This window comes from Dermacentor andersoni, chromosome 4 (assembly GCF_023375885.2).
Source record: "Dermacentor andersoni chromosome 4, qqDerAnde1_hic_scaffold, whole genome shotgun sequence".
Lineage (NCBI taxonomy): Eukaryota > Metazoa > Arthropoda > Arachnida > Ixodida > Ixodidae > Dermacentor > Dermacentor andersoni.
Window position 1 is genome coordinate 190,982,888 of NC_092817.1, and position 288,358 is coordinate 191,271,245.

General features: G+C 47.7%; 2 protein-coding genes and 1 pseudogene across 3 annotated transcripts; all 3 read left to right on the forward strand.

The window, feature by feature from the left end:
• Nucleotides 1-22,057: 22,057 nt before the first annotated feature.
• Nucleotides 22,058-181,988, forward strand: LOC129384928 (uncharacterized). 2 transcript variants are annotated; one of them, XM_055070604.2, is made up of 8 exons: nt 22,059-22,298; nt 74,664-74,761; nt 104,275-104,479; nt 136,883-136,931; nt 148,540-148,643; nt 154,595-154,674; nt 161,789-162,008; nt 181,841-181,988. In XM_055070604.2, exons 1-8 carry the CDS (start codon nt 22,200-22,202, stop codon nt 181,853-181,855), a joined length of 870 nt encoding a protein of 289 aa, XP_054926579.2. In that variant the 5' UTR covers nt 22,059-22,199; the 3' UTR covers nt 181,856-181,988. The 2 variants fall into 2 exon arrangements, with proteins under 2 accessions (XP_072143685.1, XP_054926579.2); XM_072287584.1 differs by lacking the exons at nt 136,883-136,931; nt 148,540-148,643 and having other exon boundaries at nt 22,058-22,298.
• Nucleotides 181,989-188,805: 6,817 nt separating this feature from the next.
• On the forward strand, nt 188,806-188,969 carry LOC126532525 (U2 spliceosomal RNA; annotated as a pseudogene).
• Nucleotides 188,970-244,994: 56,025 nt separating this feature from the next.
• On the forward strand, nt 244,995-251,406 carry LOC126531869 (carcinine transporter-like). The gene is made up of 2 exons (XM_050179608.3): nt 244,995-245,554; nt 249,573-251,406. The coding sequence occupies exons 1-2, from the start codon at nt 245,129-245,131 to the stop codon at nt 250,980-250,982; spliced, it is 1,836 nt and encodes a 611-aa protein (XP_050035565.1). The 5' UTR covers nt 244,995-245,128; the 3' UTR covers nt 250,983-251,406.
• The last annotated feature ends 36,952 nt before the right edge of the window (nt 251,407-288,358 follow it).

Genomic DNA, 288,358 nt, shown 5'->3' on the forward strand with positions numbered 1-288,358 from the left:
CTGGGCTACCGCAGTGCGTTGCGTGTCGCCACCAGAAACAAATATTAGCCTACGCAACACTGCTTTGGAAACAACTGGAAATATAAAAACAAAAATATAGCAACCCGCCGTGGTTGCTCAGTGGCTATGGTGTTAGGCTGCTGAGCACGAGGTCGCGGGATCGAATCCCGGCCTAGGCGGCCGCATTTCGATGGGGGCGAAATGCGAAAACATCCGTGTACTTAGATTTAGGTGCACGTTAAAGAACCCCAGGTGGTCGGAATTTCCGGAGTCCTCCACTACGGCGTGCCTCATAATCAGAAAGTGGTTTTGGCACGTAAAACCCCACAATTTCATTTTTAAAAATATAGCGGTTTCACCCCAATGCTGCATGAACCACTGCACGAACTATTGCACGAACCAAGGTTCGTAGTTTCATCGGCTGAACAAACTGCAGTAAACATTCGCTTACTCCTTAAATTAGCAAGCACTGGGTCACGCGCGCACGTGCAAACAGCACCAGATCTCACTCAATGACCGCGAACACTCGCTGTCAAAGCGTTGGCGTGATGAAGGGCGCGAACAGAGCGGACCGAACGCTTCTGCTGCCTCCTCCTTCAAAGCATCTCCGAAAAATTGCGCTATCTGAGCGCCCCCCCCCCCCCCCCAGCTTTGCATCCATCGGAAATTATCTCCAAAACAGAGCGAGGGTGGCGCAAGACTGGGCTAGAGCAACGGCCAGAGGCGGAGAATCGCCCTAAACTAGCGCCTCCCTCTCCCGGCTTGCGCGCGTTTTATCACGTGACCTCCTATAGATACTTGACTTGGGGCGCCCATCCAGCCCGGCTCAGCCTCGAACACTTCCTTTAACGCGCACAGCCAACGGCGCGAGATAGGATCTTATAGCACTTGACTTTATACGTAAGCTCACGGTAACACCAACAGATATATTTCGACGGTTGTGCCCATACAACTGCTATCGAAAAATTCGCAACAAAGAGAAAATTTTACGAAGCACCAACAACGCTGCTTCTCCACGTCGTGATACAGCGGTAAACGATATTTCTGGAAAATGTGTTGCTAAATCTCCGCCAAATGACTACGCTCGCATTTGGTGACAGCGGAACGCCGTCGCCAGAAATTGTGGAGGAAATACCGGAGTTCTGGCAGCTTCAGGCGCACTAGATTATTCAGTAGCGTCGGCGGCTTTATAGTTCTACCTTACATCAGAGCAAATTGCATTCGACAGAGATCAAGGGCAGCCCCACCGTTATAGCTAAGCAAATTAAGCACAATTCCCACTTCGAGCACGCTCTGACAGCCCAACGATAGATATTTCAAACGTAATTTTGCCTCTGCGAAGTGAACGTAGCGGGTATTTCAAGACACGTGTTAAATTAGTGGCTGTTTCATTTGTGAACATTACTTACGTGACGTAAAATTATCAGTGAGCAAAACAGTTTTTATTTCAACGCGAGAAAAAAAAACCGAAACTAGCACAACTGTTTTGCTCAGTTCTGCGGATACAATTGATCCATAGCCGAAGCCGTCAATAGTATGACGCCGTTTTTCAATTGCGTTGCATCTCGCGCGAGTAAGTTGTCGTCGAGTGGTGGTTCTTTATTCTATGGAGTGGTTCTGAAAGCGCTGCGTTAGGGGCGACTGCAACCAGGCGTTGCGGCAAGTTACGGTGGAAACTTCTGTCCGTGCTGTGCGATTGCGATGAGGAGGATCGCCGCCAGCAGCGGCGTGTCACCGATTTCGTCTTTGCCGACATCGAGCAAGTGCAGCTCGCCGGACCGTCACAAGCGCCCGAAGTGTTGGGGTTTGCACTGCGTTTTCCTTGTGATATGGGAGATCACAACGTAGAGACGACCAGATGCATACGAAAGACTACCAGTGGATAATGACCTGTGCCATATTTCTCTTAACCTCTCAGGTAAGCATATCAGCTTTTGTTCCGAGTTTACAAACGGCGCGTAATTGGCCCTTCCGGTACGGCTACATTTTGCGCCACGTTTCTCTTGGCAGTTCACAGACGCTTCATAGGCATGCGTGTGCGTTTGTATGTGAAAATACTACTGGCAGACGGAAGCCTCAGGAGAGCATCTGAAACTATAGCAAAGCTGTACTGCCATAGATAAACACCGATCTTAACGACTCCAATGACGAGTGGCCTGTCGCATCGAAAAATCTGTAGAATATCAAGTACTGCGTAACTTGAAGTGTAGATAAATACTAGCACCAGTGTGACTTTCGACGGCGAAGACAGGTTGTCGAAAGAACAGCTTGTGTATTCTGAAGATTTACTAGCGCTTTAGGTATATTACCGCGAATAATAAAAACGCGACAATGCTGTATGGCAGTGTCAGGCGATGTGGCAGCACAGATATTTTCGTAGCGGTAAGGCGGCTGCATGCACGGGCGAACAGACACAACGCTTTAAAAGCGCTGAAACAGAACAAATTTAATGTGCATTTGGCTGCAAGTCGGAAGCACATTAGATCACAATATAAGCCGATGTATAATGTTATTATTTTCTATGTAATCTTTATTTTCGCGGTTGTAAATATTTAAAAGCATGAATTTGCTGCAATCTTTATATAGTAAATCCTACTAGGGTTACAAAACCTGGCTGTGTTATGTAGAGAAGTTGTGGTATTGTTATTGGATTTTCTATTTTGAGTACGGTGTTTTATGAAAAAGAGGGTCTTTTTATTTGTAGTCTTATGTTAGCGCAGGTATTTGGCAAGCAGAAATGAGTTGATTGCAAAGGTGTACCTCCCGGTGAGCTGCATATGAACCCAAGTTGATCCTGTCTTAAAATTATGGGGTTTTACGTGCCAAAACCACTTTCTGATTATGAGGCACGCCGTAGTGGGGGACTCCGGAAATTTCGACCACCTGGGGTTCTTTAACGTGCACCTAAATCTAAGTACACTGGTGTTTTTGCATTTCGCCCCCATCGTAATGCGGCCGCCATGGCCGGGATTCGATCCCGCGGATCCTTTCTTGGCTATTGTAATGTGCATATAACAACTTTAAGTATATACAGCTCTAGTTGGCTTAGTCGCTGTAGCGTATTTTGTAAAAGTAGAAGGCTATGATTATTACTGTTTTACCTATGATTTACTATCATTATTTTACTGTTTTACCTTTTTTCTTGTACCAAGAAACGCTCACAGCATTGAATGAAATGAAGTGTGGTGTATTTTTCTACTAATTTAATAAAGGAAATATTGTCTGCGGTGTATCAGAGATTAGTTTACTTTCTTTTACTACACAATGCGTTATCTCCTCTGCTACTGCTGTTGTTCTGTGTATTTTTGTAATTTTGAAATGCACTTTATTTTAGGTACTCAAGAAATGGCAACATCCAGAAGGAGACGCCATCTTATCCAGAACGTTATGGGTGGGACAGATCGTAGCAGGCACTTTCGCATATCTGATTAGCATATGATGCTAGTTGTTGTAATTTTTGTGTCCACTTTCCTGGCCTTTATTCATTACAGCATTATGGTGTAAAGGGTAATACTTTTACATTGAGATAGAATAATTGTCCAAAGGAGAGACATGGCTGGAGGAGATGACACACAAAAGCCTCCTTTGTACGTATCTCAATGTTGCGCAGTTACTCTGTCGTTATCTACCAACAAGCCCAAGTTCTTGATCAGCTACATTTACTAATTCTCCGTTATTACGATTTCATTGATACAACATTGAAAGTACAGAGCTACACAGGAAGGCAGAGATTTGAAATGATGAAGAGCCGTAGAACAAGGAGCATCGCTGGAGCCAATGTTTCGACAAAGAGAAGGAGATAAGTTTTCTTGTCAAAACGTTGGCTCCAGTAAAATTTCTTGTTCTTTCACTATTTACAATTAAATGACAGCGTTATTGCTCGTCCTGAAGTATTATGCATTATGGAATAAAACTTAGCAGGGTGAAATGTCAGGAATGTGAAATTTCTTTGTATTTTAATGCTACAGCGAAAGCAAGAAAAACCAGATGTAGAGAACCACATTGTTATTTGTCACTACCCAGTTTGGCCAGCTTCGTTCAGAACTTGCACTTTGTTGCATTAACGACCACTGGAATTCATTAATTGAATTAGCTTCGTGATTTACTTATGTTCAGAGATGGAACTTGTTTTAATACAGCTTACATAGTGCGTGTAAAAATATACGATGACATTTTAAGAGGCTTGCAGTTGACTAGCAGATCACTTGATGGTATGAGCTCAGGTTTCCACTGAGCTTCCATGCACAAATCGGACGCACATTCATTTTTTTGTCATTGCTTGGATTTTCATAAACATAAGTACCATTTCTTCTTTGTCGACGTTCTAGTTGTGTTGTAGGACTTAACTGTTTACATTTATTTGTATTGGTATCCATGTTACACAGACATCTGAATTTTTCTTGTAAATTTTGACATGGTAGGACTAAGAGCATTTGTGCAAATTTGCTGCAGGTACACTCTGGCGGCTCCCGCCCCTGCATCCTACCACCACCGTGTCCTGAATATGTCCACTAGGGAGTTCGAAGCCTTCGGCGGCTCCTGCCACTGCGTCATGCCACCACCGTGTCCTGACTACGTCCACTAGGGAGTTGGCAGGCATCTTGATGATGCCAAGCAGGCTGGAAGCCGACAGAAAGATTAAGGTAAATACATGTAATTAGGTGGCAACTTTTTGAGTGATGTGGCTTGTAGCCACTCAGCAATGAAAGAATTAACTTCAAAGCAGTTTAGACTCCCTGCTATCGGTTCAGGAATGCTCAAGTCTGTGCATGTTGCCTTAGCCGTCAAGAGGCTATGTGGATTAGACGAAACGCATGCAGATTTTGAAACTAGTAGGAGACCACTCGTACAATTTTTTTTCTTCCTTAACACAAAACTGCTTTGATATAGCTTTAGCAATTTAAAAACAATACAGTGTACGCACACATGGTATTGGGCATAAATTTACTAGGACTGCCTCAATATTAAGTATGCCAATAAACTTACACCAAAACTGACTTTTTTTGCTAGTTCATCCTTATCTCTGTGCACTGCTGCATAATTTATCTTCCTGAAACCAGTTTTTGTATGCAGCACAAGTCCAAAATACGTGGATTACATAAATTTGCAGCTTTTGCTGTAAGCCAGTTCTATGATAATAAAGGTAATAGGCCAATTAGTCCATTTTTAATTACCCATAATAAACTGAGAAGTGGCTAATAAGCAGTTCAATTCTTGTTGTAAGGCCTCTCTTTATTGTGCTGAAAAATTTGGCCCCCTTAATGATGAAACCCATTTTTTGGCTATGCCTATTATGATGCATAGTTTGGTGCGTTAGGCAACATCTCACTTAGTGCTTGCACCAGTGAAAAAACTTTTTAACTATTTCTTGAAATTAACATTTGTCCTATATTGAAGGGCCTCCAGTTTTTCAAAAAGAAATTTCAAGTGGTCGTGTGCCAGGTCGGGACAGCTCGCATGGAATAGCCTACTTACACAAATAGGGAGGGCCATACCCGCCGTGGTTGCTCAGTGGCTATGGTGTTGGGCTGCTGAGCACGAGGTCGCGGGATCGAACATTGGCCACGGCGGCCGCATTTCGATAGGGGCGAAATGCGAAAACACCCGTGTTCTTAGAATTAGGTGCACATTAAAGAACCCCAGGTGGTCGAACTTTCCGGAGTCCTCCACTACGGCGTGCCTCATAATCAGAAAGTGGTTTTGGCACGTAAAACCCCATAATTTAATTTTTTCAGGGAGGGCCAAGTACACTTGACTTTGTCTTAAGATACTATTATTGATCTACCAAAGACAAAAATGAAGCATTCCATCCTATAAGCAGCTCTTCACATTCATTTACACTTTCGCACATTTGTGTACCTCAAGTCTGGTGATTTGTCTCTGTATTCATTATCTGCTATGTGCCGATAGTAAACTTCAGGTTTGCCCTATGGTGAAGAATATTTTGGTGCTTATAGATATGGATCTGTGTTTTTCAAGTTGCCTCGAAATTTTACCCAAGCCATGTCACACACTCGGGCCAGGCCTCTTGCAAACGACGTATAACCAGGCTCAACGCATCAGTGACCCATAATAAGGACATGTCAGTGTCGAGTGAGTCCAGAGATCAAGGCAACCTGCAACCAGCGTTCAACCTTTGGTGACCCCTCTACATGTTCCACCTATTTCACCGCTGTACCTCAGCTTTCACCTATCCAAACAGCATCACCAGCTGTGGTCACTTTTCGAACCATGGATAAATGTTGGGGTGGGGTGATTTGAACAGACATTCTATTTGTCTCTTCAAATTCTTAGCAAATACTTATGTTATTATAATTCATATGTGTCTTTAGTACCTAGTTTTTAATGGTTCCTTTCTGTTAGAATTCTCACCATCGATTCCTCCTATTATAATGTATGTCTGTCTTTATGCCTAGTTTTTCGTAGTTCTTTTGTACTTGTGTATGTAATTGATAGGTTCATAATTCTTGTTATACAGAAGGCTAAAATACGAACTTATGGCATTTTTTCTTCCGTTTCATAATCTACAGCACTGCAAAGTGTTCAAGAAATGTAACCTAACGTGGGCTCTGGTGCAGGAAAAATTTAAGAGCAATATAGAGTACCTATTTCAAACACCCATTATTTTTGGAAAAGTCAAGAATATGGGAGCACAGAAAAGAAAATATTAAACGAGAAAAGCATGAGTTCCCCTCATAAGTCTGATAATAATGTGACTTCCTTTCACTGCAAAGATACCACTAATACTCGCATACAAGGTTTGAGACACGAAAGCTATGATGCCCTTGGCATTTCTCAGTGCCTATTTGCCACACTGACGAATGTCAAAGGCATCGTAGGTTTCAAGGACACATTGGTTGTGTTACACTTTTCAGTATTGCATTTTTCAAACACAAAGGTTTACAGCAGTGCGTTAAATAGCAAATGCCTTTCCTAATTTATTAGTGCAAGAGTAACAGTACAGATCATGTAAAAATTATTTTGCACACTATATGTCCATGGATGCACGCTTCTGATGATATAGCAGTGACGTGGTCGTGGGATAAATGCCTTTATTTCAGATTTAAATATTGGTCTCTAGGTCTGGGTTAGTCTCCTACTAAGTAGTCTAGGTCAGAGCTCATTTACTAGAGAAAGTGAATTAAACTAGGAATTATAAACATCAAAAGATCTTGTTTAGGACACTAATGTGACAATCAGCAAAGTTCTTTCGGCATTCATTTCCAAATTTGTGAGGATATATTTTATGACTGGTTCCAGTATTGCGAGAACAAATATTTGTTTATTGTCACACTAGAGTTGGCTGCCCCCATTTGGATACAAGCCCTTTACAGGCTAAAAATTCAGTGTTACCCTATTTGCTCGCATAAGGGTCGCACTTTTTTGTCAAAAAAATTGACTCAAATTCAGGGGTGCGATCATACGGGGGTTAAATTTCCCGCAAAAAGAAAAAAAAATTCATCTGGCATTTGCTACGGAATGACAACAGGTCGGCAAATAGGCGGCTGCCGCTGTATGTAGTGCGGGTCAAAAAAAAATGGTGGCCGGCAGAGCAAGCCGAATGCGCCGAACGCGATTTTTTTTCTTCTCGTGAGTACATTGCGTGCGATTCAAACAGTTTCTTCCGTATCAGTAATGAATAATATCGGCAAGTTTGCGGCAATAACATAGCCATGTCCACTTTGAGGGGACAGAGACAGATGGGTGCGCTTAGCTGCCAGTGACGTGGGAACACATGTCGGGCATGCTGCGGAAACTGCAGCATTTGTCTTCACCACTATCCTAATATGGCACGTTTCTGCTAAGGGTGGGTGAATATCTTAGCTGCGTTACAAACGTCGGCCACTGAATAGGGTACACTTCTAACGTATCAGTGTAAACGTGGCTGCTATCATTGCCGCTCGCGATTTGTTGCGTGCGCACAAGTGCAGACGAGAAGAATCGACATGACGCCTTTTTTGTTGACCACAACCATTATAAAGCCTACACAAATAAAGGCAAGTTTGGCTGTAGCTTTTTTTTTGTCATAGAAGTGCGGAAAGTAATAAAAGGAATGAAATGAGGCATCTGCTTAAGAATGTTTGGTGCGTGCAGACCGCTTGGTTTGTCTTGAAGAGTCGTTCGCATAGCAGTCGACAGATGGTAAGCGCGATCATTATTAGCTAGACTTGGCACATGACATATCGCTGCGGCAAGTTCGTGGTGCAATCATTACACGGGAAATAAAAAAATCGGAATTTTGCTGACAAAATTCAGGGGTGCGATATTACGCGAGTACGATCATTATGCGAGTAAATACGGTGATAGGCTGTTTTTGGTTTTGCGCGCTCACTGTTAAGGGATGCAAATGGTGACATACAACAGAATGCAAAAATGACTAAAGAATGCAAGCAGGGCAAGGGGCTTTTTGGTAGATGCGTGCGGGTGCTATTTATAAAGCTCCCCATGGTATGCCTGAAGGCATCTTCTAACACTTTGGTAGAATACACTGACACCCACTTATTAAGGGTAAATACTCCTCGAAACTTTTTTATATATTTGTACTAGAGATTTGAATATACTCTCATTCATAAAGTGTTTATTAGATTTGAATTGTCATTGATTTTTGTGTAGCTGCTGTTCTTTAGTTATGTCCTACACAGTGGCAAAATATTCTGGTGGGCACTTTATTGTGTATAAAATTTTCAGAAATAGCTTCATGCTGTATCTTATTTAGCTAGTTGTATACTGCAAAGTGGTGATACCTATCCAAATGGCTTGTACAATTACTGGAACTATGCAAAAAAATATTAGGCTACTTTAATTAATTTTAGATTGCAATTTCAATTAGATATCAGCATTCTGCATATCTTGAAGAGTACGTACGCCAAATGTCGTTAGTATAGGACAATTATAAGTGCATAAGGTTATTCTCATGCTGTTGTGAGAAAAAGTTTTTGAAGTATATTCAATAATTTTTTTTCACAATAGCATGAGAAGTATGCAAGATTAGTAGGCAGGCCTGTCTGCCTGCCTATTATTGCGTACTTCTAGTAACTTTACATGCTGTTTGAATAGATATCGGCACTTTGCAGTTTACAAAGAGCTGAGTTAGCTGCAGCACACTGCTTTTTGTGAAAATTTAGTACACAAGAAAGTGCCTGCAAATATCACTATGTATTTTGCCGTTGTGTAGGACATAACTTAATAAGCAGCTAAACAAAGCTAATGGCATATATGAAATCTGCATGAAGAACTCTACAATCGGCTCTCTTTTGAAACGTCTAGTACAGATATTAAAAAATATTTCGAGTAATATTCAATCAGCAAAACGCCCCTTGCTATAGACCTACAACATAGCGACGCAAAGTTGAAGGCAAGTCCTTTTGTCGAAGCGACTCTGGACTGTCTTCCCAGGGGCTGCTGTTAAACACTGAATTTTCCTGCATTTTCCAGAAGTGCAATACTAAAACGTTTTTGAATGTGCAATTGGTATAGGCACACCAACAGAAAAAAAGAACAGTTCTCTGAAATGCAGAATCGACTATAAGTTTGTTCCACATTTACATTTTGACTCCATATCTTTGTTTTGTGTTTTGTATTGAGTGTTTCAGCAGTGACTGCCGCTAAAAATTGAACATAACTGCTTCATGACAATTCGACAACTTTCGCTAACAGAAATTTATAGCAATGGCAGGCATTATAATTACAGCACTCAATAACGTCTAGTTTGTAAGAACTTAGACTAGCACCAGTTCTGAGATACACAACCCAAAAAGACATGATCAAATAGGTTTATCTTCCACACAGAATTGTCCCACAAGGCTTACAAAATGTTTTGTGGCAAAGTTTTATCTGCAACAGCAAAGCATGTTCCACCAAGTATCGCGATAAATATTTCAGAGCTGAGGACTCCTACAAACTAACAATACCTTCTGCACTGACTAGCCTCAATAATGGGATGTCAGCCATTTTGCTGACATTAATAAAACTTCAATTCTTGTGATCTTTTTCAAGAAGAAATTTGCAATTATGATGCAGTTCTAATCTCTGTCACTTTTGTAAATATTTTCCAATTATTTTTTCAAACTACAATTTTTGGTAATAGAGGTATTCATTTACAGAAAGAGCTAGCACATGGCATTTAATAATAAAGGTACTGGTCATTGTAGACTTTCTGTCTTAGCATTTGTTCTCTTGCACAGCTGTTTCTGAAATCTGAAATAATGTACCCGCCTCCTTATGTTAGCAAGAAAAAGGGAAATCTGTCAGTATGCTTTGTTTAAAATACAACTGATCAACCCGATAGCTGGCTGTTTGCTAATTATAAATTAGAACGATAATAGTGCAGGACCATAAAGACAGATTGATGCTGACTCACAACTATGCCCCGCTACATCCACGCAGCTGTGCCATACAATGTGCATGTGTTCAGAAGAGCCAAATGCCCCAGAGAGAAAGCAAGAGTAACTCATTGTTTGTCATCTTCTACAAGCAGATTACGGGCTAGGTGTAATTTATTCTCAGTAAATACATAAATCAGTCATGTGAGGTGTCTTTAGGTTGAAAGTTCGAAGTTCTTGTAATCTTGCTTGTTTTTATTTTGTTGCCTTTGTTAGCATGGGTGACTTGGTTGCCTTCGCACATATTCTCAAAACTGTGTCTTCATCACTGGGAATCACGAAATTTAATCTACATATAAAATTCCCAGTTACTAATTTGGTAGGCTTCGAGCTTAATTCCCTTATCTTTTATATGTTTATCTACCAAGTAGTCTTATCGTTCATTGAAACATATCCACGCAATGCACAGTGGGCACCCAAATTATAAATATCTGTTCTTGCTTTCTACCCTGCTCTGGTGTTTTCTAAACCTAGCATTGGTGCAATGGCCTGTGTGCACCTGCAGAAAAGTAGAACAGTGGCTAAAGTTAAAGGTCAACAACATAATATAGAGGTCAACAACATAAAGATACGAAGCAAAAATATAACTTTGCAATTGTCCCCCATAACCAGAGTTTCGCTTAGAAAAAAAATGACATCCTGCTGTGGTGTTGAGAGTTGCTTTGGGCACCAAGGGGACTACGTAGCACCTGTGCTAGTGTACAAAACAAACAAAAATCACTCCACATTGGAGCGGCAGTGGAAAGGTAAGCACAGATGTTTTATTTCACGCACCATTAATGTGGCTTATCATCTGCTCCTGTTTTGTGGGAACGCATACATTGGGAAGACAATCATTCGCGCCAATGTTACCTTAGCGGGACACCAGAGAAAGGTAGAAATCGAGAACAGGTATCCACACTTTGTTGCCCACAGTGTATTATCTGGATGTGTTTCACTCTACAAAAGACTGCTGTGGTAGATAATCATAATGACAAAGAAAAAGAATTGAAAGAGGTATGTGTCAGTCATCCGTCCGTGACCTCCAGTGTTTATAGAAACACTTCTTTCTGTATATGTGCCAAGCCTTAGGGAGGCTTTACGTAACTCAGTCATGCTTGCTAAGTTAAAGATTGGAATAAGGACAATCGCAAGAACTTGTATGAGTGATTGCACATAATGTAACTTATTCATGTATGTGCTGAGGATAGATTACAGCCAGTGCATAATGTGCTCTTACAGGATGACTTGCGATGAGCAAAAGAAGCCTTCCTCACATCTTCCTCTGTTTCTTTTGGATCTTTGTGCACTATGTGTATATATACAGCTGCGTGCATGCAGCTTGGTATAGGTTGTTTATGTGTTCTGCTTCCTCCCTTGTGCTCATCATTCATGCACTATTTTTGCCGTAACAAAATATAGCTACCTGTGCTACTTATTTTGTCAACGTGTTTGCATTATGGAAAGTTTTGTATTAGCGGTTATTTCTACCTGTGAAATTATCTGTGTCAGCTATTATACTTAGTCTTGGAAAAGTAGGTTTGTGAACATAAATAAATGATCAGTATAAGTGTTCCTGTATTTATTTTTGTAAGTTTATCAGTTATGAAGTTTTTATACACTGTTTCATGTTCTATGACAGAACAAAATTGATGCACAACTTTTCAATGTGGTGTTTTTAGATCAATTTTCATCTCACGCTAACACGAAGAAATTGTGTGGGAAAAAGTGCCAACAAGAGTGCCATAAGGTAAGACAGCTGCTTTTACTGTTAGATAGGATTATCAATTACCAACCAGTTGTTTTCAGCAAGCATAGTATAATGCATAGATTATGTAATCTAAGTTCTAATATTGTTTTTATTATACTTCATTATCTGGGTCTCCTTTGTACATAAATGCAGCCTTTCTTGTTTTGTGTAGCTTACTTGCTTAGAATGTTAAGTCGTAAGTTAAGTCTTTTAGAACAGGGAAATAGGTTGAACTTATAAATCTTTTGACATATTATAAGAGACTTGTGCGGTGGTGAATTAAAATTCTACATGAGCTACATAATATTTTGGGGTCTCATTATGGTTCTCAGTGGCATGGCAGTGTCATGCATATGCAGCTGCAGGCTACATATCGGATATTTATTTAAGACTGTTTTGCTTGGTTGGCTATTGATTCCAGTTTAATAGTAATGAGAACTGTCTTGCTTTCATTGTGATTCTGTGCTGACTGATACATTTGAATTTTCCAGAACACAATAACAAAGATTGATGAAATATTGACTTTTTCTTGCTAACCTGCCATGTGCTTTTCGGCAAGTTTACTGTGGGTTCTTTGTTATCCTATGTTGTGTTTTCACATTAGTCTTCTTGAGAACTAGCCGTAGTCGTGTGTACTTACAGCAAGAGTTGTTGACACATTTTGAAAAGCGGCTCGACACTGCCATCCAAGAGTAAAACGGCTTACATGGATTAGTTACTTTATTTGCAAGAGACCGGCACCACGCACTAAGGGTAGCTTGACACACACTGCTGGAGTCATCAGACTCAGAATAGTTACCCGAATCATTTTTGCAGTGTTCATGTGACACTTTATCTTGAGTCATCTGACTCATCTAGAATTGTTAACGGACTCCCTCAGCACTAATCTTGTAACCTATTTGAGAGGGTATAGGCGACTACTACAACAGAGTATGCATCACTATTGTGTGCGGAGTCACGTAAACGCCTTGTGTCGAGCACAGATAGTCTCGGGACTCTCTGCCAAAAGAGAGTTCGGGTGTCTCCCTCAAAGTGTGTCGTATGCGTGACGAGTCCAGACTCTTCGAAAAGCGTAAGGGATACTTTTTTTTCTTAGTGTGTACCTTGGGCAATGGATATGGAGAAACGGGCCTGTCCTGTGGCCGGCAAGGTCACTCGACCTCTACCCTCTTGACGTCTTCTTGTGGGGCTATATTAAGGATAACCTATACACGACGGTGATATCTTAGTTGAAATCAAGAAAAAGAAATGGGCATGGGCAGGACACGTAATGAGGAGGGAAGATAACCGATGGTCATTAAGAGTTACGGAATGGATTCCAAGGGAAGGAAAGCGTAGCAGAAGGCGGCAGAAAGTTAGGTGGGCGGATGAGATTAAGAAGTTTGCAGGGATAACATGGCCACATTTAGTACATGACCGGGGTAGTTGGAGAAGTATGGGAGAGGCCTTTGCCCTGCAGTGGGCATAACCAGGCTGATGATGATACACGACGGAAACGACGACTGCAGAAGCCTTACAGTTGAAGATAACTGAAGTCTGCCGCAGCATTTCACCGACAGTGCTCAAGGCAGTGACAGCAAGCTTTATCAGAAGATCCCAGTGCTGTACCGCTGCAAAATGTGACCTCGTCGAGCGCTTCCTGTGAAAGCGCATGGAAAATAAATGTAAATTCAGTGAAAGACTGCATCTGGCAATTTAGATTACTCTTAGTCTACCATTTCCAGCCTTCTGAAAGCTGAGTTTTTTTTTATTTAGGGGTGTTCAGTTTGCTTACAGCTATCGCCAAATGACGGACCTTTTACTTCCGGCAGCAGAAGCAATAACCGCTGCATCTGCTTATCAACATAACGAACTTTTGCGAGTGGAGCACATCGCTGGAGTAAATGGCACACCCAACGTCTACGTCGCTGCCCTGTCTCCTTTTAAGCGGCAGCATGCCTATGGCTGTTTGTGTGCGGAACGTTTGGGAGCAGTGCAATCACGACGTGCAAGCGAGCACGTCAGGTGGTTTTTTGTATTTCGCGGGCATCATCAGTAAACTGAAATACACTAATACTGCATAGATAGAAAGACAAACTGTCTCTTCGGACGTTTTGCAAGCAGCTCTGAAACTTTCTGATTGGATTTCTTTCTGTAGCTTTGTTACTTCAGAAGTTGGTTAAATACTGTTGACTAAAAGTTTAAATAAGCAAAATACAAAATATAGCGTGACACACTACATACAAAAGTAAAAAATGTGCATTTGGTCGCGTCGTCTTTGAGTGCATCGGCATATTTTGAAACTCTGGCTAAACTTAGCTGAAACACGCTGTTTACAGTTACTTTTTCTTAGATACGTATGTTTATTGGTGACTTATACGTATATTTAAGTACCTTGTTGCGAGGTCTTGTGGATACATGCAATGAACTTTGTTTCTAGTGACACTTTTGCCCTTTATCAAGCTTTATCCTCGCGTTTGTGTTTTCCATTGTATATTTTCATTTCTAATGTATATTTGGCAGAACTCCTGCTTTCTATATGGGGTCTCTGTCTCGACCATAATTTCGGTGCAATTACAATACACGACCGCTGAGAGCTGCTCCTGCGCAATACATTGGAAGGAAGGAAAGCGTCATTGAGATTTTTCCCTCGCCGTTGCATATGTACAAAAATGCGAACAACGTTCTTGAATGGCAAGGTTTCATTAAAATATTTGTCCTCAACTTGTTCATTTCAGGGCCTGTACATTTATAATATCAGCGGCATGCACTGCTTTGCTCGTTTCCAACTCATATAGTTTAAAGTTCGTCTGATGTTGTCTTTGCTTATTAAACCGACAAAAAATACATGGAATCAATGATATCACTCATTTCAGGCACAATTTTTAGGACAAACGAATATATTCTGTTATGAGAAAATAGATACTTGTCTTGACAGTGTGTAACGTCCAAGAATTCGTTTGCAGCATCTTTGGCAATGGCCATGCAGTTATTATTCATGTATTTGATCCCTCGACAAATTCTGTAAAGAGGAGGCCGAGCTTCAACGTGAGACCTCCCCCCACCCCCCGAACCAAATTTCTGGCTACGCCACTGACTTATTGCTATTGAAGAATTGCACTTTCTGTATCCCCATCATGGGATTTACTTTTTTTTCTGTTTCATGTAATCATATGTGGTTTTCATTACTTCTTTTCTGCATCATCTCCACAGGGGATTTGTGTTCAATTTAGTGCATGTTCCAGGGCACTTGGTATTTAACACAAGCTACAAACACGCCCACATGTGAACTGGGGAAAGCTGTACGAGTCAAAACATTGTCTACTCTTTAGCTGTGCTCTCCAAAGTTTTCAAATACTGTTTGGCGTTGCCTGTCCTTATCACAATGCTTCTCAGGAAAACGTTAAGTGCATAATTCACCCAACTTTTACTGTGGTGTCGCATTTATTTGTTGGCGGCAGCGCATATGTAACATGCAAATTTGTAGTTGCAAGTTAGCACTTTTACAATTTAGTGTGTAGTTATGAAGTGTTACCGCCTGGTATGTATTAGCCGTTACACTGTACATAAAAGGAAATGTTCACCTTCTGCCTTCACAAAAAGCTTGAGTCAATTGACTTAGTACTAATGTGCAGGTAACTGCGTTATGTACTACGTTTTTCAGCATAGCGAGTTTTTCAAAATTCCCTTCGGTCCGATGACATGGGTCCGAGCGCCAGAAATTCCCACAATGCAGGTTTTTTATGCGCTCAACCTCACCAATACTTTCATACCAAAATGCCTACACGACCCTGGAAACTCCCACTATTTGACTCAAACAACAGCACATTGCAGTCTTCAGAATTGTCCTAGTTTGGCTGCACCATCTCCGGGACTAGCCCAGTTTACTGACACTACATCAAGCATTGGCCCAGTTTACTCATCAAGAAACTCGCCAAGTTTATTAGGCAAGAAACTGATCGAGCAAACATCACTTGCAGAAGAAGCCAAGCTTTGCTTTAAAATGCTGTACTCAGACAGTATAGAAGTCTCGGACAAAGGTACGCCACCACTGGAGAGCTCAGCCATGCAGTTTCGCCACCATTTCCATGGTCCCTAGAATTTCGCTTCAACAGCACATGCACAATCTTGTTACTGTCGTAATACCTGAAAAATTGTCATTTACTGCCATGATATGGGTTCGAATATGTAGAAAGGTAAGTACCGGCCTGGCTGATATATTCTACAGGAACAACACCTCTGCATTAGTTCAATTAAGCGTATTAGATGTCCCCTAATGCATAGCTTACATACATAAGCTCCGTGTTACAAAGAAATTACAGTACTACTTGTTTATAATGGACAACATGTATTCTATAGTACAAATTCCTTCATACTCTAGTGCAGGAGGTGGCTGTGATTTGAGATCTCTATATGCAATAGAACTATACTGCTCCACCTCGTCCCGGGAAGAGGATTGAATTACTGGCCATTAACGCATTCCTCCGGATATAATGGCTTTTAATTGTGACGGCTCATCGTCAGAAACAGCAATAGGTTTTCACAATGTGGATTACATTACTAGATATGAAGACGCTAGCTTTTTATGAGGTGATACTACAAATACTATCTTGTATTGACTTATTGTATAAGAATACAGTAAAACCCCGTTAAACTGTTTCCGCCTATACAGCGGTTTCGCTTTAAACGTAGTGACAAGTGTACTTGTTTATCTTTATTGGGCGACCACTTTTCACCGCCTAATAAATGTTATCGCACAACGTAGGACGCACCTGCATGCATCGGAAGTTTCTAGAAAGCAATCGATGGTTCCATCCGCTGTCTCTTGTCACCAAGCCTTGTGTAATCTTACTTCATGTATGCGCGACGCAAATGGTGTACAACTTTCTGGAAGACGCGCGGGTGCTATCGATTACTCTGGAACCTTCGAGTACTGATGTATAAAAGCCGACGCGCTCGACCCGCTGATCACGTTTTCAATTTCGCCGACTGTGTTCGCTGCTGTCGCCGTTCTTTGAGTGTAGCCTGGTTTTGAGGGCACAACTTCGCCCAATAAAACGCTATTTTCATCATTTCTAGCTTTGCGGCTTTCTTCACCATCATTACTACGTGACATTGGATGGAGGGGTGAGTACGCTAATGTACCGAACGCCCCGCAAAGCCGCGATCCAAACCCAAAACCCGAAGACATCACCAACATTGCCCAAGACCAGCGAGCTAGCCGCAAACTGCAAGGACTGCCCCCGGAGCACGAACTTCTGCCAGATACGACCAGGAATACAATGGCCAGCTCAACAACCATAATGGCAGTCTCAGTGTCCCCCATCGTGTTTCAACCAACCAGGGAGCCCTCTACCTACCGTGGAGCTTCGTCGGAGGATCGAGAAACCTGGCTCGAAACTTTCGAAAGTATCTCAATCTACAACAACCAGACCTCTTCGGGTAGGCTACGCCATGTGTATTTTTCCTTGGAAGATGCCGCCAGGACTTGGTTCGAGAACCCGGAGTCCAACCTTACAACGTGGGACCTGTTCAAGAGTAACTTCCTGAGGACCTTCCCGAGCGTTTTCCGAAAAGAGAGAGTCGAAGGTCTACTGGAAACCTCAGGGCATCTACCCAATAAGACCACGGCCATCTTCGCGGAAGACGTGACCCGTCTTCTCTGGCACTCCAACCCAAAAATCTCCGAGGAGAAAAATGTCCGCTTCTTGATGCGAGGCGTAGAGCAAGAACTTTCTGCCGGTCTGATCCGCAAGCCGCTGAAGACGGCAGCTTAGTTCTTGACAGAGGCAATGGCGATTGAGAAAACTCTGGAAATGCGCACTAGGCAATATAACCACCAAGTGCTCACGCCGCAGAGCGCAACCCAGGCACTGGGCTCCGGTGATCCCCAAGAAACCGTCATGGCGATTGTGCGCGAGGAACTGCGTCACTGACATGGTCAGGGAGGAACTTCGAGGGCCACTGGGCGTTTCCGAAGTGCAGTCCGAATCACCGCCTCCTGTGGCGGAAGCGATGACTTACGCCGCCATCACCCGCCGTCAAGGTACCCCCCCCTCATCTGCACCAGGCTCCTGTAACGCCACAATTCCGTCGTCCGCCACCACCACCACCAACTCGCCCGTCTGCCGTCATGCGCCATACCCAAGGAAGATGTATGGGGCGCCGCCGGCCAGCACCCGCTGTGCTATCACTGCTAAGAAGTGCGCCGTCTACTGCCGATGCCCATACCGTGACTTGGGTCTGCGAGGGTTCGCCGACAACGTGCCGCGCCCGCAGCAAGGTGAACGGCCTCGCGATATGACTGACTACCTAACCACCACTCAGTGGAGCCCACAACGAGCGTCTCGTTCTCCGTCACCCGGCTGCTACATTTCTCCGGAACGCCGACTATACACTGGCCCAGCCCGGGGTCGGTGTGCGAGCCCATATCCGGAAAACTAAAAGCAGCAACCGATGGAGGTGCGGTTGCTGTTCGTCGACATGACGAAAATCCTCCACCGCCGACGAAGACGCCGAAAAGACGATCTGGACGATATATCAACCAGACGCCGCCATCCCGACGAAGCCTAGAAGCAAAGAACACGTCGACAAAAGAAGACTTGACGACGCGACGTTCCAGCCACACGTCAACACGACGCATCCGTGATGCGACGCCGAGATCTAACAGCAGTGCAAGACAGAGAACCACCTACCTCGACGTGCTTCTCGGGGGCCATGCAGTCACCGCCTTAGTGGACATAGGAGCAGACTACTCCTTGATGAGTGGACCAATTGCCACCCAGTTGAAGAAAGTTAGGACTGCATGGGAAGGCCCTCAAATCACGATAGCTGGAGGACACCTAATAACGCCGACTGGTATCTTCACAGCAAGAAGTACCGTTCATGACCGGGCTTACCCTGCCACCTTTGTTATCCTCCAAGAGTGCTCACGAAATGTCATTCTTGGCATACACTTCCTGCTCCAACACTGCGCCATCATGGCGCAGTGTTGAGACCTCATTAAGAAACACAAAGACGTCAATAGTCAAACCAATCCTACCAATCGTCAAAACGATTGCAGCGCCCACATCTCCAGTGGTGGGCCTGGTGCCCAATATACGGTGCTTTGGATTGGTGGTTCAGCACAATCCATCCCAGCTACAACTATGGGAAGATCACGAATAGTGCGTACTCCAGAAGAAGGAGCTGCCTACCGCGAGTGTCAGCAAGAGTTGTCCCTTGATCGGGCTCGTCGCCGTAGGGCCTGCCCCACGCGCGAAATAAAAAAAAAAGATAACCGCAAGAAACACTCCTGAAGCATGCTCACCAGGCGAAGAACGTGAAAGCGAAAATGAGCTCAAATGATAGTGAAACAAAAGATTTACAATATACGCTGCTTGCGAAATTTTACTTGTGCATGGCGTAACATTTGGTGTAACTAACACAGCTTCGCCGTTCGACCTTCTTTATGGAGTGGAACGGGCGGTAATTTCTATCCTTGTGTACAATAAAGACCGTTTAGGAACAAAGCAAGCGTGAAGCTCTTATATGGCTGTCAGCGTTCTTAGTCTGCTTCTGCAACATCGTGTCTATCGGTATATCTATTAGCATATCTGCGCTGCCCTCCCAAGTGACCCAAGTTGTCTGCTAGTTTGACCACTAGGTGTGTGCTGGCTGCTGTTTTTGCGAGCACACAACATTGGCCACTGGTATATGCCCAAATACGCAACTAGCTGCTGGCAAGTGTCTGGCCTATTAGACAATATGCTTCACTGGGCATGAGTCACAGTATACGCGCGCCAGAGCAGACAACCTGCACACCATAATCTTACATGAAGCGAACATCATCATTGACGTAATAGTTCTGTGAAAAACCCGCAAGGTGGAGAAAACTAATTAATAAACGCCAAATGAGACATCCACCTAAACGTAGCCAAGTGCTACAAAGGAAACCCATACGTGTTCGTCGAAAGGAAAGCTTCGCAGTTGAAGAAAAGTTCGTCCTGGTGCGGGACTCGAAACCGGGACCACCACCTTTCCGTAGCAGACGCTCTACCATCTAAGCTAACCAGGCGGGTAGCAGATGGCAGGAGAAGTAGAATTTATCAACAACTCAGAATCAAATGCAAGAGTTTGACGTAATAGTTCTGCGGAAAACACGCATGGTGAAGAGAAGTAATTAATAAACGGAAAAGGATACATCCACCCAAGCATAGCTAAGTGCTACAAGCTCTTGTCTTTGCTTCTGAGTTGTTGATCAATTCGACTTCGTCTGCCATCTGCTAGCCGCCTGGTTAGCTCAGATAGTAGAGCGGCTGCCCCGGAAAGGTGGTGGTTCCGAGTCCCTGACGAGGATGAATTTTTCTTCAACTGCGAAGCTTTATTTTTCGGAGGAACTCGTATGGGTTTCCTTTGTAGCACTTCGCTACTTTGGGTTGGATGTCTCATTTTCCTTTTATTAATTACTTCTCTCCACCTTGCTGGTTTTCCGCAGAACTATTACGTCACACTCTTGCCTTTGTTTCTGAATTGTTGATAAATTCGACTTCGCCTGCTATCTGCTAGCCGCCTGGTTAGCTTAGATAGTAGAGCGGCTGCATCGAAAAGGCGGTGGTCCCGGGTTCGAGTCCCGGACCAGGACGAATTTTTCTTTAACTGCGAAGCTTCTCTTTCGAGGAACCCGTATGGGTTTCCTTTGTAGCACTTAGCTACGTTTGTGTGGATGTCTTATTTTCCCTTTATTAAACATTATCATTAAAATATCTACCAATAACCCTCACACAGATCGCATTCCAACCAGTTCTATTCTTAACCACAATACTGTAGAACTAGCAACGTACAAGTACCTTGGTGTGCACCTTCAGTTTGACCTATCATGGCATCACTACATCGACCTCACCCTAGCGCCTGCTAACCACTCACTTGGTCTTCTTAAACGTAACCTCCGACACGCCCCTATGCACGTTAAAAAACTGGCTTATATAACTCTAATACGCCCTAAAATCTAATATGCTGCGGCCATGTGGGACCCTGAGCAAGCCTACGTTATCAATAGCATCGAATCCTTACAGAACCGTGCTGTTCGCAATATTTTCAGACTACTCACCCTTCATAAGTGCTACAGCATTAAAAAAAACGTGCCGATTTGGAAGATTTGTCATATCGCCGCAAACTTGATCGTTTAACACTTTTCCATAAGCTTTTCACCACCCCTCCCTTCGAAGTGATTTGTTTCAGTCACCCCATGCCATCTTGCCACGCCGTGATCATTCTTTCAAAATTAAACGTGTGAAGTGTCATTCCTCGTCTTACGCCAATTCATGCATTCCCCGTACTTTCGTCGAAGGGAATAATTTACCATCAGCCATCGCCACAGAAACTGACATCATAAAATTCCAAGTTTCTTCGCTGTGACGGAAATGTGTAAAATTTGCTGTTATTTGTGTTCATTTTCCCTTTTTGTGTTATGCCTTATATTTTATTGCACTTATTACTTAAATGTATCGCGTTTATTGATAGCTGTATCGCCCCCTCCCTATGCAATACCCTCTCCTGGAGAGCCATTAGCGGTAACGTGAATAAATAAATAAATAAAATAAATAAATAAATAAATAAATAAATAAATAAAATAGCCAATTTCCCATCACAATTTACATATGCGCCAGAAGATGAATGCTAATCGCATTACTATAGACAATCATCCCCATAGGATGCGCACTGCCAGATTTATTTTGCATTTGCTAGCGCCTGGCGGTTACTAAGGCCGTTGCCGTGCCTTATTTTAGGGCTAACTAACGCCATTGTAATACCCGATCATCATTTGTCAAGTTTGCGGCACGTATTCCTGTCACTGGAGAGCTCTTCTGATGGCATGTCATGCGTGCGGTTGAATGAACGGCACCCCTCCCATGCATTCAGGTGTCTCATCTATAACGAACAGAGCTGACTTGGTCGTAAGTCCTGAATAGACAATAAACTGAAGCTTCTGGAAAGCTCAGGGTTGGGCGCCTACTTTCTCGTCTCCAGGAGCCAGGCCAAGGGTTGGAACTTCTTGACGACAGACGTGAGCTCTCGAAGTCGAAGCACAGCATTTCCACAAAGATAACAAGACAAAACTACAAGAAACCATGAGCACCATACCGTCCCCGCACACTCCCTTGACAGCAGAACTCCTCCTGATTCGTCAGCAGATCATGAGTGGCAATGGCATAAACATAATTTACCCAGTGAGTAAAACAACATGAGCATCTTTTTTACTGAAATTGCTTTTCCGGGGCATAAATGCGTGTTGGACGCACCAAAAGCTAGTACCTAATGTAGCGAGAGGTCGTGTCAATAAGCTACGGAAAAAGAAATTTTTAACATAGTCCGAAGTAATGCGCCTATGCTACAACTACACCCATATTTAAATATCTGCAAGTGTAATGCAATACAAGCAAAATAATACCGTGCGAATCACACACCTTTTGAGAATTGGTGCTGAGGGAAGTATCATTTGGTATAACGCACACAACACTCGGTATTTGCTTGGTGACATGCCGTTGGTTGTCAGGAACCGGGCTCGTTGTCGAGGGCGTGAGCTTTTTTAAGTGTTCTCGGCCTTGGTGGTTAGAGGGTATTAGTTCATTTTCTCGACGTGGGGTTTCTCTGCCTTCCGACGACTGATTAGAAGATGGTTGCATTCAGGCGTATTCTGTTTGCACACGCTCTGGAGTAACCTGAAAGGCGCACGCCAACGTATCGCCTCTTCAGAAGGACGACGACGCCCTGGCTCACCGTTTGCTGCGTAGCCAAGTTCGCTGAGAAAGTAATTCGGGCGATAGCGTTTATGGGAGGTGCAAGCATGGCGGCTCAGCTAGCATAAAAATATGGTTGATCGAGTATGAACTGTCGTAAGCTTCAATTGTCTGGCTTCAAGTGCCTTAGTGGCTGTCTAAATTGATCATATTGGACAAAATCTTGGACTCTAGATGCAACAATTCCCAATGACTGTGCCGATGCGCAGGCCCATTTCTTTTGAATATGATGATATACCGCATATCCAATAATCCGCGTACGGTCATTTCACAGCTTATCTAAAGCTCCCGTGTCCATATCTCATAAATGAATATGTAATGCCTATGTTTCTTATGAAATTTTGATAGGAACATTCAGGCAGAACCAATCTCACGCTGACTGTTGACATTGATGCGATTAGCATCACTATAGCCACAGCCGAAAGGCGACATATAGACCACATTCTTATAGCCTAGTAGACCGAGCGTCAGCCGGGCCGCTACTCTCGACACCAGGTGCTGCCTTCTGGTGAGGACTGCGGGGAGCGGGAAAGAGTGGCTGCATTTGCAGTGCGTATCCGCATATTTTTGCGAGTTAGAGCGAAGCTTTTGAGCGCCCGTTCACGCACCGACCATTAGCAACGGCGTTTTCCCTCGGCGTAGTCCAGCGAACGAGCACAGCAAAATATGAAAACGAACGCAAAGCGCAGCGTGTGCAGAAAAGCGCAGTGCCGCGCAAGACTTCCGACAGGCGCTACGAGGTGGCGCTGGTGGACTGCGCCGTCTGTGCACCCGCGGCGGTGGCGGCGAACCCGGGTGCAAAAAAAGATGTGACTGAGTCCTCTTTCATAAGGATCGGTGAGCGCGACAGGGCAACGTGCCTTCACAAAAACTGTTGGATTTTGGTTTCGTAAATTCACGAATTCGCTGCGGCGAAAGGCGCACGTTTACAGGTCGGCGACAATGTTGCATGTTTGTTTAGTGCGCGCCGTCCTGTTGGCGAGTGGTGACCTGGCGCCGAGTCACTTTGGCTAAGGTACGAGCATTTTGTTCCTGTCTTGGGTAGTCAGTTGAGTTGCGACGTGCTGAGCTTCAGGAATGATCGTGGCATACTTCGCAGCGTGTGCCGCGAACGCGCGAAGGCGTTCTGCTTCAGGCTTGCGCGTCTGTTAGACCAAAGTGAGATGCGCCCGTTGTTGCCTTTCCGCTTAGCGCAACAGTTTTCTTATTTGGTGCCCTCGCAAGAGAAGCAGTAGCCGGCGCGTAAACTCTGCTGATTCATATCCGCACGCGACGAGACGTCACAGGCTAATCGGACGCAAAAGACAAACCATTTGCGGAAACGGTGTGGTCACATCAGCAGAAGGTCTACACCGCCTACCCCAGCCTACACCGTGTTGGATCCTCCACTGCGCAGAGGCTACCGAAGCGCTCACTGTCTGTGTTCGTTAATGTCATGATGCAATACTTCTCTTCAACGCTCCTAGATGGCGGGACCGTCGCTGTCAAGATTGAACATATTTTACGCATTCGCGCCGACGTCACATTCCTTACAGGAAGGCGATGGTGGACCCCGGCACAAAACACTTTCGTCTTAAAAAGGACTAGAAAGCTCGCCTTCTCCCATAGCGTTGACCGCAAGCGTTTCTCCGTAAACAATACGGTTGCGTGAGCTGTAGTTTCAGAGAAGCGGCAACTATGTGGCCGGTCTATATATTATAAAGCCGCGCGTCGCAGCTCTGCCAGTCACTGCGATGATAGGTGCGATGGCTCAATATATCGCGAAATGAAAACATTCATAGAGCAACGCTCAAATTTCGAATTGAGGAGTATAGTAATCGTCGGTGAATTTTTTGGAGGTATTCTTGCTGCAACTGCTTACGTGTTTGCTTCGGACGTGTTCTTATCGCATCTCTTGAGTGCGATGCACAAAGTTTATTCGTCCGAGTGCCAGTGTGCGTTCATTGGCTGCACCAAAACCAGCGAACGAGGAATTTGCTGATGTAATAGCCCTGCGTTCGATGGTCGCGGAGAAACAAGAAATTTGTGTTTGTGTGGAGTGCATTCGGCTCTGAACTCAAGGTCCTTCCGGCGCCTGAGAAACGACCCTGTAGGATATCATAAGAAGCCAACAAACAATGAAACCAAGGAAAACATGAGGGGAATTACTTGTGCTTATTAAATGAATTAAAGAAATGATAAATTAACGGAAATGAATGTGGACAAAAAAAGAAAAAACTTGCCGCAGGTGGGGAACGATCCCACGTATTCGTATTACGCGTGTGATGCTCTACCAATCCAGCTACCGCGGTGCCGTTTTCCCATCCACTTTCTTGGGTATTTATGTTTTACTGCCATAACTAGCCCTGGGAGTGTTAGCCAGCGCCACCATTTAAAAACGTTGGCTGCACAAGTTGCACATCCGCCGCCATGTGTACCATCCTTCCTGCCGCAGGCATCACGAGTACGTGATCATTTTGGGTGAAGGCAATTGATCAATAAATCCACATATGCTACCTGAGGCCATCAATGTTGCCTTATTCCCAAGAAGGCTGATGGGAAAATGGCGCTGCGGCAGCTGAGTTTGTAGAGCATCGTACGCGTAATGCGAAGACGCCCTGAGGGCGTCTTCGCATGCCCTGAGGGCATCAATGTTGCCGGCGTCGGCGTCATACAGTCATCATCATGCCGCCATGCTCATGGGTGATTTGCGTAAGCGAGTGTCATAGCAAAGTGCGATAATATACGGGTGTGTTCCTATATCTGAGCAACTAAAGTCGTAGCATTACTTCTACACATGCTAAAAAATATCCGAGGGTACCTAAGCACATTTGATGAGTTGTGAACACGAAAACATTAACGTCTCATTGAACGGCGCCAAACAGCGCTTCTAATATTGCGCGAGAGAGAGAGAGATGAATTTATTTACAGAAAGGCAGAGAGGTCGGCCTGAGCTATAACTTGCTCTGGCCTGCTACTCTACACTGGGGAAAAGGGATGGGGGGGCGAAAGGGCTAATGAATGATGATGGTACAAGTAAGAGATGCGCATACACAAATTCGCAGAGTTGTAGCATCTCTAAAGCCGTAGCTATAGCGGCTATAGCGGCTCTTGTTACCAGGGCTGCGCTGTTTGCACTAGTCAAAGGACCTAAAACTAGCTCGTCTGATAGCTGTCTCTCATGGATCTTTGCAATGGAAGAGACAAGTTGCAGTCGTTCTTGCAACTACGCGGGACACACACAAAGTATATGTTCCAGTGTTTCTGGCACCTCACAGCATTCACAGTTTGAGCTAGTATCACTGGCACCTATCATATGACTATAACGGTTGGTGAATGCGGCACCAAGGCGAATCCGGTGCACCAGGCTCGTGTGGCTTCTTTTCACCTTGTGAGGCATACGAAATTTCATTTCTTGGTCCCATTTGTGTAGTCTCTTGTGTCGTCGATCTGGTTGGGTCCAGTGTTCCAACGTAGAGTAGCGGTTTACGCGACGAAGTAGGGCGTTTGCATCTGTTCGTGAGAACGGAATGCGTACTTCACAAGCATTATCTAAAGCAGTTTTCGCTTCAGCGTCTGCCTGTTCGTTCCCGATCAGGCCACAGTGGGAGGGTATCCACTCAAAGGTGACATTGTGGCCATTTCTAGTTGCGTGGTCGAGACGCTCTGTAATTTCTATGGCAATGAAATAATACAGGCCCCGTCTGAGGACACAGAATCGTTTGAAGAGCTGGCTTGCAATCGCAGAATATCGTCCATGCGTGAGGAGGCTCCTCGGAGAGAAATCGAAGTGCCTCCCGGAAAGCAAAAAGTTCTGCGGCACTTGATGTTGAGCTATGGTCTAGTTTAAACCGCCGAGCGATGATCATATGTGGAATGACGGAAGCTGCAGTGGAGGCATATGGTGTGACAGAGCCATCGGTATACACGTGTACAATATCTCCGTACTTTGCAGAAATGTTCCACAGGGTGAGTTGCCTGAGGCCAATAGATGCAATGGATGACGTTTTAGTAATTCCAGGTATCTGCAATGTAACGACATGTTTAGACAGAACCCACGGGGGTATTCTTGGAATACAGTTGGGAGAAAATCTCGACGGCAAAGCGCTTTGATGGCGCGATATAGTCCTTGAAACGCTGGAACCTGGGCGGGTGGCAGCGAGCGCTGACAGAGGGTGGTGCCTGTATCGGGTCAACATGCGAAGGTACATTCGAAGAGGCTCGCAGAGCAAGTATACCCCAGTAGGACACGCACGAGCTTCCGCTATTGTTCCATTGGTTGACGTGCATCGTGCGAGGCCTAAACATGTGCGCAGTGCTTGAGCTTGAATGCTCTCCAGCGCGCGCACACAGCTCAGCCCCAGCGCTGGTATGCTGTACCGTATATACCCTACAAATAGTGCGTGGTACAATTGGAGTAATGACGACTCCGAGTGGCCCCATCTTGTTCTTGCAACGACGCGAAGGACGTGAACAAAACTTTTCAGCTTTGACTTCAGTGCGGCGACGTGTTTTGACCAAGAGAATCCCCGGTTTATGACTAAGCCAAGGAATCTGTGGTGTGTAACCGTAGGTATCGCTACTCCGTTAACAAATATCGGATACCTGGTCATTTGGTTTCGCGTGAATGTAATAACGGAACATTTTTCTGTTGAGACTTGGAGGCCTTGACGCCTCAGATACTTAGCTGTGATTGTCACTGCACGTTGAAGCCTAGCACGCATTTGGGGACGGGTGGCTCCAGATGTCCATATGCATATGTCGTCCGCATGTGCGCTAATCTTCACCGTGCTAGGAAGTTCGAATGCAAGACCAATCAATGCAACATGGAAAAGAGTTGGACTGAGAACTCCCCCTTGTGGAACACCTCGATGTATATGGTACTGTCCGGCATCGCCATCACTTGTCGACATATACACCGTGCGGCCACTGAGGTAGCTAACAATCCATGCATATAGCCGGCCACCGATGTCTAGATCTTCCAGTGCATCAAGGATTGCATAATGGAGTACATTGTCGTATGCACCCTTAATATCAAGAAAAACAGCTCCAACTAACCGACGGCGACTTCTTTCCTGTTCAACAGTGGAGACCAAGACGATAACACCGTCAATGGCAGAACGGCCTCTTCTAAATCGGTGCATAAAATCAGCAAAGCAATTATTTCTCTCTAGAAACCATGAGTCTCTAGATCCATCGACCATCATGGTTGAGACAGAGGGCTCCTTGATACAAACGTTAGGTCTAGACAACTGCTGTAGGACGTGCGACGAATAAATGCAGGAGACACGTCATTGAGCACATGTAGTGCCTGACTACACATGAAGTCGGCTAAATATTTTACACGAGAATTCATTGAAGTGCTACCCCAATGGGATGGTGCGCGGTAAAGTCACCAATGACAATATGAGGACCTTGCGGTGCTTGCAGCAGAGACATCAGGTGCGAACAATAGATCCTCTATCTTGGGTGGATGTATCCTCCAATCACTGTAACCGTGCGACATCTGTGTTTTATGGTAAGGCATACGTAATCATTAGTGGTATACGATGGGACGTCATGTCTGAAATACACTAGATCGTGACGTATACAAACTAACACTTTGCTCGAGGTTTGGTCGTTACGAGACCACATCTGGACACATCCAGAAATACAGAAAGAATCTATATTAGGTTCACAGATAACAATAACTGGAAATTGGTATTTAAATACCCACTGTCGCAAATCCGGCAAACGACTCCGTAGACCACGAGCATTCTTTTGCATAACAAGCGATTCACGCATCCATTCTTCAAACATCATCGCCATACTTGCTTAGTGAAGAACCACTAGCAGTGGTTCCAACACTTCAAGTATCTGTACGGCAGCCTTCGCAGCCGGAGTATTTAGGCCGGAAAGAATCCTGCGCATGGAGCCTATCAACTTTTTCTACATACTCGTGACATCAGTGTCATCCATCTTTTCATTTTCTTCAGTGCGTGTAGGAGTGGTGTATAAGAGCGTTCCCGCAGGTTTTGATGGTAACGAGGGCCACTGAGTCTCAGATGTGTTTGGGGCCGATGATGAGGCGCCTTGTACTTTCGCAGCATACAAAGGCTTTGAGACACGTGCTTCTTCATTCGTGAGACGAGGAGGGGGTGGATGCTGCACTTGAGCTGTCGTTCCTCCTACGCAAGGAGGGCTGCAGTCCCGTTGATGTCGGTGTCGTGAACGGCGTCTGCGGTGGCGGATAGCCCTTGCCGCTTTCCGGTGCGTGGAATGATCTCTACCGATCTTCTTCAGAGTACCCATTTCCTTCCTGATCTTTGGGCACTCTTTTGACGCTCCGTCGTGAGCACCAGAACAATTTGGACACTTCGCAGCAACGTTGCAATTGCTGTCTCCGCGAGGTCCACCACTTCGTTTGCATGTTACTGCACCCTTGCAAACTGCACTGACACTTGTGGCATTGTAAAAGCCTCGGCACGTAAGGACCTACCGGATGCCTCACTTATACAACCTTGACGTGTGTTGGCAAAGTTTCCGACTGGAACACTAATTTCACACATCGGGATCGTCCAAAGCGGTGAAAACTGACCACAGGAGCCGACGATGATAGTAGTTTTGCCAGGTGAGTGTCTGTAATATCAATGTCCACGTTGTAGATGACGCCTGTCGTCGCTTCCTTGCCGTATGTGGGGAATACACGAACAGGGATGTTTCCAGACTGAGTGACGTTTTTTAGTGTCTCCAGTATTGTCGGTGTATTGACTTCCACCAAGAGGGTGTTCTTTCGGGCGTTTATACGTATTTCTTCTACTTGACCATGGGCAGTTTGTTCAATATATTCCGACAAGCTCTGCCTGTTCAGTGTGTTTAGGTTGTCTGTTGTCGTGGTTGGTACGTATGCAAGAGTGTATGCTTGCCACTTGCCTTTTTCTTCGCCTGGCGACTGGTCGGTGATGTTCTTCGTATCTTTCTCTTCAGACGTCGGCTTGACACCTCGGTAAGATCGCTGTCCGAGCCCATATCAGTAGAGGAGGCATCAGATGACTCAATCGGGACCATGCTGGGGTCGAAGCGGTCACTCACGTCACCGGCATAACGAACTGGCCGTTCAGGACCCAATTGCTGGGCGGGGTTTGGGTCCCCCATTGCAGAGGACGATGTCCCCCAGTTTTCTTGTCACTGATTGCACAGATCGCAGAAAATAATATAGAAAATGCAGAGAGCTCGAAGCTGAAGCTGCTCGCTACGATCACTTCTTCATCCCTAATATTGCGTGGCTTGTAATGTACCATATCGGTACGAGCTGCCCGAGCCCGCAAGCAGTAGCAGCCTGCAGTGCCGACGCCGCAAGCCACCGGCGTGGCGATGCCCTTCGGGCGATGCGTCGTAGTGGTGCCAAAGCTCCAGGAGGCACTCCCTTCCGTCAGCACGACTCCGTCGAGGAACGCTCTTGCCGAGAGCGAGAATGAGGTTGAAGTGGCGTCGTGGCGATGCCTTCTCCGGCAACATATTGTGGGATAAACTGGAAGGGGAAGGCTTAGGCAACGATTGTATGTAGATTTTGAGAGATATTTACTTAGAAAATACAGTACGCGTTGAATGGGAAGGCATGAGGCGTGAGGAGCAAGTTCATATCAACAAGGGACTGAGGCAGAGGTGCCCTTTATCCCCACTGCTACTTATGATGAACATGGTGAGAATGGAAGGTACGCTAGAGGGAAGCAAGATTAGGTTTAATCTCTCATTCAAAGAGGCGGGTAAAGTAGTAGAGCAGCAGCTTCCACGTTTGCTTTATGCGGATGACATTGTGTTGCTAGCTAACAAGCAAAGTTATTTGCAACGTCTGGCTAATATCAGTGGACCGGAAGTCGTGAAGTTAGGTTTGAAATTTAGCGTTAAAAATCAGGTGTTCTGGTATTATATGAAAGCAGTGAACAGACAGTGGAATGCAGGGCGAGAAAATAGCGTGAGTAAAAGAATATAGACACGTTGGTATATGGATAAACGAAGGCGATAGATATCTGGAAACACAGGAAGAAACAATAACAGTAAGGAAGAAAAGTAATGCAGACATAATGAAACACAGAGCGCTGTGGGGATACAATAGGTACGAGGTGCTCCGGGGTATGCGGAAAAGTGTAATGGTTCCAGGACTTACATTTGGAAGCAAGGTTGATTGCTTGAAATCGGGAATACAATCAGAACTTGATGGCAACCAAAGGTGAGTGGCACGCCTCGCATTGGGTGCTCACGAGAAGACTACAAACGAAGCTGTGAAGAGTGATATGGGCTCGCCAAGTTTCGAAGTGATGGAAGCTCACAGTAAAATTAATTTTGACGAACGACTGAGGGATCTAGAAGAAAGCACATGGGTTTGGAGAGGGTTGAGGTATTTGTACAGGAAAAACATTGATTCACAGTGAAGGAAAAGGAGTAGGAAGCTTACCAGCAAGTATGCGTCCTCTAGGGTGAGCAACACAGCAACAAAGAACGTCAAGCGGAAAGTCAGAGAGGCTGACATAATCTCATGGGTGGCGGCAATGGCAAAAACAAACCTGCCATGAGTAACTACTTAAGAGGAAAACCAAATCACTTAAGAAGCCATTTATGATGACTCAAATGGCAGCTCCTTACTTTTCGAAGCAAGATCAGGGTGCCTAAGAACACGCACTTATAGAACGAGATATAAGAAGGAAGGAGAAGCATGTGCTTTCTGCAGTAAAGCTAGGGAAACGACGGAGTATGTTTTATTAGAATTTGAAGATATCTGCCCAGCGGTCGATTTAAGCCCCTGTGCGCTCCTAGCAGCCCTTAGGTTCAGCGAGAGCAGTGAAAGTAAGCATGTGCACAACAGAGATTAGTAAAAGGCGATTGGAAGATTGGTGGAAGAAAACAAGAGAAACGACAAACCACGGAGGCGTACTAAAATAAAGTTCCCAATAGTGGTTCAGAAAGCGTCGTAACGGGAATTCTCCGCGGGCTTTTATTGTCCTTTTCCTTCTTTTTCTTTTTTTAAGACAGATTGGGCATTAGGCCATATAATAACAAGAACGTGGTAGCTGAAGGCACCACGCCGTTCCAAAAGGGACGCTCATAGCATGCATCCATCCATTTATCCATCCACGCTGTCTTGCCGCAAAATGATGACGCAGCACTAAATGCGGAACAGGAGCCCGTCCCAAGTTACCAGGACGCGAGATAGGCCACCGACGGTGGATGACAGGGCGTGATTATTCCATTTGTGCACACGGCGCGCGCAGTTCCGCGAACCAAAGAAGGCTAGTGCACGAAGCACTGGATGGGTCCAGAGGAGCATATGAAGCCGCCGTTGTTCAGCAGCCAAGAAATGCAATTAAAGGAATTTCTGAACGCGAAATCCAGTACTTCGACGGACGCCACGCCTAGGAACTGCATTGCAGAGAGCAGCGGCAGGTACGCACGAACCATCGTTGACCTGCCGTTATAAATTTTTTATTCTGTGCAGGTTCATTACTGTAGAATTGACGCCACGTAATTACTCGTTTCTTCATTGAAGATCATAATTTCCGATTTCTCTGTGCCTTAACTTAAGAGCTAGATTTGTCGCGGCTTTCCCACCTGTATTCGCCAAGTGCCTGTAAATCTCTTTTATTGTACGCTAGTAGCACTGTGTCGTTTGCATACATCAGTTCGGGGACCTTCGGTTGCACGATTTGCCCATTATGCATGTAGGATAAATCAAACCCCAAACACTGTTCTCTATTCGTGTTGTTGTGGCCTTAACATGAAGGTTGAGCATATATGCAGCAGTCCTTGGTGAATTTCCACCACATTATTACATTTATCGGCTTTCCCATACGTTTGGTACTCCATTGTCTCTATATATATCTCCCTCAGCAGTTCCACGAAATCGCCATCTATGCCTTCGTGCTTGAGAATATTCCATAACGATTCCCTTTCTATGTTGTCGTAGGCTTCCTTAATATCTGGAAATGCTACCCATCAAGGTCTACTCTGAGCTGCTGAAATCTGTTTGCACTGAATTATTTTAAGCACAATATCATCTATGCGTCTGCCTGATATGAACCCATTCTGTAGTTCCCCCAGTAAATTATCTTTTTTCGCCACCCACGTCGACAGTTCTAATTTTATGGCTTTCATTATCATTCTCGATATTACCGACGTTACTGTAACTAGCCTGTACGAGCTCGTCCTCTCTTTATCACATTGCCCTATGTAGATGAGGTTGATCTTGCTTTCATGCTACCCAACTAAAAGTTTCTTAGTTTTAGTTTGTTGCTCAAGGGCATTAGTCAGCAGTGCCTTGCTCTTTGGACCGAGGTTTTCGATTAGCTGTATTGGGGTTTCACCGTCTAGTGCGGTAGTGCTATTAGGGACATTTTCTTCTGCTTTCCTCCAGTAAAAGCTTTCTATCCAATATTTTGATCTCTCAGGCTTCTCTGTTGTTGCTGAATCTGTATGTGTGTGAAATACGCTTTCTTTTGTAGTGAAGTTATCCCTAATAACGTCTCAGAGGTAACGCAGCACATGGTCCCCCCCTTCAAAGATGTTACTGTCTTTATCCCTTATAGCCGTTTGGCAATATTTACTTGGAGCTGCGAGGACTGTTAAATGGTCGCAGAGTGTTTTTGTGCGCCTTTGTTTCTTTTGCCATCGTTATCCACCCAACGTTCACTTGTGCATTTGATTTTCTCTTACACGAGCTCACTCGCCACGCTTTTCCTTTCTTGGGATTTGTTCCATCTAAGGAGCACCTGTTCTTCGTGAAATCCCAACTTTTTTGGCTAACAATTACTGAACACAGAGCTATAAAACTATGCGGTTGAAAAATCTGCTTTAGAGTTGCCTTTACTGCCATCATCAATGATCTTAAGCTCGTCGTGATCTGCAGTGTCATCTGAAATGCTACTGGGCTGGGCCTCACCAGTGGGCAATCTGTCACACACATTTAGGGAAGACTAGAGCCAGCGTTTCGCCATCTGCAAATATAGGAGCAGTATCCATTAGTACTAAGATTATTTCATTAATAGCGCCACAGCACGTACATGTAATTATGCTTGGATCACAACTATCAGTTGCAAATTTTGTTGTGAAATCTTGTTTCTTAGCATGCGACACACTGACCTTTTCGAGAAATCAAATGAGAAATCAGATCAAATGGTAGGCTCGCTTCCGAACACCCGTCTGTAATTTGAAGTCTTTTTTAGCAAGTGTAGAATTCATTTTTTTTTTTTGCTTTTTTGTGCCTCGCTCTCACCGAACACCGGTCTGGGGGTCACCGTCCTGCGAGAGAAGCACATCAAGCGGCTCCCGAACCGCACGAGTCCGAAGCAGCAGCGTGGCGAGCTTCCGCCTTCACTCGCCCTTTGGGATGCTCTGATGGCATGCATCGCAAGCAATCAGCTATCAGGTCAGCCTGTTCTTCCTGTAGATCACAGAGAAGATGAGCAAGCAAAGAAAAGACTACGTGAAGATGAGATCGAGACAAGGGAATCTACAGGAGACAACGAAGAGATGGACCAGAAGCCTTCACTGTTGTCTCTTACAAAAAGAGAAGAGCAGCAGGCGTTCCTGTTATATTGAAGCCAGCTCATCCCTAGAGCAGCTTATGGAACGTAAACCTCCTGCAAAGTTAAAGTGACAACGAAGAGGAGCGTTCGCCGTCTTGCAAAAAGGGCTGTCACTGAATAAATGGGCGCAGTGTTTCCGTTCTTGCGTGAGCGTTATTAGGCACCTGGCCGTGCCGCCAGATGCCGTAGCTGCCTGGTAGCAGTAATAACAGTGGCAACAAGCAACGAGCCAGCACCTTGAGGACAGTGAACACTCCTGCCATGGCGTACCAAGTTCCACTGTTTGACGACGCCAAGGACAAGTTGTCGTCATACTACATCAGAGTCGACTCGCACTTCGAAGGTAACGACATCGTCGACAACGCTAAAAAAAGAGCGCTTCTCATCTCGGCACTGGGTTCGAAGCCTATCGTGCTGAGTGGGCGTTGTGCCCCGCGGAAGGTGAGCGAGTCAACCTATGCGGAAGCGGTTACCATTCTCGAAGAATTTTACGCACCCACGCAAAATAAATTAGCCGCAAGCTTCAAGTTCTTTACCCGCATTCAAAGGGAAGACGAATCAACTCAGCAGTTTATCGTGGAGCTTCGACGCCTGGCTGATAAATGCAACTTCGGGATCATGTTGAGCCGCCTGTTGCGAAACAGGATAGTGTGCGGAATTCGCAGCAGTGACGTGCAGAAGGCACTGCTTTCTCACCCGAAACTGACGTTGCAGGAGGCAGAAAACATTGTGTTTGCTGCAGAGGCTGCACGACAGGGTGTTCAGCTTAGGAAGCAGACGGAAGCGAAGGAAGAGACCGAGTTTCACAGACGAGCGGGCGATAGACGGCAGAGACAGGCAGGAAAAAACCTGCAGTCAGGTGAATGGATCGTCGAAAGGCTGTCATCGGCGTGGAAGCCGTTAGCACGGTGAGGTGACTTGTGCCTTTAAACACGCCAAATGTTTCAACTGTAGGAAAAAGGGGCACCTAGCTACCGCGTGTCGATCTAAAGGAAAGCTACTGCAGCCGAGCTTGGCACTGGGCAGCGGCTCAATGGAAAATGCCGAAGCCGAGCTCTCCGAACAGCTGTATAAAAGTAGACACTAAAGCCACAACCAACCGCATATAGCGGACTCATCAGCCCGGTACGACGTAATTTTTGCTGCGGCGGAGCCGACATCTTGATGACAATCGACACCAGCTCACCCGTGTGCGTGTTGTCCTGGGACGTCTAATGCCAACTTCGCACCAACTGGCCCTGCCTTGAAAAATCCAGCTTGAAGTTGTCATAATACTTGGGTCCGTTGCCTGTAGCCGGAAAGCTAAAGCTCCCAGTTTCATACTGTGGCACGACTGTTACGGCCTCACTGACCGTGGTTCACGTTTCCAGACCAAGCCTGTGCGGCCGTGATCTCATCCAGGCACTGAACAACGAAGGGGCTACGGTTTTGAGCGTGTTCAGCATAAAAGAGCAAGGGCTAAACTTGCAAGCAACCCTGTGTAAGTACGAAGACGTGTTTGGACCTGAACTGGGTGTGTTCAAGGTTCCGCCCGCTCATCTATGCATGAAGGAGGATGTGGTTCCAAAGTTCTTCAAAACCAGGGCACTTCCATATGCAATGCGAGAGCAGCTTTCTAACGAGCTGGACAGGCTTGTTAAATCCGGAGTACTGTCCCTGGTGGCTCACTCGCAGTGGGCTGATAGTTCCGGTAATGAAGAAAGAGGGAACAGTTCGATTGTGTGGCGATTACAAGCTGACGGTAAATACCGGCTGCGTGAGAGAGCAGTACCTACCCCCGGTAATCAATGACCTTTTTGCTGCACTGCACAAGGGTGACGTTTACAGCACACTGGACCTTCCAGAGGCCTACAACCAAGTTCCCCTGGATGAGCAGTCAAAGATGCTGACCGTCAGTAACACACATCGGGGATTATTCTGCTTTAATTGCCTGCCATTTGGTGTGTCTTCGGCCCCAGCTATCTTTGGCGCATCGCTTGAAGTGCGATGCGCCACCGAACGGAATCGGAGCGGTACTGTTCTTCGCATTGGCAATGTTGACAAGCCTGTAGGTTGTCGAGCTCGAAGACTTGCCAAAGCGGAAAGGAATTAATCACAACTTGAGCGTAAAGCGTACGCCCTAGTGTTCGGGGTATCAAAGTTTCGGGACTACCTACTGGGAAGAACATTCACCTTGATCACAGATCACAAGCCGCTGGTGGGTCTATTTCGCGAAGATCGTCCCACGCCCATCATGGCTGCCGCATGAATTCAGCGTTGGTCCTTGCTGCTGGGAGCATACTAGTACAAGATAGAGTACAAACCTGGCTCGGACAACCTGAATGCAGACGCAATCAGTCGGGTTCCTCTGGAAACCACCGAGGACACTTCAGAGGAGCTGCACGAGTGCGTGCACTCGCTGTAGCAGCTGGTTAACTCGCCCCTTTCTTCGAAAGCAATGAGACAGTTGTCGAAAAAGATCAAGTACTTAGAAATGTCAAGTTCTACGTGCTTCACGGTTGGCCAAAGGAGCGCAATGCACCCGATCCGCGGTTGGAACCGTACTTCGCACGAAAGAGTGAGCTAACCGTTTACGAAGGTCTCATTTACTGGGGTCACAGAGTCGGAATTCCCGAAGCTTCTCGTGGTGACATGCTGCAACTCTTGCGCGAGACGCACCACGGAATGTCTGCAATGGAGGCATTGGCCCGTACTGTGGCGTAGTGGCCTGGCATCGGCGAAGCTATCGATCAAATCAGTAGGAATTGTACTACATGCATACAAGCAAGCGCAATCACGTGGGCGAAAGTACCAGTAAGCTGGCCACTAACGCACGAGAATTGGTCACGTGTACAATTGGAATATGCTGGTCCAGTGAATAACACCATGATTCTAATGGCCATAGATTCATCTTCGAAATGGACCCAAGCCACTCCAGTGCATCATGCCACAGCACAATCGACAGTTACATCCTTGCGTGAAATCTTCTGCAGGCTGGGCATGCCAAAAACCATTGTGACAGATAGAGGAACTCAGTTCACGTCGCAGACTTTCACGAAGTTTCTGACCGAAAATAGCATAAACCATTTTTGTACGGCACCATATCACCCCCTATCGGATAGGCTTGGTTAACGTGCTGTGCGGACGCTGAAAGATGGCCTCAACAAGGTTCGTTGAGCTGACCAGTCTAAACGATTAGCTGAACTGCGCTTTAGCTACCGTAGAACGCCCCTGGATGAAGGACGATCACCGTCTCAACGTCTTTTGGGATATCAGATCCATTCTCCGTTGGACACGAGCCTTCCACCACCCGTAACCTTTCCACAGGCTGATAAAGAAAGCAAGCTGAACCCGAGAACTGCTGTCTGGGCTCGCCACTTCGCAGGACGAGAAAGGTGGCTGCCAGCCACAGTGAAAGAAACAAGATGATGTCGAATGAACACCGTTGAAATGGCAGAAGGTGAGCTTCAGCGTCACATGGATCAAGTCTGTCCTGAATACAGTCCTGTGCCGGCAAAACCTTCGCAAGGTCCACCAGCTCGTGTGCCGACGCCAGCAGAAGAGGCTGATCCAGCTGTGCTTCGTAGATCGACCCGTATAAGAAAATCCGTACAGCGTTATTCACCTTAAGAAGGGAGAAGTGCTGCGAAGTGAAAGTGACAACGAAGAGGAGAAAACCGCGTTCGCCGTGACGTCATCACACGTGCCGGAGCTGCTTGAGAACGTCTTGAAAAAGGGCTCTCACTGAATAAACGGGCGCAGTGTTCCCGTTCTTGCGTGAGCGTTATTGTGCTCCTGGCCGTCCGGCCAGATGCCGTATCGGTCTGGTAGCAGTCATAACCAGACCCAAATGTTCTGGCTTCTGTGGTCGTGACAAAAGCCCAAGAAAAGATACTCAACCATCGTATCAACAAGGATGGCAGCTTCATCCTGACAGTGTCTACACTTCCTGCAGCTAATCACCCCCTCGCGGTGACAGATCTGTCGGTTATTACTGTAGAAGCTCGAATTCCATGCTCCTACTCTGCCATGTACGGGAGGATACAGATCGTTCCTGTGTACTCGTATGATGACCTCAAGGCGTATCTGAGCGAACAAGGAGTCATATCTGCTAAAAGGCAAGTTTCGTACGTCCCTAACCAAGATGGCGTGGTAAAGAAAACCCGAAGATGCTCGGTCACCCTGGAATTCCCTAAGGAGGCCCTATACCAAACGGAGTGTGGCTTAGATTCTGCAGTTAACCTGTGAAGGAATACAGGAAGTCCGCTACTCAATCTTTCAGATGTCAAAGACATGGACATATAGCGAAATATTGTAACGGCCCCATCCGCTGCAAGATACGCACTGGTACACATACGCATAAGGAGTGTCGTCACGTTCACAGCCTCGATGTGCAAACTGTAGAGCTGAGCATGCTGCGTCATACGGAGGGTGTCTCAAGAAGAAATCAGCCACTCTTGCACAGACAATGGAGCAAATCGAGGGAAAAGTGCGGAAACGATGAGAACCACCACCGAATCCGGATGTGATACATCCATCTACAAACGAAAAGCAACACGACATGGTACAGCGCAGCGACACGGCTTCGAAAAAGTCGTGAGAGAGAACCAGCAAAGGCCTTAATCTGCAAAGAGTCAATCAAAGCCCTCAAGTGATATAGCCGCAAATTCACAAGTGTCCCCAAGGTCGCAGCAGAAGAACAGGAAAAACCATGAAAAGCTGTTAGATGGTAGCGCTGTAAATGGGATATCAAGTTTGCTGATTCACATGATGTTCGCAGCAATCAAGGCTATTCTCCGTGCCAGCCCGTCGTTTAAAAGCATCCCTGAGGTAGAGGCCATCCTGGCTTTGGAACCACTGGTGTCTTCTTCTTTCACGGTGCAACGCCGTGATTCTTCGGAGTAGCAATGATGGCTTCGCCAACAATCGTCTCGCAAGCGGTGTCCACCAACAAACACTTCCGCACATGTACTATATTCCAGTGAAAAGCTCGCGGCTTGCACTGGAAGTTAGCAGACTTTGAATATTTTGCGAGAGTGTACCGAGATTCCCTTCTATGGTCATTTCAGAGTCTCGCGTTGACGAGCAGCTTAGGACAAAGGGCTATTATTTACATAATTCAAGGCGACAAAACGGAATTAGCCGACATCTCGCTGGATTTCGCAACGACGTGCCTGCCCCTGTGATTGACGTAGCACCACATGACAAGAATTAATATATTTGCGCAACCAGGATGATTCCATTTAAAGTGTTCATTTTGGTCCGCGTCTACATTTAACCAGCATCACATTTCGACGTGTCAGGATTGGAAAACTTGGTGGCAAGCACTCAATCTTCACATATTATTTGTGGCAATCGTAACGCACATAAAGAGATCTGGGGGAGTTCACATACATGTACTCGGGCTGCTAAGCCGTTGAAGCTTCTTGCAAGATGCAATACAGAGCCCTTGAACGGTGGCAGCATAACATACCTGAAAAATCCAAGACTGTTAGCTGGATTGACGTCACATTCGCATCAAGTCATGTTGCCTCTATGTTTGGATGGTGTACAGATTTCGAGACTCGAGGTAGTTAGTGATCACTACCCGATCCTTATCGCTGCCCTTCATTTACGGACGTGGTCCAGTAAAGCGAAACTGAAGTCGGTAGACTGAGAAGCCTGCATAGCAGCCGTAGGCAAACGGGTCACACCCTCGACTACGAATGCAGGATCAATACCGACAATAGCTCATTGCCTCAAACAAAGTACCCGCTCTGTCACTAAGCATTGCAATGTACCTACTAACGACGAGGAATTCGAAAGGTTATGTGCCATTCGAAGGCGTGCCGAAAGGAAGGCTCTACGTACTAAGAATATCGAAGACCTCAGAAATTTTCGGCAGGCAGAAAGACATATACGGTGTTACTTCACAAAACTAATCCGAAAAAGGTGCAGGGACTTTTGTGGTACACTGGAACTATGAAAACCGGTGAGCAAAATCTAGCGAATCGTTAGAGGCATTCACAAAGAGCCGCAACAGCTTTGTCTTTTTATAGCCCTCTCATTATATGAGCGCGCATCCCTGAAAGAGATGGCAGAGCATTACTGTAGGCTCCTTTCCAGTGAGGCGCAACCTTCTCGGCAAATTGCAAGTCATCAGCCTAGTCCACCTGGAGCGACCCATCCTGACTTAAAATTACCATTTACAATTGAAGAGCTCCCTGCAGCAATCGGCGACGCAAACAAACGATCATCACCTGGCCATGACGGTGTGAGTTGTGAAGCCCTCGCAAATCTATGCCACACGTCTCGCTTTCTGAGGTACTTCAACGCCTCATCGATAACTGGGAAGGCTCCTACGGAATGGAAGGTTGCGAAAGTTATTCCTGTATTGAAGCCAGGGAAGCAGCTGACGAATTACGCCTCCTTCAGGCCCGTTTCTTTGCTTAGCTGCGTAGGGACGCTATTAAAAAAATGATTCACAAACCACTTAATTGGTTCCTGGAAACAACAAACGTTTACCCAGAGGAAATGAATGGCTTCCGGCAAAATAGGTCCGCAATTTATAATGTCATTGCCTTGGTCACATCAATTGAAGAGGAATCGGTATGTGGAAACGCACCTACTACATTATTTTTGACATTAAGGCACCATATGATTCGGTCTATCATAAAGAAATACCTGACGCTTTCGAAACCCTTGGTCTTGGAGGACGGCTCTACGCATGGATTGAAGACTATCTTCAAGGACGCCAACTTTTCATGTGTACCCCGGATGGCTCCACGGCGCTTTATGCCGTCGAGAAGGGAGTGCCACAAGGAGCTGTGTTAAGCTTGGTATTACTTAATTTAGTCCTCATCTATCTAAGAAGAATCCTGCCCCGTGACGTAAAAATCACACTGTTTGCTGACGACATCTGCATTTGGAGCTCAGCGCGTTCCCGCGGTACCAGCCAACAACGTCTCCAGGGAGCGCTAGCAAATATATCGGTCTACTTAAATCCAAGGGGTCTCAAATTGTCCCCAGACAAAAGCGTTGCTATGGCTTTCACGCAGAGGTGTATGAAAACATACCCGCTAGTGTTGGGTGATCGTATCCTTCCATAGGTAAAGACAAAGTTTTCTTCGAGTGACGATTGACAGGAACCTCACATGGTCGCCTTAAGTAAAAAAACTGAGTCAGAAGATTTCCTCGGCGTCGCCTTTATTCAGATTTTTAGTCGGATCACAGTGGGGCAGCAACTGTCGATCAATCGTGCTCCTCCATAAGGCCTACATATACGAAACACTACGGTATTACCTCCCGATCCTGCGCAATATGTCTACGACAAGCAAGAGAAAACTTGAGGCAGCACGGAACAATTGCCTTCGCGTACGTCTTGACCTTCCGAAGGGGTCGTCCCGCTCAGGAACTGTAGCAGAAGCTACATGCCTGCCTCTTGAAGTGCTATGAGAATGGCTTGTTGGGCTAGTTGGTACATGATTATACTATGAGAATTCCAGCAAACTTGAAAGTAGAGAAATCGAGAAGCAGACATAGACAAAGCGACAGGAACTTGGGGGACGTCATTTTCATGAATGAAGTTCAGTTGTTAGTCCAGCCACTTTCGTGTCGCTTTGTCTATGTCTGCTTCTCGATTTTTCCTACTTTCAAGTTTGCTGTCATTCTCCTAGTATAACCATTGATGTGCTATCTTCGCAAAAGACACTTCGGATGCACCTCATAGCATATTTCTAGAACCCGTGCTGCATCTAGCTTTGGACAAGCGGTCGGAAGCATACCTATTTCAATTCCTGCTCGGGCGTCACAAATTATGCCACGAAACAATTCACCACTGGAAATCGCTGTCCCCACTGATTCCTGGAATCAGTGCGAAAAAGACACTGCCTCAAGCAGCGACTTATTAGGTAGCTTATAAATATAAGCACAAAGAATAGGCAGCCGCAACGCACATTTTCGCAGATGGCTCTACTACTCCACATCGCTCATCGTGCAGACTTTTTGTTCCCTGTACAGGGCTACGATTCTCGTTTCCTCTTGAGCAAGTGACATCATCTACTTCAGGAGAGCTATATGGTATTAAGGAGGCCCTTGCGTATGTACTTCGGCAGCAGCCGCCAAAGACATGGGTGATTTTCACGGATTTAAAAGCAGCCCTACAAAGTATGTGGAACAGGCACAAGCGTTGTAATAACCAACCTCCAGCATTTGACATTGCTTATCTTCACCACAAGGCTAAGATTGCTGGGCACTGCATCAAGTTCCAGTGGATACCTGGACATGCCGGTATTTCGGAAAATGAAGAAGCAGATGCAGCTGCCCGAAAAGGACTCCAATACCGCAATTTCAAAAGAACATTTTTTACAAAAGCCGACACTTCAAACATGGCAAAAAATATGCCATCAAGGAAAAAACCGCGTCTAGAATTTGCTGCTGCACCAAGATGACTTCTGGAGTTATATTGACCCAGAAATGAGACCGAAAATTCCACGACCACTTCCTCGACAGTTAGAGACACTACCATCGTCTTCGGCTGAACGTGGAATACACGAACAATTATCTGTACCGCATAGGGCTTACCACTAACCCCTACAGTGATAACTGTGGCAACTTAGAGACAATGGAGCACATATGACTAGAGTGCCCCGCGTACCGCGACGAGAGGCAATTTGGTGAGCGACGAATCGACACGATTTCCTGCGATACGTGTAGATTACCCAGCATCTTAAGTCCAATGCCCGGCCCTTCAAATCAGCGACAGGTTTTGGATTTATTGTTCAAATACCTGTCAAAAATAGTTGCAAATGGAAAGCTTTCAAGACTGAACACTTAATATACAAAAGCATAAATTTACCCGCCTTGTCATGTGTAAATATTAGTATCAAGTCCACTTGCGCATTTCATATTTATTTTTATTCTCTCTTTTCCCCACTCTCCTCTGGAATCCTTTAATCCCATTTCCCATCCCTATACAGAGTAGCACGCCAGCGGTTGTATACGCGCCGGCAAATAGCTCTGTTTCTCTAATAAACAGTCTCTCTCTCTCTCTCTCTCACTCTCTCTCTCAAAATTTTTGTTGGCCATGTAGGCTTTCGTGAGTAGAATAACAATTTGTTTTAGATGCAATAGCTGATATCTGGTGCAGAATATCATGAATAGTGCTGAGTCATTAAAGCACACATGTGGCGTGCAAGATTGATTAAAGGCAATCTAGAAGCTATTCAGCTGTATGCGCACAAATGCTGGGAGTGCTTCTGTAGCCCATTGATTTGTTTACACCCTACATCATCGGTGAATAATCACAGAATACATTAAGGAGACACCGTCCCTTTATCAATTTACTTTACCCGCCGTGGTTGCTCAGTGGCTATGGTGTTGGGCTGCTGAGCACGAGGTCGCGTGATCGAGTCCCGACCACGGCGGCCGCATTTCGATGGGGGCGAAATGCGAAAACACCCGTTTACTTAGGTTTAGGTGCACGTTAAAGAACCCCAGGTGGTCGAAATTTCCGGAGTCCTCCACTACGGCGTGCCTCATAATCAGAAAGTGGTTTTGGCACGTAAAACCCCATAATTCAACTTTTTTTTCAATTAACTTAGTTTGATGGTTAAATTGACTGTATAGAGTGTTCGATTAACGATAGAAATTCCTAGGACACATGAAGGAAGCCACCTTTCAAATGCAAGCGCTTTGTCTCAAGTCTGAAAATATTTCTTCGCCGTTGCTGAGCACTGCAGCCAAAGGCACTTAGAGGAAACGTTGACGACCGTTTCCACAGGCTGAAGAAGGTGGTGAAGCTTAAAAATGTAAACGTAGTCGTGTCTACCCCACCCACATTGTCTCGACCTTTCAGACTAAACATGCCAAGTAGTAAAACAAATTAAGGCTACTCGACTAACCAATAGGTTGATCGGAGTAATAACACAACAGGTTGATTAATCGCAAAGGGTGTGTTGTCTACGAGTTCCTCATACACCTTGAATTATACGTGGCCAACAGGACATCGTGCGGAGACCAAACAGCAGGAACAGAGCATGAACATTGCAACAATGTACACCCAAGAAATGAAGGTAATATTGGCATGCATCACAAGCAAATTCGAGCCATTATTATACAAGTATATTATCCCTTGAAAATGGTATTATTAACAAACATGTTAATTATTAAGGCACTCAATGTATAAGTTTGCCGTCCACATCATTCTAATGGAAAAAAATTGCGAACTTAAGACAGATGTTAGTCAAAATTGGCGCAACAGCCCAGATGATTTCCTCCAGTTCGGCATAATTATAAAGCAAGGAAATCAAACATTTCACGTGGCAGAAACAACACAGTAGTCCTAAAACAGCACAACAAACAGCACTTCAACAAAACTCAACCATGTCATAGTGTGCGTGTATTACCAGCAGAGAAAAAACTTCCATGAATGATAAAAAGTCTGAATGAGCATAAGATAAGTTCACTGAGCCGAAATTACGGAAGTGTGACGTACAACATTAGCATGCGTGCTGAATAGTTCTATCTTTTTTCCCCTCTCTGTCATCATCAAGTCTGACTTATTTGTCAAACTAGCGCTGCTAATAGCTCTGGACGCATGCGTAAATAAGCCAATTCGAGCCTGCTTGCTTGAAAACAATGACTGTACATTGCGAAAATGAAATGCATCCTTATGCAATCGTGTAGTATACTACACAAGCTTCGCTTATTTTTGTAAAAACAGTGGAAGAAGTCAAAGCAGCCGGGCAGGCCGACGCTCATTGTTTTTGTCTTCACTATCAGCCCTCCTTATTTCTCAATTTGCATTCTTCATATCAAACTTGGTCAAGCGGATTAACCATAGTCAATCGCCTTGTTTTGCACCGAATTTGGACGGTGTTCAGGGCATCGCGGGCGGTCCGAAGGGCTCACGGGAAGGGCGCACGGGAAGGTTCTGGAATGGCCTAGCTTCGGCTGCAAGCCAACGCCTCATCCAGCCTGCCACAAATCACCCTTCGTTGGTCGCACGGGTGATAAAAGCGCGCGACGAGCTGCCGGGAGCGCTTCTGAGCACACGTCAGCAGTTAGCTATCGAACACCTTAGCTGCGGCGGCACACACCAAATCCTCGTCACGAAAGCGCTTGCTGCAAACCCGCCAGTGAGCGCTGGCATCTTTTCTCATTTCCAGCTTAACCAACCAAGTCTCCCGCCTTCTTTTTACATTTGGCGTAATGATGAAAGCTTACAGAGGGATCTGTCGCATACGTCCGGCACCACGGCACCGAACAATACACTTCCATGGTGAACTTGTTTGCGCGCAACCTACCAGTGTGGTTACGCTCATAAAATCTCCAGGAGGTCGAACTATGCTTCCGGCACCGATACTGAACTTCGCACGCCCAGAATTGAACGTCCCACTCCGAGAATCGACAAGAAAATACACTTAGAAAGCGTGACCCGACCCAAACGTCGCGTCCCACAACTGCACAGCAGGGTAGGAAGGGGCATGGTATCTGTGACATCGAAACGATCGCTGCGCCGGCCTCTCCCATTGTGGCCCTCGCGGCGAATCCACACTTCGGCGTTGATGCTGAATCATCTACTTCAGGTAACGAATGGCATATAGAGGGAGATTAGCACCAAGGTGATCGTGAACACAATTACAGTACCTTGTTCCGATGCTTAATAGTGGCGACGTAGCTGTGGGCTTGTTTCTCTAACGAAACATGGAGTGTCTGTGCTTAATACGTCATAGTTAAAAGGTTAGAGTAGACGTCCGTAAAGCGCACAGGAATTGGTTCTTAGAACCGTCGAAAGCAATAAAAATTATGAGGCAGAAATCTGAACATTTGGCAGCCAATGCTTAATATTACATGTGCAGAAAATGGAGCACTGGAGTCATTAGCATACTGAGCTTCCAAAGGAGAATATTTTAAGCTTTTACATATCTCACTGCACAAATACTTGGCGTGAGACTCGACAATTATCAAACCGCTAGCTAAGGAACGAGGTACGTCCTAGACTATGATTTCCGTCTAGTAGTCGCTAAGGCGTTTTCCTTCTTTTCTGAATTATGTAGTCCCCATTCTCGTCATGCATTCCTAGTCAGCGTTGTCATGCTATCGCACCCCCGTCATCATGTCGCTCTCGTCTCACAAGCTGGCATCATGCGCAAACGGAAACCTTGACAGTTTCAGATTGCGCAGGTATGATATAACTTCGAAAGTCATCCCCCATGGTTACCGCTAATTTTTAAAAACGAAAGCCTTGCTAACCTCGTTGAGCCGAGTTTCATCGTCGCCACGAATTTGAACTTCATTTGAACGCAGGTGCGCCGTAGCCTTGGCAACGCATCATGTGACTCGCCGTGCCGAGCTCCGGTGCCGCCGCATGCGCTAGCCGCCGACTGAGCACGTGACACCGTGCGCCTGTTTCAGGGGAGCAGCGCGCTCGCCTAGTCAGTGCAATCTTGGCCATGGATAAGAGAGAGGCCGGGCGGTCTTCTCTGAGCGTTGAGCGGGAGGCTTTGATCAGTCGTCGCCAACCAGCGTTTGACCAACCCGCAGACATCGCCCGGCGAGCTGCTTCACGGGATAGGGTCCAGAATGCAAAAGGCGTCGCACCATCGAGGTCAATGTAGCGACCGCGTTCGCGCCCAGCCTGTTTGTGCTTCGACGCTGCGCATGTTCACGGCGTCTCTTTGCATGTCGAGCACTTGCGCGTTCCCTGTGGCACAACAGGCGTCGCACCGTCGAACGATGCGTGTCCACCCAAGCCTAATCATAGTTATGTCTAGCCACCAACCTAGGTACAGCCGTCATACCTGGCTTAAGAATGATTGTATACCTCAGTATATTAGAGCTAAATCAAAGGTTAACCAAGTGAAACCAAGATTTAAGCAGGCTAAACCATGCTTTGGCTTTACATGTCCAGGGTGAGCTGAGCTAAACCGCAGCCAATTTTTACGTAAACCAACAACTGGCAACAATGCCAAATCTTAAGCAGTTAAAGAATTATGGGGTTTTACGTGCCAAAACCACTTTCTGATTATGAGGCACGCCGCAGTGGAGGACTCCGGAAATTTCGACCACCTGGGGTTCTTTAACGTGCACCTAAATCTAAGCACACGGGTGTTTTCGCATTTCGCCCCAAACGAAATACGGCCGCCGTGGCCGGGATTCAATCCCGCGACCTCGTGCTCAGCAGCCCAACACCATAGCTACTGAGCAACCACGGTGGGTGAATCTTAAGCAGTTATGGTTCGCCGAACTTGTCCGACACGCAAACTGAAATGATGCTACCTGTGAGCATACCACAAACATTTTAACAGATTTCTTTGTTACTTTCGGAAAGGAACAGTTACGGTTCATTTTTGTCTGTAGCGGACAACATTACGCTGTGGGTGGACGGGGGCAGTGATGCCCGCATAGAATCCACACTGCAGACGGCCGTCGACACCATCGAAGAAAGCCTGGAAGCTACGAGACTGCGTTTCTCCCCAAGTAAGTCGGAGCTCCTGCTTTACCAACTGATCAAAACGCACAGAACCAAGAAGCAAAGGGAACACGAAAAGATCAAGATCCACACCAGGGATGGTAACACAATACCAACGGTCAGCAAGATCCGAGTCCTAGGCATGACGATCGAAGCGCTCGGCAGGAACGGAGACGCCGTCACCCGCATCACGGGAAGGGCGGCTAACGCGACCAGACTGCTCAAGCGCGTCACCACCAAAGAGTGAGGCATGAAGGAGGAAGACATCAGACTTATGCACTCCTTCGTACGTGCTATGTGCACGAAGTGTACGTGGCAGCCTTCCACAAATGGATGCAAAGCGAAAAGAACAAGCTAGACAACGTAATCCGGAAGGCTAACAAGACAGCCCTCGGTCTACCCGAAACTACCAACACGAAACGTCTCCTCCAGCTGGGCATACATACACGCTCGACGAGATCGCCGAAGCGCAAAGAGGCGCTCAGTTGGAAAGACTGTCAACAATGTCCGGCAGAAAGATCCTGTGCAACCTATGCATCGGTTATCACGAACAGCAGGGACCAGAATGCCCCGTCCCCGACCACGTACGACGGAACGTGCGGGTTAACACTTTGCCGAGGAACATGCACCCGGAATCGAAGGAAGGCAGAAGACGCGCTAGAGCCAAGGCTCTGGCAGACCTGCACGCGGAAGACCCCGGCGCCAGATACGTGGACGCAGCCCAATATGCCGGCCTCAACGGCTTCGCAATCGCGGTGGTCGACTCCAGAGGCAACGTGCGGGTGACCGCCAGCACATCGTACAAGCAAGTGGAGGAAGCAGACGAAATAGCCATCATCCTGGATATCGTAGACCGAGAATTCCACACGATCCTCAGCGACTTCAGACAGGCGGTAAAGAAATACGCCAAAGGAAGAATTGCCCCAACGGCGACACGCATCCTGCTCCGATAGGCATACCGCGACAAGAGGCCTCGAATCAAGTGGTTCCCGGCGCACGCAGGTCAAGCGTCGGAGAAGAATGCCAATCGCAACGAAACGGCACACGCCCGAGCGCGAGGACTAACCGACCGCGCCCAAGACAACGGCCGCCCGCTGTGGTTTAGCGCTAAAGAAAGAATGACCGGCTATAACGAATTGACCAAGGCCTTTCGGCTGGCCCGCAGACTTGGCCGCCACCCTGCAAAGGGCTGAGCACGTCGCAGGCCGTGCTGTTCTGGCAACTACAAACGAGAACGCTTCGAAGCCCGGCGCTATTTCGTAGGATGTACCCAGAATCGCACCCCGATGACAAGTGCAGAGCGTGCTGCAGGAAGACGGCCACACTCGTGCACATGCTATGGGATCGCTCCAAACATCCGAGCGAAGCTAACTCAGAACATATACCGCCGCAGCTCGAGGAAGCAACGCGGAGCAACGAACAAGAAAAACAACTCCAGGCCGTCCAGCAGATCATCGAGGCGCTGGCTAGGCAGGAGCCTGGCGTGCCGGCAACGGCGAGCGGGGATGCTCGCCGAGTACCCGCCAAGATGACGACGTAGGCCACGTCTGAAGCGCGCCTGCGCGCTTTACTGCAGGCTCATTAAACGTTTTGCCAATCCAATTCAATATCTTGTAGCGCACTGCTCATCCGTAATGATGTATTAAACTTCTGCTATTTTTTTTACATCTCCTTGTCTTCCTTGCCGAACCCTATCTGATGGTCAACCTGTTTCGAGCTCCAAGCAGACGTTGTTGAAGGTCGCCGAAACCCCGCCCCCATGATCACTTGTGGCAGCCGTGACAGCTGGTAAGCATCGAGGCATATGGATCTACGAGCCTCGTTTACCAAGTCAAAACTCAATGCAGCGTTTACGATGGCCTACGCCAATTCAAGGCTGCAAGGTGTTGAGTGCGGGACATTCTCTGCTTTTTGCTAGGCTTTTTTTCAAGGATTAGAATATAATGGGTACTTCGAGCTATTGCACTCGCCTAATCAGGTTGTGGCAAGGTAGTCGTGTAAGTCAAGAGAGCAGCGCTGAAAATATCCATGAATTTGAAGCCATTGCATAAACTGGAATTCTTGGAGCTGGCGAAAGAGTAGCACGTGGCTGTCACTGACGTAGTCCGGAAACCACGGTTGACTGAGGCTATTCTTGCTCTAGAGACTGAGCATGATAAGCTTACGGAATGCCTGGAGATCAATAGACGTAGGCAGACGGCAGAAAGTCGGGCAGAAGAGCGTGAAGCACGAGAACGTAAAGAACAGAACGAGCGGGAGTGTCAGGAAAGGGAAGACACATTTGAATTGCAACGACTCAAGGTTGAGTAGAACGCGCTCGAGCAGCAAGGCAGAAGAGCGAAGGAAACTGCAGGAGAGCGCGTATCGTTAAAGATGACACAGCAAATGCGGCCCTTTAAGCTCGGAGAGAACATTGCTTTGTTTTCAGTGAACTTCGAGCGGACGTGCGAGAAGCAAGGGTTCTCCCGTTAATCAGGACCACCGCGTCTGCTCACATGTTTACCGGGCGAGGCAACGGTCGTAATGGCTAGCTTAACCAAAGAGGAGGCTCGGGATTATCGGTTGGTTAAGTCCAGTTTACTGAGGAAGTACAGGATGTCAATGGATGCGTTCCGGCGGAGGTTCCGCGAATCGGAAAAAGCTAGGAATGAGTCCTATACAAAGTTTGCATATAAGCTTATGTCAAACACAAAGCAATAGCTCAAGGAACAAAAACCTACGCGGATCACGAGAATGTTGTTCAGTGCTTTGCACATGAACAATTTTATAACTTCTTACCGTAGAACGTGAGGTATTGGATTCAAGGCAGGCCAGAAGTTAGCGCGATAGCCAGAGCCGCTGAACTAGCCGATGAATTTGTGACACGTAGGGCTCGCGAAGTTAGCGACGATTCTAAAGGCTATCCCACTTTCAGACTCGGCAGGCTGAAGCCCAGGCCCAAAAAAAGAAAGGACGAGCCTACAATTGCGGGTACCTCAAAATGGTATACCTCAAGGTCGGAACGGACCCCTGAAGTTAAGAAATTGAAAGCGAGGAAACCTTTCTTTGCTACAGCTTACACAAACCAAGGCGCATTCCTGCGCATTGTAAGAAGGCAAAGGTAGTGTTTTTATCGGTCGGTTTGAAGGACGAAAACATGAAGCTGCTCGAACTATAAATGTGCGACCACCTAGAAGTAAACGGGAAACCATGTCACGTACTGCGCGACTCCGCGGTTACTGTGGACGTGGTTCACAGCTCTTGTGTGGAACGTGAGATGTTCACTGCTGAATGCGCCTGGATTAAGCAAGCTGTAGAATCTCACAGGGCATGTATTTTTCTCGCAAAGGTATCTAATAAAAGTGCTTACGGCACACTTGAGACGGAAGCTGTCGTATCACCTACGCTTCGTTCGCAGTACCCTTACTTGATCTCAACTAGGTCGGATCAGATACTGCGCCTGAAAGGCCTAATGTACGGGGAGGCTAGCGTGATGGCACTAACGAGATTAAAAACTTGTAAGATACCTGCAAAAGTTGTCATGGAAGCGGCACTAACTGGAGTGGATGACTGTTTGGAACTTCAGAAAGCGGAGGTTGAGGATACCTCCGCGTTGGAACCGCAGGAGTTTCGATCCGCGCAGGCCGATGTCCCGGTAGTGGCAGCAGACGAGTTATTGGAAGAAATGTCGCCAGGCTGTCAGAGATAAACCGTTCAGCCTTGAAATCTGAGGAAAACAAGGACTCCAGCTCGCGGAATACCGGAAGCAACCTAAAGGAAAGTGTTGCTTGGGTAAACGTTCGCCAAGAGATTCCGTTAGAGCTTCGAGGGCTCGTGTCAGTCACTAACGGAGAGGCCAGGGAACAACTAATTAGGAAAGTAGTCTCTAAAGCGTAGCTCGAGCCTGATCAAATTAAAGAGTTGTAGGAAATCCTGCAAGAGTTTCAGGGCTTATATGTGGATGCACCAGGAAGGGTGTCGGTTCTCACACACGACGTCGAGCTTACTTCTTCAGAGACGGCACCTTCAAAGCTTTATCGAGTGTCACCGGTAAGCCTTCCAATCTCTTAATAAAGATATCCGATCTTCATTAAGGGTCGGGGTGTACTGTCAACTATACATCCCTAGTTATTCTGAATTTGCGAGTGCTCTGACTGGATGCGGAGCTGGAAAAAATGCTGACTTTGGGTGCGATAGGCCATGAGAATGATAACACTCCGCCTTTGGTCTTACTTGAGTTGCCGGGCAAGCATCAACATCCTTGCATAGATTACCGCAGGCTAAACACGATCACTAAACATCCAATTTATCCTATACCAAACATCCAAGAGCGCATCGAGAAAGTTAGCAGCGCCTGATTGATTTATACCCTGGATCTAGTTCCTGGCTAATGGCAGACTCCGCTCACAGAGCGTGCTCGCAGATATTCCACCTTCATAACTCCGTTGGGAACGTTTCGCTATAAGGTCCTAAGGTTAGGTTTGAAAAATGCACCGTGCTCTTTTTCAAGCCTTAGGGACAAAGTGCTGCGAGGACAGGAGGAATGTGTCTTCCCTTAGTTAGACTATGTTGCGATATATTCTGCATCCTAGTCGGAGACAGACAGCCAGACAGAGAGACAGACAAAGAACATTTATTTTGGTCCTGAGAAGACGATGAGTGTCCCCGTTAGGGAGCAGCGTTTGCGGGCCGCACCCACGACGGAGTCGGGAGGTTGAGACTCTCGGCGATATCGCGGGATCTCTGGACAGCCCTGAGTTGCTCTTCCTTGGCGGAGCTGGGGACGAGCCGGAGCCAGTCTTCCTCCGAAGAGGGAGACCGTGAGCCCCCTGCGCAAGTCGAGGCACTGCAAGAGCATGTGCTTAAGAGTTCATCTGGGAGGTCCACAGCGCGGACAACCCGGGTTGATGCCGCCTAGGATATTTGAGCAAATAAATGGAGACGGATACGTCTCCGTCTGCAGCATTCGCAGGGTGATTGCCTGTGGTCTGTTTAGGTGTGGATGTGGAAGTGGAAACTTGCGACGCCCTAGTTGATAGTGTTTGCAGACCTCGTTAAAAGTAAGGAGAGGTTCCCTGTGCCATTGCCATCCCCCGGCCTCCGATTGCCCACTTCCGGCGCGGCGGGTGAGATCTCGCACCTGGGAGTGAGCAAGTTCGTTGGCTTTGGAGACGGCTTCATGAGCATCGCTGCCCATGTGACCGGGGAACCAGATTAAGTGCTTTTTGCCTGTCCAAGATGCTGCAGAGAGAAAGCGAGCGTCTTCCTTGCATACCGAGCGTTTCATGAATGCTCTAAAGGCATCTCGCGAGTCTGAAGATAGTGGAACGGTTCGTGGTGGCCATGGCGATGGCTGCAGCCACCTGTTCCACTTTGTCGGCGTTCACATTTTGATGCGTAAGCGACGTCAACAGCTCCCCACACAGCGAGGTAGCCACCGAAACAAAATGATTGGAAGTAGCGTATTGCGCAACGTCGACGAAGGCGACGTTGTCCTCAATCTTAGCCGCTAGGATAAGAAGGGCCCTGGCCCTGGCTTTACGTCTGCCGTAATTGTGCTCTGGGTGCATATTTCTAGGTATCTGGAATACTGAATACTTTTCTCTGACTTTCACGGGGAGCGCGCACTCCCTCTGTTTTGTTATGCTCGAACCTTGACCGATATGCGCTAGTAGCTGTCTGCCGGCTTCCGTGGAAGCCAGTCTTGCAACTTGAGCCATCTGTTGCGCCTCGACTATCTCTTCAAAGGTGTTGTGGACGCCTTGTTCCAACAGCCTTTCGGTATTGGTGCTCTGTGGGAGACCCAGTGCCCTTTTTATGCTCTTGGCAATGATTGTTTCTACTCTAGCCGCGTCCCTTCTGCTCTACTTGTTGGCCAGGGTTATGTAGTGAAACTGGCTGATTAGGAAGGCATGGAAGAGTCGGCTAAGATTATGCTCCCATAGCCCCCTTTTTTGTTGGCCACCCTCGTGATTAACTTTGTCATGGAATCGGCTTTGGTTGCGATGCGCTCTAACGTGTAGTCATTACTGCCGTCCTCCTTCAGGAACATGCCCAGGATTCTGATTCTGTGTACTACCGGGGTGACGGATCCGGTCTCGGTGGTGATAGAGATATCGGGAGATGTCCCTTTCTTTGCGCCGATTGTAGGTCGGTATAGTAGCAGTTCCGATTTCTTAGCCGACAGGCAGAGGCCTGCCTTCGTGAGAAAACCCTGTACGACTGTGATCGCTGCTTGTAATTTGTCTTCGATGTGCCCGTCGCTACCTCCCTCGCACCAGACTGTGATGTCGTCGGCGTAGAAGGCGGGACCGACGCCCTCAATCTCGGCCAGTTTTTGGTAAAGAGCTCTCATGCATAAGTTGAATAAAAACGGTGAGAGGACTGCCGCTTGCGGGGTGCCTCGGGGTCCAAGATTCAACGTTCTCGAGTACAGAGCTCCTAGGCGAATAGTGGCTTTTCTATCCTTTAGGAAGGAGCTGACGTACTTGTAGAATTTACTCCCAGACCCGCTTCTGTAATCGATTCGTGTATGTGAGAGTGTGTTACCTTGTCGAAGGCCTTTTCTAGGTCCAGTGCCAGAACGGCTCTGGTGTCGCTGGAGGCCTTGTCAATAATCCTGTGCTTTAGAAGCAGTATTACGTCCTGTGTAGACATGAATGGCTTGAATCCAATTTGATTAAACAGAAAAAGATTCCTTTCCTGTGTGAATTTACTGGCCCTATTGAGAATGACGTGCTCGACGACCTTCCCTACACAGGAAGTGAGTGAAATCGGCCGGAGCGAGCCAAGCTCTAAGGGTTTCTCTTGCTTCGGGATGAGGATTACGGTCACGTTATGCCACTCCTCGCCTGTCTCCAAAACCTCCTTGATTTTATTCGTGAGGAGCTCGATGGCCCCATCATCCAAATTCTTTAAGAGTTTATTTGTGATCCCATCGGGACCCGATGCTGATCTGCAATTGAGTTCGTATAATACCTCTCTCACCTCCGCGTACGTGAAGGGCGAGCGCAGAGGGTCCGTTTCGTTCTCGTGCGTCGCAGAGGGGTAGACATTGTTTGAGCCGGGTTCGATACAAAGGTATCTCGAGGCCAGTTCGTCTGTAATTTGTTTCTCGGTCATGCCAGAGTTCGTTAAGTTGTGCATGAGTCTATCAATAGTGAGCCTCTGATTAGCTTTCGATTGTTTGTCCCCAAGCAGATGCTTGAGGATGTGCCATTTTGCTCCGCTCCTCATTTGCCCGTCAACGGCATTGCATACTTCCATTGTTGCCGAGCGAGGGATTGGCTATGTTCATCTATTTGCTTACCAAGTTAAGCAATCATTTTGCGTAGGCGTCTATTTAACTTTTGTGTTTTCCATTAAGCCTGTAGCGCGTTTTTGGCTTCTAACAGGTGTGCTAATCTACTGTCCATGCGCTCTACCTCTTTAGTCTGTCTCTATTTCCTTTGTGGAAGCAGCAACGTCTTCTCTGAGGCGAGCGAATAATTCCTCTAGCGAGCTGCATTTAGTCTCATCCTTCTTTCTGATACCTCGAAAGAGGTGCCAATCTGGTACTTACATGCAACATTTGAGAGCAGTGTTGGCCCGCTTGCGGGAATCAGCCTTAACCGTCAAGGGAACAAAATACCAAATGGTGGAAGCGGAAGTGATCTATCTCGGTTATCCAATCAGACAGGGCCGTCATTGTCCCTCTGAGCTAAAGCTGTCTGCGATACATGGCTTCCTGCAGCCGCGCACAAAGAAAGATATCCGGTCTTCCTTAAGGGTCGGCGGGTACAATGGACGGTACTTCCCTAGCTATTCTGAACCAGCAAGTGCTCTAACTGATGCTCTTTGAAAAACGAAGAAAATTAATCCTCTTTCAACACCCTGAAGAGCGCGCTGACGAGTCATCCCGTGCTAAGATCTTCGAGCCACACGAGGTGTTTTGTGGTTCAATGCGATGCGACCGATCGAGGCATGGGCGTCAATTTATGCCAAAAGGGAGAGAGTGAGGAGGAACACCCGTCCTTTACGCAAGTCGGACACTCACTGGTCGATAACAGGTGAACAGCTCTACTAAGAAACAGTGTGAATACCTCGTCAGGGCTGTTCAAAATTGTCTTGCTTTATTGCAGGTTCGAGGTTCGTCATCGAAACGGATCATTGTCTTCTCCAATGCTTGCAGACAACGTTTTCGCACAATAGCCGTTACCCGCACTGGAGTCACACATTACAGCACTCTTCTTTTGAGATAAGCTATAAATCAAACGCTGGCCCTCAGTCCCCAGCAGCTGCAAAGCAACTAACCACGGCAGTGGTCAGACCTGTGACGCAGCAGAGGGTGCTAAAAATTCATGGGTCCGAACAGGCCGCCCTTGGAATCTGAAGCTGGCAACGTGCAACACTAGAACGTTATGGAGTGAGGCGAGTCTAGCACTGCTATTCGAAGAATTAGAGGGCATTAAATGGGATATAATAGGGCTCAGTGAAATTAGGAGGACAAATGAAGCATATATAGTGCTAAAAAGTGGGCACGTGCCTGTGCTACCGGGGCTTAGCAGAGAGACGAGAACTAGGAATCGGATTACTGATTATTAAGGATATAGCCGGTAACATACAGGAATTCTATAGCATTGACGAGAGGGTGGCAGGTCTTGTTCTGAAACTCATAAGAGGTACAAATTGAAGGTCGTACAGGTCTTCGCCCTCACATCCAGTCACAATGACCAGGAAGACGAAAGCTTCTATGAAGACGTGGAATCGGCGATGCGTAAAGTCACAATAAAATACACTATACTGATGGGAGACTTCAATGCCAGGGTAGGCAACAAGCACGCTGGAGACAAGTCAGTGGGGGAATGTGGCATAGGCTTTAGGAAAAGCTGGGAAAAGGTATTTCCAGAGTTTGCAGAACAGAATAATATGCGGATAATGAATACCTTCTTCCGCAAGCGGGATAGCCGAAAATGGACTTGGAGGAGCCCGAATGGCGAGACTAGAAATGAAATAGACTTTGTACTCTGCGCTAACCCTGGCATCATACAAAATGTGGACGTGCTCGGCTAGGTGCGTTGCAGTCACCATAGGAAGGTAAGAACTCGAATTAGTCTAGACTTAAGGAGGGAACGGCAGAAACTGGTACATAAGAAGCCGATCAATGAGTTCGCGGTAAGAGGGAAAATAGAGGAATTCTGGATCAAGCTCAGAACAGATATTCGGCTTTAACTCAGGAAGAGGACCTTAGTGTTGAAGCAAAGAACGACAACCTTATGGGCATCATTAAGGAATGTGCAATAAAAGTCGGTGGTAACTCCGTTAGACAGGATACCAGTGAGCTATCGCACGAGACGAAAGATTTGTTCAAGAAACGCCAATGTATAAAAGCCTCTAACCCTACAGCAAGAATCGAACTGGCAGAACTTTCCAAGTTAATCAACAAGCGTAAGAGAGCTGAAATAAGGAAGTATAATATGGATAGAATTGAGCATGATCTCAGGAACGGAGGAAACCTAAAAGCAGTTAAGAAGAAACAAGCAATAGACAAAAATCAGATGTATGTGCTAAGAGACAAAACCGGCAATATCCTTACTAATATGGAAGAGATAGTTTAAGTGGCTGAGGAGTTACATAGAGATTTATAGAGCCCCAGTGGCACCCACGACAATAATAGAAGAGAGAATTTGAAATACCACAAGTAACGCCGGAAGAAGTAAAGAAAGCCTTGAGAGCTATGCAAAGCGGAAGGCACCTGGGGAGGATCAGGTAACAGCAGATTTGTTGAAGGATGGTGGGAAGATTGTTCTAGAAAAACTGCCCACCCTGTATGCACAATGCCTCATGACCTCGAGCGTACCGGAATCTTGGAAGAACGCTAAGATAATCCTAATCCATAAGAAAGGGGATGGCAAAGACGAAAAATTATAGACAGATCAGTTTACTGTCCGTTGCCTACAAAGTATTTACGAAGGTAATCGCACAAATAATCAGGAACACATTTGACTTCGGTGAGCCAAAGGTCCAGGCAGGTTTCCGTAAAGGCTACTCAACAATAGACCATATTCACACCATGAATCAGGTGATAGAAAAATGTGCGGAATATAACCAACCCTTATATATAACTTTCATTTATTACGAGAAAGCGTTTGATTCGGTCAAAACCTCGGCACTCATCGAGGCATTACGGAATCAGGGCGTGGACGAGCCATATGCAAAAATACTGAGAGATACTATAGCGGCTCGACAACCAGCGTGGTCCTCCATAAAGAAACCAACAAAATCCCAATAAAGAACGGAGTCAGGCAGGGAGATAAGAACTGTCCAATGCTATTCACAGCGTGTTTACAGGAGCTATTCAGAGACCTGGATTGGGAAGAATTGGGGATAAGATTTAATGGAGAATACCTTAGTAACTTGCGATTCGCTGATGATCTTGCCTTGCTTAGTAACTCAGGGGACCAGATGCAATGCATGCTCACTGTTCTGTAGAGGCAACGCAGTAGCGTGGGTCTAAAAATTAATCTGCGGAAAACAAAAGTAATGTTTAACAGTCTCGGAAGAGAACAGCAGTTTGCGATAGGAATCGAGGCACTGGAAGTGGTAAGGGAATACATCTGCTTAGGGCAGGTAGTGACCGCTGATCCGGATCATGAGATGAAAATAATCAGAAGAATAAGAATGGGCTGGGGTGCGTTTGGCAGGTGTTCTCAGATCATGAACAGTAGGTTGCCATTGTCCCGCAAGAAAAAAGTGTATAACAGCTGCGTCTTACTAGTACTCACGTATGGGGCAGAGACCTGGAGGCTTACGAAAAGGGTTCTAGTTGAAGTGAGAGCGACGCAACGAGCTATGCAAAGAAGAATGATAGGTGTAATGTTAAGGGATTATAAAAGAGCCGATTGGGTGATGGAACAAACGCGAGTTAAGTACATCTTAGTTGAAATCAAGAAAAAGAAATGGGCATGGGCAGGACATGTAATGAGGAGGGAAGATAACCGATGGTCATTAAGGGTTAGGGACTGGATTCCAAGGCAAGGGAAGCGTAGCAGGGGGCGGCAGAAAGTTAGGTGGGCGGATGAGATTAAGAAGTTTGCAGTGACAACATGGCCACAATTAGCACATGACCGGGGTAGTTGGAGAAGTATGGGAGAGGCCTTTTCCCTGCAGTGGGCGTAACCAGGATGATGATGATGATGCTGAAGTTAAAGGGGGTATCTCAATAGCAGTGCTGATGGCTGAATTCTAAGCACCTAGATCAAGAATCAGCCTCAAACAGTTTCCCAATTCGCGAGCTTATTTCTCCTGACGTAGCATGGGAACGGTCTTATTTTGGTTTACGCAGTTTTGTTGAGTCATGTTTTGTGAAGCGTATTACAAGTTCATGTATGTATTTAGTACTGCTGTAAGTTCTGTAAGCATCTCACCGTTCAGTGGCAAATAAGCCTGGGGGACCTCAGCGAGAATTTGTCTTGCGCTCGGTGACTGAGCGGTTGAATGTCGATGTAGTTCTGCCGACGTGTGCTATGAACGAGAAACTGTTGCAGATCCTTCTGAGGCATCCATTCTCGGCCCGAGAGGTTGAGCGACGTGAAAAAACGTCCACGATATTTCGTGCGCGAGACATCTGTGCAACAACCGACGACGACTACAAGCACCGACCTACGTCATCCCTCTGGCCAGCGGATGTCATCCCCTACCCATCGTCATCTGCTTCGGTGGTTGGGCGGTCGGTTACGGTTCACTTTGTGCGCCCATGAATGGAATGGTTGTCAAACGCCTGAGACACAACGTGTCTAAGCATCGTGCTCGTCCACATTAAATGACTTGTCCTTCGAGTGTGTGCGACTGAATTATGCACAACTGCAAATCATGTTCACATTTGTGCTACGTCCTCCCCCTCTACTTCAGGAAGTGGCTTCTCTCCAAATTCCAACGTGTGGGTTGACCCGTGTGTTGACCCTACGTGACCTTCGTTCTCCACCTCTATGCCAGCGACTGGTTTCTCTCCGAATTCCTCTGCGTGAATTTCCGAGCAGTGGGTTTTTCTCCGTATTCCTCTTTCTGGGCTGAGCAGAGTTCTGACCAGGCCCTGTACTAGGGAGCAGGAGAGCTTGAGCTTGCCCTACTGGTGGCGGGTGTCAGAAAACCAGCGAGCCGCCACGTGGACACACATCTTCTCTGCCCTTGCGTGCAGGAGCCCACACGCAGAACGTTTCTGTAATTTTTGTTTTAGAGTACACCAGTCACCCGTAATGATTTGTTAAACGTCGTTTTTTTACATCACCTCGTCTTCCCTGCCCAGCCCTCGCCGGTGGTTCGAGCTCCAAGCAGCCGCTGTTGACGGTCGCCGACACCTCGTTTCCGTACGAACAGGTAGCAACGGTGGCTTAGCAGAGCCCAGAAACACCTTTTAAACATAGTCAGAAAACATTGTTGATTTATTAACCAGCTACCTGTGAACATGTGAGCCAAATTTTAGTGCACTGCCTGCATGCAGCGGGGAATTTACTATTTCATGTGAAAATAAGTGCAAAATTTCTTTCTGTCTCCTTCGCAATGCATTCATTCAACGTCATCACAAGCAGCGAAGCCCACAACAGCTATCGGCTGATTTCATGTTTGCGAGAGCATTCTCAGTGATACAAATATTCCTCATATCAGTTACAGATATTGAACATATTGTTACGTGTGGAAAGACACAGACGAAGGATGCTATTTACACGCTATTTGGTGTGGGAATTTTTGCGATCGGATCTCTCCCAAACCTATTGTTGCTGTTCTATTGGAGAGGAAGGCTTTGACGTATCCGTGTACTTTCTTCCCGCAGTCTACGCTGTTAAGGCCTTCCAGGATTGCCGCGTGGCTGACATTGCCAAAAGCTCCTTTTATGTCTAGTGCCATTAAAACGTGTTTTCCGTTGTATGGTATGTTGCTGAGAACCTCATGCTTAATTTGGAGAAGGACATCCTGTGTCGAAAGCTTGGATCGGAAGCCGAACATACTATCGGGGTATAGCTCGTTTTCCTCCATGCAATGTTGTAGTCTTTTTGTTACTATCCTGTCATATAATTTGCCTAAGCACGATGTGAGGGAGATTGGTCTTAAGTTTGTTACCTGTAGCTTTTTGCCTGGTTTGGGGATCATTACAATCCCGGCGTCTTTCCATTTCTCAGGTGCCGTTTCTGCAGCCCAGTGTTGGTTGAGGAAGGCGGTGAGTTGTTCCACCAGTTCGTCCCCTAGGTTTCGAATAAGTGAATTTCTGATTTTGTCCGCGCCCGCAGCTGTATTCTTTTTTACGCTTCTTATGGCCGCGTACACCTCTTCTTTTGTGATTGGCCTGTCCAGCAGCTCGTTTTCTTTTCCTTTGTATTGCTGTGTGTAGGCCGACGGGTTGTCATGTCCAAAACATTTGACTCTGACCTGCTCTAGCAGTTCAGAGTCCGTTCCCTCGAATTGGTGTACCAGGCGGTGTATGGCCTTATTGTTTTCAGATTTTGCTTTTGTTGGGTCCAGGAGCGCCTTGAGTATGTGCCATGTTTTTCCGTGCTAAGGGTTCCGTTTAGGGACTCGCTAAACTGTTGCCAGTTTTGCCTAGTCATCTGAACCGCATACAAATCCGCCTCCTTGGTTATCTCTGCGATTTTCTTTTTGAGCTTCCTGTTTAGCGTTTGTTTTTTCCATATTTTCGTGAGCCCGCGTCTTGCCTCCCAAAGCTTGAGTAGTCTCGAGTCCACCTCAGGTGTTTCCTCTGTTCTTTCTATTTCTTTGGTGTACTTGTCGAGCATCTCCATAAGCTTGTTTCCCCAGCCTTCTAGGGACCCGATGTTTCCCTCTATAGTTTTGCATTCCTTCCTGAAGGCATTCCAATCTGTCACTTTGGTGGTCCCAATTTTGCGTTTTATTCTTCCGGTTGCCAATTGCGCTTTTAGGATGTAGTGATCGCTGCCCAGATTCTCCAGCAGGTTTTCCCATACCGCCTTGTCTGTTCCCCGGATGTATGTCAGGTCGGGGCATGTGTCGGAGCTTATGCTGTTACCTAGTCTGGTTGGCGTACTGTCGTCTGTTATGAGGGTGCAGCCGTACATATCTGCTGCTTCCTTAAATTGCATGCCTTTCTTGTCTGGTTTTTTGTAACCCAAGGTCAGATCATTGGCGTTGAAATCTCCTACAATCACTAGGGCGTTTGTTTTGGCTAATTTGCTCGCTCCTGCAAAAAGTTTGTGGAAGTCCGCCTCTTTTTGACTCGGAGGACTATAGAGACTTATGACAAAGACACTGCTGTCTTTTCTTTTCTCTTTTGGAATGATTTCGACAATACCGTGGTCTATGTCTGTGTCGGATATGCTGTCGTGTGCTATGGCGGTGAGGGATTTACTGATTAGTATTGCTGTGCGTTCTTTTTCATAGCACGTGTAGCCTTTTAGCGTTGGTGTGGCTTTCCCTTTCTCCTGTAGTGCTATGATATCTGGTGGTGTGAGTTGTGTGTTTATGTACTGTAGGAGTTGCCCTTGTTTTTTTGCGATAGCCCCTGCAATTCCATTGCCAAATTTCTATTGTTTCGTATCTGGCCATGATTAGTCCTCGGTGTTAGACGCGTTGTAGTTTTCGAGGCCCTATCTTCTTAGGTTGAATTTGTCTTTAGCTTGTTGTGGGATTTGTTGTTTGCGTTGGTTTCGGATCTCCTGATCCATTATTGCCATTTCCTGGTCTATTGCATTTGCACCCCAATGTTCAGTAATTTCCCCGATACTCTTTAACATCGCAATGATTGGCCTAGGGCATAAACTAAGCAAACTCGAAGGCATACAACATGCCATGTATGCAGATGACATCACCATCTGGGCCACTAAACGCTCGCTGTGCCAAAAAGAAAGCTATCTGCAAGAAGCAGCCACTTGCGTGGAAGAATACGTCGGGGAAAGAGGCCTTGAGTGCTCAACGGAGAAATCCGAGCTTCTGAGAATTACACGGGGCAAGAAAAGCAAAGAAAGCCTTAACGTGAGGCTAAAGGGGCAGCCGATACCGGAAAGCCAACAAATCAGGATCCTTGGAATGTGGGTGCAATCCAACCAGCGCTGCACCCACACGCTGAAAACACTCAAGCAGTCAACAACCCAAATAGCACGCGTGATCACGCGGGTGTCACAAAAGAGATATGGGATGAAAGAAGGAGACACACTTAAGCTGGTTGGCAACCTGGTGGTCAGCAGGGTCGCATACTCACTCCCGTACTTCAACTGCACCAAACAGGAAATACAAGAAGCGGACACAATTTTACGCAAAGCGTACAAAACAGCACTTCACCTGCCGAACAATACATCGACAGAGAAACTAATGGCACTTGGTTTAAGCAACACCTTCGAAGAACTACAAGAAGCCCAAAGTATCGCACAGCTCATGAGACTCCAGCAGACCAAAACGGGAAGGGAACTGCTAATAAGGCTAGGCTTCGCGGAATCAATCAAAGAAACACAAATAACGGAGGGGATTCCTGATGAATATCGGAAAACATACACTGTTAGCCTCCTACCCAAAAACATGGACCCAAACCTCCACACGACGCGAAGGGACGCAAGGGCGAAATACGTCGAAAAGTACCTGGCCACAAAAAACAACAGCATACACAGATGCTGCAGTATACACCAAGCAAAGAGGCACAAACATAGTAAAGACTCCTGCGATAGTAATAAGCCAGGAATACAAAGAGATCAGCAGTGCGTCAATGAAGGACTGCTCGGTAACGGAAGCTGACGAAATAGCCGTAGCTCTAGCGGCAGTGGAGGGCTACCGATCCGAAAGGCCTTTAACAATACTCACCGACTCGCAAGCTAGGTGTCGGAATTACATGAACGGCAGAATAGGACGCAGAGCGCTTCACATCCTCCGCTCCTGCAGGGCTAACAACAAAGTCAGGCATACAATTTTCTTGGTACCGGGACACGCTGGAATAGAAGGGAACCTAAGGGCGGACAAGGCAGCTCGAGAGCACACAAACCGAGCGGCCACAACCACCGACCCTGAGGAGCCCATACCAGTCAACCCAAGCTACTGAGACATTCTGAATTACTACAAGGGGGTCCGAATCAAATACCCTCCACCCCACAACAACCTAAATCAGCATGAAGCAACCTCTTGGAGGAGGCTGCAAACAGGAACATACCCAAATCCAAACACACTAAGCAAGATGTTTCCCACTAAGTATAGAGACATTTGCCCCTGGTTCGGTGCGAAGCCCACCTTATACCACATTACATGGGAATGCGTTCAGAATCAACAATTCCTTCAAATAAAAGACCCGAGTGCGGAGCAGTGGGAGACGGTGCTCTCGAGCAGCGACCCGAAAATCCAGCATGGACTAGTAAGGCACGCTCACCGAGTAGCCACCCTCAGTGGTGCCCTGGAATAGGGCCGTCGACCCTGCGGAGATGGGGAATAAGACCGTGAAGACGGCCGGCCACATCTGCCACCGCTAATTTCTAACCAATTATAGCAAATAAAGTTTTTCCTCCTCCTACACGCTATTTACACTGGAGCCAGGCAGCCAGGCTAACACTCGCTCGTGCTGAGGGCACCGACCACCTTCTTCGTCGTTCTCGCCGCGGCTCGGCTCTTGAGCATCGCTCGATGATATCGTAATATTACCCTCCGGCGGCAAAAGCACCGTCACGGTGCTGTTAAATATCCAAGGTGCATGGAGAGCTGTAGGGCTTGATTCGGGCAACGTGGACAATGTCACTGGTTGTCACAGCGGAGGACGTAGTGGGCATGTCTAGAACGATTTCATAGGTGACATCGGTCACTTTGCGTATCACGCGATATGGGCCTGTGTAACAGGAAAGCAGTTTTCACAAAGGCCGACTTTACGCGATGGTGAGCAAAGCAACACGAAGGCGTCGGGCACAAAATGGACATCACGGTGACGGTGGTCGTAGCGTTGTTTCGCTTGTCTTGAGACACTTGTAGACGGGAGCGCGCAAGTTGGCGAGCATGGTCAGCATGGGCGATTGCATCACGGGCATAATCGCTAGTTGAAGTTGTGGCGGACGCAAGCACAGTGTCCAGTGGTAGCGTTGGTTCGCGGCCATACAAGAGGTAAAATGGGGAAAAGCCAGCAGTTTCGGGACGGGAAGAGTTGTATGCAGAGGTAATGTAAGGTAGAGCCAGGTCCCAGTCACGGTGGTCGTCTGAAACGTATTTGGATAGTATGTCTGTAAGGGTGCGGTTCAAACGCTCAGTGAGGCCGTTCGTTTGGGGGTGGTAGGAGGTGGTAAATTTGTGCTGTATTGAGCAGGCACGCATGATGCCGTCAATGACTTTGGCCAAAAAGGTGCGGCTGCGGTCTGTAAGTAATTGACGCGGAGCACCATGCATCAAAATGATATCATGTAGGAGGAAGTCCGCAACATCAGTTGCGCAACTGGTCGGAAGAGCACGGGTTACGGCGTAGCGGTTCGCGTAGTCCGCCGCGACTGCAACCCACTTGTTTCCTGATGTGGATTCCGGAAATGGGCCGAGAAGGTCTAAGCCGACACGATGGAAGGGCTCGGCAGGGATGTCGAGCGGCTGCAGGTAACCAGCGGGGAGCTGGTAAGGCTTCTTGCGTCGTTGGCAAACTTCACAAGCGGCGACGTAACGTCGTACGGAACGGGCAAGGCCCGGCCAGAAAAAACGGCGACGTACATGGTCATAGGTTCGAGATACGCCGAGGTGTCCTGCCGTTGGTGCGTCGTGGAGCTCTTTTATAAAGGTGGAGCGGAGGTGTTTAGGTATTACAAGTAGGAACTCAGAGCCGTCCGGATGAAGGTTACGACGGTACAGAGTACCGTCGCGGAGGACGAAGAGGCGTAGAGCAGCATCGGCCGGAGAGTATTCAAAACGGTCGATGAGTGCTCTGATGTAGGCGTCACGGCGTTGATCGTCCGTGAAATGAAGCAGCTGGGATACAGAGAATACGCAAGAAGCACTGGCTATATTGGAAGAGTCAGAGTCGTCAACGTGGTAACGCGACGAACTGTCAGCGTCTTGGTGCAGGCGGCCAGACTTGTACATTACGGTATATGAAAATTCCTGTAGCCTCAAAGCCCATCGACCAAGCCGGCCTGTAGGATCGTTTAGCGATGACAGCCAGCAGAGAGCATGATGGTCAGTGACTATGGAAAAAGGGCGAGCGTAAAGGTAAGGACGAAACTTTGCAACCGCCCAAACAACAGCAAGGCAATCTCGTTCCGTAATGGAATAGTTGCGCTCCAATGGTGCTAGGAGGCGGCTCGCATAAGAAATAACGCGATCCTTGCCTCGCTGACGCTGGGCTACGACAGCACCTACGCCATGACCGCTGGCATCTGTAATTCTGTAGGGGCCTCAGGGTCGAAGTGGGCGAGAATGGATGGTGAGGTTAGAAGAGTGACGAGAGGAGAGAAGGCGGCGGCTTCTGCAGTACCCCACGAAAATTGTACGCCTTTCTTCAAAAGATTAGTTAGGGGCCTAGCAATTGTCGCAAAATCTGGAACAAAACTACGAAAGTACGAGCACAACCCTACAAAACTTCGAACGTCTGCGGCTGTCTTCGGAACCGGAAACTCTCGCACAGCGCGAGTTTTGTCGGGATCAGGCTGTACTCCGGAAGCGTCAACGAGATGGCCAAGAAAAGTAATTTGTCGGTGGCCAAAACGACATTTGGACGAGTTAAGTTGCAGCTTCGCCTTTCGAAATATATCAAGTATAGTTGTGAGACTCTCAAGGTGAGTGTCGAACGTTGGCGAGAAGACGATGACGTCGTCGAGGTAGCAGAGGCTTGTGGACCATTTGAAGCCTTGGAGCAAGGAGTCCATCATACGCTCAAAGGTGGCAGGGGCGTTGCATAATCCAAACGGCATTACTTTAAATTGGTATAGGCCATCAGGTGTGATGAACGCGGTTTTTTCTCGGTCCATATCGTCAACAGCAATCTGCCAATATCCCGAACGAAGATCAATAGACGAGAAATAGCTGGAACCGTGCAGGCAGTCAAGGGCGTCGTCTATACGTGGGAGCGGGTAGACGTCCTTCTTTGTAATGCTGTTCAGATGACGGTAGTCTACACAGAAGCACCACACTGCGTCCTTCTTCTTAACCAACACCACAGGTGACGCCCAGGGACTCGATGAAGGCTCAATGGCGTTTTTATCAAGCATTTTGTTGACTTCATCTTGAATTACTCGGTGTTCCGACGCAGAAACTCGTTACGGTTGTCGGTGAATAGGCGCAGCATCGCCAGTAAGAATCCGATGCTTGACCGCGAGCGTCTGGCCTAAAGGGCGATCGTCGAAGTCGAAAATATCGCGGTTGGACGATAATACTTCGCAAAGGTCTTCAGCCTGCGTAGAGGACAGGTCCGTCGCAACCATTTTGTTTATGTTGGAATCGACGCCCGAGGCTGGCACGAAGGGCATGCTAATCTCCCGAGAACCATCGGTCGATAACGCTGCCACGCATTGGTCGCCGAGACAATCAATGGTGACAAGGCAAATACTTTGCGGTAGAATTTGCTTAGCCAATCCAAAGTTACAGACAGGCATGCGAGTGTGGTTCGCAGTAATAGTAAGTATACTGTGAGGCACGGTGACGTCATACTGTATAGGGATGTCGGGCAGAGGAGTGACGAGGTACTCGCCATCAGGAACTGGTGGGAAAGACAACAGTTCAATGTAGGCTATGGACTTTGGCGGCAGGCGAAGAAAGCCGGTGGAGCCTAAGCGGCAGTGGGGTGCGTCAGAAGGTTCTGTGAGCATCGGCAACTCAAGGCGAAGGGTACTAGAAGAGCAGTCACTAAGAGCAGAATGGGAGGAGAGAAAATCGAGGCCGAGAATGAGGTCGTGGGGGCATTAAGCAATTACGGTGAAGAGGACAGGAGTGTGGCGGCCGGCGATGCTGACACGTGCCGTACACATGCCGATGATAGGCACAGTACCGCCATCCGCAACGCGGACGACGTGTGCCGACGCTGGGGTGAGGAGCTTGTTCAGTCGTCGTCGGAAGGCAGCACTCATAATAGAAAGATGTGCTCCTGTATCGATGAGTGCCGTGACAGGATAGCCATCAACGTCAACTTCAAGAATGTTTTGGTTCGTGAGTAACGTGAGCAGAGGATTTGAGGGAAGGGTGGACAACGCAGCTTCACCTCCAGAAGCTGCAGTGCCTAGTTTTGTGATAGGTGATAGGCGACGGAGAGAAGCGACGGGGTTGGGGCGAACGAGACTGATGGCGTCGAGGTGAGGGCGAGCGGCTGTAGCAAAGGTTCGGGGCAGGACCATCAGCGGCAATGGGTTCATGGCGGGTGGCATAGGGAACAGAAGGTCCAAAGGGGCGGGAATGAGCGGCGGTGTATGTCCGAGGAGGCGGTGGCCATCGGTTGCGGCAGTGATGGGCGACGTGGCCGATGCGACAGCAGTGGAAGCAGATCGGCCTGTCATCAGAGGTACGCCATTCTGACGGGTTGCGGCGAGATGTGGCAGAAAAGGACTGCCGGGGACAAGGATGGCCGCTAGATAACTGGGGAACGCTGGGTCGAGACGTGCAACACACGGTGTTCAGACCCATGTGTTGAAATTCTTGTCTGACGACGGCCTGAATCATCGCAATGGTGGTTGCTGGCGGATCGGCAGGCGCCGTGGAGAAGGCTGGCGAACAGGCTGCCTCGAGTTCGCGGCGAACAATACGGGTGACGTCGTCACAGGTGGTAGTCTGACGCGGTCGACCCTCACATGTCGACGTAGCAGCAGTGTTGGGTAGCCGCGCAATGTGGTGCGAGATACGGCGGCTCTTAGCCTGTTCAAGGCGACGGCATTCTTTTATAATGGCGTCGATAGTCGAGACGTTGCGGAAAACAAGCAAACTGAAAGCGTCGTCGGTGATGCCTTTTAGCACATGCGCCACTTTATCTGCTTCGGACATATTGTCGTCAGCTTTACGGCATAGAGCCAAGACGTCGAGGATGTAGGTAACGTATGGCTCTGTAGATGACTGAACACGAGACGCAAGAGCCTTTCTCGTGGCGGCCTTGCGACTAATGGGGTCGCCGAACAGTTCCCGTAGGTTTTCTTTAAAACTGTCCCAACTGGTTATTTCGTCATCATGCGTTTGGCGCTACACGCGTGGGGTGCCACCGAGATAAAAGATGACATTGGCGAGCATAATCGTTGGGTCCCACCTGCTATTAGCACTGGCGTGTTCATAGAGTTTGATCCAGTCGTCGACATCCTGTCCCTTCAGGCCAGAAAACACACCTGGGTCACGATGTGGGGCAACCGTGACGATTGGAGTAGTCGGACAAGCCGCAACCGTTGCAGAGGCGGGCTCGTCACCGGGAGACATGGTGACAAGCTCGGTTTGCCGACCACTTCGGAGTTGCGTGGTGAGGACGGGGATCGCTGACCTCCACCAGAGATGCTACGTGTGGGAAGACACAGACGAAAGATGCTATTTACAGACTATTTACACTGGAGCCAGGCAGCTAGGCTGACACTCGCTCGTGCGAAGGGCACCGACCACCTTCTTCGTCGTTCTCGCGGCGGCTCGTCTCTTGAGCATCGCTCGATGATATCGTAATAATATATAGATGTATGTCTGCGATCTGAATGCAACAGACGAACTATTTTATATTTGCACTGCCGGTTTACACACGGCAATTGCGCGTTGCTGCGTCTGCTGCACGTGGTATGCGTAATAAAATGCATGGCGCAGATACCGCCACACCACGGGGTGCCGCCAAGAGCTTTCTCACCGTCGAGACCATCAACCATTGGGCGGAGCCAGCGGCACATCGCTCTCTGCGCCCCCTGTGTTGTTTCTAGAGCAATAGTGGAAATGAAAGAAAAAGAAAGCCTCTCATGGGTCAGATAACTTCTTGTAACTTAGGTTGTGCTTGAGATACCGCTAGGGGGCTAAGCAGTGCTGACGCACTTCGCATGGGCTCCTGCATTTTTTTGGCAATTTTCCGGACACCTGCTTTTATTCACTTTTATTCATCGAAACTGTGGCATCGACGGAAGCCGTACGGGAAGCGGTACCGGAGGATATCAAGTTTATGAGCGGTACGTGGAATTCTCGTCATTTTTTGCCGCTTGAAGGTTTCACGCCACGCTAACGGAGCTAACCCTACAAGGCTAAGCGGCCAGCCGAACGCGCGTGACCCGTGACCCGTGGCTCGTGAGCTCTCGTGAGCCGCCGCTCGCTCTCTTCGAGAGCGACTCGGCGCTGCCGCTCAGTACCAATGACTGGGACATCCAACACAGCAAGAACTGCACGAGAACTTAACCATGAAAACAACAGCACTGAAATGCAGGTGGAGACGATACGAGAGCATCAACTGGAAGCGGAGTGGACGTATGACGAGAGCAGCGGAAAGGCGATAAACATCCAGGAAAAATGGCACACATGGGAGAGGAGAGGCAAGGAGACTCAGGCGCATATAAAACCCACAGCCGAGGAAGCAGACCAACTACGAACCAACAATACCTATTGCGGGAAACATGCCACATTATAGAAAACCGAGACTTCCGCCTTTTCCAGTGGACGACACGAAGATCATCTACAGACCTAAGACGGGACTACAACTCTCCAAATGGACATTGGTGGCAGTGACACATGTCATCGGTCGAGCTAGCAAGTTGTCCCAAAAGGACTTCTATGACAACATCCGGATTCAAGTGCAACATGTCGAGAATATAATAATCGCAAGTACACCAAAGACATGGCGTACGACGCGCTCCTCAAGATCACCAGCATCCAGTTTGGAGGGTCTATTTACGAAGTTAAAGCACATGTCAGGACACCAGAGGGCATCAGCAAAGACGTATACTACAACATCCCACCAGGCACGAGCGAAGAACTACTACAAGGACTACGAGTATCCGCAAGATACACGGTCCTCGCAGCACGCATGCTGGGAAAATCGTCTACAGCACTCATCCACTTCGACGGACCGCACGTCCCATACAACATCATATATAAATGCTGTTACTACCGCTGCAAACCATACAGGAAATCCGTGCAATACTGCAGAACCTGCGGAGAATTAGGGCATCGGCAAGATATCTGCCCGAAACCCCTTATCAACTTCTGCTGCATGTGCGGGATGGAAAATCACCCGGAAGAACATGACTGCCAACCGAGTTGAAAAATCTGTCAACAACCCCATGAGACAGCAGGAAAGGGGTACCGACATAAACTGAAACCAAATCCACCACCGTACAAGATCAGACTGCAATGGGAAAACAAGAACCAAGGGCATCAACGCAGATGGAACTCAGATTCAGACTCAGACTTCCCGGCACTATCCGTATCAAGCAATACCTCACTACACAGTCCACGCAGATCCAGAAGTGACTCCAAATCAACAGGCGATGAAGCAAACAATAGACCCCGGTCAAGATCACGGTCTGCATCCCGTACACGCAACCCACAAAAGCGAGTCACGTATGCAGACGCTGCAGGAGGAAACGCACGAGCATAAGAACCCACGGAAACCGAACGAGATCTGCAAGCACAACTCCAAAATCAGCAAGCCCTCATTTACAAGCTCATACAAAGGTGCAAAGAACAAAACACTGCCGATCAAGCCTCGAAACCTCAAGGAAAGCCAACCATCCCACCGCCCCTTACGGAAGAAAGAATCAAGGAAATCGTAACAATGGAGGTGCGGAAGCAGATACAGGAGGCCATGACCACTTTTGTAAAGGAGATAATACAACAGCTCCAGCAACACATCACCGCTCAGCTGGCCCCTATCCATGCTATCCTCCAAGACCTCAGCAACTTCATGTCCTATGCCAAGCAGAACCACGTAACGAAAGCCACAGTAGAAAAGCTGCTCAACAACACCGCCACGGCTCGCAAGAAAGCCCGTAAAGACCTCCACAATGCAGCCAGACCGGAATCCATGGCCCGGGGCAAAAAGAACGATATCGGACAAGATGGCGAGTAATACCAAGAAGAGACTACCACAACTCCCAATGAAGCTCTGGCAATGGAACTGTCGCTCCATTCGAACCAAAAGAACAAACCTCCAAGAACTGACCAAACTGGAACAACCAGATATCATCGCTATCCAAGAAACTTATCACACCAATCTGCGCATACAGGGATATGATACACACAGCGGATGTCAGAGAGCAGCCATCCTGACGAAGAAAAATCTCACCACGCAAGGTCACACAATCCAGGGAACAACCGTGGAACACACCCTAGTGGAAGTGCTACCTGAGAAGAAGACACACCAAAGACTATACGTACTATGCTTATATAGTCCACCCAGGGATCCATTATCCGACTTTGTAAACTTCACCACACAAGCCAGAAGACTATCTAAAGGCCATAAACTCGTACTAATGGGGGATTTTAATGCCCCACACACAGCATGGGGTTACCAGCACACGACCAAGAAAGGAGCGCGAGTGTACGATTCGGCGCAACAGAATCACCTCACCCTCTGGAATGATTCTAAACTAAAGACTCGAATAGGCAACAGTGTGTCCATGGACACAAATCCCGACCTCACTTTTACAATAGGAATATCCAAGGCGGAATGGACCCGACTAGAAGAAAATCTCGGCAGCGACCACCACATCCTTCAGCTTGAAATCCTGCACCATAAGAAGCCGAGCAGAACCGGAACAGCAAGGCTGACGGACTGGAAGGCCTTCCGAGAGCATGACATAGAAGAAAACATCGAAAATATTGAAGAGTGGCTCACCGAAGTGGTCAAGGCGGCGGAGAAGCATACTAAAGTCATCCAACTCACAATGGACACGCCGGCCCTAGACTCTCACCTCCTACATCTTTGGGATGCCAGAAGAGGACTACTGAGGCGGTAGAAAAAGATGAAACTTAACCGCAAACTGCAGAAACGGATTGCTCACATAACAAAGAAAGCAGAAGAATACGGAGATCAGCTGAGCAGTCAGAACTGGCATAAGCTTTGCTACCAACTTCCAGGCACACTCAGCACGAAGAAGACCTGGCATATACTGCGAGCACTTCTAGCTACCACTAAAAACAAGACCCAGCAAAGACATGACCTCAAGAAAATCATTAACTCCCATCCAGGAACTGAGAAAAATTCTGGAAGAAATCAAGCGTAAACTTGTCGGAGACAATGCCCCCAAGGTTACCGATCCCCTACCGTACAAAGGCGAGCCAAATCTCACCCTCGACAGCCCTTTCACGCATCCTGAACTCCATGCCGGCCTTGCGAAATTGACCCGTAACACATCGCCAGGAAATGACAAGGTGGCCAACAAGATCCTACGAAACCTCCCAGACAAGGCCCTAAATGGACTCCTCGACTAAATGTATAACTGCTGGGAAAAACGTAAGCTCCCGGCAGAATGGAAGCACGCAGAAACATTATTATCCCAAAACACAACAAGCCACTACAAATCAGCAACCTACGGCCCATATCCCTTACTTCCTGCGCTGGAAAGCTTCTCGAACACATGGTTCACGATCGCCTCACCACATACCTCGAAGACTCGGGACTCGTGCCTGACACAATGTTTGGCTTCCGACAGCACCTCTCAGCACAAGATATACTACTACAGCTCAAGGAAGACCTCTTGGACTACCTAGAACGCCACAAAAAGTTCTCTATTTTAACAAGATACGTTAAAGGAGCCTTCGATAATGTGAAGCATGAAGCAATCCTCCGAAATCTCCAAGACACAAACTGCGGAATCCGGACCTACCAATGCGTACACGACTTTCTCAAAGATCTCACGGCTACGGTGGGTATCGGCAACATCCGAAGCGACAAGTTCGAAATGCCCAACAAAGGAACTCCACAAGGGTCAGTCATTTCACCTTTGCTGTTCAATCTCGCCATGATTAAGCTCCCACAACAACTGGAAGGAATCGAAGATTTAAGCTATGCAATATACGCCGACGATATAACGTAACGAACAAAAGCGTCCACAACCGGCCAACAGCAAGCTACCCTCCAAGAGGCAATCGATCAGACAGAACAGTACATCTCAAGATGCGGGCTCCAGTGCGCCTCCGAAAAATCAGAGCTACTTATACTCAAGGCAAAGACCCGGGGAAGACCACCAGCTTACGTCGCTCCAGATCCCAACGTCAGACTCAATGGAATCGATATCCCTCAAGTTGGCTCACTCCACGTCATTGGCCTCACAATACATGAAGACGGTTCTGGCCCAGCTACACTTCCGAAGCTTCAGAGGACCCTAACACAAATAACCCATCTCATTCGGCGTATAGCCACCCAAAGGAGAGGGCTTAAAGAGCAAGAAACTGTCCAATTAATCCAAGCACTCCTGCGCCCGGGCTGCGGCATTAGCCAACGGCTTTCTGGACTAATAAAGCCGCCCACCCAGGGCGAAGAAAGAACACTTTCTCGCTGTTTCACACAATAAACGTTCATTCCTCCTCCTTCGGTTGTGCTTGAAGGGTTCGAACTTTCTTCTTTGTGGCAGGAAATGAGTGAGACGACGTATTTAGCAGCGATGTCATTTTTTGTTAATATCGCCCCTTTGTGGTAAATGCCTTCTTCGCCAATTTCTGCTTCATGCGCGACTGTGAAGCATGGTCTGCAGGGTAAAAAATCCTGAAAAGAAAAGAATGGCCCGGGCGTCTCATTGAGAAAGTCTGGTGGATAATTGGGGCGAAGGTTGCAGGTATGCCTGCCGCACAGTTACAAGATTTATTGGGTACTATTGCTAAATATATCACGTACACACAGCCATCGTACTCGCTATGTATGAAAATATGGCAATCCATGTAACTTGCACTGCACTATAATTACAGCAAACGTGAAGTGCTACGTTTTCTGTGAGTAAAAGTGGAATTTCTTGTTTTGTCTGTGTGTTATAGCTTGGACGTGATCACGGCATTTCGTATCCAGGCAGCTTTCCATCTTACGATGGATTCGCAGCGAGTGTCTTTGGCTACGTAGTTTATCCAGGAACAGTGTGAGTACTTTCCTTTTTATAGTTACTTATGGTGATGTCTAGGAGGCGTAGTAATCTTTACTTACCCGCAACTCAGCAATGAAATCATTCCGTTGTGGCCAAATCATCATCGTAAAGGGACACTAAAGGCAAATAAAAAGTTCAGCTAAAGCGATAGGTTTGAGCTCGAAAACGCCCGATCGAGGCGTCAATATTATTGGGAAAAGAGCTATATAGTAATAGAGAAATCAGGATAAATGAATGACACGATTTGAGAGTGAACTGTGACATTCAAATGCTAGCCTGATTACCTCGAGACTCCTCATTGTAATTTTGTCTCTAGTACTTAACCACTCAAAATAAAAAAAATCATTGCATCGCATAGGACGGAAGGAACTGCTACATGTCTACTGCTTTTCAGCTCTTACAAAAAAGAACACTTTTTGACGTTACCCATACAACGAAGCAGGTGCTCGAAACGTTTCACTCTCACTCAACTCTTCATCGCCCGAGCCATAGCATATCATAGTGTGTTTTAACGACGGTTCCGCCATTTTTAAATCAAAGCGTCGTCTATCGTTCGGCGCCATGCGGTTAGGTGGTATCGCGCTGCGGGGTTGCACAGCGAACCTGCTGCTTATGGCGAGTGTAAGGTTGTCGCCTTCTCCTGGGAAGTCAGAACAAGTTTTTACGAATTGGGAACTTGTCAGTGTGTCTTTCTGAGCTTTCGGCTTCGATATATAGCCGCAAGGTTGAACAGCGATGGACTTGTAGGCGCTGCAACAACTCAGCTTGTTATCTAATGGAGAGGCGAGTCAAGCCTGAATATTGTCCATACGTAACGTACATGCAACGTGTTTTTATTGTATGTCTAGGCTTGAACCCTATTCCGGCATCACTCAGGTGATGACAAACAGAAGTCTCTCCGTGTGCCACGCGGTATGCCGCACCAGCTTAAATTGCAATCCTATCGAAGCTCAGAGGAAACGTGTTTTGCTAGCTTTCCGTGCTCCTAAACGTCTAGCGGTACATTCTTCTAAGTACTGTTTACCCGGAATAAAAGCCCGGCATCCAGCCTTACAAAATAAATAGCTGTAAAGTATCGACGCCAGAAGGTCAGTTACGATAGAGCACGCCATGAAACGACCTAGGGACAGTGGCCGCAAATGTAACCCGGTAAAGCAGACGCACGCAGTCCGTTAAAAGAATATGCGCAGGTCTTTACAGTGCTGTCCATCTAAAGACAACTGACCGACTTGAGAGAGCTGAAAAACGAACAAATATTTTCTCCAGCAGCAACTTTGATCTTTTAAGCAATACAGAGCGCAATACGTGGCACACACCTTATTTTTTTTTTTTTTTGGTTAGCGCATATTATTTTCATAATACGTCGCCGGTCTACTTCCACCAGAACGTTGGTTGTCAAGCATGGTAATCTTCGAACAGAATTCTACTGAATAACTTTCTTGTGCGTTCATTCGCACTAGTTGGCGCGACTCGAATAGTGCATAACCCAGTTCCACCGTAGGTGCCAACTTCGTCACCGGTTGCTGCGCGGGAAACAAAATCTTCTGTACATGGGACGAAGCTGATGGCGTCGAGTGCCGTCTACATATGCTGGCAATCCAAAGTAACCGCTTGTCTGCAACCGCAGCGGTGGTATCCACAGACTTGCCGCGGCAGAAGGTGTGCTTCACATTCGCATCTGAAAATTATTTATGCAGCGGAATACAGCACAATGATAGCCCGTTGACATTGAGTCCCCTGACATAGCAGCAATCACACACGGAGCACCTTAGTATCGTAATAATTAGCAATGATACCGCTACCATCCCAAGCTGCTGCTGCAAGAAACGCCGTTCCGCACATTCCAGTGCTAGGATGAGAGCGGAGTGGCGCTCTTTTTCAAAGCTACGTTCCTCCTCGGCTATAAAACTATCTATAGACCGTTTTATCGGCAAGAAGGAATGTAGCCTTGAACTAGCGCGCAGCGCAGTTTAGACTCGTTCTCCTCCTGCCACAGGTATGCGCGCATCGCCCCTTCTCACAGTAGCTGCATCGAACGTCAGAGGTGTAATTGCGAATTAGTGCGATTCTAACGTGCTCCGTGTGGGATTGCTGCGATGTCAGATGACGCAAGGTCAACCGGTTATCACTGTGCTGTACTCAGCTGCAAAAAGAACTTTGAGAAGAAAATGTGAAGTGCATTTTCAGCCGCGGCGATTCCGTGGGCTTAATGACGCCATCAGCTTCAGTCCAAGTATTTTCGGAAAATCTTTCTTTTCGAGTGAGCGCACAGCGACGATCTCGGCACCCAGCAGCAGTCTGGGATATGAATGGTCGGTGTATATTCGACTCGGTCAGCTATTTCAAATGGACGAAGTCAGCTGTTTCTTCGTGCACGCACGCTACAGTTATTCTGTCCAAATGAGTTCTCAGAATATCATGCTTGGCAATCAACGTTCTGTGGAAGTTCACGAAGAACGGGTTACGAAAACAGTACCTGTCGATTAAAAAAATGAAGGTGTAATCTTTTTCGTTTTGTATAGAGAGAGAGAGAGAGAGCTCTTTCTATACAGTGAAGTTTGCGGCACGTCCAGAGCCGACCCTAAACGATTGATTTTGTAACTGCCGGTGGTGCTACAGACATCAAATATTCTTCGGCATAAGGTGGTTCGCGGGTGTGACAGCTCTGCTGGAAATACGGAGAACTTTTCCAGTTCTTCCCGACTTCAGTTCGCAGCGCAAGGCGGTGCCCTGATCTACGTACACCGTCATCCTCCCTTTAAAAGGGCGTCGCTTTCAAGCAACAAGCGCATTTGGCGGCACGTCCAGAGCCGGCACTAAACGATTCATTTTGTTACTGCAGGTGCGTCAATTCATCACGAAATTTCAAGTGGGGCTACGGACGTTGAATATTCTTGGGCACGAGACGGCTCGTGGGTGTGACAGCTCTTCTGGAAATATGGGGAGAGAGCGAAGTAAACTTTATTGGAGGCGTAAATTAGTAGTTGGGACCCTGGTAGATGAGCTAGCGTAGAGGCCGTGTGGCCGCGACGCGTTTCACCCACTCTGCCAGCATCACTTGCAATTCTTGGTCATCCGCCTTGAGCACAGACTACCACGCCTCGAGCGTGGGGGCTAGCCGAAAAATTGTCTTTGGCGGGGGGTTTGGGTGGTCACCCCTAAAGTATGTGATCTTTGCGATTAGTGCTTCACAGTGACAGCAGTTAGGTTTGAACTCTCTCTTGGAAATTTCAGCCAACCTTTGGGGGCCTAGCACGGAGCGAGTCTGTACCTGCCGAAGAGTCGCGGTCTGCTCCCACAAGAGAATCGTGCTCGGGAATGGATACGCTCTGCGCGAATCCTCGTAGAATTGCGTGAAATAGTGATAGGGTACGATGGGTGCAAGCAAGCCATCGTGTTTGAGCGATACTCCTCCCGGTTATCTGCTGCTTGGGCAGCTAGGTGAGGGTGCTTCGTTACCCGGGTTGCCGGCACAAGCTTGTACCCTCATTTGATGGATATTACCCTGGGGTTTGAAACGTCTACTCTGTTGACGCAATCAGCCCCATTGCGAGTAGCTTCTTATGACAGATTTAGTCTGAAACAACGCATTTAACATCACGTGGAGACGTGCCCATGGAACTTGCGGCCTTTTCTGCACTGTACTTTACTTTTAATTATTTCTGTACTGTACTGTGTTTTTCTATCTTTTGTTATTTATTTTGAGTTTCGTCCGCGGTCATCTCAATGTGTTTTATAATTAATTATAATTATTCCATGGCGGGGCAAATGGTCCGACCGCTGTCATCAACGACAGCGTTGGTGCAACGCCCATTGCCCGCGCAAGCGGCGTCCACGTAGATGGCCGGTCTGTTTTGAAGATGTCGCAAGAGCACGCCGTTCTGGCTTTACGTCGATCCCTGTTGTCTTTTCCCTTGTTTTTGGGGAGATGGGTAGTGGTCATTTTGGCGCGGACGTGATTTGGAATTCGGCATTGACGCGGGATGTATAAAACGGGATTGTATACCTTTGGGCGCAGAGTACTTCCTGTGCTGAGGCAGTTCCAGATATTCTGATTATCTCTGACCATTTCTGTGCTTCAGTAATTTCTTCTGCCTTATTGGGAATGCCAAGAGCTGGCACCCGATCGACGTTGGTCCGTTTTGCAGACAAACGGTCTTTTACAGACTATGCGGATCACGCGCTTAACCTTGTCCTGGTCAGCTTTCCTAAGATGCAGATGTGGACACATGTAAGCTATCCTGCCCATTAGGCAGGCCTGTATTAGTTGATATGCCCTGTATTAGTTCAGCGCCCTGGTATATACGTTCAGACCACTCAAGATGTGTTCATAATTGCATGTGACATGTATTTATGCCGTAGGAATAGATATCTTTCTTTCTGTACTTTATATTTTTTTATAGTCGCTCGGTGATTGCGCATGCATTGCGGCCGCTGTGTCGGCTTTCGTTGTGCTATGTTATTGTGCGGTTCCCTTTGGAGAACAAATATTTTTCTTGTTCTTCAAGCGGCGTGTATTACTCGTGTGTGTTTTAGCGCATATGAGTCTGGCGAAACGCAGACGGATGAACAGCTGTAACCTTCATGCTTGCCGCCTCAAACAAATACAACGCATCTACCCGCAAAATCTGTACTCAGATTTCGGAAAGTATTATTATAGAAAAAAATGCAGTGCAACATTCCATTCATGTTTCCGTCATTCTCGCGTAACAGAATGCGGAGCAATTGGTATGGGTTCTTTTATTGCAGTTAGACCTCGGGCACCCAAAACAGTTTAAGGTAGCCATTAGATATGCTAATCTTTTGTCCGCAAACCGTGTGAAATCTTCTGCCCTCTTCATGCTTAACAACAACTAAAAAGTAAGAAAAAAAGCGGCGCGGAGCCTAAGTTGTAGCTACATAGTGAATATGGCGTTGCGCTGATAAACTTGAGCTCACCGGTTCAAACCAGGCCGCCGAATTCGATGATAACGAAATAGAATACACTCGTGTACTTTTGTTTAGCTGCACATTAAAGAACACCAGGTGGTCAAAACTGAACAAGGTTCCTCATAATCATATTGCCAGACGTATAACGCCAGAACTTGTTTTAAAAAGATTGTAAGCGACCTTAACCTTTGATTTAGGTGTCTCTTAGTGGCACTCGCACCTCGGCGTTGGTGTTCTTTAGGTTAACTTTCGGCGAACGCAATGCACGCACCCAACTCGGAGGCAACTGTTTTTCATTAATTAGCCGATAAACATCAAGCCACGTTCTTGTGTGAAACGTCGTTAGTGACGTCATTACTACCGCTTTCTACTTTCGGGTTTCCAGGAATTTCACCCAAGTCGAGCTCACGTGGCGGGTCTCTGAAGTCCATGATTCTGTGCTTTGGTGGGCAGTAACGAGTGATTGCTAAATAGTTTAAGTATTCCAGACACTTCAGTAACTGAGCTTGTGACTAAACCTATGATCTGATAATATATCTATAATGAAACTCACAAATTCTGCACTGTATTTGTATTTTTATATATTTTTTTATTTATTTTGAATGTCGTCCCCGGTCGTCTCAGTGTTTTCTAATTCTAACTATTCCAGGCACTTCAGCAACACAACTTGTAACTAAGCTTATGCTCTGATATTGTATGTGTAATGAAACCTATGAATTTTTTACGGTACTATTTTTTCTATTTCTTTCTGATTTATTTTGAATTTATTTCCCGGTCGTCTCAGGAGGTCAACCGGAAGTGCTGCGTGAGAAATGAGAGTCACTCGTTGCTCGTGCCACTAAACAAAAGAAGGTAGCTGCGTTGTTCGACTTTCTTCTAGGGGTGTAAACGAAAGAAATTATTCTCGTTTCTTATTTCTGACAAAAGCATGTTACGCTTATCTTATATTTCATACCCAAGTGTAATACCGTTCCCAACTGTACGTCCGCTCAACTAAGCACCTTAGTTGACAATAATGAATCAATTAAAATAACATACATGCACGTCGAGATATTTGTAGATCTGCTGTGTTTGTTGAAAAAAAATAAGTGCGGTACCACATTGGGCACCAAGCTTTAAGGGGCGTGCAGACATGGTGAGACTGTCAAAAAATGTTTTCCTTGCCTGAATAAAGTTAGAACAAGTTAGAAGATTTACAGGCTTCCCCAAACAGGGTGTTTATATAGAATGACAGCTAGAACTTGTTAAGCAGAACCGATTGGCACCCGTCCCTTAATTCTAACAGGAACTTGTGTGCATTTGTGCAGCGGTCACGACTCTCCAGCAGCACAATCATTCGTAATAAGAGCCCTCACATGCATCGGCTACTCCCCTTCGAAACTTCAAAAGCGCTGTTATGCGTTACATTCGTACGAAAACGGCTATTAGATATTATTTTTAATAGTGACTTGTGAAATCGAATAGGACGTGAGTAGGAAATACCATTCGATTGGACAATATGTTTCTCCTCCATATAGCCTGCTGACACGTTGAAGGAGATCGCCAGACAAGCCACGGAGATTACATTGGTAAAGTCTTCCTGGTATCCCCGATTCAGTATGAGTAGATAGGCAATATCTTTTCCCTAACATTGTTGTTCATATTAGCGCCCAATAATTGCCTTAATTCCTTGCCGATTGATTTACCTGGAGCAGGTGCAGCTTTTAAACGAAACATGCGTATACAACACATACGACCGGACTGGCGCTACTTCCAGCCTGGAAGTAGCACCAGTCCGGTCGCATGTATTCCTTCGTCTTTGTCTTCGTCTTTAGCGCTTTTTTCATGAGAACTGTCAAGATAAACCAACTCGATCAAATCAAGTTATTGATGCTTATTCCGGCAGGGAGTTCTCACTTTTTGAATCAGCGCATTTATAATATTTGATAACTTTTCTCTCACATATATGTCCTGTATATATATGTCTATGTACTCTGATTTACCTAGCAGACCTTTGGTCATCTGCATCTCTTCGCGCCACACACTTAATAAACCTGGTTATATTTCTTTCTTCAATTATTCATTCATTCATCCACAAAACTTTATTAGAGTCCTGTCCCTGATCACTATTTCACCAATAAGAAGGACGCGTATGATGGGACGATATCAATAAAGTTTTCTTCGGTAGCTTCATGTTGTAGATAGGCGGCTTCGGTGGCAAAAATTACGCGTTACTTTCAGGAGATAATGTGAAACGCCAACTAGCCTTGAGCTAGGGATTTAGATGTCCTGTTCAACATTTCCTGTGTACTTTCCTATTTTGAATAAACTACAACTTCAAAAAATGGTAGTTCACCTGGCTCAAGCTACAATTGGCACCGGCCGGCAAGAGTCGCGAGCGTACCAAAGCAAGTAAAACCATAAAAAAGTTTTACTGCACAGGCTTTCTGCGATAAAAAGTGGGCGTTCTCCAGCGTCCGCACAACGCATGTGAGCTCGCTAGCAGACGACGCATTTGACGACGACACCAAACTGAAGACGTCATGTTGCACAACCCATGCCTTAAATGTGTATACGTAGCAAAAAAGGTGTCACTCTAAATTCGCAGTTGAAATAAAGCACCATTAAAAGATCGTACCCGCGCTATCGATCTCAGCACCTTCAGCGATATTTTGGTGAATATGGTCCAAAGGGCGTCGCTGCACCAATCCGGTTCGCTAGCAGCGCCCTCGCCAATTTTTTCATACGCGGCGCCTCAGCGGGGAAAGCACCGTTCGGCTCACTCGACCATTGTCTAGTGCACTACACTACAACTATTACGAGAACGTTTAAATTGTAACAGCGTAATTCTGAGCAATCGTAATCGTAACTCTGAGCACAATTTGAGAACATGCAAAGAACAATACAGAATCTAGAAAAGAAACTAATTGATTTAGAAGATAGGAGCAGACGAAACAACCTATTAGTCTTCGGCTTCAAAGAAGATGTGTACGAAACACCGGATTCGCTACTTACCACATTAATTGAAGAATTATTTTTAAAGCACTTAGGTGTCCGAGTATGTTCCGTTGAAAGACTGCACATGACGGGCCGTAAGCAGGCAAAGAAGCACCGGCCTATCATTCTAAAATTTATAGACCACCGAGAAATAACAACCGTGTTGAGTAACTTCCACAAGCTCAACGGGAAAAATATATCAATTTCGGAAGATTTTTCAGCAGAGACACGGCAGATAAGGAAGCACCTCCGGGACAGCACAGCTGGCGATAGGAAAGCAGGTGCCAAAGTAAGGCTTCATTCAGTACGACAAGATAAAGGTTGACAATCAAACTTATCGATGGGACAGCGCTCAGATGAAACACATACCTGTCACATTCCGTCGAGAAAACCCTAAAGGACTGCAATGAGCCCGTTCCTGTGTTAAAAAAGAAAAAACATGTTTCGGTGTCTAAACGTAAATGCTCGGAGCATAGCAAACAATATCGCCGAATTAGAGAGTATTGTAACTGCCCACAAACCCCATGCTCCAATAATAAGAGAAACCTGGTTGCATACTGATATCACCGACTCTGAAATAACACCTCGCGGTTACGGAATCAACAGACATGACAGGGATTCACGCGGCGGCGGTGTTGCTATTCTCTTTCAAGAAACATTGAGTGTTGCTAGGCTGCCTGATATTACAGAAATTGAATGTGTTGTGAAAATTTCTTTTGACGAGTGTAATCTAATCATCGGAGGATTCTATCGGCCTCCAAATTGCGACACCACATTTTTTGAATATCTTAATGAGTTTTTGTGCGCCTATAAGAATAAGCGCTGCAGTATGCTACTTGCGGGTGATTTTAATGTTCCTTCTGTAAACTGGAAGAACAATTTCCCTGAGCCCCTCTCATGTGCTTCTGAACCTTTCGTAGATCTAGTAGTGCTTCACAACCTTTCACAGCTTGTCAAAGAACCTACCCGTAATCTTAACAATAGACTATCAATTCTGCAGCTTTTTATTTGCAAATACTACCGTAGTCCACCACAACCCACAAATTCAGGTTTTCGAAGGTATATCGGAATACAGAATGGTATACCTTACCTTGGAAGTGAATTTTGCTCCACAGATTGAAAAATAGAAAAATATTGTCCCAGGGTGTCAAGCGATATTTCTGCTCAGTGTTTACGCGTGACGACGGTATCAGCCCACAGTTCCCTAGCTATGAACACATTCGGTGGATTGGTGACGCCACAATTACTGAGGAAGGTGTGCTAGCACTTATGCTTAACCTCGACGCTAAAAGATCTCCCGGAGTGGATGGAATCCCGAATGCCTTTCTTTCCCGGTACGCCGAATGGTGTTCAAAGCATTTAACCTTATTATTCGAGAAATCACTGTCATGCGCGGAAATTTTAACCGACTGGAAAAACGCGAATGTCATCCCCATACCAAAAACAGCAAATCCGTCTCTCCTGACATCATACAGGCCAATATCTTTACTATGCACATTCAAAAAACCCTCGAACACATAATCTTCAAGCCCATTTCTGCCTTTCTTAACTACAACGCAATTATTGAGGAAAGACAACATGCTATCGGGCGAGTTCTTTCTACCGTAACTCAGCTCGAAGAAACAGTTCACATCTTAGCGACAGCTTTAGCTAGACAAGACCAAATTGACTTATATTTCGCGATTTTGAAAAAGCATTTGACCGGGTCTCTCACTCCAAACGACTACTTAAACTAAAACCCACTTTAAAGAACGACGCCTTAGTTAACAGGATTCAAGCATACCTTTCATTACGGAAACAAAGTGTTCAGGTCAGCGACGCAGCTTCGACACCCGCAACTGTAGGCTCAGGCATTCCACAGGGATCAGCGTGAGGGCCGCTCCTCTTTCTTATCTTTATCAACGACTTGATCAGTGACATACGCGTCAAGATGAAGCTTTTTGCATATGACTGCATTTTGTACAACGAAATACGCAATTCAAATGATCAGGAAGCTTTAAACACCTGGCTGTATACAATACAAACATGGTGCTCGAAATGGCAGATGACTATTAACCTCAAAAAGACTGTTGCAATGATCATCACTCGCAAAAAGAATCCTTTTACCCCTACTTATGGCATTAACAACCAGTCTTTATCAGTCGTGTCTACGTACAAATACCTGGAAGTAGTAATAACATCAGATCTTAGGTGGAATGAACATGTAACATACATTTGTAATACAACAATGAAGAAACTAGGCTTTTTAGGGCGATCAATAGGAAACGCTTCACATGAAATAAAACTTTTAGCCCATAAAACATTCATGCGACCGATTCTAGAATACGCTGTGATTGTTTGGGATCCGCACACACAAACCAACATCCCTAAAATTGAGAAGATCCAAAGAAAATCAGTCAGGTTTATTTTCAATTCGTACAGCTGGCGCACATCCCCATTCATCTCTTCTAGAAGCTGCAGAACTGGAAAACCTTGGAATAACGCGTTACCGGGACAGAATGTTATTTTTGTTCTTACTCTATAACATTCAATTAGGAATAGATAAAACATTATGTATTCTACCGGCTAGCTACCCCTGCACGCGCTCTTATCACAACAAGAAGGTTAGAGATTTTTGCTGCAGGAACAACGCATTTAAAAATTCTTTTTCCCGCGCACGATTTCCGAATGGAACGCTTTACCTGCCATAGCTGTCGACTGTCCAAGGTTTCATCTTTTCTTTCTGCACTTTGTGAATAAACCATAGCATTCATCCCTCGTTTTTACTAGTCAAATCATGATTGTGAAAAGATTTCTCTTATATTGTTTGTTATGCAGATTCTTGTTCAGTGTCTGTTATCTTGTTTGATCTTATGTCATACTTGTTTTTTTCTTCCATATGCCTACTCCTGCCTAAGGCCTGGTAACAAGACTGGCAGTACTTGCAAAACAAAAATAACATAAATATTACGGAGTTGGGCATGGTAATGGCGAGCGCCGTAGCAGACGCCTTTGGTCATGGCCTGCTAGATCTAAAACTTATCTGGGGTTATGCTTTACATGGGGAGGATAAGGTAACAGCAGATTTGTTGAAGGATGGTGGGCAGATTGTTCTAGAAAAACTGGCCACCCTGTATACGCAATGCCTCATGACCTCGAGCGTACCGGTATCTTGGAAGAACGCTAACATAATCCTAATCCACAAGAATGGGGACGTCTAAGACTTGAAAACTTATAGACCGATCAGCTTACTGTCCGTTGCCTACGAAGTAATTACGAAGGTAATCGCAAATAGAATAAGGAACACCTTAGACTTCTGTCAACCAAAGGACCAGGCAAGATTCCGTAAAGGCTATTCAACAATACACCATAATCACACTATCAATCAGGTGATAGAGAAATGTGCGGAATATAACCAACCCTTATATATAGATTTCATTGATTACGAGAGAGTGTTTGATTCAGTCAAAACCTCAGCAGTCATGGAGGCATTACGGAATCAGGGTGTAGACGAGCCGCATGTAAAAATACTGAAAGATATATGAAGCGGCTCCACAGCCACCGTAGTCCTCCATAAAGAAAGCAACAAAATCCCAATAAAGAAAGTCGTCATGCATGGAGATACGATCTCTCCAATGCTGTTCACAGCGTGTTTATAGGAGGTATTCAGAGACCTGGATTGGGAAGACTTGGGGATAAGAAGAATTAATGGAGAATACCTTAGTAACTTGCGATTCGCTGATGATATTGCCTTGCTTAGTAACTCAGGGGACCAAATGCAATGCATGCTCTCTGACCTGGAGAGGCAAAGCATCAGCGTGGGTCTAAAAGTATACTGCATAAAACTAAAGTAATGTTTAACAGCCTTGGAAGAGAACAGCAGTTTACGATAGGTAGCGAGGCACTGGACTAGGTAAGGGAATACATCTACTTAGGACAGGTAGTGACCGCGGATCCGGATCATGAGACGGAAATAATCCGAAGAATAAGAATGGGCTGTTGTGCGTTTCACAGGCATTCTCAGATCATGAACAGCAGTTTGCCATTATCCCTCAAGAGAAAAGTGTAAAACAGCTGTGTCGTACCAGTAATGACGTACGGGGCAGAAACCTGGAGGCTTACGAAAAGGGTTCTACTTAAATTGAGGACGACGCAACGAGCTATGGAAAGAAGAATGATGGGTGTACCGTTAAGGGATAAGAAAAGAGCAGATTGGGTGAGGGAACAAACGCGAGTAAAGGACATCTTAGTTGAAATCAAGAAAAAGAAACGGGCATGGGCAGTACATGTAATGAGGAGAGAAGATAACCGATGGTCATTAAGGGCTACGGAATGGATTCCAAGGGAAGGGAAGCGTAGCAGCGGGCGGCAGAAAGTTAGGTGGGTGGATGAGATTAAGAAATTTGCAGGGACAACATGGCCACACTTAGTACGTGACCCGGGTAGTTGAAAAAGTATGGAGAGGCCTTTGCCCTGCAGTGGACGTAGCCAGGCTGATGATGACGATGATGATGATGATGATGATGATGATGATGATTTAACAGACGGAGTGGTAACGCGTTGCCGGAGCACTTGTGCATCCGCCATTCGCACGCCCAACGCCATAGTAGACCCGTAGGCATCGAGGCACTGTACTCATGATCACCATTTATTTATTTATTCATTTATTTATTTTACCCTCAGCGTTTGCACATTACAGAGGGGAGGGACATATTACAGACGAAAATTGGAAGAATAGTTTATACAATAACAATAAGAAGCATGAACAATCACCAGATTAATAGAAAAGTGAAATGAAACAGCCGAAACTAAGATAAAGCAGAGTAATTTGAACATTTAATAGGAAAACAACGACAAGCTAAAAACAGACGAAAAAATTAAATGCAAATAATTAAGCAATGTTAAGCATGTTATTCAAGAAACCCTTAAAGCGCGATGTATCTGTGATAGCTGTAGCTGCTTCTGGCAGCTGATTCCATTAGCAGGTGGTTCTAGATAAAAATGCATGTGAATAGGTCACAGTTCTACAACAAGGAGCATCAACTTTTGGGAGGTGGTCAATTCTAGATGAAATGAAAGGAGGAGATTTAATGAACTGATTGCGGAGATGATTGTTGGGATAGTAAATTTTATGAAAAAGAGCGAGCCGGGCTGTTACATGCCGAATCGTAAGTTGTGGAAGGTTACGTAGTGACTTCAACATGGTAACACTGGCTGTGTGGTCATAGTTGGATAAGAGGATAAGAAGACATGTCGGTTCTCACGCTGGCTGTCGAAGAGACGGGATGTTTTCTGGTGAGGCATCCCCGTTCGTAGCGCCGTGACGTTACGTGCGCTTCCAGCGGGGACGCGTCACCCTGACGCTGCTGCTGCAGGCGCTGGCTTTAAGATGTGCTGCACGAGTGCTGAGGGGCCGGCGACGGTGCCATAGCTTCGATATGCCATGGCAGTGCGTTCAAATCGGGTTCCGGCTCTTAGCCGCAACATTGCAGCATTTCGGAAGAGGCACTGAAACTATATAGCAGGAGTATAAAATGAGAGTTTGTCGTTATAGTAATAAATTGCTTTGAAGTAGCTTTTGGTGTACCTGAAATAAACAAACCCAATACACCCCGATTTTAGAGAAAAACAAACATGAGTGAGAACCGATGCCGTTCTACTGCTGCAGCGAAGAAAAGTTGTCAGTGTCTCGGACCACCTCATTTGGACCCCAACAATTATTGTCATCAACAAGAGTGCCACGAAACAACGTAGATCGCTTTATACGTCTAGCGAGACACAATACAGTTTTAGTGTAGTGTAAAACGCTTGCGTTAGCGTTAGCGTGCGACGCAACGCTAACGCAAAGAAAAACTGCACTGCGCGGCACAAGGTAATGTTTTAGAATAGCGGAACGGGGAAAAGCGCTAACGTTCACGCGAACACATACGGCGACATGTAGATGTAAAAGCACGAAGTACTGGAAAGACAAATCCACACAAAATGTCGAGCAGATCCAATGCCGAATCCGCAAGCGTGTCCCTAGGTCAAGCTTCTCCAAAGCCACAGTCGCTGCGTTAAGCATGTAGGTGTTCGGCTTCAGTGTTGTTTTGTCGAGAGTCGCGAAACACACCGATTATTCTTAGCATTCCGCGATCGAGTGTTCGGTGGGACCCATATTACCGGTCCTTTTTAAGTAGGGATGACATAGACGCCCTCATGCTTCGGGAACGAGAGCGACCGCGCAGGTTGCACGTGTCCTCAAGAAGTGGCCTGCTGAACATCGAGGCTATTCCGGAGGGGATGTTTCGCCGGCAATTTCGCTTCCAGAAAGCGGATTTCCCACTTCTTCCCACTTTTTTGCAACGGACGCCCATCTTGACGTCTGTCCGAATGGGTTTAAGGCGAAAACCTCCTTCAGGAGGTTCATGTCGTCTTTGTTAGTAAAGCTCACACGAATTGTGGCCATTGCACCGACCACACTACTTTGTTTTGCCGCGGAAAACGTGACATGTATCGCCTTGACATGCGGCTTTACACCAAGCGAACGAGCGAAATACACTTGGGCGCCATCTCGAGGCGGATACAGCAAACATGAGCAAACATAAGCAAACCTTCTCGTTGAGCCTACGGCGCCGCTAATCGACAACGTATATCGTAAACAACGCTCCTTTGCCACCTGTACGCCGCTGTCGAAGCATCATCACACAAATCTAAAGCAAACACGTGCATTAGTGGGGAACGAATGAGCAGAACCGTGCAGGCCGACGACTCGATAGATCCAAAGCGGGCAGCTCTCCGCCATGTTGCCGTACCTAAGGCTCCCCTTGCGTGTGTTAGCGTTCATCGCTAAATCTCGAAAATAGCGTGCGTGCGTAAGAGCTCTAGCACCGTTTATGTACAGCGCATGTACAGTGTGGTGCACGCAACGCTAATGCTAACGCTAACTCTTTGCGTTTGCTGCTTCACGCTACACTAAAACTGTCTACAGTATTCCGCGCAACAGCACCTGCGAAAGGCGAACAAATAAGCCTTTTGTAGGTTGCCTCGATGCCTGCGCCTCAGCTGTGAACCAGCGATCGCCGCTCCAGCAATGCTGAAACGCAAAAAGCGCCGCACCGAGGATGGCGAGAGAGCTGCAAAGGAAGCGGTACGAATGAAGAAACCTGACAGACGCGTGATATTAGAGGAGCGTCTACCGCTTCTCGCTGCTGAGACGCACGTACGGTAATCGAGATGATTTATAGGCATCCGCTTTGGCACGGGGCGGGCACCAACTAGCCTGCTTGAGTTGCTCAAGTATTCTATCATTTTTTTTCCTTCTAGCATTATTTATAGAACTATTTATATCTATCTGCCTTGTATCACTGCCTATGCTTGTAGGGGATCTGGTCTGTTTTTTCTTCACCAATACTCTAGACGTCTCTTGATTTTCTCGACTGCTGACCGGTTGATACTTCCCTTTACTTTAACTCCAACCGCTTCTGTAAGTTTTGTGTAACGTACTTGTCTCTCTGGGTGAATATCGTTGCATTCCATTAAGATCTGCTGAGTGGTCTCCAGGTTTTCGTTACAGCATACACATGCCTCATCTATTTGCGAATATTTGCTCCGGTATGATTTTGTCCTTACACAATTACCTCGAGCCTCAAATAGTAAGGCACTTCCTTTCGTGTTATCGTACAAATTTTTCTTGTAATTGTTTTTTTCGTTCTTGCAGATCTCCATGGTCTTTTTGGTGTCTATTCTTTGCATCCAATTCGTTGTATCTGTTTCTTTCACTTTCGTTCTTGTTACTCATGGTTGTTTATGTACTCTTCCAATTACCCTGTACTCGGTTGCCAACTTTCTTGACCTCTTCCTCCAATCTGTGTCCGAACTTTTTAGGCACAGATACTCGCGCACTTTAGCCACCCATTTATTTTTATCCATGTTCGTGAGTCTTTCTTCGAAACTAATTTTGCTCGGCGCTTGTCTGACTTCAAACTAGGCCAAACCTATGTCCTCTTCCACTGCTTCATTTTTCATTTTGCGGTGAGCTCCCAAAGCCAACCGACCCACCGATTTTTGGTTAACTTCCAACCCCGACAATATATCGGATTTTAGGCACAATAATATTTAGGGAAATCCGTTCTGGCACCGTGACTCCTTTGCAGATTTCACACACCACTTCCTATATATTGTGGCCCCAAAGTGTTATATGTTTCATTATTGCTGCATTCCGCTTCCCTTTATTCTCAGATTATCCTGGTGGGTGCTTGAGTAAGCCTTTCCTTCGTTTATTTATGCGCCGCGGTATTTATATTCTTTGACTATGGGTATTACTTGCTGTTGCATTGACGCCGCGTAGTTCATTAAAGATCATAATTTCCGATTTCTGTGTGCTGAATTTAAGGCCTAGATTTGTCGTTACGTTGCTACACATATTGGCCAGCGTCTGTAAATTTTTTGCATTGTCCGCTAGTAGCACTATGTCGTCCGCATTCATCAGTGCGGGGACATTCTGTTACACAATTTGTCCATTACGCGTGCATGATAAATCATATCCAAATTGACTGTCGTCCAATTATCTTTCTATGCCCTTAACATAAAGCGTGAACAACAATGGAGACGGAGGGCATCCTTGCTTCAGTCCTTGGTGAATTTTTATCACTTCCCCCCAATTCAGTTTCGGCCTCCTCACACAATTTTTCCTCGGTTATCTCTGTATATCTTCTTCAGCAACTGCGCGAGGCAGAGAGAAAGAGTGCATACACTGTTAAAGAAAATTGCAACCTTTTGGTCGTTTCTTGCCACACAATAATAATTGACACCTGTCTTGTCCGCATTTTCTTTCTTTAACGCTGCGAGCCCAGTACTTCCAAGTCAGGAACGGCATGTGCCTTATCACCATGACAGAGCATTCTCAACAGGAAAAAGTGAGCGCAGCGTTTTCGAGAAAGGAAATACAACCAAGACAGACGACGATTATTGTTGTGTGTCAAGATACGACCCAAAGGGTGTACATTCGTTTAAGAGTATAGACAGGCAGCGAGGTTAACCAGAGGTAGTTCCGGTTTGCTACCCTGCACGGGGGTAAGGAGTAGGAGGATAAAAAGAGAAAGAGAGTGGAAGGGGGAGCAAGAGATAGAGATAGACGTGCACAAACAAATGGCGTGCCTTATAGAGCGGTAGGAGGCGGCTTTCTTAATGTCTGTCGTGAAGACCTGTAGAAGGCAGGAACCTTTGCAACGCGAATAAGGCGTTCAGCGCGGATGTTCTTAGGGAGCACTGGACTAAAGCTTTTACTTCTGATAGACGACGATTGTCATATTCGTCCAGCACATTGCGTATCGCTCGTCTCTGGGCGCTATATCGCGGGTAGACACAGTTAACGTGTGCGAGCGTCTCATCGCTGCTTAATGTGTCGCACGTGGGGCTGTTGACCATTCCAATAGGGAAGGCATTTCCTAAATGCAACGCCTGGCCACATATGGTACATCATTGCCTGTTCACGTTGTGGTAACCCAGGTGGCAGATCCGGATATCCGGAGACAACAAACGCAAGCGGCACATGGTGAAAACCTTCGAATCCCAGGGGGGCAGAGTGTCTTCACGGGACGTCGATCGCAGCCCATCCGCATTGTCTGTTCGTGAAAGCGTAATCAAGACACATTGACTTCTTTCATGTATAGTTCGGGCGGCTTCGTCGGCGTGGTCTTTCCCGCTGATATTGCAATGTTCGGGAAGCCATTGAAATATGATGTGTCCTTTGTCAGTGTGGCGACGCTATAAACTCTAAAAAAAGATTACACCCTTTAGGGCTTATCTTGTCCCCAGACAATTATCGTCGTCTCCCTTGCTTGCGTTACCTCTCTTGAAAACTCAGCACTCGCTACTTTCCTGTCGAGAATGCTATGTCAAGCTGATAACGCGCAAGCCCTTCATGACTAGGAAGTACCGGTCTCGCAGCGTTAAAGAAAGGAAATGCGGGCAATACATATGCCGATTATTGGTTTTGGAAAAAATGCAATTCAAGGGTGTAAACTTTCTTAGAGTATATCTGTCGAATTTCTCAGGCCAGTTGTTCATTGGGGCCCTGGTGCAGTGAGCTTTCTATGCAGTGTAGGGTTGCCTTAGAATCACTAAAGACTATCCATTGTTGCGGTGGTTCCTGATTAATGAAATCAAGTGTAGCACGGAGTGCCGCAAATTTTCACCACTCGAGGTTGTAAGACATTAAATTTTAACTTGATTTCTTCGGACCTTGCCGGGGTGGTGACTGCAGCAGTAGATCAGTTTTACCGAACTGTCTGCGAAGACATGTTGCCGTAATCTGTGGACGGTTTCAATGGGTTCCAAAATCGCTTGCTCCAAAGCTTGCAATGGCGCTCCAACTTTCTTTATGAGGCCCGGAATTGTCAATTGCACTTGCGGTTTGTGCAAACACCCCAACGGGTGTCATAATCGTTTAGCAGGCGTGAATTGTGATGGCAAGTAGGACTCATGTCTCACAATACTTTTGGCAAATGCTGAACGTAGCTTCCTTGCTGGCAAGCAAACAAGATGGTGTGGGGGAATCCGAGTCGGGTGTCGAATGTGTGGTCTCAATTCATGTGCAGCAATGTAGACTATCAAAGTAAGTCCACGAAATCATCATCTAGGCCTTGCTGCTTGAGAATATCCCATAACAAATTCCTCGCTACGTTATTGTAGGCGTCCTAATATCTATACACGCTATCCATAAATGTATATTCTAAGTTACTGAAATCTCTATGCAGCGAGTTACAACAAAAACATTATATTTTAAGCGTCTGGCTGGTCTGAACCCATTCTGTAGTTTCCCCAAGTACATCACTGGCTTCCGGCCATTTCGATGCTTCTAATTTTATGGCGTGCATTGCGATTTTATAAAGCACTGACATCACGGTAATTGGCCTCTACGACCTCGTCCTATTCTTATTACCTTTGCCTTTGTAAATGAGGTTCACTTTGCTTTCACGCCCTCCAACTGGATTTTTTTTCGTTTTATTCACTCAATTATTCGGTGTAATTACTAAGCAGTGCCTTGCTATTTGGACAGTGGTGCTTGATTAACTGTATTGGGATTCCATCGAGTCTTGCGGCGGTGTTATCAGGGTCCTTTTCTTCTGCTTTCTTTCCAATAAAAGATTTCTATGTTAAATTTTATTCTCACAGGCTTCTCTGTTGATGCTAGGTCTATTTCGGACTGAACTACGCTTTCTTTTGTTCCGAAGTTATCGCTAATAACGCCTCTGATGTAACGCAGCGCATCGTTCGAAGATATTACCGTCGTCTTACGTTATAGCCGTCTGCAAATTTTTTTAGTTGGTTCTCTGAGTGCTCTTACATGGTTCCACAATATTGTTGGTGTGCCTTTGTGTCTTTTGCAAATGTTTTGCAAGACCAGGCAGACTTCTTTGCGGCGCACATTGAGAGGGTGTCAAGCTCAATTCATTATTCACAATCCTTTCTCAAATATAAACAAAAAGAAGAATGTAAGCCATTAATACGTAAATGTCGACAGAATGAACCGTATAACCGTCCTTTTAGTATTGCCGAGTTGAGAGCTGCCTTGATCGCGTGCAAAAGCTTTGCAGCGGGATCTCACAGAGTCAAGTATCAAATGATGAAAAACATACACACTGACACACAAGTTACACTACTCGCACTTTTCAACACTATTTGGGCTGTCGGATACCTTCCGACCGCATGGAAAGAAGCCATTGTGGTGCCACCCCGAGCGCGCTAAAGATGCTAGGTCCTGTCCACCATCTAGGTGTCCGCTTAGCCACTTGCGCTTTCAGGACAAGCCCGATTGAAAGCCTGTACGCAGAATCAAATGAGTGGTCAATCCACTTGCCGAGAACATACATCAGCCTCACGTATTTTCTCAGAATACACTCTAATCAAGAACATCCACATATTATTGCCGTTACCAATATGACGTGTGCTACACTTTTCCGTAATCGTCCCTCTGTAAGACAACCTTTCTCGCTTCGTGTGAGGGAGCTTAGTGATGAAATGCATGTCCCACTCCTCGAGCACTGCTTAAGGCATCCAACCAAGCTGTTACCTCCTTGGGAGCGGCAGGTGGCAGAACGTGACATATCCTTTGTAGAAGTTACAAAGCACGCGGTAGATGTCGAAATCTGAATACATTTTCTAGAACTTCAGTACAAGCACTCGTGCACAGAGTTCTACACAGACGCTTCCAAGTCACATGCGGGGTGTCCTATGCAGCCGTCGGTCCGTCCTTCTCGGAATCCGATGTACTGCACCGGACACGAGGATCTCTACGGCCGAAGCCGCCTCAATATTGTCGGCTATGATGTATACAAGGAAATCAAAACTCCGAAAAGCAGTTATATATACAGACTCCCTAAGCGTCGTGAAGGCTTTGATGTCACTCTGTAAGCACAAAAATCCAGTCCTTACTGAGCTCTATTCCTACCTGTGTAAAGCTTATCTATCTTATCAGCATACCATTATATGCTGGGTGCCTGGCCACAGAGGCATCGAGGGTAACGTTCTGGCGGACCAGGTAGCATCGCATGCGGTTAATCCTACCACTGCTGTCCCGGTAGCAGATCGGAAGCCTTTGTTACGAAAGAAACTTCGAAACCACTGGCAACACATGTGCGACGCAGAAACAAATAATAAGCTGCACGTAATAAAGCCACAGTTAGGTTTCTGGCCCTACGCAACAACATCACGGTGAACAGATGTCCTATTCTGTCGTCTCAAAATAGGACACACTTTTGGCACTCATAATTTTCTACTTACTGGAAATGAACCTCCAACTTGTGGTAGACGTGGTGAGTGGCTGACCGCCCTTCACGTCCTCCTGGGGTGTCGGGATGCCGAAGCTGAGAGAAAGAAACATTTTCCTCTTGCATACCGCTATTGTGTCCCTCTTCATCCGGCTGTGTATCTTGACCGAGAACCGCTCTTTAAACCAAAGCAATCCTCTGTTTCTTTATTGATGATATCCTACATGTTATAAGTCTTTTAATTTCGTAGCGCATCCTCTTTCCAGAGGACGCCGCTGTCATAATTCTTTTATATAGCGCATACCTCCAGACCCTTGTGTTCCAAGGGCTCTAACGAGGCAGTAGTGCTCTGGCCAATTCCAGAATCTGACATAATATATACATCGTATCATCATTTTGCAATGCATCATAAAGCTCATCGGATACGTCATATGTCATCGCCATAACCTTGTTACAGATAGATTTTACGCACTTAGAGCCACCATTTTTAAGGCCCCTTTACAGCCACGTCACATCATCATCATCATTATCATCATCAGCCTGGTTACGCCCACTGCCGGGCAAAGGCCTCTCCCATACTTCTCCAACGACCCCAGTCATGTACTAATTGTGGCCATGTCGTCCCTGCAAATTTCTTAAGCTCATCTGCCCACCTAATTTTCTGCCGCCCCCTGCTACGCTTCCCTTCCCTTGGAATCTATTCCGTAACCCTTAATGACCATCGGTTATCTTCCCTCCTCATTACATGTCCTGCCCATGCCCATTCCTTTTTCTTGATTTCAACTAAGATGTCATTAACTTGCGTTTGTTCCCTCACCCAATCTGATCTTTTCTTATCCCTTAACGTTACACCCATCATTCTTCTTTCCTTAGCTCGTTGCGTCGACCTCAATTTAAGTAGAACCCTTTTCGTCAGCCACCAGGTTTCTGCCCCCTAGGTGAGTACTGGCAAACACAGCAATTATACACTTTTCTCTTGGGGGATAATGGCAACCTGCTGTTCATGATCTGAGAATGCCTGCCAAACGCACCCCAGCCCATGCATATTCATCTGATTATTTTCGTCTCATGATCCGGATCCGCCGTCACTACCTGCCCTAAGTAGGTGTGTTCCCTTACCACTTCCAGTGCCTCGCTACCTATTGTAAATTGCTGTTCTCTTCCGAGACTGTTAAACATTACTTTAGTTTTCTGCAGATTAATTTTTAGACCCACTCTTCTACTTTGCCTCTCCAGGTCAGTGAGCATGCATTGCAGTTGGTCCCCTGAGTTACTAAACAAGGCAATATCATTAGCGAATCGCAAGTTACTAAGGTGTTCTCCATTAACTTTTCTCCCCAATTCTTCCCAATCCAGCCGCGTCACATCAACTTCATAGAATTCATAACAAAACTGAGAACTCATTACCACGGGCATGGCCCTCTTTGGCCATACCTGGCCCTTGCTCCAATAAACACCACATGTTCATTCATTGATTCATTCATTCATGTTTATCTCTTCTATCACTGCCTGTCCATAGGTAATCTACTACAAGCCACGTCTTTTTGCCTTGCCATGTGCCGCTAATTCATAAATGCTCCTTACATGTCTCTTTTACCCTTTGCCACTTCAGACCTCGCCTAATTAGCATGGCTACGCCTTCGACTTTCCTTGACCGAGTCATTGTGTTGCAGTCCTGCTATAAGAATTGTCAACAACAGGTGGATGCTCGAAATCCCGTAGATGTGTTTCAGTCAAGGCGTACACGATAATCGCTTAATCATTCAACTGCGTTTGAATTTCCAGCCATTTTTCCGGCTTGCTACTACCTTCATGCCTATGTAACAAATTAGACCTTCTCAATTCTTACCCTCTGTGCATCTTTTCCTAACTCTTGGTTGTCTAATTCTGCCCTTCACTGGTGTGTCGCTGCATTCAATACTTACTATTCCTCCCTGATTGCCTGAGGTCCGTTTAAAAGAAAGCTACAGCCCACGCTGCGAATCGATGTCCAACCTGCGCAGCTACATTTTCGCTAAGATGTATCCCGTCACGCACAAAACCGCATTCGCGGCCTGCACAGTGCACTTCTAGGTTGATATCAATGACCGTAAGATTGAATGCCCAAATTTCCCTGTTTACTGCAAGCACTGCCATTTCATTGGCATATTCATGCCTTGCAAACTCTGGCACCGTGCACACTGCGAATTGTGCCTCATGTTGAAGTTCAAGTTCAAGTTCTTTTATTAATCACATGAAGGTAAGTACATTGGTTGTGGTAGGAAGGTGTGGCCCTGTAACTCTCGTGGGAGTTGTTAACCCTATGCTATATGCTGTTATATAAACGCTACAGCGCGGGAGAAAAAAAACAATATTTGAGGCAGTACAAGTATGATACATACTCATTGAGCAAGTAACGTGAGCATAAGAGAGCGAAGATTAGTTTTGTAGCTGATAAACGGCTCTTGTGCGGTTAGATCTGTTGGTAATATATACCAGAGCTGCGATGCGGCAACCATGAATGTCAATGTTCCATAATTAGTGCGATATTTTGGAACGGTTAGCATTTTCGCGGTGCCTGATCATAATGGGTACGGGGTATTTTGACAATTTTTACAGAAGGACATAGTATAATTTTGTGCGTGATCTTGTAAAGCAGAATGATAACGTGGTAATCAATGCAGTGTTTCACAGGTAGTATACTAAGTAATGGGTACGCGAATGTGATGGAGTCCGATCTTTTTAGAACGAGAATAGCTCGAAGCGCTGTATCTTGTGCTGCAATAATTGGAAATAAAGTGGTGGGGTAAGTGAGTCCGTATATGGTAATAGAATAATATGCCAGTGTATAAATCTGACATGAAGCCTACGAAGTGTGTTAGAGCAAAAAATGTAACGTAATTTATACAGTATTCGGATTTTCTCATACATGGTTAGTGTACTTTCATGGATATGTTTATGCCACCTTATTTGACTGTCGAGGTAGACTGCTAAAAATTTCGCCTCGTTAACCCTTTCTAAATGAGAGTTGTTGAAGTTTAATGATTGAATGTTCGCAGGTCGGTGGCCCCTTCAGCTATTAGCTTCGCGACCCCTGGCCGTCGTCCTTGCGGTAGTTCGATCACTCTGCCCATTATCACCACTAGATGCCTTTCCTTGATTTTGACCCACATGCGTTCCTTGGCTTTCGCTATCACCTACGTATAGTCGGTTTACCGGGAAGCGCGCTAATCTACAATCGCTCGCCTGCTCCTATACCGTCTCTAATACGACCTGTTCTACTTTACGCACGTTTGAATCGCCGACGAAACCAAGTCCGCGCTTCTCCTCCTGCTCGTCTCCGACAGTTGCACTTAGGGTCGCTATGCACTCCCCACCTGCCTCATCCTCACTCTTCGTTTTGTTTCCTTCCACGGCTGGCAAGTCAGTAGTAGCCCCCTTCGTGGCCGTCACTGACCTCTTTGCCACTGCTTTCCGACGTGGAGGTTTTGGCTTCCTTACCAGCTCTCGCTTGGTTGGCAGCCCCGTTCACCGTGATCGCATTCAAGGGTTCACTATTCGCTATGCAGAATGGCGGCCCTCAGCTTCATTTATACGTTGGCTAGCTTCGACCTCCTTCCTCTGCTTTTGTTCGCTTTTGAGTTTCTTTCCTAGCTTTCGAACCCACTTAGCTAGCTTATTCTTCTCCTGCTCTAGACGGTCTAGCCGCGACCCTAACACACACACAGCCTACAAATAAAAGCAGCCCCGTTCGCTCCGCGTACCGAGTCAAACCGCGTTTCTTCCAGCGCGAAAGAACGCTCGCGCTCAGAACCACACACGCGTGGTGTCTTCCTAGTATCGATATTGTCGTGTACTAACAAGGCGCAGTATAAGGTAACCCGCCTTATGGGGGAAAAAATGCAATTATTCGTTACTTGCCTATATCTAATCAAAAAGCCTTAGAAACTGAAGAGCATCAAGAACGATTTATAAAGATTGCTCGGATAACCTAACACTCCTGTAAACAAATGTGCTAAATATCAAATAAAAAAAACTTCTCGCTTTGCCACGCTGCTACTGCTGCGCTGAGAAGGTTGATGCACCCGGCACGCGTGTATTAGTAAGCCCGCGAACACACGCAAATTGCATCGAGCGGCATGTCGCGTGGCAATCTGGCGTGTACTCACGGGCTTCTTTCGCGTTCGGAAGAACACTTTCATGTAGCACGTCTTCAGCAACAGAAGGCTCTGTCGGGAGATTTTCATGTTGCTCAACAAGTTTCTCCCTGACACTTTTCATGTAATTATATTATTTGATTAGTTTATTAATTAAGACTATTCATGGAATTAGGCGGAAAGCAAAGAATTCATCTGAGTATCTCCAAGCGGCGGTAAACAACATTACCGTGTTTCTCTCCAGGTACATGGCAGTTGCATATTCATTGCGGAGCAATTTAGGGGCCCGGGATGTCGTCCGTCCAATATCGTTGGGCGTCACGAACCCTGGCTGATACGGAAACTAGTCAAGAGCCACAGCCTCTCTGAGTAGACCCTGAGAACAAAGAGCCGCTCTTTCCCGCCATGGATGCCTAACAGTTGGCATTCATCGAGCGACAGCGGGCGCTTGCTCGCGATTACATCACACCTGAAATGGAATGGCCATATAACGTACACTGTAAATAGGGCAATGAAAGAACTTGGATATTTAAGAAGAACCCTTAGTGAATCCTCTACAGAAATTAGACTGCTCGCGTACAAAACTTTCATTAGATCAATTCTAGAATATGCAGAAATTGTTTGGGATCCACACACAAAGTGCAATACAGTGAAGCATCACTTGAACGAACTTCAAGGGACCCCAGGGAAAAGTTTGTTAAAGTGAAAGTTCACTAAACTGAAATAAGCAAGCGTGCGACAGCTTGTTGTCGTTATGTAAAAACAAAAGAACTGGTGGTCAAATTGTTTATCAACGCATTTATTTGTCACTCTGCTCAAGTTCCGCTAATTAGCACTTTGCAAAGAACACTGTGATCTTCTGCTGCACTTTGAACTGAGTCCCTGTCACTGCACCAGTTGTGAACTGAGTTACTGCGTCCAAGCACTCGAGAACCTCCTCTGGCACGGCGGGCTGCTGGGCAGCAAAGGCTTTAACGTTTTCCAGGGCGATTAGTGCCTCTTTGGCAGATATATTTGGCTCTTCGTCATCACTAGTAGAATCTTCCTTGTCTTCGCCTTCTTCAGGTAATGCACTTGCTACAATATCTTCCGTAGTGAGTGCAGCGCATGTCTCCAACATGGTGCCACAGGCGGCATACTTTTCAAAAGCCAAAGGGCTATCTGCACCTAGCCTTTCTGACAATTCCGGCCAGCCAGCTGGCTCACTGTTCTCTTCATCAGTGCCATGGTCTTCTGCTTCGAGACTGGTGTCCACAGCAGTCCAGTTTGCTGCATGCAGACCTGCTTTTTGCCAGCAATTCACTATTGTTGCTGGTTTCACACTCCACCAAGCTCCTGTGAGCATTTCTGCTGCCTGCCGCACATTAACCGCGTCAGGCTTCTACATTCTTAAATTTACCAGAATGCGCTGCACAAGCCGCTTCCTGTACTGTACTTTTACATTCTTTATGATGCCTAGATCAAGAGGCTGCAGGATTGACGTGCAGTTGGGCGGCAGAAACTCGACTCTGATGTTACTGAGACGTGTGTCCACTAAGTGTGCTGAGCAATTGTCCAAAATTAACAAAATCTTGCGATTCTTTCTCACCATCTCGTCGTTCCCGCCCACGATCCACTTTGCGAACATATCACGCGAAATCCAAGCCTTTGAGTTTTCTGTGTAATCGCATGGGAGCGATGCAAGCCCTTTAAAACACCTTGGATGGGCGTAGCGACCGATAATTAGAGGTTTCATCTTATGCGTACCCGATGCGTTGCAGCAAAACAATGCTGTGATCCTGACCATTGAGTGCTTTCCACCTTCGCACGTGTCGTCTTTGTAGCACATGGTTTTGTTCGGGAGCAGTTGATAAAATACCTCGGTCTCGTCCGCATTGTATAAATCGTCCGGGCTATAGTCTCTGATGACATCGCGTAGTTTTTCTTCCCGCCATGCGCTTGCAGCAGCGGTGTCCGCGCTGCTGGCTTCACCGCAGACTTGCTTCCATACGATTCCGTAGCGCGTCCGAAAGCGATGCAGCCATCTACTGCTTGCGTCAAATCCACTGACGTCGAAAAGCGCGGCGAATTCCATGGCCTTCTCTTGAATCATGGGTCCTGAAACTGGAATGTTCCTGGACCGTAAATCCTTTACCCATGTGACAACAGCACCGTCGACTTTCATTAAATATCCAGTCCACAGTCTTTTGCGGGAGGGGCCGAGCTGCGCACTTCCCGATGCGGCCGCGATTGGTTGGCGCTGGCTCTTAATCGTAGAGAGTGACGATGCAGGGACCCCAAATGCCTTTGCAATGTCAAGTTGACGCTGCCCGGAGTCCAGCCTACGTAAAATGTCCCGTTTTTCGTCGAGTATCAGGGGCTTTCGTTTGCCGCTCATGGTTAACTAGCACGCGCACACTTCCTTGAGGCCAGGACGAATAGGCCTAGTACGGCTGAAGCTGTGGCTGGCTCTGGCTCTGGCTAGCTATGGCTGTGGAGCCAACTAAACGCACCAAACGTGAAAAAAAAAGACAGCGATGGTTTCGCCTCGCTACGGCTTAGGTAGCCAATCCAGTTCAAAGCTAAACCGCTAAATGGCGGCGGTAAGCGGTAACGCAGTAATGGAGCGCGGTCGGCGCGGTTCTCAACGTAAAAAAGCGTGGCCAAAAGGGCGGTTTATACTTGTTAAAGTGGTCAGTATGACCTCGGAGACATGGCATGGCGCCTCGGAAACTGTTCGTAGAAGTGAAATGCGCACGGCACTGAATTTCGTTAAACTGAACGGCGTTTGCATAGGGTTCAATGGCGACGGTGGCGGTTCTAAATAAAGTTCGTACAACTGAATACTTCGTTTAAATGAAGTTCGTTTAAGTGGTATTTTACTGTATTGCCAAACTTGAAAATGTCCAACGCAAATGCGCCAGGTTCATATATAATTGTTATAGTTGGAAAAAATCTCCATCTGCCCTTTTGCAAACAGCCAGTTTAGAGACCCTACAGGTAAGACGACACCGGGAAAGACTAAAAATGTTCTACTTAATTTATCATAACCAACTTGGAATAAACAAAAATGCATATTTTCATTCAATTACCCAGCGACAAACGCGTTCTTTCCACTCAAAGGTGAGCGAGATCTTGTGCAGAACAAATGTGTTCAAAGCCTCATTTTTCCCGAGAACAATTCGCACGTGGAATGACCTACCCGCCAATGTGGTTGAGTGTTCGACGGTGTCTTCTTTCTTAAGTGCATTCCGCAATAGCTAACGATACTTCACATTGTCATGGCATATTCTTTGTACTTCGCTTTGTATGGCTTATGTGGGTTCTTCTAACGCCGTACTTGCTCGACCAAATGTACATTGTATTCATATATACTCTATTGTTATTTACCCCACTCCTGCCCAAAGCCTGACATCCAGGCTTACAGTATGTAATAAATAAATAAATAAATAAATAAATAAATAAATAAAGACAGCGACGTCGGAGGGCCGATTCGTCTGTACAACAACGTGAAGCAGAAGCCAAGCGTCAGTGAAGAGAGGCAAATCCCCAGCTTCGTCAGGCAGCAGTCAAGGCTGTAACAGCGAAAGAAAGCGAATCCTGCAGTTAAAGCTCAGGAAGCTCAAGCGCAACGGCACAAAAGGCAAGCTAACCCTAATTTGGTTAAATGTCAAGGGCAAGCTGCACGCAAACGTTACTAAATGTACTAAAGTTACAAAATTGAAATCTAAACTCAAGCTCAAGTGACGAAGGAAAATAAACAATGGATAAACATAAGAAAATAAAAGAGCATATAATAGCAAAACATAGAAAAAGAAAACCCAAACACAAGAAAGAAAAGCGAAACACACAAAAACAAAAGCTAAACACAGAAATGTTATCAGAATAAAAATACTGAAAAACAACAGCAAAACACAAACTGAAGACAAACACAAGGTACACAGAACAATAACACAAGGGAAACACTAGCCAATCACATCACTGCTCCGCACTTTCGACAGCTTTCACGTTGAGAAGAACCTCGTCCATTTTTTTTAACTCTTGGTGCATGACAGTTGGTACGCCCTGTATATTTCACTTATGACTGAAAATTGTATCGATCATTTACTGATCAGTACAATTTTCTTACAGAAGGTTGTAACCGCATGGTGTTGCTTTGTTACGCTTAGTTTATTTTTTCTGTGTTATTGCAGTCATGATATATTTTCCAGTTCCTGTCTTTATCTATGCAAAAAGTAAGGCCAAGCTTCTATAGGGCTTTCATTCAATTCCTTCTAGACAGGTTTTGTCTGCGACCCTAACATTCTTGTGATGTAAAATATATTGGATTTGATTTTGTTTTGATCACTCTCTAGTAGATCGCCTGAGCGTTCACGCAACTTATTCTGAGGAGTTAAAAACGTCTTTCATTGCTTTCCTTGTGCTCGTTTGCTTTCTCTCGCCACCAGATGTCAGTAGTCACGGCATTTCAGGGAACACAAGTGTCGTCTATTAGAGGCTGCACTTAAGCGCTGAAACATGAGTGTGTAAACTTCAATAGCGAAGTCATTATGGTGCTGCTTTTGCATGGTCAGAAAGTCATTCCTACTGACGTGGCACATGAACAGTTGTTATTCCGAAGTGCTTACTGCAATCAGAGTTTCAATAAGGTGATTTTGGGAAGTTGGGTACTCGAGGAATCAAATTGTTATCACAATTACTTTGCGGCATGTTCAGTTGGGCGTTTATATGCCTCTTCATTTCTTTTTCTTTTCAGATGCGAATTCGGACTTACAGGTAACCGCGGCGGATTTGTTCTTCTGAAGACTGCTGCTGGTGAAAAAGCAGTCGCCGTTGTAAGGGCGGACAATTCAAGCACCATTTACTTTGGAGACGGAGGAAGCGGATATGGATATGGCCGGCAGTATCTCTTCAGATTTCGAGCAGCTTACGACCCCAACGTAGACAGAAGGGCCCTTAAGGTATGTTTGTAAGTCTTTTTTTTAGTTTTCGAATGGTATAAGCAATCTACGAGCTCGTAAGTTACAGGGCATTCACATTTTGTTACCCTTAACGATATTTAGAGCACACGTGTGTTTAGGAAACACGCCAACGTGAAGTAAGCTGGAAACTATGGTAAAACGGAGCAAAATAATACGCGAGGTCCAGCGCGTAATATTTGAGCTTGCCGTTCCCTGTCTTCAAACTGTGCTATCTGAATGGCGTATTATTTTCCCGACGGCTGTCAGCATACACCTCCTTTGCTTGATTAGAATATTGCCGGGAGTAAGTGATGTACTCCGAAGGAAGAAATACAGACTGAGTGCCCGTGAGTTGGCCGCCCCTCAAAAAGGGACAAAAACGAGCTGACGCGTTTCTTTCTTCAAGCGTGCGCACCGCAATCCTAGTACTGTCCTCCATCAACGTCAGTTTTCATTTCACTTGTTCCCTTCACCAGCTACAATTACATAAAATTTCAGTGACATGCGTCAAAATCGTCGTTGTGACGATATTATCTCATTTTCTAAGGCAGGGGCAAAATGTGCCCAGCCGCCTTGAAACAATTTTCACCGTGCGCCTTGTTCCTTACGGCACCATGTACTTTCCATGCTAGGATGATCCGAACGTACAAGAACAATACATTTAGTGCACCATTGGTGAGAAAGTACATGTAGAGTCTAACTGAAGCAGCGAAATTGGCATAACCACTTTATTTAAACGGCACCGAAAATTTTCGGTGTGTAGAAAAACACTCTGCAGAGGCATTCGGGAAAAGCCACTGACAAGAAACAACCGCACTAAAGGAGAATACAAGATTCCATGAAGTTTCTCCAGTGTAAAGAAAAATCAAAGTAAAGGACAGAATACGGAGCTGTGCTCAATACTGAACTCATCTAACCACAAGGCCTCGGTGTTCATAAAGGCTGCCAGAAGGCCATAGGGCCGGCCAGAAAAGCAGTATAAATCGTAGATGAAGAGTATTTATTTCAATTTTTTATTAGGATCACTAGAAACGCCCAGAGGGCAATATTGTAGCGGGGTTACATTACAAACAATATAAGCTTACAATACAACAGGAGCATAAAACAAAACAAAAAGTGTCATTTATGGAGTAATCACTCGTGACAGTCTACAGTAAAAAGGAACAACATAAAAAGCGTACATGGCGCAGCGTGGCACCTTAACAGTTCCACATCAACACTACGCATGATGCAAATTTCACTTAAGTAACACGGCAAATGCCTCACTGAACGCGATAACACCAGACAAGGTAAGTTCTTCACTCAGGTATTGTGCGCGGAAGAAAAATTATGGCTGGAATATTGCGCTGCAGCAATCATTCCCTCTGATTTTTTTTGCTGTTATCATTCCTTTCAGAAAGACTAGAACTTAAATTTTTATTCATGATGGTCCCATAAAACGCGTAAATATCAAGGAACGCACATAGAAGAGACATCCACAGCCCTGGCGTTCACCTGGACTCAGAGGGCGGGCGCACGCTTGTAGTCGACACTGCCAGAAAAAAATAATGTTCGTACTGGAAACCTTGCGCAGGCACAGCCTTTCTTTGTCGAGAAGAAATACGGAAGGCGGGTTCACACATTGCTCACCAAGTTTGCGAATTAGATCTGCTTCGATAATTTCTCGTCTCGTCCGTTGTCTTTGTATTTTATAGCGGGACGGTATTCCTCAAACATCAGAGTGCACGCCCGCCCGCCACAATGATGAGCTGCGTTGCCCCTCTTGCACTTTGCTGCATTGTACTTTGTGGTATGATAATCTAGAGTTCTCAAATCGCACAGTTCCACCGATGCACACTTTTCCACAAAAGAACGTTACGCAGTGCATAACATTCGCTATACACAGTATGAACAGATTTTTGTTCTGAATAGTTACTAAGAGTCATGGTCTCTGAAAATCGAACGTGGCAAGAACAAATTGTTTCTTACAGGATAAGCTGAAATGGCCCTCTGATGGTGAAACATTTAGGTGAAGGTGTTGATTGCAGTCATTATTGCGCTTAGAGACAGCTCACAGCTTTGTGTATTGAGTTAAAGATTTGTGGTATTCTTTTCCACAAGGTTAGTAGTGTGTGGAAGGGAGCATTGGTAACTTTGGTGCGATTAACGTTAAAAACAGGCTTAGGCTTTCTGTGAGAAGCTTCTTGAAGCTACTTTTTGCTACTTGCGCACGACGTACCTGAGGTGGGAGCGCTGTCTTTACTTGCAAAAACAAGGCGTGGGTATTGGTTCATGTTTTGCTCCCCTCGCAGTGACCGCTTTGTTACTCGCCTCAAAGATTGTGATGTCTTTAAAGTGTTTCCATTTGTTGACGATTTTCTGGTTTTAAGTGACCAAACCACTATATTGTCGAACAATGACATGCAAAACATAATAAGCATCTTTGAAGAGGTTTTTCTCAGCTGGAAATCACGCATGAACTTTGACTCAAAGTAAACATTTCTGACGAACACACATGCTGGATATATAATCGGCGTGCTAACAAACCTCTGTTTCAGTATGACTCGGTACATTTTAAGCTAGCCAAGAGAAGTATCCCAAAAGTGGCGTTCCCTAATGCTTTAAGAAAATCCTGCCCCCATGTAATGACTAACCGCCGTATTCACAAGCCAAACTTATACTCATGACTTCAGTACTGGTCCTCGCTTTTACTTAACTCATACTTTTGTCGCAGTATTGATAAGTTGAGCAGCCGCAAAGATAGCCTGGAAGGTTCCCTGCACGTAAGCTCGGCTGTACTTATCGCAATCATAACGGCCGACTACGACGACACGTTTGCCTTGTTCGCAGAGTTTCGTGCCCATGAAGAAACAAATCGACAAACACAACGGGTTAAGATGTCCCGGGCCCTCGCGTAGGTTTCTGGGGAATCTGCTGGACCCGGTGGATGTCGAGAACCACGTGAATTTAACCGCAAGGCACCTATTTTCGAAGCGGGCCGTGTTACGGCTGCTCGGATTGCTCCCCCTGCGTCCGAACGACGACGAACGTGAATTGAATTGAATTGTGGGCTTTTACGTGCCCAAAGCACAATTTAATTATAACGCACGGTGTAGTTGGGGACTACGGATTCATTTTACCACCTGGGGATGTTTAAGGTGCCCCCAATGCACGAGACTCGGGCGTTTTTGCATTTCGCCCCCATCGAAATCCGGCCCCCGCGGCCGGTATTTGATCCCGCGACGTTGTGCTTTGTTGCAGTGCAACAGCATAACCGCTAAGCGACCGCGATGGGTAACGACAAACGTGGCCTACCCGTACCTCCTATGCTACAGCTGCTGGTCGCCCACATTTCAAAATGAATTCTCGCAGATCTCCAGTCATGCCCTTCCCCCACTTTTCATTCAAGTTTCGCAGCATTTGTTTTTGTAGTTCGTAGGTCCTGAGCCGCATGTTCTGTTTCGGCCTCCAAGTGCACCCAGTTTTTATCTCAGGCAATTTACACCGCGTCAGTTCTCTTGATTTAAACGACGTCCTGGTGTATTTCTACACGAGATTGATCAGCATAGTGCAATCGCCATCAGAAACTTTGACTTTCTATTTATCCATCGAGAAGACGCAGCGCGCGCGCGGTACTCAAAAAAAAAAAAAAGTACGTGCCGCACACAACATGGCTCAATTGATAAAAAAGCCAGGGAACACAACACACACGGCCGTCAAAAAGACAAAAAAGAACGAGAAAAAGCACAAGCACACGCATGAGGCACTCCAAATAGAAAATAAAGTAACGAAAGAAACGCAGACCCCCCAACGCACACCAGGCTCTCACAAAAATTATAAACAGACACAACCCACTCGAAGCACCCGAGACTGTTAAAACAGGAAAATCATGAGCCATTCTACTCTGTGAAGGTGGATGACCAGCGAAGCTGTTTAGCACACGGCGCAGAGGTGACACAATTTTGAACAAAGCTACGAACTCAGTTATTCTCTTGATCGGCGGTTGACGAAAGGTACGCACACACATTTACTGTCACTCGCGTGGACGATGGGACCGCCGCCCCGAGGAGCTGGAGGAAGCTGTAGACACGCGTGACGTTTCGACGCTACCCCCACCACGGAACAGCGGAAGCAAAGGAAACTAGATACGTAAGCGCTTGGAAGGCGGACAAAGAGAGGGTGGTGCTACTGTAGACACGGCTGACGCGGTTCGGCCTTTTGGGCTGGATCGGATCCTTCGTGCCCGGCGTCACTTTTAACAGCACGGGGTCTCGCCAATCACATCGCGGCACCAGACGCTGGATGACAGAGCGCGCGCAGCGTCTCGCCGCGTTTTCCGGGCCGTTCCGCCACCGCCTGCGCCCGACTTCGAAAAGACCTGTCTCTACGCCTCCGAATGGGGATCTGGGTACCTTCCCCTCTCTTCCAGCTCCCCGTGTGCCAAATTCCTCATAGGGCGTGCCCCTGCCTACAATTGAACTTGCGCCAGTCGACAGAGCTGCCCTGTCCCCGCTGCCTGACGCTCCAGGTCCTGTTCTTGGAGCTAAGCGTGACATAACAGGTAGCGCTGCGACTACTGACTTCGACCAGCCTGTTCAGGATGACGTCACCTCCGTCTCACCAGGCGCCGAGCCGGACACCGCCTCCGTCCCGCCAGGCGTGTAACTGCACGATACTACGTACCTACTCCGCGACCAGGCCTCTGCGCTATGCTCGCTACTTCGCGAACCACCTACTCCAGGCAGCTGGGAGCTTGCGATGACAATCTGAGTTGAGGCCGTGGCCCTCGTCATCACAGCAGTCAAGCTGATGCCGATCACTTGGGATCGCCCGTCGCATCTCAGAAGCCCCCACAGTGCCATGGAGATTCAGCGTTTGTCACGGCGCAATGGGAGGCGTGCCGTCAGCATAATCCCCGATGGCCCTACCCGATCGTTTCCCATTCTGCTGGCAACCCTGTTATCGTATTTCACGGAAACCTGTGCTTCAACATCTGCCAGCACGACCATGCTCCTCGATAGAGCGCCTGTTGCAGACGAGGTTAACCCGGATCCTTTCTCAGTGGAAATTTGCCTTCACGCTCCGGTGCTGTGAAGACACTGCACCTGGAGCAGGCCGCCTTACATACAATCATTGGAAGGCGTTTGACCCGGAGGTGCACTTCCTGGCTGCACTTTTTACCATATGCAGGCGTTGCTACCGCACTCCGGATGTTTGGCGTACCTCGACAACGATCCTTATGCATAAAAGGGGTGACGACACGAATCGCTGTAGCAGGCAGCCTATCGCCTTCGGCGACACGACTGCTAAGCTGTACTACTAATGTCTCACAGGGAGGTTCCAGGATTGGCTGGGAGCACATTCGATCCTCTCTCACTGCCTAAAGGGCTTCCTCCTTCACGACGGGGTACTTGAGAACACTTGCTTCCTTCAGGAGCGCTTAGAAAAGGCCCGCAGCGGTGGCGAAGACACCTGCCTCGCATTTCTTGATTTTAGTGCCTCTGGCTCGGTTGCTGACCAGTCATTGCTGGACGCGCTCTAGGATATGGGAGCGGGCTACCACTTCGCCCACATAATCAAGACTTTGTACACTGACAACCATACCCGAATGCTGGCTGCTGACCGGTCCACCACGCCGATTGCCACCCAAGTGGGATACGTGAGGGCTGTCCTCTTAGAGGCCTCCTATTCAACCTTGTCATCGATACCATGATTCGTGACCTCCAGGGCCGGCGAGCGCCGTCACAACATACTGGCCTATGCCGATTACCTCACCCAAGTCGCGGCAAGCCCGTCGTCAATTCAGGCCCGGATCGACAGAGTGGAGGCGATCATCACTGAGATGGGTTTTTCGCTCAACCCTACCAAATAACGCTCCCTCCACCTGAGTGGCTCTCGTTCGGTCGGAACAAGGCCTTCGTCGTTTTCAATCACAGCTACCATGATCCCCTGCATGGCTGACTTCGATGCCGAGAAGTTCCTGGGACGTCCGGTCGGCTTCCGGATACTCTCCAATGATATCAACATCGCAGACCAGGCGATCCATAGAGGCATGGCGCTACTGTCTTCCATGCTGGCCCCCTGGCAGCGCCTGGATGCTGTCCGCAGATTGTGTACCCGGCGCTAAATTTCATGATGAGTTGCAACAATCAGAAAGGACGCTGGGCACCGCCATGACGTAGCTCTGCGTCCTCTCCAGAAGAAGCCGTATCTCCCGGTAATTGTGTCGACCGAGTACATTTTCCGCAGAACTTACTTGGGGTGGCGGCAATTCCACTTTCTGCCGAGCTGAACTACATCTGCTGTGTTGAAACACATTTAATTTACTCACTACCAGCGACCTGGAGCTGCATGACACGGCGTACGAGGGTCTCCGAGAGATGGTCTCTAAGCGTCTTCGCCGGCCGGCAGAGCATCATGACGTGGTGTGTCCCCCAGCGGGTGCTCCTACGGGACACGCAATGACCTTCAGGACACCTGAGTCACAGCTTCGCTCGATGTGGAGTGAGGCACGGAGGGCCTCGCGCCGCCTGGATGCTGTCTAGGAGCTGGACGCGGACGGAGTTGGGGTACCCTTCAGTGACCACGTCCTTAACCCGAAACACTTAACCCACATCCTTAACCCGCAAGCTCCGGGCCATACAGTCGGCATCGCGGGATTCAGCACTACGTGACGAACCTAACCAGGGCAAGGTCCTGCAGTGCGTGGCCGCTGACTCCACCAGTTCGCACTTCATGTACACGGGTTCTTACACCCGGTTTGCGAACTAGTGGTTCATCCATATGGCCACGCTCAACCTCCATCTCCTCAACGGAGCCTGCATGTCCTGTGTCGTTGCATGACGAAGAGTGCGCTGTACACGGCGTGCCACAACCACATCCTGTCGCGTCTCCGTACGGCGTCCCGGGGTCGGTTGATCATTACATACGACAACCAGCCAATTGGAAATGCCAATCTTCGCTCTGACATCGATCGTCCTGGCTCGTGATGTGGAGGCAGTCATCTTGTATGCCGTCTGTCCTTTGAACAACCGCTCGCAGGCCTTCACTCACACACGCCACGCTAAAGTCACCAAGTACGAGCATGCACGTCTCGATCTGGCATGACGATATCAGCGCGTGACGGTGCATGTAGTTCGCGCCGTAGGCTTGTGCTCTTGGGTCCCAGCCAACGACCTCGTGATGCGGCGCATCTGTTCCCACTCATACCTCAAGCTGAGCAAGCGCTTGGCCGTTAGTGACGTGATCTCCGCATCGCGGGAGATCTACTAGCGCCATGTCGCTCACAGTTAGTGACCTACTGTTGGCGCTTCAACTTCGATGTATATATTTTTTTCATTACCCTTCTTCTCTTGCAAACTGTCACACTTTTGTCCCTGTTTCTTGGGTTTTAAACATGCAAGTAAAATCTGTTCTTACCCTTGTGCGTGGGACCTCGTTGGATCACTGGCGTGACATGAGAAGTTCAAGGATGTGTTACAGATCCCGGTACCCACTCACCCATGTCCACAGGGGTATTCGCCGTTGCGCTTGGACCTTTTCTGCAATATCTTCAGAATCGCCCCACTGTTTGTGCACACGAAATATGCATAGAAGCCTAGCCATTAAGAGCGTAGCTGTAAAATAAGACAAACCACGCACGCGAGGTTCGCGATGCACGCACGGCGCTCACAGAATCACCACTATAGTGACGGCCACAGGATAGCGGCGGCTGCCACTTGTGGACAGACAAAAAACGATGAGTAGAAAATCTTAGCAAACATTCTTTCGCTTACTACGCAGTTGTTTCTTTCTAAAGGCTGCACCACTTCCTTTTCATGTTGAGCCATGGTTGCGATCATTCATTTGTGCTTAAATTGATGACAAAATTATGCCTTTCAAGCCCAATTTTCATCACACTCGCTCACCCAAAAAAGTGATACTTTCATACTAGGTTATTTGGGGGTTTACTCCATCTTTCTCAAACTTCTACTTTTATCGTACTTTTAAATGTTGTCATTACGATAAACTTAGGTATTAGGTAAGTTTGAACGAAGAAGCATGCCACTTTAGAGACGCGGTATATGTCAAGCATTTGCTAGCTTCCGTACTTGATGCTTTGCTGAGAGATGAACACAGACACAGGCAATCATTAAAAGCGAGGAAGAAGAAGAAGACCGCGTGTGCTGGACGAACTCCGAATGTGCTCCTGCTCTTGGAACACCTCACAGCTGATCTTTTGTTTCCACAAGGTGCTTACCACCACCAGTCGACGTATCTTAACGGGTGAAATCTTTTGAGACCAAGATCTCCCAGATCCGGTGAGATCTCGGCCCTTGGACATTTCGAGGCGACCAGGCCGCAGAGCTAGGCCTAACGTAGGCGCCGCGATTACGGCGTGACAGCATCGCGTGCCGCCGATGCCCACTGCACTGCTACCGTAACCATGGCTGCCCGAGACCCCCTGCCTGCTGCAGCATTGGACGAAACCACACCAGCCGCCGCTATGGATCAAGAACCGACTCAAGACAACGAAGACGGTACTTGGTTTCTCGTGGCCCGAAAGCGCAATAAACAGGTCCAAGCTACGTCGAGCTTGCCACCCAACACCGAACCCGCACAGCAGGACCACCTACATCTCACATTGCGCAATAAGAGCTCGCAGCTGCCCCCGCTACCGATCGACGACTTGAAAGTGGTCTTCCGACCGAGAGATGGACTGAATCTCGGTGAGTGGCCGCAGCGCTCTATGGCCAGAGCTATAGGCACAGCGGCTCAATTAAACGAGAGCACGTTCCACCAGCTAACCATCCGCATACGCCGAGAGCAGAACGTCGCAGGGGTCAGCACCCCGGACGAAGAACTAGCGGCAAGATTGCAGCTGATCAAGTCTGTATGCCTGGAAAACAAGCAGTACGAGGTTCAGGCCTATGTGGCTGCTCCGGATGCTTCCTGCAAAGGAGTCATCTGCGGCATAGAAAAGAACACAACACCGACAACGCTGATGACAAATATTCGATCACCGATGGCTCAGGTCCTGCATGCAAGAATGATGGGAAATTCAGCCACGGCCATCATGACGTTCTCTGGCATTGGGGTTGCCCGGTACATCTACTATTACGGAGCAGAATACCGGTGCTACATTCATAAACCCCGACAGCAGCTGTGCAGCGTGTGCCTCTCCACGGGTCATCGAGCGGATGTTTGCCCAACCCCGGATAAACCCCGGTGTGCTGCGTGCGGAACTTCCAACCCCTCCGAAGGACATGATTGCACGCTGAAATGTTTTCATTGTGGTGGTGAGCACCCCGCCACTCACTCTCGATGTCCTGTAAGGTAACGCAAACCCTTTAACAAGAGCCACGTGTTCTGAGAGCAGCAGAAAATGGCGGAGCAACAACTCCAGCACGACAAGAAGTCCAGCAAGGTAACGACATTCAACGGTGCGGCACCTGCGACTACTGATGCAGCACGTGGTCGTCCTCGCTACTGATCCCGGGTACACGGGTACACAGCCAGTCCCAAAGTCGCAGTAAGACCAGGGTCCGCAGGCCGTCCAAGGACCAGAAGCAACCACGTGGTCGAAGCCGATCTTGGAGCCGCAGCCTCACGCAGCAGAAACAGCCACTGAAGGAACCTCAGGCCACGTGGACGAAAACGCCCGACCATCACACTAGGAAGGCGACAGCGGTGATTTGGTCAGCGCAGTTTCCCCCTCTTTCCTCCTCCCTTCCTTCGCCTCCATCCGCACAGCAAACAAACAAACAGAACAAGCTGTCTCCCGCAGCGACGCTTTCACTCACCCAGACACACACACTCGCACCTGAGAAACTCCCTCGCAATTCCTGCACGAAACAAGAAGTGTGCGAAATGATAGAGGAAATGGCGACTGTTTTAAGAGCGGAGATGCAACAAATGAAGGAAGAGATCATGGCTGATGTCAAGCACATGCTACAACAGGTCATACAACAAGCCATGACTGACATGAAACAATTCAACAGTGCAACTTTTAGCTCAACTTTCAGCCATCAAAATGACTCACTTCCACATGACACTAACGCCACTAGAGAACCAAGAAGGTCACACCCTTGTGCCCGTCCGGCTCGTACAACAACACCTGCCCTCACCAGCAAGGCGGTATCAACCAGTCATGGCCAGCAAACCTAAGAGGTGCACTACCACCACCTTCCGGGTGTGGCAGTGGAATTGTAGAGGGTACCGAAGGAAGAAGGGTTCCCTCACACAGTTCCTAGCCACATGTCCTCACCCAGCAGACGTTATAGCACTTCGAAAAGTACATTGCACTCCCACACTCACTGGATACAACGCATACACCGACAAGCATAACACCACCAAACAACCACTAGCTGCCACCCTTGTGTCCAAACAAATCAGTGATCGAGCACGCGCTCGACAGCTCCCACATTCCGCATGTGCTCTTGGAAATTGTACCTAGGAATCGATATGAAACCAGCTTGTTTTTACTTAATTTTTACTTAATATCTAAAGTGCACCCAAATCGCGACGAGACGACTTCGGACAACTTTTATCGGCCGCCAGTAAACAAGCCAGAAAATTGATTATTCTGGGAGATTTCAATGCGTCCCACCCAACCTGGGGGTGCCGAACAGAAACTCCAAAAGGCCGCCGTCTAGCCCACGCCATGAACCTTCATCAATTCACTCTGCTGACAGAACCTGACACACCAACCAGAACGGGCAACAGAGTAAGCAGGGATGCCTGCCCTGACCTAACAATGGTCAAGGGGTTGAGTCAATGCTACTGGAACAACCTAATGGAGAATCTGGGCAGTGACCACAGCATTCTAGCCACAGAAGACTAACTGCTGGCCATACGCGCCCCAGAACGTTCAATTAAAATAACGAACTGGGACACTTTCCAGCGCAACAGAACCAAATCTGAACAACACGGCCCGCCATCTCTACGCGAGTCGACACAACAGCTACAAGCAGATTTTAAAGCAGCCACTAAGCAACTTACTACAACAACATAGACACCGGATGTGGACAGACATCTGCTCCATCTCTGGGATGCTCGAAGAGGCCTGACCAAACGATCGAAGAGGCAGAGGCACAACCATAGGCTGAAACAAAGAACCGCCCGGATCACAGCAGAGGCTGAAGAATACGCCACCAGACTCACTAATAGCAATTGGCACAACCTCTGCGACCGCCCTAATGGCACACTAAGTAGTTCCAAAACGTGGTCCCTCCTCCTCACTACACAACCCAACTCACACAAAAGCGCACACAATGAACACAGTCCGCACTGTCATCCACAAAGAACAAATAAATGATGACGCGCTCCTCCAAATCCTGCAACAAAGCTACATTGCTACAGGCCACCGACCGGAGTACAAAGACTATCCACACGACGAAGATACCGAATTGGACGGCGATATTACAGAGACAGAAGTGAGGGCAGCCCTACACTGCATAAGACGAAACACGGCGCCCGGAGCAGACGGCATTCACTATGCATTGCTACGCGGCCTCGACAACCAGGCAATACAGCAACTCACTGCATCCTACAACGACAATTGGAAAAACGGAACGCTTCCACAAGAATGGCGACACGCCGATATCACCTTAATTGCGAAAACTGGGACACCGCTCTCGCTCCAAAATCTCAGACCCATTTCCCTGACTTCGTGTATTGGCAAACTCTTCGAGCACGAAGTTCTAAATCGCCTGCAGCCTCACCTCGAAGCGAACCAATTCTTCCCCAATACGTTATTCGGCTATCGACCAGGTCTGTCTGCGCAGGACATACTCCTGCAACTTAAGGAGGATGTTGTGGATAGTCCAAGTAAAGCTCAAACAAGAGCCATTCTGGCATTGGACCTCAAAGGAGCCTTCGATAACGTCTCACATGACCTCATTCTAAACAACCTTGCATTCTCCCGATGCGGAAAGCGCATCAATGACTATGTCCGAGACTTTTTATATGACCGAACAGCCATCATCGGCCTAGATGATATTCGGTCGGATATCATAATACTTTCCGGCAGAGGGACTCCCCAGGGTTCGGTTCTCTCGCCCACCCTGTTCAACGTGGCGATGGCAAAGTTACCACCGCTCCTCGACAAACTTCCGAACGTGCAGCACACCCTTTACGCCGATGATATTACAATCTGGGTGACCTACAGGAAGCACTACAGGAAGCCGTAAATATAGTTCAAGAGTATGCTACAGCCGGAGGACTCACATGCGCAGCTGAGAAGTCGGAGCTCCTGCGTTTATTCAAGAAACGGAACAAGGCCGATATTCCACCAGCTATCACATTGCATCTCAATGGCAACGTTATTCCAAGGGTAGACAGACTACGTGTACTAGGCCTTCACATACAACACAACGGGAAGGCCACACATATCCTACATGTGCTCCGCCAACAACTTACCCAAATAACGTACATGATAAAGCGCATTACAAACCGCCGACAAGGACTGAAAGAAAAAGACGTACTCCGAATTGTGCAAGCCCTCATAATTAGCCGATTAACCTACCACCTCCCCTATCATAATCTGACTCAGACTGAGATGCACCAGATGGACACCCTCCTCCGTACTGCACTAAAGCCAGCGCTGGAACTACCCGAGCATGCGTCTACGCAGCTCCTACTACGACTGGGAGTGCACAACACCATCCGCGAACTAGTTGAAGGTCATCTTAATAGCCAATTGCAAAGTCTGCAACGAACAATGCAAGGGTGCCACATTCTATCCCGGCTAGGATACCAAATACCAAGAAAACCACAACAGGAAAACCGCACACTTCTTCCGCTTAGCATTCGCAACAAAATTCACGTGGCCCCAATTCCCCGGAATATGCACCCTAACCGCCATAAAGGTCGACGAAAGGCAAGAGCACAAGCCCTGGCTCGCCTATTTGGCGATGACACATCAAACACTCCAGTCCTATACACCGACGTGGCCCGCTACCCACAGAAACGTGCCCTATGTCTAGTCGTACTAGACAGTGCAGACACTCTGAAAGCTTCAGCCACGCTCAACACTGTGGACAGTGGCACGGCGGAATAGGCTGCTATTGCCCTAGCCATCGTACACGCTTCAACCATGCCGGCGCCGGAGGGACCTATCAAAGTAGTCACTGATTCTCAGACCGTCTGCAGGACTTTGGCACAAGGGAGGGTGACACCCTACACATACCGCAGCCTTACATCATTACACCCCACAGCGTTACAAAGGGTGCGTATCGTCTGGACACCTGGACACGGCTCTATCCATGGTAATCAACGCACTGATGCGGTAGCCCGAGAGCTCGCTAACCGGGCGCCATTGGAAGAGCTGTCCAACCCAGATGACACACCGACAGAACCACTTAACTACACTGAAACTCTACAATATTACAGAGGTACCAGGAGACACTTCCTTCCACCACATAATTCCCTTAATCAAGAAGATGCCGTCGCGTGGCGACAGCTTCAAACTAAATCCTTTCCCTGCCTCTTTTATCTTCACCTCTTCCACCCCACACAATATCCCTCATACTCTCCCTATTGTGGAGCAAAGCCCACAGTATATCATTGCATCTGGGAGTGCCCACACCCTCCGGGCTACTCCGCTATTCCTTCACCTTCCTCCTGGGAGACTGCGCTGACCAGCTCAGACCCGCAAGAGCAGCGACGGCTGATCCGGCGGGCACGTGGAGTGGCGCGAACCAATGGGGCCCTGAACTAAGGGCTCCACAATGCGCGGAAGTCGGCCAATCTCATGACAAATAAATGTTTCCTCTCTCTCTCTCTCTCTCTCTCTCTAGAAGCGAGTCAAGACTGAAGCCCAAAACTACTACCATGCTTTATATTGTTATGGGTGAATGAACGAAGAGAGGAAGAAGAAGATCGCGAGACGCTGGCTGCTGCGGGTTGTTGGCGGTCAGCCATCTTTTCTACGCTGGCTCATCCTGTATATATATTGTAAATACAGTCTTTATATACTCTTAATATTCCCGTAACATATTGGTGGGAGGTGCGGGGTACCACGGCTGGAAACGGAGCTCCGCAGTAGACGCCGCATCACCGTCGGCACCATGAATGACGGTGAGCACGCGGGATCAACGTCGTTGCCGCCTCCAACGTCACCGTCGCCGCCTACTCGCCGTCGCCTTCGGTTATGGTTGTGCAACCCAAGGATACTTGAACTTTCTGCGGGACCGATGGCACCGATGTTGAAGAGTGGGCGGCTATGTGCGAACGCGGGAGTGGAATCGACAGATGGTACCCTACGCTTATGCTAGCCAACTTGTTCTACCTACGAGGCACGGCAAAGGTATGCTATGAGAACCACGAAGAGGACCTCATCAGCTGGGACCAATGCAAAGTGAATTTGACAGAGTTTTTGGCAAAGCAGCCGGCCGTAAGGTTGCCCCAAAGCAAGAACTGGCCTCCCATGCGCAATTCCCCACGGAGTCCTATGACTCGTACATCCAGTACGTGCTGGCACTTTGTCGTAAAGCCGATCGCGACATGACAGAAGCTGAAAAGGTCTGGCACGTGCTTAAGGGCATTGCTGACGACGCCTTCAATCTACTCATGTGAAAAGCTGTTCTACAGTTGATCCCATCATTAAAGAGTGCCGACAATTCTAGCAGGCAAAAAGCCGACGCGTCCTGCTACCATTCGCCAGACTTCCCAATACTGCCACAACGTCGACGTGTGAAGACCAACCCGCACTGCAGCATGCGTCGCCATCAGAGGACGTGGTGCGAATCGTTCGACGTGAACTGGATGCGATGGCGCCCGCAGCTTTCTGTATGCGTAGCCCTAATGTTACCACTTTTTCGGTTCCCATCGTTCGCCAGTAACTTGAAAATATTGGATTACATTCTGTCTGGGCTGTCGCCAATCTCAGAGCTACCGAACGCCCTTCTACTATTTTCGCTCCACCCCGACGCTTCTCTCCGCGTTATCGCAACCTGACTTAGTGGAGAACTGCGAAAGACCAGCCTATATGTTTAACCTGTGACCGCATTGGTCATGTCGCCCAATACTGTCGCGACTTGTGGCCCTCAACACCTCGCACGCCGACCAACCGGAGCCGCTTTGATAGAAATGCCAGCAATGTTTCGCCCATCGCCGAGTCTAACAGCGCCAACAACTCTGCTAGGAACACGTGGTACAGCCGCTCACCATTGCCGCGTGGACACCAGTCTCGTTCACCGCAAACACGTCGCCCATCTTCCCATTTGTTGCAGCCACGTCGCATTTCATCCCCTGTGGCGTTTGGCCGCACCCTTTCGGAAAACTAAGAAATGCAGCCCTCGGAGGTGGTGCTGCATTGCCTACTACCACAGCAAATCCTCTGTCTGTGCCCACAAGGAGAAGTTTCATTGACGTTAAAATAGACGGCGTACCTGTCCAAGCACTCTTCGAGACTGGAACCCGCGCATTTGTGATGAGCGCTAGCCTACGTAGACGCTTAAAGAAGGTCCTCACACCAGCAGCTGCCCGATTGCTTCATGTGGCCGACGGCGGCGTGCTGGTTGTTCTTAAAATGTGTACTGCGCACTTAAGTATAGCCGCACGCCCTACTTCTGTTCTCTTTGCTGTGATCGACAACTGCCCTCGCGACGTTATCCTTCGATTGGACTTTTTACCCACTCATTCTGCTTTCATCAACTGCGCGACCGGCGTTTTTCAGTTGGAACTGCCTCAACTCGCCGATGCTCTGAGCACCGCCCCACAGCACTTGTGCTCGCTTCACGATGTGCATCTGTCACCCGAGGCAGTTACGTCACTTACATCAGCCACAGCTTCCTGACGGTGAATATGTGCTTCGCCCTACCATCGACGTGCTTTTGAACCGGATCGTTGCTGTTCCGCATACGTTGGTCACGGTTACTAACAACGACGTCGTTCTACCGCTTCTGAATTTCAGCCTGTGCCCTCAAGTGATTCCGGCCGGCATGTTATTGGCCAGCGTTTCTAGTGGTTTCGAATTTGACATTGAGAGTCTGAATGACGTGAGTGGCTTATTAGCGCCAATTGCAGCTCACAGCTCTGGTTGCTCAACGGATTACTTCACGAAAATGGTTGCACCAGACATCATTTATGCACAGGCCACGGACATACGTCACCTGCTTGAATCGTACAGTGACATCTTTGATTTCGGCGACAGGCCTTTAGGCCAAACATCTGTCGTTCACCGTTTAAACACTGGAGACACGAATCCCATTCGCCGGCGTCCCTATCGGGTATCGCATGCTGAACGTCGAGTCATCCAATCAGAAGTGGGCAAAATGCTCCGCAAAGGGGTCATCGAGACATCAGCCAGCCCTTCGGCTTCGCTTGTCGTCCTTGTGAAAAAGAAAGATTGTACCTGGCGTTCTTGAGTCGATTATTGCCACTTAAACAAGATCACGCGCAAAGATGTCTACCCACTACCACGCATCAATGACGCCTTGGACTGCTTGCACAGCGCTATATACTTCTCGTCCATCGATCTTCGATCCGGCTGCTGGCAGATTTGAGTTGATTAAATGGACCGCCAGAAGACGGCCTTTATCACGCCGGATGGCTTATATCAGCTCAAAGTCATGCCCCTTGGCCTATGAAATGCTCCTGCGACATTTGAACGTATGATGGGCTCACTTCTGCGAGGCTACAAATGCACCTTCTGTCTTTGTTACCTTGACGATGTTATTGTTTTTCTCCCACGTTCGGCAGCCACCTTACCCGACTCGTTGCAATTCTTGCGATCTTCCGAAAAGCCGGCCTTCAACTGAACTCCACGAAATGTCAATTCGGGCGCCGTCAGATTAGTGTTGGGACACCTCGTTGACGCATCCGGTGTCCACCCAGATCCGGCAAAAGTTCGCGCCGTGCGCAGTTTCCCTGTGCCGCGTTCTGTTCCTGACGTGCGCTGCTTCGTAGGCCTGTGTTCTTACTATCGCCGTTTCGTCAAAAACTTCGCCGAAATTGCTCGGCCTTTGACAGATCTTCTAAAGAAGAACACGCCATTTTCATGGGGCGCGGAGCACGCTCATGCGTTCGACGCTCTCATCGGGTTTCTGACCAGCCCTCCCATACTTGCCCACTTTGATCCATCTGCACCGACCGAAGTCCACACTGACGCAAGCGGCCACGGTATCGGCGCCGTTCTCGCCCAAGAGCAGAATGGTACCGAGTGCGTGATAGCTTACGCCAGCCGCCTGCTGTCACCTGCGGAGGGAAATTACTCCATCACTGAGTGGGAGTGCTTGGCTTTAGTTTGGGCTGTCGCCAAGTTCCGGCCCTATTTTTAAGGCCGCACATTTTTGGTCGTTAGAGACCACCACGCCCTCTGCTGGCTGTCTTCCCTCCGGGACCCCACAGGACGTCTTGGTCGCTGAGCTTTGCGGCTCCAAGAATTTTCATTTGTTGTCAACTATAAGTCTGTACGCCTGTACAAGGACGCTGACTGCCTCTTGCATCACGCCGTGGATCCCCCTGATCCTGTTGCGCATAATGCGGTGACCTGCGTGATGGCTTTGACTGACATGACCGACATGTGCGCTGAACAACAATGCGACGCATCCTCACAGTCCATCATCGCCGGAGTGCAATCTGGCAGCACCGAACGCACGTGCCGCATGTTCGTACCGCACGATAGCAACCTCTACCGATGCAATATCAACCCTGACGGCCCCGAGTTGCTCCTTGTCCTTCCTCGTCATCTGTGATCCGTCGTTCTCGAACAACTTCACGATGCACTGACGGCGGGACACCTTGGAGTTTTGCGTACATACGACCGCGTACGAAGTCGGTTCTTCTGACCGGGTCTTTACCGCTCTGTGCGTCGTTATGTCGCAACTTGCGAATTCTGTCAGCGCCGGAAGAAACCTCCGCTTCCACCTGTCGGACGACTCCATCCAATTGAAGTTCCCTCTGAACCGTTCTTTCGCGTAGGCCTTGACCTGCTTGGCCCTTTTCCGACGACGACTAGAGGGAATAAGTGGATCGCCGTCGCTGCTGATTACGCGACACGCTACGCGATAACAAAGGTGTTGCCGACTAGCTGCACATCAGACGTCGCGGATTTTCTCCTCCATGACGTCATTCCCCACCACGGTGCACCTCGATAGTTACTTACAGACCGCGGCTGCTCGTTCTTGTCTCGAGTTGTCGACGATCTCCTCCGCTCTTGCGCCACTGAGCACAAGCTGTCCACTGCCTACCACCCACAAACGAACGGTCTTACGGAACGTCTCAACAGAACAATCACAGAGATGCTATCAATGTACGTCTCCAGCAATCACCGCGGCTGGGACGCCATGCTTGCCTATGTGACGTTCGCGTATAACTCGTCCCGACATGACACCACAGGGTATTCGCCCTTTATCTTATGTATGGTCGTGACCCCACATTGCTGTTTGACACCATCCTCCCTTCTGTGCAACCTGTTACAACTGAGTACGCTCGTGAAGTCATCGATGACGCTCACATGGCACGTCAAATCGCCCGATCTCGCTTATTAGCCTCGCAGCATCTGCAAAAAGAGCGTTACGGCAGGTGCCATCGTAATGTTCAGTTCGCCCCGGGTGCTTGGGTGCTGTTTTGGTCACCATGTCGTCGAATCGCCTCTCCCAGAAGCTTCTCTCTCGCTACACAGGGCCTTATCAAGTCTTGCGCCAATTTAACGATGTCAATAACGAGATCGTGCCGTTACAGTTTGATTCATCCTCAAGTTCTCCGCCTGTTGACGTCGTGCACGTTTCGCGGCTGAAGCCATACTTCGCTCGCAGTTCTTCACCTGCCATGCGCCGAGACGGCGTTTCACCACCCGGGGGTCCTGTTACGGAAGGATGAACGAAGAGAGCAAGAAGATCGCGAGACGCTGGCTGCTGCGGGTTGTTGGCGGTCAGCCATCTTGTCTACGCTGACACATCCTGTATATATATTGTAAATACAGTTTTTGTATACTCCTGACATCCCCGTAACAATATTCTTACCTGGTTGCTTGGTTTGAAGCTTGCTAAGCGTTCCACCATACGTGTTGCAGTTTTGTACCCTGTACAGCTCCATAACCTGAGTAGTTCACATATCCGAACCTCATAAAGAAGTGCTAGAATGCTTTATGAAGCACAAAAACGATTTTATATGGTGTATCATGAATGATGTGCAGACCGCGTGCCGTTATGGCATTTACTAGTATGATTCACCCAAACCGAGCGATGCTCGAACTCTAATTTATCGGAGCATAAGTACAATGTAGCAAAGTGCAAGCAAGTTAATTTAACCCATCACTTTGCGTGGGGAGGGTGCGTTCTGATGTTAGAGAAATGCTGCGACGTTGAAAAATGAAGAGCACAGACAAGATAAGTAATTGCAGAACGTCTGACTGACAAACTTGGTGAGCAATGTGTGAGCACCCGTTCTACAATTCTTCTCTACGAGAAACAAAAAAGTTGTTTTGCGCAAGGTGTCAACTGTTTTTTTTTTTTTTTTTTTTGCTGTGTCAACCACATATGTGCCCCTAGCTCTGATAAATAAATGTCAGTGGGAAGCGAGCGCCCCGTATGTCTCTTCTACGTTGGTTCTTTGTTCTACATGATCTCATTTGACGACCATGCGAGGAGAATGTGAGAGGCTTCATATAATTCTCCCGATTAATGTGTAGTGTTTTCATCGTTTAACTGGTTGAAGAAGAAAAGGCTGAAAAGGCTAAGGGAAGCGACGGCGATATTATCCATTAAGTATGCAAGCAAGATGAAGAAAAGTTGGCAGTTACTTAAGTATCCTTACGTTTTCTTCTTGCATTGAGACGTCAAACGAAGCACACGGGTGGTTTATCCTGTTTACATCGATGAACTCAGAGGAGTCACATTGCCCATCTTCGGCTCCATTAAGACCCTTAAACCGAATAAAAGTCTAATGTGCGTTGGATAATTAGTTTATGACCGCAATGCAATGCACATTACACCACGAGCGGACTCAACATTTATTCCTGGATAGGTGCCTTCGTTTTCGTCTTCTGCAGCAAGCACAGTGGCGGCACCACATAAGCGAGCGTTGTAGAGACGCAGTCTATGTTTCGGAGTACACGTGCTTCCGCGGGGATGAAAAAGGTTGAGAAGAGAAGGGGGGAGTCGCGGTAGTCAGTGAACCTTGTTGCTTTGATATGAGAGACATGGTTGCGCCCAATTTCACAGGTCGGTTTTCATGCCGGGCAAAACTCATTGTTCAGGACGGCCTTCGGCGAAGCTTTGATGCAGTGATGAGAAAGGCCTTAAATGTGTTCAGAAATGCGTTCTTTCTTAGGCGCTGCTACGCAGAGCCTTAGAAAATCTTATGGCAGAAGCCCTGTCACGATTACTCGATGGTAATGCGATTAGCACTCAACTAATTCAGCGGAGCACCGTATTGCTAAATTGAGGTCTGTTTAACACCTGTTGTGGCAATTCAAAGACTTCGCTTGCTTCGGCTATATACGATATATATTTTCTCCTGTGCCAGCCCACATTGCCTTAGCACTTGCTTGCCGAAGTCGCCAAGAAGTATGACGGCGTGACGATTGTAAGACGGCGACCAGTACCGGCGATTAAATAACGAAGATGGAATGACGTCGCTAGAGCGCCATAGGCAACATGACATAATGAGGACTGTTTAACGAGGACAGCGTGACGACGACGTCATGAAGACAATGGGATGATGAGGAGCGTATGACAGTGGCGAGTGAACTACTCAGTCACATTACCTTGACCTGGCTTACCCGCCTCTGCGAGCCGAGCGGGAGTTCTACCTTACAGGGCTCCCAGTTCGAAGTCGGCTACCGCAAAGCAACCACAAACGTGGTGTCCGATCCGCTGTCACGGGTGCCGGTGAATGACACACCATCGGCCGGTCATAGGGAAGAGGAAGGTGTAGATGAGCCACTGTCATCGCGGGCAAGCTGGGGCGAAGGGAAAGCCCCGCCGGTACAACCCCAAGAGCACATGCATTTAGTTGGGGTGAGACCAATGTTCGAGACTGCGTTCAGCAGAGATCAGTTCATCAGGGCTCAAAAAGAGGATGCTCACTGTCAAAACCTCTTCGTCAGCCTCAAGGAAGAAACGGACCCGGAAATAGTAGTCAGAGATTGCCCGGCAACCACCTGTATGACGGTGGGCGAGCACTCTAGGATAGCTGTAGATGAGCTGGAGAGCTATCTGCTTGATGTGGACGGAGCTTCGCTGAAATACTTTCCAAGCAAAGAAGTCTGAAACCAGACATTAAAAGCCATCATCCCACGCCAGCTCAGGTGACCGGCAATGCAGCACTACCACGACTAAGGTGGCCATGGGAGCGCGCCGAAGGCATGAAAAACACTGTGTCGGTTCGCTGCCTGGCCAAGCATGAAGCGTGATTTATGTAAACATGCACAAGCCTGTCATGTCTGTCAAACAAGAAAGCCAATAGGCAGGGAGCCGTCAAGCTTGCTGCAACCAATCGTCAGCGCAAAGCAATGGTAGCTCGTGGCGTGCGATTTGATCGGGCCGCGGCTGCGCAATAAGAGACTGCACAGATATGCACTATTGGTCAATTGTCATTTCAGCAGAATCGCCGAATTCTACCCGCTACGAAAAGCGACCACGAATTAGGTTCTGAAAATATTCGCTGGTACTTTCGGTCGCTATGAGTTTCCAGAGCGGCTGATCACTGACAATGCCTCGTACTTCACGCCGAAGGTCTTCGGGGAGACGCGTGCGCAATTGGTTTCCGGCAGCTGACGACAACGTGCTACCATCCTCAGTCGAATTTGCCGGAACTCCGAAATTGATTTGTGAAGCCACTGCTAGGGGCATAGGCACGGACGCGCACCGATTGGGACGAGCACCTGGACGCAATATCCTTCTCCCTGAAAACGAGTGAGAACCGTTCAACGGGTGTCCCGCCAGCTTTCCTGGTGCTCGGCAAAGATCTACAAACACTGGTGGACACAATACTGTCCAAACAGACTGATTTATCGGGCGCAGAAACGGCCATCGGCGAGTAAGCATGGCACCTGCGTAATTGCCTGGCAAACGCCGCGAAGGAAACGAATTGCAACCATGCAGAGGCCAGGGAGAGTCTGAGGGCAGCCTCTGACCGAACTCACCGGCACACAGAATTCCAAACGGGAGACGTAGTCCTGAAACGCCACCACACACTCAGTGACGCGAACACAGAGTTTGCGGCGGTTTTAGCATCCCGAATGGGTGGACCCCTTTGATGTTGCTGAGAAGCTCTCGCGACTGAACTACAAGCTGTGGAATCTGAGCGGAAGCCGTATGTACGGACCAATCCACGTCGGTGATCTGAAACGGTAGTGTGGAAGAGGTGGTAGTAGCCAGACAGCCAGTACTTCCAGTAGGCAGCCGCACTGGTGCACTCCCTGAGGGCACTGGATGCAAGGGATGAGTATCAATACGGGGAGCCAACCTTCAGAGTGAGGGTTCGCGTTATAGGCACACTTTGGTTCCTGCGCCATGCTATGCAGGGCTGGAGTGGTACAAGCCTTCGGTGTTTTTCTGATTACGGGTGCGGAACCAGGGCCCTATAATCCAAGGGCACGTGCACCAACCCGGCCGACGACGTAGGGCACCTCAATAAGTGCGCTATGCCCTCTCCAGCTGACCCTGGTGTGGCTGACTTCGGGGGTCGTTACAGGACAATGTGTTGTGGGGAAAAGAGGACTGAAAAACCGACTGCATCGCGGAAGCCACGACAGTGATTAGGTCAATTGTGGCAAGACCGCCATAGCCTTGCAGCACTATAGTCGAGGAGGAGTTCGGTCTTAAGGAGAAGGGATGTGGGAATTTTTTTCCCGCATTCCTGCGTGCGCCAGGGAAGCGAGGAGACCACATGTCTTTTTCGCCTTTTTCTGTGCGGGGAGCCAGACGGCTTTTCCCGTGGTGATGCAACCCTCTTACAAACCGGCTCCAAACTTGACGGTAACGTGGTTGCCGAGTCTCTCGCGCCCACTGGGCCGAGATCGGCGCGGCAGGCGAACGCCGTAAAGTGGAGACGACCGCGAGCCACGATGAAGGAAGGCCCACAGGTGAAGTTCTCGTTCCGGTCCTTTGTCACACCCTACCCTTGATCTCCTTACGATTTCACCCCAGCAAACGTCGCGGTCGTAAATGGCCTGCCACCAAGTGGGTGCTCTGCAGCATAAAACATTGTACTTATTATTCTACAGTGTGTTATGTTTTATGCTTGCCCTGGCACTGTTGAGACCCGGCCGTACAAGGCGAGCAAAAGGCAGTTGGCCATCAAGCCTAAGCCTAACACACTAAGGCGGCTTGAGAGAACCCGAATCTGAAGACTTCATGCGGAACATCATGGCCACGCCGACGACAAAAATGCGCCTGGAGTGTCCATATAGTTGCTATCGCAATAAACCATGACATCCTTCCTTGAAGCCAGCCATCGACGCGAAAGGCGCCTTGTAACAGGATGTTTTAGCTTCTTTACCTGACAAGCCCTATCGTACTGTTTGTTCGTACTATTTCTCTGATCCGTAGGTATCTCTCTGATCAAGCACCATGACATCCATGGAATTTTGGACATTTTAGAGCAGTCACTTAGGAACATTATGCGGAGTGGCATTCCGCGCATCTCGGGCAGGTTATTTTGTTTTTATAGACGCCACTCAAATGGTCCAGCCTCTGACACTCGCGCCATTCAAGAGGTCTAGGTCGAACGACATGTCGAAATTGTCCCACGCTCACGTGTGATGGTATAGAGTCGACCCTCAGAATAAGCCTGACGAAATGAGAACTGCCGTGGTGTTCAATTGACACTTATTCGTAGCGTTGGTAAATGACTTAACCAGGACAGGAAACCAACACTTTAAATTAACACACTCGACACCTGACGCCTGTTACAGTGTCTCAATCCTTGGATACTCAGCGGTGCAGAGTACCTAGATGCTCAGCACCTTCTGGATACTCAGCATTCAGTGTGACTGAGTGTTCGACGTATATGTACAAGATATTATTTCGTAAGTTCGGTCGAATATCTTTTATCTCACTAAATATGAGAGCCGCGAGTCTTGCCAAGAGGATTTGCCTACTCAGATTGTTAAGGTTGTCAGAAGAAACACGGTAAACCGTATATTGTGGCGCAGAGTATCACAGACGACCATCACGGCTATCGTGCTTGCCGGCGAATAAGCGCCGAGGATCCTCTTCCCTTTGCGCTTCACCATAGGCACGAAAGCGTCATTGCTGTCATCACTGCTCGTTGTGTGCAGTCCGGTGCTATCACTGGCGATGACATCATCGCGATTATAGCAATTCCTCGAGGCAAGAGAAAATGTCAAATCATAAGTGCTCAAAGTGGGGTCAGGAACCTTCGTTGTCAGCAGGAGAGCGATGATCCCCCCAAAAACGAGAAAATTTGCGGGAAAGTTAAACGTCTCAAAACGCAGCCTCCTACTAAAGACACCCTTCTTCATTGTATGAATATTCGTCGCGATATTACGGCCTTTTATTCCGCGAGTTTCCTGTACACGTTTATTTTCATAGTTATTGCGGCCTGTCCGCGGTGATCTTCATAAAGCTTTACAGTCGAGGTATGTAGGGTTACAGTCCTGCACAAAGTGTCTTTTCTTTAGTTTTTTGACTGGTTTGTCTTCTGTACAGATACGTTTTGCGTTTGATGGCTATTCGACTAAAATATCCCACAACTCGAAAGTGTTTTAATATGTTTCATATGAATGTATTATCCCGATCACGCTGGGTAACGAAATGTGCCACCTGTTTTATATTTCCGGAAGTGGGTACCCTGTTATTGGTCATGTGCGTGCAAAATTTAAGAGCGTGTTCTTTAATTGCAAGTATTAGCAAACTATTTTAAACTTATTATGCACTTGCAATTATACAAGGGGAGGGGCACTTCTGCAATACCCTAGAAAACATAGCAACATTTTTATGTAGGCCTTGACCTATGGGTTATAATTACCGCTTCAAGCGCTCTCACAGATTCACTTTACAACATATGTTTTGGTTCATGGGAAAAGGAAGCTTCATGCTTATTTTTTTGATCATATTAATTTACTGGAAATGATGGGCCAGAATCAGTTGACGTTACCCAGAATCTTAGGTCCGCTGCCCCCGGCCCTTCAAAACAGCGGCGGGCTTTGGATTTATTGCACAGACATTAGTCAGAAATTGTTCCAATGAGAAAGCCTTAAAGATTCCCCATTTCATATAGAAAAACCTAAATTTACCCGCCATCTCACCTGTATAAATCAGTATCAGGCCCAATTGCGCATTTCATATTTGTTTTCCAACTCTTAGATCCTCTGTAATCTTTTAATGCCGTTCCTCATCCTTATTAGTAGCATGCCAGTGCATGGTTGTATACGCGCCGGCAATATTATTTCTTTTTCTAATAAAGAGCATCTCTCTCTACATGTTCTTCGCTTTTCTTTTTGTTAAATCTATCAGGCCATATATGAAAATTCTGCATCGCCAGCTGGTGTAATTCAGCTTGGTCTCCTACTCTAATAAATGACATTGAAATTACCCCAGCCATTTCCTAATGAAAGTTTTCAGGTGTTTGACGTGCATTTGAGCAGCGACATTTGACTTTCTTTCTTATGTTAACACTTTCTGAGAATTCCAACACGACACGCTAAATGTGTTCTAGGGCAGTACGCTCCCCCATATTGAAAGGGTGACGCGTCATGGTATAGCATTATGTGTAATTTCGGATAAGGTTAACGCACTTTAAATTTAAGTTTTTCCTTTATGTTGGGGAGGAGGAAGAAGAAGAAGCCGAGAAGTACGGTCGTGCCCCACATCGGCTCCTGCTTTCTTCGATATTTTCGGTGAGCAATTCATCTCAATCTCGAATATTTCTGCACCAGCGGATGCATAAGGAAAAGAGGAACCCACGGATACCGACTTTTAAAGGGTGGGTGGCCTTTTCGTCGGTTTTTCGAGCTGCTTCTCTTCCGTGACGCCGCGCTCCCCTCAGTCTGACGGCAAGGCCTAACCAGCGTTCGCCGGGCAGGGTTAATCCCGCCTCGTCATGACAGAGGGAATGGTTGTTGTAATGCAAGGAGACGATCTTCCTCCGGAAGAATTTGGTGCGGAGCACGGCTGGCGCTCCGCCGCTGTCAAGAAATACGCCCTGCGTATCTCTCGTCGCGACAGCACCCGTGAAGCGGCAAGCAGCGAGGGGCACCGCGAGCGTCTCAATGGCAGCAGGAAGCCCATTAGCCTAAAGCACAAGATCATCAAATCGGCGCGAATGCCTCAGCTCCCGAAGGAACACTGGAAGATTATTGTCCGCCCCAGGGGTGGTCTGGATGTTCAGAAAACGGGCTCCGCAAGGCTTGGTCGAGCCGTCGCCGCCCCGGCAGGACTCACATCCGAGCAAGCTAGCCACGACATCGTCTGCCCCAACGCAACACAAAATATTATCGTCCTCAGCACCGCGTCTCGCGGTAACGCAGATGCTTATCTAAAAATGAATTGCATCACTCTGGGAATCAAACAATACGAACTCAGCACTTACGAAGCCGCGCCGCACGCCACGTGCAAGGGTGTCATACGACAAATTGATGTGTCGGAGAGCCAGGCCGACCTGGACAGAAGCATCCTCAACGAGAGAAATCCCTTAGCCCTGGGAGCCAAGCGAATCAAGAATAGTGAAACGGTAGTCATCGTTTTCGACGGCTACAAGGTCCCCAACTACGTTTTCTACGGCTCGGCGCTAGTCAAGTGCTCCTTGTACCTCAGGCAGCACGACTGCTGCTATGCCTGCGGTAGACTAGGCCACAGAGCCGACGTCTGCCCAACGCCGGACGACAAACTATGCAGGAAATGTGGGGCCAACAACCCCGACGACAACCACACCTGCTCGCCTACTTGCGGCCTCTGCGGGGGCCCGCACGCCACAGCGGACAAGATTTGCAAGAAAAAATTCTAACTTCCGTACATCGTTCGACGGAGGAGAAGGGAAAGAAATGCAGAATCCAGGAATCGAGACCCGTCACCAGCACAGACATGCGCCGGAAGCGAACCGGCTAGATCTTCGAGCCGGCACTCCCGCTCGAGAAGCCGCTCGAGGTCCAGAAGCCGTTCCCGGTCCAGGTCCAGGAGCCGTTCTAGGTCCAGGTCCCGGGGCCTACAGAACAGGGTCCGGTTCGAGGAGCCAGCCGGTCCTGGGAAACAAGGCGCCACCTGGGCAGACAGGGTGCGGTGGGGAGCGAGAACTGCCGAAAAGGTAACGGGGGGTGCGGCGCCAGAGCATGGTTCCTCTGAAATAGCTCAGCTTAGGAAAGAAAATGCCGAGATGCGCAGCATAATCGAGTTAATGCGAGCCGAAATAGCAGAGCTCAGAAAGGCTAATCAACCTCACCACGTTCCAGTCCCTAGTTCAACCCCCTCAGGGACCCCCTCGGTGACCCCCTCGCCCCATCCCCCTCGGGGGCCTCAACTCGTTCCAGTCCCTAGTTCATCCCCCTCGAGGACCCCCTCTCCCCAAACAGCAGACGTTCCCATGGTCGTGGATGCAAGCCACTCGGGCAACCCAGCGAAACGAAAGGCCGTTCCCAGCATGCCCGATAATGTACAGGCTAAAGCCAAGTCCGAAGTCAGAGAAATGTTGAATTCCATCTGCTTCGAGATCAAGAAGATTAATGAACGACTATCTGCAGTGGATCAGCGGCTCTTGGTCGTGGATCAGAAGTTAGACGCGCAAAACGTCAAAATTCAATGCTTAGAAAACAGAATGCCAGAGATAGAGTCCAAGGTGCAGGAAATGGACATCAGGACGTCGACCCACGTACGTCCCGTTTACTTCCCGGATGGCGCGTCGGTACCTACGCCGCCACCACTGCACATCCCCGGACCGATTAATAGAACCATCTCCCTCGAGACCCTAGTAGCAACGCCGGAAGGTGCTCTATACAGCAATGATGGGGCCACACACCCAATTTAGGATTTGGCAGTGGAACTGCAGGGGACTCCACCATAAAAGATGTACCCTGCAGCAGTTTGTTCGCACTCACAATGAAAAGCCACATGTTATATTATTGCAAGAAACAATGACTGATCAGGTTTCACTCCAGGGATACAAAGCTCTTGCTCTCCGTGGGGAAGGCAGAGGAATCTGCACATTAGTCTGCAGCAAGTTCACTTTCGTCGCACACGATCTAGGGGTCCGGCATAGCAAGACGGAGACCACCCTAGTAGAAGTCATCCCAAGTCAATCAAACATCTCCAGCATTTTTATACTTAACGTATATAGCAGCCCGAAAGATCACAGACAACGTTTCAAAACCATCATCACTAGGGCAACGAAACTCGCCGGACACTCTCCACTGGTTGTGGCCGGCGATTTCAACGCCCCCTTTCACGCGTGGAACTACACGCACGACACGGTCAAGGGCAGAAGCCTGTGGCAGGAGGCGGGAGATGCGGGACTCTCTCTATTGACGGACCCAGCCTTTCCCACCAGACGTGGCACCTCCTCGACCAGGGACTCTGTCCCAGATCTCGCCTTTGTTAAAAACGCTCGCTCAGCCGTGTGGTCGAATCTGCTCATAGACCTCGGTAGCGATCACTACATCACGGTCACCAGCTTACAAGTGGAGCAGAAAAGAAAGAAGGCCTTCTCGGTCCCTGACTGGGACAAATTCCGTGAGGTTCGCAAGGCCCGCGCAGCCCGTGAAGAAAAGCCGGAGAGTCTCGTCCAGTGGTGCGCATTAATTCTGGAAGATGTCTGCTCCACCACCAAAACCATAGAGACGGATCTACAGACAGACAAAATGGATAGCAGGCTAGTACACCTTCTCGAGGCCAAGCAATCACTCCTCGAGAGGTGGAACAGCCAACGCTTAAATCGCAAGCTCAGAAAAAAGATAGCCGAGGTCAACAAGCAGATCGACGAGCACTGCCAAGCCCTGTCTAGGCAGCAATGGGACGAAATTTGCAATTCAATCGATGGGCAGATGCGCACGGGAGGCAAGTGGAATCTTCTCAAACACTTGCTCGACGACTCCGGCACCAAGTCAAACCAGAGAAGTGTACTCGCTAAAGCGCTCCACGAAGCCAAGAAGTCGTCTTCGGAAAAGGACGTGCTGGAGATGCTAGCTAAGAAGTACCTGCCGCTCAAAACTGTGGCAGATGATGCGGCATACCCAGTATACAAAGGGAAGCCGAACTCCGCGCTTGACGAGCCTTTCAAAGTCAGTGAAATCCGTCGCGCCCTACACGACCTCAATGGTAGGTCAGCGCCCGGCCCGTTTCACATTAACAACAAGGCTCTCAGAAACCTAGAGGACGCATCGATCGAGTTTCTCACAGATGAGATAAATCGGATTTGGGAGGAGGGAACTGTACCGGAAGAATGGAAGTTGGCGAAGGTCATACTAATCCCAAAGCCCGGTAAACCGCCGAGCTTGGACAACCTCCGCCCCATCTCACTGACGTCATGCGTAGGAAAGGTGGCCGAGCACGCCATCCATAACAGAATTTCCGAGTATATCGAGACCAACGACTTTTTCCCTCACAACATGATAGGCTTCAGGCCAGGCCTCTCCACCCAGGACGCCATGAAGCTTATCAAGATACATATCCTGGAACGCTGCACTCGGGACACGAGGGCCATCCTTGGTTTGGACTTGGAGAAGGCCTTTGATAACATCCGTCACGAGTTCGTTCTCGACGCCATCTCCAAACTCGACCTGGGCTCGTCCTTCCATGCCTTCGTCAGGCTGGAGATTTGGAATCGGAGAAAATGGAGCTGGGCAGAAGAGGCACCCCTCAGGGGTCAGTCATCTCACCGCTCCTGTTTAACATCGCAATGGTCGACCTCTCAAGGTACCTAGGCAAGGTCCAGGGCATCGGCCACACGATCTACGCAGACGACATCACTGTCTGGTGCGCGGGTGGCAGTAACGGACAAGTCGAAACCGCTCTCCAGGAAGCTGTCGACACTACAGAGCGCTTTCTAACCGACACGGGACTCCGGTGCTCCCCAAAGAAATCAGAGCTCCTTCTCTACAGCCCAACTAGAAAGGGCCGCAAGCCAAAGAACTGGAAACCCCCCACTGAAATTGACATTAATCTCTACACCAAGTGCGGAGATCCCATTCCCAAAGTCGCGTCCATTCGAATCTTGGGAATGACACTCGAAGGGGCAGGCACGAATAGCATCACCATTCACAAACTGGCAGAAAATACGGATAGCGTCATCGGTCTAATCAGGCGGGTAGCTAACAGAAGGAGAGGCCTGAGCGAAGAGAATCTGATAAGGCTAGTCCACGCTTTCTTGTTATGCCATTTCACGTACGTAGCGGCCATGCACGTCTGGAAGAGGGCCGAGCGAGACAAGCTAAATGCCATGATAAGGAGGGAGATCAAGAGCGCGCTCGGACTACCAAACTACACACGCACCGACCGACTCCTGCAGTTGGGTATTCATAATACCCTGGAAGAAATTGCAGAAGCACAAGAAAGGGCACAGATTCTCAGGCTCTCCGGCACCAGGGCAGGCAGACGACTCCTAACAGAGATGGGCGTCCCCCCGGCCACTGTTGAAGACGCCTATCAGGGCCTTCCGAAAGAGCAGAAAGATAGAATCATCATTATCGCCCGCCCCGCGCAATATGCATCCCCAACGCAACGTAGAAAGAAGGAAGGCCAGGGCGGTGGCGCTCCTACGCCGCGCGACAGAACTCCCTGGCGGCAGCTGCTTCGTTGACGCGGCCCAGTATGGCAACAGCAACAATTTCACGGTAGTGTCGATGAACCACAGGGGTTCGACCGTTAACGCCACTTCGGTACGAAGCACGTCGTCGCGTGCGGCCGAGCAAGTGGCCATTGCCTTGGCCCTCTTGGACGACAAACATGCCAATATCTTCAGCGACTCCAGGGCAGCCATCCGCTCCTTCAGCGTTGGCGCTGCGTGTAAGGAAGCCTGTCGCATCCTCGACGGCAAAAGCATCGCCACCCACACTCTCACGTGGTTCCCCGCTCACATGGGATCCATCATGGGAGGCCCCACAAACCTTAACGAGCTGGCCCACTCCAAGGCGCGAGGTCTCGCTTTCCGCGACCACGGAGAACTCCAACGCCGGCCAGCAGTGGTGGAGAACAGAGATAAACCGACCACATACAATGAAATTGCGCAGCACTTCTATCTCGGCAGGAGAGACTTTCCCCTTCCACACAAGAAGTTAAATAGAGCGCAGGCATTGACCCTCAGATTATTGCAAACAGGCTCGTATCCCAGCCCGGCTTTATTCCACAAGATTTATCCCGACACCTATGCCACTAGTTCTTGCAGGCACTGCAATGACATCGCTAGCCTAGACCACATGCTCTGGCGTTGCCCCTCGTTACGAGGCACAGAACAAATCAATGAAGACAAGTGGCTCTCCGCTATGAAGAGCCCCGATGCCGGGGCGCAGCTATGGGCTGTCCAGAGGGCCCACGATGCGGCGGTCGGGCATGGCCTGACTGTCCCAACGTGGGAGCGGCCCGCAGCGCGCTGAGTCGCGTACCTCAGGACCTTTATTAAAGTTTTGCATCCATCCATCCATCCATCCTTTATGTTGGGATTGTGTATTGCTATCTTTATGTAATAATTTTGTTCCTTTTTTCTTCGTTTTACGAAGTGTGTAGTGTGTAGTATTTTCGTGTAATGGTTCATATATTTTTTCATCGACATCGTTCGTAGTAGAGATCAAGTTGCTCATTCCATTACCATTGCGTTCTCTGCGTTAGCATTCATCAAGGGATAATTATTGTTCTAGCCAGAATAATAAATATGAGCTACTTTTACTGCACTTCGAATTTCTCTCCAAATTTCTAAAATTTCCCGACAGAAAACGAAAAAGGAACGGTTTTCTGCCTCCCGCTCAAAATTTGAGGGAATTTTGCATTCCTAAGCAGCGATGTTTTCGAGCCTGCCGCGAGCAGCAGCCAGTGCCGTCTTATCGCGCATATCATGCGGAGGAGCCGCGTGCTCTCGGCGAACGTCACTTCCGGTGAACGATAATGATGGCGTTTCCCTCAATATCGGCATCAAAAGTGGCATTTTTGGCGACATTATTGTGGCGCTTCCGCTGTCACTTCAAACGTGAAATTTGGCGCAGACGCTCCTCTAAATTTCTCTTATCTCAACCTACCCACTTTACGTGGTCAAAAATTTCTGTGGAGTCGGTTTTTAACCAGTTTAACTCTCTGGTTGTCAATCTGTCATGCAACCGAAAAGCAGTTGTGCGAACACGACACAAGAAGGAACGAATGGGACAACACAAATGCTTTTGTTTAGGTTGTCCTGCCAGTTTCTTCTTCGTTCGCTGTTTGCACGCCTGCCTTTTGATATAGCAAGAATCCCCACATAGTTTCTCAGCTCTCAGTAGTCTTTACAATGTCTGGTTATGTTATACATGCTCAAAGAGCAAATGGAAGCCGATATATTTCTGCACGTATTCTCTTCCAGGCCATAGAAGTCACCAGTGTTACCTATACTCAGGTAATGGACATTAGCGGTGAGTGAATCTCAAGCATTTTCATGCTGGCTGTTTCTAAATTTTCATGGCCGATTGCAATTCCTCTACGTCCTAAATTCGCATTCTGGAGGTCATTTTCGTCATAGTATAGATATGCCTTAATATATTTTTTCGTTCCTATGCAGCTGCTGCGTCTATGCTATTGTCATTATTAATGCTGAGTAATTAGTTTTGACCAGCGGGTATTTTTAACGTTCCCCCAATGCACGGCACACGGGCGTTTTTACATTTAGTAATACCGAAACTCCAGAGGATGAGAAGCAGACTTTAAAGCCTATTGTCTCTTGAACCATGACGGGTGGTTTGTGCAATAGGTAGGTGCTCTGAGAAACAATATGACAATTTTGCCAAGGACGTTTGCAGTACTATGCACGTAGCGCTGAATCCAGTTGTTGCATCACTGCTGCAAATTATTTTTCCTGCTCGAGCTCTCTCCTCGGGTATAGTGCACACTGCCATTTCTGCCGCGTTCTCATAAGAATCGCGATATTGCGAATTTTGTTCGTACAAATATACCGCGTCCAGACCCATATTTGTGTACAAACCCATACAGGCCCATATGTCTCGCACAATAATTAGGTATTATTACGAATACCAGAGCTTTCATGCAAGAAAGAGGAATATGCGCTTGTGGTATAAACGTTTATAGGCCTTGAGGCCACTTATATATTCACTATTTTCAGCCTTAATTTTTTGAAAATTTAGTTTGCAATAAGTAGGCTTCATTGCTCGCTTGTTAAGAGCGCTGTAGCGTGATGGGCCTATCACAAGCAGGTGTTGCGCTCCCTGCAAACAACGCGCTGCGTTTTCTAATCAACGCCAACGTCACGGGCTGGTATTGGTTGTTGCCGTATAAATGTTTTGTTGCTACTGTATAAATGGCTACGCTGTAGTTATTATTTATGCTCGTGTAAGCCAAGTTTTCTTGTACGGGGCGTAGGCCCTCGTCAAGCTAGTGAAAGGCTTTTTGTCTACGTCCCCATCATCATCTTAATGACGCAAATAAAGTGTCTGTCTGTCGGTCTGTCTATCTGTATGGAACCCATGGTAACGTGCGAAAAAAAATTGCGTACTGGCTCAAGCAGTGTCATTCATTCTGCGACGACTAATAACCCTGTCACACGAGCAGATTTAACGTCATTCGAATCGAATGGCATTCGATGCATCGAATGCAACTCGGTCTCTTGCGGTGCTACACAGTAAACTATAATGGCATTCGCAAATTATAGCAATGAGGATCTGGAACAAAATTTGTGGAATTATGAGAAATTTTGTGCCTATTAAATGCGTTTAAGAACTTTTGCGAGTACTTTTAAAACGTACGAAAACATTTTGACGCCAATTATTCACAAATAAAAAGAAATCAACACATCCAATATGGCCGACCGCCGCAACGGGCTCCTGATGCAAAGAGCAACAGAGCTTGAGCACAGCCCGTGGTGAAAATATCATCCCGACAAAAACAATGATTTCTTTTTATAAGTCTAAAGAAAGATCTTCTAACTTTGCTGATGCACGCGTTATTTTTTCGCGTTGCGTGTCGCTGTGGTCGCTCTGGGGTCAACAGTATACATTCGGTTCGAAATCGAATGCGAATGAGTTCCCCTAACTCATTCGATGGCAAATGTCATTCCCTTCGAATGACATTAAAGTTTCACGTGTAAATCCCGTAAAATGGGATTATATGCGAATGTCATTTGCTTCGAATGACATTAAATCTTCCCGTGTGACAGGGGTATACAAGTAGGATGTCCACGCGCTCGATTGTAAGCGTTGAGTGCATTTTGTTATTTCGTACGGACAAAATTGTGCTCATAAAGTTGCTGTCCTTGAAGTTTCCATGCGTCGTGACACTATCACACTCTGGCACATTTTGTATGGGCAGTAATACGCATACCGCTTGCGCCCTCGAAAGCACACTGGGACGAAGCAAGACGGCCAATGATGACACTGTAATTAAGCGTCCAAACAGAGTTTCCAGTGTCCTAGTGTAAAAGAAAAAGGCGTGCCCACGAAAGTTGGCGCGAAAGAAGACAATGTCGACGTTCGTGGTATATTTATTTTTATGTGCTGAAATTAGGGCTATAAATATAATGGAATGTTGCATGATTTCCTGACACCTTCTATTATTGGTAATATAGTTTACTTCGCTCCGCCTTACGTTTTTTTGCTAGACCCTCCCTTTATTTTATTTGTACCTGGTGTTTTCATTCGCTTTTTCACTATGCGCACGTGCCTCGATGTTGACCTCTCTCGCGTCTTATAGGCAACTGTAGCGCTACGCTAAAAAGGAAACCCAGATGAATGAATGAATTGCGTGGATTTACGTGCCAAAACCACGATCTCATTTAGAGGCACGCCATAGTGGGCGACTCCGGGTAATTTTGACCACCAGGGGATCTTTAACATGCGCCTGCATGGAACGCGGGCGTTTTTACATTCCCCCCCCCCGCCCTCGAAATGCGGCTGCCGCAGGCGGGTTTAATCCCGCGTCCTGGTGCTTAGCACAGAAACACCATAGCCGCTGAGCCACCTTGGCGGGTGAAACCCAGATGGGTTTCTCAACAAGAAAGCATCGCAGTGGAAGGAACATTCAGAAAAGTTGGCTCGCTTGATGGAACGACAGATCCGGAAAGCTGTTGGTTCAATGTTAGGTCTCTGAAACTTTCAGAGAAACGCCCTCGGTTTCCTTTGTAGCTTCGTGCTGTGACGGGTGTTTCCATTTCATTATTTCTTGGTTGGTGACGACGTCATTTATTAGCGCGTAAAGCGCACAAGTACTCTGGGTCCCGTCAAGAGGAATAAGGCCGAGACTTTACGCTCGTTAACAGCTCGCACACTCGCACGTCGGCGATGGAATTACGACAACCACGTGCTTGTGTTGAAGCTCCTTTACGCGTTAACGTACAACTACCCCTATAGGGCATCCTGGTTCAACCTAACATCGTTAAGGGCTCTGTGTCGCAGAAACTTCGGTGTCGGTGTTCGCGGAGTTCTGAGTGAACCGAAATTTCCTTAGCTTAGCTATATGTATATGACACACCGTGCTTTATAACATGCGTTATATATGGGCTACATTTCCACACTATTCTATCACTGAAGTTCCTAGTACCTTGTATTACATTCTTGACAAAGATATTCCTCAGAATTTCGAGAATGACTGTCCACAAACAAATGTCATGAAGCAAAACACGGATAGCACATTCTTTGTATGTTAAATCTTCTCAGGCTGAAATATTAAGAGAGCGAAACAACAACTGCAACCTAAAAAAATGATTTTTTGTGTGTGTGCGGTACCTCCGGGATCGGTCCACGCAAGAGGCCGATTTCTACCAGGAAGCTCGCCTTCGTGCGCAGGGCTCGCGGCCAGCGTTTTCCGGTAAAGATCACGGTTACCTGAGCTGCAGTTGTCGGGAAGCGCGAGAAGCAGCCAGGGATCTTTGAACGAAGCGTGTTCCAATCTTAAAGGCGAAGCTTATGCGTCCTCTAACTTTATTTCCGATACGACCGGTACCACACAACCAGCTATCAGCAGCCAGCCCCCGCAATGTTTGGGGAAAGGGTTGAAAAAAGGTTTGCTGTAAAAATAAGCTCTAAATGAATAAGCGAACAAGAACAAGTATATTTTTTAGCTTAGTTACAGCTTCCAAAGGGTCGAGGATGGTTTGTGTAGTCACATCAATAGTAAGTATGCTTCTTCTGCGATTACTTCGGATTTCTCTGACTTGCCCTAGAGCCAGCCTCTCGATTTAGGCAGTGAAAGTTTGCCTAGTGAGGGAATTGAGGTTGCATTCAGCAGCGACGGAGCTGTAGGCGATTATGTGCGCTTGCTGTGAGGTCGGCTTATTTTAGATAATCTCACTCACGATTGAAGTCCTACCAAGTTTCCTCTTCAACCGGCGATTTGTGGCCTCGGTATATCTACCATCGCATTCCATGTAGTCGACGTCACAGAAGCTCGATGACCTTGGCAGAGTCACGTTCAGGTGGTCGGGCACAGCAGACGGACTTGTAGCTTGGAGGCCAGCCCCAAATCTTGGCGGAAGAGTGGGCGGAACGTCCGTCATTGCTTTTGATACTGTACCCGCCACGGGGCCATCGGTACGCACAAATTTAACGGAAAAACCAGAGTGAAGCAAGAATTACAGCTGATCAAGAACTCGTCTTCTTCGTCTACCCTTGCAAATCAAAGCGCCACAAAGATATAAGCACGCACTATCCTCAGCTATCATTTGTGACCTGTGGCCAATCGGCCCCAACAGCGATGCTATCACGTCCGAAGGCACGATTAAAATCCACAGCACTGAGTGTGCGGAAGAGGCAGCCATCTCCCTGGCCATCGCCTCTTCCAACTGCAAGATTATAATCAGCGACTCCAACTGAGCTGTTCGCAATTTCTCTAAGGGGCGTATATCCCCCGAGGCTTATAATATCCTGAAACGAAACTCATATCGGCGCCCCGTCATGGTTACTTGGGCACCGGCGCATTCCTCGTTGCCCGGGAACCAAGTGGCCTAGTTCATCGCGCTAAATTTTACCGACCGGGCTTTTGGCCACGATGACCTGGAATTGGTAAGGGATGGGATGGTTTCTTTCCAGGAAATCACCAGCCAGGATCGTCTGAGCCGGAAGCTATGCCCTGCAGGCGACAAATCGCTAAGTGAGGGACAAGACATCACAGGGCGGAGATTGCAAACGGGCACCTTCACCAACTTAAAGCTATATTCCAGAATTTATCCTGGGGAATACTCTGAAGTCTGTCCCTGGTCATTAATCATATAATATGGGCCTGCCCGGCCACTCCCCCGCCACGAGGGCTCACAATTTAAATACGAAGGATTGGGACGCTGCTCTGCTGAGCTCGGACCTAGACCAAAAACATCGGGTCGTCCTGCGGGCTGACGAGGCCGCCAGCGCCTATGGGCTCCTGGCCGCTTAATGACCTTTTGATCCTTGTTGCCAATAAAGTTTTACGCATGCATGCAACAGTGCTGATCTACACCACTTCGAGTGGCGCAGATAGACACAATTCCGTTCATAAGACTGCGACCACCCTATCTTAGAAATTCCTGCTTATGTCGGCCACTGTGACGTCTGTGTGTGTGTGGGCGGGGGGGGGGGGGGTGAAGCTCCCACCGGTGCTACCATTACATACGGGTCTTTTTACATACGGGCAGGCATGACAAGTTTGCTGATTTTACGAGCAGTCTTCGCTTTGTGAATAGGTTTTTGTCGTAAAAGCTTTCTTAGGGCAAAATTTATTTGTAAATACCGAATTCCACCTCAGTTGTCGACACTGAAAACAAGGCACCCTCATCAGCTACCGTTTCGATAAGGGCACTTGCGTGCATCACGGCGAAAACGACTCCCCTTGCCGAAACGTTGGCTCGAAAGACAGCATTTGTTTAGCCACTGTTGGTTATTTTGTCTTTATCCGCTTTCGTGCGACTGCCTTCTTTATACGAATCAGTACCTAAACCGGTATCAGCCAACAACGATGAGCAACTTGTCAATCTTCTAAAGATGCTTGTCGACGTCATCAGATCTCTAATCGCCGGTCGCCAGACACCAGCAGCGTCAGCAGCAGAGCAAGTTTTGGAGGCACTCGCTCCTGTCCTCGACGGCCTTCGCTAGACGTTTTAACAGAAATAATTCTAACAGTTGTCAGCAGCCTCGCCCCTTTGTGCTGCAATGGAATGTCAGGTCGATGTGACCGCGGCACGCTGATCTAGTCCTTCAACTCATCGCTATGAAGACTCCACCAGACGTTATAGCGCTTCAGGAAACTAACGTAAGGAAAGACGAATATCGATTGCCAGGCTTCGTGGGTGTCCACAGTAACACTCGATGCGCGGAACCAGCTTGTGGCTCTTTCCAGTGTGTGGAGGCGGCGCATACGCGCAATGCTTCAAAAGCATCAGTGTACACGGTCGTCCACTTCCAATTTGAACACGGCTCCGGGCGGCCGGCGAGGCCGGCGCTCCGCGGAGCGCCGCTCGTGGGCGCCGGGGTAACTAACGCGCCGGCGCACTGGCAGCCACAGGTCTGGCCTCAGCCGCGTCGTCTAGTGGGTGCTGGCGCGCTGTAGCAGACGACGCGGCTAAGGCCACGCCTGTGGCTGCCAGTGCGCCGGCGCCTTAGTTACCCCGGCGCCCACGAGCGGCGCTCCGCGGAGCGCCGGCCTCGCCGGCCGCCCGGAGCCGTGTTCAAATTGGAAGTGGACGACCGTGTACGTTCGTGCTGACTTGGACTTCGCGGTTATTGACAGAGACGGTATCTGTGACGATGAGTTTGAGTGTGTAGCTGTTACTGTGAGCCTCAGAGGTGTGTGTACGGAGGTGGCAAGCATATACAACAGGCATACACGTTATTGCGGTACCTCGCTACTTGAGTGCTTAGTGTCTCGGTGTGGTGCATCGTTTGTGTTATGCGGAGATTTTAATGCCCACCATCCAAGATGGTGTAGCCGTCCCCAAGACAATCGTGGGGCAGAGATTAACGAGATCATTATCAAGAACGATCTACTAATACTTAATGACGGTTCACCTACATTTATGGGTATAGGAAAGTAGCATTCCACTATAGACCATGCGATATCAACGAGAGATGTGTGCTTAGCCTGGTCATGTGAACCCGACCCGTGGGGCTCAGATCACCTACCCATTTGGTCAACACCAACACATACTGCGGGTCGCCAGGATGTCGTTTATACAGTTACTAACTGGGACAAGCTCCGACAGCTATCTCAGAGGCACCAGAGACATCTCAGAGGCACCATCTCTAGACAGCCTATATAAACTTATGAGTGAGTGCTTACAAAAAGCTACAGTACAACGACGGAGTATCGGCAAACAAAATCTCGATCTAAAGCTTTTGCAGCTCCCCGCATGTCGACGGGGCGCTTATAGGCGGGAACAGCGCTCTACAGCCCGGAATACATGGAGCGTTTTTGAGGCGATTTTCGCCTCACGGCGCCGATTTGACGCTCGGCGTCGAGAAAAACGCCCGCCACCGCCGATCAGGACCGGCTAGATTTTGACGCGGCACGCACGCGTCTGACGCTACGGGAAGTGCCTGTCGGAGTCACTTCCGTCTGTTTTCGGCGGGAGCGGCCAGCCGTCTCACCGTTCCTTGCCGTCCCTTGAACACTTCGCGCGCGTGCGCTGGTCAGCACCATGGCTACGTCGGCGAAAGCATACCTGGTAATGTGTATAGACATATTAGTGGGGTATTTATTGCATAATTTATTAATTATAAGACAAGCAAACAACATATAAGCATTGTTCGTTCATTTAGTGGTAGCCAAAACATTTTTGCCTTGTCTGGCCACACTGCGGCGGCGTTCGCCGCTCGTACGCCTCATGTAGCTTGGCCGGCGTCCCGCCAGCGCGTTTTTTTTTTCGCGCGCGACAATCGCAGGAGAAAAACGCCCCATGTAGCCCCCGCTTAAGCGACGCATCGATTGGACTATTTATAATCGCATTGATGCAGCCATACGGCGGCCTACAAAACAGCTTCGTCGCAAGAGCTGGGAAGCTTTGTGTAGTTCGTTGCATACTGGAAGTGGTTTTGGAAATGTATGGCGCATACTGAAGGCTCTCTGTACTCCTAAAATCTGCAAGAATCCTACGGCTGCATTGAGGATAGCGACTGGCCAGTCACCAAAAGTAATAGCGGAGGCATTTGCAGACATTTTCGTCTCTCCTGCATCCAGTGACACCACAATTAGCGACCTTCCTTCTTTGACAAGTCGCAGCACTTTACCCGCTTCCTACGGTCCAGCCTGCCAGATGGACGAGGCAGATTTCACTCTTCAGGAGCTGCGACACGCGCTGAGCCTCTCCAAACGCCGCACTGCTCCAGGCGCAGATGGTGTTACGTACCTAGCATTGCGGAACGTTGATAAGAGTTTCCATGACCGTATATTGGACGAGTATAACGAGGTATGGAAAACAGCTGTAATCCCTGCTGAGTGTAAATCATCCGTGGTACTACCAATTTTAAAGCCCGGGCGTCCTGCAAGGCACCTCGAGTCCTACCGACCAATATCCCTAACTTCCAATGTCATCAAATTAATGAAGCGAATGGTCTTGTTTCGCTTAGATGTCAGGCTAGAGGAGCTGAATTTTTTCCCTGATGTCATGAGTGGCTTTCGTCGCCGCCGTTCAGCTCTGGACAGCATATCAGACCTTGTCTCAGCACTCGAATTTGCTAGAGAAAACAAGCATTCCGCCGACATGCTCTTTCTAGACATACAGCAAGCTTTCGATTCAGTTCCGCATAAGGCCATTATTTTCGCTCTTGCAACCGCGGGAATTTCGGGTCGTCTGCTCCAATTTGTGCATAATTTTCCCTCGGAGCGCCGGATGAAAGTGCGGGTCGGAGGAGTAACTAGTGAATACCGAAATGTGAAGTGCGGTGCTCCACAAGGCAGCGTATTATCGCCGCTTTTGTTTAACGCGGTACTCGCCGCGCTTGCAAGTCGTTTGCTTTGAGACACCGACTTCCCTGTGAACATAGCTGTCTACGCAGATGACATTGCTGTGTGGATAAGCGGCCCTTCGCACCTTGGTCCGCGGCTTCGTGCAAGCTTGCAAAGAGCTCTCAACGCTACTTCGAAGTACTTGGGTGAAGTTGGCCTGCTCATATCACCTGCTAAGTCGGCTGCAATAGCATAGCGCCCTAAACAACACGCTCGTCAAACATTGAGCCGACTGTATCTTGACGAGACGCCTATAAACTGGGTGCGACAACACCGTTATCGGGTTTAATTGTGGATGATCGCATCTCTTGGCGCTCTGCCCTTAAATCTGTACGACGCAAATCGCACTCCCTCCTTAAGTATGTGGCCGCCTTGACTGCACGAGGTGCTGGTTGCGACCAAACAACGGCTCTTCAGGTGTACCAGTCATCTGTACTCTCAGGCTTACTGTACGCATTACCAATTTTGAACATACCACCTAGTTTGATGGCCCAACTGGAGCGAGATCATCGCGTTGCCCTTCGACTAATGCTTGGATTACCTCATGAGGCGCAATCTATTGCATTACTTACTGAAGCGCATCAGTTCCCTCTGAGGCTGCAAGCAGATCAGAGAGCTCTGTATCATATTGAGCATCTGCACCACGCATCGAAGGGTCAATCGCTCCTTGATCGTCTGATTCATCGCCCATTTTCTCGCATGGGAAAAATACCGGCATTATTTATGGATATCACTACCATTTTTGAACATGCTGCTTCAGATACGTCTCCGCCTCCAAAAGGTATCACGAAACACGTATTCCCCATTTACCTCACAATCCTCGACATGCACAAAAAGTCTGATATGGCTGTTTCGGCAATATTTCAATTGGCTCAGTCTCACTTGTTCGAAAAGTTTCCAGATTATCTTCAAGTTTTCACAGATGCATCTGTACACAACGACGGTCAAGGCGCCTCTGCCGCTTTTTTCTGCCCTTCAACTCAAATACGACGTACCATTGAAATACATATTCCAACTTCGTCAACAACTGCGGAACTAGCAGCGATTAATGTTGCACTGAAATACGTGCAAGAGGAGTTAATTACATCGAAGGTTGTCATCTTTACGGACTCCCGTACTGCCCTTAGCAGGTTACAACGCAGGGAGCTTGATTGTCCAGTTTGGCGCAGCATTACTGACTCTGCGCGCAAAATTACATCACGTGGGGTATCTCTCGTTGCTCAATGGATACCTTCACATGTAGGAATCGCCGGAAATGAAGAGGCTGATCGGCTCGCTTCAAGTTGGGCTCATAACAACTGTGACTGCCCAGAAATTTTGTGCAAGCTTGATGACGCTCGTCTGCTGATTCGTCGCCACCTACTCAAGCAGCATCCAGATCAGCGTGACGCAAATGGAAGGTTCCCGCCCCGTGTTCGTGGTCAAGGCTTGCCTCGTTGCGCTAGAGCACAAGTGCTCAAGCTGAGGGTTGGTTGCGTGAACGTGCACGAACGTTTATACAGACAAGGGCGTGTGGCAAGTCCATGTGTACGTCTTCTGGCTGCTACGACACACTTCAGCACCTTATATTTGAGGGTCCCGCTTTCAGTGCGCAACGCATGTCGCTAGTGAGAAACTATCATCTCCTTGGCCTGCGGTGTGCAACACTCGAGGAATGTTTATACCCCAGTGGTTGTGCATCTAAACGTGATCAGGCCCATCGCGCCCTACTAACCTTTCTAGAGTTAACTAACTTAGGTTCACGTTTGTAGCGTGAACATTCAACATTCTGTACTAGCGTGACCTTCAGTGACCTACTGAGTGTGATCAGTACTGTACCCTAACGCTTCTTCCTCCGAAGATGGGAGGTGGCGGGTTCAAACATATTGCAGTTTATATGGTGAGCCAACTACCGGTGAAACGGAGATTGCGTGCAGCTGTACTTGGCGTCTCATCGTGGAGGGCACAATTAGCCGCATAGCGAACTAGCCATGGATGTGGTTGATAATTGTGGCGGCTGTTCGACGCGGCGTCACTTTAATTCCGGCTGCAGAGTCGAAACTCGGCAGAACAACGTGCGTAGTGTACTGTGTTCTACTTTAGTCTTTAGATTTGTCCTCTTGCTCTTCCTTTCCTCTTTCCTCCCCTCCTTCTTACCTTCGATATCTGTGTTGCTGTCACCTCCCTTCAGAAGAGTACGCAGGCGTTGTGCCCCTTCCGGTGGCAGTTGCCAGCCTGCTTCTCGCTTTCCCTTTCCTGTTAACTGTGTATATATGTTTAAAACAAATAATAATAATAATAATAATAATAATAATGTAGCGCAGTAGCTGAACTAACTTGGTTCCGCACATTTGGAGAAGTATCGTATATAAACACTAATTCAGTGGCACAGTAAAAAGAACGCACCTGTTTCGCGTAGTGGCATAAGCTTCAGCCTTCCGCATCAATTGTACATTTTGCATGAACACAAAATGTAAATCATGCGTTGGCTACGTGCGCTTCGCGCCCCTGTTTACTTTCTGTAAATGTGCTAATGAGCACGCGCTTTTGGTCGAGTGAGTGCCAGCGCATTTCTGATTGCGCGGAGCAGCCCAACAAAAGTTTTGTAGAAGCATGGATGTTTTTGTTATCACGCCACTCTTGATGTTGCTCACTGCTGGTTGAGCCTAAAATGTGGGCCTGGGCTGAACAAAGCCCTGCTTTAGAGCAACATTTTTTTCATAGCTAGTCTTTAAGTTTCGCTGTGTTAGATCACTGGGATAAGGTGTGCGTATACAATCATTATATGTTTCTGGGTAAATCTTGACATAAAGATCGCGGCTGTTGCGTCCATTTCTTTTCTTAGTCCCCATCTTTCTCGCAGGGTTTATTATCCGCCTTTGTGCAACGTTGCTATGTCTTGTCGCTGCGTTCTTGTGTTTTATCTCTTCTCTCCTTTGACCTCGAGTCTGCAGTGTGTAACAAATTTAGAGAAAAAAATGTATTCCGCCACAATAATTTATGCACCTCGGATGTGCCTTCTTTCGTCAGAGACTAGGAGTGCCACTTACCGGGCAATAAGCAAATATTTGCCGAAGCACCGTTAATTGTCCTAGGTAAAAACAGACCTGTACTTTTTTTTTTCAGAATTGTATGTACACGAGTACTTCGCCTCGAGTGGATCTCACGTGTTCCTGTCTCTTCACTTTGGCGATTTTCCTCCAGTAGAATTTCCAACCCAAACAGGACTCGTGAGTAGCATTTCAATGGAATCGTACAAATTTTGCAATGATAGTCCTTATTAAAATCCAAATACATTCTAACAGCTTGAGGAAAGTGCAAGACTATCTCAGAACTTGTTAAGAAGCGTTTTTGTGCAATCAAGGATCCAGATGAAGCGAATAGACTCACAAAAGTGCTTCTGTTTGTCCACTCACTTCGGCATGTAGTGTTATCAATTTCTGAGCGCTTTTAAACATGTCTTCAATGCTACAGTTAGGCTGAATTGAATTACCTTGATGCCAAACCACTACGACATTTGAGCCCTTATGATAGTTCATCCTTTTTAAAAGCTTCTTTCTTCAATCGATATCGCTTTCTAGACATTTTGAGCATGTTTTGCGGGACGAAATATTGAAAACATTGTGCCAGTAATAAATACGCTTTATGTTCTTTTGTTCAGAACTTACTGGTAACTTTTTGTAATTTAAGACGCTCATTCCTTTCTACGGTCTATAAAACATCTCTCCCGCCTTCCTAAACAGACAATTTCTTGCTAGTCTTCAAAATGCAGCACCGCTAACTTCACTGTGAAGCAAGATTTTTCAGTGAAGCTTTTGTGCTTCTTCTCTACACAAAATGAGAGGCAAGGAGCTTCAATAATTGACAATCAAAAATTTCATTCAGGCTTATTCTTTCTTGGAAAGAATTGGAAACGCCGAGTAGCTGGCTAGTGAAATATACCTCACGGCGACCTCTCTGCATTTCGTATCATTACATTTCTCTCTATCTATCTCTCTTGGCTGAATTATAAAAAGGCATCCTGCGGCAAAACACGCTTCCTTCACTTCACTTCACTTTATTACCTTAAAGGCCCCAGGATTGGGAATATTACATAAGAGGTGGGTAGCAAATAAAATAAATTAAATACACAAGGAAAAGATTTTTAGATAGAAGCTTGCTCGCTGTTAAATATGTTAATTATACAGTTCAAAAACGTGGATGGGCAAGTAGTTGCGGCGATGTCGTGTGGAAGGCCGTTCCAGTCCGAGGCTCAGCGTGGAAAGAATGGTGAGGCAAAAGTGGTAGTGTGCGCTCGTGGCCGGGCGACTTGAAGATGACCAATGCGGAGTGAAATGCGTGGCAGGAGGACTAATGTAGGGCGGATGATGAAGTGAGCTGTAAAAGAAGCTATGGAATAAGTACATAGTAGCGATACGATACCGACAAGCCAAGGTTGTTAGGCCGGATTCTGCTTTTAAAGATGATACACTGTCGTTATATGAATAGCATGAATGAATGAATCTTGTGGCACGGTTCTGCACTGATTCTAGACAGTTCGTTAGATATTTTTGTTTAAGGCTCCAGATGGCACAGGCATATTCCAGCTTAGAGCGTACGATTGACTTAGGCAAGCAATTTTAGGTTTGGTGGCGCTTGGCGTTGCTGATGTTTTAAGAATCCAAGGCTTCTATCAGCAGATGATATCACTCTAGTGACATGCGCGTTCCAGGTCATTTTCCAGTTTCCAGGCCAAATGTTTATTGGCAATCACCCTATTTCTTTGCACAGCTTAGTGCTTTGACTACATTAGTTTTTGCCTTTTCGGGCTCCAATAGCAAATTATGACTGCTGGTGTAACAGACATGCATGTGCCATTTTTATTACAGCGAAGCTATTAGCCTTTAGTTGGCCGCTATTTTTCGCGTCCGCTAATGAAAATGTAAGTCGATCCCAGCGGTAGAGCAGAGCCAGGAGCAGAGGCTCATACCCTCGTAAGGCAGAGGCTTCAAGCACTCGGCAAAGTGAAGCGATCAGTGCATACATTCTTTGGAATGACGCATACAGCATATAGAACATCCATACATTTCAATAAACAACAAACAGCAAACAAGCATCCAAACCACAATTGTTGATAAGGCGCTCCTGATAACAATACAAAGCACGTGACATACGTTTCCCAGTAAAGGTTACTGTTGCACAAGCTGCTGCGGCCACGGCAGCTTGCAGTGTGAGGAGTGACGTCTCTAGCCTTTCCTATATAAGAACCAATCTAGCAACTGATTTGAATCTTGTTGCAGCTCCGCTATGGGTGGCGTGCTGTCAAAATTAACATTACTCCCATTACTCATCATCATTATCATCCTGGCTACGCCCACTGCAGGGCAAAGGCCTCTCCCATACTTCTCTGAATTCCCCGGTCATGTGCTAATTGTGGCCACGTTGTCCCTGCAAACTTCTTAATCTCATCCGCCCATCTAACTTTCTGCCCATTATACTACCATTATACTCTAAAACAATAAAGCATTGCATACCCCCACCGGGAGCTATAGTGGTGGTTTCCTACAGCTTCGTTGGATATCCACTTTCGTAGGGCTGGGATGGCGAGCCAACTTTTTAAATAAGAAGGCATTTTCAAAGTTTCTATCTTTCCTGCATATAAGATGTTAATGTGAATAGCATTACTTGCTTAATTCAGCCATTTCAGTTTATCTATCTATCTATCTATCTATCTATCTATCTATCTATCTATCTATCTATCTATCTATTCGACCTCTTAGGCCAAGCCAGCGCCCAGGTTGTGTACCTGTTTGCAGGCATGTGCTCTTGGTCGAGATGTCATCTAGGTTGTTCCATTGTCGTCAATCCAGCCTGATGATCCTACTCTCGTCATGCCATCGTCGTCACGCCATCTACCCCGACCCAGTCGCCCGAATTTTCTAATAGCTTGGTCTAACAGGTGTGGGCTCGGGGTCGTGATGTCATCGAGTTCGTTCCATCGCGGCCATTTGAGCTTTGTCCGACACAAGTCATGCCATCGTCATCCCGTCACTGTTGTCACACTGCCATATTGTTTCCATCGTGGTCATTAAATCGTCGTCATTCCAGCGTCTTGATCTGAGTCTCGTCATGCTGTCGTCGCCACGCCTTCTACTCCGGCCCAGTAGTCCAAATAGCTTGTCACTAGTTACACGTTTGGGGTCGTGATGCCGTCGCGGTCATTGTATCGGTGTCATTCCAGCTTCGTCATCCTTCTCTCGTCAAGCCATCTCGTCGCACAAGCATCGTGATGTCGTCGGCGTCACGCTGTCATTTTGTCATTCTCATCACTTCAGTACCGTTATCCCATCGTAGTTATGCCATAGTCGTCGTACCGCCTTCGTCGTTCAATCAGTGTCTTTTTCTGCGTCACTTGAAAGTTTTGCTCAGACTTTGCCGACTTAGGTCACATGCTCTAGTGGTGCCCCGCGTTACGGGGCAACTAATACGTTACGTCGTGCAAGTGGGAGGCTGCCCTACGCAGTCCCAATTTCGAAGCCCATCTATGGGTAGTCCAACGGGCCAGCGACGTGATGGAGAGGCTTGGTCTCTCTGTCCCGACGTGGGAGCGTGCCACTACGTTCTAGTGCACGTCCCGATAGACCTCAAAGTTTTTCTATCCGCCCAATGTGTTGTAATCATACTGCCTTCATTCAACTGACATTATGGCACCCTTGTGATGACGTCATCATCAGTCGCCATCATGCCTCCATTCTCAGACCGTCATCGTGATACCATCATCGTCGTACCATCACCGTTCCTCCAGCTACGTTGTGCGACTCTCGTCACGCCGTCGAGCCATCGTCGTCATATAGGTTTCGTGATGCAGTCATCGTCACGTCCTTCTCATCATAAACTCGTCATCCCATTGTGCTCACGCCTTTCTCTGGTCATCGTCGTCATACCATTGTCGTCATGTCATCGTCATCACGCTCTCATTTTACCATCGTCATCTTCTCAGTACCGTCATCCTGTTGTCATTCCGTCGTCGTCACACCACCATCGTCGATCAATCGACGTTATTACTTATTCGTCATTCTATCGTAATCGTGCTATCGTCATTCGGTCTTCATTATGCCGTCGTTGTGATGCCATTGTCGTCACTGCGTCGTCGTCAGACAGATGCAGTCATGCACCCGTTGTCAATCCGTCGTCGTCGTTCCAGCTGCTTCATCTGATTATCGTCCCACCGTTGTAGTCACGCCATCGTCATCATACACTCACACTCTCATTTTCCTCATCTTGTCGTCGTCACACTGATGTCGTGAAACCATCGTCAAAATAAAATGCCTTCGACGCCATCAGACGCTATCGTGCATTCGTTGTCATACCGTCGTCGCCATGCCATCTTGGTCGGGCGATCGTCGTCATTCATTCTCGCTTCTTCATGACAGTCGTGGTCACAACATCGTTGTCATTTCATTAACCTCGTGTCGTGGTCGCCGCCAGGCTTTCGTTGTTATACCATCGTCCATATTAAAGAATCGACATATGACCCGCCGTGCTTGCTTAGTGGCTATGGTGTTGGGCTGCTGAGCACGAGGTCGCGGGATCGATCCCGGCCACGGCGGCCGCATTTCGATGGGGGTGAAATGCGAAAACACCCGTGTACTTAGATTTAGGTGCACGTTAAAGAACCTCAGATGGTCTAAATTTCCGGAGTCCTTCACTACGGCGTGCCTCATATTCAGAAAGTGGTTTTGGCACGGAAAACCTCATAATTTCATTTAATTAAGAATCGACATGTCATTGTTGTCGTCATTATATGCCTTTGTCTTTCCATCGATATCATTCCTTTTTGCTCATTCGATCCTCACTGCGTCAGCGTCATTCTCTCATCGTCAGGCCTCCACGTTCATCAGTAACGTTGGCAAGCGCCTGTCATAGCAAAGTGGGGCGATATCGCACTATGTGGCTTATAGCCGTGTCAACGAAAGTCTCAGAATTGCCATGATAAGCCTTAAATAAACGAGACTTCAGGAATGTTGTCTATTGCTATTCGCATTACCATCCCACAGTCACAGTGAGATGACTTCTACCGTGTTTTTCTTAAACCTCCTACTGCACTGTAACATGATTTCAAGTATTGCTAATGAGATCAAGATAAAAGAGTTGACATGCCTTAGCCTAACAATATTTTTCTATTTTTATACTTTTTTTGTGGATAATCTTCCATGGAGCTCTGGATGGGGCATTTTATTTCTATGTGTTCTGTGCGGTGGCGTGCTTTGTGTTTCTATGTACCTGAGATGTTCCCTGAGCGTCATTTCATCTCTCACACCTCTTATCGGGTGCAGTACGCTAAGCGTGCTGCGAAGCAAATTACTCTATCAGTAGAGTGTTACGAATCATTTGCTACGATAACTAAAATACGCCGATGTTGTAGAACATTCTAGTAATGTCAACCCATCTAGACCGGGAACATCGCGATAGTAACGAACCGTAGTTGTGTGCCGGTGAATAATGATGTAGGCTATCGTACACCGCTACCCAATCTAATCACGGCTCTATCATTGTGAGTGCAAAGCATCTCACGCGGCTAGAGATCGCGATCCTCAAAGATGGCTGTCGCGTCACCGGTCGGGCTTCCGCTGTCCAGCCGTCGCTCTGCTGTTTGACTCGGTCAATTTAGTTACAACGTGCAGCTCGAGCCGCCCACAGGGGCAACAAAATATCACGTGCACTTGACACGTTCTTCACACCCCACGGTCATGTGCCAAGGACCCTTTCTTTTTACAAGCAGTGTGTGCACACGCTTCTATGACGCGCAAGTTGTCGTGGCTCCCTCTCAACGCGTCTAACATCCTGTAGATAGTGCAATAAAGCAATGGCACGGCGATCTTCCTAGCTATGGCGATCTTACTTGCTGTAAACTATTGTTTAGCGTAGGTTGCCAGACTTTATTTATGTACCGCATATCCTCTGAACAATAGTGCCTTATCTTTCCGGCTATATTTGTTTACACACAGGCTTAGATGATGGTGAAATGGTTCTTGACAACAAGAAAGTTGTATTAGAGATCGTTTCTTGAGAAAATGTAAATGTAAAACAGTGTAACATAATCCTTAAAAAAACAAATATGCTCTTTCAATATTTTATTCCTTGGAAATTTACTCTCAAGATAAATAAACAAATGAAATGTCTACTCTTCTCACGCTCGCAGGATCCCATTATTGCCGGTGTGGTTACAATGGAGGTAGGCTCCTACGCCGTATACGAAGGAATCTACTCGGGGTCAGATGCGTAAGTTCTGAAATATCAAGTTTTCCACCATTTCAGAACGCACCTGTAATTCGGAAGCCTCAGAGAATTTACAGAATCCGACATCGCGGCATGAAACTCAACTATTTTCATGAACTGCGTTTTGACAAATAGTATCCGCTAATATTGAGCCATACTACGCCACCGTCGCAGCCCCAGCAGCATAGGCGATAGGAGGGCAGCTGACGACGGCCTGAAAATCAGCTCACTCCGGGCAGCAGCGGCCTTTTGTCCACGCAGGAAGGAAAAAAAGCACTAGCACGAAGCATTACATAGTGGAGCCAGCACTCCCAAGCCAACTCTCCGTGAAGCCGCCTCCTTCGCTTTAATTCTCTTGGAAAGTCGGTCCAACACGTGAGCATGCGTTCGGCTGATTTCACCCGGTGTGGTTGGTTTGCGGTTTGCGGTAGATGCGGACTTGTTTGGGCGCTCTGCTAACCACTGTGGGGGCGTTTCCTGGCAATAAACGTGAGCAACTTATAACGCTTCTTATAATGCATACACTTGTCTTCGCTGTTATTTGCCACTGTGGCAGCCACACATTGTTGTCGCACGTTAGGTATTTTCGGAAGGCCGCCAGCTGAGATGGCTGGCGGTGCCAGTGGATGTTACAAAAACACACCCCTACATGATAAGTTGTTGGGCCTACATGTTCTGGTTTCAACTGTATCCATGTTAAATGTGCACGAAGAAAGAGCGGGGACAAAGGAGGAAGCACATAAAGCCGGTATTATGTGTTTCTTCCATTGTCCCCGTTCTTTTTTTGCGCAGTATTACCATTACTTAGTACTGATTGCCCGACTTTCGATTGTTTCATTCTCTATCTTTACGCCCCCTTTTAGTTTTTTTTTTTTTTTTTTGCCCTCCGTGCTCGCGGTGTTCCCAGTTTTTACACTTTCCTGGAAGTCGCTGGCTAACTCTCACGCTCCTCCCTCGCTCCAATGCCGGCCATCCGCCTTCCTTGGCAGAATACAATGCATTTATATTGTGGGCCCGCTGAATCCATTTTCAGAATATTTTCCTTCTCGCATCATAAGGTCACTGTTGCTCCAAGTTCTCATTGATCAGACATTTGCGATTCCATGTTTTCCTTGTGTTCTGTCCAATTTTTAAACAATTCCGCGCATACGCACTCTATATCAGACCATCTAATAGAAAAAGTATTTAGCACAAAAATAACCCGCCATTGTGCGACCGTGATATGTACAGGTATACGGTAGTGTGTTCTTTCTGGCACCCAAATTCGTGATTTGGCTTCACAGCTTAGGACGTTTTTTTTTTCATACTATCACATTTGTGCGTAATATAGTGGGTGGACTTGTACATTTTGTGCTGAGGAATTATATTAGTGTATGTGTATTTGATATTCACATGGTCATTGTTTTATCATTCCTACTGCATCATAGCGTTTTGGACATTTCCAACACTGGAGGTATCCTGGTCCTTTTTTCCAGACGATCCAAGGTCCTCTCTTATTTCCTCTAGGCGCTTTTGGACACAACTGCAATATGGCTACTAGATTTGAGTGGACAAAAATCTCATAATTCTTGCTGGGCACCTGCACAACTGGAGTTAAAATTGAAAGATCTACATTCGTAGCGTGTTGCCTTGTCTTACGCGAATGCACCCGCGACGTCATTCTTGTCGTTGGCTTTCTGCAAGAGTGTGGCGCTATTATTAGTCTTCAAGAACGTCGTATCGCATTCTCAGCTGACCAACCAATCGACGTAGACAGTGTAACGCAGACAGTGTAACGCTTCCTCCACGAGCCAGTGTCCTCGTCGATGTCACATGATGTGGCTTACGCGATGGTGAAGCGGTGGCCGAAACTAATTTGGAACACCTCCTGAAGGAAGGTGTGTTATTAGAATTGTTATACAGCTTCGTGATGGCCAACCGCAATTGTTTGTTGCCAACTTTAGCAACGAGCATCGACACCTTTTCGGTAGCACTTCGACAACGTTTGCAGGCGAAGTAGCAAGCGTTAACTGTTTCACGCCTGAAGTAGTGCAGACAGAGGACACGTCTCTGGGCCATATCGACATCAATTCTGAACTCTGTCCACCTATAGCCACACAGCACTGCACAAGCTCTTACACGAATTGGGGTCCTGCTTCGCGAGTTTTTCAAAGGTATGCCAGACTCTCATCACTAGACACATGATCATCACGTTCGAGGACGCACGCCCGATGCACTATCAGCCTTACCGCGTGTCGACAAAAGAACGCGAAGCCATGCGTACGCAGGTCCGGGAGATGCTTGATGATGGCGTCATCGAGCCTTCCAACAGGCCGTGGTCGTCTACGGTCGCTCTGGTCAAAAAGAAAGACGGAACGCTCCGCTTCTGTGTCGACTACCGGAAGCTTAACAACGTGACTAAAAAGGATGTGTACCCGCTGACGCGTATCGACGACTCGTTAGATAAGCTACAGCAGGCCCACTATTTTTCTTCTCTCCATTTAAAAAGTGTCTACTGCCAAATAGAGGTAGATGAACGAGACCGCGTGAAAACAGCCATTGTGACTCTAGGTGGTCTCTACGAATTTCGAAACCTTCTTTTTGGCTTGTGTTCATCTCCGGCTACTTTCCAGCGAATGATGGACACTGTCCTCACTGGAGTGAAGTGGCACAGTTGTCTTGCGTACCTTGATAATGTGGTCCTATCTTCTGAAATGTTCGAGCAGCATCTTTACCGCCCGCGATGTGTGCTAGAAGCCATCGGATCGGCAGACCTGACACTAAAGTCGGAAAAGTGACACTTCGGTTATGAAGAGTTAGAGTTCCTCGGGCATGCAGTAAGCGCCAAAGGGGTCCGACCCGAAACAGAGAAGCTTGCCGTTGTGGCTGCATTTCGAGCTCCTGCCGATAAGAAGGCCTTCCGGCGCTTCCCAGATTTGTGCCCCTAGTATCGCCGGTTTATTGATGGCTTTTCGAAGATAGCGAAGCCTGTGACTAGCCTTACGAGGGATGACACGCCATTTGTCTGCCATAAGGAGCAACAGGCATCTTTTGCTGAATTACGGCAGCGCCTACAGTAAGCACCCGTTCTTGTACATTTTGTCGATGATGCCGATACAGAGGTGCATACCGACGCCAGTAGCATTCGGCTCGGCGCAGTGCTCGTCCAGCGTCAAGATGGAGGGGAAAGACATAGCCTATGACAGCTGCTCACTGTCCCGTGCCGAGCTGATTAGTTCGACTACAGAGAAAGAGTGTCTCGCAGTCGTGTTGGCGATTATCGAGTTTCGACCCTACCTATATGGTCGTCCCTTCAATGTAGAGAAGGACTACCGCCCTCTGTTGGTTGGCAAGGATGCGCGATCCTTCAGGACAACTCGTGCGGTGGAGCTCGCGGCTACGGGAATTTGACGTCAATATTGTTTATAAGTCAGGCCGTAGGCAAGAGGGCGCTGATACACTGTCCCAAGCACCCATTGATCCAGTCAGTCAGGGTACAGAGGAGGATCACGGATTTCTGGGCACCATTAGTTCATCAGATTTGAATAGACGGCAGCGTGACGACCCTGGGATTCGACCGGTTATCGATCATTTAGAGGGTCGTGGCTCAGCCCTACCACACCATCTGTCCCGCTCGTTAAGTCCTTCTGTCTACGGGACAACGTGCCGTATAAGAGGTATGCCCGTTCGAACAGCCGTGCTTACCTCCGGGTCATTCCAAGAGACATAAGAGACGACGACCTCTTCGCTTGCCATGACGAATGCACATCTGGCTATATAGGCTTCTCACGAACACTCGATAGAGTAATCGAGATGTACTATTGGCCCAGGCTTTCGAAAAACGTCAAACAGTACGTTAAAAGCTGTCGTGAATGCTAGCGCCGAAAGACACTGTCCGTTAAGCCAACTGGCTTCCTTCAGCCAATTGATGCACCTCACAAGCCTTTCAACCAAGATGACATGGACATTCTCGGACCGTTTCCTCTTTCTACCGGCGGCAGCAACGTGTGCTCGTCACGACTGATGATTCAAAATGATATGCTGAGACACAGGCGATCCCACGAGCCACGGCTTCAGAGGTAGCACAATTCTTCATGGGCCACATCGTACTGCGTCACGGTGCTCCCTCCATTGTCATAACAGACAGAGGGACAGCATTCACAGCTCAGCTTATAGATGAAATTTTGGATTAAGCAATACCAAACATCGGATGACGACCGCGTATCATCCATAGACCAACGGACTTACTGAGGGACTGAATAAGATGATCACAGACGTGATCTCCACGTACAGGGTGGTCCTTTTTGAAAGAAGACACGCAAGCGCGTGGCCCGTGCTCTGCGGGGGCTGCTTAGAGCTCCAGAAAATGGCAGCAAGGAGAAGCACGTCCGCTTGTGGCTTCATCTATTGGCGGCCAGAATAACCAGGCATGGCCGATTGGCAAGCGCCTGCTAGGATTAGCTGGAACGCCCCTCCCCCGCCCCCCTCGCATGACTGTTGCGCAAAGAGCGCGGCCTGCAGCACAATGTCTGCTGCTAGAAGACCGCGCCGGATACGCAAGCGCATTGGAAACGTGGAAGCGACAAACCTACGCCCGGTAGTTATTAGGTACACCCGGAGTACCTATATTAAAGCGTAAGCATTCTAGGGCTACTTCCATCGGAATCTGTCCGTCCGTCCGTTTGTCTATCTGTACCACGTGACACAGTGCACTGCGTGCACAGGTATACGTGAGGTCCTATGGAGGTGTATATGAGGATGCCTTATGACTACGTATGACTACTGAGATTTATGACTACATGTAGTCAGTACAGAGAGGTGTAATTGTAATTAAGATTAATGAAGACTAATATTATGTACGATAATATTAGTTAAGCGTAATGGTGATTAATCAACGGTAATCAGGAATTGTGAGGCTAATTAAGATATACGTTAAATTATTAGACTAATCAAGAATAACTAATGTTAAACCAACGCAGCCTAATCAAGAACAATTAAAGGTACCTTGATAATAGTTAGACCTACTTAAGTAATCTCAGTTAATTATTACAGATACAGACGTCTCCGTGATAACTTTAACGAAGGCTAATTAATAACGTAATTGAGCAAATGTCGTCACTATACAAATAACAGCCTGAGTAAATGCTCAAAGAAATAATTGCGTTTACTTACCTAAGCTAAAGTTTCACCTAAGTGCACTTCTCTCCTAAGCCGCTCCGAATCAGGTGAAGTTTGTTAACGCTATGGGCTGAGTGGAGAGCCAGGACTCCGTACTGCAAAAAAAGTACGCAGAAACTCTACTCGAGTTGCCAAAGTGTTCGTAAGCCTACGCCCAAATTTCAAGTTGTCCTGCCCCCAAATTTCAAGTTGCCCCACCCCAAAATTTAAGTTAGCCCACCCCTACTACAGGCTTCCCCATGATTTTTGGGGGGACCAGATGTATATCTATGGTTACTGTCTCTAATAAATTTTTTTCAATGGTTCCTCATCGCTTACGAACATTTGCGCTACAATATTGATTCAATGTCGTAACTTCGTACTTTACGCATTTTTGTGCAGATAAAAGGCATGACACTTTTCGTGTGGCGGACAGATCTTGTTGCGGTACTCGCCAAATAAGGCTTACGCTTTAAAATGTGCTGGGAGCGCTTATTAGCCAGCGGATATATATTGGTCCTTCCACGTCTCCAGTGCGCTAGCGTATCGAGCGCTGTTTGCTAGCAGCAGACGCTACCTTGGAGGCCCCGCCTGTTGCGCATCCGCCTGGCGTGGGCGGCAGTCCACAGCCGCTTGCCTATCAGCCGTGTCTGGTTATTCTGACCGCCAATAGATGGCGCTACAAGCGGACGTGCCTCCCCTTGCTGCCTGCTGCTGGCGCTCTAAGCAGCCGCCGCAGAGCACAGGCCATGCGCTCGCGTGTTCCCTTTCATAAAGGACCACCCTGTACATCGAGGTTCAACAAAAAACATGGGATCGGATGTTGCCTTACGTGACCTTTGAGTATAACTCCGCCGTGCAAGAGATGACGCGATTCGCACCATTTCGCCTTCTCTGTGGTCGCGAAGTCCAGACGATGCTGGATGCTACGCTGCTGTGTCAAGACGCCGGCCAATTGACCACTGACGCCGACGAATTTGCTGAGCGTGCCGAGCTCGGCAGCTCGCGCGGCTGCACATCGGCCAGCAGCAGCAGTCAGACGCACGACGCGACAGCACCGTCACAGGGACGTGTCCTACAAGTCCGGAAACCAAGTTTGGATGTGGACCCCTGTTCGCCGCCGTTGCCTCTGTGAAAAGTGGCTGAGCCGGTATTTGGGTCTGTGTAAAGTACAACGCCGTGTCAGTGACGTTAACTACGAAGTGGTCCCGGACACAGAGGCAACCGAGCTCAGACACAGTTCATGTTTAGCGCATGAAACCGTACACTGCGCGTTAGTAATATTTTTTTCTCTCATTCACCCTTCTTTGTTTATGCTTTTCATTTATCTTCGTGAGGTTGTCTCTTTGTTGATTGACTGTGTCAGCAGAACGGTTCTTTTTCTTTTTTGTACTTTCGCTTTGTCTGCTTTGCGTTACATTTTTTTTATTGCTTACGCCCATGTTGCGGCATCGAGACGATGCTTCTGTTCGGAAGAGGGGATAATGCCACATGTAGGTAGTGGGTCGTGCCCAAATGAACAAAGAAGACCGCACGTCCCTTCCCTGCTTGCGAGTCAACCTCGACGGACGTGTTTTCCAGAAGCCGACTGCTCTGCGGTGTATTAGAACCCAACAGTACTTCTGAAGGCTCGTGGCAATATATAGTACATTTGTATTGTTTTATGCCTTGTTTCCACAGTTCGCTCAACGGACTTAGTCTGCAACTGCTCCTTCGGTGTTTCTTGTCAAATAAACATATATATATATATATATATATATATATATATATATATATATATATATATATATATATATATATATATATTAGGTTTTCTGTGAGGTTCCCGCTACAATCTTTCATATAAGCAGGCTCTCACTCCATAATTTATTACCTACCGCATTTTTTTTTACCAAATGAAACGATTCTTTATTCTTCATTTGCCTGGAAGAGTATAATTTTACCCACGCAATGCCTACAGTTTTCTGCATTTTGTCTGCAGAATTGGCATCAATGCTCCAGGGGCAGTGCGTGACCTTGGCAAGCCACAGACGTCAGGCGTAACCGTAAGGATCGGCGTCCGGAAAAACCTCACGATGTATGTATTTCTTGCGGATTACGGAACAGCTCCGGTGTCAGCGCCGTTTTCGGAACTTTTGATGAGTGGCCATTACTACGTTCCACGATTCACTCCAAATTTCAACGTCAGACGCGTCCAAATTGTAAGTACCTAAAATAATATCAATATGAATTGAGGGTCAAAAATGAAGCAGTACCTTGATTCGCTTCAATTTCTCACCTGAGTTCTCTCGGCCCATTATTCCTAATACGTAACTGACATTACCCCATAATCTTATTCACGGTAGTTATTACTACTCAATTTGGCGAATTATTTCACTTTACTTACCAGCAGTGCTCTTCAAATAATGTCACTACCTTGGACGTGCAATTAGTAGCAGCGCATATTGACAAATATGTGATAAGTACTGCATAACTTATCTCTTTATGTGAACTTGTCGAATGTATTATCTTTTCCCTTAGGATGTATTTTGCCAACGTCGAATTGAAGCTAGCTAGCGTGAAGGGCGTGTATATTTGTAATCCTGTAACTATCGCCACATGCACGATATTTCTCAAGGAATTCTATAACTTGAAGCTACATTGGGCTTGTACTTATTATGCTATCACGCTATTTAAAGGGGTCCCGAACCGCCCCTCGGGCTTCGTGGGAAAACACTGTCCCCGCATGGCTGCCGTCAGCACCTCAGCCGAAATTTGCAATCGTGCGTGGTTTGTGGAGCTCGCAAGCGTAGCGAGAAGTCAGCTTTTCTCCAACGCTGTCTTTTCAACAGAAGCCAGCTCCTCACTCTTTTCTGGACGCTTTGTACGCAATATAGCAGATTCACATATGCGGCTGCTGTTGGCCAATAGCTGACATTATTCAAAAAAAGCTGTTTAGATCAGTGCGCATCTTCCGACCCTTACTGTGCGTATATATTGACGCAGTTAAATGAACACACAGAAGTAAGCTAAAATATGCTTTCGAATTTGGATAATTACTTAGATACAGAAGAAACCGGCTATCGTCTGCTCACACTCGGCCACGGGCACCCGTAGCCGAGCGGGTGGCCTGTGCACTTATTAAACGGTAATTAAACTTTGGCCGCTCTGCTCATCGGTATTCTAGCCATCGGGTCTCACTGATTTCGACTAGTTTTGAGCACTCAATTGGCCTCGAACTAAGTGAAACCCAATGTCAGACAACACGCATTCTTTTACGCAAGCACTCACTCCTGGCCGCTCCTGGTTATACGCCTTGACAGACTTTGTCTCGTATTGAGCCATTTATAGCGATTCAATATGGATGCGGCTGCTCTCCGTCAGTCAAGATAATGCAGGACAAAGCAGGTCCGAGCGCGGCCCCATCACATAGCACGGTTAGACTGGAGCGTGTGAGCGCTAGCTCGCGCTCAAGCGCCGTCGTGCACAGTTGCATGTAGCTGCGGCCTCCTACGTAGCGCAGATGCAGCGGCCACCGCGGGAGACCGCGATGTGTCCGATGGCACGAGACGTTCATTTGAGGGATCGCCAGGTGATTGTGCGCATGCGCGAGTAAGAGCAGGCCTGAGAGAGAAAATGTGGGGGCTTTAGCTCCTTTAAAGGGGCACTATAGGTTTCTATGAAGTCAAGTTATAGAGATCAAGCAATGCTCTAGAATTTATAAGGCATCAATATAATTGCGAACAGAGCTTTAGTAACCGAGGAATTCAGGTAAATGCATGACACGATTTGACACCCCCCAGCGACATTCCGGTACTAGCCCGATGACGAAGGCCCTCCTCATCATGATTTATCACTAGTACTTAGCTACTCGTATTGAAAAGATAATTTCGTTAGGTTATAAGACGGAAGAAAATGCTACTTGTCTACTTCTGTTCGATTCTAAGAAAAAATAACATTTGACGTTACCCTTCAGTAGTATTGGTGGTCGAAAGGTTTTGTTTTCGCTCGACTCTGCGCGCTCGATTCTGCGTCGCGCTCGCTTTCGAGTTTCAGTTCTTTCGTATTGCGCTGGTTTTGCTGGCTCGCAAAACTTGCATTTGGAACAAGCAGCGAGAATGCACCGTCCATGTGATGTTGTGGGATGTGCGAATGGTCCGCGGAACTTGGCCAAAGACAGATGCAGCGGTGAATCCAACGTTACTTATCACGGCACGGCAGCTTTTCTGAGAGCATGCCTAACCTTGCATGGCTTCTGTTGCAGGTGCTTTTTCTTCGTATGGTCTCAAGTGCGGGGTTTCTAACCATCCCGAAGCATGTCCCGCCGCATCTTGCACCGCCCAACGCATCGCAAGCTGCCAAGTTTCTGCAAGATTATCAACTTATCGATTGCATCGGCGAAGTCAACGCTGGATCGTCCAGTGGAACCGTGACGTCACGGCCTTCAGCTATAAAGGCAGCTGCTTCACCCGAGACCTTCAGAGGGCACGGCAGCTTTTCTGAGAGCATGCCTATCCATGCGTGGCTTGTGTTGCAGGTGCTTTTTCTTCGTATGGTCTCAAGTGCGGGGTTTCTAACCATCCCGAAGCATGTCCCGCCGCATCTTGCACCGCCCAACGCATCGCAAGCTGCCAAGTTTCTGCAATATTATCAAGTTATCGATTGCATCGGCGAAGTCAACGCTGGATCGTCCAGTGGAACCGTGACGTCACGGCCTTCTGCTATAAAGGCAGCTGCTTCACCCGAGACCTTCAGAGAGCACGGCAGCTTTGCTGAGAGCATGCCTAACCATGCGTGGCTTGTGTTGCAGGTGCTTTTTCTTCGTATGGTCTCAAGTGCGGGGTTTCTAACCATCCCGAAGCATGTCCCGCCGCATCTTGCACCGCCCATCGCATCGCAAGCTGCCAAGTTTCTGCAAGATTATCAAGTTATCGATTGCATCGGCGAAGTCAACGCTGCATCGTCCAGTGGAACCGTGACGTCACGGCCTTCAGCTATAAAGGCAGCTGCTTTACCCGAGACCTTCAGAGGGCACGGCAGCTTTTCTGAGAGCATGCCTAACCATGCGTGGCTTGTGTTGCAGGTGCTTTTTCTTCGTATGGTCTCAAGTGCGGGGTTTCTAACCATCCCGAAGCCTGTCCCGCCGCATCTTGCACCGCCCAACGCATCGCAAGCTGCCAAGCTTCTGCAAGATTATCAAGTTATCGATTGCATCGGCGAAGTCAACGCTGGATCGTCCAGTGGAACCGTGACGTCACGGCCTTCAGCTATAAAGGCAGCTGCTTCACCCGAGACCTTCAGAGAGCACGGCAGCTTTTCTGAGAGCATGCCTAACCATGCGTGGCTCGTGTTGCTGGTCAGTTTTTATAATCCCTATTCTAATGTACGTGCAAGCTGTTATGGTTTTTTTGTGCTGCTGTGCCCCCAACGGTGTTTTCATATGATTGCTGATTGTTGGCATACTGTACTTATCGCTTTGTGTGGAGATGTGGAAGAAAATCCTGGCCCTGAAGGTCAAGAAATGCTGAATGCCATCTTTACTGCTCTGAAGGAACTTAAAGAATCCGAGAAAAAGCGTGATGACACACTGTCCCAAATGAATTCTCAGCTGTCTAGGCTGGACGAAGTGTTACGAATATCAAAAGCGAATGAACAGAAAATATCTGTCCTGGAGAAATCGGTGAAGCATTTCGAAAAGGTTTTGGCTGCTCAGGATAAAAAGCTTAACGATTACGAAGACAGAGCACGTCGAAATAACTTGGTGGTGTTTGGAATTCCTGAAAAGCCTGACGAAACTAGCGACATGCTCGAGGATATGGTGGTCCGGCAGGTTTGTCATGATCGACTGGGGATCGTAGTCAAATCATCGGAGAGCATACATAGGATCGGCAGGTTACGGAATAACAAACCCAGGCACATAATTTTTCGTTTGTACAACTTCAGACAAAAAGATTCTATCAAGAAAGTTTGCTTTAAACTAAGAGATACAGGGGTATTGATATCACATGATTACTCACAAAGAACCCTTGCTATCAGAAAAAAGCTTTGGCAGTCTATCGGCACCGATAGAAAAGCTGGGGACAGGGTCAGACTGGTGCATGATAAGCTGTTCGTAAACAACGAAGCTTACACGTGGGATGAAGGCAAAAATTGTAGAGTGCTCTTGCGCAGGGCCAATTGTCCAGCGCAGAAAGTCCGAAATGCCAATTCTGGAAACAGGAATGAAGACTGACGTAATATCAACACCGCAAACGCCGGAAAGAAACTTTTTCGGCTTCTTTGCCTGAACGCACGAAGCTTATGCAACACATATGACCAACTAGAACGAGTGCTCCTGTTGTATGATCCTCATGTTGCGGTAATTACCGAGACCTGGCTGCGACCAGAAATAACAAACGATTGTGTTTTTCCGACAACATATAACTGCTATCGCAAAGACCGTCTGACACGCGGCGGAGGCGTGGTTGTTTTATTAAAAAAAACATTGCTTTCTTTGCTTTTGCCTGCTGTTAGCGCGGAGCATGAAAGTGCTTTCTGTAAGGTGACGTTGTCAGGTAACCAAGTTGTCGTCAGGGGCGTTTACAGACCACCCGGGGCTCATCCGGATTTCTCATTATAGTTGTATGATTACCTAGACAGTTATCAAAATCGAAATGTTATTATTGCCGGGGACTTCAACTTACCTCATATTGACTGGTATTCAATGTCATGCGGCTCAACGGACACTAAAAGTTCTGAAACCTTGCTAGATATATTACTAGCGCACAACCTTACCCAAACTGTTTACCTGCCTACAAGGATTACAGATTCAGCGACTTCAATTCTCGATCTTGTATTATGCTCTGCTAGCATCTCTGACTATAAAGCTGAAGTGAACGAAGGGATCTCTGACCACAAAATAGTGTACTTCACATGCGCGCTTCCTACTCGATCACAGTTACGTACTCCCAAGTATATCACTGTTAAAAATTATGATTCTGCTGACGACCTTCAAATTGTGCATTGTTTGGAAGAAGCACTTGTACAGCTTGATACTGACGATGACGTGAATTCTTTGTGGAACAAGTTTAAGTCCTCGTGCCACTTTTGTATCAGAAAATTCATTCCAGATAAAACAAAAAAGATCGGCAGACAGAACCCTTGGATAAACAGAGACATCATTCATCTCAAACGTAAAATAAAACGATACCGAAAATCTAAAGATAACGACAGGACAATTGTTGGCACGATGGCAAATGACTTGGCTCTAAAACTGAGAGAGGCAAGGGAACACTATTTTACGGAAACACTTGGTCAATTTGCCTCCCAGAACTCCCCAAAATTTTGGCAATTCCTATCTAACAAAGATTCCCAACTTTCGTGGGAAATATTCGGTGGTGAAGTAACAATTACAGATGCAAAGAAAATAGCTGAAGCATTTAATGCGTTTTTCCAAAGTATTTATTCCACTTCGAGCACTAGTGTTGCCGAGAGGCAGATAATTGACAGCCCAGACGTGATCAGTGTAACTATTGAGGGTGTGACTGAGCTCCTTCTACGGTTAGACGCAAAGAAAGCTACAGGGCCAGATAACATTCCTCCTGCTTTTCTTAAAAGATATTCCGAAGTATTAGCTCGGTTTGTGGTCATTATTTTTACTAAATCTTTAGCCTGTGGTACTGTTCCCGAGGATTAGCGTTTGGCACGAGTAATACCAGTTTTTAAGAAAGGTCGCCGATCTTCTGTAAGTAATTACAGACCAATATCACTCAGCTGTTGCTGCTGAAAAACTTTAGAACACATCATAGTCACTTACCTGAATAATTTTTTGGATAGAAATAATATACTCACGACTAATCAGCATGGTTTTAGACAAGGTTACTCCACAACCACACAGTTAGTAGTCACTGTCCATGAGCTCGCTTCCGTGCTCGATGGGGGCGGTCAAGTTGACGCTATTTTCTTAGATTATTCTAAGGCTTTCGACAGAGTCCCTCATTCGAAACTAATATATAAAATGAAACTTCTCGGAATACCCCTACAGATCATAAACTGGGTAAATTCATACCTGACTGGTCGTAAGCAGTATGTGGAAATAAATGGATCATGCTCCCGGTTATTGGGGGTAACTTCCGGCGTACCTCAGGATCGGTGCTGGGTCCAGTAATGTTTAATATTTATGTTAATGACCTAGTCAAAATTGTGGAATCACCTGTTCGCGTCAAATTGTTTGCAGATGATTGTATTATATTAAGCAACATTCGAACTGTCTCTGATCAGCTTTTTCTGGAAGAAACCTTGGATAGGTTGGCAGAATGGTGCAATGAATGGGATATGGTTATTAATTATGACAAAACAGTGCATATGTGTATTACAAATAAGTTAAGAAAGCTAGAATACTTGTACAAAATAAAGGATAATAAGATTAGGAAAGTAGAAAGCTGCAAATACTTGGGGATAAATTTAACTTCACTTCTATCCTGGGTGCCTCACATAGACAATATAACCTGTGCAGCCCGAAAAAGATAAGGATTTCTAAAGTTTAAATTAGGTGACTCCACATCCTCATTAAGATTAAAAGCCTAAAAAAGGTACGTTAAACCTCTCATAGAATATTCGAGTATCATTTGGGATCCTCACACAGTGGTAGGTATTGAAAAATTAGAAAGAATTCAAAGGTTAGCCGCGCGTGTCATTTATATGCGCTTCAAACGACGTGATTCTCCAACGAATATGCTGGAAGCCGCAAACTTGGAACCACTAACTGATCGAAGGAAAACTGGCAGATTAAATTTCTTTCGCCAGCTTTATTACGGGAAACTAGGAATACAACCGCGTGACTATATTATTAGGGACACATCACGAATTTTCCGCCAAAAACACAGCCAGTATTTAAAACCGATCTTTGCACGAACAAACCTTTTCAAAAACTCATTTTTTCCGAAAACAATCAATGATTGCAATGCCCTACCTGGAAATTCTCACTGGTTACAGCCACCCACTTGATGAATCTTGTTGACTGTAACCCTTGTATATATTTGTATGTTTGCTTATTTTTGTATCTGCTCACGTAGCCCCCTCCTGCTTGGACAGATGTCCGCAGTATTGTGAAAATAAATGAATAAAAAAACTGTGTGCCAACGAATGAACCTCTCCGTTCGAAGTGGTGAAGTGCCGTACCTCTGCCACAGCGCGTCGGCAAAGAGCCGAAATATCGCATAGTGTGCTCGCTGCAGTTTCGTGCAGAGGATTACGAGTTCAACGCCGACTTACTGAAGTCGTGTGGAGTGCCTTTCAAAACAATGCTTTCCCGTAGCGCTGTTCCGTCGGTCTTGCCTGCATTCTCCGAAGCGCAAGAAGTACAGGTCGGCAATAGTGCGGCAATAGGTTTTCACGAAGGAAATGCTACAAATGTGCGAATATGTACAGCCGTGACCTACAGTTGCCATCGTAGTAGTACGCAACGACGCTGGCAGCACGAGCCCTCAGCAGCAGGTCACGTTCATCAGTGCTTAAATCGCTCAAGTCGAGCCCAGCATCGCGAGCCAATGTGTCGTTGTCAGGGTCGTCCATTGCAACGAGCGTCAAAGTTGGCGTCATAAAATAAAGAACCAGCTTATCGTCGCGCGCTTTCCCTTCCACTAGCCACCATAGTTCCGCTTTCGCGCTGCTATCGGCTCTGATTCTGGCCTCGCGCTTGCGTTTTGAGCAGAAAAGTCGTAGCGCTATCTACAGGCGCCATTTTACTCACCGACGGTGCAACGTCACTATGAGACCATGACATCACCACTCCTCGATCGAGGGCAGGTGATTTGAACTGCGCTAGAGTTACGCGGACGCTTCAGAACGCATGTTCTCTTAAAATAAGTCTTTTCTTCGCATGAAACAAGCGTTTCAAGGTTTCTGGGATGGTATTTCAACAGCACATATTGACTTAATATTAACCTTTAGTGTCCCTTTAATATATCGCTCTTCCTAGGCACTACGGAGAAGGCTCCGTAGCGCGTGTTGTATGCGTTTGTGGCTAGGCGGGCCGGCATTGCAGAGTGGGGTTGAGTTTGTTTACGCTCGAGCTCTGGCTGCCGGCGCAGTAAAATAGGTGAAGCAGCAGAAACTGACGGCCCATTTGGCGATCGCTGCGTCGGGCACACTGCATTGCACCTGTGGTGCTCGTGCTAAGTTACTCGTGGCGGACCATAGCTTTCTCGCGCCTTACGACGATGTACTTTGAAAATAACATCACAGATGTTTCCGTGGGACCACTAGGGACTGTAGTAGAGACCGGGGTGCTTATTTAAAAAGGTAGAAGGAAGAGTGTCTTAGCAAGCGCGGTGGAACGCAAGTGGCTGAAAGGTCGCCGGTGACGCTCGACGTCCCTGCAACCGCTATGACAATACGTCACGCTACCCTAACGCCTCATACGCTAACCTAAGCTAACGTTACCCGACGAAACGTTACTAACCAAACGTCGCCGAGACGAAAACACAATAATGGTCACGGGGTGACCCCTGTGAAAATACGCCACGCCATCCGAACACTCTTTATGCTAACTTTAGCAAACGTAACGCATCCTAACGTTAACCGAAGTTAACGTCGCCGAGAAGCAAAGACAAAAATTCGCGCGGCGTAATCGCTGTGACAATACGCCGCGCCACAGTAACACCTTTTACGCTAGCCTAACACAAGGTAACCCAAACATAACCTAAACCTAACCTAACCTAACCTAACGTGTGCAAAACGCAAAGCCAATAATCCTTACGGCCTGACATCAGGCAGTGGCATCGAACGGTGGTTTCTAAGGCTCTGTGCTTTTATTTCACTCAAATGGGACCACTCGAAAATGCTTCTGAAGAGACGCGGAGAGCAGCACACGAAAAGCCTGCCCAGAGCGCAAATACTGCACCAGCAGAGTAGACCAGCCCTCTACTACGGCTTCTACTGCACTCCCGGAAAAATCAGTGATGTCTTTCTCTTTGTTTTTTTTTTTTTGTTTTTTTTTTGTGACAGCGTTGTAAGGGGCAAGAAAGGTTTTCTCCGGCATGACTGACTCAGCACCACCACCACCGCAGGCGCGAGCAAGTGTGTCCGACGTACGTTCCAACACAGCGACCACGAAATGGGGCGTCCGGGCCCACTGCCTCACAGCGCGGGCAGCCAGCATCGGAGCGTAAACAAGCTCGACCCCATTCCGCTATGCTGGCACGCCTAGGGGACAAAGGCATGCAGCACGAACAAAGAAACTTCTCCTTCGCAGTACCTAGGCAAAGTGAGATATTCAAGGAGCAAAAGCCCCCAGATTTACTTCCTCGCACCCGCTTTCTCGCGCCTGCAATGCCGGCACGCTTAGGGACAAACGCATACAAAACGAGCAAAGAAGCTTCTCCTCCGTGGTACCTAGGCAAAGGGACGATGAGCAAAACGTGAACAAGGTGAATGCAAAAGGACTTCTTCTTGGGCAAGTTGGTGCTTAGATTTCCTAGGTATACTTTGTGGCGCAAAATACATTTCTGGAAATGTATTTTGCGCCACAAAGTATACCTAGGAAGGTGAATGCAAGAGCCAACGTTTCGACAAGTGGACTTGTCTTCTTCAAGGCGACGTACGCTTCCCTCGCCACAGTATATATAGGTGGGGTTCTTGTAGAGGGGAGAGGGTGTGAAACGGGAGGGTGCGGAAACGAGGGAAGGTCTGTTAGCGTGTCGGATTGAGAGTAAAGGAACGCTGTGCACAAGGTCAAAGCCAGGGCCACCCCACCACCCCAGTCTGTCGACGCACGCGTGTTAGCCGGCGTGTCAAGGGCGTCTGACACGCCAGCTGAAAAAAAAGGGGAATGGAAAGGGGAAAAAAAGAGAGAAAAAAAAGGGGGGGGGGGATACGCCAAGAAATAAACAAGAAATAAAACAAGTGTTGTTGCCTATAGCTTGAAGTTTAGCATAGGGAATAGTTTCTAAAGCTCCCTTTGAAACGTTTATGCCTATTGGTTGCAATGTCTTGAAATTATGGATAAGGTACGATTCTCTGTATTTTCTTTCTCGTTCAGAACGGAAATCTGACTGTAAGATGTAGAGTTTAAGTTCATTAAAGTTATGACCTGATTGGTTTAAATGCTCGGCGACAGCTTTGGGAAGCTTTGTAGCTGTGTCCGCACGATGTCCGTTTAATCTGACGTTCATTGATTTGTCCTGTTTCACCGATATATTTCTTACAGAAGGAACCTGCAAGCATATAAATCCCATCCGAACTTGTACAAGTGAAGCTAGATTTGACTTAATGGGTATAACTATTTGCGGTGCTTTTAATTTTAATGTCACTTTGAAGGTGCCTGCAGGTTGTGCACCTAGGGCGACAACATGCTTTTATTACGGGGGAATGCTGTTGGCTGACTTTTGCGGGCACTAACATGTCTTTAAGGTTCCTGTTTCGGCGATAGGTAACCCTAGGTACATCCGGGAACGCTTTTCGCGGACGCTCGTTTGTTGATAATATTGGGTGGTATTTTCTAGGATGTTGTTTATGTTTGGGAGCGCATTAAAATATCTTGTTATAAAGGCCGGCGGCCTTTATAATGATCAACATCTATAATGATCATAATGATGATTATAATGGCCAAGACCTGTTCGTGAATGGCAACATATTCGCCTAAGGTTTCCAAGAAAATCCTTGATTCGTAAATGATACCATTTGTGAGTGTCAGGAATGTGCGAAGGTGGCTCACCGCATATAACGCGTGGTTAAAAATAAAACAGATTTTATTGTGCTGCACCGTCAATGAGTTTGTATGACCTCAGATAAATTTTCACCCGCCGTGGTTGCTCAGTGGCTATGGTGTTAGGCTGCTGAGCACGAGGTCGCGGAATCGCATCCCGGCCACGGCGGCCGCATTTCGATGGGGGCGAAATGCGAAAATACCCGTGTACTTAGATTTAGGTGCACGTTAAAGAACCCCAGGTGGTCGAAATTTCCGGAGTCCTCCACTACGGCGTGCCTCATAATCAGAAAGTGGTTTTGGCACGTAAAACCCCATAATTTAGTTTTTTCAGATAAATTTGTCACGATGTTCAACACGGATGTCGTTAGCGACTTTTTCAGAATAGCTCAAATTTTGCCTACATCACTCCGACTGGCATCAAGAACAGCTAGGAACTATGTGTCTTGTAACTGACTGTTAATATGGTCATTACTTTTTTTCCCACTAGTGATGGTAGATGAGCACGTGCGATGGCCACGGGGCAGTCCGGGGCACAGCGATGGGCTTCTGCAGAACTTCACTGAAATCGATTCCCCTTGAGGAAAATGAGAATGCTTAGGGCAAAAGAATTATAGTTCTGCGGTTTTAGCATCAGCACCCCACTCGTGTATGATGACAGCTTGCTTTGTATCCGCTTCAGGTTTAAGGCTGCGCAGTGTAGACACGTCAAACATAAAGGGCCTGCCATTGCTGAAAATTTCCGCCACGCTTTGCTGGCGCAATATTGTACTCGCACGCAGAGTGTTCCTCATTGTGTGCCGAGAAAGTATCTGGAACGAACTCGTGTGCCACAGCTGTCCTAGCTCCAAAGGAATATTTTTTGTATTCAACAAACGTAGTCAGGAGATTTCCACTACCTGCGGTCCCGTCCAGCATAGTGCTGTATACATTTCAAGGTCTTCCTAAGTGCTTTCACCTTTTGCCCTTTCGCCTCTGTATTGTCACTTTTTGTGCGCGTTTGTCGACTAGAAAGACGCCAAACTGCCTCTGAAACCGAATAATGCATATACTGACAAGATCAGTACAGAAAAGCCGTCGGGACGAGATGGCACTCGTGCGGGCTTCCACCGAGTTGTGTTTAGAACTCAGCAAAAGGGCAGCAGTTCAAGCGATTCCAACAATTGAAACGACTGTACCTACGTGACGCTGTGTAATGCACATGGTCGCGGCGGTTCCATAAACTCTGCGCTGTACACGGATTTACACCTTTAAGGGCTTTATGTGTCTATAACTCCCATACTTAGGAGTGTAAGGGTGTTAGTTGTGGAAAACGTTGCACCCTCAGAGGCTAACTGCAACGAAATTCTGGATCGCGTAAGAAGCCCAGTTTTAGCTAAGTTATACATGCAATAACCACTTTGGAACACACTCGCTTGAAATGCGAACGAATGCTTCAGAAAACTCTCGCAAAAATGCACGATTTTCATGCCAAAACTTAAAAAAGATCGCCGCCATTGTCACTCTCCGGAAGTGAAGCACATTTAGATTGTAGAGAACCAGCGCCAGGATCGTCTGCTTCCATTGCTTTTATACCGTTCCAGTGTACAAGCCAACGGGTCGCGCAAGTCTGCTATAGCCACAGAGTTAGTGTACTCTGCTATAGCTGCTTATGCGCTGTGCCCACGACGTTGCGTGCCCGCGATGTTCGTTTAATGCGAAGTATTCCCGTAGTCTAGCCGGTTTTCTGTATTCGGTTGTCTACTTTCGAAGAGCGTGGAGCTTCGGCGCATTCTGTCTCCACTCGGAGATCGAGAGCGCATTGGGGTGACCAAGCTGAAAGCGCGAATTTAGTCCGGCGTAACGCGCACGTGATCCGTGCGCGTCGCATTTACGCTACGGCGGCTAACATTGGACGCTCTACAGTCTAGCGTGGCCGGCGCGGCAGTAGAACAAGTCCTGTCTCACGCCGGAGCCTCTGGAGCAGAGTGCGTCGCCCACTAGCTCGCCTGACCAGCAACACGCTGGCGTACAGTTCGGCTTTACTGAAGCGAGCAAGACGAATTTGCACCTGCGGCAAACGACACAAGCTCCCTCCCCGCGCATTTCTTCGCTTGCGCTGTGGCCACAACTGGTTTCCGCGGTGCTGCGGGCCACGTTTAACGTGCTGGACCATACACAGGGTAAAAGTCTAGCGATCTTAGTATGGAGCAAATACACTAGGAGGAAGTTTCACCTGACAATCTTGAAGCCTAGCAATAAAAAAATATAGAGGAGAAATACGCCCTAGTCACGTGATAGGCAAGCGGTATATTCTAGGCGGGCTCGCTTTGGTTGCATCTGCTGCCGGGATTTCGGAATAGGCGCACATGGTAGGCATGACAAACGCGCACGCCGCGGTTAGTCTAAGCTCAAGCGTGTGACGCCGACGAGTTTGTGTTGTGTCAGTCAGGTAACGCACCGAACCACCATACGCTACGCAGACGCGGCTTGCCGCTTAAGCAGCAGACAGGCGCCAAGGCTGTATGTAGCCAAAGAAGGCCTCGCGTAAGCACCATTGTGGCAAACAACCCGAGGACCACCTCAAGGATGACCCGTCGTGCTTCGGAGCGGTTTCATCGAAACGAAAACACCTTTCGTGCCCGCAAACATGTACAGGTGATCAGGCAAGAGCCTAGATTCCTCAGCGACTCCTTTCCCGTGGGAAAAAAATGACAACGAAAGGTGACGACAGTCAAAGCTCCCAAACGCAAAGCAAAGTGCTTTCGCTGCCGTTCGATCTTCACCGAGTGGAATGGTTGTCATGTTTTGCGTTGCAAGTCTGGGGTCGTTGCTCGTTCGGAGGTGCCCGAGCTTGCGATTGTCGTTTTCGTTTAGCATCGCGGGAAGGTTCTTCGTCGGTGGTCGTTTCGCGCCGGCGCCTTTTACATTCTTGTTGTTGTTCCCTCCGGCGCTCCTCGTACGCATGTTGTTCTTCGCGTGGCCGAAATATACGTGTCTGCCCCATCGATAACGCAGCTGTTTTTACCGCCGATACTTCTTCTGTTTACATACTGCGATAACCTTGACGTCACGCTATTGTTCACGGCGAGTGTTCTAATCTGTCCGCATTTTGACAGCTGCGCCGCCACACTTTACCCGTATGCGTTTGTTAGGAATTGCTAAGTTCGTTTCCGTTGGCGGACGCAAAAATAAAACTACGGAAGGTTAGTCATATATAGCTTTCGCTGTAAAATTCTTTCCTTCTTGTGCCCAAAGATGGACGGCTGAGCCGGATACCCTTAACATATTTATGGCTGTGCAGGCCCATTGTTAAGGCAGACAGTCCCAGTCGACGCTGTCGTTCTGTTCAAAGTCTTCGACCTCTCAGTAGATCAGCAACAACAGGCGCTTCTCAGCGGCGTAATGACGTCGCACCACACAATCTAACAAAATATTGCGCGTAAATCTGCAGGAAGCGCGACGACTTCGGCGTTTAGAGTGTAGGCCAATTCTATCCATTTATCTCACAACGAAAGACGCACAGCTTAGCATTTTAGTAAGCGAAAACGCGACAAGAATGTACCCCAAAACAGCTCGTCTTTGCAGAGGTGCAAGACAGCGAGACGAAAATTAGCGAGAAAATACGCACCGCATTTCAAGGTGCACAACAGCTGATTAGACGGAACAGAATGCGCTCGGGCATTCTGAACGGGTTTCGAGGCGAGAGCGCTTTCGACTCCAATAACCGCGGTGGTAACGGCAAGTGACGCTTTGAAAATTCTGTCGTCATGGGTAAGGCGCCTCAGTCTTTCTCCACATTTCAAGGCAGCGCATTTGAAACGAAGAACGACGGGCGCGATAGCAGAAAACCGCCCGTTGCTTTCTGCTTGCATCCATGCTTGTGGCATCACGCGCCGCTGAATGTTACCGCGCACTAAACGATCTCGAATGGTCCAGCAGCCATTTGGACCGATTGGTACCCAAGGGACAAGGCACGAGGCCCCGAGAGTGGAAGCGGCGGAATCAGAGGAGGTTATTATTGCCCTGGCTATAGCGGAATCACGTGATGCTTTCTCTCACTCTTGTAATAAAACTAACATAGTCAGCATGACAGGATAATCATCCTTGTTTATTGCAACTTCTTCCTGTTCTCCCTCAACCGCTGAACGAACATGACTAAGATGATTTTTACATACTCATGTGTGGAGTTCGCTCGTATATGTTTCTATATATGGCTGCAATGTCATGAGTTTAAGAAGGCAATATGCTTAGAATGACAGAAAGTTGAGCTTATTGGCAGAGATTCATCTGAGAAAAGGATAAGGGACGCCGATACGGCCGCAAGTGAAGAGAAAACAGCACAACAAACGCGGTACATATATTTACATGGCGCTTGATCTGTCGTTTTCTCTTGTGTCTCCGTCTGCACGCCTTACCTTTTTTCTTCGACGAGGGCAACCTATTGCTCTTTCGTCCATGCAGTGAGCAGGTGATCCTGTCGGGCAAGTTTGTTCATTTGCTTTAAAAATTGTTCTCTACCATGAGTGCAATATATATTAAATTAGCGCTGGCGGTCTGTATTTTATCTCCCTTTGCTTTATGATTACCTACCTGTCTGAGAAATTTCTACTAGTCTTTAGTTAATGCTGTATGTGCAAACTGAGCCGTGTCATGTGCTGTGCAGGCCATCAGTCTTTTGTTTCACCGTTGTAACAGTTACAAATCAATAAACATGACGCTTATACACTTTAAAGCTCATTATTTTCCACCCACTGTATATATTTTAACAAGTAAACCAATCAGCTGGGGTTACACAAGAATGCGGAGTCACATTGTACGTATCTTTAGAGAGCAGAGTTGTGTACTAAAGCATAAATCAACTCAGGGTCAGCCAAATATTATAGTGATTAAGCAACGCTAAACGAGAAAAATTAAAAATGACTGAAGCACACAATACAGAAACAAATACAGCCTCGAGGAATATTCATACCAAAAAGAGGCAAGAAAAAATTGCGGAATCATTCCACTCTGTGAAAGTGGATGAACAACAAAGCTGAAGCGCATTACGCAGGGTAAGACAAGGGTAATGTATTTATTTTCATCATTTGGTAATGGTAGTGACGATACTGTTGTGATTACTGTGATGTGTACTGGTTGGATTGTTAGAACATTAGTAAGATCCTTCGCTTAACATAAATTTATGCACGATCGTTGTTGAGTAGCTGAATGGCTTGGATTTGTGTGCCACTTCAAGGCAAGCTCTTCTAGAACCGAGTTAGCCCTCTCATGTCTGGTGTTTAAATTGCCACATTGAAATATCCAACGATGATCACAGGGGCACGGTTAATCTATCGAAAGTACGCGGTCATGAACTTGTGGATGTCATACTTGCGTTTGCCTGGAGATTTATACAAAGGACATATGCAAATTCCGTCTTTCGTTTGCACGGCACAGACTTACCCACATTTGGTGGGACTGCCCTCTTGCAATTCAAGGGCGTATGGTTGTAAGTACATTCGTGAGTCTGTGTGCTGTTCACAAATAATTCCCATATGCCCAGCGACTTGAAACAATGCATCTTGATTTAATTATCTCATTTATTATTCTATATTATTATTTTGAGGAGTGGAGTGCTTGAAGCCTGCTTCACCACCGCTGCCTGTCGGCCAGGTACCACGCTATCTCCGTGATCGGCCACGCTCACCTAGGTGTATTTGTATTGTTGACGCACAAACGCAAAAAATGCACGGAACTCTAGCCACATACAGTTTCGCTGTAGTACAGTACAGACACAAAAAACGTCAATTTCTTGAAAACAATTTTATTTTCCGAGACGCTCTTATTATGTAAATGACTATGTACAAGATAATGAAATATCCAGGAAATACTCAGCTTCGCCTAATTATCTTAACCTGCCGTAGCGCAGGGCTTGCTGCAGACAATAATTGGAAATTTGGTCTCCGAGTGCCACGGCTGCAGGAGATCGATTACTGCAAGACACTGCAATTGCTCCAGCCTTTGTGATGGCATGCCTCCAATACCAATCCTGTATTTCCTCGCCACACACTGCGTCACCATAGCTTCCAGGGCAGTACGCCCACTCGACCATCAAGAAATTGTGGAGGCACGCTGCTGCGTTCACCAGATCAGTGAGCAGCTCAGGTTGTCCCGCGGCAGTGCAAGGAAAGTGCTCCATTGTGACACTATGATTCTGAACGTGTTCCCCACGCATCTTCACTCCGGATAATTCAGTATTCTTTTCCTGTCGTTAAACTACTCTCTGGGTACGGTCACAGTAAATATGTGCGCAACGGAAATGCTGCGTCGCCTACCATCAAAAAGTTATGCAGAAACTCCCCTGGCGTTGTCTAAGTATTCGAAAGCGTACCCCCAGATTTCAGTTGGCCCAACCGCAAATTTCAAGTTGGCCAACCCCAAAATTTAAGTTGGCCTAGCCCCAAATTTCAGTTATGCCGTTTCTAGATTTTAAGTTGGCTCACCCCTAAATTTCAGTTGATTCACCCCTCAATTTAAAGTTAGCCCACCCCTAAATTTCAGCTTGGCCAACTCCCAAACGATAAGTTTGCCCACCCCCGAATTTCAAGTTGGCCCACCCCCAAGTTTCATTTATGCCACCCCTAAATTTCAAGTTAGCCCACCCCCAAATGTTATTGGGCCGCCCCTCAATTTCAAATTGACCCAACCCCAAATTTCAGTTGGCCCACCCCTACTGTAGGCTTTTCCATACATGTTCTATGCAGCCCTATGTACCCCCATGGTTTTCCATAAATATGATCATATCTGTATTCTCTCTGACCAATCCTATTATTTCTTGTTTAAATTGTTCCCTGTCACTAATAAAGCTACCAGTCATCAACATGTACAATATTATAACGAATATCTTAACTTCGTAAATTACGCATTTTTACGCAGTACACCGTTAGGGCCCTCAATAAGCTGTGTAATATTGTTTATGTGCCTAAGGTTATCTTTTGAGAAAAGCATTGCTCCAGTATTTAAAAAGGAGAGACACCAAACTAAAAAACGCTGTAAAGAAATAAATGTTAGCTGTGGCGATTTGCAGAAGTCGCAGGAAATTTCCATAAATTATTTTAATGCACGTGAAAGGGCAGAACTTCTCAGAAGCCCTCTTGTTTGATATTCGTGTACGAGTCGTAAGTATGGTTTAGAATCACGCATGTACTAGCGAAACTTACGTGAATTCACCTGACACCCTTTTCCTCGTTATTTAACGTTCGTTAAGTGGGTACCATCGCATAGCTTTTGCTATTCCCATCCCTTTGATATCCATGTCTGCATGACTGCGAATGCCCCCTAGGCCTGGCGAAAGTTACGCAAATTCACGTGACACCCTTTTCCTCGTGGTTTGACGTGCACAGCGTGTATATGCCATCGCAGAGCTTGTTCGAAGCCCGACCGTTCGGTATCCATGTCAGTATAGTTGGGAATCACGCATAGGCTAGCGAAAGATACGTGCGGTCATGTGACACCCTTTCCCCGTGATTTAACGTTCGCTACGTGGGTACCATCGCATAGCTTTTGCGATTCCCATTTGTTTGATATCCATGTCTGCATGGTTGCGAATGACCCATGGATCTGTCGAAAGTTACGTGAATTCACGTGACACCCTTTTCTTCGTGGCTTGACGCGCACGAGGTGCGTATACCATCGCAGAGCTTTTTCAAAGCCCGATCGTTCGATATCCATGTCGGTAAGGTGGGGAATCACGCATGGACTAGCGAATGAGACATGAGGTTACGTGACACCCTCTCCCACGTTATTTAACGTTCCCTATGTGTGTCCCATTAGCTTGACGCCCGTATCAGTGTGTTTGTGAATCACATGTAAGTTACTCTTGGTCACGTGACGTCGTTTACCACGTGGTCTGACGTGCCCTGCATGGGTACTATCACATAGCTGCTTCGAAGCGCGATCGTTTTATATCCATGTCCATATGGTGGGGAATCAGGAATAAGCTGGCGAATGTTACGCGAGATTCCGTGACACCTTCATCCACGTGGTCTCCGATGCTCTGCGTAGTTATAATCGTAGAGATTGTTCGAAGCTCGTTCATTTGATATCCGTCTCAACGGGGCTTGTAGAAAACAAAATGATGAGATGTCAAATGACGCTCTTTTCAGCCTGTTTTTATCAGCTTTAGAAACCAACTGTTTGTTGGTGGATGCCCCTTTCGGTGCATGTCAGCAAAGCCATCGACCAGCGGCCTTCTCACGACCTGTTCGTGGCAATAACATAATGTCCATAACAGTGCATTATTGCGATGATGTATCGCGTGGGAAAACCATTTTCGTTGCCACATCACCACGCTCTTCAAGAAGACTCTCCAGTTATTTGTGGCTGGCGCAAAATTATAAGATTTTGTCGTGATGTTGAAGTTTCTACAACACCTCCGAAAGTGCATATTTACTTTGGATTTAATTCCAAAGTAAATACTTGAATTAATTGGCGTTAGATTAAAATACGTGGCGCGTAGATTCCGTGACACCTTCATCCACGTGATCTCCGATGCTCTGCGTAGTTATAATCGTAGAGATTGTTCGAAGCTCGTTCATTTGATATCCGTCTCAACGGGGCTTGTAGAAAGAATTTGGCACTGGGATTAAATGCGTCCCACCTCTAATAAATTGACTGGCGCTTGGTCTAAAATATCTGGCGCTTGGATTAATCTGAGTGGGAGTCTGCGGATGGTAAGTTGTTGTCGAATGGTTAAGCACGATCGGCTTGTTTTGGTCGTGCTATGGCTCTCAAAGTCGGCCTACGTCGCTAAGGCTGTAACGCGCAACTTGCGTTTTCTTATACATAGTGTCCTGCATCGCATCCTTCAGAGCCATTTCACGATGGCTGTCAAGGAACATCCTGTGCAGCCCGCCAACGATACAACAATACAAACAACACGGTCGGTGGGACGTAATGAGGCCGCGCGCAACGAGACAGTTGCGCACAACACATGCGGTCTCATTCTGGATTACCCGGTATAGAAGCTTTGTTTAACTGTTCTCAGCCGCCATTTATCGTGCTCGTCTGCTGTCTTTTTCACTCGATACAACGAAGCTTCCTCCAGATGTGCAAGGAACTGTCGTGTGCATTGTGGTCCTCGCCTTCTGCTGTATTTGCACTTCAAATTTATAAGAACGTAGCGCACGAATACCCAAGTATTATACCTAGACCATGACCCCCAAAACGAAGCGCGGTAACGCAGACCCGCGGCGAATCCAATATTTCATTTCATTTCATTTTATTACCTTAAAGGCCCCAATAATTATATATCAAAAATATATTAAAGCTAGAACTCCAAGTGCACACAGCGGTAATAGCAGCATTTCGCACTAAAATTGCTGACGTACTAACATATCTTTATTTTTACAGGAAACATATTACTGACAAGCCCTTCGTGAAGCATAGCTCTGGGCCACTTAATCGCCAAGCAAGAAGTTTCCTTATAAACAGCTCCTTAAACACGTAATTACGCTTGCTGGATAATAAAAATCATATTTCTTTTCAACAATACAGCTAATTATGGGGCACTGTGTCATTTCTTTAGATTGATGATTTCTCAGTGAACAGTTACCTGAGCATCGCTTTTTTTAGGTCTTAGCAATATGGGAGAACTATGAGAAGCTGCGGCGATGTGGTGTTTGGGCTGGCATTTCAGTTTCCTATGTTGGTGTAATCGTAATTGTTGCTGCAGGTTTTTCCGGCTGTAGAACCTACGCTTGAGAAGGTAACGCGGTGGACTCCATGCTGCAAGGATAATTAGAAACAAAAGCACACAATATAATGCAAAACACCTAAACAGCTATGAATGTTTGCGCACACTTATCGATCGATTGACCGGCGCTGTGGAAACCTAGCCATGTCACAAAACAATTAGCAGTTGCTTCTGTTACCTACAAAGAGGCTTTATAATGTTTCCAATAGTATGTTATCACGAGAGCCAATGGTATGGAGAAAGAAATCGATAGCAATTACATCTGCCTTAGCGTGCTTATTTTCGTTTCACTTTCGTTCCACCCTTAATTGGATTTGGCTTAGTTTCTTTCACTAACCTAAATGAAATGGGCTTCTATAAGACGCCGTAAGATATACGAAAGGACGTTCCATATATTGTACTTTTCTTCACCGTATCTTTTGACACGCATAACAATAAATTCGTGAAACAATGTTCCATTGAAATTGCCACTGTTATCTGTAATTTTTACCCGGACAATTCCTTCGCCTACCTCTTCTTCAAACCACATGCGTGGATATCGTCCTGCATACTTGGACCTTTAACTCTGTGAAACGTCAGCTGGCGTATGTGCACAACGGATTCTGTTGTGATCTGAGAATACAAATGGCGTAATAAATAAATATGCGAGTTCATCTTCAGAACAAGGCGCGAACTAGCAGGGGACGTAGAAAAGCAGAGAAACACCGGCGTTGGAGGGAAAATAGAAACACTCTGGGCGTCAACTTGACAAACGACCAGGTGATACGCTTCGATGACGCCTCGTGTGGCTCGCGGTTTGTGCCGTTAGGAGATCCTTCTGTCAATAAACGAGTTGCAAAATGAGAACACACCCGTCTACACACCCGTTAGGTGCGCGTTGAAGAACCCCAGGTGGTCGAAATTCCGGAGTACTCCACTACGGCGTGCCTCATAATCCGAAAGTGGTTCTGGCTCGTAAAACCCCATAATTTATTTTGTTAATGAACGCGTTGGTCCACGTTTGGGCTATTTTATAAAGAGACAAGTCTCCCTTTGCAAAAATATTTCTGCTCGATAGCAACTGACACCGGCGTTCCTAAAATTTTTGTTTGCCTCAAGTTTGAGCGCAGTGCGGAAGCATGCGGAGTAGGGATAAAAATCAGCAAGACGTACACAACAAAATTTCTGCATTTCCGCCATATGTTGCCGAGCTCAAGTCCTTACTAACGGACATAACTAATGAAACTGCCAGCATTTTTTCTTGCCGTGACTGAAACGGTGCGGGTGCAGATTCACTTTTTGAATAGCCTTCGCCACTCCAGGATTTCTGTTTCGAACTTCATGAGAGCAAACGCAGGCATGTACACTACAAGAAATGAAGAACAGTGCAAGCTAGTTATAGCTCAGTGATATATTTTTCACACTTATTAAATATGAGAACAAATCCATTAACGATTTGCGTTTTAGGTAAGGACCGCTGCGGCAAAGTAAAAATTTTGTCGCCTTTTTAGCAAGTGAAGTTTCTAATTATGCTATTGAATTTCTGGATCTTCTGTTCGAAATATTCTGCCAAACAAGTAGGTCGATGTGATTCTTAGCGGTAACTCACGTGCAGAGCCTATGTGAAGTGTTAGAGAACGAGGGATTTTTACACGGGCTATTTTTTTTTACACGATGCATAGGTAATTTTGTGAGGTCGCCTGTGGCAGATGGCCTAATTTTAATCGTTGTGCTGGATTACTCTAAGCCCTGGAGATTACTTTCACAGGAAATCGAAATGTACGATCGGTTATTTACCAAAATATAACTAATTAAGCTTTTATATGTTCACGTTACGGTACACCTTGAAATACGAATTGAAGCAGGTGAGTTCGAAAGGGATACTTACTTGGAACGAATTTTGAAGATGGCATGGGATTCGACATCTGCGGAATGAAATTACGGTAAAAAATGCACCGCTGTACCACTTACTTTTTTATGAAATGCCCTTTTATGCATTAAAGCACCAAAGTAACTGGAACACGCACGTATTTCGTCGAACTCTTTGGGAATGAATAGCTCGAAACTGGCGTCATCCAGAAAGTTAGTTCCGAGTTTGCCTTTCAGACTCACAGGCTACAGTTCGTGACTCGGAATATGTAGCCTCAAGTAATTAATGAAAAAGGTCATTACTGTTTTTATATTAATTAGGCGGTCAAGCATTTCAATTTTTCGTTAATGTTATATCCCCCTCTTTGGGTAATCCATTTCAAGGACTATACCCCATCTCACAAGTCGTTAGCAGCATCACCGAAGGTACGAGGCGTACACAGGTAGTATGCTCAAGTAATACTCTTGCTTGGGCTAGTTGGTTCATGTTTGAGTGAGTACAGAGCAAGGCGCAATAGACCAGGACAGAAGAACACAAACGCCGGTCCGGCGCCGCTCCTGTCGGTTGTGTTCTTCGTCTGTCCTGGTCTATTGCGCCTTGCTCTGTACTCAGACAGGTGGTATCCTTGCGCAGCGGGATATAGTTCCGGGTGCAACTGTTTTGATTATTGGTGGGTATAGAGAGTTTTGTATATGCTTGGTACACAATACGTTGCAGCGATGCGTGACTTCGTACGGGCTTTGTGGGTCCGCGCCCTGTAACGCAAATTGCTGGCGGTGAGCAGATGACGCGGCGCGACTGAACACATTTCGAGCTGCATTCGGCCCTCCTATTGGCTTAGAAGTCCTGCAGCTGCCGCATTGCTGCACCCACTACTGAGATGAAGTGTAGATGCATGCTGTCTGCCACAAGCGATACTTTAAAATCTGCTTACTCTAAAAAAAAACATGGTATTTGGCATAAACTTCACTGACGCTGGTCATGCGTATATCCCGTATTCATGCGTTCATTGTCAAATAATTGGTGCCATCTGTATGTATTATAAATTCCTTTTTGTAACGATTTCTGAAGGAGGTTCCAGAAATAGACTCCTTCCTAACAGTGAGACGACCAAATTACTGAGAGCATTACAGGAACTGCAGGTCAACGGGTGTTGCTGCCTCGTCATGGATCCGTAAAAGCAACAAGTTAACCTCTACAGGAAGCGACGGACAATAGTGAGCGCTCTATGAAGTGGAACTCCTAAAGTCGCGTGAGCTCGGAATTGCGCCGCGTTAACGCACGAAAAAGATGCGAACAACGTTGACTATCTCTGGGTGGTGCTGTCGACGCGGAGGCGACGTGGCTCTGTCTGGATTAACCTAATATTTCACTTCACTAACATGGCGTAGCGCTTTGTAAGGTCCAAAGTATCGACTAAGGAGCTTCTCAGGCAATCCTGCACGACGGATGGCAGTCCGCACCTGCACTTGGTCACCTGACTGGCATTCATCTTGCCGAAGCCGAAGGTTGTAACGCCTCGCGTGTTGTACTCGGCTGCTTTGTAATGTATACGGCACCAGTTGACGAGCTACCTCTGCTTACTAAGTCGCTCGGTGGCGGAAGCAAGTGAAACGCTCATGTCGTGCGGAAGCATGGCGTCGAGCACGGTCTGGACCTCACGCCCGTATGCAAGACGGGACTGTGTGAATAGTGTGGTTTTCTGAATGGTTGTATTGTATAATGTAATGTACGACAGGACCTGATGCCATGCGTAATGCTGAACGCCTACGTACATTGGCAGCAAGTCAGCGACGGCTTTGTTTACCCGTTCCGTCAGTCCGTTGGTCTGTGGGTTGTCTTGCTATGCTGCGTGCAGCTCAGCTTGAATATGTCGTCCATCAGATGGCTGCAAAAGCAGTTCCGCTGTCGGTGGTGACCTACAATGGGGCACCATGTCCGAGGACTATGTGATATTTAAACTGAACAACTTCGTACGCCGTGGCTCGTTGTAGCTTTTGTCTCGGTGTAGCGTATTAGGTGGCGTGTGGCGACTATATTCCACTTGTTTCCGCTGAATGTCAAGGAAAAAGGTTCCAGCAGATCCATGCCGATTTCATCAAACGGAGCGCTAGGCGGTGCGATGGGTTGGAGCAACCCTTTGGGGCCTTAGAGACGGCGATTCTCTGCTTTGATATTCACGGCAGCTTTGTACGTCGCCATTCAGAGTGGTAGATTGTCCGAGCCAGTAGTGCATCTCGCGTACTCTGACACGAGTGCGTGAAAAACACACAGGAATTGGACATGAACTCACCAAACCTTCCACTAGCAGGCGACCTTCTGCCGGCGCCCCGTACAAGCCAGGCGGACATGGCAAAGATCCACCTACGCATGCAGCAGTTCTGCCGAAACATCGGGCAAAACTGCTGTATTGGCAGGGCAAATGCGCTCCGGCCAACTGGAGGTGCAGTGCCATCTTTAGCGCATTACCTCGGAGACCACAACGCACACAAGCCCCTCTTCTCATCTGCTATTAGATATGGTTCAAGGTGTGGCTAATGTTAATACCGAGCCGTCGGGTGAAACAGCTTAAAAAAGGCCCAGGCAGAAGATTCTGGGACACAAAATATTAACCAAAGCATGTGCGGCCTTCACAAGTGATCAGCGCAAACGGCGTATTTTGGGTTGGAGCGACCTAAGCACGCACAGCACGTCCCTCAAATTGTTCCTACAGCGCATGCCCTATTCCGTCTGCCTCGTTCTCGCTGCCGCGGACGAGTTGTATCTCGATCGTGTTGTTGCGTTGGCTAACAACGCCTATGAGGTCGTCCCTCCAACTGTAACCGCTGTCTAGGAGAGCGCGGACTCTTACTGTGTCAAGGTTTGAGGAGCGCATCGACCAACTCGCTGCATCCGTAGCCACTCTCCAGACCCCGTAACGTTACCAGCATTCACCGGGCCCAAGGCGTCATTCTTCTTTCTGCAACTACGCCTCGCGTCATTCGAGTACCTCTCCGTTCAGCTGGTATGACAGGATGTTCCAGCAAAAACACCAGAAAATGCACTTCGCCTTTCGGCTGGTCTGAAAAAGCCCGCGGAATCACTGATGGTGGCCTGTGACCTTCCTGCTCAACCTGGCCTTTTCTTTATCATTACGAACCGAATCTCTGGGATAAGGTTTCTCCTGGAAACAGAAGAAGAGGTAATCGTGGTACCACCTACCAACGCGGATTGCTGGTGCAGCTCCACAGGACGAATCCTACGTGGCGCTAACACTTCATTGATAGCCACGTGCGGCCTCTGTTCAATGCCTACTGACCTGGGCATGCGTCGCACGTTTCGCTGGGTGTTCCTAATAGCGGACGTCGTCCAACCCATCACTGGATCCAACTTCCTGTCACACCTCAAATTGGAAGTTGGTATATGACGTCATCATCTTATTAGCAGCATGACCCGCCTCTATATTTCAGGCGAGGTCTGCGATGTCACGCCCACCGACATACGCACGCCCATCCCGAGTTCTTTATGTGAGAACCTGCTTGCCGAGTTCGCGTATCGAACGAAGCCCTGCAACCTCAACCAGCCGCCTAACCATGCTGGGGCCCATCACATCGTTACACGTGGTCCGCCTGTCGCTGCCTGTCCACGTCGCCTATTTACTGAACAAGTGGAAATAGGCAAACGAAAATTTTATTACATGTTATAGCTCCTAGACAGTGGTTATAGTTGGAGGGACGACCTCATAGTTATACGCCCATCATCCTGCTCTTGATACTCACCAATGCATCTCGCACCAAAGAAGTACCCGAGAGACTGGTGCCCGTGCGGGCACTACCGCGCTCTCAACACTCAGTCCGTCCACGACAGCTACCCGCTACCTCACATTGAGGATGTTATGTTTAACCTGATTGGCTGCACTATGTTTAGTAAAGTGGACCTTGGTAAAGGGTACCCGTGTTGCCGCATACATCCCTAAGACGGCCATCACAACTCTGGTTGGCTTGTTTGAGTTTGTGCGGATGCCTTTTGGACTCCGCAACACGGCTTAATCTTTCCAGTGGTTGATTGCAGAGGTGATGCGCCGCCTCCCAGCTGTACTCGCCTACATAAACGACATTCTTGTTGCGAGTGCGCTTCCAGCAGACCACATAGCTGCTTCTACCACTCACCAAACTTCGAAAAAATTCAGTGCCATTCCACACTGCAAAGGTGGATGACCAACGTACGTGGGCCACTTAATGGCGAACTGTCCATTGCCATGCGCCAAAGGCCATATCCACATAAATGGAAGGAAAAACTGGACTAGTCGCTCTTCCACAATGTTGAGTTTCGGATGATTATGAGGCACCGGGGGGAATACATGAGCGTGTACTGTTGTGAAACGCGGCACGACACCTTTTACTAACGAATCCCGACACATAGAACAGACAAGCACCCCACCGCCCTCCGAGGGCACACACTGCTTCACCGTAACGAAGGCGATCGTGCATTGGTCGACCTCCCGCAGTGCACTAATGCTTGTGAGGTCGCTCCAAAATCACAAGCGATCACACACAACAGAGGCTACGCAAAATTGGTTCCCCACAAACTCCCTCTCAAACCTGGCCGTTGCTCCGCTGAAACGTTACAAGTTTGCGGGATCGGGCCGCGTGGACGGTTCGCATTTTTTTCCGCCTCATGGTCCTGGTGGGCAGCACACTTACGGGACCGCCACCACGGGAGAGCTTAAGTAAAGGAAAAGAGATACGTAAGCGCTTGGAACGCCGACAAAGAGAGGGTGGTGCGAACGTAGACATGACCGACATGGGTCAATGTGTAGTATGGGTTCTTACCAGCTTAATATTTGGACCTGAGATATTAAAGTTCTTTTTGCAAGTTGGCGGAGTGCTTCTAGCCTACTTCATCTCCGCCACAGGTAGGCCCGCGATTGCAGTATCTTCAGGATCGGCTCACGTATGGGGAGAAATTCTCGATCTACGTGGCTCTTGCCCACGGACACATTTTTCATCAAAACCCAACCATATACAGCTTCGCTGTAAAACAAGCAGCCAGTATGCGACAATCATCTACACTTCGGAAGCATCTTTCATTTTCAGGGCCACAAAACAAGCCGTCGCAGATGCGGTGCTTCTCACTCATCCCAGGTCGGGTGTCCGCCGCGAACCATAGTGAACGCTTCACGCGTGACCATGAGTGCTGTACTTCAGCAATTTATTTACTTCGAGTGGCGTCCTCTAGAATTTCAATACGTAGCATTGTTTGGCTAGGTTCCCGGGGTAATTTTCTGCTCCATTCCGTTCGGTACAACCGATTTTGTTTCCCAAAGCATCCCTATGCCATCTAGGCCTGGATATGTGAATACGCAAACTGGTTCCCGTACCGTCAGCGTGCTTGGCGTGTCGGCGTCGTGCCTTGTAACCGGACCATTGTGGCACGTAGTAATGCGCTAGTGGAATCGGAGAAATCATGCTTACGCCTGATTGAGCGGGCTCTGCGAAAAATATAATTTGGGGACACCAGGCAGCAACGTCTGTTGGCTTTTTCTTCACCCACAAATTGGTGACCTCGGACTTCGCGTCATTGCTCAAAGCTCCGGGTGCCTCAGTCGCTTCGCTTGGCTGGGCTTGCCGCCGCAACGAGCTCGAGCCCCGCTGTCTTCACAGTCCGCCTTCTATCCAGTCAGTGATGACTTCGCATTCTCCCGATCAGGTGCTTCCGTCAACGCCACTACCCCAAGATCCCTAGGTCTCCGCTCTCAAGCTCCCGGAGTTCTGGTCATCGGACTCGTAACTTTGGTTCCTTACCATGCAATCCTTGTTTCGAATCCTTGTTCAGTCGCCACCGCCTCAATTCGCAGTTGGCCATATTCGACCACGTCATTGGGGCGCTTCCACTTACTATTTCTGCGATTGTTCGCGATGTTCGGCGCTGCACACCCGTCGATTGCCCCTTGATTCGCTAACCGCCTCCTGCGCATCGTTGAGGCGGAGCAGGATCGATTACAGCAGCTCATTACTTTCGAGCAGTTCAGCGGCCGCAAACCTACCGACTTATTGCGTCGCATGCAAGCCTTGGCTGGCGACTTGGCTCCTTCAACCGACAGCGCACTTCTCCGGGAGCTTTTCCTACAGCTCCTTCCACCGCAAGTACGCATGATCCTGACCACGTCTTCTGTACGCTTACCGCCACCTACAAGTGGTCTCACGTGCCTCCGACGCGATATTTTGTCACAAAGCCGCCAGGTGCTGACACACATCCGACCAAGGCCCATGCTATAGAGCTTCATACAATAATTGCTAGAGGGAGGTCTGTATCTAGTGTCTACAGGATCTGCAGGCGGAGTGGTTCGACCCAGCATGGAAGTGATGGTTAGTACAAATATTTACCTAAAGTTCGTCCTTTCTGGAAACGACTTCGTGACTTTGGATGTGCTTCACTTTAAACAAATTGCTCTTTTTATAAATAAGTGCACCACTAAGCCCACTGAACACAAGACGTTTTGACGACGTCTTGGGACAGCCAAAAAAAACTAAACCGTCTACGAATGTTTAGAACAGCTACAAGACGTCTTTTTGCGCACGTCTGGAAGACGTTCTGCGAAAGACGGCAAGGAGACGTCTTGTTAAGATGTCTTCTTACATCTTGCTAAGACGTCGTTAAAACGTCGTCAGAAAACGGCTTGACAACGTTTGAGAACGGCTTGAGAAGGTTTTGCATAAACGTTTGGAAGATGTCTGTGCTAATCTATTTTTGGATACGTGTCAACAAGAGACGTGTCGGTGCTTTTCTCGGCTTACACGACTGCTACATATCCAAAAATCACTATATCTAGTATAGATACGTGCACTTCTTGGTACCCTGTTATTGCGTCTACACGTACGTCACGGAAAAAAATCATGCATAGAGCGTAAAATTAATTGCAGTAATCTCTACTGACAACGTGTACGCGCATAGGCCAATATCAGTGAAAACTTAAGTAAATACGCAATTTAGTTCATAATAAACATAAAGGCGTGCGTAAATGCGCGTGAAACAAGCACACACGGGAGCGAATAATGCTCTGTACACAGTTCGACGCATAGCTATTGTAGTGTATCAATGATTTTTTAAATAGAGGTACCTATATGTGGCTGGCTTTCTTTTCTTTTACTTTTTCATAACGTGAAATAATTCTATATTGGTACTATATCACCATTTGTCGACACACAGCTCTTGCTGCGCGAAGCGCAATACACACGGACACGGATATATATCGCAGCATTTTTTTACTGTCGCTCGAAGTGGCGACTGTACAGGCGTGGCGCCAACTCATATTGGCGAGATGTGTGCACTTTTTCTCGCGACAATATGCGGGCTTTGCCTTTGCTTATTGCTTTCTTAGTGGCAACAGCCAATACGGAGGTTGCCCGGAGCGGAAAAGTCGATCGTCCGAACGCGTATCATAGTCGCTCTGCATGCCACCAAACAGTTCACAAAATACAATAACTATTTATTGGTTTACGTAGAAAAAGCATTTAAGTAAATGTGGTGCTACTACTGGGATATTGAACACGGTTTATTTAATCGCGAACTTAAAAATACATTCGAGCGTATAAATCAGTCCCCTTCAGCTTTAAAAAAAAGTCACCTTTGTGTGGACCATGGCAGTCGTGCTTGATAGCGAGTCGTGAGATCAAAAACTACAAACGAGCACGTAGAAAATGCAGAGTAAAATATTCAATAAATTCAGAGAGGATCTTCTCAAATGCCCTACAAACGCATCATATTAAACATATCCTAATAGCCAGGAAAAAAAATGAATACATTTACCCAAGAAGAAAGAAACAATGCACATGGCAACAGTACGACCGACCGCAAAAGACTAGATCAGCCAATGAAAATCGGCATAATAAGTGCAAAAAATAACGTGTTAAATGAAAATGACAGCACACACGCGCGTACGATATTTTTACTTTGGAGAAGATAGTTAAATTACTGATTAAGCAACGCGACTGGCAACCAGAAACTAAATTTTCTGAAGCGCGCGATTCAGTGCCAGAATGTAATTAAACTTGAAGCTCCGACAGTTTAAAGGCGCTACAACCTCGCAAGCTAAAATTAGCAATATATTTGCCCCATTTAAAAAAGGTAAGGCAGGTGTCTGTCATATTTCATTCGAATGCACGGTTCATAAAGAAACAAATTGCGGTGCAAGTCACCATCATCAGAACGAATAGACGCTACGCATGTTAGACAGATCGGTTTATCATAAGACGAAGGAAAGAAAGCTTTGTGTAAGTCGCACTAACACAGTGCATCTCTGATTTAGTTACTTCCTTTAAAGAGACACAGCTGTCAAAACACAAAAGATAGCAAACATCCTGTGCTCACCAATAAGAGAGTTTTGGCCTAACAAAACATCAAAGCACAATTAACTGTTCGGTATCTTATTACAGATGCGAACATGCTTTGAATCTAGTTCATCGTTTCGCGACGACAGGAAAGAAAGAGAACCCATAGAAAACCACGAGTCACCTGCAAATGCACACACATATACGTGCGCCCATTTGTACGCACGCATGCCGTAAAACACACCTCTACGAAGAACCTCACACTGCACAATGAATGCAAAGGTGTCCGCACCAGTACAGGCAATTCTATGAAATGCAACACCAATAAGTTTCCTCTGCTTCAACAAGCATGCAGCCGTGCCGAAACGATAAGATTAGCCCTTGCTCGTTCTACACGCGTGTCGTCGCCAACCCCTCGAAGAAAATGCAAGTGCGGTCACCTCTAGAGACACACAAGACGCACATTCTTCAAGCGAAGCAGCCGTTTTGCTGATTTATCCAAAAAGACGTCTAAAATACGAAAATGCGAGAGCGAAGTTCGTGAACCCGCCAGCGCTTAACTGTATCACGGCCGGCCTAGAGGCGCGAGGCGCCTTGATAGCCGTGAGAGAGGGCGTTGCTTAAGCTTGCCCTCGCTCTGCCTTTACGTTTTCGTTCCCAAACTTCCCTTCCAATCTTTCGCCCTTTCAGATCTTTCAGGGAGGGGGGGGGGGGGGGGGAGACGGAGCCGGTTGCCCGGTGGAGTCAGTTGGTTTGGGTTGGCGCCTGTGTAGGCGGGTGCCAACCCAAATAGCAGGGGAGAGTTATTAGTGGAGCTTGCAGAACGGAATAATATGCGGATAATTAATACCTTCTTCCGCAAGCGGGATAGCCGCAAGTGTACGTGGAGGAGCCCGAATGGAGAGACTATAAGTGAAATAGACTTCAAACTCTGCGCTAACCCTGGCTTCACGCAAGATGTGGACGTGCACGGCAAAGTGCGCTGCAGTGACCATAGAATGGTAAGAAGTCGAATTACGCTAGATATGAGGAGGATAGAAGGAGGATAGAAGGAGGATGGAAGAAACTAGTACTAAGAAGCCGATCAAAAAGTTAGCGGTAAGAAGGAAAATAGAGGAATTCCGGGTCAAGCTACAGAAAAGGTATTCGGATTTACGTCAGGAAGAGGACCTTAGTGGTAAAGCAATTAACGACAATCTCATGGGCATCATTAAGGAGTATAGAATTGAAGTCGGCGGTAACTTTATCAGACAGGATACCACTAAGCTATCGCAGGAGACGAAAGATCCGGTTAAAGAATGCCAATGTATGAAAGTCTCTAACCCTACAGCTAGAATAGTACTGGTAGAACTTTCCAAGCTGACATAAGGACGTATAATATGGATATAACTCAAAATGCTCCCTGGAACGGAGGAAGCCTAGAAGCAGTGAAGAAACTAGGAATAGGCAAGAATCAGATGCATGCGTTAAGAGACAAAGCGGGCAATATCATTACTACATGGATAAGATAGTTCAAGTGGCCGAGGACTTCTATAGAGATTTGTACAGTACCTGTGGCACCCACGACGATCATGGAAGAGGGAATAGTCTAGAGCAATTTGACATCCCACAAATAACGCCGGAAGAAGTAAACAAAGCCTTGGGAGCTATACAAAGGAGGAAAGTAGCTGGGGAGAGCAGCATTCCGGGCAAGTTGGTAATCCATTGCTTAAATGATATTGCGCGACATAAAAAACGACACGGAACCACGACACGACACGGAACATGACACGTAACCATGTTACATGAATTCGCACTTCATTTCCTTGTAAGCGAATGCGCGATCTTCGTTGCCTGCCATGTATAAAATGATGCAGTGGCACAATAAACTTAGTTGAAAGTTTGCGCTTGGTGTGTCGTCTTCTCTCACGTCCGTGTCGTTTTTTTATGTCGCGCAATATCATTTCAGCTGGGAAGGATAAGGTAACAGCAGATTTGTTGAAGGATGGTGGGCAGATTGTTCTAGAAAAACTGGCCCCCCTGTATACACAATGCCTCATGACCTCGGGCGTACCGGAATATTAGAAGAACGGCAACATAATCTTAATCCATAAGAAAGGGGATGCCAATGACTTCAAAGATTACAGACTGATCTGCTTGCTGTCCGTTGTCTACAAATATTTACTAAGGTAATCGCAAATACAATCAGGAACACATTAGACTCCTGTCAACCAAAGGACCTGGCAGAATTTCGTAAAGGATACTCAACAATAGACCATATTCACACTATCAATCAGGTGATAGAGAAATGTGCGCAATATAACCAGCCCTTACATATAGTTTTCATTGATTGCGAGAAAGCGTTTTATTCAGTCGAAACCTCAGCAGTCATGCATGCATTACGGAATCAGGGTGTAAACGAACCGTATGTAAAAGTATTGAAAGATATCTATAGCTGCTCCGCAGCCACCGTAGTCCTCCATAAAGAAAGCAACAAAATCCCAATAAAGAAGGGCGTCAGGCAGGGAGATGCGACCTCTCCAATGCTATCCACAACGTGTGTACAGGAGGTATTTAGAGAATTCAAGATAAGAATTCAGGAAGAATTCAGGATAAGAGTTAATGGAGAATACCTTAGTAACTTGCGATTCGCTGATGATATTGGCTTCCTTAGTAACTCAGGGGACCAATTGCAATGCAAATGCATGCTCACTGGCATGGACAGGCAAAGCAGAAGGGTGGGTCTAAAAATTAATCTGCAGAAACCTAAAGTAATGCTTACAGTCTCGGAAGAGAACAGCTGTTTGCGATAGGTAGCGAGGCACTGGAAGTGGTAAGGGAATACATTTACTTAGGGCAGGAAGTGACCGCGGATCCGGATCATGAGACTGAAATAATCACAAGAATAAGCATGAGCTGGGGTGCGTTGGGCAGGCATTCTCAGATCATGAACAGCAGGTTGCTATTATCCCTCAAAAGGAAAGTGTATAGCAGCTGTGTCTTACCAGTACTCACGTACGGAGCAGAAATCTGGAGGCTTACGAAAAGGGTTCTACTTAAATTGAGGACGACGCAACGAGCTATGGAAAGAGGAATGATGGGTGTAGAGTTAAGGGTTAAGAGCAGATTGGATGAGGGAACAAAGGCGAGTTAATGACATCTTAGTTGAAATCAAGAAAAAGAAATGGGCATGGGCTGGGCATGTAATGAGGATTGAAGATAACCGATAATCATCAAGGGTTACGGACTGGATTCCAAGAGAAGGGAAGCTTAGCAGGGGGCGACAGAAAGTTAGGTGGGCGGATGAGGTTAAGAAGTTCGCAGGGACAGCATGGTCACAATTAGCACATGAAAGGAGTAGTTGGAGAAGTATGGGAGAGGCATTTGCCCTGCAGTGGGCGTAGCCAGGTTGATGATGATGGTGAGGTGGGCGCCTTGGTTTAATTTAGAAAACTCGCAAATGAAGCTCTCCATTTTGTGGTTTCGACTCGGAAAGCGGATCCAGCCTCATCGATGCCTGTGTTTCGCCGACAAAAAAAGTGAGTACCACATGAAAGTGCCTTACTTGTGATAATCGTCACCGCGAAATATCCTTTGCATGGACATGTCACGTATGCGCGCCGCGCTCGAAGGGTATACTGTGTGCTTGCCGGGGTGTCCGATCTAACCTTAAAACATGTAGTTTCACTGATAAATGAGTGCTTTATTTTCCACAATATGAGCGACTATTTCTCACGTTTACATGTTTTTCTCCGTGATCCGTGCAAGATGGAGTGCTAACAGACAAACTTTAATTCCTAATTGCAGCCATCCATGGTTCATGCAATGCGTACGCGATAGTTAGTGCTCCTGTATATAGAGTGGCAATAGGGATAGTTAATTATTTATGACAGGCTTTTCACAGTGGGTGCTGTACACATCCTGAAACTTCAATGATTCAACTAATCACAGGCGAATACAGGCGAGCCCGATTGTTTCCACACCATGCTCTACTACTTCTATTCCGGCTCAAAATGCAGTATCCACCTTTCATCGCCAGTGACAATGCGATCCAGGAAACTTTCACCCTCCTCGGCAAACCGTTGCAGATAATTCAATGAAGCAATCATTCACTGGCCTTTCATCATGCCATCCAACTGCTTAGGCACCCATTTGCATGAAACTTTCCGGTACCTTAAGGACCCGTGTACGATGTCATAAACACTCCCATACGAAATGCCAAGCTCCCGGGAAAGGTCCTTGACTTGCACACGCCGATGCGCTTTCACCATTGCATCCACGCGGGAAGCGTCGTCAGTCAGCGAAGCATGCGGCCTCCCTGAACGCTCATTGTAATGCAAGTCTTCGCAGCCTTTTGCGACCTCACAACAGCATCACCTCACACTTCTCAAAGCGAGACACCTTTCCCCATACGTGGGCTGCATTTCCCTGTGGATTTCGATGGGCGTTCCTGCCTTGCTCCAAGAAAAACGAATCACGCTTGGTTCTTCGTACGCCGTGGACGTGTGAAGCACAGCCGCCATCTTCAACAAGTGAAAGCAGCGCCGTACCGCCGAGCGACCGGCAGATAAAGCCGGGCCGGTCCAAGAAAGGTCCACTGATTGGGATCACTATGTTGACTTTGCATTTACAGCCGTAATTTGACTAAAAAATAGAAGCAAGGACATTCCGATTCGCCCCCGTACCTATTTTACCGGTAGGTACCCATCGTCAGCTCTCGTTTGCCTCACACAGCAGCGGCCGACGCTTTACTATTTTACCAAAGCTGTTGTCTACCAACAAGGAATGCCCAGAGACCCTCGTAAATATTTATGTGACCCCCGTTCGAGACGAGAACCCACATAAACAGCCAAGCCCGAGGTACACCTCTATCCGTAGAAAAAGCCGGTAGCTGTGCAATTAGAACACAATGCCTCCTGCATACGAGGCGGACGTCCTACCATTTCACCACTGCTGCGGGCCTTCCAAGAGTCTTTACAACTACTGTTGCAATCTTGGCCCGGTGCAAGATGCGCCTTCAGGTACCATAACTTTCACCTATGCTGTTGCCCATTATCTAGTGAAAGAATTCTGCCTGTAATCAATATCTATGCTCAATGCAAATAATAGGGTAACATCCAACACGTGCGCGAGCACCAGCACTGACGCTATAATTAGGCAGTGATTCGAGTGCCACAACTATGACTCGCCATCTGCACATCCATGCTTAAAAAAGGTGTCAGCGCAGACGTGTCTGGAGGATCAGTTTCTGCCGGACGCGCCAAAAAAGTAGACTTTCTATCGCGATGGCTGTAACTTAGTGTTACCCGGCGTGCGAAGGGCATCGAAAGTAGAGAATGTTGGCAGGGACATCTGTCAGAAGGATCTTGTTGGGAGCGTTACGCCCACTTATCAGGAGAACCATATCACCAAGGAGGACAGCTGAATAAGGAGTGTGCCGCTTTGGAAAGGATGATCACGAAGCCTCTCACTTGTCGACGCCAGATCATGGTTGAATAATATCTGGTACCGCCAAAACACGACGACGAGGAAGTACACAACCCCACCTACGTTCGACATACGACAAGGACAGCACCTGTTCTGCGGAACAAACACGACCGGCAGAAGAAAAGACTGCTGCATCTGTCCAAATTGAAACTTTTCTTCAATACGATAAAAATTACAGGAGTATAGCGTTTTCTAGAAGTTGCGCACAAAAATTTGTTGAATAATTAAGCCCAAAATTACTGTCATACAAACGCCACGACGCCATGTATGTAGAAAAAAATTCGCAGTTTCGCCCGAAAGGCGAAGCACAGATTGCGACAGCAAATTAGTAGATAGTTGTGCGAAGTAAGGATACTGTACAGGAGATTTATTGGGGTTCGTAGTGACCGCCGGTTCAAGGATACACCGAGCAGATCCCGAGCTCCAGCCTCTGCTACGCGCTTGATGCTGGTGATGCTGCTGACTCTGTGCGCACGTTCGTTATCTTCCTTACAATGGCCCCGCGGGAATAAAGGAGCCATCCTGGCGACTTAGTTTTCTGGAAGAACGGTAGAATGGTGATACGGCTTGAGACGCTGAACGTGAACGACGTCGCGGTTACGACGTCGCATGTCGGACGGCAGCGTCAGTGGCTCAACCAGGTAATTAACGGGTGATGTTCGCACGAGAACGCGCTATGGCCCGTGTTGCAAATGGGTCGCAAGCCCCAAGGGTAGCGTTGGCCTGGCGGCCTGGGGCACAACTGGAAGCATCCGAAGGTGCTGGCAAAGGATGAGTCGACTGCTGACAGAACAACTTGTTTATTCTAGCATCGCAAAAGAGCGGCCGGTCAGATCGACCGAAGTGGAGAGACGGGAGAGCACGTTACTCAACGGAAGAAATCAGAGCCTCTCTCGGCGTCCGTGGGCTGCTGCTTTTATACTCTCGGAGTCGAGGGCAAGAAGGAACGGCTGTGGATGGGGCGCACGTGACGGCGCCGCTCGGGCACGTTGAGACGAGTAGGTGACGCATCCGCCGGGCCGGCGCCGGTCAGACCTCCTCGCTTCACAGTTGGGGGAGCTCCTCTCCCCGGCTGCCGCGCTTTGACAAGCGTGGGCACCAACATGCACACACGCACACGTGAAGACACGTGGCATTGAAACATGCCTGGACGCGCTTGGCGGGGAGGCGTTGCGGCAGCGCTGAATGGGCCAAAATGTCCGCCGCTTTGAACTAAGCCCCGGCGTCCGTTGCATCCGCGCCGGCTATACCGCGCGTCGTAGGCGAAACGTAACAGACCGCCCCGCCGGGAGAAGGAGATCCCGATGGTCAGGGGACTGCATCCGCTGTCCGGAGGGATGTCGCTCGATGATGCTCGTAACCGAAGTCGGTCGTCCTTTCGCGTTTCTTGAGCGCAGCACACAGAGAAGGCCTCGTTCTCACGTTCAGGTTCACACAGGACACTGCAAAGTGACTTCGGGAGAGTTGCCATTTTTCTCTCGTTTCCAGCAAGCGTTAGAACTACGCCGAAACTCAACCGCTCAGTCAGCAAGCACGGCACAACCCTCACTAAGCCATGCCAGGCTCTTTCCCCTTTTTTACTACTGCCTAGTTCCTTACAGTAGTCTAGCAGCACTCAGAACGCGTCCACAAATTGGAAAATTGCACTAGAAAGCACGTCATGACTTTGAAACACTAAACAAAAGCAATATGTTAAAAATCCTGCCTCAGGAAGAAAAGCATCAGTAACAAATAACTTTGAGGCTGATTCCTATATTAGGAGACTCGACTTAAGCCATCGGCGTTGCCGTTGAGACTCCCCTTTTTGTAACGCACCTCAAAGGAATATTGCTGCAAAGCGAGGCTCCAGCGCAGGAGGCGACCATTTTTGAAAGAGATAGTCTGCAGCCATTGGAGAGGGCAGTGATCCGTCTCGAAGCATACGAAGCGGAGACCGCAGCGAGCGACCGTACACCACCTCAGCTGGCGAAAACCCTGTAGCCGCATGCGGCGCTGTCCTTAATGCAAACATCACCCCAGGCAGACACAGCTCCCAGTCAGTTTGTTGTTCAAACCACAATGCTCTCAACACTCGCTTCATGACGGAGTGGAGCTTCTCAACGGAATTCGACTGTGGGTGGTACACTGAGCTGTGTAACAGCTTTACCCCGCACCTTTCGAGAAAGGTTGTCGTCAAAGCGCTAGTAAACACTGTGCCCTGATCTGACTGGATTTCCGCAGGAAAACCAACTCGCGCAAATATGGACGGTAGTGCATTGACTATCTCAACTGAGCTGAGTTCTTTAAGCGGCACGGCTTCAGGGAACTTTGTCGCTGGGCAGATCACAGTCAAAATGTGTCTGTACCCCGTGGTTGTTACCGGCAGAGTTCCCACTGTATCAATAACGAGCCGTCTAAAAGGCTCCGCAATGATAGGTACCAACTTCAACGGCGCCCTCGATTTGTCCCCTGGTTTGCCCACCCGCTGACAGGTGTCACATGTCCTCACAGAGTGTTCTGCGTCACGAAAACACCCTGGCCAATAGTACTCTTGAAAGAGACGGTCTTTAGTCTTCTTAACTCCTAGGTGTCCGGACCACGAACCTCCATGCGACAAGCGCAACAGATCCTGACGGTAGCACTGAGGCACGATCAGCTGATCGAACTCCACTCCCCTGCGGTCTAGATACTTCCGGTACAGGACCCCACTTCTTTCCACAAAACGGGCATTTTTCTTGGCGATACCTTCCTTGACATTGCAGCGCATGTTTTCTAGGCTGCCATCCTTTTTTTGCTCGGCTATCAAAGCCGACCCGCTGACTTTTAGCAACCTATTAAGTCCATCTGACGTAGGCGCGATGAACAAATCTGCAGATAGCTCTTCTAACTTTCCCGTGTCGGGCGTTTCCTCTCCAGTATCTGGTGCCTTCAACGCTACAGGCTCAAGTTTATTCAGTTCGGACGCGCTCTGAATATCAGCTTGCTGCGCCGCCGACCCTTTCTCATTGTTCGACAACGTCGGCCCCGCAACTACCGCCTTTGCAGCGAGCTCCCGAACTGTCGATATGGTTATGGCCAGAACGCTAGCCTCACCAAACAAAAGCCCCTTATCGCGCAGGAGGTGATCGGACCGGTTCGAAAATAGGTACGGGTACTGGGGGGGGGGGGGCAGCATAGATGACACTGCGGCCTCCGTCTCGTGTGCTCCGAAAGGTCCTTCAATAAGCACTTTATCTACGGGCAGACACACGCTATGAGCTTCCACGGCTTGCTTGATCCATGCGCACTCGCCCGTGAACATATCGGGTTCTACGTAAGAGGGGTGAACTACATCCATTGTAGCTGCGGAATCACGAAGGACTCGACACTCTTTCCCGTTCACAAGGAGGTCTCGCATGTAAGGCTCGAGAAGCTTCATGTTCTCGTCAGTGCTGCATAATGACAAAAACACGACTTTTGTTTTTGTTTCCGGACACTGCGCCGAAAAGTGACCCGGCTTCTGGCACGTATAACAAACGCGCGCTTGCCTCGTCTCGAACCGTTTTCTGCGTTCGGCTTCGGCTGCCGCCGTCTCCTTACGTTCGGTCGGACTGCTTTCACTCGCATCCGTACTACGTGTGTCGCCCCTTGCTCTCATGGGTGTGAACTTCGGCCTCTCAAACTTGGAGCCAAATTCACCCTTTTGACCGTCCTTAGCTCCGCGAGCCCGACGCGTCACAAGCTCCTCGGCTAGCTCGGCGGCCTTAGCCACCCTACTAACGTCTGGCCTATCCAAAACCCAGTACCGCACGTTCTCAGGTAACCGCCTATAAAACAGTTCCAGCCCGAAACACTGCAGAACTTTCTCGTGGTCACCAAACGCTTTCTCTTCTTTGAGCCACTCCTGCATGTTTGACATAGGCCTGTAGGCAAACTCTGTATATGACTCGCTTCTGCCTTTCTTATTTTCCCGAAACTTCCGACGGAACGCCTCCGCTGACAGCCTGTACTTTTTTAGCAGACTCGATTTCACTTTGTCGAAATCTTCTGCCTCCTCTCTCTTCAAGCGAGCGACTACGTCGGCCGCCTCGCCGGGTAACAAAGTGAGCAAGCGCTGTGGCCACGTTTCCCGAGAGAACCCCTGCTTCTCGCACGTTCACTCAAAGTTAAGCAGGAACAAACCAATGTCCTCTCCAAGCTTAAACGGCCGCATCAGGTCAGTCATTTTGAACAATACTCGTTCTCCTGCACAGTGTGCCTCACTTCCATTACGAGCGCGTTCCATATCTACCTCGAGACGCTTCATTTCCAATGCGTGTTGACGGTCGCGCTCTTTTTCTTGTTGCTCTCGCTCTTTTTCTTTCTCTTGTTGCTCTCGCTCTTTCTGTTCTTTACGTTCGCGCTCATCTTTTTCTTTTTGCTCTTTAAGTTCGCGCTCCTGTCTTTTTGCCCTCTCCTCAGTGGTCTCAAGGCATTCTGACAGCTCGTCATCCTCAGCCTCTAACTCAAGAATAGCCCTTAGCAGATCTGGTTTTCTGAGTTTGTCTGAGACATCCAGACCCAGCTCTCTTGCAAGCTCCAGCAATTTCGGTTTGCGCAACGACTTCCAATCCATGGCTGCTCTGAATGCTGCTTTCTCTACTGCCTACTATTGTCTTGCCGCAAACTAACCCGGCAGCAACGACAACCACAATTACCAGCTCTGTTTCTGACACTAACAAAAGCCTGGCAAAACTCAGAAGAAGAAAGTCCCGCACTCACCAAACCTCGCAGCCAAGAATTCAGCGCAGTCGTTCCGCTGCAGGCAACCAGTCATCACACAGGGCTCGTTGCACTGCTCCCGGATGGTCGTTGTGCTGCTCAGCATACAGTTGACCGCATATCTTCGCTGCTGGCCTCCGTTGTCGCGATCTCACCGCTGGCAAACAGTTGTTGCAAATGGGTCGCAAGCCCAAAGGGTAGCGTTGGCCTGGCGGCCTGGGGCACAACTGGAAGCATCCGAAGGTCCTGGCAAAGCTTGAGTCGACTGCTAACAGAACAACTTGTTTATTCTAGCATCGCAAAAGAGCGGCTGGTCAGGTCGACCGAAATGGAGAGACGGGAGAGCACGTTACTCAACGGAAGAAATCAGAGCCTCTCTCGGCGTCCGTGGGCTGCTGCTTTTATACTCTCGGAGGCAAGAAATAATGGCTGTGGATGGGGCGCACGTGACGGCGCCGCTCGGGCACGTTGAGACGAGTAGGTGACGCATCCGCCGGGCCGGCGCCGGTCAGGCCTCCTCGCTTCACAGTTGGGGGAGCTCCTCTCCCCGGCTGCCGCGCTTTGACAAGCGTGGACACCAACATGCACACACACACACACGCACACACGAAGACACGTGGCATTGAAACATGCCTGGACGCGCTTGGCGGGGAGGCGTTGCGGCAGCGCTGAACGGGCCAAAATGTCCGCCGCTTTGAACGAAGCCCCGGCGTCCGTTGCATCCGCGCCGGCTATACCGCGCGTCGTAGGCGAAACGTAACACCCGTCGTACTTCGGAAGGAGTTTTGAAGCGAGCCCAGGCGTGCGGTGTGGCACTAACAACCAGACAAGAGCGCCCGGGAGAAAAGTGGGAGTCGAGTTATGGGCATTGTGAACGGCTTTTTGACGGTTCTGGTCTTCCGAGGTGAATCGGCGGGCCAGCTGGCGACATTCCTCGGCGTGTCTGGCAGCTTCCGAGATCAGCAGGCATTCGGATGGGTCCGGCCGGTAGGGCAGAATGGTGTCAATTGTGTGCGAAGGATGATGGCCGTAAAGAAGGTAAAAGGGTGAGAATCAGGTAGTGGCCTGAGTTGCGGTGTTGTAGGCGTAGGTGACAAATGGAAGAACTAGGTCCCAATTAGAGTTATCAGGTGAGACATACATGGCGAGCATGTCACCAAGAGTTCGGGGAAAGCGTTCCGTGGCACCGTTAGTCTGTGTGTGATAAGCAGTGCATTTACGATGAACAATAGCGCATTTAGCAGGTAGTTGTTCGATGACTTCAGATAAGAAGGCGTGGCCTCTGTCGCTTAAAAGTTCGCGTGGACCTCCATGACGAAGGAGAAAACGGCGAAGTATGAAATTGGCGACCTCCTGCGCTGTAGCATTTCGTAGAGCAGCAGTCTCCACATAACGGGTTAAGTGGTCTACCGCAACTATTATCCACCTGTTGCCGGTAGGAGTCACCGGAAGTGGCCCGTAGAGATCTATGCCCACGCAATCAAAGGGTCGGGATGGGCATTGTAAAGGCTGGTGTTCGCCGGTGGAGTTGTGCAGTGGCGCTTTCCGGCGTTGCCACTTATGACAAGAGCGGACGAACTTTCGAACGAAATTGTACATTTCCCGCCAGTAATTGCGGTGCCGAAGTCTTGTAGGTCTTGAAGACTCCCGCGTGGCCACACTGAGAGTCGACGTGAAATGAGGAGCAGAGCTCTGATCGCAAGATTCTCGGAATGACGAGTAACCAGGTGCGTCCCTTTGGGAAATAGTTGCGTCGATATAGTAGCTGGTCTCGAATCGCAAAATGAGGAACTTGGCGCCGAAGCGTACGTGATGCCGGAATTTTCGACGTACCCGAGAGAAGGTCGAGCAGAGATGAAGTCCAGGGATCATTACGCTGTGCAGCAGCGATAGTGTCAACGTCCAGAGAGGATAATGTACCCGCGCAGGAGGAGTCGTGACTGGCCTTGGGGGGAAGCGGCGATCGGGATAGCGCGTCAGCGTCGGAGTGCTTTCGCCCGGAACGGTACACCACGCGAATGTCACATTCTTGGATTCGCGATGCCCAGCGGGCAAGACAGCCCGATGGATCTTTGAGCGTCGACAGCCAACATGTGCGTGGTGATCGGTCACTACGTCAAACGATCGGCCGTATAAATATGGGCGAAACTTGCCAAGCGCCCACACAATGGCCAAACACTCCTTTTCTGTAACGCTGTAATTGGTCTCCGCCTTGGTTAATGTGCGACTCGCATACGCGAGTCGCACATTCTGTGTGGCCAGGTTGACGCTGTGCCAACACAGCGCCAAGGCCTACACCGCTTGCATCGGTATAGATTTCGGTTGGCGCTTGTGGGTCAAAATAGCGAAGAATGGGTGGCGTCGTGAGAAGACGGCGCATGGTTGTGAAGGCGTCGTCACGCGCTGGAGACCATTATGAGAGATCTCTAGCGCCACCAAGAAGCTTCGTGAGAGGCGATCTAATTGCGGCAAAGTTTCGAACGAATCGCCGGAAGCAAGACCAGAGGCCGATGAAACTGCGTAGCTCTATCATAGTGGTAGGTTTTGGGAACGCAGTAACATCACGCAGCTTCTCGGGATCCGGGCGAATGCCCTCCTTTGACACGACATGGCCTAAAATTGTGAGCTGACGAACAGCAAATCGACACTTCTTCAAGTTAAGTTGGACCACGGCGTTGCTCAAGCAAGAGAGTACGTGCTGGAGGTGGAGCAGGTGCGTTGCGAAATCAGGGGCGAACACCACAATGTCGTCAAGATAGCAAAGAGATTTTCCATTTGAGGCCACGCAGAACATTATCCATCATTCTTTCGAACGTAGCAGGTGCGTTGCAAAGTCCGAAAGGCATGACGGTGAATTCATACAAGCCGTCTTGTGTAACAAAGGCAGTTTTCGGGCGATCGGCCTCTGCCATCGGAACCTACCAGTAGCCTGACCGCAAATCCAGTGAAGAAAAGAACTCGACTCCCTGCAAACAGTCCAGAGCATCATCGATGCGTGGTAATGGGTAGACGTCCTTCAGCGTGATCTTGTTCAACCGTCGGAAATCAACACAGAAGCGGATGCAACCATTTTTTTTTGTGTGTGTGTGTGAGTGTGTGTGTGACGAGGACCACGGGAGAGGCCCATGGGCTTTTGGAAGGTTGAATGACGCCTCGACGTAGCATGTCATCAACCTGGTCTGCAATGACGCAACGTTCCGTAGCCGACACGCGATATGGTCTTTGTCGCAGCGGTGAGTGAGAGCCAGTGTCGATGTAATGCTCGACCCTCGATGCACGGCCAAGAGATGTTTGCGTAACATCCAAAAGAACGGCGGAAGTACTGAAGTATTGCGAGAAGTTGAGATCGCTGCGAATGCGTCATATCTTCGGCGATGAATGGGCTGAACACACCAATCCATGTTGCGTCGGGTACGCAGAGGGCATTCAGTTCATGGACGGCAGCAGAAGGCCCTTTGTCGAGGATGGAGACAATTTGTGTTGAATCGACCGACTCGACGTAACCAAGGCACTCGCGGCGGAGCAGTGATAGCGGCGATGAAAGATGATTGTAAATGGGCATCGTGATGACACCGGCGGCAAGGTCAAGAGCTGCAAAGGGCAAAGGAAGTGCTTTTCTGGTAACAAAGTGATGAGAGGGCATGAAGAAGACCGTCCCGTCGGATATGGTACTACATGAGACTTGTACGAATGCTGAAGAGCACGGGGGAATCACGGGTGTCTTCTTTCACGACAATTTTAGCGGCAGGATGAGCATCGACAGAGGCCAGGTCACCAAGGTGGAAGAGTTCAGTCTCAGCCCGAGCGTAATTGATGATGGCATTGGGGCGTGAGAGAAAATCCCATCCCAGAATAACGGCGTGGGAGCACGACGAAAGAACTATGAATTCAATTGTGTACAAAGCGTCCTGTATGGTCACACGGGCAGTAAAAGCAGCGGTAGGGCAAATGGGTTGAGCAGTCACCGTTCGAAGCGACAATCCAGACAGAGACGTCGTCACTTAAGAAGCGAACGGCAAAACCTGGCATCCATAACTGAAATAGCGGCACCGGTATCGACGAGGGCGACTGTAGCGACATCTTCGATAAACGCATCAATGGCATTGACAGGTAAAGGAGGCTTCGTCATATTGACACTTGCGCAGTTCTTGCGTTAGGAACTGCGTCGTCTAGTTTCCCTCTTCGTTAGAGACGGGTCGTCGACGCATAGGGGGAAGTGATCGGCGATGTGGGGAGGGTGATCGGAGGCGTTCGAAACGAGGACGGCGACCAGTGTGGGAGCGAGTTGGTGATGGGTCGAAGGGTCCGTAAGGCACATTTGAATCAGGCGGCACATACGGCGCTCGGCGATCGTCATCGAACGCCTGCGATCGGCGGCGGCAGAACCTTGCGACATGACCGGGAAACCTACATGCGAAGCATATAGTGCGATTGTCCGGCGTACGCCACGGGTTAGCGACGGCAGCGGTGGTCCAGGGGACGGGAGGGGGAGGGCGGTGCACAGGCTGCTGGAAGCGACGCACGGGCACAATGCGAGGGGCCATTGCAGCAACCGTAGCATAAGTGACTGGTGTAGTCATGACATCCTGCTAGTGAACAGCCGGCAGCGCTTCCGCGACCTCTTCATGGATCACGTTACGGAGATGAGACGGCAAAGTGCTGGCAGACTCCTGAGTGACGGACACCAGAGATAGCTGTCGTGCGACTTTCTCGCGGACGAAATCCTTGATTTGGGTCATCAGAGAGGCTTTTTCTTGGCCGGTGGTCAGGCTGCAGAGTGACGCCGCATTCGGTGTGGGATGTAGCCTTGTCAGAGCTCGCTGCTTACGTAATTCATCATAGTTCTGGCACAAGCTGAGGACGTCGCCAACATTGCGCGGTTCCTTGGCCACAAGCATCTGGAACGCGTCATCATCGATTCCCTTCATGACGTGCTTGATCTTTCCCGCTTCCGTCATGGCAGAGTTCACACGCCTGCACAAATCTAGAATGTCTTCTATATAGCTGGTGAATGTCTCACCCGGGTCCTGTGCGCGTGTGCGCAAACGCTGCTCGGCTCGGAGTTTCCTGACGGCGGGTCGGTCAAATACTTCTGTAATCGACGTCTTGAACGCCGACCACGTTCGAATATCCCTCTCGTGATTTCTGAACCAGAGACTGGCCCCGCCGGCGAGGTAGAATGATACGTAAGCCAGATAGTAAGCCAGTGTCCGAGTCATTCCATTTCTTGTGCACGCTCACCCGTTCGTAGGATGACAGCCACTCTTCAACGTCATTGTCGGCGGTTCCGCTGAAGATAGGAGGCTCCCGCTGGCGAACGGTGCCATCGCAAGGGACGGGTGGCGATGGACGAGTCTGCTGCTCGGCGTAGCGTTCGAGAACGGAGTTCCAGGATGGCAGAATGGAACGTTACCCCGCATGGCTCCACCACTTATAAAGGAGATTTCTTGGGAGCGACCGCCGATTCTAGGATGCACCGAGCAGTTCCCGAGGTCGAGCCTCTGCTGCGCGCTTGATGCTGCTGATGCTGCTGACTCTGTGCCCACGTTCGTTATCTTCCTTACAATACTAGTTTCAGCGGCCATATAAACTTGTAAACATTCGCTTAGTAACTTAATTAACAATGATAGAATGTGTAAGCGCGACTGAACGAGGACGTAGGAAGAAACAGGCACCCAGAGACAACGGTGTCTCTGTGTGTCTGCTTCTTTATATATTATTGTTCAGTCGCGCTTACACATTCTATCATAGATTCATGCCAACTAACCCGCCAACGTGCTTTGACTAAATTAACAAGCATGGTGTGACGCGCGCATAGGTTACTCCCTACCAATGTGCTGGAGTGAGGAATTGCGGCAGAAGCAAGCGAATTGCGCATCTCTCGCTTCAGCGCGAACGAAACGTCGAAAGCACAGCGCATATGAAGCTACCGGCACTATACGTGCAGTCTGCAAACATCGCAGATCACTTTGAAGATGAGGCCCTTGCGGACGGGCACTTTGGCCACATCGCAGATTGCTTTCAAGACAGGAGCGCCGGCAGCGCCTCCCTACGTCGTCCGCTAATCGCGTGCCCAACGCGTACAAGACGCCGCGGTTGTCTCCACTGTATGGAGTGGGGGGACAAGGATGACATCGAGGCACCCTAGCCATACGGCACACGACGACAATCTCATCGCCCTTGGAATTTATACGGAACCTTACGGTGACACCGGCGGCAGCGGTGTGTCTGGAGTGCCCATATAATTGCTATCGCAATAATAAAATTGGAGGACGCTTAAGCATTGCCTTCAAGAGTGGAACGCGATAGCGTTCCCGTCGACCCGCGAAGGGGTGTAAGACAATGGGCTACGGCGCAGCGATCACTGACTAGGCGCCCCGCATCAGACGCGGTGAGCGTCGAGCAACACAGCGTTCGGCGCGGCAACGAAACGTGCGCCTGAGCAAGCGGCGCACGCCCGAGCCTTAGAAACAGCTCGTTTCTAAGGCAACACCGCAGTCACTAGAGGCGCTTTTGTACCGCTTTGAAGCATCGAACTCGTGGCTCACCGCTCGCTCATTGGTCGAATTTCTTGAGGCCGCGCTCATTTTTCCTGCCGGTCAAGCGACGTCAGGAATGCTCAAAAACCGCCACGTCAAAGTGACGTTTACGCACTCATTATGCTCAATTATGCCGAACAAACCCGCCAAATTCGTGGAATAACCGGCGAGATCCCCGTTTCATTTGGAATAGAAAATGGCGGCCTTCTTTATTGCGTTGGCGGCGCCGGCGGCTCGTCAGCTCAAGCGCGGGAGGAGGGAGCCCCAGGATGCGTTTGACTTGCCAGACGATCTGTTTCGGCGGCACTTTCGCCGGAAGAAACTGTGCGGTGGCTGTGCGACGAAGTGGTGGAGGAACTCGGAGGTGTGAGAACTTCAGCGCTGTCGGTGGAGCAGCAAGTGTTGTGCGCGTTGCGATTCTTCGCAACGGGCAGCTTTCAAGCCTCGGTAGGGAGCGAGGAGACGATCGGCGTGACCCAGCCTGCGGTCAGCAAGTGTGTGCGACGCGTGGCGAAGGCAATCGTCCACGCCGGGGCCCGCAACAAGTGGGTCCATTTCCCGAGGACGTCGGAGGAGAAGGCGGCCGTGAAGGAAGGGTTCCTTCGACGCGACTACATTCCCGGCGTCATCGGATGCGTGGACGACAGCCTTATAGCCATCATTGCACCGAAGGGCGAGCAGAAGGCGGCATTCATGTGCCGCAAAGGCTACTACACCCTCAACACAATGTTCGTAAGTATCTTAATTTTTTCTAATTTGCCCGTCATAGCAACGCGTGAATAGCTAGAATAGAACTGGCAGAACTTTCGAAGTTAATCAACAAGCGTAAGACAGCTGACATAAGGAAGTATAATATGGATAGAATTGAACATGCTCTCAGGAGCGGAGGAAGCCTGAAAGCAGTGAAGAAAAAACTAGGAATTGGCAAGAATCATATGTATGCGTTAAGAGACAAAGCCGGCAATATCGTTACTAACATAGATGAGAGAGTGCAAGTGGCTGAGGAGTTCTATAGAGACTTATACAGTACCAGTGGCACCCACGAGGATAATGGAAGTGAGAATAGTCTAGAGGAATTCTAAATCCCACAGGTAACGCCGGAAGAAGTCAAGAAAGCCTTGGGCGCTATGCAAAGGGGGAAGGCAGCTGGGGAGGATCAGGTAACAGCAGATTTGTTGAAGGATGGTGGGCAGATTGTTCTAGAGAAACTGGCCACCCTGTATACGCAATGCCTCATGACCTCGAGCGTACCGGAATCTTGGAAGAACGCTAACATAATCCTAATGCATAAAAAAGGGGACGCCAAAGACTTGAAAAATCATAGACCAATCAGCTTACTGTCAGTTGCCTACAAACTATTTACTAAGGTAATGGCAAATAGAATCAGGAACACCTTAGAATTCTGTTAAGCAAAGGACCAGGCAGGATTCCGTAAAGGCTACTCAACAATAGACCATATTCACACTATCAATCAGGTGATAGAGAAATGTGTGGAATATAACCAACCCTTATATATAGCTTTCATTGATTACGAGAACGCGTTTGATTCTGTCGAAACCTCAGCAGTCATGCAGGCATTACGCAATCAGGGTGTAGACGAGCCGTATGTAAAAATACTGAAAGATATCTATAGCGGCTCCACAGCCACCGTAGTCCTCCATAAAGAAAGCAACGAAATCCCAATAAAAAAGGCGTCAGGCAGGGAGATACGATCTCTCTAAAGCCTGTTTCACATGATGCGATTTTCGTCGCACCGGAAGTGCGATTTCCGTCGTTTGCGATGAAAATCGCAGTCGCAGTGCCGACCCCCCGATTTTCGGCTGCGACCAACCGGTTGGTCGCACAGTCGCACCGTCGCACCGATCGCTGCAATTTTCCGTCGAAATTGCGCGGAGAGCTGTCAACGGAGCTATTTCGCCGGTTTGTTTTGGAAAATGGCGTCTCGTACGACAAGTGCACTGCGCGGAGACGTGGATCGTCGAATTCGGTACGTACGCGAGGGGAGAATAAAAAAACTTGTACCGCAGATTGCATTCTCCGATTGCTATGCGTTTGTTGACACGCTACACAGCAAATGAAGTGCATTTTCACGTTTGCTTCGTACGCCTTTGCGAGTTGTCAGTGCTAGGAGGTGTTCGATCCCCAGCAGACGACGCAGTCGTCACAATGTTCTTTTGTAAAATCGCGCTTACGGAGCAGCTTGAATTTTTTCAACCTCGGCAAGGGCAAATGACAAGACAGCAAAGTACCCGAAGTTTCAACGTTGCGCTCAACGCGGTACCGTTCAGTTGCATTTTCTTGTCGGTTTTCAAGCATGAATTTCCCTATGCATCTTGAAAGCTTATCTTGCCTCTTATTAAATTTGACAGAGCAAAAGTGTAGGCTATCGTAATGAATTTGCTACGATAGCATTAAATCCGTGGTTTGAATAAACTATTACATGCACGTTAAGTTGCACCTCTTCTCTGGGGAATTTTTTTTTTCTTGCACAGAAACCAATAAACATAGACTATGTTGCGGACTTTGTATCCTTACTGCATCTGTATGAACACTTGCTCTGCAAGGTAATTAACTGTACAGCTAGTAGATTAATGAAATTGTTTGCTATAGTGGCAAAGTGACGCCGTACCCTCCTGCACAATTATGTAGAGCTCGTGCAACAATGCGAAAAGCAGGCAAACGGCCTGTTCTTGTGGGGATAAACCAGTATAAAACGACACGCTGAAGAAAAGTAAATCAAAACTGTGCAGTGAAGTCAGCCAGTACAAGCAGTTCTTGCATGTTCACAGCTGATCAAGTGTGCAGAAACATTCATGACTTACATGTTTCTAGTAAGTTTCTAATAAGTTTGTGATCACATATATTAGTGTGTAAACCCATATAACGATATCCGCTGCGATTACTATCTTTATAAGTAATGAAATACCATGCTACTTGCAAGAACATACATCACCCGAGGATTTTAGAACAAATTTCTGCATTTCAACTATACACAATATGTTGTTTATTCAATAAAAGACCACAAACTGGGCTTTTTTTTGCAATGACAAACTTATTCCAAACTTTACTTGCATATAGGGAAGAAAAAAAATTACAGACAGAAATATTGTTCTTCAATTTGTTCACCTGCCACTGTGGCTATAGCAATCTGCTGCTAACACAAGGCGAGGGGTTGATTTGCCAGCCATGGAAGTCGCATTTCGATGGGAGTCGTAGGTGAGAAAAAAAGCTCTTGCACTTAGGTTTAGTTCACCTTTTATTGAACCCTTACACTTCAAAATGCTATTGCATAGGGGGGCATGCTTATGCAAAATCTAACACCAATAGAAAGCAAAGGGCAGAATTGTAAAACAACCATCTTTCGTGATAATTCGAGTGTGTAAATATTCATTGCATCAATATGTATTGTTCAACAGCACTGCACAAATAAGCATGATCAGGTATAGCAAGTACTCTGTCAGGAAGCTGGTTCTACAGATGTATAAATGTCAAGGCATGAATTCTCATACTACGTCGCACACATAGCACAAAAAAAAACCTTTTTCAAGAGTTGTCCCTTCTGGCAGGTATGAGTGGGCCATAAGCAGCAGAAACTTTATTGCAGGAGATTGTGTAATACTGCTTATGAAAGAATGAAGAGAGTGAAGAGGCTTTTAACAGCAGTAGCTCATGCTGCTCTAATAAGAGGAACGATGAGCAAAAACATTTCTCGTAGAGCACTTAAACAGTAACTTTCTGAAAGACAGAAAATCCCAGGTGAGAGTTGGAGGTACATCAGGCCCACACACACCAACAACACAGGCATACTACAAGAAACACTACAGCCTATGGTGTATTACAGTCTATGGGAAAGCTATCTTGTACAGAAATCAAGAATGATGCAACAAGCCCTCGACGACACGGCAGACTTTCTTGGCCAGTCTGGCCTCTCGCTTTCTGATAAGCCAGCTCATATCGACGTTGGAAAAAAAAGAAAGACTAGAATCAAGAACTACCCCAGATTGCACATTGTGATCCACATAGCTGGAGAAATATGTCCGCAAGTCAACATCCACAAATCCTCAGCTAGTGTAAGCCCATGACGGCAGAGCCAGCACGTGGGTGAAACAATTATGCAATGCCTGGACGCAACTTCCACACCTGATGAAAAGAATAATCTCGAAATGATGGGGGTGGACGAGTGGATACTATAGAAAATCGCAGATGCTGTGCTTGTGTCCAAGGTGTGGTACGGTATGCATTACCAGCAGCACACAAAAAAAGACAACTCATCGAATACAGGCATCGGGTAGTAATAACAGGTCTTTCCAATTGTACCATGCTTGAAGACTTCTATGAGAAAGAGCTAACGAACAAGCACCTAGACAGAGTAGAGTTGCAGCCTGCAGCACAAATTCTTTGTCTCAAGAGCTCAGAACCTCGTCCCAAGATACTATGCCAGCTAGCATATGAGATGCAAAGACGACTTCCCCTCCCTTCAGAAACACAACCTCGGGAGTACCTGAACTTGAAACATAACAGGCCCGTACCGTGGAATAGGGGGGCAAACAATTAGGCCAGGAGACTGTATGCAACTGCCAAACACACAGAGGAGGTTGCTAATCATGAAGATGCAAGCAAACAGAAGGCACATATAGTACACTGATCTGGCAATAGCAGTGTAACAGTAGTATGACACTACATAAACTTAAACCCCATATAACGTTTCGACAAGTGGACTTGTCTTCTTCAAGGTCCACGTGTGGAAACGTTGGCTTCTACTTTCACCTTGTTCTCATGTTGGTCATCGTCTTGAATTTCCATCTCCTGCCTTCCCCGAGTTTTCCCCAGAAGAAGAAAGACATCTTTGAAGGATAGATAAAAATTGGTGCTTCATGCAGCCAAACATAAATAAATATGCTACAGAAAGAAAATAGAGAAAAATTCCAAGTGCAGGAAAAAATCATTACAATTGCCAATCCTGCATGCCGGCACCTTTCAAGAAACACTGTTGTTATTCCAATAGACAGACTGACAGCTTGCTTATGCAAGCACATTCTTCCAGTTCCATGCCATTGGGAAAAAAATGAGTTTCCTGGAAGGTAGCCACATGCACACTTGGTGATCACAATGTTTTTTCCCCTGGACTTGTATATCTATATGTATTTTCTCCTTTTCCCGCTTTTATGTTTGGCTTCATCAAGCACTAGTCTTTATCAGGTTTTATTGCTGTACTACTTTGTGGTAACCTTTATAGATCACTGCATTTTCACAATAAACCTTTTAATTAGAAGTTAGCATACCCTGTTCTTACTGCTTCACACTGTACATTCTTGCTACATTGGCCAAATAAAAGATTTCATAAGGTATCATGAGGGCCATTAAAGTGACTTGTTGCAGTCTAAAAAAAAATGAATAGCCTGGCTGCAAATGGCACCAGAGAACACATAGGACAAACAAGAAAACCGAGATGATCTAACAACCAAAAGTTTAATGTACACACCGAGTAAATGCTCGCTGACAAGCAATAGACTGAACATACACAAAAAGGAGAAGCAAAAATTCATGTGCGTTTCCTCACAGGAAATGCCTCCATTTCTAACGAAGGCCGTGCTGACAAGATTAACCCAGCATTTTTAGATTTACAGCTTCCGTAATTTCTCTAGGCAGCCGATCTGCACAGAATGCTAGCTTCTTCCTCTACAATGCACGCTCAGATGTGGAGAGTGCATTGTAGAGGAAGAAGCTAGCATTCTGTGGAGATCGGCTGCCTAGAGAAATTATGGATGCTGTAGATGCAAATACACTGGGAGAATCTTGTGTCAGCATGGCCGCTGTTACACTTTCAGAGATGGATGCGTTTCCTGTTGGGATCTGTATGGACACACATCAGATCTCGCTTCTGCTTTTTGTGTAAATTCGATTTATTGCTTGTCGAAGAGCATTTACTCGGCATGTTCAATAAACTTTCATTTGTTAATACACCTCATGATTGTCTTGGTCTCTAGCAGAAGGGCGTTCATTCTTTTTACAGTGCAGCTGTATATGCCTAGGCGAAACACTCATGGTCCGATCCCAAAAACCCTAGTGTAGGGGTATGAGCCATTGTTTAAGGGGGTGTGAGCCATTGCATTCGTCTTGCATGATGGACGGAGACATTTCTTGTTGGGTAGACATAGAAATGCTTATGCATTTCAAACATACATTATTCTGCGTATTATTGCAGGGAAGGGACACAGAGGGGGATGGGGTTAAGACAAGATCATGATGTCATTATTATCACAGCAAAGGTGTGGTGGGCCATTGGCTAGACAGATAGTGGCGTCGTTTCTCTCTAGCAGCAGAGCGCGCGTGCAGAAGTCTCTCCGACTTCCCAATAGGTTCGAAAATGTGTCCCTGTATTTAATTAAATGAAATGTGCAGCCCCAGTGTGTCACTTCGTAACTACAGTGCATAACTGAGTCATAAACATTATGATTACCGCATTACAAAACACAAGTGCGTAACATAATTAAGAAAGACTTTGATGGACCCGCTGGATTAACACAATGAACCACGCCATTGCAATTTCTATGATGGTGATCTTGCAAAGTGCAATGTGTGGCATTCCAAATAAAGAATGTGATAAACCCAAGCCAAACATGTGCATAACCTCATTAAGAAACGCAGACATAACCAATAATATAGAAAGACTTGAATAAACCATTGGAATTAACCCAGTGATAAACACGGGGGCTGCACATTTCAGCTTTGCTGGTTCACCGTCTCTACAGGGTGCATGGGCAGTAACGTTTTCTGTTATTGTTTGTTAAGTATTGTATAATGTTGTGCCAGTAAAACACGTTGGGCTAGTTGGTGCAATGTATTGGTACTGCTTTCTTTGCTGGTTTTTTTCTTAATGTTGTGCCCTTCTTCCTTTTGTAACAACTTTTTTATTTCCCCTTGCTTAATACTTCAACCTTGAAGCCTGCGAGGTATATAAATAAATAAGTACGTAAGCACGTCATGCATTCATTTTGTGCGTGGAACAAAAACGCATTGATAAGCTTAGACATATAGTCATTGCTTCACACTTTCGAAATGAATAATTATAGCTTGCTATCGACATTGAGGCAGCTTTCGACAGCTAGAAAAGGAATCAGTTTTTTCAGCTCTGAACATTGAATTGCAGGAAATGCAAGCAGGCATAAAATTCTGCCAATATAATCTGTTTAGGAATACCTAATTGGAATAAACATTGAGGCTTGCATTTGTACTTTCTCTGGCTGAGCAATCTAGTTTGAAATGACTCCCATAGGCATGTCGTAACAATGTTGATCTAATACAGATTAAATGCATGACTAGCTTAAGAAATCTGGATGATTGCTATATATTACAGTGAAGAAACTATAATATCTAATAACATTAATAATATAATAATAATATTTATTTCCACAAAACAGGCTAACCGTGAGAGGCGTGCGAGGCTGAGCAGAAAGCTGAAAAATTCTACGGCAAGTGCGCCTGCCGTGGGCCTACGATCCTGCATTACGAATAGCGCGTATTGATATGGTCTTCTTGTTAGAAGTTTCGAGTATACTACCAGCGCGAGACACGGGACAACAAAGTGGACGAGAAGCGTGTCTTTTAGAATGCTATGTTACAACGTACAGGTTTCTACAAAAGTGACGGTAACTGCTCGAAACATTTGATGCGTCGGCTTTTGCGCCTTTAGAAATATTTAGAGAGGGCTCCCATATATATATTCGCAGCGCAAGCACGGCGATGGACGAACTAGGCTAGCGCTTAGGTTGAATTTTACAACACGATTTTCATTCCACGTCGCAATCACACAGATCGTTTGAGGCTTCCTTCAGGGACACACGCGGGCGTTCGGGTTGGTGCTTCTTGTTGCGTTTGGCGTAAGAATATGGCTAGGAGCAGGCACCACATATGCGCAATGACGGGCAATATACACGCATCATTTCTCCAGAAGCTGACGCCGAGCATGGGTAGCGCGAGGATCTTGTTGGGCTCACACGACAACATCGTGGCAGCCGAATTCCGAATACTGCATATAGGTGAGGGTAGCTATATGAACTTGTCGATAGGTCATCTTGTAGATTGTTGTAGCGCAGGCAGAACGGAACGGTCATAGAATGTAGATAAGACAACACACAGCGCTGAACCACCTGCGAACAGCTGTTTACGTGCGCGATGTCGCACTGAACTACAGAAACCGCCGTCGCGCACCCCAAGACAAATCTTAACTAACGTTTTTAAATTAGTAAACGTACATATTATTTGCTTCTAATCAAGAGAAGTCAATAATATTATAGTGTAAACGTTTTATTCACTACAATAAAAGAATTATGCAGCGTGTGCCACGAAGCCTGGCAGTAAGCAACCCTGGGCGTCGCACCAGTCGCATTGTTGAAATCGCAATCATGTCAAATGAGCCCTAAATAATCGCAGTGCGATGCGTGCGACAGCACCGATTTTCGTCGTTGCAGTCGCAGCATGTGAAACAGCCTTAATGCTATTCACAGGGTGTTTACAGGAGGTATCAGAGACCTGCATTTGGAAGGATTGGGGATAAAGATTAATGAAGAATACCTTAGTAACTTCCAATTCGCTGATGATATTGCCTTGCTTAGTAACTCAGGGGACCAATTGCAATGCATGCTCACTGACCTGAAGAGGCAAAGCAGAAGAGGGGGTCTTAAAATTAATCTGCAGAAAACTAAAGTAATGTTTAACAGTCTCGGAAGTGAACAGCAATTTACAATAGGTAGCGAAGCACTGGAAGGTAAGGGAATACATCTACTTAGGGCAGGTAGTGACGGCGGATCTGGATCATGAGACGGAAATAATCAGAAGAATAAGAATGGGCTGGGGTGCGTTTGGCAGGCATTCTCAGATCATGAACAGCAGGTTGCCATTATCCCTCAAGTGAAAAGTGTATAATAGCTGCGTCTTACTAGTACTCATGTACGGGGCAGAAACCTGGAGGCTTACGAAAAGGGTTCTACTTAAATTGAGGACGACGCAACGAGCTATGGAAAGACGAATGATGGGTGTAACGTTAAGGGATAAGAAAAAAGCAGATTGGGTGAGGGAACAAACGCGAGGTAATGACATCTTAGTTGAAATCAAGAAAACGAAATGGGCATGGGCAGGACATGTAATGAGGAGGAAAACCGATGGTCATTAAGGGTTACGGACTGGATTGCAAGGGAAGGGAAGCGTAGCAGAGGGCGGCAGAAAGTTAGGTGGGCGGATGAGATTAAGAAGTTTGCAGGGACGACATTGCCACAATTAGTACATGACCGGGGTAGTTGGAGAAGTATGCGAGAGGCCTTTGCCCTGCAGTGGGCGTAACCACGCTGATGATGATGAGCAACGCGAGGCTTATGCTGTGCGCGCTGTCGTCAAATCTGCGACGCAGGCATGCGGATCCTCGCCGTCGACGCTCTGCGACCGGGGTCACACCACGACGCCCACGTCTGCAGAACTACGTGGCTGCGTCGTCGGTTCCTGGAGGGGCATGTTGCCAATGCCGGCAAACACCTCCTCGGTGAGCAGCGGGAAAATTTTGTACAGTTGCAATTCTGGCACCATGCAGCAAAGCGTGCTCACGCCGTAAGAGAATATTGAAGCCTGAATCCCTTATGGTATAGTAGGTTATTAAGTATAGGCGAGATGTAGAAATTTTTCAATGGTATCTGCACGAAACAAAGTGGCAACACACCTGCGCTGTACGTTAAACTAATTTTTAATGTGAGTGTACAGTGCACATGTTGTCACATTCTTTTTTACACTGATAGTCATTTATGAATGAAGACTACACAAAGAGCAGCCTTGCTGCAAATAGGGATGCTACTATGTCCCAGCTATTGTTATCTGTGATCACAGCTGCGTCAGGTGGTCAGCCTGTATATTCCTTTATTGCAGCCTTTCTGTAGTAGGTGCATTTTACATGACCCATGCTTCGCCTACTAAAGTTTGTGCAGTTTCATACCATATTTTATGATCCTGCAGGTGACAGCGGCTAGCCCCTGGAACCATGGCTACTGACCCCAGTCGCAGGCCACCCTCCCATACACGCTGCAGAAGGCAGGTACAACACTGCACATGCTGCCATGCCGACCGTAGTGGAGCGGTGCATTGGGCTTCTGAAGAGCCGCTTCCGCTGCCTTCAGCGGTACCGCGCCTTCCACTACGAACCAGACCGTGCTGCCAACATCGTTGCAGCATGTGCAGTGTTACACAACTTGTGTCTTGACGTAGGTGACGTGTTGGATGATGTTAGTGATGACAGCAGCAACAGCAGCAGTGACGATGAAAGGGCAGCATGCATGATGTACTTGAAAGGCAGTGCTGCCCGGGATAATGCTATTAGCTCGTTCGGCACGACACGGCAGCAGCACCAGCACTACCTGCAAAGGGTGCGAAGGCGGCTGCGTAGACAGCAGCACCGACAGCAGCAATAAACACGTGCCTGACACTGTAGGCAGATGTTTATTGCTGCTGTCTATACACCTAATAAAGAGCAGGAACCAATGTGAAGAAATGTGTGCAATTAGTGGATAGCGTGCTGTTTTTATCGAATCTGCTCAATCATAACCAGCGCTTTCACGTGTCCTTTGCCAGTGAGCTGTCACTCCCGGAGATGATTGCATCATTCCACTGTGACACTACATGAGAGCCTTTCATTTAGTACCTGTGGATAGAACACTTTGTGTTCATCAGCAGAACGTTGTAGCCACTTCTCTGGGCAGCTGGGGTTGCCAAATGATTTGCTGCTGCTGCTGTTGCTTCTGTCATCACCGACACTGTCACCGCCCTCTACACTGTGCATAGGAGGATATTGGTATTCGTCTCCTCGCTTCCTATTTGGGCTGCTGCCAAGCACAACGCTTCTCGCTCCACCATGTGTACTGTCCTCACGCACCTTGTAGGCCCTGCGCTGTTTAGCCACACAGCCACCGCACAGTTCCTTGACATAAGGCCAAGTTATGCCGAAAACGATCGCCTGGCATGTCAAGCGCGTTATTCTCTCTTGGGAGAGAGTACATATGTAAATGGTTCTAAAATTGAAGGAACACAAATTGTAAATATTCATTCAAGTGCCACTTGCATTGTTTAAAATCGTTTATTTATATCTGCATTGTAAATAAAACCATGTGATTCATCTTCAATGCCATCTTTCATCAAAGCAAATGACAGACAAGTACGCAGAGCATGGCTTGATGGCGCCAAAATAGCCGTGTGATGTTCACTACATGGGACCCAGTACACTAGCAATGGGCCGTTGGCAGATGTTAAATTGCGTAAATATGACACGAGCATAATAATGTGTTTTTGAACTCGCGGACAACCATTTATCTTCATCCAGCAACGTAACAGCAAGAAAGATGTCTATTATGTAGTCGGCATGTTTGTAGCACGAAATAGTTTCTTTTCAATGACTAGTGCCGTAATAAGATCACAATATAAAACAGCCAGCACATGCTTTTAAAGAACGACAAGTGAGAAAATGCTTGGCACTTCAACGGTATTTTATATAACGGCGGCAAGAGCAGCCTGCCAGTGAATGTCAAAATAGTGGCCACATCGATGGCTCCGTTACGTTTGTCACAAGCTGTGCTCAACTACAATGGGGACTAGATTGTATTGCTATCATAGGTAAGGACACCTGAAATATCACCATAACTATCACAAGTAACAGGCGCTTGTTTTAACAATTCCAATTCGGCCACTTTGCATTGCGTAGGCACGAATGGTTTGACATTGCAAACATGACACACATATGGCATCAAAATTCATTTCCAGTTATCACAGCATTGTAGTTAAGTGCACCTGTATGTGTGCGAGACAATGTCGTAGTTGCCGTAAATGTGATTGCATAGTGTATCTTCCTTGGAAGAACGGTACACATTGAAACATATCAGTAACAGCAAAACAAAAGTGAACAACACCTAACGAAAATATGGCAAACATTCTACATATAAGTTATACCGTCTCACTTGGACAAATAAAAATACACACGAAAAGAAATGAACTTGCGGAAAAAATACGATTAGGAACAGAAATGCGAAAATATGGCAAAAATTCTGCATATAAGTTATATAACGCCTCACTTGGACAAACTTGCACTGCAAATGAAAATACACATGAAAAGAAATTACCTTGCAAAAAAATATCATTAGGGACAGAAATGTACGGAAAACAGTCATATCATTCTTTAGTGTTTCATACAAAAGAAAGATGCATTCGTGTTTCAAGTGACATCACAGCACTATCAGTTTTCGCTGCCATGGTCACGGATGACCTGCACATCACTGCACAAGACTGGCTACAACTCGGCACGACAGCTTGCGAGGACGTATGGGAACCACCACCAAATGCTGAAGCGGTGATTTGAACGGAAAGATAGGCAACACTTGTACCTACTAGCACTAAAGGATGAATTGGGGGTGAGGGAACTGTCCCTCATGGCTGAGGCGGCTCACGGAGGTGAGCCAGGGCAGCCAGGAGCTGGCGCAGCGTGGTTGCGATGAGGCCAGTGGGCGCTCGTAAACCACGCATCTCTGCTGCCAGCTGCTGCTGGACCTGCCGGGTCGCCCTCAGCTCCTCCACCAGCTGCTGGTGATGCTGCGAAGCAAGTTCACTTAGTTAGCTACACGTTATGCAATGTAAATGCTTGATTCGCACTGTTTGCAAGTGTTGCAGTTTCAGCAAGGTACTCTTGACGGCAGCGAGATCATTTACATATGACAGGACAAATGGCCGTGCAAACGTATATGGTCTGTTATGTTAAAAACATGTGAAACGTAGCAAATCCTACCAAGCTGCCTCTGCCTGTCGGAAGACAGTATTGGTGACTAGTTAAATTGTTAAACAAAAGATGATCATGCTGTGGTGATACATGCAACCATGGAAATGTTTTGTAAGTTGCTATGTGTTAAAGAACACCTCAAAGGAGATGTATAAACGTGCATGAGCCAATGAGCCAGATGACTACAGATGCCTCTCATGGTTAATATGGTTGTAATATACATTACCATGTGCACTAATCACCTCTTCAAAAAATTACCTGGCCAAGTTGTACGCACCTGCCTATTTTGCTGCAGCAACAGCTGGTGGAAGTTGGCGGCCTCCGCATTTGCTGCCTCAGCCAGCTGCCCCTGCCGCGCATACTCGGCGGCTGCTCTGCAGGGCGCATCCTCCAGCGGCTGTTGGTGGGGTGGCCTGCGGTGCTGCTGCCGAGCTGATGGTCCTTAAGAATAAAATCAGTAAACAGGATAAAACAAATTTTGCTCCGTCCTGCGTAGAGATTTTACTGGTTCATTATCAGGTGGAAGCCCAGAAAAATAATTCCAGCAACACACCGCCAGCCCAGCGCATACGAAAGCTCTTTTGGGATTGGATGTGGAAAAAGCGTTTGATCGTGTAAAGCATAAGGCAGTTCTTGACGTTCTCTCGGAGATGGGTTTAGGTAAGAACTTTTTGACATGATTAAGGACTTTCTTAGAAATAGAACTGCACAACTCATGCTGGGTGAGCTTAAATCAGAAGCTAAGAATTTAGGAAATAGGGGCACTCCACAAGGGGCTGTGCTCTCACCCATGCTATTCAATTTAGCAATGTCCAAGGTTGCAAGAAATCTGGAGAAAATTGAGGGTATACATTATGTGATATATGCCGACGACATAACCATATGGAGTGCCAAGGGCAATGTAGGACAGACAGAGACCAGATTTCAGGAAAGTTTATATGTTGTAGAGAACACACTGAAAGAGATGGGGTTGAAATGCTCGGCAGCCAAATCAGAACTCTTGGTCATTAAACATGGCAGAAAAGGTCGTAAACCTAGAGGTTACATTCGGGAAGTTGAGCCAACAGTGTGCTTATACACTCATGAAGGATCCGCAATCAGGCTAGTTGAAAAAATCAAGATTCTTGGGTATCACATAGACGGAAACAATACTAACTATAGAACAATACAGCATATCTCGAATAAAACAGATGAAGTCATTAGGTTACTAAGGATAATTACCAATAGACACAGAGGCTTATGAGAAGACAGCGCTTTGAGGCTAATACACGCCTTCGCTCTCTGTCACTTCACTTATGGGGCTGGATTATTCAAATGGAAGCAGGCAGAACTTAACAAACTTAATGTGATGCTCAGGAAGCTCGTTAATGTAGCCCTAGGGATACCCAGTAACGCTGCAACCGACAAACTCATGAGTGTAGGGGTGCACAACACAATGGAGAAAATCGCGGAGGTCCTACAGCGAGCGCAACACGAAAGATTGACAAAGTCACGAGCTGGCAGGAACATATTACAGGCAATAGATGCAGAGCTGAATACATCAAGGAGCCCAATAGAGGTTGATGTAGAATTAAGAACTGAAGTTGGGAAGAAGATTAGAACCAACCCTCTCCCCAGAAACATGCATCCACAATATAATGTCGAAAGGAGATAGGCAAGAGCTAAAGCACTCTTGCAGGAAATAGAGCAGCAGAACCAGCTGGCCGCTATAGTTGATGCTGCCTGGGTGAAGAGTAAAGAAGCATATACGGCCATTGTATCAAATTATCAAGGGAAGGTGCAAGACGCCCTCACTATTTTTACCAAGGACCCCATGGTGGCGGAACAAGCGGCAATTGCTCTAGCCATCAGGAGTAATAAGTGGGCCTGCATTTACAGTGATTCGAAATCCGCTGTAAAGTTTTTCGATAAAGGCTACGCAGCTGGAGTTGTAGCTAAACTTCTTGACAACATTGAGACTATGAGAACTGAAATCCAAAGGTTTCCTGCGCATATGGGGAAAGTGGACGAGACTGAGGTAAACGTCAATGAGGTTGCTCATGACTTGGCACGAGGAATTGCTAACCGTGACAGTCACAACCGAGCCATTTACCATCAAGCCAGGGAATCTAGAGATCATTTAATAACATACAATGACGTTACAAAATATTACTATTTAGGACGCAGAAAATTCCCATTGCCACATTCAAATTTGAACAGGGCTGAGGCAGTCTCACTGCGCTTATTGCAAATGGGGACATATCCCACACGGTACGCCATTAATAAGCTATATCCAGAGAGAGAGATTAAGATGGACTGCAACTATTGTAATGGCATCATTGGAATCAGACATATGCTGGCGGGGTGTCCCGCGACTCTCCCCAACCTCGTTGAAGAATGGACGCAGTGGGGGAAAATGATTCAAAGCCCATTGTTTCAGGAACAACTAAGGGCAGTCCAGAGGGCCCATGATGTCGCTGAAAGGCTTGGCCTGACAGTGCCAACGCGGGAGTGGCCCGCCTTGGCTTAAGAAGTCGAGCCTCCGGACCTCATTACAATAAAAGTTTTCACACACACACACACACACCGTTCACAAAATGAACAGTAAATTTGTATAAACAAAAAGGCACTACACCATTATAAAATACTACACTGATAGTGCTTTCAGCTTGTGCGCTACACAAGCTTCATTACAAATGGTGTTAATAGTCAAACAGATTATTGTTCCATTTTGCAGTGAAATTTAGGCAGGCACTTGTTCTTTGCCATGTAAATAATATAAATACACAATTTCTGTTTAAAAGGTCTTAACAGATACTGCTTTGTTGCTTTGAGTGATGTGTTCGTATTGCAATAGGTGCTGAAGTGCCTTACGTGCAGTGTCACTTGTCCCCGGCTCGGTCCCGATGGAAACGTGGGCAGCTGCTGGTGGGGCAGGGGGCACTTCGGCATCAGGCTCCTCCTCACTGGAGGTGTCCTGCTGGGACAATGAAGTACAGGACATAATGTGATTAGGATCCATCAACTGGTTGCAATGTCTATTTCACTTATAGTTTTTAAATAAGAAAATTCTTAATCCAGCATGTGACTAGTGACTTATAGCCCTGACAACTCGTTGCTAATGCTTTACGGATTAACGAGCCATGAAATTCATCACAAGGTGTTCCTTAACAGCATTGCTTAACAGCAGTGGGGCAGCATTTCCATTCTTGCAAAGTACGGATATCATGTGCTGGCATGTGTGCTGAATTGTAAGAAAACACACACAGGCACACAACGGCAAAATATTCACCACGGTGTAACTGCCCGACATCGGTACACATAGCAACGAACATTGCTACGCACCTCGGCGTCGTCGGCGAAGAAGTCCACCGGAACGGAAGCTGGGCCGGTTCGGCCAAGCACGTCGAGCACGTAGCCCTCCAGGCCGCCCAGCTTCCCGCCTCCCGTCTTCCTGCAAATGCATGAACACCGTGAGCGTATACGTTCCGAAGATGTTGCTAGCCGCGTGCTCACCTCTTCTCGGCGCCCACCTGCGCCGCGATTCTCCGGCAGTGATAGCATAGCCGGGCCCAATAGAGGCGCCGGCGCCGGGCTGCTTTGACTGCCGGACCGATCGCGTACAGCGCAGCGGCAACCTCCTCCCACAGAGCTTTTTTTTTCTTTTGAGCAGCACTCGTACTTCGCGAGAAGCTTGTGGCGCCTCTCGCCAAGTATGGATGCTGCTCAATGAATTCAATCAGCATAGTGGCCTGCGCCACCGAAACTCGCGCGCTTTTAGCCGGAGCAGCCGCCATTTCTTCTTCACTCTCAACTTTCGCCGGACCGCAGCGAATTAATACCAGCAAATGGTACCGTTTCAGATATCACTATGCCGTTAAAACATAACGGTTACATTCATTTAAGGTGTTGTTATTTTATCACGCCATAAGTGTTACGTTAAATTTGACATAATTGAATAACAACAACCAAAAAAAACCTTTTCTCGTGCAAGTTATATCCAGCAGAAGTATCTGTACCGCCCGCACGGGGGAATGTATCACTGCGAGGCAGTGTGTGGCAGAGAAAAGAAAATGAGCCTCTGTTACAGACCACCTTCGATTTAAATCAGGACCTACATTCGGAGATAGTTGCAATCGTTTATAGAAAACGTTTACTTACCAGCTATCTGTTGAGATGCCTTCCAACCTTCATCGATTCTTCCGTATCCTGTGCGAATAAAAGCAAAAGTGAACACCATGCGATCACCGCAGATGTTCAGATGCTACTGCTCAGTCATTAAGCACAGGAACGAATGATGTGTTTACTCACCGAGCACTACGCTTTCACAGTCTTCATGATGTCCACCGCTTCCAGAATTCTTCTCGGGCGAAAGTACCTCGTACGCCGAGATTTCATCTAATGAGGCAGCGTTACGGGCGAAAATACACCAAGTGCGGCCCACAGAACCGATCAGCTGTTTTCACGTAGCCGCCATCTTACGTGCGCGTAGCAAAATGGATTGGATGCGGAATTGGCACATGTGTGGCTATGACTCGAAAAATTAAAATATTTGTGCTTACTTTCAAGCGCGCTTCAACTTATCTTGCGTCAAAAGATTACAAAACAATTTTACTCTCAGCGACATACAATTGTTCTTTCATCAGGCGTTTATATCTAAATGTCAGTTGCTATACGGTCCCTTTGCAAATAAAAAACAAGCGAAACATGCTTTCGGCAACGATGGAGGCTGCTGATTGGGCAGATTGAAAAACGTCGCTGGTTCCCACCCCCATACGCAGAAGCTGTCGCGTCATTTTGACGTCCGGAGTTTAGAACACTTTTCGTTTGGAATAGAGTTACGTTATGGCGCCCCAGAGCTCGCACGTAGAAGGAATAAAAAAAAAGAAAGAAAAAAATGTTTCACCAAAAGCTTTCGCATTCCTGCACGTATGTAGTCTTAAGTGTTGCTGCAGAGTATTATTGTAATTTAAAATATTTTGGGCAAAATTCATTTCCTGCCTTCTTACTCATCCTATTTTTTAATATGCATAAAATCGGAGATATCAGACAGCGCCAGTTGTGATAGTTAGCATGGAATCACCCACAACTGCAGCAGAGCCGATTGAATGGTGCGTCCAGTTCCGGCAGCCAAGCGCACCGCGCGTTGCTCGTACGAGTCTGTGGACACCTTGTAACGCTCCGCGCGCTGGCCGCGCTGGCCGCGCATGCGCCGTCGAGGTCGTGACAGCACGACGGCGACGGCGGCGTGAGCGCGCCTTGAGTATCGCCATTGTCGTTATCGCAATAATAAATCTCCTCTCGTGAGTGTGCCCTTGCGTCTGTCCGCATTATTTCGATCTCATCTTTCGGCCCACAATAGACTATTTCCTACCTCGTTACCAACGTTACTGGAGCGTAAAAGCCCTTGTTCGACGTTTCTGCGGCCGCGGAAAAGGTCATGGAGGGCAGACTATCAGAACCCCCGATGCGATTCTGGACAATGTCGAATTTCGAACATTGACGAATTTTCCAATGACAACATTTCCAGCCTAACGGAGAAGCCGTAGCAAAATCTCGAACTCCACGATATGACCGAATTTGACGGTGAACCCCGACCGTGTGGTGGGCGCTGGTACCAGCCGTGCCGCCGTGGGCCATTGGTGCACGGCTCGCTCATCTCGCAGAGCGAGCGGTGCTGTACAGCCGTTGGCACCTGCAGCTTCTACCGGCGACCAAAACTAGGGAAGGGTTTACCTGCGGAGCTGTGAATGTCAGCTGGTTCCTTAACCGTCGTGCGAATGTGTGGATTGTAAGTCATATGCGAAACGCCGCTAAAGGGAACGACAAAGACAATGCAGATAGAGCAAGAGCTGACTCACAGGACAAGGTTTATTATTGCGATAGGTCTTACACGGTACACTCGAAGCCCGGCCGTGCGTCGTCCACGATGCAGAGAGCGGGTGGTGTCGTTGCCCTCGCATAGGACGTTCCATTGAGCTGTGGAAGAGCAGTTGCCTGTTCGTACGTATCATCTTGAATATACAGGGTGTTTCTGATGCGAAAGTGTCAAACGGCCCATTGAACGAGAAAGCCGTCGTCTGTAGCAGCAAAACGGCACCTAAAATCACATTCCCATTGGCTGCAACACCACGTCACGTGCCCGCCTCTACAGGGGGGGGGGGGGGGGGGTATTCTGTAAGAGTCCACCTAGTGGACTATGAATTTCGGCCGCTGCTGATTAGCTAGGGCCGCTCGTCTCCTCCTCACTCGACCGGCTGCATCCAATCAGCAGCGACTGAAATGGACTGTCCACTAGGTGGACTCCTACAGAATACACCCCCCCCCCCCCCCCCCCCCCAGAGCAGAGCGGGCGAAAGGGAAGGCCTGGGTAGGGGGCATTGCTGCGACGACACGTCGCCCTCGCTCTCGGAAGCGTGTACGTGTTCTCCGCGCGTTTCTTGTCTGCCCTCGCCTGCGCTCTACACGCGCCTCAATAAGGCCCAATCAGAACGCGCCAAGCGTCTCAACGCGCTCGCCTGCCAAAGAGGAGTTCATAACTCGAAGGACCGCTCAGCGGCGTTCAAGTGGGCATTAGTGCTTTCGAATTCACAACTCCTAAAATGGGCTTAGGTGTCCACGTTTATTTTTTATACAGAGTTTTCATGAAAACGCTATAAGCTCAGCGAATAAGGTGTTTTCGCATACGAGTTACTATGGGAGGGGTACATATATTGCCACTAAGTGAGCTTCGGGTTGTGAGCGAAAATTCATTAATCAACTTGATTATTCGTGCCTTGGGGTGTGTTTAAATGGCTAAATTGAAGGCAGTCACATTTTAAGAGAAGCTCATTGTTAAAAAATATTCAAGGTCGCACCTAAACAGACATATTTATCATTGGATTTCAACGGTAACCCCAGGCAATATCGAGGCCGAGAGCGCCAGGAGCTCAGAGCACACAGATATCAGACCGAAAGGCTCCGTGACAAAAAGCACGAGGAACTTTGAAACTGAACGTCGCGGCCCTTAAAAGGTGCCCGAACCGCATTAAAAAAAAAAACGCAGTCCGAGGACAGCGTACGCTGCTGTCAACATCTCAGCTACATTTTGCAGTCGTGCGCGGCGCGCGGAGCTCGCAAGCGGAGCGCCAAGTCAGCTTTCTCTCAAACGCTCTCTTTTCAACAGAAGCCTGCTCCTCGCTCTTTTCTGGGCGCTTTCTTTCGTCATGTAGAATATGCGCGGCTGCTATTGGGAAATAGCTGATATCAATCGGGAAGGGTGTTTGTATCAGTGTGCCTTTTCCTACTGTTCCTGTCCTGCGACTAGCCGCTCGAGCCACTATGCGTTGGTTCGCCGGCTTTCTTCACACTCCGGAAAACACTTTTATGTAGTATGTAGTGAACGACAGAAAGCTGTATCGAGAATTTTTCATCTCGCTCTACAATTTTCTCGTCGACCCTTCACATCTAAGTTTAATATTTGAGATGAATATTAATTAAGTCAGGCTAATTATGTAATTAGGCGCAGGGCGAGAGATAAATTGAGTACCTTCAAGCGACGGCAAACAACATTACTTTGCTTGTGTCCAGCTACGTGACATTTGCCTATTTTTAAATCGTGTTGCATGATAGTTTGGCCACTCTGCATGTGTATATATATATATATATATATTTATATATATATATATATATATATATATATATATATATATATATATATATATATATATATATATATCCACAGTTGGCTTACTTTTGATTCGTCTGCCAATGTAGTGTTTCTGCCCCAGACTGCCTTAAATTTGGAGTAATATGCTTTCTACTGCCAAATTCACTTTTGTTCTCCAGGAAGCGAATTCATCGTAACGCCATGAGGCAAAATGTGAAATGGGAGGCCATCGCGACGTTCTCGCACTCGCTCCAGCTTTCTCGGTGGCTTTCTGTGTCTGTGCAGGCGTTCGCGTTTTCTTTTTTTTCCTTTTTCTGATTCCAAGATCCTGCACTCTCATTTATCGCAAGAGAATTAAGAGTAAAAAATATCAGGTCAGTATTTCTTAAACGGCCCTTCTTTATCGCATACAGTTTCATACTACTATATCTAGAGGGAAATGTGGCGATGCACTGCGTTCAACTATCACGGGAATGATCGGAAGTACATGGCTGCGGATTGGTATTCTATTTATTAGTTAACTAGTCGACAGGTATCTTTTTTTTTTGCAGTTTTGGTTTCGCTCCCAGCCCAGTTGCTATACCAGCCGAGGCGCAGTGCGGCGCAAAGCTCTCTGTCTTTGTTCTCTTGCTCGAAGTGGCGATAGCGCACTGGGCTAGCGGCTGGAACGATGTTTGTGCCGCGCTGTAGTAACGAAGCCCTGAAGAGAAAGCGACGGCATCGTAAACGTTGAGAGAACGTGTTTTGACTGTTTTCGCCTTGGTTTGTTAAGTGTGTTAGGTTGGCGCTGTAGCGTACCCTGCTTTATCAAACTTCGAAGAGCAAAAAGAATGTACTACTAATACAAGCGCAATACTATACGTATATATTGTCGCAGCCTAGTAGGAGACGGGAAAGCCGGCGTAGAGGACGCGTAAAAACACTTTTATGAGAGCAGTCAACGCGACGTCGTTGTCGTCTCTGTTTTTTCCACTCGCGCGCCACTTCAGCGTCGTTCTCATCGCCTGGCACATACCCGCGGCGACCATATAGGATGTGGCATTTGCCCCCCCCCCCCCCCCTTTGGAAAAAAAAAGGCATCGTCCCGATGCACCAACCGCCGAAGGCTGTGCACAGACGGTGCACAGTTGAGGTCACGAGGAAATGTAGGGCTTCATACGAAGCACGTGCACAACCTCGGGCAGATGCCGCCGGCGTTTGGAGCAGTTATGGCTGTCGGGGACAACTTCATAATTCACATCGCTGATGCGGCGCAGAACTGTGTATGGGCCGAAGTATCTTCGCAGGAGCTTCTCAGACAGCCCCCGCCGACGAATCGGAGTCCAGACCCACACCTGGTCACCGACGTTGTATGTGACGGGTCTGTGCCGAAGATTGTAGTGTCGGGCATCGTATTCCTGTCGTTCTTGGATTCGCAAACGCGCAAGCTGCCTGGCTTCCTCTGCGCGTTGCGTGAACTCCTCGGCACCAGTCTCGTCGTCACCGCACTCGTGTGGCAGCATTGCGTCCTACATTGTTGTCACTTCGCGTCCGTAAACGATGTTGAAAGGCGTCACGCGTGTTGTCTCTTGGCGAGCCGTGTTATACGCAAATGTAACGTATGGTAAAATCTCGTCCCAGTTCTTGTGGTCGACGTCGATGTACATACTCATCATGTCGGCCAGTGTCTTATTCATACGTTCTGTCAGCCCATTGGTTTGGGGATGATAAGCCGTGGTCTTTCGGTGAGTGGTACCACTTAGTCGCAACACGGTATCCAGAAGCGCAGGCGTGAACGCAGATCCTCTGTCTGTTATGACGACTGCGCGAGCGCCATGCCTTAGGACGACGACTTCCACGAAGAATCGCGCCGCTTCGGCTGCTGTTCCACGCTGGATAGCACCTGTTTCGGCGTATCGCGTAAGATAATCCGTGACGACGATTATCCATCTATTTCCGGCAATAGACAGTGGAAACGGACCTAAAAGGTCCATGCCAATTTGTTCGAACGGCGCTTGCGGTATCTGAACAGGATGCAGTAGTCCAGCTGGCTTGCCGGGTAGGGCTTTGCGGCGCTGGCAATCTAGGCATGTCTGTGTGTAACGTTTCACGATCGACGCTAGTCTTGGCCAATAATACTTTAGCCTAATTCTTGCCAATGTGCGGGTGTATCCCAAGTGACCAGCGGTCGGCTCGTTGTGACAGGCATGTAGGACTTCGTCGCGAAGAGATGCGGGAATGACGAGTAGGTAGCTGCTGCCATTAGGTGAAAAGTTCTTTTTATAGAGAACGTCGTGGCGTAAGCAAAACGAAGGCAGCCCTCTCGCGAATAACCTCGGCACGCTGCTTGTTTTTCCCTCTAAGTAATTGAAAAGAGGAACCAGTTCTGCGTCCTCGCGTTGGTGGCGTGAAACGTCGACAGTATCTAGCACGCCTAGAAAACCCGCGTCATCATCCTCGTGGACTGCAGTCTGAACAGGAGACCGAGAGAGGCAGTCGGCGTCGGTGTGTCGTTTCCCCGATTTGTACACAACCGTGAAGTCGAACTCTTGGAGCCGAAGACTCCAGCGCGCAAGCCGACCAGCTGGATCTTTTAAATTAGTCAGCCAGCAAAGTGCATGATGGTCACTGACAACGGTGAAACTCCGACCATACAAATATGGCCGAAATTTCAGGACGGCCCACACCAGAGCGAGACATTCTTTTTCTGTAGTGGAGTAGTTAGCCTCCGTCCTTGATAGCGTCCTGCTGGCGTAAGCAATCACTCTTTCGGTGCCGTCCTGCCGCTTACAAACACTGCGCCGAGGCCGACATTACTAGCGTCGGTATGAAGAATCGTAGGAGCGTCTTCATCAAAGTGTGCGAGGACGGGAGGCGCCTGCAGCCGTTGCCGTAGGTCATCAAAAGGCCGTTGCTGGTCTTCACCCCACATAAAGGGTACATCTTATCTGGTAAGATGGGTCAATGGCCATGCGACGCGCGAAAATTCCGCAATAAACCGTCGGTAGTAGGCGCAAAGGCCCAGAAAACGTCGCACGGCCTTTTTATCTGATGGCGTCGGGAAATTAGCAACGGCAGATATTTTATCAGGGTCAGGTCGGACACCTTCACGACTAACAACGTGACCGAGAAATTGAAGTTCTTCAAAGCCAAAATGGCACTTTTCAGGTTTTAAAGTTAGACCAGCTGAGCGTATTGCTTCAAAGACCGTCTTTAGGCTCCGTAAGTGTTCCTCGAACGTTACGGAGAAAACAATCACGTCGTCGAGGTAGACTAGACAGGTTTGCCATTTGAGGCCTGAGAGTACAGTGTCCATTAGTCGTTGAAACGTTGCCGGCGCAGAGCACAAACCAAAGGGGAGCACCTGAAATTCATAAAGTCCGTCGGGCGTAACAAAAGCGGTCTTCTCACGGTCTCTCTCATCAACTTCTATTTGCCAGTAGCCGCTTTTCAAATCCATCGACGAAAAGTAACGTGCGTTTCGTAGCCTGTCCAGTGAATCGTCGATACGCGGTAGCGGATAAACGTCTTTCTTTGTGATCAGGTTGAGTTTTCGGTAGTCGACGCAGAAGCGCAGGCTACCATCCTTCTTTTTCACCAATACGACAGGCGATGCCCAAGGACTCTTAGATGGCCGAATGACGCCGTCGTCAAGCATCGTCTTCACTTGTGTCTGGATTGCCTCGCGCTCTTTCGGTGCTACACGATAAGGATTCTGCCGAATTGGTCTGGCGTCGGCTTCGGTGACAATACGGTGCTTAGTGAGCGGCGTCTGGCTAACTCGTGACGTGGATGAGAAGCAGCTCTTAAACTCATCGATGAGCTCAAGAAAGCTGCTGCGTTCGACGGGCGATAAGGTAGGACTGATATCGACCACAGGGGCAGGCACAGCCACAGTGAACGTCGCGTGCTCCACTGAGAGGCAGTCCTGTATTGATGTAAATTCGTCGAAGTAAGCAACAGCCGTGCCTTTAACAATGTGTCGACGTTCCCAGGTAAAATTCGTCAGCAGGAGTTCAGCACGTCCGTCGTGTACGTTAATTACGGCCCTGGCGATGGAAACGCCTTGACTAAGTACCAGTGCGTCGATGTGTTCAGCGACGCCAGTCCCAGTGTTCAAGTTGTCGCAGATTACAGGCACGAGGGAACAGCTTCGCGGCGGAAGCGTGACGTCGTCGTCGGCGATACGTAAGCGGGGTCGCTGGTGTTCTGCGGGATCGACGTCGTCTGAACTCGTAGAAAATGTGACGACGAGGTCACGGACATTAATCACTGCACCATACTCTCTCAAAAAAGCCATCCCCAATATAAGTTCTTTACAACACTCAAAGATAATGACGAGGGTGGCGACGAAGGTGGCGCCGGCGATTACTATTCTGGCTGTGCATTTTCCAATCGGCGTCATCAACTGGCCACCGGCAGTTCTGATGTTGGGCCCGGTCCACGGCGTCTTCACTTTTCGCAGCCTGTCGGCCAGCTTTTGACTGATTATCGAAAAATGCGAACCAGTATCGACGAGAGCGGCCACTTGGTGGCCGTCAATGCAAACGACAAGATCGGCGCTGACGGCGTCGGTTACAGGAGGTGTGGTTGGAGTCGTCGGAGTTGTAGAGTCGTCGATCGTCGGAGATGGGGGCTCTTGGGTAGCTAGCCGGTTTGCAACCTCACCCCCGGAGGTCGCTGCGTCTAGTTTCCCCGGCGCGGGCTAGGGGACCTGCCCCTAGAGGCGTCAGAAAAATCGGGACGGGTCGGTGGGGTGTAACGAGCCGGAGATGGGGAACGCGATCGAGGCGTCGTTGAACCTTCTGGCCGCAAGTTTGTAGAATTTCCGTCGCGGCTACGTGCAGCATCATACACAGGGTAATTGCAGCTGGAAAATTTTGGATACCCAGCCGCGCGGTAATGGCACGCGCGGTAAACGTGTCCTGCTTCGCCGCAATGAAAGCATAGCGGCCGGCGGTCAGCGGTGCGCCACAAATCGGTCTTTCGAAGCGGGTAGCCGGCTGAGGATTCACTGTAAAAACGAGGCGCAGCGATCGACTGGCGGCGATACGGCATAGTTGGCGGCGGCTGTGACTGTCGAAAATAGGGCGTCGGGGGTGGCGGTGATGGCTGCGTCGTAGTGGTCGACGGTGTCAGCAGCATCGAAGTGGCAGGAGGTGGACGGCAGACAGCTTCCGCGTAGGTCAATCGTCGCGGCACCGCCTGCCAGTCGGGCGACGAAAAGGCCTCTCGAACTTCCTCCCGAACGATATCGGCGACAGAAGCCGCCGCTGGTACCATGGGAGAGATCCCGAGCTGCCGGATCTCCTCTCGCACAATCTCTCGGATGACTTTGTCAGTAGTGTAATGGCCAGTCACGAGATGGCGCCATGTGTCCATTGGTGCGCCGTCGCCGTTTCACGTTTTCAAAGCCACTCATGTATATTTTCTCCCTCTCGTTACAGTGAACTAGAAGTATGGGGTAGTGGAAAGAGCGGAGGGCTGGGCGCACAGACAGCGTGAAGCCAAGAGCGAAGACTCCCGCTAGGGGCGCTGGTGTGCTCTTCCCGAGGAGACCGTGCCGGTTGGAGCTCGCGTTGCCCACGTGCGCTTTACCGTGTCATTCTTAGTGCTACGAGCCAGCGTGCTTTTCGCATTTTTGCTAGTGAAGCTACTGAGAGTGCCGAGCGTGACTGTTGCTCAGTTCGATGCAGCCCTGTTGTTGCTTTTTGGATAATGGAAGAGAAGAAGAAAAAAAGCGATACGCATTGTTATGCGCCCGGATGCAAGAGCGGCAGGGTATCCTGGTTTTCGGAAAGTAAATGGGCGCACGTTCTCTCTTTTTGGAGTGCCTAAAGACAATGGGCGAGGAATCTTCACCGCAAAGATAAGCCACTCTCCGAGACTTCAAGTGTGTGTGAGAGGCACTTTGAAGCGCATTTTATTTTGCGCGACAATGCTCATTTCATCAACGGTGAGGAAGTACAGATTCCTCGAGGTAAACCGGCGCTGACCGACGACGCGGTGCCCACGCTCCTGCCCGATTGGCCATCCTACCTCTCAAAGGAAATGCGTCAGAGAAGACCAGAGAGAAAACGCGTTGCTGTGTGCCGAGCTGCACGTACGAAGAAGGTGCGTTTGTCTCATTGCGACGTTCATGATTCATCATCCCTAGATCATGGTGCGGATGGCAACGACAGCCTGGATGTGACAGTGCCTCAGCATGATCTTCAAACGCTCGTAAACAGTGTGACCGTACCAAAGAGGTGGACACGACTTGATGCGGTAGACTTCGATGGAGTCGTTTTCCACGATAAGTGTGAGAAAAAATCCATTTGCTGTTTTTCACGAAAGAGTGCTGATGTTTACGACTGACTGCGCAAACACAGTTACCGCCAAGCCGTGCGGTAATTTCCAAGCCAAGCCGTGCGGTAATTTCCAAGCCAAGCCGTGCGGCCAGAATCTGCTTCTCGGAAAAACTTCTTTCGTTTTTGACGTACCTATCTGAATGGGAGCTGCATGCAGGTGGTCGAGGTGGATTCCTGTCCGCATCTACTGCTGTTGGCCTGAGAGTGACAGTTGCAAGTGTTCTGTTGTTGCTGACCTACCTGACAAAGAATTTTAGCTACAAATACCTAATGACCTCAAAGCTGAGTCAGGACCCAGTTGAAAATCACTTCGGTATAGCACGACAGTCAAGCGGTTGCAATACCCATCCAACATGCCAACAGTTTCTCATTACTGTGTCTTGCCTAAGTTTTTATGGGCTTGCCAGATCTGTTGCTAATGGGAATGCTGAGCCTGGTGTTCTTACATCCCTACTTGAGCCAGACATGATGGAAGGCCCAAAACCTGGCAAAAGGGACCTAATCCAAAGCTTTCTTGATGATGATGACATTCCCACTGCAGAGCATCAAAAGCAGAGTCCTGTACCAGACCATGTCTCATGTGCTCAAGCGAAAAGTGACGACCGGCTCATTTTTTACATTTGTGGTTATGTTGCCAGGAAGTTTCTGTTGAAATTGGAGTGTGATGAATGCCACAAATTGCTTCTCACAAAGGAGGATGTTCATCGTCTTGCTGCCGCTCAGTACACCAGGCTGCGAGACAGTGGTGGCCTACTGTACCCAACCGGATGGCTTTTCAGGTTTATTCGAAGATCAGAAAATCTTTTCACAGCCACATTCAGCACACAGGAGCTGCATCACGAGAGTGTTATGGATGTTATTGCTCTTAATTGTTAAGAGAAACCGCCAACACCGGATAGGGTGCGCCAGCCATTCAGAATCATTGACGGTGAAGGTTGTAGCTTTGTATTTTACCACACGGCTGCACTTTTTTGTGAAGTCCTTAAACCGTTCCAGAGGTAAGAGTCGGGAGACCTCAAGATATCTGAAGTTGAGCCGCTATACATAAGTATGTGAAATGGTATTGTGTACTCCCTACCGTGGAACTCTTCTGTTGCAGTATGTTTCTTGAAAATGCCTCCCCCTACCCACCGATACTGCGACTGAAATAAACCGTCTTCAGGAGGCTCATGCTTCTGAAATGCGCATGTTCATCGCTTGCTTAAATCATCATGATAAAATGCAGCAGTATGCATGCATTCAGCACAAATAGATTTTCTATGTTATGAACGGGACTTGTTACTGCTGCAGCTGGGTAAAAAAAAAGAAGTTAAATTTTAATTCTAGAAGTGCACTCTGCCGCTGCAGGGGGAGAGGGGGGCATGAAGTGCGTGTATCGCGATAACAGGCATTGCAGGTACGTGCCGTGCCCTACCATCCCATGCTACAGATCTTGTGGTTGCTTACATAAAACCATATTTACATATTTGGCTTGAGGAAAAATGAACGCAGCATTCTGAAACTCTGTGCCGCCGCACTCGCTTGCTGCTTTCTGCCGCATACTCCTTCAGCCGGTGCTCGGGATGTGAGCGCGCGCGCCATCTGGTGAGCTTCTACGCAACATGCCTCGCGCCCGGGCCGCCGCTTCTTCCACTACCCAATATTTTCTAGTGCACTGTACTCTCGTTTTTTTTTTTTTTTTTTTTGCTCCGAGTTCATTAAACAAAATGGCAGCTTGACAGTTGTGTGTCGTTTCGTTGGCTTCGTGCCAAATCCACTCAATCCGCGACTCCAAAAGATCTGGTCATCCTGCGTACTCAACAAAACCAACAGGTTATGGGCCCAGGACGACGCATCGACCACTTTTTGGAAGAAATGACGTGGATTGCCTTGGTTGAGTGATGAAAAAGTGCGACCACGTTGAAGCAGAAAACGTCAAGCTACACCGCCTTCACTGCGTCGTGCCGATGTCTTCAGAAGTTTAGACAGGCGTGAGTACCGTGAAACTGTCGGGAAGAAGTGACTGACAAGCGGTGTGTGCCTGTGAAGAAAAGTGAGAAGTGCGTATTTTTTTTGTAAGAAAGACGGTCCGTCACGCGACACCGGCGTTGCTGCATGCTCCATGTTGGATGTGTACGGAAGACGCTCAGATACGTCCGGCGTGAGTACGGCAAAACTATCAAGAAGTGACTGACAAAATACTTTCAGTGGGTGTTAGTGGTGACATTTTTTTTCGGCAATAAGTGACCGACAAATCGTGTTCGCGTACGCTAAGTGAGAAACAGCCCTGAGAAGGAAGTGCGTTGTCCCCCTTGCGTTCGAGGATCAGCGAACATGTCGGCGTTAGACGAATTTAGACTGCCGAAGTTGTCATCAGATAACTATCACACATGGTCAATAAGGGCAAGAGCAGCTCTTGTACAGAAGGGATGCTGGGAAGCGATCGACCCTGGATTCTCAAATAGGGAAATGAACGAGCGAGAAAAGCAGACTGACGACAAGGCCCTGACCTTTCTGTTCCTTATCGTCGAGGACAACTACCTAGACGACATCGGGACTTGCAGAACTGCAAAAGAAGCCTGGAATACGCTGCAGGAAATGCACTCAAGGTGTGGACTCTTGCATATACTCCAGCTGATGCGCGACTTTTTCAACGTAAAAATGAAGAGAGACGAGTCAATGCAAGATTACCTTGGAAGACTGATGGTGCTACATAGGAAGTTGTCAGATGCAGGCTATGCATTTACAGATAGAGAGGTTGCATTAGTGATGCTAATGGGGCTTCCTGACACATATGAACCGCTCATTCTGAATTTGGAACAAGACGAACAAACCCTCACGACCAAAGCAGTGAAGACAAGGCTGCTGATTGAAGAAAAGAGAAAGCTGCGCCGTGATGAAGATCGGTTAAGCGACGAAGAGACTCAGACGAGAGCCCTGATCACTAAAGCTCGATTAAGGACTGAGAGCAAGCAACCCAATGAGAAGGTGCATCATCAACTCACTGTCAAGAAGGACGAAAAGTTTCGTCAATGCACCCCAAGTATGCAAAAGAAGAAGGTGCGGTGCTTTGCTTGTGGCAAGATCGGTCATATAGCCAGAGATTGTGACCAGTTCCAAAACGAAGGGGATGACCAGAAGAAGAGAAACTCATCACAGGCAAGGATTGCAGCACAGACGGCTTTATGTGCCAAAAATGTGATGACAGCGCTTCCTCATGTGTGGCATCTTGATAGCGGTGCTACAGATCACATGACATCGCACAAGGCAAAGGTCATTGACTTCAAGCCATGTGAGTCAGGTGTAGAAACTGCAAACAAAGAATCCATGAGTGTCATGGGGAAAGGAAGAGTTCAAATTCAGCTATCTGAAGAGTGCGGTGGGTCATTCATCACGCTAGAAGATGTTCTTTATGTGCCCGACTTGAACGGCAACCTACTATCAGTCGGAAGGATTGAAGAGCGAGGTTTGCACGTGACGTTCGCCGAGGGCAAAGCCAAAGTTACGAAGGACACCGGTGAGCTGATCCTTACTGCAACTCGAGAAGGAAGACTGTACTCTGTCAAAGAAGAAATCATGTCGGCAAAGATGGAAAAGACTAATGACACAGCTTTGTGGCACAGACGACTAGGCCACCTTCACCAGGGTGCTGTTAGACGCCTCTGTGGAGCTAGTGAAGGCTCTGTGAAAGACAAATGTGACACATGTTGTCTGGGAAAGCTAAGGCGAAGCAGTTTCCCGAAGGCTGAGGCAACACGGGCTAAGATTCCACTGGAGCTGGTGCATTCAGATGTGGTTGGAAAGATCACACCAACAACCAAAGGGGGCTCAAATTACTTTGTAACCTTCACAGACGACTACTCGAGATATACTGTAGTGTACCCCATGAAGGCCAAAAGCGAAGTGCTTCAGAAGTTTGACGAGTACAGACGCATGGCGGAAAATCTGCACAACACAAAGCTGAAGACCTTGCGTAGTGACAACGGAGGAGAGTACACAAGCAAAGAGTTCCACGACTACTTGGCCAAGCATGGCATAAGGCACCAGCTGACCGTTCCTGGCACGCCTGAGCAGAATGGAGTCGCAGAGAGAATGAACCAAACATTGCTTGACATGACGAGGTGCCTTCTCATCGAATCAGGTGTCACCAAAAGGCTCTGGGGTGATGCCGTTGTCACTGCAAGTCACATCAGAAACAAGTGCCCATCAAAGGCGGTTGGAGGAGAGTCACCAGAAGCTCTGTGGACAGGGGGAGAAGTGAAACTGGACCACCTAAGAGTGTTTGGGTGCAGAGCATGGAGTGTGCGAAACAGACGGTGCAAGGGGAGAAAGTTGGACCCGAAAGCAGAGGAGTGCATACTGGTCGGCTACCCAGAAGGAGTGAAGGGGTACAAGCTGTGGAACCGGAAGGAAGATCGCTTCTTTGTAAGTCGGGACGTTACCTTTGGAGAAGAGTCCTTCCCATGCAAGATTACCCAAGTTGCAAATAGCAAGACTGAAGCGGATAGCGATACTTATTGCACAATCACATTACAAGTTGAAGATAGCTTGAGTGAGCCACATGATATTGGTAGTTCAGATCGCAACGATACTGATTACAACTATGCTGAAGAAGTTGGCTCATCAGCTGACGAAGACGGGGCAACTACACAGGACAAAGGAGCTACACAGCCACTGTCCAGTGTGACAGATTGTGGTACACAGGCACTAAGACGGTCGGAAAGACTGGCAAACAAGAAATCACGTCAAAGTGAATGTCACGGCTGCTGCATAGCCAGACAAAACAGCCAAAGAGATCCAGAAACTCTACACGAAGCCTTATCTACACCAGACAAGGAGGAATGGAGAGCAGCTATACAGAGTGAACTGGAGAGCCTCGAAGCTTCCAATACATGGGAGCTAGTGCCACGACCTAAAGACAGACAAGTAATAAAATGCAAGTGGGTGTTCCGCAAGAAATACGACGAAAATGGTGACCTAGAGCGATACAAGGCTTGGTTGGTTGCATGCGGGTACTCACAAGTGAAAGGTACCGATTACAAGGAAACCTTCTCTCCTGTAGTGAAGCTGAAGTCCGTCAGGACACTGCTGGCCATAGCAGTTGAGAGAAATTGGAAGATCCACCAGATGGACATCACGGCTGCATACCTAAATGGTATTCTAAAGGAGACCGTCTACATGGAACAACCGCAGCCTTTGAATGACTGCAAGAAGGATGAAGTGTGCCTTCTGAGGAAGAGCCTTTACGGGCTAAGGCAGTCTGGGAGGGAGTGGAACCTTGCTTTGGACAAAATGCTCAAGTCGGAAGGGATGACAAGATCAAGAGCAGAACCCTGTGTTTATGTCAGCAAGAAGAAGAACCTCATCGTAGGAGTCTACGTTGATGACTTGCTGATCATTGCAGAAGATGAGAAACAGATTGCTGACTTCAAGAGCCGCTTGGGTCAAAGATTTGATGCAAGAGACTTGGGTGAAGCTATCCACATTCTTTCCATACGACTGAAGAGAGAAAAGGATGGGAAATTAACATTGGACCAGACGGCCTATGCTAACGACATACTGGGGACGTTTGGCATGTCAGATGCAAAGGCAGCGTCATCTCCTTTGGATCCTGGAAGCAAGTACCAAAAAGGAGACAACGATAACCCACCTAATGAGGACCTGCCCCGCAAGTACAGACAAGCAATTGGTGCGTTGCTTTATCTTGTCGGAGGCACAAGGCCGGACTTGGCTTTTGCGACTACTTACATGAGCCAGTTTAATGAACATCCCACAGAACATAAATGGCATAAAGCACATTCTTCGCTATGTGAAACACACAAAGGATAATGCACTAGTGTACCAGAGAACTGGGAAGTGCATACAAGCCTTTTGTGACGCAGACTGGGCTAGTGACAAAGCTGACAGGAAGTCATTCAGTGGGTATGTGTTCACGCTAGCTGGTGCTGCGATTTCCTGGAGTAGCAAGAAGCAGCAAAGCACTGCATTGTCAACAGTCGAAGCGGAATATGTAGCAATGTGTCACGCTGCAAAGGAAGTAATATGGCTCCAAAATTTCATGAAGGAACTTAACGCGCAAGAATTCATGCATGAACCACAGATTTTAATGGCTGACAACCAGGGTGCAATTGCGCTTGCGAAAAGCCAAGTTACTTCAGACAGAAGCAAACACATTGACCTGAAGTATTATTTCCTGAGAGAAAAGGTCGAAGAGGGAAAATTACAACTCCAGTACATCGAATCGTCGAACAACTGTGCCGACCTCTTCACCAAGGCCTTAAATGGAAATGGAAATGACTCTCAAGCACTGTGAATGTTTGGGCATCAAAAGTGTGAGCGCAATGACAGTCCATTAAGGGGGAGTGTCAGTAGTGTAATGGCCAGTCACGAGATGGCGCCATGTGTCCATTGGTGCGCCGTCGCCGTTTCACGTTTTCAAAGCCACTCATGTATATTTTCTCCCTCTCGTTTTTTTTTTTTTTTTTTTTTTTTTGCTCCGAGTTCATTAAACAAAATGGCAGCTTGACAGTTGTGTGTCGTTTCGTTGGCTTCGTGCCAAATCCACTCAATCCGCGACTCCAAAAGATCTGGTCACCCTGCGTACTCAACAAAACCAACAGACTTCACGTAGAGATGTGCTGCAGCTCTCAGGTAGAATGGAAGCATTCACCGGCGAGCTCTTGCGATCATATTGGCGGTACCGTTGCTGTAGTGCCCGTTCTATAGCGGTAGCCTCCTTGGTAAATTCGGCCACTGTCGTCGGTGGGTTCCTCACGAGCCCGGCAAACAGTTCCTCCTTCACTCCGCGCAAGAGATAGCGCAACTTCTTTTCTTCGGCCATCTCAGGGTCTGCTCTGCGGAAAAGGCGCGCCATATCTTCTGCAAACATGGTAACGCTCTCGTTTGGTTTTTGAATGCGGGATTCGAGTAGGCGCTGCGCGTTGTCTCTTCTGTCGCTACTAGTGAACGTGTCTAGTAGCTGGGTGCGGAAGGCATCCCACGTGGTCAAATTTCTCTCCCGGTTCACAAACCACGTCCGCGCACTGTCTTGAAGCGCAAAATAGACATTAGACAGCTTTTTCTGGGAGCCCCAGTCATTATAACTGGCGACACGCTCAAATTGGTCAAGCCCATCTTGGACATTCTCAAAAGCGTCGCCGTGGAAAATTTCTGGTATCTTAGGATTCTGAAGCGTCACCTGCGATGGAGTTGCAGTAGCCATGGCGGAAGTAGGTTGACGCGTTCGAGCAGGGTCCTGCAAAGGGTTGAACTCGGGCGTCAGGCCTAGCAGGCGGCGACTGTACCGGTGAACAGGAGTTTCGATGAACGAAGGTGATTCCGCTTTCGAGGTATGGCTCCGCGAAGGGGTGCCGAGCATGAGACAATCCTACCCCGCACCTCCACCAGTGTCGCAGCCTAGTAGGAGACGGGAAAGCCGGCGTAGAGGACGTGTAAAAACACTTTTATGAGAGCAGTCAACGCGACGTCGTTGTCGTCTCTGTTTTTTCCACTCGCGCGCCACTTCAGCGTCGTTCTCATCGCCTGGCACATACCCGCGGCGACCATATAGGATGTGGCAATATGTTCTATGCTTAGAACCTTTAAACTACGTAGGAAACGTGGGGTGTCTGCGCTTAAGTGGGGTTTCGATAAAAATGCGTTACGATTCTGCATCTGCTGAGGCTTTTTTGTGAGATCGGGCCGGCGTTCACCGGTCCGCCGGTTGCATGCCCTACGCATATTGAGTTTGCGTAGGGTCTTCCCAGTTCGATTATTTTCTCTTAATGTAACATAGAATATCGGCTTTCCCCGTTTGCTCTCTGATCCACACTTCTCTCTTCCTGTCTCTTACACATAACACTTTTCGTTCAGTCGCTCTTAGCGTGGTCAGTATGTGGAGACAACTTACTGGTTTGCTACAGTTGTTTGGCTTCTTGTATATACTGATATTGGCAGAGCGAGCCTTAAGTCTGTAAAGTTTAGCTGCACACATGTGCTGGGTTTTTAAATACCTGCCATAACTTTTGTCTCCTAGTGATGCAGAGTGCAATAGAAAGACGGCTGACTGCTTGCATAACGCATTCTGTTTGCTACATAAGAGACACTTGCGCGTCTAGTGGCTTGACAATTAGATTCAGGGCTTCATTACGCATTCCTCGTTTATGCATGCTCATTGAAGTGCGTTTCAGGACATTTGAGATGACAAACCTACTTGCCGTAGGGAAGGTTGGTGCTTCCTGGCTAGTATGCTGTCGCAAAACCGGTAAGCGCAAAGCCACGCCATAACAGATACTGGCGCGCGCCTCAGAAAAACCGGTACTTCAACACAAAATGTAATGAAGCATGCTCGTAGGAGGCCACAAGCGTCCCAGCTAGCACTGCAGCAGACATGTTTAAAAGTACTTGCAGACGTCCAGTAATCGTGACAGCCGACGCAGCCTTTCGAAAGAGCGAGAGAGTTCGCAAGTGCCTGTCGTCTGCGAAGAAAGTCTTGCGTTCGCAGCGAGCAGGATTCGTAGCAGGCGACACTTGTAGCACTTCTCTCAAAAGGCGCAACACTTTCTCACAACAGAAAATTTTTATTTCCATAAATATTTGATGGGTATATTTGTATAAGCACATGCACTGTTGTTATTGCTGTTGTAAAAATGACTTATTATTTACTGGTGCCAAATCGGGAACAGAATTGCCGAACGATGCATACCCTGGTGTGCCCTGGTGGTGAACCGTGCTTCGATCTTAGAGATACATAAATTTTATGTAATGTATTGTGCATTATATAAAATACTGCAGAAATAAAATTAGATCTTACGCGAAAATATTTTAATATAGCTTCGTTTACAGCGCCGCATGGAAATGGTACTAGCTTTAAAGACCGAAGTCAATTCGAAGCCTCTACTTCCCGTCATTCCTATGTAGGTTGAAGCAACGCTCAGGAGAGGCCCCGTAGACACTAGCGCCACATTTCATTGTAGGGTATTTATTCAGAAACTCTATGCTCTGTCATTTCTACTATTTTACCGTAATACTTATCAGCTTCCTGGTTCTCTTTCTCTACTGTCAGCGGACGCTTTTTTCCTTGTTTTTATACAAGTACGTAATACCGTAGACGGCTGTTTGTATATATATTCAGCCGTGTATTTACGACACTATGAGGTTTCTCATCCAACTGGCACGTTCTAGGGCGCGTGCAATACCCGGGACGTGGAAGAAGAAGAACAGCTGCCGCGGGCGTTCGCACGAGCCCTCGCAGAACGCAGAACGCAGCTTCCCAAAAGGCGTCCGACGTCCTGCACAAGGCGGCGTCTACCGAACCCCGAGGAAACCGAATGGCCGCCAGTCCAGGCAGCGCCCGCAGTCGGGCGGCGTCGCCAGCGACGTCACCGCCACGGTCTGGATGGGCGACCCCTGGAAGCGCGGCATCTCCGGCGACCCCGTCGTTCGCGCGGACCCCAGAGAGTTTCATGTCTGGCTTCGTCGTCCACGACAACTGCGCTGCCGTCCAGGAGAGCATCTACGTCGTGCTGGGTCACGGGCCGTACCAGCGCCGAGTCCTGCTGTGCAGCGCCCTGTCGCTGATCGTGGCGCTCTCGCAGGCGCTGTCGGACCGCCTCACCAGTCGGCCCGTGGACCACTGGTGCCGACCGCCGGAAGACCTGGGCGAGCTGTCTGCCGACGCGTGGAAAAATATGTCCATCCCCGTCGAGGCTGACGGCTCGTTCAGCAAGTGCACCGTGTACGAGCCTGCCGTTGCGGTGAGCGTTTTATTTTGTCAGGACTGTCCCAATCTACTATCCAGTGAGCCATTGTGAGACCGAATTGCACTACCTGCGACAGTTCCTAAATTCATTTTATAGAGACATTTTAAAGCGAAGCTGTTTTTTTGCGAAGTTTACGGGGGCTTCCTGACCATGGCTGCCGGATGCTGCCGACTTGTCGAGTGACTCATACTTGCGAAGAAAGCAGAATGAGGCGCCCGATGGTAAGATCGAACCTCGGTCCCCTTGCACGGCACCACAATGCGCTAACCATTAGGCCACAATCGCACGAATGCCTTTACTTGGTCAACACGCACTAGCTATTTGAGATGACCGCCGCGTGTGTGACATAGCACATCAGTGGTGCTCGAGAACACGTCCGCGCGCTCCACTTTCCTTTTACGCCGAAGGCGCGTAACATTGCGGTGAAATTATGCATTGCGGTGAGATTCGTAACATTGTGGCGAACCTAGACAGTTTTTTAAGGTGATTTCCTTTCACACAATTCAATACACTATATTGGTTTTATTAGAGATGCAGATATTAAAACGGCGAAACCTAAGTACACGCTTCCAAAGCACGACTGAGTTTAAAATGAGATGGAGAACGCTGACGTTTATGCCCCAGTGTGAAGCAGAGTTCTAGATATGCCTGAATTGTTATTAGCAGCACCTATCAAGTCTGCACGCGATGGATTCGCATAAGTGATCTTCGAAAGTGCTCTCCTAACATAAGCAGTATGTCACATGCATGCGATTCCATGGGAAGTGCAGGTTGTGTAAAACTTTTGGGGTTCTCATCAGCACGGAATTTCGAAATCTGTTTTGATAGTGAGCGCTTTGAGCTAAAAAAAAAAAAAAAACATATGCTTAAATGCTTGTCAAGTACTACCACTACGGCACTGCACAATAGGCTTCAGCTGGAAACGAATGCCCGAGTTTTCCGCCGCTTCAGTCTTAAACCAGTTATTGCGCTGTGAAATTCGGCGCCTAGAAAAGTTGTTAGAGGCGAATTGCAATGAAATTTTGCACCGCGTGAGAAGCCTACACTAAGGTGCTGTATATAGCGAGGAGCCTTCGTGCAAAATTTCGCATTTGAAATACGAGCGATAGCACCAACAAAGGCACTAAAAAATAGCAATTTCTTGATACCGGAACTAAAAAGAAAAGACGCCACAATTGGCGTTCGCCGGAAGTGACGAATGACCTAGACCACGCATTAAAAATAGACAGGACTGCCTACATGTATTGGGGGCGAGGAGTTACGGGTCGCCATCTGTCGCAAGCGCCTCCCTTGCATAGTATGAGGGATCACGCGGCGCGCTCCTCATAGGTTTTGCTTACGGCTCTCAAGGAAAACAGCACGCGGCAGCCCTCCTGAACATTTATGTAGGCACTCTCAAAACGAGGGAAGTTTTTGACTGTCGATATAATAATCTTCGGCAAACTGAAAGCACAGAATCGTTTACGGATGCTATCTCTTTACCGAATACATACAGTGAACGCCACTGCGCGCGGTCGCCGGAATGGAATCTCCCGAACCGGCTTCTAGCGTGAAACGTAGGCAAACGCTGTGAGTAAACTATGTGAAATATTATCGTATAGTGGGCTATCTGTATAACCAAATGGGGCATAACAGACTGAGGCCTCAATGCAGCGATCGCACGGGTTCGTAGCGACCGACTGCGCGTCTGCATGCATGTCCACGCACAATGTTTTGCTTTCGCTGTGAGCACGTTTTCGCACCGTACCGTGAGCTTTAGGCCATAGCGTATGAGCATTTGACAGCACACTAGCAACGATTGTTGTGTGGACGCTATCAGAACTGTTCAAAAATAATTTCGTTATAGAGACTTCTACGCCTACGGTGACTGTGATGTGCCGTCGATTTTTTTTTTCTCTCCTGTATTCTTGGACATTTCAATATTATTTCTCAAATTGCGTCGCACTGAATGTTTATCGGTCTTCTCAGTGCGAGATTTCCCTCTGCTTCTTTTTCGTAATCCAGTGCATTAATTCATAACACAAACATGACTATATGCCATGCCTTTTTTAATGTGCGTCTTACAGCTCCCTTACGTTCCAATGAACTTGCCAGTATCTAGCATCAACAAGTTCATAGACCAAACCATCATGACATTAGCCGGACGCGGGCGATCGTCTCAGTGCGTGTTTTCTGCTACTCACCAAACATCGCACTCCCGGCGCCGTAGCAGAAATCTTCCTCGCGCCTGTGCTTACTGCATACCCGAGTTGTAGTCGAAGGCTGTCTGCCGGTTCTAAGTTTCGCCAGCCAAGCTTCACGCAACTCCTTACCGTGCGGCTACGTGTGAATAAGGCTGACATCGGGCTCAGTTGTGTACGTACGGCACTGCGGCACCGAGCAGTAGCCTACCATGCTGCATGCCTCCAAAGGCAGCCACTACCTATTATAGTGCTTTCAAATGTGGTCAAGCAGACACCCCAAGGCGGTAAAGTCTCACCACTTAATCAGAACCGCGGAGTTTTCAGCTCGCCTCGGCGCTTCAGAAGCAGCCGCGGCGGCTGCTGCGTGCACGTGATCCCTCATACCACGTCACGCAGACGGTGGCGCCAGCTTTTCCAATGGTGGAGCTCGCCCCCAATAGTCTCTCGCGCGAACGTGATTTTGTGGCGAGGATCAGAGATGTCGCTGGTTTTAATTGCCCTCGTCTGAAAAGCAACGTCAGCAGCGTCAGCTTCGGCGGATTTTGGACACTAATGCTGCTCTATGCTTGATCAACGGCTCGCAATTAGAACTGTGCGCGCCCCTGCCGCTATGATACTCTCGACGCCCTACGTGCTTGCTCGCGGCCGCATTGTGCATATATGTCGTGCGCCGCCATTCGAGAGCGCCGAGCTACGAAAACCTCAGTGGAACACCGTCAGCGGAAAATTATCTTGATCATCTTTCCTTAATACGTACAGTTCCTTCGTAAACGAAAGCAAGCAAGAAAGAAAGAAAGAACTGAACTAAGAAACCCACTGAGATTACGCAATAGAATTTAACGAGTAAATGGTGCAACGTTCCTAGCAGCTTGTTCATAATTTGCTCTTTAATTGTATCCCAAATATTCAAAAACACGAAGACTGTTTCCTCACAAAGGAGAATGCCCCCCATTTCATTCTGCCATCTTTCTTACTCCGTGCACGAAACTAAATGCTCACATAGAATGAAGCAAGTTTTATTTCGCATTTCGTGTCATGACTAGCTATGAGAACACATAGTGTACGACTGTTTTATATGTGACAGCTACATCGGTTTACCTCCAAAGGAGCACAAAGCACATCATCTTTATTTCAGGAAATTGGCTTGCAGCAGTCGTTACCTATACGGCTAATGTCACTTCGCTCCTCATATGGCAGGCTCCTTTAAGGCGTGAGCATTCTTTGGCGAGAACACAAGCAAAATCTGTCGATCACACTAAAAGTATAATGCCTTGCATCTGCACATTAAATGCGTAATTTGCGAAGACATTTAATCGTTATAATAGCGTAAATGCAGATTATTGGTACCTTCATAAGTGACGCAGAATAACTGAAACCAAGAAATTAACAGAAAATGCCAATATGATTAGATTCATGCATACCCATGTAATGCATAAGGCTCTAAAGGGAATGCATGGGCAAGCCTGTGGTAGAGCTGGGCCAGATGAAATTTGGGGGTGGGCAAGCTTGCAATATGGGGCTTGGCCAACTGAAACTTGGGGGTGGCAACTTGCCATTTCGAGGTTGACCAACTTAAACTTGGGGGCGGACGAACTTAAATTTGAGGGTCTCAAAGCAATCTAAGTGGCATCGGAACGACAATATGCATGAATAGCCTGTTGCGTTCGCAAAGCCGAGCCACATATCTGTCTGGTATACCCAAGATATTCCGTATGTATATATCTGCATGTACGTAATGTGCACATAAACACGTGTCTAATGAATTGAGTGAATAGACGTCTGAATGCAGTTTCAAAACGAAGGTGCTTTCGCCCGGTCACTTCTCGTAGGACACTCCGGCGGCCAACAGGTCAGCGGCGCCTTGTCATAGATGGGACTACGACATCGCGAACCGAGGCGACAGCATCGTCAGCCGGTTCGGCCTGGTCTGCGGCCGCCAGTACCTGCTCAACATTCGCATCGTGGTCTTCCTCACTATTGCCGCTCTAGTGACACCTGTGCTAGGGTTGGCGTCCGACCGAGTGGGTCGAAGACCCGTCATTCTGGCCTCCGCGATGGTTCTGCTGGCTGCAACCATTGGCAACAGCGTCTCCGGCACGTTCGCCTTCTACGTCTCAACGAGGACTGTGGTCCTGACGACCGTCAACGCCGTCTTTGTGCTCACCTTCATCCTGCTCTACGAGGCGACAGGGAACGAGTGGCGGTTGCTGTTCACCCTCCTTGACACGGCCGTCGGGGCCACCGTGGTGCCTCCGTTCGTAGACGCTCTCAGCCTGCTGGAACCGCGCTGGGCACTGATGCACGGAGTCGTCATCGTGGCCACGGCGATTTTGGCGGCCTGGTGCTGCTTCCTGCGAGAGTCGCCCGCCTGGCTGCTGGCCACCTGGAACGTGCAGCGTGCCCAGGAGGGCGCCCTGGAGGCGGCCAGCATCAACGGCCTAGACGTCACCAAGGCGGCGGCCACCTTCCGGGCAATTCTCGCCCAACTGGTGAAGCTCGACCGGAGCCCGCATACGTCAACTGGGCTCGTCGTGACCGACGACTCCGTGCAGTCCGTGAGGATGTGTCGCCGGGCCGTGTCAGTGTTTCTGGCGAGGCTGACGCTCAGCGCCGTCTACTTCCCCCTGTTGACGACGGGACGCGCCCCCGGCTACCACTGGGCAGCTGTGCACGCCCTGCTGCTGGTGGCGTCCTACGTGGCCGTCGGCTGGGCCGTGCTCAAGCGCGGACTACGGGACACGCTGATCGTACTGCTGGTCGTCGTGAGTGCCTTCTGCGCCGCGCAGGCGCTGCTGATGTCCATAGGCGTTCTCCAGTTGGCCATTCCTGTCGTGCACGCGGTGCTCAAGGTCGCGCTGTCGGGTGCCATGAGTGTTGTCCTGTGTTACTCGGCCGAAGTCTTCCCCACCAGGACCCGCTGCACCGGCGTTAGTGCGTCGACGTTCTTCGGTTCCGTCGGTTCACTCCTGGGTGTCCTAGCGTACGCGCAGAACGGCGGCAAAGCAGGTGCTCACTTCCACGCGACCGCAGCCATCATGACCGCCCTGAGCGTCTTCGCGGTGCAGTGGCTTCCCGAGGTCCTCGTCGAGATGCAGAAAGCGAAGCGTCGGTCGGCGCCCAAGAGCGCCCAAGAGCGCAAGGAGGCGCTCAAACAGTCCCTGGCGCTGCCTGCCGAAGGCGCGAAGAAGAGAAGACGGCGCAGGGGAAAGGCGAAGACGCCAACCAAGTCGCCGGCCTAACAATGGTAATACTTCGAGTGCGCCGAAGGTACTGATAAAGTGGTGAATACGATGGACACATCCTACTAATCGCCGAATAGACGCACTGCCATTTTGAACTTCATATACAGAGAGAGAAAATAGTGCAAGTTAACATTTATGTATAAGTTGTAAAGGTTCCTCTAGTAGTTCAGAAATACGAAGGAAGTTCTGTAAGGAACAACCCGCTGAACGTCTCATTTTCTCTCATGTTCTGTGTAATTTCGTTATTACTACCGGCTTGTTCTGTCTCGCTTGTGGAATTGGTGGCACTCACTGATTGGAATCGTGTTAAGGTGCAAGGAGCACTACGTTCGTGAACTGTAAATTGTGCCTGCAATCTCTTAGCAGGCGCCTGAACTGCGCGCATTGTGCTGATGTGCAATAGTTTTAATGAAACATGCACACACACACATATATATATATATATATATATATATATATATATATATATATATATATATATATATATATATATATATATGTATGTCGTAATAGAGTGCAGAATAATTGCTCGAATTGAGTTTCTTAACCGCTTATGTTTTTTTTTTTTTTTAACTCGGCAGTCATCCCCAAAAATACATAACAATCACTTGAAAAATCTCGTCATAGGCATCAACACTTTAATGAACCTATTTTCCCACGTACAAATGTTTCTAAGTATTCATTTTTCCCAATACAATCTCCGATTTGAATACACTGCCGCATGATTCTTCCCTCCTTGCCCCTGATCAGTGATTTGGACCGTCAGAATGCGTTGTCTGTGATGTGCTACGTTTACGTTGCGCGTTGCTTGTTTTATGGCGTGTTCTTATGCGTGAAATATATCGTTGTTTAGTATAAGCATGCATCGTCCAATTTTAGTGTCTTTTTGTCAATACGCGTGCTGTTTTTCAAGGTCGCGTATTTTTGTCTTTCTTGTATTCTACCTTTCCTGCTTGGACGTATTCAGTCCGCAGTATGCGATATATATATATATATATATATATATATATATATATATATATATATATATATATATATATATATATATATATATACACACAAGGCAGCTGCCCGCACTGTTACATTAACGGAAATCGGTACGTATGCAATATATTTTTCTGACAGATTTGCCCAGATCACGTCTTGCTCTAATCATTTTTTTGTTTCTTCGCCAAACATGTGTCATATATATGACGAAGGGGTCTGGCCTTCGTCAGGGAAGGCCGGACCCCGGCCGAAACCTAGAAAATTAGCACCTTTGTTTTTCGGGGTCCGGCCTGTGTCATGTGTCATATGTGTCACATGTGTCATATATGTGTCATATATGTGTCATGTGTCATATATATGACGAAGGCCAGACCCCTTCGTCATATATATGACGCATGTTTGGCGAAGAAACAAATGAATTATTAGAGCAAGACGTGATCTGGGCAAATCTGTCAAAAATATATTGCATACGTACGGATTTCCGTTAATGTAATAGTGCGGTCAGCTGCCTTGTATTAGGAGATAGCGTTAACTACTTCGGCCACTTTGGACAGTTGGTCGGTCTCGCAGTGTAAACAGTGCAACATATGCAGTGACCTTAGTTGTCTACTAGTTTGGGCCTCAGGGTATGTGGTGGCTTTTTGTCTTGCCGAGCAGACATGGGCATCGAGTACGTTCCCGAATAGACAACACACTGCTCTAGATGTGCAGTGCGACTCGTGCTTTTAACTGCGGCGCGTTTTCGACCTGTGCTAACGAACCACCTCTTCGTTAGGCGAAACGGAAGCGTTGCTGGTGTCTCTGAGGCACAAATGCCTCGACGAAGCTCTGTGAGTTTATACGTATTCTGTGTTTGCGTGATCAGGGTGTATGTCACAAATATCACGCAGCAACTGGAATAGCGTGTGATAAGATCAGCCGCTCTACCGTCTGCAGCATATCATTAAAGTTTTGATCCCTCCCTGGCGTAGTAGGCAACTTGGTCACTGGGCATACGCCACTTGGTATGAGGCCGCGCAGACAAGTATGGCATAGCGTATTTAATATTAATATGTGCCCGTTCTCGGCCAGTCCCCAAGACTGAATGCTGCAAGCTGACGCACAGGGTACGCAGTCTTAATATAAAAAGTCTACCGGTAGCGCCCCATGCGCAACGAGCACCTCAGGGTCGAGCGCGGCCGTTAAATTAGCCATAGCAACGAACTTGCAGCCAGGATAATAGGCATGGGGGAAGGAGGGAGGGGTTACTACGGAGTGGTTGGCAGTGTGATTGCGACTACGTGTGTCACCCTAGCTTTCCTGATTCACGGACGGCGTGGAGATATGCAACGGATTATGCAAGCAAAGTTATCGTGGACTGACGGTCGTCGTCTTTTTATTGTTTCTGCATTGTTTCTTTTATTGTTTCTCCCCATTAGGCCTGTGTTGCAAGCGTAATGTGTTGGTTGTCGTTCCAGCTTCCCCCCACGGCAAGCTGTTCTCTTGTCACGTTTCGTTAGGCCATCGTTTCTACACTTTAAAAATTCAAAGGGCACTTAGTTATCCCTACGTGCTTGAATGCGAAAGCATCGCGACCACCGCGCGTTGCTAAGAAATTATCACAACGCAAGATCCAGGGTTCGACTCCCACCAAAGGCCAAGGGATTGACTCCTACCAAAGGTCCTGGAGTCGAGCGCTCTTATAACTCTTTCTTAATTGTGCCCTAATTAACTTTGCCTTAGCACCAAAGGTCGCAGGTTCGACTCCCACCAATGGCCGTGGATTCGTAACCTTAACACCAATGGTCGTGGGTTTCACTTCCATTAAAGGTAGAGCGTTCGTAGCTTTTCTGTACCATTGTGTGGTCACGGTGGTAATGCCGGATTTTGCACCTCATGAACAATTTATTGCTTTCGCGTTAAAACAATTTCCCCTATACTTTCTTCGGCTTTCTAGTGCTCTCGACCCGCCGTGGTTGCTCAGTGGCTATGGTGTTGGGCTGCTGAGCACGAGATTGCGGGATCGAATTCCGGCCACCGCGGCCGCATTTCAATGGGTGCGAAATGTGAAAACACCCGTGTACTTAGCTTTAGGTGCACGTTGAGGAACCCGAGGTGGCCGAAATTGCAGGACTCCTCCACTACGGCGTGCCGCATAATCAGAAAGTGGTTTTGCCACGTAAAACCCCATGATTTAATTAATTGTGCTTTCTGATTGCTTCATATCGTTGTGGCTAACAAAAATAGCGTCCCTCAGTCCTCTTTCTGACGTGTATATATATATATATATATATGTCATATCATAAGAAGCCAACGAACACTGACACCAAGGACAACATAGGGGAAATTACTTGTGCTTAATAAATGAAATAAAGAAACGATACATTAATGGAAATTACAGTGGTTGAAAAAACAACTTGCCGCAGGTGGCCACAATTAGTACATGACCGGGGTAGTTGGAGAAGTGTGGAAGAGGCCTTTGCCTTGCAGTGGGCGTAACCAGGATGATGATGATGATGATGATGATGATGATGATGATGATGATGATGATGATATCTTGTCCGCAGTAGTGACGGCGAAGAAAGCAGCAAAACTGGGAATGACGAAACTAGCATTTTATTGGGCAAACTCGTGCCTTCGAAAGCAGTCTACACTCAAAAGAACGGCGACAGCGGCGGACACAGTCGGCGATCGTCGAAAATCTGATCCGCGGAGTGGCGAAGTGGTGTGGCAAAGTGGTCGAGCGCACTCTTCGGTTAATATGCGATGTTTGGGACTGCTGTTTGTCGAATCCTCGATGACGTCGAAAATCAGTTGTGGAAGCAGACTTCTGAGCTGTTGCTGCTTAATCATGGGGAGACTTGGATTTATGTCGAAGTCTGGTTCGGGAACTATGGTCGTCAGGGTTGATGCGGCAAATTCTAAAGGACAAACGCATTGCTCGTTTCCATAATTTCCTCAATGTACGCAATCGTCATGTCCTTGTTGATGTGCTTGAACTCCTGGCTGAAGTTTGCCAGCATTACTTTCGCTTTCCCTCCGTGCAGTCGAGCTATCCCTCTTGCGGCGCAAATTTCACTTTTGAGCAACAGACTTTGGTCGCCCTCGATGACGCCTTGTACGTGTACGGGTGTTTCGGTGCCGGCGGAAATAACAATGCAGTAGCGAGGCTGGATGCTCTCTTAATCTTCGAGCACACTCAAGGCATGGTGACTACGAAAGTTCTTCGACGGTATCTCTTGATCTTCCGACAGCTTTATCAACTTCGACTTCAGGTCGGTGATTGCGCCGTGTGGGTTCAAGAAGTCCGTGCCTAGAATGAAGTCTCGTGAACGCTGTTGGAGGATAACAAAGGTGGCAAAGTAAGTCCGGTCGTGAACGGTAATTCGTGCCGTGCAGATTCCAGTCGGCATTATGAGGTGTCCTCCAGCGGTCTGAATTTGAAGGCCTTTCCATGCAGTCCTAAATTTCTTCAACTCGGCGGCGATGTGTCCTCATGACGGAGTGGTCGGCTCCTGTGTCCACTAAGGTGGTGACTGCATGGCCGTCGAGAAGCACGTCGAGGTCGGTGGTTGTTTGCCTTGCGTTGCAGTTAGGTTTTGGCGTCGTATCACGGCTGCGTCGCGTTGACTTGCGGATGGTACGTGGCGTCGTCAGGTCGTCTTTCGCCGGCGTATTCTTTGCTTCCAGACTTCGCCGGGATGTGTAGTTGATGTCTCGTTGATGTGTAGTCGAGAGAACACTTTCGACGTCTTCGTCGGTGGTGGAGGATCTTCGTCAGTTCGACGAAGAGCAACTGCACCTCCATCGGTTGCTGCTTTTAGTTTTCCGGATATGGGCTCGCAGACCGGCCCCGAGCTGGGCCACTGTATGGTTGGCGTTGCGGCGACAGGTAGCGGCCTGGTAAGGGTGAACGGGGCGGTCCTGCAGAACTCCCCTGAATGGCGGCGAGGTAGTCGACGATGCCACGAGGGCGCTCTCCGAGCTGTGGACGCGGCGCGTTGACGGCTAACCCTCTCAGTCTCATACCGCGGTATGGGAATCGGCGGTACACATGGCCGGCTTCTCCGCAGTGATAGCAGAGCGGGTGGTAGTCGGGGCTCGCTAAATGTCCGTCTTTCTCGCGTAGCTGCGCTGGGTGACGCGGGGGGTGTGCTGGCGGTGGTGGCGGCGGTGGACGGCGGAATTGCGGTGTTACCGGGCTCTGGCGCGGGTGCCGGCGGCGTAGGTCGACGGCGGGCGATGGCGGCGTAGGTCATCGCTTCCGGCACAGGGAGTGGTGATTCGGGTTGCACTTTGCCAGTTCCCAGTGACATGCTCAAGTTCGCCCTTGACCATGTCAGTGACCGAGGACACCTGAGGTTGCGACAAAGGTAACATTCTGCGCAGCTCTTCGCGCACAATGGCCCTGATGGTCTCTTGCAGGTCACTGGAGCTCAGTGCTCGGATGACGTAATACAGCGCGAGCACCTGGCAGTTATGTTGCCGAGTGCGCATTTCCAGAGTTTTCTGAATCGTCGTTGCCTTCGCAAGAACTCAACTACGGTCTTCGGTGGGTGTTGCGGATCAGTCCGACGAAAGGTTCTTCCCTACGCCTCGCATCAAGAAGAGGACTTTTTTCTCTTTGGACATTTCCGGATCGGCGTGCCGGAAAAGACGGGTCATCTCTTCGGTGAACATGGCAATGGTGACATTGGGTAGCTGCTCTCGGGTTTCCAGCAAAACTTCGGCGCTTTCTTTTCGGACAACGTTCGTGAAGGTCCTCAGGAAGTTACTGCTGAACAGGTCCCACGCTGTAAAGGTGGACTCCCGGTTCTCGAACCAAGTCCTCGCGGCATCTTCCAAGGCGAAATACACATGGCGTAGCCAGTTGTTGAAGATCGAGGTCCTCTGGAAGGTTTGGAGCCAGGTTTCCGGATCCTCCGACGTAGCTCGACGGAAGGTAGGGGGCTCTCTGGATTGTTGAAACACGATGGGTGACGCTGGGGCTGCCATTGTGGTTTTCGAGATGGCCGCGATCTTCGAGCTCGTGTCAGGCAGAATTCCGTGCTCCGGGGGCAGTCCTTGCAGTCGGCGGCTAGCTCACTGGTCTTGGGCGACGTTGGTGCTTTCCTCGGGCTTCCGGCTTGGATCGCGGCTTTGCGGGGGCGTTCGGTACATGAACGCACTAGCACCTCCACCAGATGTCACGTAGTAGTGACGGTGAAGAAAGCAGCAAAACTGGGAATGGCGAAAATAGCGTTTATTGGGCGAACTTGTGCCCTCAAAAACAGGCTACACTCAAAGAACGGCGGCAGCGGTGAACACAGTCAGCGATCGTCGAAAATCTGATCTGTGGGTCAAGTGCGTAGGCTTTTATGCACCAGTCATCGAAGGTTCCAGAGTAATCGCTGGTAGCCGCGTGTCTTCCAGAAAGTTCTACACAATTCGCGTAGAGCATACAATCAGATTACAAAACAATTGCAAACGATGACAATCGACAGAAGCGTGAACGAGACCAAATCAAGCAACGAAACAAGCGCGAGCGAAAGCTTACGCGAGCAGACGATACTACGAAACGAGCAGTTCGCCTGAGACCAGATACGAGTACGCATCGAGTGGTCGGGCTAGTCCACATAAAACCAGTTTCCCGCGCACGTCACTGAAGGGGCCGCTCTCATTGGTCTCCTCCGTTCGCGGCTAGCGCCTTTCATCTGCCGTTCCGCATCCTCTTCCATCTTTCGTTGTTGCTCCTTAGCTCGGTTACGCCGCCGCCGCCGGCGATGCTTCCTGCAGGAAGGGACCATTAGGTGTTGCGTTCTAAGATGTCCGGCATGTTCTACAGCGCCTCCAGGACGGAAGGTTCAAACTAAAGTTCGAGAAATGTTCCTCTCTCGCAAAAGAAGTTGAGTACTTGGGCCACATCACGGACCCCGAGGAACCTGGACCAACATGTACGAAGGTGAAAACGGTGAGCCTTTATCCAAGTCCCAAGGACGTGGCGCAGCTTCAAATGCACAAAGGCCTGGTGAACTTTTAAAGTTGCTTTCTGCCGAACTTCGCAACAGTGCTCCGATATCTGTAGCTCCTCCTCGCAAAAGGAGTTGCCTGGAGAAGGAGTAATCACGAGGAAACGGCGTTTCGTAAAAGTTAGAGGCACTGAAATGTGCTTATTTGCACTGAATGCGAAAGCATTCTTACTCTTCCGCGTGATACTTTTCCCTTGGTTATCGACTCGAATCGGGCATAGTGAATTTTGAGGGTGGGCCACCCATGTATATGGATGGGCCAAGTCAGTTTTGGGAGTGGGCCAGGATGGTTCTGAACGTGGGTCAACTCAAATCTCAAATTGACCAAAGTCATGTTTAGAGGTGGGTCAAGTCAATTTTGGGAGTAAACCAGGTTGGTTTTGAACGTCGGTCAACCCAATTTTCGAATTGAGCAATGTCAATTTTTCTTTTTTTCGTGCGGGCCACCAAATTTTGAGGGTGGGCCAAGTCAATTTTTCGAGTGGGCGAGGCCGGTTTGAACGTAGGTCAACTAAATTTCGAATTTCGCAAAGTCAAAGTTTTGGGTGTTTGAACTGCCACGGCCTCCGTCCGATGCGGTGGCTGTTCACCACGGGATTTCGCAGTGTCAGCCACAGCACGTCCAGCACAGGCAACGTGACGTCATCACTAGATCACGTCGGTTCTCTGGCACTCGAGTGCTAACGCAGGACGCTCGGCAGATGTTTTGCTTCACGGGGCATATTAAGCTTTCGCCTTAACAGCAAGAATATCCTTACGTCTGCACCTGTTTGCAGCATTTCGACCCATGCATGCCGCTTGTCCTCAACTGTGATGTGTCATGATACAGCCTTGGAGCTGTTGTCGCACTGCGAGATGAAACAAATCAATCCGTTGTTTTCACCATCAACATAAAACTTCACTAATACTTAATTTTGGGAATTTCAAAGTACAATCAGTTTTTGGGGGGCTAGGAATTCAAAGTTGTCGCCGATCATACGTCTTATTTGCTGGGCCTTGGTCAAGAGATACTCATTGCTGAGAACTCTTGGCCCGAGAATGGTACCGTGGGCAATCACGCTGTCTGAGTACAAGTACAAGCCTGTATATACCGACCGGGAACGAGTATTAGCGATGCTGGCACCCTTATCTGCTTTACACTACCGGCAGGTCACTTCGATGTGGCGGTGCTAGCGGATATCCTCATGCTCGAGGGCTCATAAACCGGCCTTTTGTCTCCTGCCGCAACAACCAAGACTACTGCACATGATCCAGTATTATCGCGCCGAAAGACAGCATTGGTTACCGAAGATGAGGTTCCCCGCCTTAAACAATGGTCCGTATTTCACAAAAACGTGAATGAATTCACCGTCCATGAGGGCTGCATTCTTCGGGGAACACGGGTCGTCTTTCCTATATTGTTACCGTCTAACGTGCTCAGTCTGCTGCATGAAAACCACCCTGGCATTGGAAAAATGAAGGCGGTTGCATGAAACCATCGCTGGTCCGATGGCGTTGATGATGTCATAGCGTGAAAGGTGAACACCCGCAAGCCCTGCCAAGAAAAGCAACGCATGGGGAGAAAACTGCAATCTAGTCCGTGCCCACTCCCCAAGAAGCCCTAGTGACAACTGCACGTTGATTTTGGCAGCCCATTTAGAGGCCATTACTTTTTCGCTTTGATGGCGATTATTCAAAATGGGTGGAGGTGGTTATCGTTCATATTCTATTAGCGGAAACGACCATTCGATGCCTTCGAAAGATACGTTTCGCTCACGGAATTGCCGACACTATTTTTTCAGACAACGGGCCCGTATTTACGAGCGAAAAGGACGCCGGAACACAATTCATTGCATTCTGGTTCCTCCATACCACCCAGGTGGTCGTTAGCAGTGCCAGTGTATTCTGGAGTGACCACCTGGATGCGCCCATACAAGCAGCAGAAGTACGTGAAGCCATCCTCGCACTCCGCCCTAACTCGGCCCCGGCACCTGATGGCATTACTAATAAAATGCTTCGCAACCTAGAGGAGCCCTCAACCCTCACATTTCATTTTAACCCGTACTGGGAAACTGGACATCTCCCCTGACAATGGAATGAAGCCAAAATCATTGTGATTCCCAAACCAGGGAAGCGCCTCCTATTCCATAACTCGCGCCATATCTCCCTTACTTCATGTGTCGGAAAGGTCTTCGAACACGTCATCCTCACACGCTTACACAGACATATGAATGATGACGACCTCTTCCCCAATACTATGGTTGGCTTCCGCCCTAAACTTTCTGCTCAAGATAGCATGATTCAGCTCAAGCACCAAATTATCGATGGTGATAAACGCTCGAGACTGGATGCCAGAGCCCTCTTGGGGCTAGACCTAAACTAGGCCTTCCATAACGTCACGCATGAGACCATACCGAACCGACTGGCACAACTCCAGGTTGGACATTGCACATATAACTACGTCAAGAATTTCCTTATGGGTCGCACAGCTATCATCACTATTGGAGGGTTACTGTCGCCAATTATTCACTTCGGCAGTAAAGGCACGCCGCAAGGATCAATTCTGTCCCCTTTTCTGTTTATCGTGGCCTTTCTCGGACTACCGCCTGCATTATAGCTAGCATCCCCCACCTCAAGCATAGCCTCTACGCAGACGATATCACCCTGTGGGTCACCGGGGGCAGCGACGGGGACATGCAAGACACACTGCAGCTAGCCATCAACAAGGCTGCTGCATACGTAGAACCGCGCTGCCTGGAGTGCTCCGCGCAGAAATCGGAGCTCCTTCTAGACAAGCCAATTTGGAGAGGTCGACGTCCAGACCCTCACCCCCTCCCCACAAGATAGAACTCCACGTGCATCAGTAACGCATACCAACTGTATCTAGTATCAGTATCCTTGGCTTATGCATCCAACAAAACGGCAGAGACACAAAGACACTCAAGCAATTGGATGCTCATGGACACCAAACCACTCGCCTCATTGCATGCATCGCAAATCGACATCACGACATGAAAGAAAACCTTATACGCCTGGTAGCCACCTACGCCATGAGCAGGATCACCTGTCACCCCGCACCTTAGCCTCAATGCAACTGACAAGCTCAAACTTAATACCATGATCAAGAGGGCCTATAAAGAAACCCGCCATCTTCCCATCTCCACCTCTAACAAGAAACTGGACGCCCTCAGCATTTAAAACAGCTTAGACGAGCTTATTGAAGCTCAGCGTATTAGCCAATACGAACAACTCACCAATTCCACCACGCGCAGGTACATTCTAGACATCCTAGGCATAACCTACACCACCCAATTCGGACAAAAAGTACTCGTCCCTCCAAACATTCGTGCCCACCTAGTTATCCCGCCCATACCTCGTAATATTCACCCTGAACACAATCCAGAGCGACGTGCAGAAAGAGCTAAATGACTACAAAAGCGCTAAGACCAAGCCGCTAACATAGCGTACGTGGACACAGCGGAATACCCCAACCAAAACGCCATGGCGGCCGTCGCAGTGGCGGGCTCGCTGTACCGCCTCGTTGCGGCCACATCAATACTGACCACGCAACCCGAAGAAGGAGAAGAAATGGTCATCGCTTTAGCCTATGCCGCTACCAATGCACACTGCCTCATCAGCGATTAAAAAACGGCCATTCGCAACTACACAAGGGGGCTGATAGCACCCCAAGCGCAGAGGTTACTCTCTGGCACTACTTCCCCAAGGCAACGCCGCGTCCAGATCATCTGTGCCCCTGGTCACTCGGGTCTGGCTGGAAACGAAGCCGCCCATGATGCCGCCTTTGCTTTCGCACACCGGGCGCGTTATCCTCCTGAGTCTTCCGATCCTGACCAGCCCTCTGTTCTGCGTCGCGGTCACGCGCGGGACCGAATGGTCACGTTCAGAACAATTCTCGTTTACTACCGCAGAGAGTGGTTACGGATAAATCTCAATCCACCATTTGGCGACACTTCAGACACAAACTTGCCCAAACCCCTTGCTATACAACCGCATTTACCGCCATGCATACTCCCCAGTCTACAAAGCATGCGAGACCCGCGCTGACCTCGATCACATTAATTGAAAATGCCCCAAAGCCTCACTCACCAACACCTACCGCACTAACACTACACGCATCAAAACTACGGCCGAGCAATGGGTTACTTTGCTGTTCAGCTTGAACCCAGAGGAGCAGCTCAGGGCCGTCCGGATGGCCGTAGACGCCACCAGAAAGCAAGGACTGGCCACCATGTGGAGAAGCGGGGGGACTGGGGGTTAGTCTCTCAACCTCCGCTACCCCTGGACCCCATCAAGGATATAAAAAGTTTTATCTCTCTTTCTATATTACCCAGCATCTAACGCATCCGCGGAACGCGCGTCGTTCAAACCATCCAGGCCAAGCTTAACAAAGGGACGGCAGGGGATTTTAAAACAAATATCGACAGAATTCTTCTGGCGTACAGGACAACACGGCACTCACTCGCGATGTCCACCCCGGCGGAGCTCCTAGTGGGTCGACAGCTGCAGACAGCGATTGAGCGATTACATCCAAACATGCACAAAGACGTGGAATACAATCAACTGAGGCAAAAGCAGCTCTGCGACGCATCAGCGAGGAAGGCTTCTTTGCCACGGCCATGCAGTCGTGTTTTCGCAAGAAACATTCGACTGAGGCCTACATGGGTGCCCGGAACTCTAAAGAACCATACGACCTTGTCGTCCATTGAAATACAGTGTAATAATGGCGCTCTCCGCAACACGCATATCCGTCGTGCGGTAACCAGCACACCACCCCCCTGCATGGCCTGATAGGCCGCCCACTTCTACGGTGGTGCAGACACCTAACCAGAGCAACGACATTGAATGCAACCCTTCTCCTCGCGTCCTTTCTCTGTTGTCTCCCCAACAGCCAGCCACGGATTCTTCGACGCAAGGCAAAGAGCAGCCTACGTTACAGCCAGAGCTTACAGCCTCACCTGCGGCCTTCCTTGGCCCGCAACTTCGGCGGTCAACATGGTCGCGGAAGCCAGTGACATTTTACAGCTCGCAAGTGAATTATCAGCGCCCCGGCAAGGTGCTCACTAGGGCGGAAGCTAGTGTTAGAGAGGTTCTTATTGTGTGCGGGAGTGCACCTGTGTTCATCTCATGGCAGCCAAGTGCGTCCAGGACAGAAAACACGAATCCATAAGGCGAAGCTTGAAGAACAGAAGCTGTGCCACCTCCCGCTGTGTTCCGGAGACCGCGCCGGGAAGGCGAAGGAAACGGAAGCAATAAACGCTTCCTGCTTTAGGCGTACAGTCTGACACGCGAAAGCACGAGTCCAGTCTATTCATTCCGATCCACCGCTCGACTTTTCCCTTCGGGCACTTTCGCGCGTTTTTCACATCAAAACACAGCAGCCCGTCCACCGCCAGGAAGAGATGGCAGATAATCGCTGCTCCTTAAAGAGGCCTTGGCCGCTCAGCAGGCTCAGCTCCGGCTCGAAGTCCCGGGCTCGCCGGGAGGATCACGTTCAGGGGCAATGGCCATCTTGGAGGGAGGGTTGGTTGCAGGTCGTAAGCTGGGACTGGCATTCAGACATCAAATCCGCACAGCGCCCAAGCAGTGACAAGGCAAGCTCACAACCCCCTTCCAAGATATGCCAGGTAATCGTACCCTCTCCCATAACTAATTTCGAGGTTAGAACCAGCGAGCTGGAACCCGCGAGCGAGCTGCGCAAACGGCCCTAAACAAAGTTGAAATGGTTGCGTGACTAACCTTTTGGTCAATTTAGTTTCAATCGTGTCTCAAAGAAGGCGCAACTCACGGAGCTCTGAGGTGATCGGCAAACAAAGGGAGATCGTTTAGAACACAACAATAAAAAAACTCTTTATTTTACTTCTAGAGGCACAAACACTTATCAAACGACATAGCTCACGAAAATGACAAAAACGAAAAAAAAGGATACATCAACAGGTCTGAATCAAGTCAGCCCTGCCAATAACTGAAACGCCCCAGCTGAGTACAACCGCGTTTTGTTAATTGCTTGCCCCGCTGTGCAGTGAAACTCGAAAATATGCTCGACTGAGTCACCCTGTCGCAGTAGGCGACCATATAAGAGATATACTTCACAGCTATCGCAATGGCGAATTATTTGAAACGTGTGCCAGCCAAGGAGCCGACAAGCCCCTGAGTTGGCTACATTTAGCTACCTTTCTCCCTCCCCCTCGAAACGGCCGCAAGACCGCTGTCAATTGGGTCGCGGTATGGCTAGGTCGAAATTCGGAGAAAGAATCGGGATCCTCCGCCCCCAACATGTCCCGTGTCCTCAACTCCACCCTTCCAAACTAAAATTTCCACGTGCGGCGTGATGCACAATTCACCAGACAAAAAAAAAAGAAAAAGCGAGCTCTTGAACCACGGGACTATCTGACAGCGATTGAAAGGGTCAAAGGGATCAGTGTCGCGTGCTGAGTTGCTCGTTCGGTCAGTGCCACCTGCAAGTACCGGCGCCTTTAATGCAAGACGTACTGGGCTCTGCTGACCGCTTTACTCTAAACGAAATTATTTCATAGGGTGGTATTTCAAACCTTAAAGAATGAGAGCTACACTCTATCTGTTCGTAAAAACCTTTAAAAATTGCTTTCCTAACGCGCTTTGGCAAATCCCAATTCTGCAGCGGTAACTAATAGCGCACCTACTATATAAGCATGGACTTGCCCAACAATGGTTTCTCTTAACAAACCTCCAATTTCAATGCCTACCTACAAAAATCAGTGCAACCGCGAGTCACCAACAGTCGCAAAACCTGCTTCGCTTTTTGATTCCCGTAAGTGCCTCGTACAACAAAAAATACAATAAAACTCTCATCTTGACTCGAAACAATAAAACGAAAAGTAATGAAAAGTGATAAATTCCTAATAACTAACAAAAGAAAAACATGCATCGCGCAATAATTACAAACAAAAAGAACTTATGAATGCGCCCAATTCTACAATTACTCAATGTGCGCTCGATTGGGTCGCCGACTGACAGCCTTCGGGCCACGCTCAGCACAAGGGGTGCAAGCCCTACACTTCTCTCTGCCGTCACCTACCACTCCGTGTACTCGCAGCTTGCTGTCTCGTCCCTGGAGGGGAGGCCGTAAACGCGGGAAGAATAGCCATTCTCTCTTTGTGCTCGCTCTCATGGCACATTCCACTTCAGTGACTATTCGACTGGCCCGGTTCCGACCCGCATGTCTTAGCCAGGTTGAACATCTCGGCCGCACCCTTACTCGCAGAGACGCGCCCTCTCCTGTCGAAAACAGCCTTTCGCGACGCCTCCGCTGCCTGAATCGCCACAACGAACCCTTTTAGGCTCTGCGCGAAGGCCTGTTCCTCTGTTTCACGCGCGGCGATGTGGCTCTTTTTGCGAGTTTTCGATGCACCGAATACTTCGCTCGTTTGGCCCTGCGCCCTCCGAACCAATTTTTCCCTGCCCGGTGGTCACCGAATGTGCCACTAAAGCCCCCGAGCGTCGGGTTCCTGCCCTGCCTGGTCGCCATGGCATTCTCTCCTTTTGGCGATTCCGGAACGTCGCTCAAGTGTGGTGGTACAAGGAAGGTTTTCAGCGCCTCCTTTACCCTGTTAGGGCTACGGAAACAGGCCTCGTCTCCGCAGGGAAAGCCTTTCGGAACCTCCACTGTCTCTAGTTCCTTCTCAATTCTCGGCAATGCCAGAGAGCCACTCAAGTGCTGAGGCTCGAGGAAGGTATCCAGCCCTACACTGACCTTCATAGGGTTGCTGGAACAAGCCTCGTCCCCGCAAGGAGGGCTCTCCGCTGGCTCGGTTTCGGCGTACGACTGCATTGCGCAGTCCCCCATGCTGGAGCACAGAGCGATCTACGCTCCATTCTGCTGCGTGGGGTCTTTTTTCGGTTCTGCCGCTACCGTGTCCTGGTCTAACCTAGATGATTCCGGAAAGTCGCCCATGTGCTCTGATACGAGGAAGGTCTCCAGCCCCTCATTAACCTTCCCATCGCTACTGAAAGAAGCCCCGTGTTCGCAAGGGACACCCTCCGGAATGGCCCCTTTTCAGACTGGCGACGGACTCGCTTTGTTCACGCTCTCTTGCTGAGGGTTTCGCCACCTCGTACTTTTCATGCTCTTCATTCACTGGTGAAACTTCAGTTTCTTCCAATGTACAAACATAGCACTGGTCACTTTGATATTGTGTCTCGTTCTCCACAGAAATACTGAAATGGCGCAACAATGCCTGTTTAGCCACATCGTACCTCTTGAAGTCGGCATCAGAAAGTGAGCTAAGCAACAGGACACGCTGCCAGGAAGTGCCCCCAGCAACCCAACAGACCAAACGTCACGGTCCAGCTGTACCTCCGGCAAACATTCTCCAAAAAAATCCTGAAAACTTTGTATGTGTTCGCTGTCCACGAATATGTGCAGCATAGACCGGGCCTGCAGCCCCCTGAGATGCTGGATTTCCCTATCAATTTCCTCTATCTGTATTCTGTGCTCACGCTCATGCCTTCCGCGTTCTTTGTCCCGTCTTATGCATTCATCCTGCTCTTGCTTTCTCTGGTGTTCTTCCCTTTCGCGTTCGCGTTCCCTCTGTCCCTCCAAGCCTCCATGATCTCGTCATCTCTGCCGGTAGCCTCTATCGCATCGATATTCCCCGCCTTCTTTAGCTGCTTCGCACAATCAATCCCGAATTCCCCTCATATCGCGTTTAGGTCCGTTCTGCGCAGCTTACTTCAATCCATGGCCACTTTTCTTTTGCCGACAAGTTTCTGAAAGAATAAAGCCTAGAAGCAAGAAATCTTTCAACAAGGCTTTCTACACCTTGTTACCAGGAAGAACCACGTTAAGCCTGGCAACTCTGAAGGAGAAAAGGTTGTGCACTCACCATGCCGAAGTCGAAGTGCTGCGCAGATAATCTCACCGCCGCCATCCAATGTTGCGACTGGGGGTCCGAAGATGTGCAATATACTTTGCTCGAGAAGGATTAAGGGAACGTGGGGCTGGGTCCGATATCCAGGACGTTTTACAAACAAGTTTATATTACATATACATACAAGGAAATTGAAAGTAGTACAGAAAAAGTTCAAGAAGTTGTAGCATCCGATGACTCCAGCCGCGCGTCGCTTGTTTTATTCCCTACGTGGTCATTGTTCAGTCGCCTCCCACAATCCGGCGTCAGGAGACCGATGACTTCAGGTGCCACCAATCCGGAGGTTGGTTGCCCTTTCCCTCCGAAGGGAGCTTTGTCGGAAACACAGGCACATCACTGGGCACAAAATAGGATTGCGCAATTGGCGAGAGAGAATCATAGCTTAAAAGCAGCCATTTACGGGCTTATCAAAGAGATAGCTGAACTTAGGAACGGCTTACCTCCCGGTAACAGCGATAGCTTAGGACAGGCTAGGAAACATGATGACTCGGTTGAGGTACCAAGGTCTGTGGAGGTCGCAGAAGAGAACATGGCGGACGAGGAGACGCCTGCTCCGAAAAAGTGGGCCCTATCCTTGACCGTGCGGATTCAGGGCAAAGTTGGTTCCAAGCTTAAAGCAATGATGGCGACATTGCAAGAAAGTGTAAATCAGATCATTGGTAGACTGGAGCGGATAGAAGAACGGGAAAATATCACGGATCAGAGATTAGGCAAAATTGAAACATATCTAAACGAGCCGGTGGTCCCTAATATGGAGCTGGAGTGCACTCGGCCGCTAGCCCAGGAGGGTAAGTCGCCGAGTGGACTTGAGCTCGAAACTAGTTCACCAAATTTCCATGGTCAAGATGGCTCTATTAAATAGTTCATTTAGTATTTGGCAGTGGAATTGTAGGGGGTTCAATCAAAAGAAGGCGTCTCTGCAGCAGTTTGTTAGAACGCATGGTGTGAAACCTCAAGTTATCATGTTACAGGAAACACTGACCTCTAACGTGACCTTAACGGATTTCAAAGCTGAAGTTAAGGATAATGAACAGGGCAGAGGACTCGCTACTCGCATTAATAGGAGGTTGGCGTATATTAGATATGATCTTCACATGGCGGATTGCAAGATTGAATTTATTATGGTGGAGGTAATTTAGGTCGGCAAAGGTCATGTCAGAGGAGCGTTTTCCTGCTTAACCTTAACAGTAGCCCCCGGGACATGAAGCGGAGTTTCAAATCTCTCTTGACCAAGGCAATCAATCTGGCTAAGGATGCACCGTTGCTTATTGGAGGGGACTTCAATGCACCATATCCTGTGTGGAAGTATGTTTATAGCACTATTAAGGGGGAGAGACTATGGCAGCAGGCACTAGACTTGAATTTAACTCTTGATTACAGACCCTTCGTATCCTAGCAGATGTGGCACGTCGACATGTAGAGATTCGACACCTTATCTCACTTTTGTTCGGGGGGTGGTGGATTCGTCCTGGTCCAATTCTAATATAGATTTTGGTAGTGATCATTACATACTTATGATTAGTTTCGTAGTGGATAATAAAAAGGAGCACACATTCAGGATGGTTGACTGGGATGCATTTAGGAAACGAAGAGCGCAGAGGATCAAAGATAAGGTAAATGAGTTGACCTTGGAACAGTGGACTAGTCAGCCTAAAATCGACGTTGAGGCGTCCACTAAAGAGGTTCAGACCGATATGGACACGTACCACATAGATAGTCGCCTGGCGCATTTGTTGGAAGCGAAGCAGTCGATGTTAGCAAGATGGAAGGGTCAGAGATAGAATAAGAACGCTTAGAAAGCGTATAGCAGTGGTTCATCAGGAAATTGAAGACCATTGTCCGGTACTGTGCAAGCTGCAATGGGATGAAGTATGCAATTTTATTGATGGTCGCATTAAGAGGGGAGGCGCCTGGAGTTTGCTCAGACATTTACTAGATGAGACAAACACTAAATCTAATCAGAGGATTGTGATAGGTAAGCTGGTCCATCAGGCGTGTCGGGGCACCACGGAGCAGGAGTTGCTGAAGGATTTGGCTGAGAGATACCTTCCGTTGGAAACCTGGCACGATACACCTGACGTGATTTTGGAATATAGGGGGGGGGGGGGGGCGAAAATGCAGCTATGGATGAGGAATTTACTGAAAAAGATATAAGCATGGCGCGGCAAGATCTTAATGGTCGATCGGTATCAGGGCTGGATGGCATTACGAATAAAATGTTATGGAATTTAGACGACGGGTCAATTGAGTTCCTTACGCGGGAGATCAATTGCCGATGGAAGGAAGACTCTTTCCCGGATGAGTGGAAACTTGCAACTACTGTTCTGATACCCAAACCGGGGAACGCCATAGGGCGTGAAAATCTCAGACCCATTTCCCTGACATCGTGTTTGGGGAAAGTCGCTGAGCATGTCATTTTAAATAGGCTAACGCGTTATGTTGAGGGCAATGGGGGTTTTCGCATCGATGATAGGATTTCGGCCTGGCCTCTCGACTCAGGATGATATGATCAGGTTAAGCATCAGCTCCTTCACCGATGGACAAGGGATACTAAGGCACTAATTGGACTTGATGTGGAAAAAGCTTTCGATAAAATTCGACATTCTTTCATTCTACGGGTGCTATCGGAGTTGAATACGGGGCAGCGGCTTTTCGATTTTGTCAAGGCTTTCCTTATGGATAGAAGGACATGTCTCAGTTTTGGGGAGATACAGTTAGAAGTCTTTAAATTGGGTCGCTGTGGTACTCCGCAGGGATCCGTACTCTCGCCTATGTTATTCAATCTGGCGATGTCGAAGTTGGCTAATACACTGGACACTGTCCAGGATATTGGCTATTATATCTACGCGGATGACATTACTATATGGAGTGTCGGTGGTAGTGATGGAGAGCTTGAGGCTAGGTTGCAGAAGGTGCTAACACTTACGGAGGAGTATCTGGGTCTCATGGGGCTCAAGTGCTCCACTAAAAAGTCGGATTTGTTGATCTTCAAATCTAAGAAGCTAGGTCGTAGGCCGAAGGGTTGGGCACCGGAAGTTGAGCCTTGCATTAGAATTCATACTAGGGAAGGGTCGGTGATACCCAAAGTTGAAGCAATCAGGCTCCTGGGTTTTGTACTTGAAGCGAACGGATCGAACATTAGAACCATTCAGCGTATTACCAAGAAGACGGAGGAGGCCATAAGACTTATAAGAAGGATCTCTAATAGGCATAGGGGTTTAGGAGGAGAAGGTGCGATGCGCTTAGTCCTCGCATTTATTGTGTGTCATTTCTCGTATGTGGCAGCTGTGCTAAATCGGAATAGGGGAGAGAAAAATAAATTGGAAGCATCAATCAGAAAAGCCGTCAAGGCTTCGCTTGGTCTGCCTATGACTACGCCAAACGATTTGTTGTTACGACTGGGTTTGCATAATACTTTAGATGAAATTGGCGAGGCTCAGCGCACTGCGCAGAGCGAGCGGTTGCTAGGTACACCAGCGGGTAGGTATATCTTAGAGTCAATTGAAGAATCGGTGGCTGTGTAGCACGATAGGGCGCCCCTACACGAGTTGAACGTGAACCTTAGGGCCTCTATCGCTCAGCAACTCTCTGGGGGCTCCACGGCGAAGTATGATGTTACGCAGAAGGAGCCAGGCAACATACCGCGCAGATGCGTCGGGCAGAGGCGAAGTTTCCGCGGAATGTGCACCCCGTGCACAATGTAGGGAGGCGGGTCGCGAGAGCTAGGGCTTTGTTGCGAGAGGCGAAGGATCAGGAGGAGGAGTCTGCATTTGTTGACGCCGCATGGATCAATGGTAAAAGTGCTTATTCGGTGGTGGTGGTAAACGGCAAAGGGAGCATTAAAAATGCCGCTTCCATTTATACCAAAGATCTGGGGGTTGCCGAACAGGTGGCTATTGCTCTAGTACTAATTGATTCAATAAAAGTTTTGGTGTTTAGTGACTCGCGATCTGCGATTAAAGCCTTCTCGAGAGGACTTCTTGCGGAACCGGCTAACAGACTGCTGCAGAGTAGGGATATCACTTCGCATATAATTACTTGGGTCCCGGCGCACGTGGGGATGGTGGAGGGAGCCCCGCGTAACCTCAATGAGGTGGCGCACAGGGAGGCACGAGGATTAGTGTGCTGTGTACTCCCTGAAGGGGCTGGATCTCCCGCTCCTGAGTGCAGGGACCAACTGTTAACCTACAACGAAATCAGCAAGCACTATTACTTAGGGCGCAGGGCATTCCCCTGCCACATTCTAAATTAAATAGGTCACAGGCGGTTACATTAAGGCTTCTGCAGACACGAACGTACCCTAACCCGGTCATCATGAATCAAATTAATCCGGACTGCGGGGTTTCAGTCTATTGTAGTAAGTGTGGGGGTTTGCTCGATTTAGAACACATGCTTTGGCGCTGCTTGGCGTTGACCGGTGATGGTTCTCGAGGTGAACAGTGGTGGCAGCGGACCAACTCAGGGCTGTCCAGAGGGCCCGTGTGACGGCAGAGGGGCTCGCCCTCTCTGTACCGACGTGGGAGCGGCCCGCATCAGTCCCAGACTGATCTCTCAGGACCTAAATAAAGTTCTTCATACCATACCATACTGGGCACAAACAGGGGATGGGAGATTGCACACTGACCCCGTCTCCGGCGTGGACGTGCCGATTTGGGCGGCTGATAGGTGAAGGACTGTATCATTTCTAATTGCCCAAATATCTCCTGACCGCGGCACTCCAGGGGTGGCCATACAACATCCCATTTGAGAACGACCTTGGCGAGGCCGTCCGCCCGTTTCCCATTATCGCGTTATCCGGGACAGGAGGTTGTCGTGGAATGAACGGCCGATCACAAGAGTATCGAACGAGTCACTAAACTGGTGAGGTAGTGCGAGGAGTCCCTCCCGATGTACGTCTTAGCGTTCGCAGTCATTAGAGTTCCCAAACATATCCGAAACTAGTCGGTCAGACGCACAGGCAGAATGTGTCCGCGCACTGAGGGGCAACGTATCCGTGCCACCAAGGCCGAAGGTGAAGGAGACGTCTAGCGGCTCTATGTTGCCGAGGCAATCCCCCTGGAGCAGTAGCACTTGCGGAACGTCAGCCAGGGCTTCGATCCATGTTTAATGATTCTTCAGGTAGATCTGGAGGAACAGCTGGTCCAACGGCCACGTGTTCACGCCTTAATCGCCACTCAGGCGCTTCGTGAGAGACGCATCGACGATCAAGAACTGTGTAAGCTGCGCCGACGTCATGGTGGCACCGCCGGCGTTTTGCCGCTGTGCTCAGTATCACTTCCAACTGCAGCGCCGGCAGGGCGAAATGCATTCGCAACGAGTCCCCGAAGCTGAGAACCTTCGTAGAGACGTATCCTGATGCCCAGCTCGATATGGTATGTGATCATAAGGCGGAGCATAAGACGTGCCGGTGATGTTCATGCTCTGCCTTGTGGGCTGTCCATTTCGACGGGGCTGATTGGCTGGACCTGTATTATGGAGGAAGAGACTGATTGGGGGTGCCTGTTTCCTTTTCATTGGTGCCCTACCTCAGCCAATCAGCATTTTTAGCAGCAACCGAAATATACAATGCGCTAGGTGGTCTCTTACACAATATCCCCCTAGTAACCCGTAGTCACTTTTCTCTCCCTTTTTTCCATTCTGATTCTGTCGAATACCTACTAGGCCCATATATTACGACATGGTCAGGCTATGGCCTGCGACTATTACCCTGAGCTGATCTACTCATTAACAAATCACTGGCTTCTGGTCATATGTGATCTCAGCTGAACTTTTCGTGATATAATGGGGAGCCCTGCTTTAAGCTTGAAGTCGCGCTGCATTTCGCGTGTAGTGTGAATTGGTAAAATAAATATATACTTCGTCATTTGTGGTGCACTCTATTAAAAAAATTATTCGTGCCTTTTTTACGCCACAGACAGACGCATCATCAAGGCCAACTTATTTCAGACTCTTTGCGGAACGAAGGCATTTCCTTGCCATCGTCTATTATTGTTTTTTTTTTTTGGAAATTAGACAGGAGTAATCCAAACTCCATGCTATACCTTCAAATTTTCTAATCGCCTCTACCACTAATCCCGTGCAGTCTCGACAGGTACTTAACGAAGCACAAGAATGCGATCTGTGTACATCTTTAAGCTCTGCATCTTTAAGCGCCACCAAAACCAGCGATGACTGGTTCGATGATCACGGAGGCACAACGGTAGCAGCACAACGGTGGCGTTCTTTGGCAGGATTCTTGTAACGAACCTGCAGAAACATTATTGTATGCGAAGTGTTAAACTGCTATGTCCTTAGGATCCTTACACTTTATCTATGATGTCAAGGTCATGAATGTTTTGAGGCAATCGTGCTCAATACCATGACAGTAGAAGGTCCCCAACTGCCAAAAAAAGCCAGTATGGCAACTTTTAAATTGCCTGTTGGCACCTATACAATTACGTCTTTGTCGAAAACACAGTGTGACACATACACTCAGCAATATATTTGCCAGGGGTTTCCACATATGGGTGCCATAATTTCAAGCTAACTCTGTACTATTTGAGCAAAATAAAATGCATGGTATTGACATTGAAGTCCAAAAACAAGAAGGGGGCTGACAGATGGAATAGCACACTGTGGTATAAAGTTTCTAAACAGGGATAAGGTGCCTCAGAAAGGCTGGCCAACGTTTCGATAGGAGAACCTATCTTCGTCAGAGGCGGCCTCGTTATCCTCGGCGTGTTAGTTTTAAAGGGTTAGTGCAGTGACGTCACGTGCGGGTGTTGTCGCTGGCGGCTGGTTTTAAAGAGAGAGATTACTAGAGGAAACAAGCGCTGTCGTCCGACGTCTGTGAGCTTCATTCCCAAGACGAGGGGACAAAAGCGGGAGAGAGGGAACGCGTGGAGAAAAGAAAAGAAAGAAAAGAAGAGAGAGAAAAAAAACAGGAAAAAATAAAAAGGGGGGGGGAAGCCAGTGCGACACCAAGACAGAAAAAAAAGGGGAAAGAGAACGAACAAGATCCAATCCACTTTGACTCCCGAACCGGAACAAGCCATAGAACTTGACATATACCTTAAAACTGTCACTAAAGAAATTATAAGCCAATCCAAGACATCTAAGCGACCTAAAAACATAACTGCGTCGGAGAGTCATATCATTTCAAATCTTAGTTGCCGGAATGACATTGTTATTTAGGAAGCAGATAAGGGTGGAAGTATAGTTATTTCGCCAGTAGAAAAATACAAGCACGAGGCTTACAGACAACAAAACAACCCAGAACATTACCGCAAGCTAGATAACGATCCGACATTGTCCTACACAGTGACAATTACCAACAGGCTGAAATCACTTTTGGCTGATGAATTGATAACACCGTCAGAATACAAATCTCTTTAACTAAGCAACAATACTGCCGGGCGTTTTTCCTCCTTCCAAAAATTCATAAAATTCCATCCGCTGAACTATACACTGCTATTATCCCAGGCCGCCCGATAGTACCAAACAACACCCCGACAGAGAGCATCTCCACCTTCCTTAACCACTACCTTGGTGACTTGCCAAAAGCACTTCCGTCATTTGTACAAGATACGCCCCACCTGCTGAGAATTATAGAGGACATTATTACTAAAGGCACACTACCCCACAACACCATTCTCGCAACACTAGACGTCACGGCGCTGTACACCAACATTCCAATCCCTGATGGTTTATCTTCGATAAAACAAACGCTGTCTAAACACAATGCACAACACTCTACTGAAGTCTACTTGTCTCTCCTTGAATTAGTTCTAACACATAACTACTTCGAATTTGAGGAGAGTTACTTCCTACAGACACATGGTACAAGCATGGGTTCGCCTTATGCGCCAACCTACGCGAACATATTTATGGGGATTCTAGAAACAGATTTCCTATCGCGCTGCACCACCAAGCCCCACACATAGATTTGATACATAGACAACATACTCATAATATGGGGGCATGGTCAAGACAGTCTAGATAAATATGTAGCATTCCTAAACTCTGTTCACCCAACAATAAAATTCGCATCAGAATTCTCAACTGAGTACAGAAAGTCTAGACACTAGACTACGTTGCTTGATGTGCAGGTGAAAGCCGAAGTTACCTTGTGCATAAACTTTCTGGACACAACAATATACATTGACAACAGTGAGCTAAAGACAACGCTGTATAGGAAACCTTTCGAAAAACAACAGTACCTAGAATATACCAGCCACCTTCTCAGACATTGCAAACAAGGCATCTTAAAGGCCAAGCCACACGACTACGTCGCATTTGCGTTGAAAACCAAGACTACATAGATAGACTCGATCAGCTTAAATAAACCCTATCAATCAGGAACCACCCGAACAGTGACCTTCAAACAGCCTAAATCGCTGCAACCAAATTTGATCAAGCCGAGGTCCTCAAGCCCTGCCCGAGGATCACAAGAACAACAACGCCTATTCTTACGACTAAATTCTCAAACGCACTCCCAAACGTGAATAACATCCTTAGTAAATACTACCCAATTCTCACCAGCAACCAGAAACTTAATAAGATTTTTCCCGACCCTCCCAGAGTAGCCTACAGACGCAACACTAATTTTAACGATGTTCTTGTGCACGCCAAACTACATAGAAAGAGGAAGTTGGGAACCAACCCCTGTGCCCGCCCCAGGTGCTCTACATTCAAACATATTCAATCTACTACTACAGTAAAAAGTACAGCGTCGAATTACGCACACAAGGTAACTTCGGCTTTCACCTGTACATCAAGCAATGTAGTCTACTGTCTAGAATGCGCCGCTTGTTGCAAATAATACATAGATGAGACTGGACAACAAATTCATACAAGACTCAACGGACAACGCGCGGACACAAAACACAATTTACCCAAAGCAGTAGCCAGCTACTTTAATGAACATGGTCATATATTTGACAAAGCAAGGCTCTATATACTACAAACAAATTTCCGTTCCCCTCGCGAAAGGAAGTATACGGAATCATACCTCATACACAAGTTTAAGTGCCTACACCCGACGGGAATTAATTTGGCACGCGGTAACTTAGAATCTTTAAAAGCAGTAACTTAAATCTGAAATTCTCATATCATCAACCAAGACACAAAACACAGTATGTCACCAGCTAACTTTAATTCTTGACCTCACCTACTCTTCCATTTCGAAAAATTTTGTCCTGCCTACTACTCACTTTAATATACTCTTTCAGATTTTTACGTCTATATCAACTGTACGACCCCCTTCTTCCATGTACACTTGCCCCTGCCCGCTTCTGCGCACGTCACCCTCCTGTTTGTTATTGCGGTTTCAATCTCCCCTCCACGTTTCCCTTTCCTTTATATATTTTTTTAAACCCCCTCACCAACACATTCCGAAGTCAATATGCCTTTTTTGGCGCCTCAACCCAGAGTATCGCCATTTCTGGATGCCGCCGTAACGACACCTGCGTTGAGTGACTGGGGCAATGCCCCTTGAAAGACCATGCCGCTTCCTTTCAGTCACCCCATACATTGCACCGCAGACTCCTCGTCGCCATCTTAACTATTTCAACATTACTCAACGTATTGCTGCTGTGCTACTCAAGTAACTCTTTCAACTTATGTTCTCTTTTTTTGTCTTTTGTGTTACTCGCGCACTGACCGCCTGACCAGCTCTTCTAATGCCACAAAAACATGCCGCCAACGATACCCCTGAATGCTTCCTAACCTCTCGCATCCCCAACGCGCTCCCAGGCCCCCTTCCTTCTTAAAATTTAGTTTTTTTTGTCTTTCTTGTTCTTTCTCTCTCCCCCTTTCTTTTTCTTGGTGTTGCCCTGGCTTCCCCCCCTTTCTTGCTTTCTTCGTGTTTTTCGTTTTTTTCTCTCTCTGCTTTCTTTATTTTCTTTTCTCCCCGCGTTCCCTGTCTCCCGCTCTTGTCCCCTCGACCTGGGAACGAAGCTCACAGACGTCGGACGACAGCGCTCGTTTCCTCTGAAGTCTCTCTCTTTAAAACCAGCCGCCAGCGACAACACCCGCACGTGACGTCACTGCACTAACCCTTTAAAACTAACACGCCGACGATGACGAGGCCGCCTTTCACGAAGATAGGTCCTCCTATCGAAACGTTGGCCAGCCTTTCCTAGGCACCTTATCCCTGTTTACAAACTTTATACCATGGTATTGACGTTGTGATTCTGCTACAATAACTAAGCGGTCCCTCAAGAGCATTCAATATTAGCGGATTTGCACTAAGAATTCTGAGGTAATTGTAGCCCAAGCCTACAGCTTTCCCTATTGAAAGACACATAAAACAAAACTCTTACACTAAGGCAACGAGCTGTGCCAAGCTTAATCAAATTTGTTGCATTATGAATCGCGGGTCTGCTGACAGATACAACCTCTTCATTACAAATTATGACGGACTTGCGATAAGAGTGTCAAATTACGCAATTTTATTCCACCTCTACAGACTCGACGGCAGTAATCTCATGGCAGTAGGAGAGTGCCTTCCACATTTTCCAGTCAGTAGTCATAATTGCATTGTAATTATATATAAATGCAGTGCACAGTCACTCATATCGCATTTTTATATGAAAGCAACCGTTAGTCATTGACTGCAAGCTTTACGAGAAAAAAAAAGGCACAAGTCAAGTCACAAAGCCAAGCCAAAGGCACAAGCCAAAGTCACAAAGTAAGCTGGAGGAGTGGCTCCATAAGGGCTCCATTTTTGGCAGCATGCATTATAGGGTCTTCGCGGCAAAGTATCTGTGCGTCGTTTTCACGAGAACGTTCGGAACTGTCCGCCAAGCGTCGACGGCGCGCTGCGGCTTGTGTTGGTCTCTGCACAGCGGTCTGCTGAGCCCCATGTTGCCTGCTTGCAGCCGCACGAGCAACTCTACAACTCGCGTCTTTAGCAGCAGTTCGCATCTGGAGAGGAGGCGCCATAACGTGTACCGAAGAGTAAACACAGGTACCAAGAATACGCGACACAAATGGTGCAACCCTTGACCCGTGCACGATACGATACTGGTGATGATGAGAAACGTGGTGATTTATTTGCATCTGTGTTGAAACGGGTTGGTGAAATCAGTCACCTAGGCCTGTTTCAGTTGACCAGGTCCAGCTACAAGCAACATGCAAATGGTGGAATACGACTTTACTGCTATAAAAAATTCGCGCATATCGGTGCTACGCGGCGCACATGTCCCGTTGTGACAAATGGCACGATACGATGCTAATTATGATGATGATTTATTGAGATTCCCTATGAAACGAGGCGGTGATAAACAGTCACTTAGCCTGCTTGACTTAATCAGGTGTGCTCTACATGTTTTTCATTCTAGCGTTTTTGTACACATCTTCTTAATCATCTTGCTCTTCCTCAAACCTTTTATATCTAACTTGTACGATTACCTAGTCAATAAATTTCTCATTCTTTTACCACTACCCATGAACGGCTAGATGGCATGCCACCTGGTGTAATATTGCGTAAGCGCAATGCAAAGTGCATACGTATCGACGCTGCGCGGCGCGTGCCTCACATCGCGTGTCCCCTCGCGGACGGAAACGCGCGTATAGGGCATGTTGCCGTTGCAAACTAGCAAGCGCTTCTATCATTCATACAAGTTAATTTAGTCAATGATTTACCTAGCGTGGCAATTTCAGCCCAACATTCATAATGGCCTTGTTTGTGTGCGTTTCGGTGTGCAATTCTTCTTAGTTCAGTTTACTACTGAATATCTCTACATAGCGTCCAGGAAACAAAGGCATAAAGATTTCATATCAATCACTTTCCTATCTCCCCTTTACCGTTCTAGATTCTCCAGTCTGCCAGGGCATGACATACTTCTACGAGTCCGCAAGGTGCCTTTATCCCCATGTAAAAAACATGTTCCTTTAAATTGTACAGGGAAAAGTTACCTGTGAATATACTTTTGTATCTACTGTGAATTTTCGCTTTTGCTATGTACCTTAGACCATAGAGAAATGCCCTAAATGTTATAAAGATGCAATATTATTTTGGCATGTGCTTCGAAGAACTCTTAAGTTTCGAATCAGCATACAATTCGATACTTGATTTCACCTCACTGGGAAGACGGGCCTTTTTGTGTTTTTTTCCTAATTGGACTACATAGCGTTTGGAAGACTCGCTTGTTGAATTGAGACGCTGCACCCATTGTTTCGTCGAAATTTCAGTGTGCTCAAATGATCGGTCACTTCAAGGGCGTGTATAACTTGAGTTTCAACTGGACTCGTACCACCTCTAGATAGGTTGTTTGTCGTCGTCACTTTTCCCAGCGGAAGCTGTTATATGGGCTCATTCCACTAGCCGTTTCGGTTAGCGATGGTGTCCGCCGCCGCTGCCAGTGTCCGTATCAGCTGTAGCCGCGAATGCTAAAAAGAACGCAATTACGCCCGACAGGCGAAGCATCGAAGCAACGTTGGGTGACTCGCGCGCGAGAGAAGGCGGCCGGCTTCCTCTTCGCATTCGTCCTTCTCGCACGGGCGAGATTGAGCCGCGATCGTAGGCTCCCCTCGCACGCTCTCACTCCCAGATAAGCGTAGGGGGTGTCATCACCCACGTCGACGGCAGAAACACACTTGTAGTTTCCGTATGATTATCTCATGGATAAATTTCCGCATGTCTGCCATTGGCTGTTTTTGAGCAGACGCTCTTTCGACGCTAGCACCAAGGTCCCCTTCAGTTACGGCCCTAGCGTGGGGGCGATACTTTGGCAAAATGACCGCGCACACGATTGTTTACGTTGTCATGGCAACAGAAACAGCCAGCGCGCGGCGCCTCCTCCCCCCCAGCGCTCTTTCTTTTTTCTTTGTTTTATTATGACGACCCGCTCCGCTCCGCGTGCGTCTATTTGTCGTACAAAAATCCCTCACGTGACCTGATCCTAGGTGCCTAGGGACAGCATCATTTAGGGAGTTTTGAGAAGGCGCGATGCTGGCGCCGAGCGACGCCGTGGCGTGTTCGTCCTCAGCGTGATCGTTCTCTGGACCGCGCGTTGTTCAACATTGCTCATGTAATCGTGCGTGCGTTGCTTGTGTGTTGGTTGTAGGTTCTGTGTTGCTTGGCGGAAAGCCGTGAGTAGTGGCGGTGCGGCAATGCGGCTTTGGCCTCGATGAGCTCTGGCACTACAGAATCTGCGTTGTGTGACCCGTGCTTTCTTGAGAACCCGGCGGTGGTGACAATTGAAATATCGAAGTGGCCTAGCGCCTCGGCAGCGAAGTTCTGCGAACCGCGATGTGGCGTCGCCGTGTCCGACTTTGCTTAACGGACATCGAGGCATGTGCTGCTCGCTGCAAGTCATGTAAATGCAATTGCGTCGACCGCCCACTGTTCAGCGCTGAATGTGTGTTTGGTGTGCTGTGTTTGAAACGAGTGATGCAGCCGTGCAGTGGGGATGGCGGAGGAGCAGAGTGGCTCCGTCTGCGCGTTCACAGACATGTGCTCCCGTCCTGGTCTCATTAGCGGCTGTCGCGGGACTGTGGTGTGCTAGCTCCTTGCCTAGTATGAAGTTTACGACGCTAACACACAGCATGTTCACGTTTTTCCGCGCTATATGTCATTTGCATGACGGTCGAGTTGAAAACGAGACATATAGTGTTCTTTGCGTTTGTGTGATGTAAATTACGTTCTATTATGGAAGTTCTGGGAGTCTTATTACGCAAGGAGTGCGAACGTAAACGTAAACACATGTGGGTCTGAAATTTTGAATTACCCATAATACCCTTTACGACTGATAAGTGGGCTACAGGGCCTGTGTGAATCAGCTACCGTATGTTGCGACGCTCTTCCGTGTGGTAGACTGATGCATGGTGCGCGTTTATTTCTGTACTGTTGTAAAAACCATTTGTTTATTCACTCAATACAAATGTACGGCTTCTTCGCCGCAGTACGTTTTAGTTACGCGGTGAAGCATACTAAAAGTGGGAGGGGGCCACTATCAGCCAGCATAGTATGTCCACTTAGGCGACCTGAGAGGCGGCGGGTTCGCGAGTGTATGATTAAAGAACTCTTATTATGTCCAGTGACAGTGGCCCCTTTTCACTTTTAGTATGCTTCACCGCAGTACATTGCTTAGACTTCACCGCGAAATAATAGTATATTGCGAGAAAGATAATCGTAAAAGGCCTAATTATGCAACGTTTCTTTTGTAGATTGCTACACCGCAATACAGGGGCGTAAATAAGCATCGTGCAGTAAAGCATACTAAGAGTGGAAAGGCACATAGGTTTACACTGTGCTCATTACTTTCAATTGTGACATAATTTGCAAGTGCATCTGTGCTCGTGGTAAGTTTCATTGACAATTCTTTGTACATTACAAATTAATATTGCAATGAAGCTTACTAAAGCACATTCGCCATTATGGTACGTGTTATTCACCTTCAATGCAGGAGCAAAATGCAGATTCTTGCCCCTGCTTTTGGCTGGACTGCACATGCTCTTTGAGAATTGATTCATTGTTCATAAGTGCACTGGTACTTTACTCTAAACTGGCGGGCTCAAGTTGATATGAAAGCACAATTTTTATTAAGGGGACAAGATGTCGCCAAGATGGTTGCAGCACAGCTTTTTCTTCCTTCCAGGCACCTTTTCTACTTGAAGCTTCCATTGCAGTGTTTCGAACCTCATTGAACCAGCACATAGCGTATATAAATATTGGACACTGATTGGGAACATCACCTAAGTTCATACCTATATATAGTAAACAGATGTAGCACGACCAGACAAAATAAAAGTAGGGGGTGGGCTGTAGCAATACTAAGTGTTAAATGGTGCTTTATCCTTTCCCTTAAGTTTTCTCTTTTTGTGCTTTTTATGCATCCTCCGCAGTAACCATGCGAGTGCTGAGCTTGAGCTTGTTGGTTTCAAGTCTCATGGTTGTTACTAACAGAACAGTGTGATAAACGAACAAGGGCTTGGAGGCATCCATTCACCTTGCTTGCCTCATGGTGCTGCATCATAAGCACCGTGAGCATCCAGGCCAACTAGGAAGGGAGGTTTGTTGCAATTGCTTCCGAACTTTATTGCCACCAAACCAACAGGGCTCTCAATGACAGCTTTTGGACAGTAAAATGCTTGCACCCAGCAAAGTCTTAAGAAGGAAGCATTCAGGATGTGCAAAATAGGCTTTTGAAGCTAGCAGCATTACTGAAGGGGCTTTGCCCATCTGCCCTCTTTATGGATACACAAAGATGATTTCCTCTGTAAGAGGGATTGTTTCAGAGGTCGTTACATGGCAACAGTGTTGGGTGTTTAGTAGCTTGTCTTTGCCCACTGTTAATAACCTGTTCCTTCTCCAGTGCCCCTGTGAAGTGCCTACTTTTTGGACACAATGTGCTCTCCATGCATTCATGCATTTTTAGCTTGTAAAGACGTCTATTACCCCTTGCCTCAAGCTGGTCTTTGCTGATGTCACCCAAGAAGGCATTGGGGAGTATGGCAATGTACGCTTACAAAACACTGTCGATACCAGTGAAACTAAATTAATGGAGCTGCTGTTCTTTTTTTGTCCACTCCATCCTTGTTAGTTACAATGAGCAATGTCCGAACAGGAGGCATATCTAGCTGGTCGTGCATAGCCTGCGCACTAAGACTTGTTGGCATGGTATGACCTTAGCACAGTGTTTATATGTAAAAACCTTCTGATGTGTTGTGACTTCCTTCTCTTTATCATACTTTGCCTGGTGGAGCCAGCAAGTGGGTCAACCAGATGTTCAACAGGCTTCCCACTAGTTTTCCCAGAGTCTCCTTACCAGGGTGCTGCTCATAGATATCTGTTTTCTTGACCTTGCACTGCACTTCAACCATGGCCACACCTGCTAAACCTATAGCATGCGATCAAAAAAGTGCTATACATCATGTTGCTCCAAACTCGTAACATGTGCTACAAGGCCTTGAGGAACACCCTCATTTATTTACGCCCTCATCATACTGTATGAAGCTTCGCATGATAAGTGCGACAATTAACATCTGCTGGTTTTTCAGTGTTATTCCTGTCCAGCTTGCTGAAAGCTATCCTGAGTGTTTCAAAAGCAAACGACCGCTGCTGGACAAGAAGTGCTTAAAACAAGGGTCGCTATAACCACATATTTCACACGAAATGAAGGCCACTGAGTATACAAGCGGTTTACTTCATATCCGACAAGCTTGGTTCTCCCTTTGCTAGTGAGTGAACTCAACTTGCCCCGAATACATGGCCTGTGACAAACTATGTGCCAGATGCTGTGTCCCCTGCAAAGCTGAAGATGTGTATGAGATCCCGACACCCTGCAGCGGCTTCTACTCTGGGCAAACAGGCTACTATAAAAATGACTGCCTTTACTAATATGCTAATAACATGAAAACGGGCAGAAATTTGGCTATTCATTGGACCCAACTGCAGGTGCAAGCCACCCTTCCACCAGATGTGTGTTGTTCACAGAAACTGGAGCTATACAAATGCAGATAAAAACAATGATGTTTGAAAGTAGCAGAGCTGCACTATATTCTGCACAAGCAGTGCTATCTGCAGCGCTGGTACCTTATAGCCACAATTCATGGCTGCACCACCATGCAAAGGCACTATTCTTGAATTATTAACTTCTGTTACATTTATGGTGCCCGTATATTGCAATTACATATCATCCACATTGTGTGCAATATAGTTAAATGTCAATTATGATAGCCATTCCTAATCTGAAATGCAACAAATTGCAATTCAAAGAGACAAAAGGCAACCAGTGCACAGGATAAGTGACAGACTTCCTTTTATTGAAAAAGAAACGTGACATGTGTCATGCCACCACCAGTGGGTAGCAATCTTTCAAGCTTGGGTGACAGAGGCAAAACTTAGCAAAATGCTACAATCACGCTGTAAAACAACCTTGGACACAAAAAACTGACATCATATTGTACAGAATGAAAGGGCAAGACTTCATCTAAGAACAGTCTGTGGCACCACATACTTGAAATGGTGTAAAAAATGTTGACATGCCCTACCCATAAAGAAAAATCAACAAACAGAAAACACGCCTTAAAATGCATTGTGCAGAGTCTGAAACCAAGAAAAAACAACCCGAAAAAGGTTTCGCTAAGTCTTTCAATGATTAAAATTGTCAAACTGTATCATCACTTCTTAATGAACCTGCACAGCTGAAAAGGAAGGAAGGAAAGCTCAATAGCAGGGCTGCAGAAAATGTCACCGAATAAATATACTTTGCTTACCAACGATACCTGTGGTTTAGTTGTGGTCTGTGTATAAACTAATTGTGTATAAACTTTTCTTGTTTAGAATGGCTGAGCGGCTAGGGAAAAAATGACCGTAAGAGCACCAGGTGTATGCATAGTCTATGCACAAAAAGCCACTGCTTTCTTACTTTTTTTTCTCTGTATTACTATTCATAAGTATTTAGGTGCCTTATTAGCACTGCTAACATCCCACTGCAAAACACAAAATTGGGCAAGTTGTGGCATAAAGAAAATTGCAGTTTCACTCATAATGTGAAACAATGATGCAGTAGCTGGTGAAATATGCACAGGAAGCTTACATCATGCAGTGTTTGCTGAAGTGAACACTTGCCAATGCAAGTCGGTAATCTCCTTAAAAAAGTAAAATAAGTAAGAGTCCTATTTATTTGTGGGAGTTGTGCCTCAGTGTTGAAATGGAAAGACTCGGCTTTTCTGCCTCCTCTTTAATATCCGGACTTAGCCACTGATCTACACCAAAACAACCCTTTAGCTTTTTACTGCTGAATTCGTTTTGGTTTTCTCAAATCTATATTTGGGCTACGCATTGCTATACCTCGCGCTTTGCTTGAGGAAAACAAGACACCAACAGCTCCATCCAGTAAATCTGAGAAGCCAAGCACTAGAAGAAGATTAATGAAGCAGATGCACCCAATCTTTGTCATCACACGCAAGAAGAAAACTTAACATTGGACTGCCTTCACAAGTGGGAAGGTGATGTGTAAGAACTTGAAGGTGTGGATGCCAGCTCTATATACAGTATGCAGACATTGAGCAGGTGTTAGCCAATCTAGGCACCTGTTGGCTAGATCACGCTCTCCGGGATTAGTATTCACCACGACTGTACCTTCAGCAGAGTGGCTGAAATGTAGAATTGTGGACTGCCACTCTTTTGATCGTATGTGTGAATCCTCGCAGCACAATGAGAACTTTATTTGCAATATTCTAGCAAGAAATTCGGGAATTCCAGTGACAACACCAGTAGACATCAGAACAACCAGGGGAGTTAGCCCATAGCAGCTATTTCTGTAAAAAATAAGACTGGCATAAGCACAAGAATTGAGATGGGCATACTACATGCCTTTGTTCTGGTAGTGGTCCACTACTTTGGTGCTACAGTTAATGATCTCCACTGTCACTGTACATAATAAGAGTTCTTAAATTATACACTCGCGCACGCGCCGCCTCTCAGGTCAACTAAGAGGACATACTAATTCTGGCTGATAGCGGCCCCCTCCCACTTCTAGTATGCTTCACCGCGTAACTAAGCTGTACTGCGGCGAAGAAGCCGTGCATTTGTATTGAGTGAATAAACAAATGGTTTCTACAACAGTACAGAAATAGACGCGCACCATGCATCATTCTACCACACGAAAGAGCGCCGCCACATACGGTAGCTGATTCACACAGGCCGTGTAGCCCACTTATCAGTCGTAAAGGGTATTATGGGTAATTCAAAATTTCAGACCCACATGTGTTTACGTTTACGTTCGCACTCCTTGCGTAATAAGACTCCCAGAACTTCCATAATAGAACGTAATTTACATCACACAAACGCAAAGAACACTATATGTCTCGTTTTCAACTCGACCGTCATGCAAATGACATATAGCGCGGAAAAACGTGAACATGCTGTGTGTTAGCGTCGTAAACTTCATACTAGGCAAGGAGCTAGCACACCACAGTCCCGCGACAGCCGCTAATGAGACCAGGACGGGAGCACATGTCTGTGAACGCGCAGACGGAGCCACTCTGCTCCTCCGCCATCCCCACTGCACGGCTGCATCACTCGTTTCAAACACAGCACACCAAACACACATTCAGCGCTGAACAGTGGGCGGTCGACGCAATTGCATTTACATGACTTGCAGCGAGCAGCACATGCCTCGATGTCCGTTAAGCAAAGTCGGACACGGCGACGCCACATCGCGGTTCGCAGAACTTCGCTGCCGAGGCGCTAGGCCACTTCGATATTTCAATTGTCACCACCGCCGGGTTCTCAAGAAAGCACGGGTCACACAACGCAGATTCTGTAGTGCCAGAGCTCATCGAGGCCAAAGCCACATTGCCGCACCGCCACTACTCACGGCTTTCCGCCAAGTAACACAGAACCTACAACCAACACACAAGCAACGCACGCACGATTACATGAGCAATGTTGAGCAACGCGCGGTCCAGAGAACGATCACGCCGAGGACGAACACGCCACGGCGTCGCTCGGCGCCAGCATCGCGCCTTCTCAAAAATCCCTAAACGATGCTGTCCCTAGGCACCTAGGATCAGGTCACGTGAGGGATTTTTGTACGACAAATAGATGCACGCCTCCTCTCCCTCTCCACCCTTCCTTATGCCCCACGCGCCTTTACGTTTGCTTTCTTTTTGCCTGTCCGCAGTGCGTATTTTTTTTATCGCGTGCGTGCGCTACCTCAGACATTGTTTTTGAATTGGCGCGTGGTGTGCAGTGGGTTTTTTATGCGTTAGCACGCACGCAGTCGTGTCCGTACTTTGACTATACCAGCATATGCAAGAACATGCATAAACTGCAATTCTAACACAACAGTTCTTAGGCCTAGTTTTATTGACTTCCGTTTCCGAAAACAAATATTTTCGCACAACTTGGTATGATACACGCTCACAAAGGAAACAAAGGTGAAAGATACATGACATATACATGATTACTAAACAACACAAAAGTTCACAGACAGTGAAGTAACAAAAAATATAAAACTCAAGAAAATGCGAAGGTCGTTTCATGTACACACATATAAAAAAATTTTTATAATGCCCTAAAGACCAAAGTGTAGAAGAGCTTCTGATATGCGTACTGAGATGTTCTCATATGCTCGCTGAGATATTGCACAAAACTGGACGACGTGTATGACATGGTCATGACAACTAAAGAAAGGCAAAATTCGCTGGTAATGGCAAAAACAATGACACACAAAATACCTAAAAATAGAATAAAATGCTAAGATTGTATCGATGACAGCCGTACTAAAAAAAGAAGAGCTTACCTATAAACCTGCACAAAAGTATTTGAAATGCGTGACGTGTTCATTACTACTGAACAAAATGAAAAAGACATTGCATAACAAAAATAACGTTGTACTAAAAACGGAAATACACATTATCACGTTATTTTGCACTTGGCCACAGCTTCAGTAACGCGTGCGAGGGGGAACAGATGGTAGTCAGCTTTTACAGCAGCACATAGAATACATTAGCAGAAAGGCCTATTCCTCAATCAAAGACCAGGTAAAATAAACCAACAACACGACTTCTTTTTCACCCCGAATACAATGCTTAGCAGTAATATTACGTCAATTGACGCACTAAGTCATACCTACTGGGCACTCCTTTGTGTAATAAACACGAACTGGAAAAACCTGCATATAGGAGGCTTTCAATGCTCATGCTTGCCAGAAAAGAAAGCGTATCATGCCTACACACGAAGGTTGTTCGCGCGGTTTTACGATCGGCAATTATTGAGATAATACACAAACACGAACAGTAATTTTTTTCAGCTGTTAGTACGTTTGTAAAACGTGGCACAGAAAAAGAACTGAGGGCGGAATGGGGGTTAGTGGGCACTTTCCAAAATGCCGAGGCAATGGGTCTAACTCAATCGGCTACTCAGGCAGGGCAAAGGTATTCTAGTCCCGAAAGGTTTTCATAATCTCACTGTGGATTTATTAAAATTACTTTAACGCCAAACGCAATCGTGTGGTCCTTCCTTAGTGGAGAAGTGCGGTCAACGTATTTGAAATGTTTAACTGTGGTTACAGGCCGTTTCCAAAGGGAGCCTTTGTAGTCGAAATTAATGCTTCTGATCTTTTCTAAAGCAACGATGAGTTAATTGCCCGCATACTGCAATAAAACCTGGAACAACGCTATAGACAGTACTGAGAGATGTCAGTTTATATTTTAACTTTTGTTTTCATCGCGCTCAGAAACACATTCAAAATGTATATCTAAAAGCATAATGCGAAGGCTCTCACCTTTGAACCTGTAAGATAATATTCTAACGGGAAATTTTGATGATTAGGACAATTTTTATAGTATAATGCGCTGCACGGAAGCCGCGCAGTTTTGCCCACGCGAGCGCATTTACTCGCGCGAAGCGCTGTACCACGGCGGCCCCAAGACGACCTCGCAGCTGGCAGGGCGAACGTTGCACTAGCTTTTCACGATCGCTGTTATCAAATCATACTTTAAAGCAAGAGATATGCTTCCTTCGCCCTCGTTATCCTCGGCGCAAGCGAACAGCGGG

Coding starts and splice junctions, on each gene's coding strand:
- LOC129384928 (XM_055070604.2), top strand. CDS start 22,200: ATGAGCACCATACCGTCCCCGCACACTCCCTTGACAGCAGAACTCCTC. Junction 136,932..148,539: donor TCAGGTAATGGACATTAGCG/GTGAGTGAATCT, acceptor TTTTTTTTTCAG/AATTGTATGTACACGAGTAC. Junction 148,644..154,594: donor TTCCAACCCAAACAGGACTC/GTGAGTAGCATT, acceptor TCACGCTCGCAG/GATCCCATTATTGCCGGTGT.
- LOC126531869 (XM_050179608.3), top strand. CDS start 245,129: ATGGCCGCCAGTCCAGGCAGCGCCCGCAGTCGGGCGGCGTCGCCAGCG. Junction 245,555..249,572: donor TGTACGAGCCTGCCGTTGCG/GTGAGCGTTTTA, acceptor CACTTCTCGTAG/GACACTCCGGCGGCCAACAG.